The sequence below is a fragment of the Dipodomys merriami genome, unplaced genomic scaffold, assembly GCF_024711535.1.
Source record: "Dipodomys merriami isolate MVZ:Mamm:240054 unplaced genomic scaffold, mDipMer1.0.p SCAF_15, whole genome shotgun sequence".
Classification (NCBI taxonomy): Eukaryota; Metazoa; Chordata; class Mammalia; order Rodentia; family Heteromyidae; genus Dipodomys; species Dipodomys merriami.
The window spans coordinates 30,013,367-30,301,724 of record NW_027202826.1 but is presented as its reverse complement, the minus strand read 5'-3'; the positions used below and the strand labels follow the sequence as shown (position 1 = coordinate 30,301,724).

The following is a 288,358-nucleotide window of genomic DNA, read 5'->3' as shown; positions in this document are numbered from 1 at the left end:
AGCTGCAGCTACCAGTTTTCTAAAAGGAACTGACACAAATCTGTTTGCATTTTATCAAGGGAGCTCCTCTGAGGCTCATTTCTTAAGTCTTTATGAGTATTCTAAGAATTGATGTATTGAGAAATTTAAACATTTCTCATGAAAATGTAAATATTTTCAGTAGTTAAGACAATAGGAATACATTGAATAGGAGTTCAGAGAACTCCATAGTGCAAATTTTGTACATAAAACATCAATGCAGACATCACTAATAGAACAGAGGCTAGCGATGGAGTCAGGGAAGGCAAGAGATCTTTGATTTAGGGGCCATGAATGTTTTAAAGTAGGGACTCATTTCAAAATGAAGAGAAACACTTTTCCTTACATGACAGTTTATTTCTATTTTTTAGGAATGTTATAACTCACTAAAATAAACCATACTATCAATACTTCTAAAGCAACCAGATTTTTTTAAATTCTTCTGGAAAAAATAAAACAATTCTTTTGGAATTTCCTGTTTAAACAACAATTACTCCTAGAGATACAACAATATATAACCCTTGCCAAATCTATTTTCTGAAAAAATGCTTATACTTTTTCCTCTATATTCCTGGATCATGTGATTTCCACATGATTTCTTTCTTAGGTAACTCTATTTTACACCAGTTATAATAAACTCCTTTCTTTGGGCATTTGGATACAGTTTACTGGAACAGGAAAAAAGTAGGCACAGGACTTGTCTTCAAAAACCCAAAACAAGAAAATATTACAAGATGTGTTTGTATAGAAGGAGCTTCCCGTTGAAAGGAATTCAATTTTCTGTGTCTGCTTCTGGGGGGGGGGGAAGCAAAAGAAATTAATTTTAATTAATTTAGGCTTCAGAAAGAAAATACATTTGGGAGGAGCCCTCATATCTTGTATATCAGAGGTAAAACAAACCATCCAGTGCTAAGGGAAGAAGGAAGACTATGGGGAGAAAGAGTAAAAGGATTAGGAAGAGAAGGTGGGAGAAAGGAGGAAAAGAAGAAGAAGGAGGAGAAGGAGAAGAAGAGGTAGGAAGAGAAGAGGAGGGAGGAGGAGGAGGAGGAGGAGGAGGAGGAGGAGGAGGAGGAGGAGGAGGAGGAGGAGGAGGAGGAGGAGGAGGAGGAGGAGGAGGAGGAGAGAAAGAAGGAAGCCACCTTCAACAAAGATACTCACAGTTATGACTGATTTCACTGCTTTCTTTTCACCTGTTTTCACTCAAGGTTCAAAGTTCTGATATAACAAAACATTTTGACACTACCAAGATCATTTCTCACCCTGTTACCAGAAGGTAGGCATATTTTTGCCCGATACCCAAAATAATACCTATCATTTTGAAGAAAGGAAAAGGAAGGCAACATATCTGTAAGACAAACTTCTTGAAGCATATCTGCAAAGTTAAGAAAGAGTATGGATTTACTTCAAATCATCTCCCCAGTCGACAGAAATGTCGGATTAAAAAATAATAATAATAACTGATGACATTTTGAGTGTGGTTATGAACCTCTTTCAACATGTGAAATTCACGTGGAGACATTTGTCATTATGAACTTCAAGATAAAAGTGATCTCTGTGTGCTTTGAATCCAAAAGGCTCCAATCAAATCTGTAGCATTACTTTTAAACACTGAAGGATCAAAGAGATGAAGAAAATGTCCAATCAAGAGTTTCCCATGCGTTTCAAGAACAAATCTGGAGTTCTATGTCTCTTGGGGAAACTGCTTTAATGGTGATGAAGTGGTGACTCCAAAAAGCAAATTTAATTTTGGAAATTCAAACTGAGTACTTCGAGACTATGCCAGCTGCCACATTAGAGACATACAAATAAGTAAACTTTGCCGTTGACTTCTAGAACTTTAAAACATGTGGGAAGGGTCAGCAAAAAACCCATCTAATTACAGCATCAAATAATACAGACAAGTACCAAAGTTACAAACAAGATGGCATAGACCACACAAAGGAAGGATAAGCTACAAGAACTAAAAGTTTCTTGAAAAGGTTTTAGAAATGAGTAGAAAATTTTCTGAATAGAGACCCGGAAACACAACAAATCAAAGAAAGGTTGGACAAATGGGATTGCATAAAGTTGCAGAGCTTCTGCAGGGCAAAGGACATAGCTAGCAAGATCAATAGAAAGCCCACGGATTGGGAGAAGATCTTTACTAGCCATACAACGGACAAGGGTCTCATATCTAAAATATACTTGGAACTCAAAAAATTAAACCCCCCAACAACAAATCCTCAAAGAAACAACTGCCCAATAAATAAGTGGGCGAAAGACTTAAAGAGAAACTTCTCTGAAGAAGAAACAAGGATGGCCAATAGACACATGAAGAAATGTTCAACATCCCTAGCCATAAAAGAAATGCAAATCAAAACAACATTGAGATATCACCTCACTCCAGTTAGAACGGCAAAAATCAAGAACTCTAACAACAACAGATGCTGGAGGGGATGTGGACAGAAAGGAACCTTACTTCATTGTTGGTGGGAATGTAAACTTGTTCAACCACTTTGGAAAGCAGTATGGAGGTTCCTCAAAAGACTTCACATAGAACTCCCCTATGACCCAGCAATCCCACTTTTGGGCATTTACCCAAATGTTTACAAACAAGACCACACTAAAGCTACCAGCACAACTATGTTTATTGCAGCATTATTTACCATAGCTAAGATATGGAACTAACCCAGATGCCCCTCAGTAGATGAATGGATCAAGAAAATGTGGTATATATACACAATGGAATTCTATGCCTCCATCAGAAAGAATCACATTGTCCCATTTGTTAGGAAATGGAAAAACTTGGAAAAAATTATATTAAGTGAAGTAAGCCAGGCCCAAAGAAACATAGGTCCCATGGTTTCCCTTATTTGTAATATCTAGTATATGTATGAGTCAAGCGGAAAAGGTCAGATAATGTGATGTCAGGAAAATGAACCCTTAGATGTGTATTTTAATGTATTTTTCTTTCATGCATGTGTTTCTAATGCATTTATAAGATTATCTCTTTGTTGCTTTGTATGTCCCTCCCCCACAGTATAACCCCTGCTTTCACTATATTTGATGTCAGTATAACTTGTGGAGGAGATGGGGAAAAACCAGTTGTTTAAGGATACAGGTGGACCTGTTGCAACAATGAGAAGTACAAGTTGTCATGTCCAAAACGAGCTTTACAACGTCGGTGCGGGGGGGGGGGGGTAGGGGGGGTAAGGAGAAGGATTGGGATTGGGGGGGAGGGGGGAGGTTGGGAAGGGATGTGAAGGGTAAACACAGGAGGAGGCTGCAATGCTTGGTAAGAAATGTACGCATTATCCTGCCCATGTAATTGTAACTCCTCTGTACAGTATGTTCACAAATAAAATTAAATTAAATTAAAAAAAAAAAAAGAAATGAGTAGAAGTTGATTTACAAAAGGAATTTCAAAAACCCATTTTCTATTCTAGGGGCTTTTCATTCATTTTATTTGATCCTCAATGCTTCTTTTTGGAATAAATATTATTGAACTGACTCCTTGAGACACTCAGTGATTAGCTTTCCCAGCATCCTCTCCAGTACCTGTGTTACAGGTGACTGTGTTACATGTTGCCTGACAACATGCCCCTACTGGGTCTTGAAAAAAATGATTTTGAAGCAAATAATGGCGGAGAGATTGGGCTTTCAAAAATGATCTCAATAAAGATGAACAGACTTCAAAAGTTTGGATTGATGACAAGAAAATATACAGAGAGAGGACATAGCACTCATAGCAATGTGCTAAAGGGCCATTTAGAAAAGACTTTGATTTCTCCTAGTTCTAGAGACTGGTAAGTATAAGACAAGACAGTGGAAAGAGAGAACCATTCTCTGTTCTTCTAAATTGGTACTTTGGATGCCCTGTTCTTCCAAATGGCAAGGGGGCTGTGTCCTCACACAGCAGCAGAGCAGGAGAGAAAGTCAAGGAAGCAATGCCTTTCTACAGCAGCAGGTCAACCCTCAGGACATGAACACCTCCCATCTGGCCCTATTTCCCAGTACTATGGCATTGGGGATTAAATTTCTAACACACAAATTTGGGGAGAGGTTCATACACTAATTCCTTTGAATCATACAAGTGGGACACAGGTTCAAACTAGGCCTATGAAATGTAAAAACAAAACAAAGCCAAAAAAACAGACATTGGAGCTTTCACTCAAGAAACAGCATGTGTATGTCGAGACTAGCCAAAAGAATAGGAAAATAACTCAAAATGATCAGTACTCACAGCCAAGCAGAATCTCTGTTAACTAAAGGCTTACAGAATCCAGAATAGAATCCAAAATTTCTAGACCTCACCAAAAAAAAAAAAAAGACATTTCAATGAAAGGGAAAAACAAAATCATCCCCAAAGTGAAACAGATTTGAAACTGGGAAGAAAGGAGTTTTTTAAAAAGCTAAAATAATTATTCTTAATCAAATGAGACAACGTATAATCATGATGAATGAAGAACTAGGAAGTCTCAGCAAAGACCAAGAAATTAAATTTAACAAAATGAAATTTTTATTTGAAGTACACCATATGTGAACTAGAAATTTTACATGATTAATAACCCAAGTCCACAAGAGAACAATGGAAATGGAAAGTATAAGTATAAATCGTGAGCAGTAATAATAATCCAACACGAAAAACAGAGAAAAAAAAAATAAAATAGAACAAAACTGTGGATCTATTAAACATCAAATTAATATACACAATTGTAATATATAGGTAATTTAACATATTTGGCTTTTAGAAGGGCAAATGGCAAAAAAAGAAAAGAGAAAAGAAAGAGAAGAAAGACAAAATGGAACTCAAAATATCTACAGGTATGGGATATAGCTCAGTGGCAAAGTGCTTGCTGAGAAAGTATAACATCCTAGGCTCAAACCCCAAAAAGAAAAGACAAAATGAATTATTCGTATAGGAAATAACTGAAAATGTTCCATAAAAGATGTTCAATGTATGTCAGAATAAACAGAAAGAAACCTATGCTTATCTTTTTTTATGTAAATGTTTTAAGATCCATTTATGATGAAAGGGGTGACATTAATCAAGATGCATTATTCTTATAATCTGACATGCTGAATAGTAACCTCTTTAGACAACTACTTAAAAATAATGAAAATTGCCTGGCACCAGTGGCTCCCGCCTATACTTCTAGGTACTCAGGAAGCTGAGATCTAAGGCTTGTGATTTGAAGCCAGCTCAGGCAGGAAATTTTATAAGACCCGCATCTCCAATTAGCCATCAAAAAAAAAAAAAAAAAAGAGTAGAGCTGAAGCTCAAGTGGTAGAGCACTAGCCTTCAGCAAAAAAGTTCAGGGACAACGCCCAAGCCCCAAGTTCAAGCTCCAGGACCAGCTTGCCTCTGTGTGTATGTATGTGTGTGTATAAATGTAAAATCTTCAAGAAGTTGAGCTGGGAAGGTGGCTCAGTGGTAGAGCGCTTGCCTCGCATGCATGAGGCCCTGGGTTCAATTCCTCAGCACCACATAACCAGAAAAAGCTGGAAGTGGCGCTGTGGCTCCAGTGGTAGAGCGCTAACCTTGAGCTGAAGATCTGAGGGACAGCGCCCAGGCCCAGAGTTCAGGCCCCATGACTGGCAAAAAAAAAAAAAAAAAAAATCTTTAAGAAGTAGGAATGTTACTATTATCTGACTTTATTAGTTCAGAACACTGATATAAACAATAGTTACATCATACATACAAGATTATTAAATTAATAAATGAGCAACTCAAGAGGCAACTTTCCTGTATCGCCCAGAATACACACAGATCACTATTCTGAATGCCTTAAAGAAAAAGCTGAAATTGTAGACCAGAAAAACTATTGAAGAAATGGAGTATCATATCCAAGGAAAAGCTAATAAATACATACCCACTAATGATGCCTAAATTTTGTGCATAAAAAATTAAGGCTATCAAAACAGAAAAGCAAGTTCAAAAATCATAAGCAAGTTAGAAAATATTACATTAGCCTCCAGTTATGGTAAAGCTCAGAATAGAATACATATGAACACATTTAAAACAAAACAAAACTATTGCAGGATACCAGCCACCTAAATATAATGCAAACTTAAATTCTCAGAGACATGACTGTTCACAAGCATTGAATTTTTTATATTTCCATTAAAATACAGAAATGAGATTATGGCAACAGTGTCAAATGTGAGCCTGTGAGTTCTGATGATGTTAAGACATTAATGCCAAAATAAATAATAGCAAATACGTAGAAGCAGATGTAAACAAGTGGAAGTTTGCATGGTATGTGTATCAGTTATCTCTCGCTGTGTAACAAATTACCAGCCTCACCAACCAGCCCTCTTCACTAAGGCAAAGAATTGTACCATGCACAGATGGTTGGAGGTAAAAATTACTGGAGATGTCTTGCTGGCTACCTACACTGTGAATTCATATCTCCACTATTAATGCTTCCAAAGTTGGATCATGGGTATGTTATTTAACAACTCCGATCTTTAAACATTTTTGTAATAGCAACACAATTTTTTTTTTTTGGTTAGTCATGAGGCTTGAACTCAGGACCTGATACTGTCCCCGGGCTCTTTTTCTTTGCTCAAGGTTAGTGCTCTACCGCCTTGAGTCACAGCGCCACTTCCGGTTTTTGAGTCATTAATTGAAGAGGAATCTCCTGGAGACTTGTCTGCCTGGGCTGGCATTGAACTGTGATCCTCAGATCTCAGTCTCCTGAGTAGCTATGATTACAGGTATGAGCCACCAGCAGCCAACTAGCAAGATACACAAAGCCAGGCGCCAGTGGCTCACGCCTGTAATCCTAACTACTCACGAGGCTGAGATATGAGGATCACAGTTCAAAGCCAGGCTGGGCAGGAAAGTCTGTGAGACTCTTATCTCCAATAAAGCACCAGAAAACCAGAAGTGGCTGAAAAGCTGAGGGACAGCGCCCAGGCCCAGAGTTCAAGCCCCACGACCAGCCAAAACAAACAAACAAAAAAGATACTCTTGAAGAGCTGCATTTTCAAGTGGCTTGAATTCATTTTGATAACTAAGTAAAACTTTGCTGTCAGTTGTCAATAATTTATACCAGAATTTTTCCATACCATGGTGATTCTCTTTGCTGAGTTTACAGTCTGTATTGAATAATGCCATATTTCATCAAAGGACTTCTTTATGTAAATGAATCTTATTTTAATTTAGAAATACAATCAAAAATCTAATCTCTTACTCTTGCCTTGATGTGGAACATTCTCAATGGAAATAGACTTTTTATTTTTAATTTATTTCTAATATTGTTATTATAAAGTTGATGTACAGAGAAGTTAGAGTTACATAAGTCAGATAAAGGGTACATTTCTTTTGGGGTAATTTCACCCCTTCCCTCACTTTCTCCCAGTTTTCCCTTCCCATCCCCACCTTCAAGTGTATAGCTCATTTTCAACATAGTGTCTAGTGAGTACCACTGCAGTATTTGTTCATCCTTTGTCCCTCCATTTTTGTGCCTCCTTTATCCTCCAAAGACAGATAAATGAGCAGAAATAGACTTTTATACATTTAAAGTCTATTTTATGAGCTTCCACATGAAGATAACAGGGTGGAGAAGAATGCACGAAGATAAGATAAAAACTCTAACATGTCTAGGGGAAGAAAAAAAACAGAAAAAAGCAGAGTTACCCTTTGGTATCAGGAGAAAAAATATCCCTTTCGTGTGATATGTGCTCCTCAGTGTCAATCTCAATCTATCAGCTCTTCTCATTTCTAACAAAAAACTCCATTCTGTGAGATCAGAAGCCTCCTGGTAGAAACTCATCTAGGTAATCTTAACACACACAGTGATTCATCCAACAAAAATACAAGGAACTAAAAGTATAATACTTGCTGGGTGCTGGTGGTTCATGTCTGCAATCCTGGCTACTCAGGTGGCTGAAATCTGAGGATCATAGTTCAAAGTGAGCCTGGGAGGGAAATCCATGAGACTTTTTTTAAATAATTTTTTTATTGTGAAAATACTGTGCAGAGGGGTTACAGTTACATCAGCAAGGTAATGATTACACTGCTTATCAAACATTGTTGCCTCCTCCTTTATTTTTCCCCTACCATCCCTTCCATCCCACTTCCAAACTACACTCTCTCCCGACTCCCCAACCCCTCCACATCACCACACACCCCCACCCGCCTAAATTGTAAAGTTCATTGGTCAACAGTGTCTTGTACATCTCATTGTTACAATGGGTCAACCTGTATCCCTATTTCAACATTTTGCTTTTTCCCTTCCCCTCCCCAAATTAGACCAACATCAAATACAGTGAAAACAGGGGTTATACCATGGGGGAGGAACATACAAAGCAACAAAAAAATCACATGGTACCTTATAAATATGTTAGAAACAATAGCAAGAAAGAAAAAAACCACTTCTGTCCCTATCTTGGGGTTCATTTCGCTTAACATCATCTTATTCCATGAGACTCTTATCCCCAATTAACCACCAAGACACATATACATATATAGGAATGCTTATGTATGTAATATGCACTTATGTACATACATATGTATATATAATACATGTGGATATATAGGCATATCTGTATACATACATGTATGTACATATATAAATGTATACATGTGTACATATATGTATGTACATTTATGTATATATATGCATATATGTATATATATATTTATGTATATATATGCATATATGCATATATGTACAAAACCCATCTCCCACCTAACATACTCTTTATATATTTATAATTTAGATTTTAACTTCCACATATGAGAGGAAACATGCATTCTTTGTCTCTCTAAGCCTGACTTACGTCACTTAACAATATTTTTTAAGTCCATCCATTTCTCGGCAAATGAAGACTTACCCTGATGAAAAAAAAATCCATGTTTTTTATGTTATTTTGATGATACTTAGATTTGAACTCAAGCTTTATGCTTGCTAGGCTGGTATGGTACTACTGAGCTATGCCTCTATCCTCTGTTTTCCACTGTGTTGATAGAATAGAATCTCACTTTCCACCCAAACACATGTCTGAGCTTTGTAACATCAAATTCATAGCTGTTGCAAAGAAAACACCAATGTAGAACTAATAGGTTCTCAATAAATCATAGTTGTATTGACCAGACTCTAAACTGGGGTGTACCTCTGGAACGTTTAATGGTGCACACTTTTTACTCTTGGAGGGGGAGGGAATTTTCATGCATGTCATGTAATTACTCTAGATCTTAGCTACTTAAGGAAAGAGCATTATGTCATAGTGTTTGTAGTTGTAATGCTCACTAAAAGAATTTGACTCTTAGATAATCTGCCTAAATATTAAACCCCAGCACAAAGCAAAAGCAAGGCATTTTCTGGGTTCTGATTCTATCAGTCTAATTATACTGGAAAAGAATTTCAATGAGAATAAAATTAAAATATGGTACATTCGTAATACTAATTAAACAGCTTCAAAATGCTGTTTTTTGTTGTTGTCATATTTGTATTTTTCTGTTTGCTTTTGTTTTCTGCTGGTCTCGGGGCTTGAACTCAGGGCTTGGGCACTGTTGCTCAGCTGCTTTTTGCTCAAGGATACCACTCTACCATTTGAGCCAGAGCTCCTTTTGGGGGTGGAGGTAGTTCATTGGAAGTAAGAGTCTCATAGATTTTCCTCCTTGGGCTGGCTTTGAACCACAATCCTCAGATCTCAGCTTCCTGAGTAACTGGGATTACAGCATGAGCCACTGAGGCCCAGCTAAAGATATTTTTTTAATATAAAAATTCTTGTTTGAGAGAGGACGTATTGAAGTGGAGGAGACAGACAAATGAATAGTAGAAGGATGGTCAAATGCATTCATACTACCCAGTGCACATATATGAAGATGGAGACTGAGGGGCTGGTGAATTTTGGACAGATGGGGAGAGAATGGTACCCAGGTGACTCATAAACAGATGTGTTGAAGTAAGCCCCTCTGTTCAACTACTTAAAGATAAAACTTCAAACGTGTTGAAAATGATCTTTACCCATACAGGAAAAAAAAATAAAACACAATATAAAATAAATTGTATATAGGAATATTATCAAGCTTTTTGTTTCTATGCGTGTGTGTGATTATGAGTACTTTATTTTTGTTAGTGTTCATGCAGTATCCTCAAAGAAATCTAGAGCCCAATCGTTTTCACATTTCCTAACTTGTATTCCTCCCTAAATGCTGAGATTCTAACTAGAGAGTTCTATTCTCTCTCCTCCTCTTGTCTGAAAAGATCAATGTTCCCTTGATCTCTGCTAACTGAGAGAAAGTGCATGACTTTTAACCAAAAAGACTCTGTTGAATCAGGAACAAACCTAAATTTCAGACAAACGTAAGTACCTCTGTGAACTATTCATCTTGTCCCTGAAGGACAGACATATCAGATCCTGCCTTTGAAATGAACCCAAAGAAGAGAATTCAGATAATTCTCTCATGAGACCAAGTGACATTCTCCAAAAGTTTACTTGTGTTGATTAATTTTCCCTTCTCTGTTGCCCTGGGAGGCTGCCATTTAATTTTTTATTTTTTTCAGTCATGAGGCTTGAACCCTGGGCCTGGGCGCTGTTCCTGCACTCTTCAGCTCTACCACTTGAGTCACAGCACCTTCGGTTTTCTAGTGGTTAACTGGAGATAAGAGTCTCACGGACTTTCCTGTCTGGGCTGGCTTTGAACTGTGATCCTCAGATCTCAGCCTCCTAAGTAGCTAGGATACAGGCGTGAGCCACCAGTTCCCAGCTGCCATTTAATTTTAAACAAGTACTTCAAAGAACTTTTCAAGTTGGGGCTGGGAAGGTGGCTCAGTGGTAGAATGCTTGCCCCACATGCATGAGGCCCTGGGTTCGATTCCTGAGCACCACATAAGCAGAAAAAGCCAGAAGTGGTGCTGTGGCTCAAGTGGTAGAGTGTTAGCCTTGAGCTGAAGAGCTGAGGGACAGTGCTCAGGCCCAGATTTCAAACCCCATGACCAGCAAAAAAAAAAAAAAAAAAGAACTTTTCAAGTTGTTAGCCAATGGTAAAGAATAAGGGCAGTTATAGGCTAGGATTTTATGTACTTACTGGAATGTTGTATAATTTTCTGTTTATTCAGTAATTCTAAAAATGTTTATTAACAACAACTATGTGCCAGTCACTAGTCTATGAGTGAGAGTCAATAATGGAAAGACATATAAAAGAAAGAGAGGGGTTATAGGCATGGCTCAGGTGGTAGAGCACCAGCCAAAGAGTGAAAGCATCAGATATTGAATTCAAGTCTTGGTCTCAGACAAAGGAAGGGAGGAAGGAAGGGAGGAGCCTGGCCTGGCCAAAATGCAACCATATTGGATATTAAGGTCATTTTGTAAAAAGGCTTCTTTCTACCAACATAGGAGCTCAGGTCCCTAGACAAACCCATGACTGAAACCACTTAGCCAAAGCCCAGTCATTTCAGATTCAGACTCCATCTTGAAGGACCTTCCCAAAAGCACCCATTGTAAAGCCTTTACCAAAAGCCATTGTAAGGCCTGGACTGGAAAATATAAGCTGTTCGGGTTTCTGTTCCAGCCTAACCAAAACCACGCTGACTGGTAACCCCCTAGCAAGCCAATCACTAACTAGCAGGAAAGTAAAGCTCCAGATGTTTTTTAAGATAGCATAGTTAACATAGTTTGCTGCTTAACCGCTTAGCCCGTGCGCGCTAGCCAGTACTCTGACCGGCTGTGTCCAGGCTTGAGCTTGTAAGAAGTGAGCTTGCATCAGAATCGGCTCCTTGGTGGTTTTGGGGGATCCTTATCTGGGCACAACAGAAGGAAGGAAGGAAGGAAGAGAGGGAGGGAGGGAGGAAGGGGGGAGGGGGGAGGGAGGGAGGGAGGGAAGGGAGGGAAGGGAGGGAGGGAGGGAGGAAGGGAGGGAGGGAGAGAGGGTGGGAAGGGAAGTGTTAGGTTTTTAAAAAGAGGTAAGTGAGTAAGAACCGCACCAGCACGCACGTGGTATTCAGATAAGGGGTAGGTTTATTCAGTAGACCTGCTGGGACCAGGCAAGGGTGGCACTCCACGTGGCTGGGAAAGGCCTGGGAATGAGAGAGAGCTGGGAAGAGAGGAAAGAGAGAGAAAAGAGCAGAGAGAGGGGTAAGAACAGTAGCACTCACGTGGTATTCAGGTAAGGGGTAGACCTGCTGGGACCAGGCACTCCACGTGGCTGGGAAAGAGAGAGAGCAAGAGAGCAAGAAAAGAGCAGCAAGAGCTAGAAACGAACAGAGAGAGAAAAAAGGGAGAGTCTGGGCCTGGGCTAGCCCTTATGTAGGGTATGGGTGGGGAAAGGTGTGGCCACATCAAATTCAGATGTGACCTCTTCCAGGTGTCCCAGTTGCCTAGGTAACGCAGGTACTGGGTGGAGACTTTGCTGCGAGGAGGGTGGAGTCTGCTCGCCATCCAGGAGCGACCTTACAGGAAGGAGGAAAGGGAGGGAAAGGAAGGAAGGAAGGAAGGAAGGAAGGAAGGAAGGAAGGAAGGAAGGAAGGAAGGAAGGAAAGAAGGAAGGAAGGAAGGAAGGAAAAGAAAGAAAGAAAGAAAGAAAGAAAGAAAGAAAGAAAGAAAGAAAGAAAGAAAGAAAGAAAGAAAGATGTATATTCCCATCTTCATGTAATTTATATCACTACCTTACAACAGGAGTGGTACTGAAGTGGAGATGCTGGGTCTCACCTGTGCTATCTTGGCCACATGGTGGATAGGGAATTGGGTTTAACTGGCTCCATCTTGCCTTCATTGTGGAGGAAGGGGAAGTCCCACCTCCCAGGTGATGGGTGTGCCTGAATTCCTAGAGGCAGGGTGGGGGCCTTGGACAATAGTTTACTGGACCTGTTAGTCCAGTGTGTTGAACTTGGGAGACACTTAAGTTTCTTGTGACCTTGCCCCCTGACCTAAACCTATTTTAAGGTCAGAGCAGCTCAGAAGCCATTACACCAGGCCTCCTGTGCTGTGTCCTGTCTTCTGTCAACATGGCATCTCACTTCAGCTCTCCATTGGGGTTGACCTAAGTTGTTGGTATTGTTTTTCTGTTCTTTCTTTCTTCTTCTACTCTCATGGTTCTGTTTTCTAAAAGTTAAGTGTACTCACAGGGCTTCAGATTTTGTGACTGGAGTCTGCCTGCAGATCCCAGCTTTCTAATAAAGACTCCCAATTCAACCTTTCAAAATGAGGCTTCTCTGTATCTCGCTGACTGGACTGCATTCCTCTCTAGCTAAACATTGTGGTGAGATGCATTTCCTAGCATATCCAAAGTCTGTCTCCCAACTAACACACCCACTATGCAAGGTGACTGAAGCTGGATACTAGTGGCCCACACCTGTAATCCTAGCTATTCAGGAAGCCGAGATCTGAGGATCATGGTCAAAGCCAACCTTAAGTCAGACAAATCCAAAAAATCAATCTCCAATTAAGTAGCCAAAAGCCAGAAGTACAACTGTGGTTCAAGTTGTAAGAGCCCCAGCCTTGAGCAAAAAAATAGCCAAGGGAGAGCATGAGATTCTGAGTTTAAGACCCAGTACTGACACAAAATAAGTTAACTTTGACATTGTCCCAGAACATGGGGTTTTGTATAGTGATGGGCTCATCCTGTTTCATGTGAAATGATTCTAGTTTTAGCACTGCAAGGCCTGTGCCCCCAGAAACCTTCCAGTTCCAGGTAGAACCCCTGGAGATTGGGGCACATGAGGTTTGTTTTTCCTTTCCTTTATTCTGGGTAAATATATGACTCCATCTACTTTTCCTCATGCTGGGTCATTAAATATCTACCTAACACTCTGGGAAACCTGAGAAAAATCCAAATCAGCCTAACAGGGGAGACCAAATAGGAAGATTACATGACCCACTAATTGTTCAGGAAAGGTCCAAGATAAAAGCCAAGATGTCTCCTCCAGATGATTCACGCTGTAAGCCATCAAGTCACCCCTAGCTTTCAAGAGTCAGCCACCCCTCAGGCTTAGCAAATGGTACAACAGACACAGGTGAGCACTGGGAAATCTCCCATAAGCACTTGGGAAGAGAGCATTGGTCGGGGTTTGCAGGCTCCGAGTGGAGGTGATTGGCCATGAAGGAAGCCATATCCAGCATTGACGTATGTTAGTGTTCTGTTGCTGCTGTCACTGTTGATGCTTTGGTAGAAACTATGTCTGAAGCTACAAAAATATTGGCAGCGAAGAGAAACATTTTCGGAAGGCCAGCAATGTTGTGGGCACGTTGCCGGGGTTTTCTACATAGGCATGATTTGGATTTTATAAGTTCAAAACCAAGAGTCCAAGTTCAAAGAACCTGCACACTTAAGCTCCACGATGACCACGTTTCTGTCTAATCTAGATCTGACGTGCAAATTCTTTCCAGACTTAGTTCTATCTCTGGGGTCTGGGTTACTTTATTTCTTTATTTATTATCTATTTATTTACACTATTAGCATTAAACCTTGGGCCTCCTTCATGCTAAGTAAATGCTCTACGGCTTGAATATTTTCTGCTCAAGATAGGGTCTCAGTCTCTGTACCTGGGCTGGCCTTGGACTGTTGATTCTGCCTTCCAAGTAGTAAGGATTATAAGCATGCAACACAGCAAGCACCCTTGTTGTGACTTCCACTTCACACTGTGAGTCCTAGGGAGTGTCTCTCCACCCCCTGCCCTATTTCAACATGCATTTCTTTCCTACAAAGCACTTACAACATTCCTCTACTTGGTACTTGATGGGTTGATTTTTTTTATCTTCTCTAAAATGTCAAGTCTCTAAGGATCATCACCATATACTGTCTTATTCATTTTGTCATTGCCAAAGCTTAGCACAGCCTGATATGTAATAGAGAATTCAATCGGTACTAGTGAATTTTAATTGCCTCCTGGCTTTTTTGACTTGCCAAACTTCATTTTCTCCCTATGGACCACTAATCTACTTAAAAGTTGTTGTTTTTAAGATGTCTAAGATAAAGCAATAAAGAGAAAATGATCCAATTGGATTCTTTATAGTGCCATAACTGGTTTCTTGTGTTACTTGAAAATCAAGATATTTCATTGTCCCCTCAAAATTCCACATGGAGCTAGGCTCATGCCTAGCTACTCCAGAGACTGATATCTGAGGATCACAATTCAAAGCCAGGAAATCCAGACAGGAAAGTCCATGACACTCTGATCTCCAATTTACCACCCAAAAGCCAAAAGCAGTTGTGGCTCAAGTGGTAGAGTGCCAACAGTAAGTAATAAAGCTAAGGGATTGCACCCAAGGCCCAGAGTTCAAGCCCAGTAGCAATTCTCTCTCTCTCTCTCTCTCTCTCTCTCTCTCTCTCTCTCTCTCTCTCTCTCTCTCTCTCTCACACACACACACACACACACACACAAACACACACACACTCAACTTGAAACAGGATAATTCTGAGAGAATGGTACATATACATACAAAAATGTGGAAGTAGGGGCTGGGAAGGTGGCTCAGTGGTAGAGCGCTTGCCTTGCATGCATGAGGCCCTGGGTTTGATTCCTCAGCACCACATAAGCAAAAAGAAAAAAGCCAGAAGTGGCGCTGTGGCTCAAGTGGTAGAGCGCTAGCCTTGAGCTGAAGAGCTGCGGGACAGCGCCCAGGCCCAGAGTTCAGGCCCCACAACTGGACCCAAAAAAATAATAATGTGGAAGTAGCCTTATGTTGGTCTCAGCTGCTAGGGTACATGAGACTTTGTTCTCTATCTGGAGACTTAAGGTTCCTGTGGAATATAAACACATTGGAACTCAGAGTGAATTGAATTTGTTCATGTTAATATCTGTTCTTCCACCCCCTAAATCAGATTAACAGTGAGAGTCACCCTCCCCCAGGGATCCAGCCCCTGAGGTAAAGACAGCAAAGGAAAAGATAGCAACTGAGTCACAAATCTTTTAGTATTCTTTTAGTAATCTTTCAGTATTCTTTGCTGCACTGCAGTGTGTGCTGTAGCTGACCTTAAAGAAAGGACTGGATTTGGGAGAATTTACCATTTGTTTCTCATTGTTTCCCGTAGCTATTTGCCTCGTCATAGCTTAACTTACTTAAAGCCCAAGGGAAGTTAAAACAGCATATTTCATTTCCCACTCCACCAGCAGTGGGGGAAACTATGGGAACGTAGCTGGAACAACATCTATGCCAGAAAGATAAAAGATGGTAAAACATGATCATACCCAGGTGGGCACTTCGTGCCCCTGGATGCTCAAATCCCGGGTCTATCATTGGGCTATTCAACTAGGTTTTCACAGCTTATGACAAATCCCATCAAGACAGTTTGCCTAGGGTTTTATGGCATTGAAGTCCAGATTGAGTAATAGAAGGAGAGGTCATATGTTTGCATATAGTATTGCGGGGAGAGAATAAATCACAGGACACAGAGGCTCAGAGGAGAAAGCGTAGCCAGCTGGGATTCTAGTTAAGGGAATTCTACAATACCGACAGAGATCATGTCACCTTCAAGATGGTTGTCTGCAAACAGAAAGATGAGTAATGGAAAAATGAACTGAACTGACCAGAGAGAGGCATGCTGATTAGTGTTAAGCTTAAAGAGGTATTTCCTAATACTTTCTTCATTCTTTCCTTTGTTTTTCTTTCTTTTGGTCCACTAGAGAAAAAAAAATATTGAAGCATTGTTGGGGGGGAGGGAAGGAGAAAGGGGGTGCCTGCCTGCCTGCCTGCCTGCCTGAACTAAGGCTCAAATTCTGAGTCTTACATTCTCCTTTAGCTTTTTCACTCAAGGCTGGCACCCTACCACTTAAGCCATAGCGCCACCTCCAACTTTGTGCTGGTTAACTGCAGAGAAGAGTCTCACAGACTTTCATGTCTAAACTGGCTTCAAACCACAATCAGATCCTCAGATCTCAGCCTCCTGAGTAGTTAGGATTATACATGTGAGTCACTGGTGCCTGGCCTAGTGGAACAAATTTTATTGTTTCTTTATTTAGTCTTTTTAGTTAATCTTCTCACCTCTACCCTCACCCCTGGTCCTGAGGCTTGAATTCTTCCTGGGCACTGTCCCTGAGCTCCTTTTGCTCAAGGCTAGGAATCTACCACCTGAACCACCACTCTACTTCTGGCCTTTTCTGTGATTAATTGGAAATAATAGCTTCAAACCGTGATCCTCAGATCTCTGACTTCTGAGTAGCTAGGATTATAGGTGTGGGCCACTGGCACCATCTAGTAGAATTATTTAAAAATGATTTCTCACTTTAAAAAGTGACAAACCTGAAGCAGATTGCTCTAGTCTAGAATTGACTTTAAAGAAAACGCCAGCTATAAAGCTAACTATTATCTTCACTATACTGAGAGTCTGCTCTGGATTATTGAACAGCTTTTAACTTCTATGGGCATTTGTGGTTTTCTTCAATATCTTACAATAACTGCAGTCATTTGGAAAGAGTTTAGAGATGATGCTTACAGCTGCATGAACCACCCATGTTCAACCATCACTGTGTGAAATTTAAAAAAAGAAATAAAAACAATGAGATGTACAAGACACTATGTTGAAAAATGAACTTTACAATTTAGGCAGTGTTAGGTGGGTGTGGGTGGAGGAGTGTAGTTGTGGAGGTGGGAGGGAAGGGATGGTAGGAATAAAACAAAGGAGGAGGCAACAATGCTTCATAAGAAATGTACCTATCACCTTGTTCATGTAACTGTAACCCCTCTGTACATTATTTTCACAAAAAAACTTATTTAAAAAAACAGGCAAGCACCAATGGCTCATGCCTGTAATCCTTGCTACTCAGGAGGCTGAGAACTAAGGATTGTATTGGAAGCTACTGGGCAGGAGAATCCATGAAACTCCTATCTCCAATTAAGCACACGCACAAAAGCCAGAAGTTAGTTGGAGTTGTGGCTCAAGTAATAATAAAGTGCTAGCCCTGAGTGGGAGGAGGGGGAGGAAACATTCTCAGGGACAGAGCCTAGGCCCTAAATTCAAGCCTCAGGACCAGCACAAATAAACAAACAAAGCATCATTCCTGAGATTATAAATCCAGATCAGAGAGTAACCACAGAATCTTGCTTGTTGGTTTGAAGTAAGGTCCACAGTGCAAGCACATCCCATTAGAGATAGTCATGCTGGCACTAACAGGATTTCCTTATAATGCGTGCTTATAGTTATCTGTCTTCACTCTCATTTTCTCCTCCACACTGCCACTTTCCTCTGTGGATATTATATTTATCTAGGAAAAATCCTGGATTTGATTTGATTTACATAATACAAGATTATTAACCTGGGATTATTTTTGGATGACTTCTTTTGGTATCAATAAAAATATCTACCTATCTATCTATATAGTAAAATACTTGCTGGCATCGTATCCTCATCTTAGCAACGCTTTACATTCATCCCTCTACCTTTACCTATCTGCTACTGTTTTCTTTGAAAATACCTTTACACTTAGAGTTTGATATCTGTTTTCCCTTAAATAATTTTCTTTTTTTTTTAATTTTATTTTATTTTATTTGACAACATACTGTACAGAGGGGCTACAATTACATGGGCAGGATAATGCATACATTTCTTACCAAGCATTGCAGCCTCCTCCTTTGTTTACCCTTCACCTCCCTTCCCAGCCTCCCCCCTCCCCCCACCCAATTATACCCCCCTCCCCCCCCCACACCGACATTGTAAAGTTGGTTTTGACATGACATTTTGTACTTCTCATTGTTGCAACGGGTCCACCTGAATCCTTAAACGACTTGTTTGTCCCCATCTCCACATGTTATACTGACATCAAATATAGTGAAAGCGGGGGTTACACTGTGGGGGAGGGACATACAAAGCAACAAAGAAATAATCTTATAAATGCATTAGAAACACATGCATGAAAGAAACGAAAACATTAAAATACATATTTAAGGGTTCATTTTCCTAACATCACATTATCTGACCTTTTCCGCTTGACTCATACCTATACTAGATATTGCAAATAAGGGAAACCATGGGACCTATGCTTCTTTGGGCCTGGCTTACTTCACTTAATATAATTTTTTCCAAACCTTTCCATTTCCTAACAAATGGGGAAATGTCATTCTTTCTGATGGAGGCATAGAATTCCATTGTGTATATATACCACATTTTCTTGATCCATTCATCTACTGAGGGGCATCTGGGTTGGTTCCATATCTTAGCTATGGTAAATAATGCTGCAATAAACATAGTTGTGCTGGTAGCTTTAGTGTGGTCTTGTTTGTAAACATTTGGGTAAATGCCCAAAAGTGGGATTGCTGGATCATAGGGGAGATCTATGTGAAGTCTTTTGAGGAACCTCCATACTGCTTTCCAAAGTGGTTGAACAAGTTTACATTCCCACCAACAATGAAGTAAGGTTCCTTTCTGTCCACATCCCCTCCAGCATCTGTTGTTGTTAGAGTTCTTGATTTTTGCTGTTCTAACTGGAGTGAGGTGATATCTCAATGTTGTTTTGATTTGCATTTCTTTTATGGCTAGGGATGTTGAACATTTCTTCATGTGTCTATTGGCCATCCTTCTTTCTTCTTCGGAGAAGCTTCTCTTTAAGTCTTTCACCCACTTATTTATTGGGCAGTTGTTTCTTTGAGGATTTGTTGTTGGGTGGTTTAATTTTTTGAATTCCAAGTATATTTTAGATATGAGACCCTTGTCCGTTGTATGGCTAGTAAAGATCTTCTCCCAATCGGTGGGCTTTCTATTGATCTTGCTAGCTATGTCATTTGCCCTGCAGAAGCTCTGCAACCTTATGCAATTCCATTTGTCCAACCTTTCTTTGATTTGTTGTGCTTCCGGGTCTCTATTCAGAAAATTTAGGCCTGAGCCAAGGAGACCGAGGGTTTCTCCTATTCCATCCTGTAATGTTTTCAGAGTGTCTGCTTTGAGTTCAAGGTCTTTGATCCATTTGGAGTTGATTCTGGTGCAGGGTGATATATAAGGATCTAGCTTAAGTTTTCTACATGTAGTTAACCAATTTTGCCAGCACCATTTACTGAAGAGGCTGTCTTTCTTCCATTCTATTCTTTTAGCTTCCTTATCAAAGATTAGATGGCTATAGGTCTGTAGGTTCATTTCTGGGTTTTCAATTCTATTCCATTGGTCCTGAGGTCTGTTCTTATGCCAATACCAAGCTGTTTTGATTACTATGGCTTTATAGTAGAGTTTGAAATTTGGTATTGATATTCCTCCAGCAGTGTTCTTTCCGTTGAGGAGCGTTTTTGCTATTCGGGGTCTTTTATTGTTCCATATGAATTTTTGGATTGCCTCTTCTATTTCCTTGAAGAATGAGGGTGGAATTTTGATAGGTATCGCGTTGAATTTGTAGATAGCCTTGGGAAGTATTGCCATTTTCACAATGTTAATCTTTCCAATCCAGGAGCATGGGAGGTTTTGCCATTTTTTAAGTTCTGTGTTGATTTCCTTTTTCAAGATTTTAAAGTTTTCATCATAGAGGTCCTTCACTTCTTTGGTTAAGTTAATTCCTAGGTATTTTATTTTTTGTGGGGCTATTACAAATGGAGTTGCTTTCCTAATTTCAGCCACACTTTTCTCATTGTTGGCATATAGAAAAGCCATTGATTTTGGGGGGTTAATTTTATAACCTGCTACTTTGCCAAAGTTTTGAATCACCTTAAATAATTTTCTTAAGTATTACCCTTTAAATAAATTTCTCTTTCCTACCCTCCACTCATCATCTTTGATTGTGCCAGACTCTCCTTTAGTGCCTGCTTTATCTCCATCCTTTCCACACCGATTTCTGCCCTGGGTGGAAGAAATCATAGTGAACAAAATTCTCCAGATACAGATCATGAGCAAAGAAACCAGCAAAATAGACAGATGATTGATTTATTGATAGATGATATAATGAATAGATAGGTGATAGATAAAAGATAAATGTGATAGGTAATAGATAATTTAAAATAGATATGGCCTTCTCTTTTTTGGGGGAGCGGTCCTAGGGCTTGAATTCTGAGCCTGGGTGCTGCCCCTCAGCTCTATAGTCAAGGCCAGCACTCTACCACTTGAGCCACAGCGCCACTTCCAGTTTTCTGGTGGTTAATTGGAGATAAGAGTCTCACAGACTTTCCTGCCTGGGCTGGCTTTGAACCATGATCCTCAGACCTCAGCCTCCTGAGTAGCTAGGATTACAGGCAGTAGCCATCAGCACCTAGCATAGCTATGTATCTTAACTAAAACTATGCATCTTAAACTAATTGAAGACTTTTTAAATCGACTATAAGTTTTTTAAGTTTTCTATTCTAAGTACCCCCCTGCTAGAATGATATTAATCTATATCTCAACCTCCCATTTGCTGGATACATTGGCTAGTTTCAAAAGTCTCAGCTTAAGAAAACCATTATTTGTTTTCTTCAGCAATTTGGAAATGATTCACCATGGACTTTTTTTTTAACCTAATGTTGCTATGACAAAGGGGCATATCCTTCAGACTTGTTCCTTTGCAAGCAAGCTCTTCCTTACAAGAGCTTTTATGACTTTTCTTCCTCAGATGTTCTAATAGTTTTCGGTCTCATAGCCAGGAGGGAGAAAAGGAGAGAGAGAGAGAGAGAGAGAGAGAGAGACAGACAGACAGACAGACAGACAGACAGACAGACAGACAGAGAGTACACGTGTGGGGGGGGGGCGTGTTGAAATAACGTTGACCACAATAGAACTGGGGAGGTTCTTTTTCTGAGGACACATAACAATTGAACTAGATCTAATTTATGCCATGAATATATAATTTGTCACTTGCACAGAAAACCCTGAAATTCTGGAGACCAGGAGGAGCCTTTACCTGAGCCACACCTTTCTACACTCAGCTGGAATTGATTTCACACAATTTGTTCTTTGGTGGATTCCATCATACCCAATCAAGGGAAGTCCCCAGAAATTCCCTTTGGACATTCACTATCTGATTTCCTCTGTGGAAGTTGTTAAGCAAAAAAAAAAAAATAATAATGCCATTTTAACTCAGTATTTTACTCTCAGATTTATGGCTCCAGTCTGGCCTTGTTTTGTGTCTTAACAAGTTTGCAAATCTTGTGACTAATTATGTTTCCCTCTTCATATTGGATGATCAAAAGTTCTGTGCCAAAAAGCCAGGCCACATCTAGCAAATAGAGAAACCTCACACAGCAAACATTTGTTCTAGCCTCTCCTTTCTTGCTCCATATCATGATCCCATAATATTTTCTCTTTACCTTAATCCCCTTGCTTCCTTGTTTTTATTTTCTCTATTTTTGTGAATTGCCTAAAGTCGTTCTTCAAACATATTAGGGTATAAATAACTGAAAACGTAAGTATGAAAACCAAACAGTTCCAGAACACAATGACATTTCCATTTGTGACCTAAATATTACTAGTGCTAGCCCAAAATCCATCTTGTTCCCATTCTCCAATATAGCCCTGGGGAAGCTTTTTGTTCTTAATATACTGTTGAGCTTATTAAGTATCAAAGGATTCATTGAAGGAATGAGGAAAAATAATCTGAATCATTTTCTATGGTTCCCCAAAGAAATTCTCTGGGGAATACTTGGCAAAGAAAAAGAAAGAGTTATCACATGTTAATAAAGAATGCAGAAGTTTAAGTTATCAATTTCCTTCTCCATTAGTTAGACCTCAAATTAAATTATTAAACTCAATTTCTTGACATTTGGTTTTTCTTTTCCCTTGTGCCAGTCTTGGGGCTTGAACTCTGGGCCTAGGAGCTGTCCTTGACCTTTTGTACTCAATGCTAGTGCTCTAGCTGTGGCACTTAGAGCCACAGCTCCATTTCTGGCTTTTTGGTAGCTAATTAGAGATAAGAGTCTCATGGATTTTCCTGCCTACACTGGCTTTGAACCACAATCCTCAGATCTCAGCTTCCTGAGTAAAGAGGATTACAGGCGTGAGCCACCAGCACCTGGCCTAGTTTTCTTTATGTTGTTCCTATTGACCCTACTGACATGCAGAAAAGAGTTTAAAGCTGTAGAAGAAAAGAATCCCTATGTTTTTGTTTTAGAGCAAGAACTTAGAGAAATCTAAAATATTCCTTTCAATCACTTGTTTGTTTAAAACAGTTGTGTTGGAAGGCCTCTTCTATTCCACTAGAGTAGCTGAAGCTACAAAGTAACAACAAAAAGGCAGGGGAAAGAAAACTTACACTGAATTTGCAATAGTTATCATCCCAAATTGCTGATTAGATCATGCCAAACCAAGAAGATCTGCCACAAACTGGGCTATACCTCTCTCAAGATCCTGTAAAAGAACAGAGTTGAACAAGTGACAAACACTGAAATGTTGGGACACTATTTGTTTACTTGCCTCAGGGAGTTTGGTAAGTGCCTGCCCCTACTGTGAACAATGACAGAGAAAAGACAGAAAGGAAAGCATCTATGACTTGTCAACCTGTTTCCTGGAGACATAACTTCTGAACCGGGCTGGTGGAATGTGGATGAGGGGGAAAGTACAGACACAGGCACATCTGACACCACTAGTGTCCATGAACAAGAAAGGATCTGCAACAACAGTGATTTATTTCAACTTTATTTCTTCTACCGTTAAAAAAAGTGGTGGGCATAAGAATCAGATAAAGAATATAGCAGACTAGTATTTTCAACTTAAAAAAAATCACTTTAAGCTAGAGGCCAGTGGCTCATATTTATAATCTTAGCTATTCTAGAGGCTGAGATCAGCCCAGGCAGGAAAGTGTGAGTCTCTCATTTCCAATTAACCAACAAAAAAGCCAGAAGTGAAGCTATGGCTCAAGTGGTAGAGTGCTACCCTAGAGCAACAAAGATCAGGGACAGTGTCCAGGCCCTGAGTTCAAGCCCTTGGACCAGCTCACATACACAAAAAAATCTATTCAAGTATGATTGATATATAAGAAGATAGGTAGGTAGGTAGGTAGGTAAGTAGGTAGGTAGGTAGATAGATAGATAGATAGATAGATAGATAGATAGATAGATAGATAGATAGATAGATAGATAGATAGATAGATAGATAGATAGATAGTTATTGATTTCTACTCAAATAGAGGAGGGAGAAATAAAGTATTACATTCACTCAACCACAATCATTGGAGAGAAGATCCACAGGGCAACTTCCAAGGTTTTGGAAGCATACCAGGCTGGTTTTAGGGAACAAATATTCTCCTTTTACAAAACAGATGTGTTCTTGCTGCCATTTTCCCTGGTAGAAATTGAGACTTTGCTCTGAAATACCAAAGAAACTGAGGGAGTGACTGGCCCTCATAAGCTGGGCATCATGTGATCCAATAAAACCATTGATGGGTGAAAGTGCTCCGCACAGATGGGACTTGGGCAGGACAGAAGGCACAAGTAGGCGATGTGAGTGTGTGGTCCCAGGCCTTGCTTTACTGCCATCTCTTCCAGTACCGGCACTGCATCTTCCCTGGAGACCTCCCTAGGAACAGTTGGATGTGGAAGGACAAGAACGTGAGGGGAGTTTGTAGAATAGTATGCATGATAGGCCATCAGTGTTTGTGCAGCCCTGTCTGCTGTCGCATTACTGTTTTACACTCGTACTCAACACAAAGGGCCTTGTTGAAAATTTTAAAAAGAAAAACTAATGGAAAAGCCAAGACTATTGCTTTATCAATCAATGGGTGTGCAGGACAGAACTCTACACACTACATTTCATACATCCTGCCATCAGCAAGTCAGAGAATGGTACTTAAACATTGACTAGTCTGATTTTTCTGAGGAATCATGAAGATGCCTTAAAGATGTGGACACCTTAAGCCAGGTGCTAGTGGCTCCCACCTGTAATCCTAGCATAGGAAGGCTGAGATCTGAGGACTACCGTTCAAAGCCCACCTGGGCAGAAAAGTTCATGAGACTTTTATCTCCAATTAACCACCAAAAAGCTGGAAGTGAGGCTGTGGCTTAAGTGGTAGAGCACTAGCCTTGAGAATAAGAATAAATAGCTCAAATACAACTCCCCAGTCCTGAGTTCAAGCTCCAGGAAGACAATTAAATATTTTTTTCAACAGATTGCTATGTGAGCCTCCTTAGGCAGCTGGAGTTAGAAGCTCTAGCCTCCAGGATGCAGGAGAATTGGGATGAGTAAAGACAATATCTCATGCTGATCTCAGAAGCAGAAAGACACATTATATCTGGAAGCAGCAGATCTCACAGAGGACAGGAGGCCAACCTGAAACTGAAGAGGACTAGCTGATGATTTATATATACAGAACATGATTCTTCTATGCTTAATCTCTTCTACACACACACACACACACACACACACACACACACACACACACACACACACACACTACAACAGCCAGGTTTCTGACCCTAGGCAAAAATAAATTTAAAAATTAGATGATTACTCTGAAAAAAATAGTAAAAGTAGAGCTCTGGACAAATACCTTCATATAATAGTGTTCAGAATGAGGTTGTGAGAAAAACACTAAAAAAAGGTATTTGAAATGTACAAATGACCTTGTTCATGTAACTGTAACCCCTCTGTACAGTATTTTCACAATAAAAAACTTATTTTAAAAAAGGTATTTGTTATTTGTCAGAAATTCAAATTCAGATTGAATCAAATATCCTCTGTGGTTGTTTACTAAATCTGGCAAATGTAGTTTAATGGCTCCTTAATTTAATGTTAGTTCTATCAAAGCCTTCTGGTTATATCAAAGCATAATTCCTCAACAGACAAACCTCTTATGTATGATTATATGTATGTATGATTATATTACTATAATATGTGAATGGGCAAATGGGGAGTACCAGATACTTTAAACAATGGCATGGATTATAGAAAGAAGATAAAAATGGAATTGCTACAAAAAGTAATATACAATATTTAATAGGACTTAAATAAACAAAACATCCTACTGGAAGCATAAATAAAGGGTTAGAAAAGATGGTACATCAATGAACAAAATATGACCAGGTGCTGGTGGCCCATACCTATAATCCTAGCAAGTCAGAAGGCTGAGATCTGAGGATTGCAATTCAAAACCAGCCTGGGTAGGAAAGACCATGATACTCTTATGTCCAGCTAATCACCAAAAAGCTAGGAGTGAAGCTATGACTTAAGTGTTAGAGCACTAGCTTTGAGCTGAGAAAAGCTTGAGGACAGCACTCAGGCCTTGAGTTCAAACCCAAGGAACAGTACCAAAAGAAAAGAAAGAGGGAGGAAGGGAGGGAGGGAGGAAGGAAGGAAGGAAGGAAGGAAGGAAGGAAGGAAGGAAGGAAGGAAGGAAGGAAGGAAGGAAGGAAGGAAGGGAGAAAGGGAGGAAGGGAGGAAGGGAGGAAGGGAGGAAGGGAGGAAGGGAGGAAGGGAGGAAGGAAGCAGGGAGGGTGGCCCATACCTGTAATACCAGCTATAAAACAGGAGAGATTGCCAGGCACAGGTGGCTCACACCTAGCTTCTCAAGAGGCTGAGATCAGATGCTCATGATTCAAAACCAGCCCAAGCAGGAAAGTCCCTGAGACTCTTATCTCCAATAAACCACTCAGAAAACCAGAAGTGACACTGTGGCTCAAGTGCTAGCCTTGAGCTGAAGAACTGAGGCAAGCACCCAGGCCCAGAGTTCAAGCCCCACGACTGACATAAAATAAAATAAAAAGAAAGAAAGAAAGGAGTGATAGAATACTCAATCCCAGGTCAGACCATGCAAAAACATAAAATCTTACCCTTCACAAAATCCTCAAAGCAACCAGTGAGAAGATGGATCACACCTGTAATCCTAGCAATTCAAAAGGCTGAGATCTGAGGATCTCAGTTTAGGGCCAGCCTGGGCAGGAAAGTCTGTGAGAGTCTTATCTCCAATTAATCACCAAAAAGCTACAAGTAGAGCTGTGGCTCAATTATTAGAGCACTCTCTTTGAACAAAAAGCTCAGGAACAGCACCAAAAATAAAGGACTAAGGGAATATCTTAAGTAGTAAAGCATTGACTTAGCAAGGATAAGACTAATTCAAACCTCAGAATCACCACATAGGTAGTTAGATAGGTAGGTAGATGACAGATCGATCAATAGATTAAATAGATGTATCAATAGATAGATGTACAGATATAGTTGTGTATCAAATTATTCAAGGTACTATTCCAATAATATTTCACCAACTTCTGTAGATGTAATGTGCACTTGGCGTTTGATCCAGCTGATAAAATAAAAAGACTATGTGTGCACAGTGACATAAACTTTCAGAACAAACATTCAGAGGACATCCTTTTATTTTTTTAATCTGTGGCATTCATGCTAGGAGATATTTTCAGATACAGACTCAGAATAGTTATTTTCCATAACCTTTTACTTGGAGTGCTGTGAAAATCAACGAAAGGAAAAAGAGAATGACAACCAGAAAATATGCTGAAACAAGCCAGGAGGAGCAAGGAGGCTACTCCAAAACCAAGATGGCAGCTGGAAAGCACAGTCTGAGAGCCATCAGACAGAAGAGGAAGAGGAACACAACAGCTCCTGGTAGGAGAGTTGAGAGATAAATGGAGATACCATGGTATGATGAGAAGTTTCAAAGAAAAATTAACACAGACTCACAATTCAAACTCCAATATAGGAATTCCTCAGAACCTGAATATTCAAAAGTTGAAAAGTACACAAAACCAAGTGGAATGATATAGTCTAAGGAAAAAAATAATCACAGCCAAAGTGTCCTTCAAAACCAAAAAAAGTTTTTAAAAGATATTTCTAGAGAAAAACCATAGGAGTTCACAACCATTACCTCACAAGAAATGTTGGAGTTCTTAAAATTGAAACAAAAGGACACTATACAACAACATGACAACAATGTGTAGAACTCACTAATGGTAAAGATATAGACACAAAAACAAAACACTGTCATTCCTTAATGATTATATAGAAATTATTTAATTCTAGTGCAGAAGTTAAACAGGAAAAAACAAAACATGGTCAGTCAGGTGCCAGTGGCTTACATCTGTAATCCTAGCTACTCGGGAGACTGAGATTTGAGGATTGCAGTTGGAAGCCAGCCCAGACTAGAAAGCTTGTGAGACTCTTATCTCCAATTAAGTACTAAAAATGCAGGAAGTGGAGGTGTGACTCAAGTGATAAAGCTTCAAGTGGTAAAGCACAGAAAACTCAGGGACAGTGTCCAGGCCCTGAGTTCAAGCCCCAGGACTGGCACACACACACACACACACACACACAAAATTGTCTACACCTATAAAAATATGTGTATATATAGCATTAACACACAAACTGACATTGATAAAATGAACTGTATATATAGAGAGAAATAAATATCTATTTTTTAATTCAATTGAATTTAAATCATTATCAGCTAAGATAAACTGCTACAGCTATAAGATGTTTTTATGTAAGGCAATAAGCACAAAGAAAATACCTTTAGAGTTTTTAGAAGAGTAATTCCACATCAACTGCCATCTTGTCTCTTTTTCTTTTCTTTTTTTTTTTTTAGAGTCAGAGCGATGTAATTTTGGAAAGTATAGACAGGCTAGCAGGCAGAGTCATTACTTACAGAATCATCGCTTATACATACATACCAATAGGTAACTATGGACAGGGTATTTGAGTACTTAGGCTTCCAGTGTTATCTACAAAGAATGGGTCGTTCAAACTATAAGAATGAATAGCATGTAGCTGGATATCAGTGGCTCATGCCTGTCATCCTAGCTACTCAGGAGGCTGAGATCTGGGGATTTCAGTTTGAAAAAAAGAAAAAAGAAAATGAATAGCATGTCGTAGTATACACCTATAATCTCTGCTACTCTGCAGTCTAAAGCAGGATGATCACTTGAGTCCAAGACTTTGAGTCTAGCTCAAATAATTTAGACTTCCTGTTTCAAACCAAACACAACAAAACCCTAAATATAAGCAAACAGCCATTTACTAAATTATGCGGAGAGCTGTAAGAGGAATCAGTGAAGGAAACACAGTGGTATAATTTAAACCAATTATAAAGTTAGTTTTACTGACTTTATATATTTCATACACACATACACATATATTACAAAAAATGAAAAGTATCTGGTAGGGGCATGTTGGATATGCCTGTAGTACCAGCAGGGGATGATAGGCTAGGAATATGAGACCAGTCTGGGCAATGTAGTGAAACCATGTCTCAAAAAAACAAATCAGCAGAGGGACCTTTCTGGGATCAGCCTGCAAACTTTTCCTTTGGTGCCAGTCCTGCTGGGGCTTGAGCTCAGGGCATGGTGGCTGTCCCTGAGTTTTTGTGCCCAAGGCTAGTGCTCTACCAGTTGAGCCACAGTTCCATTTCTGTCCTTTTTGCTGGTTAAATGGAGGTAAGAGTCTCAGGGACTTTCCTGTTCAGGCTGGCTTCAAACTGTGATCCCCAGATCTCAGCCTCCTGAATAGCTGGGATTACAGGCCGCCAGCATCCAGCTTGAAAATTTCTTCTATTTAGGCAGCTTTCCCTTGGTTATAGTTGGAGTGTCTTTTAGAAGCATCTGTCTTTGCAGTTCTAGAGTCTGAGTCTGCTTCCATCTCGTTTGTTTTGTTTTGTTTTCTTGCCAGTCTGGGGCTTGGACTCAGGGCCTCATGTTCTCATTTTGCTTTCTTTTTTTTTATATTTTATTTTATTTTATTTGTGAACATATTGTACCGAGGGGTTACAATTACATGGGCAGGATAATGCATACATTTCTTACCAAGCATTGCAGCCTCCTCCTTTGTTTACCCTTTCTCTCCCAAGGTTGGCATTCTACCAACTTGAACCACAGCTCCACTTCTGGCTTTTTGGTAGTGAATGAGAAATAAGCATCCCAAGGACTTTGAACTACAATCCTCAGATCTCAGCCTCCTGAGTAATCAGGAGTACAGATGTGAGTCACTAGCACCCAAATTATACTCAAGGTTTAACAGTAATCATGAGAGATGATTTGAAGATCTTAGAGGTTTTATGTGCGCCATGAATATTCACAATGAGTCTCCCTTATTGATGCAGGGGGAAAAAAAATCCTTCACAAATTTTGATTCGGTCCTATTGAGGTTTGTGTATGTGTGCGTGTGCATATGTGTGTATGTGTGTGCTGGTATTGGAACTCAAGGCCTGGGTACTGTCCCTTATCTTTTTCACCCAAGGTCAGCACTCTATGTCCAGCCTTTTGCTGGTTAGTTGGGGATAAAAGTCTCTTGGATATGTCTGCTTAGGCTGTCTTCCAACCAAGATCCTTCTATCTCAGCCTCCAGAGTAACTGGGATAGTAGCTGGGATTATAGGAGTGAGCCCTGGAGCCCAGCACCCACTGAGTGTTTTGTTGTTGTTGTGTTTGTTTGTTTAATCATCCAACTTAATGTGAACTTTGATCCAGTCCTGGGGTAGGGGGGGGAGCCCAGATTCATAGGACTTGGCGGTCTGAAACCAGATCTCTTCTACAGCTTGCTGGCCTATATCAAACATCAGTTGCAAGTGCTTCCACCCTGTTTTGGCTGTAATCATGAAGTATTCTTCATTCTCTGGGTGCAGCTGGCAGGAGTGGGCAGCCATAATGAGGGACTGGCTGAAGCAGCTGCAGACAAGGAGGTACAAAGCACCCTGCTCCATGGCCGTCAGGGGGATGACACTCTCAAATCCAGCGAACACATGGCCTCCCACGTGCAGGGGGTCCTGGCTCTCGATCATCATGTACACGATCATGATGGCTGTCTCGAACACATAGTACCCGAAGCTCATGTCACCAAAATCCAAGACGCCCGTTGTCTCTTTTTCTTTTGCTGTCAGTCTGTCTCCCCCGTTTGTCTTTCTCTACTCTCTCTGTCTGTCTCCTTTCATTTTGCCAATTTTCCCTTTATTTGTTTTCATTTCTACCTTCTCTAATGAACCTTCCAATCAGTGCAGCATGGCACGAGATTAGAAAAAAAAAGATCTATACATTTCTCTGAACATAGATGATGAACATTTAAAAAAATATTTGTCAGTTATGGGACTTAAACACAGGGTCTGGGCATTGTTCCTGAACTTTGTGTTCAGGCCTAGCAATCTATCACTTAGAACCACAGCTCCACTTCTGGTTTTGGGGTAGTTATTTGGAAAAAAAAAAAAAAAGTCTCATGGACTTTCCTGCTCAGGCTGGCTTTGAAACAGGATCCTCCGATCTCAGCCTCCTGAGTAGCTAGGATTACAGGGGTGAGCCACCTGGCTCTGAATAGCCTCTTGGTTCTTCCCTGATCCCCAGTGATCTGCTCCGCTCACAGCCCTTTGCTCCCAGGGCCTCTTTTCCTGAGAAGGTGGCAGTGATTCAGGTGAGTCATTTGCCTTCCTGCTCAAGCCTGCTTGTCCTGACATCCATTTGCCTGTAACAATGGAAACATTGCCCTCCTGCTTCCCCTGTCTTGATTTCCTGGGCAGCTCCAGTGGCCTCTACCCCTGCTCCTCTAGGACTTTGAATGGGAATGTCATACCCTGTGTGTGTGCCTCTATTCTCCCCGCAGGCCTTGGCCAGCATAGAGGGTGAACATCCAGCTCTCCCAAGAGCCTTTGCAGCACTCCATTCCCCTGTCCTCTAACCAATTCATGAGCTTCACGACTTCCCTCTTGTGCAGATTCCTAAATAGCTCCTAGAGACTTTCTCAGAGTTCCTTCCCTCCTTGCCTTGGGGAACATCAGCACCTGCACAGGGAAGAAGGTCAAACCTCTCTTTCATCCTCTACATTCCCTTCCATCACTGTTTCTCTGGAATTCCAAGTTTTCTGCTTGTGTGGGTTGGATGTTAAGGGAAGCTGACCACCTCTTACCGAGTCCATTGCATGTCTATCTTGACAAGGTGCAGGTGATTCAGGACCTCTTACTATCATCTTTCTAGCCTTAGTCACAATGCTACAAAAAAAAGAGGAAAAATTCCATGAATATGCAGTTAAGACAATTACAAGCTTATTGGGATAATAGGCTACTTCTTCATGAGTGCTATTGCTCTGCTTGCTCTAGACAGCAGCTAAGGGAATCTGCGTCTCCAGAAAAAGACAAAGTAGAGGATTTCACAGCACCAGATTTACATCCTGGATAGTTCCCTTGGAAATTGCAGCATTAACTCAAAGCAGAAGTACAGTCAAAGTGTGGTGAAATGTGAACACCTCAGGAAGGCTGTGGGTATTATACCAGATGAAGTTGCTTGCATGTATACAGAAAAGTTGTTCAAGGAAATATGTCTCTGGGGATGGGAAAGGGGAATGATGCCAGCATGGAGGAGCAGTGTCTTTTGCTGGGGAGGTAAAAATAATTATTATTAATTTTTGTGTGTGTGTCCATCGTGGGACTTGAACTCAGGGCCTGTGGGCTGTCTCTGAGCTCTTTCTGCTCAAGGCTGGTGCTCCACCACTTTGAACCATAGCACCACTTCTGGTTCATTGAAGATAAGAGTTTCACGAAGACTTTTCTACCCAGGCTGATTTCAAACTGCGATCCTCAGCTCTCAGCCTTCTGAGTAGCTAGGATGACAGGCGTGAGCCACAGGTGCCTGGCTATTGTTTTTTTGTTTTTTTTTTTTTTGTTTTTGTTTTTGGTTTTTTTTGCCAGTCATGGGGCCTGAACTCTGGGCTTGGGCACTGTCCCTCAGCTCTTCAGCTCAAGGCTAGTACTCTACCACTTGAGCCACAGGGCCACTTCCAGCTTTTTCTGCTTATGGGGTGCTAAGGAATCAAACCCAGGGCCTCATGCATGCAAAGCAAGCGCTCTACCACTGAGCCATCTTCCCAGCCCATATTCTTACCTTTTATAGAAAAGAAGACATCAGAGCAGTAACACTGGTTTCAGGAGCTAAGAAAAAACATTTCTGCATAGAAGATGCCCCCAAAAAGAAGACACAGAGACAAGAAAATGATGAACACCCTAATCATCCCCATAACTCTGCCTTGGGCCATACTTTCCTCACTTTCTCCCTCTCTGTTCTTCTCTTGACTCTGCTGTCTAACTCTGTAACACAGTCAAGCTTAATTCTAATGCCAGTCCTACATATATCTCTGACAGAACACACAGCCACGTCTTCCATAGCCGAGGGTTAAAGTGTTCAGAATAGTTGAGCACAATAACCAAATGTCAGCATTATTTTAGAAAGGCAACAAAATAGTCCAAAAATATTCTCTGTCCCAGTTTTAAATATTAATCACAAGAAAATGAGCACCTCTAATTAGCTTTAATTGGGGAAGGAATTCACAAATGGCAGCTTGTTATTTGCAGGTCAAAATCAAGACAGCGTGTACTATTTAACAATCTGGAGGTTGGAAAATTAAATTGTAAGAAAGGAGAGAATGTGGAGGCAAATCAAATTGGTTGGTGTTCTCTTATTAGGTATTCCCCAAAGAGCAATTAATAGCTTAACAGCAAAGCTCCTGATTAAAACAAGAAAAGCCATTTGCACCTATTTTTTTTGTGGAGTTGAGTAGCAATTCAGAGTCAAAAGCAGCATCAAAATTCTTGAATAACAAAGAAGAATTCAGCACAGGTTTAACAACAAATTGATACACATTCACCTTCAGGTAGCACCTCGCCTTCTGAAATACCCCATCATTTCCAAGCTGTATAATGTCCCAAAATATTGCTTAATTTCTCTGAATCTTACTTTTCTTTTATACAAAATTTAGTTATTGAATTTTATGATGTAAAGTTTTCTATCAAATCTAAAATTCCATTCTTCCTTTATTAAAAATGCAACATAAAGCTGGGTACCAGTGGCTCATGCCTATAATCCTAACTACTCCAGAAGCTGAGATCTGAAGATCAAGGTTTGAAGTCAGCCCAGGAAGAAAAGCTGGAGTTTTTATCACCAATTAACTGCCAAAAGACTGGAAATGGAGGTGTAACTCAAATGGCAGAGTTCTAACCTTGAATGAAATAGCCAAGTGACAGCTTCCAGGCCCTGAATTCAAGCCCCAGTATTGGCACCAAAAAAATAACAAAAACTTCCAGGCGACGATGGCTCATGACTGTAATCCTAGCTACTGAGGAGGCTGAGATCTGAGGATCGCGGTTCAAAGCCAGCCCAGGCATGGAAGTCCATGAGACTCTTATCTCCAAAAAACCACTAGAAAACTGGAAATGGCGCTGTGGCTCAAGTGGTAGAGCGCTTACCTTGAGCTGAAGAGCTGAGGGACAGCACCCAAGCCCAGAGTTCAAGTCCCACAACCAACAAATAAAAGTACAACATAAAGCCAAAAATGCACCACTGTCCATACTATTTGTGATTATGATGCTATATTTTTTAAAGAGTTCACCATGAAAATGTAAACAGAGTTGAATCAATAAGGAATTAAGACAAAATATACTGACATCTTCATCTGCAGCAGGGGATTTTTATGGTTGAACTGAAGGAAAGAAGTGAAGGAGGAGGAGGAGGAGGAAGAAGAAAAGCAGGAGGAAGAGAAGAAGAAGAGGGGAGGAAGATGAGAAAGAGAAGGAGAGGAGGAGGAGAAGGAAGGGGGAAGGAGTGGAAAAATCAAGAAACAACTTTAATTCCATGTCTCAGGTTAAAAACTTGGATATGTACAAAAGGACAAAGAGTCATACAATGGAGATAAAGCTTCCTGAAAATTAGGAACTCATCTTGAAGAACGAAAGATTGATGGAGTAAATGGTATTGCAGAGAAAGCTGTAAGTAACTATTCAGGAATAAACTAAACTCCTGAAAGCTAATTTACAGGCTTTTTAAACTTTCCAAAATGTACTCTTATTGCCATTTGCTACCCATGACCTCCCATTTTAGAAATGATCCTAAGTGATCCTACAGTCTGTAGATAAATGAATGGTTGTGCTAGGCAGCAGTTAGTATTAAATACTAAGATCATTTCTAATCTTATAATTCATAAGTATATGAGATGGTTCTGGGGCTTGAACTCAGGGCCTGGGCACTGTCCCTAGCTTTTTTGCTCAAAGTTAATGCTCTAGCACTTGACCCACAGCTCCACTTACAGCATTTTGGTGGTTAACTGAAGAGTCTCACAGAATTTCCTGCCTTGGCTGGCTTCAAACCTTGATCTTCAGATCTCAGCCTCCTGAATAGCTAGGATTACAGGTGTGAGCCACCAGCACCTGGAGTAGTCATTTTATCTTAGAATTTGTCAGCAGAGATGGGTTTTTTATTCCGTTTTAGAAGATTCAGCTCTTGATCCACTAAGTCATCATTTCCTGGTGCCACTGTTCTGGGCCTGCGGCCAGGTGACACAATACAGGGTGAGCAAAGCCACCCCTCTCATGACTGAGAAGGGGAAGAAAGAAGTCAGGGGTCCTGCTGCCCCAAGACCTTGAGATCTATACAGGCTTCACAGTTTCAAGTTGCTACCATCACCCACAGAGCCATGCTGTAGCCTTTGGAGGCCATTCAACAGCCAAGTGACAGCAGCAATGATGTCCATGCATTCCAAGCAGCTTGGAGGCAAACCTGCCATATCTGATTCCAAAAGTATAAGCTCTGTGCTCTTCCCCTCTGCGCATGATCCAAAAATGCCCTGAAAAGATCCATGCATGAGAGGCTCGGGGACCAGTTGGAATCCTTAAGAGATGGAGTCTAGTGGAAGGAAGTTAGAAAATGAGGCATGTGACTCTCAAGGGAATCCTTGAACCTGGGCCTTTCCCGCTCCCTTGCTCCCTTCTCCTCTCCCTCCCTTCCCCTCCCTTCCCCTCTCTTCTACTCATCCTCCTTCTTCCTCTCCTCCTCCCCCTCCTCTTCTTCCTCCTCCTTCCCCTCCTCTTCCTAACCCTCTTTCTCTTTCTCTTCCTCTTCCTTCTCCTCTTCCATCTTCCCCTCCTCCTCCTCCTCCTTCTGTCTTGTTGTTCTCCTCTTCCTCCCCTTCTTTTTCCTCCTTCTTTTTTCTCCCCCTCTTCTAATCGTTTGCCCTCTCTCCCTCCCTTCTCTCTCCCCCTCCTCTTCTTGTCCTCCCTCTTCCATCTTCTCCTCCCTCTCCTTCTCTTCTCTCCCTTCCCCCCTTATCTAACTCTCTTTCCCTTTCATTCCCTCCTCTCTCCTCCTCTTCCACCTCCTCTTCTTTCCCTCTCTCTTTTCCCCCATTTTCTAATCTTTTCCCTTCCATTCCCTTTCCTTCCCTCCCCTCTCTTCCTCCTCTTCTTTTTCTCATCTTTCCTCTCTCTCCCTCTCTCTCCCCTCCCTTTTTTCTCCCTTCTCTCTCTCCTCTCTCTCTTCCTTCACTGTCTCTTCCCCCTTACCTTCTCTCCCCCCTCACTCTGTCTCTCTCATAGTTTGGCTGTCCGAAGGTAAGAAGTTTTCCACCACCATGTCATTCACTGCTACCATAACACACCAATGCTTCCACAGTTCAAAGCAACGGGGCCAAGTGACCATGGACTGAAACCTCAAAATTGTGAGTCAAAATGAATCTACTCTCCATGGAGACTGGTTTGTCCCAGGTGCTTGCTGCTGGGAGGGGAAGCTGCCTGGCACTTATGGGCACACTTTCTCCCTCATTCTCACCTGACCTCCAGTGACCTCGCTGCACTGTGTTTCACACCAATGCAACACCAGGTATTTCAAGAGTAAAACGTTTGTATAAATTCACCTGAGAAAAAGATCTCAGGAAGCTGAGATCTGAGGATCGTGGTTCAAAGCTAACCTGGTCAAAAAAGTCCGTGAGACTCTTATCCCTAATGAATCACACACACACACACACACACACACACACACACACACACACACACACACACACACACACACACACACACACACACACACACACACACAAAGCCAAAAGTGGCACTGTGGCTCACGTGGTAGAGATCTAGAGCTAAAGGAGCCCAGGCCCAGAGGAGTTCGAAGCCCTGGCCCAGCAAAAAATAAAAAGGCTGGATGAGAATCTGCTCTGCAGTCATTGAAACAAACCTCCCAAGTCTATGTTGTAGCCACATATTAAAGACTCAAAGAAAGAAGACTTTTTTGTCTGCAAAGTGGTGGCTGGAGGGGAATTTCTCCCCTTTGAGGTCCTGGAAGACCAGCCCACAGAACCCTGGGACTACAATCCATCCCAGTTTGTAAATGCAAAAGCATAATTTGCCTTGTGGTTTGCCAACCACGGTCACTGGTAGATTTATATATTTTCACAAGGTATCACACACCTGCAATTTCTAAACCAGAAAGGTAAAACAAGCCTGTGTTTTGTTTATGCATGACTGAGTTTCACATCCCAAGTTTTAAAAAAAGATCAATGATTCTTTCAAATGTTCCAGCTCCTATTTACCTCTTAACTGCTGGTCTGGGGAGGTGAGAAAAGTAAATGGGCCTTAAGTGTGTGGATGAGGCTCAGCAGGTGTTTCTGCGTGCTACAGACCACAAACCTTCACCTACAGGCCACAGGCATTTAGGGTCATTTCCATGATGGGAGGCCATGAGTCTCAAATGGTAATAAGAATGCATTTTGGAAAGTTTACCAAGTCTGTAAATTAGGTTTTAGGAGTTTCGTTTATTCTTAGTTACTTTCAGCTCTCGAGGCAATACTATTTACTCCGTCAATCTTTCCTTCTTCAAGACGAGTTCCTAACTTTCAGGAAGCCTTTTCTCCCTTGCCTGACCTTTGATCCCTTGTACATATCCAAATTTTTAACCTGAGACATGGAATTAAACTTGTTTCTTGATTTCTCTGCTCCCTCTTCCTCCTCCTCCTCCTGCTCCCTTCTCCTCCTCTCCTCCTCTTCTTCATAATCCACTTCCTTCTCCTCCTCTTCCTCCTCCTTTCTTTCTTTCTCCTCTTCCTCCTCCTTCTTCGTCTTCGTCTTCTTCGGCTGCTCCTCCTCCTCCTCTTCGTGCTCCTCATACTACTCCTCCTACTGTTCCTCCTCCTCTTCCTTCTCCTCTCCCTCTTCTTTCTTTCTCCTTTCTTCTCCTTCTCTTTCTCCTTCTCCTCCTCCTCCTGCTCCTCCTCCTTCTCTTCCTCCTCCTCCTCTTTGTGCTCCTCCTACTGCTCCTCCTCCTCTTCCTTCTCCTCCTCTCCCCCTTTTTTCTTTCTCCTTTTATTCTCCTCCTCTTCACCACCTCCTCCTCCTCCTCCTCCTCCTCCTCCTCCTCCTCCTCCTCCTCCTCCTCCTCCTCCTCCTCCTCCTCCTTTTCTTCCTCCTCCTCTTCCTCCTCCTCCTTCTCCTCCTCCTCCTCTTCCTGCTCCTCCTACTGTTCCTCCTACTGCTCCTCCTTCTGCTCCTGCGCCTCCTCCTCCTTCTGCTCCTCCTCCTCCTCTTCCTTCTCCTTATCTTCCTCTTCCTCCTCCCCCCTCCTCCTCCTCCTCTTCCTGTTCTTCCTGCTTTTCCTTCTCTCTGTCTCTTCTCTTTCTCCTCTACTTTCTTTCTCTCCCATCTCTCTCTTCTACTCTCTCTCCACCACACCCTGTGTCAGGATGGTCTGAAACCAATAGCTACAATAAGTCCTTCTTTCCACCTTTAGCTGTCTTTTTTTTTAAGTATGTGTCAAAGCACTGAGAAACTACACAGCTGACACACATTCCAAAAGATAAAAAGAGATTCTATTATTCATTTCATAAAGCCGCTTCTATTCAATATTTACTCAATCAATTTTTATTGAGTGACTGGTATGTGCAGTGCTCTATTGTGAATGAGAAAGTATGAACTCAAGAGGTAGGCAGGCAAAACCTTTTAGTCTAACAGAAGCAGTAGATTGTTTTTTCAAGTGTACAAACATAGCTGGGTGCTGGTGGCTCACAACAACAATTCAAGCTACTGAGGAAGCTGAGATCCAGAAGATCTAGGTTCAAGGTCAACCAGCACAGAAAAATTCACTGGACTTTCCAAAATAACCAGCAAAAAACAAAGCCTGAGTCATGCTCAGTGGTAGAGTGGCTGTTGAGGAAGTAAGCCGAAGGAATACCAGGCTCTCGGTTCAAACTCCAGCATTGGAAACAAAAACAATAAAAAAAAAAAAAAAAAAAAAAAAAACCAAGCCAGGCACCAGTGTAATCCTAGCTACTCAGGAGGCTGAGATCTGAGGATTGTGTTTTGAAACCGGCCTTGGCAGAAAAGTCCCTTTGAGACTCTTAATCACTCAAAAATCAGAAGTGATACTGAGGCTCTAAGTAGTAAAGCACTAGCCTTAAGCAAAAGCACTCATAGACAATGCCCAGGCCCTAAGTTCAATCCCCACCACTGACCAAAAAAAAAAAGAAAAAAGAAAATTGGACATACATAAAACTAGTAGGAGGTGTTAATGAAAGAAAATTAAATGTGTCCAGCAACAGAAACTATGGAGGGGTTGTCTGGGCAGGATGAGTAGAAAAATTCTCTGGACCAAATCTCATTCAATCCAAAGAGTGTGGTCTCAGAGACTCCTGAGCAGAATCAAGCTCTGAGGAAGGAAAGTAGAGAGCGAGGCAGCCAGAATGGCTGTTCACCGTCACCCAGACACAGGCAGACTGCACGCTTCCCCTGAGTCTGCCCCTTTACAAGAGAACGAAAACAAAAACAAGTGTTCCTGGCCCCTCCTATGCTTCCTGCCATGCCCAGAACACAGAAGAGAAAGTCACTTTTTTATTTTTTGCCTCTGTTAACTTCTCAGGGAAGTTTCAAATGCTGGGCTGTGCAGGCACTGAGCAAACACTGCCCTCAGGACAGGTGAGGGAATGGCACACGATGGTTCAGCTGAAACTCATTTGCTACCCCTTGCAGAAAGAAAATGAGAAGAGAGGAAAAGGCCATGCTTTGCACAGGTGGTTAGTGTGGGTGTTATTTTGTTTGGTTTTGTTCATTTTGCCTGTTTGGTAAATAGACACTTCAGAAATGATGTGAAAGGTCCAGTGGCCGGTCCATGATGAGACGAAGCAACCGACAGTGAGAGAAGTCAGAGTGGCCATACGAAAGCTTTAAAGAGCCAGATGCTGGTGGCTCACACCTGTAATGATAACTATTCATGAGGTGGGGATCTGAAGATCCTGCTTCAAAGCCAGCCCATGCAGAAAAGTCAGTGAGACTCTTATTTCCAGATGACCACCAAAAATCTGGAAGTGGAGCTGTGACTAAAGTGGTAGAACATTAGCCTTGAGCACAAAAAAACAGTTCCAAAGACAGTGCCCAGGCCCTGAGAGTTCAGGCCCCAGGACAAGCGTACATGTACACACACGTGTGTGTGTGTGTGTGTGTGTGTGTGTGTGTGTGTGTGTGTGTGAACATGGTAGATGATGCTTATCCAAAAAAATTGTATTGCTTATGTGTATGTTAGTGACATTCTAAGGTTGTTCTAAAGTTCAAAGCTGCTTCCATTTCTCTTCCTACTGATGAATGGCTTACACAAAGAACATTGCTGGGGTATGTATCTTAGAAGCTGACTCTTCAGTATAAAAAAATGTATGAAACAGTTTTCTTCCAGGATCAGTTTAATATATTTTTATTGGTCTCTGAATTAAGACATTATCTGTAGTCTCACCAAAATGTCTTTGAAACTGAGTCAGACCCAAATGCCAGAGGCTCACACCCTGTAATTCCTAGCTATTCTGAGAAGTGTGGTTCAAAGCCAGCCTGGGCAGGGAAGTCTGTGAGGCTTTTACCTTCAATTAACCACACACAAAACAGTGGAACTGTGGCTCAAGTGGTAGATGACTAGCCTTGAGCAAAAGAAGCTCGGGCCCTGAGTTCAAGCCCCAGGATGAAAACCCAAAAAGAAAAGAAAAAGCTGAATTGGGAAAGTAGATTAAAATAACCTATGAAGTACAGTGGAAATATACCCCAAAATAAGTGTCCAAGACTAAAAGACTTGAGGTCCTGACTCTTGTAACTAAATTTGGGGAGATAAAATAACAATCAATGTGCAAATGTGAAAATGGAGCCCTGTAACAAGAGGCAATTTATTTTAAATGATAACCATAGCTCACAGTATAAAGGACAAAGATTAGAAGAATCATTTGTCAACAGAAATATTCATTTATGAGCAAGCTCTGTTTTTCAGTGTCAGCTCTTCACTGGGAGAGCTGGGGAGGACAATGGGATGGAAGGGATCACATTGATCAGCAAGCACTGTACTCATAAACTGTCCTGTGAAATCAAACCCCTTTGTACAACTACTTAAAAATAAGAAGAAAGACAGATTAACTATGAGAAACCTGGCTTCGAGGACCAAGTATTTAAGACATTATTCTTTAAAGATCTCTGATGGCTTTCTGAAGATAGCATTACTATAAAGGGGGAAAAAAGACAGCTTAAAAAATTTGGTAACAGGGGGAGGGGGGAGGCTGGAAAGGGATGTGAAGGGTAAACAAAGGAGGAGGCTGCAATGCTTGGTAAGAAATGTATGCATTATCCTGCCCATGTAATTGTAACCCCTCTGTACAGTATGTTCACAAATAAAATAAAATAAAAAATAAATTTAAAAAAATTTGGTAACATAAAAAGAGGACCTGAAAACAGAGTTGAGAGCAGAAATTAGGCCAGTGTTACTTCTATATTCATTAAAATTCTCAACATCAATCATCTTTTAAATGTGAAATTGCTGAGCATATGGTTTCCTGCAAAGTGAACCAAATTCCATGAATTTTCCATGCTTGTTCTACTCTGTGCAAGTGCGAAGAGCTGACACAAGAAAAATAGAGCCTGCTCATAAATGAATATTTCAGTTGACAAATGATTCTTCTAATCTTTGTCCTTTATACTGTGAGCTATGATTATCATTTAAAAGAAATCCATCTCTCTGAGGTTTTACTTCAAAAGGTTTTACATCACCTTGTGCCCTTTAATTATAAGAAGCCTATGACCTTATTCACAGGACAATAAAACCCAATCTATCTGTGAGAAAAACTGTGTTTTCTGTCAAAGTGTATTGCTTGAGGATTCCTGCTTTGGCCTGGTAGCTTGACTCTTGTTCAGGAAACAGGGACTGCTTTAGGATAAGAAAGGAGTTTTTTAAGTGTAAGGTTTTGTCTTAAACTGGTTTCTTTTCCAGATATAATTACCACACACCCCAGACTGCTCAAGAAGTAACAAAAGGTGGGGTATGCTTTGAAATTACTTGTGAACTGTTCATCTTATTTCAAAAACACCTTATGGAAATACATTTTACCCTATTCAAACTAGCCAATCATGAGCAGATTGTGAGCCTGAGCTCAGCCAATCAGAGTAGAGAGGCAGGGCCTGCTGCATCAGGTACAAATACCTGAGCACCCTTCCTAATCTGGCTTGCTGGCCAGTTTTGGCTGATGGTGTACAGAAGTAAATTTCACCATTTTTCATTTTTGTGTTTATCATTGTGATGCCAGTGGTTCTTGGAGAGATTTACTCAACTCCACTAAGTCTGTTGTTGCTGCTGCTGCTGGTGGTGGTGGTGGTGGTGGTAGTGTGTGTGTGTGTGTGTGTGTGTGTGTGTGTGTGTGTGTGTGTGTGTGTGTGTGTGTGTGCCAATGCTGGGGTTTGAACTCAGGGTCTGGACACTGCCCCTGAGCTCTTTTGTTCAAGGCAAGCACTCTACCACTTTCAGCCACAGCTGCACTTCCAGTTTCTGTTGGTTAATTGGAGATTAACTGTCTCCCAGACTTTCCTTCCTGGGGCTGGCTTCAAACCAAGATCTGCAGATCTCCTCCTCCTGATTTGCTAGGATTATAAGCATGAGCCACCAGCATCCGGCTCTACTGAGACATTTTCTATGTGACCTTGAACACCACAATTCTACCTGGGGATGAAAATAACACTTTGTTTTTTTCTCTCTCTCTCTTTTTTTCATTTGAATGAATCAGTGTATAGAAAGTCCCTCCTATGAAAGCTACTTTCCAAAAAAAAAAAAGCAGACGTGGCGCTGTGGCTCAAGTGGTAGGGTGCTTGCCTTGAGCTGAAGAGCTGAGGGACAGTGCCCAGGCCCAGAGTTCAAGCCCCACGACTAACAACAATAGCCACCACCACCACAGCAACAAAAGATAATGATCTCTATTTATTATGAGTTTAGGATACAGCTGAGTAGTTTCCATGGGTACATACTTCATTCAATGCTCATAAATACCTTAGGAAGAATAACACAGTGAAGTAAGTAAGTTAATTTCCCCAAAGCCATCACTATGATTCTAACACTTAACCACTGGAAAGATCCACACAGCTAATTTTCAATGCTGCTCCATACCAGTATCCCAGGAACAATTTCCATCACAGTTACTAGTTTTCACTAAAGCAATAAATGTCATTCATCTGCAGAATATTCTTTTTTTTTTCTGCCAGTCCTGGGGTTTGAACTCAGGGCCTGGACACTGTCCCTGAGTTTCTTTTGCTCAAGGCTAGCACTCTACCACTTGAGCCATGGTGCTGCTTCCAGCTTTTTTCTGTTTATGTGGTACTGAAGAATCGAACCCAGGGCTTCATGCATACTAGCAAAGCACTCTACCACTAAGCCACATTCCCAGCCCAGTATATTCTTTTTTTTTTAACAAATAAATTGCAGTCTAGTTCCAGTGGCTCACCAGTTTAATCCTAGCTACTCAGGAAGCTGAGATCTAAAGGACCACAGTTTGAAGGCAGCCAAGGGCAGAAATATCTGAGAGACTTCATCTTCAATAACTAGCAAAACAGCTAGGCTGGAGGTATGGCTCAAGTGGCTAAGCACCAGCTGTGAGCAAGCAAGCTGAGAGCTCTGGGTTCTGAGTTCCAGAGCCCCAGCACTTGCAACATAATTGGTAAATATAACAATTACAAGGCTATTTTCTTTCAAGTGGGAACAAATAAAACTTTTTTTTCCCCTGATAGCATTCTGTACTTAAAAGGTTATTCACCATCAACCAATACTGCCTCAACGTAATATCACAAATCTGTAAGGCAGAGAGACAGAGTTCGAGGAGGTGTTAAGTAAGTACAGGTTGTAACCCTCTATTGACATCTACCTCCAGGCAGTGATTCAGATGCTTTAATCAAGTCTAACCATCACCAAAGGAGGTAGCACCATCCTTGGTTTCAGAAATGCAGGAAGTCAAGAAATTTTAAAAAAAAAATTGTAGTGGGCTAGGAAGGTGGCTCAGTGGTAGAGCGCTTGCCTTGCATGCATGAGGCTCTGGGTTCAATTCCTAAGCACCACATAAGCAAAAAGCAAAAAAAAAAATGTAAAAACTAATAAAGAACTGGGAGTAAGCCAGGAGCCAGTGGCTCACGCCTGTAAGCCTAGCTACTCAGGAGGCTGAGATTTGAGGATCACAGTTCAAAGCCAGCCTGGGCAGAAAAGTCTGTGAGACTCTTATCTCCAATAAACCACTAGAAAACTGTAAGTGGCACTGTGGCTCAAGCGGTAGAGTGCTCGCCTTGAGCTGAAGAGCTCAGGGATAGCACCCAAGCCCAGAGTTCAAGCCCCATGACGGACAAAAAAAAAAAAAAAAAAAAAAAAGAACTGGGAATGGTAGCTCATACCTGCAATCCTATAGCTACTCAGAAGACTAAGATCTGGGCATCAGGATTCAAAGCCAGCCCAGGCAGGAAAGTTTGAGAGACTCTTAGCTTTTGTTACCACCAGGAAGTCAGAAGTAGAGCTGTGGTCCAAGTGGTAGAGTGCTAGCCTTGAGCATAAAAGCTCAGGGACAGCATGTAGACCCTGAGTTCAAGCACCAGGAACAACCCAAAAAAAACAACCACCACCACAAAAACAAAAAATTTAGTATAGGGCTCACTCTGGTAAGTAATAGAGCTGGGTTTTGAGTTCAGGCCTTCTTGCTCTCCCAGCTGTGCTGTGTCTAGTTCAGTGAGCACTGTTAGAAAGAGTCACCGCTTACTCCTTCTTCAATTGTACCTTTTCTTTCCCAGTTTCTACCACTGCCCAAATTCAAGTTTATAGTTTGCCTTGCTGCAGCATTAAAAATGCTTCCAGAGGCCGGGTGCTGGTGGCTCATGCCTGTAATCTTAGCTACTCAGGAGGCTGAGATCTGAGGATTATGGTTCAAAGCCAGCCTGGGCAAGAAAGTCCATGAAACTCTTGTCTCCAATAAACCACCAGAAAACTGGAAGTGGCACTGTAGCTCAAGTGGTAGAGCTCTAGCCTTGAGCTGAAGAGCTGAGAGACAGTGTTTAGGCCCAGAGTTCAAGCCCCACAACCAACAAGAACAAAAAAAAAAAAAAAGCTTCCAGATTTCTATTTATCTTGCTAGCTATGTCCTTTACCATGCAGAAGCTCTGCAGTGTCGTGCAATCCGATTTATCTAACCTTGCCTTCTTTGATTTGTTGTGTTTGTGGGTCTTTATTAAGAAAGTTTTGACCTGTGCCAAGGATCCCTAGTGTTTCTCCTATTCCTTCCTGTAATGTTTTCAGGGTATCTGCTTTTACCTCAAGGTCTTTGATCCATTTAGAATTGTTTCTGGTGTAGGGTGATATATAAGATTCTAGCATTCGTTTTCTATGGGTGCTTAACCAATTCTGCCAGCACCATTTGTTGAAGAGGCTGTCTTTCTTACATCCTATTTTTTACTCTCTTATCAAAGATTAGGTGGCCATAAGTCTATGGGTTCATTTCTAGGTCTTCAGTTCTATTCCATTGGTCCTCAGACCTGTTCTTGTATCAGTACCAAGCTGTTTTTATTACTATAGCTTTGTAATAGAGTTTGAAGTTTGGTATTGATAGTCCTCCAGCACTGTTCTTTCTGCTAAGGATTTTTTTTCTATCTGAGGGTCTTTTATTATTCCATATGAATTTGTGGATTGCTTCAAATATATCCTTTATGTGGCCACCAGTTATGTAATAGCAATGTATACTTGACCTTGGTACATGCCAATTCTAGGACTTCAGGATCAGGTCACACAGTCCCTGAATCTGACTGGAACCAAAAGACAAGAGTACTCATTCAGCCCAGGATTCAATCCATGCCAGAACTCATTGTCATTTTAGGAGCCAATGACAGAGAATTGTTTCCAGACCATTCACAAACTCTTGCTTATCAATATATGGTACATCTGTTCTTTTATTTCCCCTCCCCAAGTAAGAATTGGGGAGCATATTTCTGAAGTGTCTATAATAGAACATCAGAGTTTGCATCCAAATGAAACATGTTCCTCTGAGCAGTGACCTTTAGTAATTGCATAATTACTGCATTTCCTGGTACTGTTTACAGACATTCAGTTATTAAATACAGATTCTAAAGCACAGGAGGAAATCATATTTCCCCCCTTGGTAGGCTCTACTGAGAACTAATTAAAGACTTAAAAAGCAAAGCATGAAGATCTTCCACAAGCCAAAGAGTTAAACATTGAAGAGTATTAAGTTGGCCTTACAAAAATTTTAAAAATGAGGAACATTTTGTTTGTCAACTACCTCTAATAAACATAATAAATATTAAAAGAACTCACTTAAAATCAATACTTTGGGTTTGCTATTGTCTCCGTCTTGAATTTCAAATCAAGGAGAAATGCTCTGATTTATTTTACAATTCCTTCACCTCCCGATTCCTTTTTTTTTTTGTCAGTTTTGGGGCTTGAACTCTGTGCCTGGGCACTGTTCCCCAGCTCTTCAGTTCAAGGCGAGCACTCTACCACTTGAGCCACAATGCCACTTCCAGTTTTCTGGTAGTTTATTGGAGATAAGAATCTCAGGGACTTTCCTGCCCAGGCTGGCTTTGAACTATGATCCTCAGATCTCAGCCTCCTGAGTAGTTAGGATTACAAGTGTGAGCTACCAGTACCAGGTTAAATCCCCGCTTCTTAAATGTGAATATTTCCGGTAGGCCACCAGTAACTCATACCTGTAATCTTAACTACTCAGAAGACTGAGATCTGAGGATCACAGATAAAAGCCAGTCCAGGCAGAAAAGTCTGTGAGACTGTGATCTACAATTAACTTCCAAAAATTGCCAGGAAGTGGAGCTGTGGCTAAAGTAGTAGAACCTTGAGCAAAAAGACGCTCAGAGACAGAGCTCAGGTTCTGAGTTCAAACCCCAGAATACACACACACACACACACACACACACACACACACACACACACACACACACACACACACACAGAGGCATTGCCTGTCTGAGGGAAGATTAACTTTTGTCCCTAGTTTCATAGAGATAAATATTCTTTTTCCTGGTCTGCAGACAATGGTTCAGCACAGAGGACACAGGCAGACAGTGTGAGCTGGGTGCCCAGCATTTACCTGCTTTTAGCTGTGTCCCACCCCACCTCTTCAAAATAAGTAGATTTTAAGTTTGCTCTTATACTGTTCCCAGAAACATATTGCTGTCCTGACAATCGGATCACACCACTATCTTGAGTGAAGTATCTCAAAGCATCTTTACCAGCAGAAGTAAAATTCCCTGCTGTCTCCTCCCGGCTCCCCGCTTCTCCCCACCATCTTTAATTGCCTCTGTCATGTGGATGTGTATTCTCCAGATGCCCATGTGCCATGTGCATGTTGCCTAAATGAGTCAAGAACCAGGGTCTGTGGCTCTGAAGGAAACCCTCAGCCTGTCCAGAGAGCTAGGAAACTCGCGTGAAGTGGCAGCTGCCTACTCCTCTTGCTTTATTTCCCTTACATGGTAGGAAAATCATTCCAGGAAAATAAAGAAAGCACCGCTTCTTTTTTTCTACCCTGAAATACTGAGCTTGAACGACCTGCCAAGTCCTATGAAACTCACTGATGATCGGTTCCTTAAACCATAGTTGGAGCTTCAACCTATTTGTCTGTACTCTAGCAGTATTTAGCATTAATTTGGCAGCTTTCAGGGGCTTGTATAATTGTGTAACATTCGATGGAGACTCAAAATACAAAACTCCTAAATCTGTAATGAGGGGAGAATGCAATTGCTCATCCCTCAAAAATAATTCCCTGATTAGTACACATTGCCACCAGGTGGCAGGGATGCCTTGGTTTCATGAACTGAACCACGGGGCAAAGCCATTATATGACCATTTATTTTGTGTGTTTTTACATTCTAGACTCTGTTGAAGGGCAGGATAATGAGTATTGCTAGCATGATCTCCATTTTCTATAGTCCCATAGAATTTTAATTTATTTTATTTTACATATTATTATTTTATGTGTGTGTGTGTGTACCAGTCCTGGGGCTTGAACTCAGGGCCTGGGCACATCCCTGAGCTTTTGTGCTTAAGGCTAGCGTTCTACTACTTGATTCACAAACAGTGGAGTCTCTCATAGACTTTCTGGTCCTGGCTGCATGTGTTATTATCAAGTGAAAAGAAGCTAATATGGGATGTGTCTACTATGATTTTATTCCTATAAGTACATTACAAGAAAACATGCATAGGTAAATATATGTTCTATATGAGTCAGTAAACATGGAAATGTGTAGTATTACCTTTTGGTATAGATTTCCTTATGGGCATGAAGAAATATATAAAGTGAAGGGAGGAGAGAGGAGGGAGAAAGGAGCAAGGGAGGAAGGAAGGAGGTAGGAGGGAGAGAGGGAAGAGAAAAAAGATCAAAGGAAGGGAGGAGTGGTGGGAAAAAACACTGAGCAGAAACCTTGTGCCTTCGGCCTGCTCAACAGTGTGCACACTGGAATGAATGAATATATTTTTAAAGCTCTGCTTTAAAAACTAAGAAGAGTATTTAGCATTGAGGTATTTCCTCTGCCTGGTTATCATATGACGAACCAAGCATACAATGAAATGAAGTGATATGAACAACACACCACTTCATTTAGACTTTATTTTATTCTGCACAGTCATTGAATTCTTTTCCTGAAAACTCTATTATTACCGGTGCTAATTGTAGCCACCACTCAGCTCTGAGAGCCTCCATATGCAGGAATCTCTGAAAGCTGTAATTAATGGAAAAGACCAGAGTCTCCTCCTTACATAAATGCCTGAAGTACAAAAGGTATTCGTTGAAACCATATTACCAAATAGCCAAAACGGGATTTTTCCCAACCAAATAAATATAGTTCATACGACTTGAAACTGTGAATTATTCAGCCTGTGGGCTCGGGTATTTTCCACCTATGAGAACACCACTCCTGCTTGATCAGAGACTCTGGAATCCCTTTCATGGGTGTTAGGTATTGAAATGCTACCACCTTGCTAACCAAGTGTCCGTTCACCTATCTATGGTCCATCTCTAACCAGAATGTCTAAATCCCTGCCCCTCCCCCATTCGTGTAAGTGCTTATTTGTTAGAGTAATATTTTACACCATATGAGCTTTAAGGTATTAATTACCTTGAAAGTTTTATTATAAAAATGTTCAAGGGGCTGGGAAGGTAGCTCAGCGGTAGAGTGCATACCTTGCAAGCATGAGGCCCTGGGTTCGATTCCTCAGCACCACATAAACAGAAAAAGCCGGAAGTGGTGCTGTGGCTCCAGTGGTAGAGCGCTAGCCTTGAGCTGAAGAGCTGAGGGACAGTGCCCAGGCCCAGAGTTCAGGCCCCATGACTGGCAAAAAAAAAAAAAAAAAAATGTTCAAATATTTGTAAGTTAAAAAAATTTACATTGAAGACTTAATCATGCAGCACCTATACCATTAACATCTTATTACATTATTGCATTTCATATCTATTTGTCTCCTAATCCACCGTGTGTGTGTGTGTGTGTGTGTGTGTGTGTGTGTGTGTGTGTGTGTGTGTGTGTGTGTGTGTGTCCTACTGGGCCTTGAACTCAGCCCCTTCAGCTTTCTTATATACCACTGGTGCTCTATCAATTGAGTCATGCCTCCCACCTAGCTTTTTACTGGTTATTTTAGAACTAGACTCTCATAGATTTTTCTGCCTCATTTAGCTTCAAACCACCATCCTCCAGACATGGGCCTTCTATATAGTTAGGATGACAGTCATGAGTCTCCCGAAGACAGATAAAGAAACACTATGAGTTATTGGCAATTGATATTTTCCACATTGCTAAAGAAAACAACAACAACAATGAGACACAGGACACCTACACTCGGTATAGGCACAAGGTTGTTGCAAAAAACACTTTCTTTTTACGTCTCTCAAACACACGGATGAACAGCTAAGTAACATCTTGAACTTCTCCTGGAGATGAAAGCTACAGCCAGTATAAATATCCTGTGCTTCTGGATGAGGAGGGAGGCAGGAAGTGCATTTTTTTTTCTTTGAGTCCTTCTTCCTATAAACTATCTCAGACTCATGTAAACACAAGTCAAACCTTCTGATTTCTCAAGGAGGAAATGATGTTTTTAAAATCCTGTTACTTCTTCAAGCAAGAGTAGAAAGAAGAGACTTAAAGCATCTAAAACTTACTACTGGGGATATTTTGGTGACTATCTTTACTGTCACATTAATGGATAGATGGACGGATGGACGGATGGATAGATTAATTCATTCATGTGAAATGAACATCAATAAATAAACCCATGCATTGATTCACTCAGCAACTAAATTTTGTTTATGTGTTATGAGACAAGTTCCCACTGTACCAGCCTTTCAATCAATCTCATTTCCATAAGGAAAAATGAAGAAGTAAAGACAATGTGGTTTCAGATAGAGCATGGGGGTGGGGGTGTCTGGTGAGGTGACATTTGCGAACTCAGGGACAGGAGCGTGGGAATGCTGGGCCCGTCTGGGCCAAGAAGGCGGTAAGGGATGAAGCATGTAGTCAAGATGGTGTGATGTTTAAGAAATAGCAGGGGTGTATGTCCTAGGGGAGGGGGTCTGTGACATGAGGACAGAGAAATCACAAGGACAGAGATCTGAGTCTGGAAAGCCGTTTGAGAGTGCAGATCGGGGGGATACTGGTGATCTGTGTGGTCCTTGCACAGATTCCCACCTCCGGCTTCCCCATGGAGCGTGGAGTGCAGAAAGGCAAGCGCGGCAGAGGGAAGTCAGAAGGAAGATTCCTGCGGGAATGCAGGTGAGGGCTGACTCAGGTGCTCAGACTAGGGTGGGATGTGGAGGCGGAAGGTCCACAGCCCTGGTTATTCAGATACAAATCTTGTATCTTATGGAAGTGGCTTCGAACCTATGCTATTGTGAGGCCCGAACTTCCCTGCTCCTCCTTTCCCTTTGCCCATACTCCCATCATCTCCTCTTCTCTTTCCTTCCAAGAAGTGGAAAAAGCCAGTCACAGGTGCTGCCTTCCACATTTCTCCCCGTTTTCATAAACAATACATGGACACCTGATATTTTTTTCATGCTTTCCACCACTAAAATGGGTGCACATTCTCCTGCTCTACTATGTACATTGTTGATATTTTTGCTGCATATTGAAAAGACAAAAGTTCTTGTTTGGTAGGCACATGATAAGGTGATATTCTTAAATGTCGTATGCTATGAATTATTCTTCTCACTTTATTAGGTATGCTATATTTTATTTATGGTTTTGCAATGTATGCTCTACTCTTAAGGAATTGTGCACAATCCATCACACCTATTTGTATCATCGCTTCTGGAATTCCTGTTTTTTCTTTAAATCATCTCCTCAAAGCCATAAATACAATCCAAAAGCTCAATTGTTTGTTTTGGCCAGTTATGATGCGAATTATAGATCTAGTCAATATCTGATCTAGTCATTTATTATGAGCTTCATTCTATGTGGATAAAACTTTGGTTTTAATGGTCTTCTTGGTTTTTTTCTTTTCTTAATTTGAATTTTTAATTTTTTATTATAAAAGTGATATATAGAGACAAAAGTTACACAAGTACATTTCCTTTTGGACAATTTTACCCCTTCCCTCACTCTCCCAGTTTTTCCTTCTCATCCCCACCTACAAGTTGTATAGCTCATTTTCTACATAGTGTTTCATGAGTACTACTGCTGCATCTGTCCACCCTTTGTCTCTCCATTGCTGTGCTCCCCCCCAGCCCTCCAGAAGACAGATAAAGAAACAAGACAAAAAGAAAAGGAAATGCAAACAACAACAAAGAAAAAAACAAACCTCTTGTTTCCCTTTCCTGGAGTTCATTTGTATAATTATTATTGTATGTGGTCAGCGGCAGCACATAGGCATTGAGCCTTTGTGTCTTGTTGGCTTTTTTTTCCTTCAAATATCATAGCATGCAGATGGCCAATACCAGCAACTATTCTTCTAGAAAGCATTTGCTTCGCAGTGTACTGGTGACCGTGGGTGTGTCAGTCATGGTCTTTCTCCTGGCAGGTGCTTGCAGCCCATCTCTGGGTCTTCGTGTTGTTTCTGACTTGTTTGTCTTCATTAGACTTCTCGCTTTCTGCTCTGAGTGGAGAAGAAACAGAAACAGTTCCCTAGTTCTGATCCTTCCCCAAATTCCTTCAGCCTGGTCAGAGGTAATGACAGCCAAGGCACTCCTCTTCTTTCCTCTGAGCTAAGCAGTATCTCTAAAGATGGTGGAGTCTCCCCATTCCATACTGTTTGCTCCGGTTCCAGGATCTGTCCATAAACACCTCCATGATGATTGCCTTCCTCTGTGCCCTCAGTGGTAGCTGGTGGCCTGAGTTTGCCAATCTGTGCCCAATTTCACCAGCTTCTCATTACACAAAAATACCTACTCCTTCCTTTAAAAAAATCACCATGTTTTTTTTTGTTTTCTGTTTTGTTGTTGTTGTTGGTGGTGGTGGTGGTGGTGGTTGAGTCCTGACACATTCTTCCACTACATTTAGCCCTGTGCCTTATTAAAGGAAAAATTCTTTTTAGAAAATGAGACCAGGTGCCAGTAGCTCATGTCTGTAATCCTAGCTACTCAGGTAGCTAAAATATGAGGGCTGAGGTTCAAAGCCAGACCAAGGAAGAAAAGTCTGTGAGTCTCTTCTTGCCAGTTAACAACCCAAATGACAGAAGTGGAGCTGTGGATCAATTGGGAGGGCACAAAACCTCAGGGACAGTGCCTAGAACCTGGGTTCAAGCCCCAGGACCAATACAGGGGGGAAAAAAGGAGAAAAGAAAAGAAACAAAAAAAGAAAGCACAAGCAATAATTACCATTGTGTTCCGCACATTTGCACAATTCCTAAGAACTGTTCATCTTTCACCTACTCAAACACCATCCACAAGCCTTCTCACAGAGCGCCACATAATCACCGTTTTTTGGTCCTCAAAACCATAACTGTGGTGCCATCCCCAGCAACAGATTCTGTAGGTCTGCCTTTAGTTGTTCAGGGCTTGTCTCGTCTTTATGCCATTCTAGAGCTTTTAACTGATTTTCCCACTAAGTGGAAACATTGAAATCTTTCCTCTTAGGCTTCTGTGCTTCCTTGTGTCCAAATTCATTGAAGAGAGGAAGGCAGGAACAAAGGATTCATAATATTCATTAAATATTATGAGAAAATGGAGGAAATTTGAGGGATAGGTAGCTTTGGAAGAGATGGAGGAGAAGATGGAATGATCAAGATGCATTGTACCCACACACTGACTTGTTGAATTGAAACTACTTTGTTCAATTATGTAAAGATAATTTTTAAAAGAAGTCCACTTCATCTACCACTATGTAGTATCTCAAAAGTATTTACTAAGCTGAGTACTGGTGGCTCATCCTAGCTACTCAAGAGGCTAACATCTGAGGATCAAGATTCAAAGTGAGCCCAGGAAGAAAAGTTTGTGACTCTCATCTGCAATTAATCACCAAAGAGCAGGAAGTGGAGCTGTGGCTCAAATGGTAGAGTGCTAGCCCTGAGCAAAATATTTAAGAAACAGGCCCTGATTTCAAGCCTCAGTATCAGTGCACACATGTGTACACACACACATGCACACACACACACACACACACACACACACACAAATATTTCCACAATTATGTACAGAAAAATTTCCTCCTGGCAAGAACCAAATCTGAGATTAGATCCCAGTTAATACCAAGTAAACAGGGATCTCAGTCTACAATGGCAAGGGAGTGAGTTCAACTAAGAAAATGGAGGATCCAGCTTGCCACCTGTGGCTCACACCTGTCATCCTAGCTATTCAGGAGGCTAAGATCTGAGTATCACAGTTCAAAGCCAGCCTGGGCAGGAAAGTCCATAAGACTCTTATTTCCAATTAACCACCAGAAAACTGGAAGTGGTGCTGTGGCTCAAGTGGTAGAGCACTCACCTTGACTAAAAAAGCTCAGGGACAGTGCCTAGGTGCTGAGTTCAAGCACCATGACGAAAGAAAGAAAGAAAGAAAGAAAGAAAGAAAGAAAGAAAGAAAGAAAGAAAGAAAGAAAGAAAGAAAGAAAGAAAGAAAGAAAGAAAGAAAGAAAGAAAGGAAGGAAGGAAGGAAGGAAGGAGAAAAGAAGGAAAGGAGAGAGAGAGAAAGAGAAGGAGAGAAAGAAAGAGAAGAAAGAAAGAAAGGGAAGGAAGGAAGGAAGGAAGGAAGGAAGGAAGGAAGGAAGGAAATGTAAGCTTAAAGAAGATTATTAGACTTTGCCAGAGAACCATGCAGGTACAGAGAACAAAGAAAGGTTTATTGCCAGGAAAGGGGGCCGGCAAGACTCCTTCTCACAAGGGAGCAGTGAGAAGAAGCACTGGCTATTGTCTGGAGTGATCTATATAACCTAGGAGGTTTAGGAGGGGCTAGAAGGGGCCAGGAGGCAGAGACCCTGGTGTGGAGGTGTGGGCCAGGGGCTTCATCATGGCGGACTAGGATTTATGGCTGCTATTCAAATAGTAGATAAGGGTCCTGCAACTGCCCAGACCTGGAGGTCACTCTAAGGGGCTCTTGTTTCCTTATGTGGTGGTAGCTGCCCCAGAGAAGTTCCATCCCAAGGTAAAGGGGGTTGTAAGTTGATTATTTACTACCTTTACCTTTACTACATGGGCCTAGTGTTGCCTAGGAAGAGAGCATGCTAAGCTGTGGAGAAGGGAAGGAGTGGACTAAGCTATGGGAAGGGAGCTCATTTAGCTAACAGGAAGGAAGGAAGGAAAGATGGGAGGAAGGATGGAAGGAAGGAAGGAAGGAAGGAAGGAAGGAAGGAGAGAGGAGAGGAGAAGAGAGAAAGAGAGGAGAGAAAGAGGGAAAGAGAGAGAAAGAAAAGGAAGGAAGGAGGAATGAAGGAAGGGATGAAAGGAGGGAGGGATGGACGGAGGGAGGGATGGAGAGAGGGAGGAAGGAAAGAAAGAGGAGGATCCTGGAAATCAAACTTTCCCTAGTGGTACTTCCAGACGAGAACACAACTGGGCAGTATCTTCACTGTGGCCTTGAAAGGCCATGAGCAGAGAACAGAACAAAAGCATTGCAGACTCCTGACCAACAGAATCAGTGAGATAATAAGTTGTGTGCAGCAGCTGTGGCTGAGACACGACCATTGAAAATAAAACAGACTCTCAAGCGGAAAAGGTCAGATAATGTGATGTCAGGAAAATGAACCCTTAGATGTGTATTTTAATGTATTTTTCTTTCATGCATGTGTTTCTAACGCATTTATAAGATTATCTCTTTGTTGCTTTGTATATCCCTCCCCCACAGTATAACCCCTGCTTTCACTATATTTGATGTCAGTATAACTTGTGGAGGAGATGGGGAAAAACCAGTTGTTTAAGGATACAGGTGGACCTGTTGCAACAATGAGAAGTACAAGATGTCATGTCCAAAACTACCTTTACAACGTCGGTGCGGGGGGGGGGGGGGGGGGGGAGGGGGGAAGGAGAAGGATTGGGATTGGGGGGAGGGGGGAGGCTGGGAAGGGATGTGAAGGGTAAACAAAGGAGGAGGCTGCAATGCTTGGTAAGAAATGTACGCATTATCCTGCCCATGTAATTGTAACTCGTCTGTACAGTATGTACACAAATAAAATAAAATAAAATTTAAAAAAAAATAAAATAAAATAAAACAGACTCTGTGGGAGAAGCAGAGGAACTTCCGGGTGAGACAGAAAGAGACCTAACCCAGGACTGGTCAGATTTGCAGCAAGGCCTGAGAAGGAGGACCTGGGGCAGATTCATTGGGGAAGGGTGGGAAAAGAGAGGAAGGAGTTATCCCAGATGAATGTGTGTTTGTGTGTGTGTGTGTGTGTGTGTGTGTGAGAGAGAGAGAGACAGACAGACAGACAGACAGACAGACAGACAGAGACAGAAACCTGTACTTCTCTTTAAATCTCTAACAGCCTGCCTGTTGTGTGTGGTTGTGAGCCAAGCTTGAACCACATTCTTTAGAACTCCTTACCCTGTACTTCAAACTGCCCATCTCCTTTTGTAATTTCACCTGGGCAATAGCTTTCACTTGTATTAGGAAAGAAAAACATCCATGTTTCTCTAACAACTTACTATCCCAGAAATGTTGCCAGAAGCAGCTTCTCTGACTCCCACTAAGCCTTCCCCAGCTCTCTGATGCCACCGGACGCTGCCTGCCCGCCCGCACTGCTTCCTCTCCTCACCCCCATGGCTGGGCCTCGGTCATGCTGGGTAGTGGCCACACACACACCCCTACACACTGATTCCTTGGGTAGGCTCTCCTTCTTCCATCCCTGAGGGCCATGATCGTGTTCAGTGTAAGTTCTGCCTTACTTCTCACTGACTGCTTGATTTTCTTGCAAGTAAGGCTCAATAAGAATCCATGCTCTGTTGTGTATATATACCACATTTTCTTGATCCATTCATCTACTGAGGGGCATCTGGGTTGGTTCCATATCTTAGCTATAGTAAATAGTGCTGCAATAAACATAGTTGTGCTGATAGTTTAGTATGGTCTTGTTTGTGATCGTTTGGGTAAATGCCCAAAAGTGGGATTGCTGGGTCATAGGGGAGCTCTATGTGGAGTCTTTTGAGGAACCTCCATTCTGCTTTCCAAAGTGGTTGAACAAGTTTACACTCCCACTAACAATGCGGTAAGGTTCCCTTCTATCCACATCCCCTCCAGCATCTGTTGTTTAATTAGAGTTCTTGATTATAGCCATTCTAACTGGGGTGAGGTGGTATCTCAATGTTGTGTTGATTTGCATTTCTTTTATGGCTGGGGAGGTTGAGCATTTCTTCATGTGTCTATTGGCCATCCTTCTTTCTTCTTCAGAGAAGTTTCTTTTTAAGTCTTTAACCCACTTATTTATTGGGCAATTGTTTCTTTGAAGATTTGTTGTTGGGAGATTTAATTTTTTGAGTTCTAGGTATATTTTAGATATGAAACCCTTGTCCGTTGTATGGCTAGTGAAGATCTTCTCCCAATCCATGGGCTTTAAAGGTCAGATAAGTTGATGTTAGGGAATTGAACTCCAAGATAAGTATTCAAATGTTTTTTTTTCTTTCATGCTATTGTTTCTAACATATTTTTTGGGGGGGGGTTCCGGTCATGGGGCCTAAACTCTGGGCCTGGGCGCTGTCCCTCAACTCTTCAGCTCAAGGCTAGCCTTCTACCACTTGAGCCACAGCACCACTTCCGGTTTTTCTTTTTGCTTATGTGGTGCTGAGGAATCGAACCCAGGGCCTCAGGCATGCAAGGCAAGCGCTCTACCACTGAGTCACCTTCCCAGCCCTGTTTCTAACATATTTATAAGATGATTTCTTTGTTGCTTTGAATGTCCCTCCCCCTTGGTATAACCCCTGCTTTCATTGTATTTGATGTTGGTATAATTTGTGGAGGGGAAAGGAAAAAACAAATCGTTTAAATAGGGATACAAGTGGACCCATTGCAACAATAAGATGTACAAGTCGTTAAAAAACGAACTTTACAACTTTGGTGGGGGGGAGATCAGATAGGGGGGACAGGGGGTGGTGGGTTTGAGAAGGGATGGGAAGGGGAAACAAAGGAGGAGGCAACAATGCTTGATAGGTAATGTACTAGTTATCTTGCCCATGTAATTGTAACCCCTCTGTACTGTATTCTCACAATTAAAAAAAAAAAGAATCCATGCTCACACAAAGCAGAGGGCAAATCTGTCTCAGCCCTCACTGCGGGTCCCCCATCTAGAACTCCTTCTTCTTCTGAGATATTGTGGTGTATGCAGTTACAGACTCATAATTATATTTCTGTCTTTATTACTATTCACCTATATGTATAGCTAGGCTTTTTCAGTGCATAATATATATCTGGCATTGTGTAAAGATGTTTATAAGGAAGACTTCAGCTGTCCTCACAGCAAAACTATCCACAAGCCGGGTACCAGGGGCTCACACCTGTAATCCTAGCTACTCAGGAGGCTGAGATCTGAGGATTGCAGTTCAAAGCCAGCCTTGATAGGAAAAGTCCAAGAGACTCCTATCTCTAATAAACCACCAGAAAACTGGAAATGGCCCTGTGGCTCAAGTGGTAGAGCACTCGCCTTGAGCTGAAGAGCTCAGGCACAGCACCCAGGCCCTGAGTTCGAGCCCCGTGACAGACAAAAAACAAAAACAAAAACAAAAAACTACCCACAGATGTGGCCATCATTTCTCATCTCACACAAGGAAGTGAAAGTTGAGAGAATTCCAGTAAGTCATACAACAGGGACTCCGGCTCCATCCATTTGCATTTACAGCCCAGTGTCTGGGTAACTGGAGGCTCTTCCCGTTAGACCAGGAAATCTGGCCTGACCGAGGCTGCAGACAACACTGGTCCTGAAAAGCAGTCTCCTTAGCAGGTTCTATATCCGGATGCAGAGCTGGGGGTCTGGATTCAGACTGTTTGGGTTCCAGTCATTGTTCTTTTTTTTATTGCTATGACCTTAACCCCTAGCCTCAAAATAGGGATAATGATGATGATGTGAAAATTTAAGATGATGAATTAAAAAAATGTGTAGTCCAGGGTTGAGTACTGGTAAGCACTAAAGTACTATGACGTGACCCTTACGGGCTGAAGCAGATGCCCACACTTAGAGCAATGCACTGCAAATTTCTTCAAGTTCCTTTCCAGCCACACATCTCTTATGTCAAAAGTTGACATTCTCATGGGCTGGGAAGATGGCTCAGTGGTAGAGTGCTTGCCTTGCATGCCTGAGGCCCTGGGTTCGATTCCTCAACAACACATAAGCAAAATGAAAAAAGTCGGAAGTGGCGCTGTGGCTCAAGTGGTAGAGTGCTAGCCTTGAGCTGCAGAGCTGAGGGACAGCGCCCAGGCCCAGAGTTCAGGCCCCACAACTGGACCCAAAAAAAAAAAAAAAAAAGTTGACATTCTCCTTTGAAACATTTCCTTTCTTCTTCTCATTCATTCATTCATTTGCTCTTTGTTGTGCCGGTTCTGCGGCTTGAACTCAAGGCCTGGGCACTGTCCCAGCTGGTTTTGCTCAAAGCTAGTACTCTTATCACTTGAGCCACAGCTCTACTTCTGACTCTTTGGGTAATGAATTAAAGATAAGAGTCTAACTGATTTTTCTTCCCAAGATGGCTTCAAACCTCGATCCTCTGCTCTCAGACTCCTGAGTAGCTAGGATCATAGGCCTAAGCCACTGGCGCCCGGTCATCCATTTTATCACATCTGACGTGAAAACATGGCATCACTATCAATCTCTCACAGTCTTCAGACCAAAGCAGGGAGGAACTGGAGATGCTGACAACAATCTAGAAGCTAATGGAAAGTCATTGCAAAATGAATGGAATGACATTTCTTTTGACTGCTCACTCATGTGGATCTTACTTGCTGGCTTCCTCCCAAATCTCTTGATTCATGAATCAAGTTTTTCTTTTTGGGGGTGCTAGTGGTGGTGATGTTACTTTGGTATTGTTATTTGACTTGTTTTGATTGTTTGTTCCTTTGTAAGCACGTTTTGAAACTAATTCTTGGTCGTCCCTTTTGTAGGAAGGTTATCCATTTATCTTTTGTTTTTAAATTTACTTTTTATTGTAAAGGTAATGTACAGAGGGGTTGCAATTACATAAGTAAGATAGTGAGGACATTTCTTTCTGAACAGTGTGTTATATCCTGACTTTTTTTTTCCCACTTTTCCCCTCTCAAATCCTACCCTCTCCCCTCCCATGGAAGGTTATCTAACTCCTGCTCCCAATCGCAATTTAAGAAAACCTCAATCTTGTTAATCTCCTAGTGAATGCAGCCAGGAGAGCTCTCTCTCTGTCTCTCTATCTCTCTGTCTCTCTGTCTTTCTGTGTCTCTGTCTCTCTCTGTCTCTCTGTCTCTGTCTCTGTCTCTGTCTCTGTCTCTGTCTCTCTCTCTCTCTCTCTCTCAGACCTTCTGTTCTCCCTGCATCAATTCCTGGAAAGGAACTAAGTTGCCAGGTTTCCCCTTCACTGACTGACAGACAGAAAGCTTGAGGAAGATACCTCCACATGTGAAAGGAAAGCAAATAGGTGCCTTGGCACACTGCACACACACAGGTACACACGTGCTTGTCTGTGATCAAAAGCCACATTTGGAAAATCTGGGGAAATTTTACATGTGTCATGTACCTCCTGATCCACAACCACAATTATAATTCTGCACTGACCATCAGGAAATGGTAATTATGAGTCTTCCAGGTGGTCTGAACAAAATTGGTCTCTAAAGGGAGAAGCTGAGGTCTGAAATAACTGCTCTACTACTCTTGAGATTTTCCCTTTAGTGGCTCAGGGACATTTAATGGTCATTTAATCAACCTTAAAGTACTCAAGGAACAAGCTCTAACTAAACACTGCGATTTAAGTGCTGAGATTACTGAGCAATTGCTCTGGGGAAATTGATGTTTTGAGTGTTTCTAGGGCAACTGCTAATCTCTCCCCTCAGCAAGCAAGTCTGTTAGAAAATTAAGGGATGAGAACCCTGAAACCTTTTTAAATGAAAGGAAACAGCGTATTTGAAGATTAAGGTCGATGGAAAGATGCAATCGGACACCTATGAATGATACAAATAACACACTGTTTAAGTAAAGGCATAGTTTTCTCAGAAAAGTAGAAATCAAGAAATTTCACTTCATGCAATACGTGTGTGTTTGGGTAAGTTTAGTTTTGTCTTATTTTTGCATGTTACCTTCTGTGGCTTTTCAATACATTTTATCTGCTGATCTGCTTAGAGGTTTGGCTTTGAAATTAATTATGTAGTCCCAGGAGCAATGGAGATAAAGCTAAGGTGCAGAGCTATAAAATATTTAAGTAAATGCAGTAGGAAAACAGAGGAACTAGCTATTGGTCTTTTTTCCTCCTTGTGTTTTCTAAAATCTTACCATTCTCCTTAGAACTGCATTCCTTCTCTATTATTTAATCTCGATTATTAAGAAACCTGGGGAGAGAGATTTTTCTCCTTTCTGAGAAAAGAAATTTTTCTCTTTTAACAGAGTCCTTTAGAAATGGAGTTAGAAAGTGAAAGACACAGAAGGTCTTTTCTCAGATCTTTACATCGTTAGAGGTTCTTGCACAAAGTACAGCTATAAGGAGGGAAGGTCAAGTTGTTAAGAACTCAGATCAGACTTAGAACATTATGAAGTATAATCTAGTAGGAAAATTAGCCATAGACCTAGCAGGATCTGCCAATGCCAGATTAGTAAATATCTATGGACATGCTTTGTTTGTTTGTGGTTTGGTTTCATGTAGAGCATTCACTCAATTCGAGGAACAAATCTCATGGAACACTTAGAGGGCAGAGCCTCATGCTGGGAAGAGAGAGTTCTCAGGAAGTTTGTAATGTAGGTAATGTAGCTGGGAGATTGTAGGGTGAGGAAGGTCCTAACTAGCTCCCCAACACACTCCACATCTGCACAAGTGTGTGTTGTACCATAGTCTCCTATACACACAAAGAAAAATAAGCTTGGGATTTCTTCTTTCTTACCCAAGTAGTAGCAGATAGAAAAGTGACTTTTTCTATTTGACAGAGTGATGTGGAAAAACATCATCTGGAGCCTCCAATCTGAAACTAAACAGAAATAACCAGAACATTTCTGGTGGTGTGCTGTATAACTCTGGTTGACTTTTATAATGTGTACATTGTTTTTCTTTTTCCCAAATGTGCTGTTTAATGCCTATCACCAAGTGAGAGCTATTTGTGTTTCTAACTGACAAACACCCAAGGCAGAGGAGGAGCAATAGTTAGCTGATAGGTGGGAAGCAAGGAAACAATCAATCATGAGGTCTTTTAAGTGTAAGCCTTCAGCTGGGATCTAGGAAGATTGGAGGAGCGTTCCTCTTGCTGTAAAATAAGACTTAAAAGATCCCTGGTCTCCAGTGGCTAACATCTCAGGAGGCCAAGATACAGGGTTCCAAGGCCGCCTGAGCCTAGCAGTTTTGCAGCCCATATCCAAAATAACCAGCAAAAAGCTGGGCTGGAGGCATAACTCAAGTGGTAGAGTGCCAACTGAGCAAATACCAGGCCTCAAGTTCAAACCCTAGTGAAATCTTAAAAAAAAAAAAAAGTCAAGGCATTCAATTTCCATTCCCTGTCTGAGCATTTTTTGGAGCCCAAGAAATGAGGTGGGCTTTTGGTTTGTTGTTTTTTTCTTTTTTAAGTTTCCTCTATTCTAATACTTTTTTGTCAGTCGTGGGGCCTGAACTCTGGGACTGGAAACTGTCCCTCAGCTCTTCAGATCAAGGCTAGCGCTCTACCACTTTGAGCCACAGCACCATTTCTGGCTTTTTCTGTTTATGTGGTGCTGAGAAATCGAACCTAGGGCCTCATGCATGTGAGGCAAGCACTCTACCACTGAGCCATCATCCCAGCCCCTAATATTTTTTGTGACATCCATCCTCCTTTGTTATCATTCTAGAATATACTGTCCCTTTTATCCTATGTTAGAGCAAATAAAAATGGCAAGTTAGAGTTCATTTTAGAAGTTAAAAAATGTAAGTACTTTTTTAAAACTTTCTTGGTAAAGATGATCTAACTAGCCATATTTTTTAAAATTGTTAATGTAAAGATGATGTACAGAGGGATTACAGTTACATAAGTCAGGTAAAGAGTACATTTCTTTTTGGACGGTGTCACCCCTTTTCTCGGTCTCTCCCAGTTTTTCCCACCAGCCCTACCCACAAGTTGTATAGTTCATTTTGCACAGAGTGGCTAGCGAGTACCACTGCTGCATTTGTTCACCCTTTGTTCCTCCATTTATGTGTGCCTCCCTCATTATCCCAAAACAGATACACTTAGAAACAAAACAAAAGGTACAATCTATTCTTGTCTACATTTCAGTTTTTAAAAACATATTCACAACCAAATAGTATATCAGATTCCACTTATCATGATAGCACTTCTCAACAGCCAGTCAAGAAGAAAATCACAGGAAGAGGAGTACAGACATCATAGAGTTTCTGAGGTCAAACATGAGCTGCTAAAAGCAGTGACTAACGAAGCGATTATTTCTAACTTTTGATCCTGGCATATAAAACAAACAGCTAAGTCTCTTTTCCCTAATTTACTAATATTTTCAGGCAGAGGTTATGTTTCAAAAAATTCCCCAAACTCTGCAACAGGGTTGTTCTTTTCATGTAAGTTCTGGAAATGGAGGAGAAAAATCATTTTAGTCACATATTGTAAACAGTTTAACTGACAAAGAGCTTTCATAAGGAAATTTGTTTACCCAAACAAATAAATTAACAGTTATACTGAGGAACTGAAAAGAACTCAAAAGAGAAAACAATAGGATATAAAAGAGTGTGCATGCGTGTGGTGTGTGTGTGTGTGTGTGTGTGTGTGTGTGTGTGTGTGAGAGAGAGAGAGAGAGAGAGAGAGAGAGAGAGAGAGAGAGAGAGAGGAGAGAATTAGGGCTCAAATTCAAGGTCTCTCATTCTCCCTTGGCTATTTTGCTCAAGGCTACCATTCTACCACTTGAGCTACAGCTCCACTTCCAGCTTTTTAAATATATATTTTTTTATTGTGAAAATACTGTACAAAGGGGTTACAATTACATGGGCAAGATAATGAGTACATTTCTTATCAAGCATTGTAGCCTCCTCCTTTGTTTCCCCTTCCCATCCCTTCCCATCTTCCCCCCCTGCCCCCCTACCCAACCCTCCTCCCCCACCCTGCACTCAGCTTTTTTGCTGGTTAATTGGAGATAAGAGTCTCATATACTTTCCTATCCAGCCTAGCTCTGAACCACAGTCAGCAAATCTCAGCTCCTGAACAGGTAATATTACAGGTGTGAGTCACTGGAACCCAGTGGAGGAATATAAAGAGTAGTACAAGGAAGAGATTTAGCAACTGGCCAGGCAGAGTTTATCCACTGTCATTCATCACTGGTATACTTCTAGGGACAGCATGCTATCTATAACCCTAAAGTTTCTGTATTTAAATATTTAATATGTATTTTACTCCCCAGGAACTATTCACTGAACTTAAAGACACTTTTTAAATATCTTTGGGTCAGAGTCCACGGAAGCAAATATAGCAAACCTTTCTGGTTCTTCCCCCTCTTGGATTTCCCTTCATTGCTAGAAGGATTATATGGCACAGTGTTTGAAGTCTCACATCTACTCTCAGTAAAGAATTTGAAAAACTCAAGTTTTGAGAATTAATCTTATGATCTGTGCGCGTGTGCGTGCGCGCACACACACACACAAAGTCACGGGCAGTGTGCTGATGCTGGCTCATCCCACCAACTCATACACTTCCAGGAGGTTTTAGAGCCAGTAGACAGCCCTGTGGGTAATTTGAAATTGGCCAAGATGACAGGACTCGTACCATGTTAATTATCAAATGCCACTATGAATCTAGCTTTCCTACAACCCACATAGCTCACAGCTATTCTGTACCTTTTTCATACCAGGCCAAAAAAAAAAGCCATGATATAATTTAGCTTTCATCCAGAAAATATAAAATATGAATCTAAAATAAAAAATAATGTAATGAAGGTAATATCACTGAAAATATTGAAATAAATAATATAAATGGTAAATTGTAGAATAGAAAATACTATGTTTATTTTTAAATCATTAGCTTGAAGAACTTCAAGAAATAGTAGTTTCTTTCTTTCTTTTTAAAACATATGCATACCTTATCTATTTATCTATCTACATATCTTTAAGAATTGTACATAGCAGTTGCCATCCAACAAAGCTGTTTATGAATACAATGTATCTTGATCAATGTCTCCCCTTTCCTCCCCCTCCCCCCATCCCTCAAAACCTGATGTTTGTTTTGTCAGGCTGTGAATTAGACTTTCTAATTTTTCATTCTCTCATTAATCTAGCATATATTGGTTAATACATTTGTGTACACTTGCTTACCACCCAAGTGTTTCCTTATACCTGCATTCATGAATTCTTGCTTTCACATATGAGAGAAAACATGGATCCTTTGTCTGTTTGGCCTGACTTACTTAACAGAATTTTTCCCAGGTTTTCCCATTTCATTGCAAATGAGACAACATCAATTTTTCTAACAGACAAGGAAAATTCCATTGTGTGTATATATGTCATATAAAGAACATGTGCCAATCAAATCATATTTGATTTTGGCTGTGCTGCAAGTCATTCCATTCATTTTAACATTTGAGATTTTATCATTTTATCCTTCAAAAAATATATTCACTTTATTCTGACATAGTACTGAGTCTCTCCACACACTTTCCGTCTCCTTTTGCTATTCCCCGTCTTAATGACTTAGCACTATTGATTCAATATTGGACATAGTAGGAAAGTTTCTAACCTCTGGATAAATTTCTATGTGAAAAATATTTACATAGATAGTCATTTGGCATTCTACCACTGAGCTAAGACTAAGCTATCAGAAATGGGTGGAGTCTGACATGCCATCAGGCCCCAACTCTAGGCATTTATGAGACTGAATCTCCAGGCAATGTCAGCATCTGTCCAGAGCTCCAACAAGTATCACAAAATGTTATCCAGCTCTAAGATCTATGCATATATACAGATATACTCATATATATATGTATATGCATATATACATATGCATATATATGCATATATACATATGTCATAGTTATATATTTTAGTATATTATTGCACGTTCATGTTATTATATAATATTTAATATAACATGATTAATAATTCTTGATATTAATGTTTATTCTCAATAATTAATATTAATACTACAAATTAATTATTGATTGTATTAATATAAGAATATTACAGCATTGTATTTTATAATACTAATATAAGAACATTACAATAATATATTAATATTTAATAATATATGTATATAACATATTTATGTAGTCATATGTTAGTTATGTTTAATATATTTATATATTATGTATCTAAAAATATAAATATTGCATGTATATCTCTGAGACTATGAGTTTCTGATAGGAAACCAATGAATAAGTATTTAACTTAGACTTCCTGGTGACCAACTCTGCTTGTTTATCTATGGAAGATTAGATGCACTGATTTTGCATTTTAATTGCTCTTATTATCGTTGAATAGTTGTACCAATGAGTACCAATTCACCCTCTCAGGTCACAAGTACATTGCATCTGCATCTTCAACAGCGTTATCCCTCCCATCATTCTCCCCTCGCTACTTCTTTAGAGTTATTTAAGAAATGGATAGAAATTCATACAATTTCAAGAAAATGTGGTGTATATATATATACACAATGGAATTCTACACCTCCATCAGGAAGAATGACATTGCCCCATTTAGTAGGAAATGGAAAGACTTGGAAAAAATTATATTAAGTGAAGTAAGCCAGGCCCAAAGAAAAATAGGTCCCATGGTTTCCCTTATTTGCAATAACTAGTATATGTCTGAGACAAGCAGAAATGGTCAGATAAGTTGATGTTAGGCTAAATGAACCCCAAGATAAGGACTCAAATGGTTTTTCTTTCTCGCTATTGTTTCTAACATATTTATAAAATGATTTCTTTGTTGCTTTTATATCCCTCCCCCACGGTATAACTCCTGTTTTCACTATATTTGATGTTGGTATAATTTGTGGAGGGGAAGGGAAAAACCAAATAGTTTAACTAGGGATACAGGTGGACCCATTGCAACAATGAGATGTACAAGTCGTTATGTGGGGGGAGGGGGAGAGATGGGAAGGGATGGGAAGGGGAAAACAAAGGAGGCAACAATGCTTGATAAGAACTGTACTCATTATCTTGCCCATGTAATTGTAACCCCTCTGTATGGTATTTTAACAATAAAAAAAAGAAATTCATACAATTCCAGTGAATAACCCCAACATTGCCCACAAATATAAATGAACTAAATATAAAATATTCTCTTCCTAAGTGGGTAAACCAGGTTTGGTTTTGCTTTGTTTCTCCATTCATATTGGCTTTGCTTGGGCAAAGTACAAAGTTAATAAAGACAAAGCCCTGGGTCTCAGCATAATAAATACTTAGAGCCTTTGAAGCAGAGTTCAATGTAAACCAGATTATGAGAATGTCTTCTGTGTGTGTGTGTGTGTGTGTGTGTGTACACGTGTACATGGAAGTGCGTGCATGTGTGCATGTGTGCACAGGCCTGTCCTAGGGCTTGAACTCTGGGCCTGGGTGCTGTTCCTGAGCTTTTGTGCTCAAGGCTAGTGCTCTACCACTTGAGCCTCACCTCCACTTCTTGCTTTTTTGGTAATTCACTGGAGATAAGTGTCTCCCAGACGTTTCCTGCCACAATCTTCAGATCTCATGAGGAGCTAGGATGACAGGCCTGAGCTACCCATGCCTGGTGAGAATGTCTTCTATGTTTAAACATGGGAAAGGTTCAAAGGAGAGGAGAGGGTTCTAAACTTCTTTTCCTGTTTTTGGCTCTTGTGTCAAGTCCCTCAGGAAATGAGCTGTTTGAGGATGTGCTGCCACATCAAAATTCTGAAAGAAGATACTTTAAAACCACCAAAGTAAGCCTTGCCCCCTGGATCATTTAGCAAGCTGAGCATAGTACAGCCCATCACTGACCAGAGGAACAGAAATAACCAAAGCTGAGGGCCCCTACCACAACATTTCTCACCCAACAGCTCTCCAGCCCCCATGCTGTGGTTTCATATTTAAGCACTTCAGCATTTTGCTGGTTAAACAGCTCCAACAGGAAACCCGAAGCCCAGAAAGGATTGTTTCATCTCAAACAGCTGGAAAATTAATTCCTTTTTCCTCCTCTGCCACTTGTTACACATCCAAAAGGAACACACACGCACACACACACACACACACACACACACACACTCCTATTTATTTTGTTTGATAAATTTCTGATTTGGGTTGTTGTTGTTGTTTTAGAAACGGTGAACAGTGCTCTGATAAATGTGGTGTGTAAATGTGGTCTCTTTTGTGATAACAACTTCAAACAAATATTCTTAAGTTCAAAACCATGTCTGGTCATGCATTCAAGGTGCAGGCATCCTGAGCTCTGCCTTCTAGACTTCAGAACAAGGCAGAGCGGAGTTTTCTAGGTCAGGCAGGGACAGGCTTCCAGACGGGGGAAATCTTCCTTCATTTATATCATGACCATTATTTGAAATTTCTTCCTAAAGATTTTGTTCTTTTTAATACATTGGGCATCCTTGTATAATGACAGACATTTTAAGAGTACCCATTTTATTCAATTTGTTTTGGTTGTTTTTGTTGTTGTTGTTTTTAATCCTATTTCACTGACTTGAACTCTGAAAAGTCCCAAACAGCTTTTTCTTACAGCATCAAAGATACTGACAACATGGCTGATGTCTATACGCTAGTGATATTTGCCTATCTGATGAATGAGTAATTAATGAAGAATCAATTTGAAGGGCTACAAGCCAGTCGGAATGAGTTTTGCTGGGTCCAACCTTTTTTTTTAAAAAATCTCTACTGCTGTCCATGTCCATATGACATTGATTGGGACTTGGACTCAGGGCCTAAGCACTGTCCCTGAACTTCTTTTGCTCAAGGCTAGCACTCTACCACTTTAGTCACAATACCATTTCAGGTTTTTGCTGTTTATGTGGTACTGAGGAATGGAACCCAAGTCTACATGCCTGCTAGGCAAGCACTCTACCACTAAGCCACATTCCCAGCCCTTTAGTTATTTAATAAATTGATGTTAAAAATTGTAGGTGCATCTATTTCCAGCAGATAAACCCAAAGTTGTTCACAAACGTGAAGGAACCTACTAAAGCGTTCTCCTCCTAAAGAATAATAGGAAAACAAGATGGTTGGTTGTTTCTTGTTTTTTTTTTTTTCCCATTCATATTGGCTTCAGTTTTGCATTTGGGCAAAGCATAAGGTTAATAAAGGCAAGTCCTGAGTCGCAGCATAATAAATGCTTGGAGTTCAGCGTAAGCTAGCTTAGAAGAATGTCTGTTTTTGTGTGCTCGTGTTAGGGCTTGAACTCAGGGCCTGGATGCTCTGAGCTTCTAAGGAGGTTCATTGCACCTGTCCCACAGACCTGAGCTTCAGAACTGAGGCGTTCAGCCCACAGCCTTTCCTGAAGATGAGAGCTAGTATATAGAGAACAAGCTTGGGAGTTTATTTCCTCTTGTTGCATTTCACATTTTACCAGGAAACTGCATTACCATACCAATGTGTTGGTACTGTTTGGTCAGTGCCAGCGAATTTGCAGTCATCATTTTGCATCATGATTTAATCCTTTCATCTTTGGATGTGTCTTTGGGGTGCCTTTGGATCGTTCTTTAGGGTTTGCTTCATTCTCCTTCTCTGTCTCTTTATTCTGCTGCCTGCTATTTTGGAGAATACTCCAATGTATAAAGGCACAGTTCCTCAGAACTGATGAAATACAAGCACTGGAACATACTTGCAGGCTGTTTGGTTCCGTTCTGACAATGCTGGATTCTAATTTAAGGTTCCACATTCCATAGCACATTCCAAACGTTCTTTCATCTAGCGGAGGTGGTGGAGGGAAAGGACACTCTTCCTCTGGAGGTTCAATCACTTTAGTCTGAGATCTTGATGATAGAATAACAGGTTCATCCTGGGAGTTCCATACCTTCAGGAGGAGACTTCAGAGAGTCTCTGGGTACACACAGAGGTTGGGGTGTGGGTTCCAAGGGGAGGGACACTGTGCCCTTAATACAAAGTATCTAGTTGAAAGTCAGTCACAAAAGGATATAAAAATATTGAAACACAATTACTTACATTGCAACACATTTTTTAGGGTTTCTTTTTATGTATGTGTGTGTATGTATGTATGTATTTTTGTGCCAATCCTGAGTCTTGAACTCAGGGCCTGGGCACTGTCCCTGAGCTTTCTTGCCCAAGGCTAGGATTCTACCACTTGAGTCACCGGTCCACTTCTAGCATTTTGCTGGTTAATGGGAGATAAGAGTCTCACAGTCTTTCCTGCCGGGCCTGGCCTTCAACCTCAATCCTCATATTTCAGCTTCCTGATTAGTTAGGATTACAGGAGTGATCTACCAGTCCCCACCTTAAGCTTTGTATTTGGTGTTCAATGCCTAGGGACATTAAGTCAAGAAGATGAGCTAAATTTTCAGGTCACTGCAGTTTCTACAATATGCTACATAATAAGTTAAACAGATTTTTTTTAGGTCTTCATTTAGCGAAATAGAAAATTCTCCAATGTATGAGTATGCCAGATCTTTTTCTCATTTTTCCTACCTAAATATATGGTACAGTGCTTTTAAGTTACATGCTAAACGTTGGAAAAATAGATTTACCGACAAAGTTTATATTTGCTTATGCCTGACTAATGGCAGCCATATAATACAGCCCTGGCCAGGGCCGGAGGAAATCATGTCTAGTGCACACAGGGAGGACAAATGCCACTTACACAGGGCACATGCATGGTCAGTGCTGGCACCCAGTACCTGCATGAAGGAATCTCTCAAAATAAAAGAATATTTGAAGAAGAAGAGCATCTTGTCTGTTAATATCTTCCTCTGGTGGCTGATATTTCTTATGAAATTCCAAAACATATTCTGTTGGAGATTCATGATTGTTCAGGCAACTTCTTAGTTAAACTGCCCAGTTAGTTGACTCATACAAAGCCAGAAGCTACAAGAAACCCAGATTCCTGCCATCCCCCTGAAGTAACTGGAGGGTTTTGTTGAGTACTCTGCTACCAAACTAATGTACAATATTACCATACTAGCTCAGTAATAAATGTAAAACTGTTGTTAAGAAGGAATGGAGAAGCCTGGTGCTGGTGGCTCACACCTGTAATCCTAGCTACTCAGGAGGCTGAGATCTGAGGTTCAAAGCCAGCCTGGGCAAGAAAGTCCATGTAACTCTTATCTCCAATAAACCACCAGAAAAAAAAAGGAAGTGGTGCTATAGCTCCAGTGATAGAGCACTAGCCTTGAGCTGAAGAGCTGTGGGACAGCACCCAGGCCCAGAGTTCAAGCCCCATGACCAACAAAAATAAAAATAAAACATAAAAAGAAGGAATGGAGAATTGCTGGCCTATAATCCTAGCTACTCAGGAGGCTGAGATCCGAGGATTGTGGTTCAAAGCCAGGCTAGGTAGAAAAGTCCACAATAAAAAAAGAAGAGAGAGAGAGAGAGAAAAGAGAGAGAGAGAGAGAATTAAAACAAAAAAAAAGCATAACCAGCCTTTGATCAAATAAGCTCAAGTGTGGAACTGTAGCTGTAATTACATAACATTCAGATGAATTTTCTCCAAGGACTTGACAATTTAATACAGTGGAGACCACACATCAAACTGTGTCAAGAGAATATTCTATTGTCACTTTTGTGTAGTGCATTTTAAAATAAGCTAACAGTATGCAATTTTCAGACATAGTTTAGGCCTTCCTCATGTAAGTATCTTAACAGCTCTGGCATGGACTTACCGGCCTTTCTTTTTAAGGTTAGGGTTGTGGATTGAATTACTGTGCTAATCCTTTGAGCACTTGAGTCAAAGGAGAGGGGGAGCTGGTGAAATCCAGGGCCCTGGCTGACACATCTGAATGATTCAGACTGAAAAGAATCTCTTGACTCAGTTACCCCTCTTACCCCACCTTCATTAACTCAATTTCTGCTTTCATTATTCCCACACAGTCTCTTCTCTGGCCTGGGTTCTCTAAGGTCCCTTTTCCTCAGTCCATCCCTTATGCAGCAAGAGTCACTTAATCATTGCTCAGTCACTTCTAGTTCTCAGAATTCTAACTCCTGACACCATCAAATAATTTCTTCATGAGGCCTCTCTAACTCACTTCTTCAGCCTTGTCTCTACCCAGCCAATAGGAACTCTAAACATGTCATGTTTTAAAAATGTAATTTCATTGTTATTATTAAGGTGTTGTACAAAGAGGTTACCATTTCTTAAGTCAGGTAATGACTACACTTCTTTTTGGGCAATGTCACCCTTTCCTTCGCTTTCTCTTAGTTTCCTTCTGCCCTCCCTGCCCACAAGTTGCATAGTTTACTTTCCACATAGAGTCTACTGAATACCATGACTGCTTTTGTTCACCCTTCCTCCTTCCATTTCTGCATTCTCCTTTGTCCCTACCAAAAAGACAAAAAAAAACCCACAAACAAACACCAACAACAACAATAAAAAATCCATGTTTCCATTTCTTGGAATTCATTTTGATAAACAGTATTTTAAATGTCTAGAGGAATATGCCTCTGGGTTCCTCCCCTGAGTGTGTCCTCCTTTAGTCTCACTGTTTATGGGTAAATGCCCTGTAAAAGTGACTGTGTCCACTTGTATTTTAGATCTAGTTTCCATATATCAGAGAAAACATATGCCATTTTTCTCTCTGAGCTTGGCTTATCTCATTTAACATGGTTTGTCCTAGGCCCATCAATTTCCCTGTAAAGGACATATTATTATTCTTTCTGATGGATGAGTAAAATTCCATGGTATATATATTTTTTCTTTCTCTTTCTTTCTTTCTTTTGTTCTTTCTTTCTTTTTCTTTCTCTTCTTTCCTCCTTCCTTTTTTCTCACTTCCTTCCTTTTTTCTTCCTTCCTTCCTCTTTCTTTCTTTCTTTCTTTTTTCTTTCTTTTTCTTTATTTCCTTTCCTCTCTCTCTCTCTCTTTCTCTCTCTCTCTCCCTCTCTCTCTATTTCTTTTCTGATCCTGGGGCTTAAACTCAGGGCTTGGGCACTGTCCCTGAGCATTTTCGTACTCAAAACTAGTGCCCAGGCCCTGAGTTCAAATTTCCTCCCCCTGAAAAAAAAATTCAGTGAGCATGTCATGTGAAGGTAGTGACAGAGATTAGAGTCATGCAACTAGAAAACAAGGAATACCCTGGATTTTAACTATGGCCAAAAGTAAGGAAAGGCAAAGAATGAATCTTTCCCAGCCTTCCCAAGACAATCTGGCCCTGCCACCTGCTTGATTTTCTACTTCAGGACTGCAGATCATGATTGGTTTTCTTAAGTCACATAATATTCAGTACTTTGGTGCAAAAACCCTAAGAAACTAATATATTATTTACAGATTCAGGGGGAAAATTCCAATATGTTTGTATTGGCTTTAAGAATTTTTACTTTGTTGCTTTGGACTTACACAGACACATAGAGTGAATCATAATATACATAAATTAAGATCATCAAAAGTTCTGGCATCAAAAGAGCCAGGTACCAGTGTCTCATGCCTGTAATCCTAGCTGCTCAGGAGGCTGAGATCTGAAGATCAAGGTTCAAAGCCAGCTCATGCAGAAAGTTCATGAGACTCTTATCTCCAATTGAGCACCAGAAAACCAGAAGTCAAGCTGAGGCTCTAAGTGGTAGAGTGCTAGCCTTGAGCAAAAGAACTCAGGGACTACATGGGAATGTGGCTTAGTGGTAGAATGCTTGCTTAGCATGCATGAAGCCCTGAGTCCAATTCCTCAGCAACACATAAACAGAAAAAGCCAGAAGTGGCACCTTGGCTCAAGTGGTAGAGTGCTAGCCTTGAGCAAAAAGAAGCTCAGGGACAGTGCTCAGGCTGGAGTTCAAGCCCCAGGACTGGCAAAAAAAAAAAAAAAAGAGTTCAGGAACAGCAACCAGGCCCTGAGTTCAAGACCCACGGCCAACAAAAGAAAAAAAATATTGTCTCTAAAAGACTTTTACATGTGTGAGCTCAGCTGTGTCATATTTTAACTTTCTGCCCCATCTAAAAAAAATCAAGGGCTGGGAAGGTGGCTCAGTGGTAGAGTGCTTGCCTTGCATGCATGAGACCCTAGGTTCTATTCTTCAGCACCATATAAACAAAAAAAGCCGGAAGTGAAGCTATGGGTCAAGTGGTAGAGTTCTAGCCTTGAGCTGAAGAGCTAAGGGACAGCACCCAGGCCCACAGTTCAGGCCCCAAGACAGACAAAAAAAAAACACATCAAGATGATAGATTCTTAGGACTTAATCCTACACTATGAGGTTGGAGGCTTGGCTCAGTTGGTAGAGCACCAGCCAATGAGCCAAAGTGTCAGGTACTAAATTCTAGTCCCAGTCTTAGAAAAAGAAACAAAAAATCCTACCCTGATTGTTCATACAGTGGAAATTACTGTCAATTATTAAGGTTGTGACATGAAGTCTTTAACAAATGACACATAAAAAGTGACACAAACTATTCATTTCTATGTTATCTTTCATCTCAGGATATTTTGTCTGAGACCCTAAAAAAATTCTTCCAAAGCATTTTTATTTACAGTATGTGGTTCTTAGTGTTCTGTTAATCTATTATAATATACATATGCTGAGATATGCCTTACTTACAAAGATTCATTTACAGAAAAATGTCAGGTTTTTCCTAAAAAGGGTAAATTAACCTTACATTTTAGGCCAGAATCAGGGTCTATTCTCTGTTTTAGTTCTTGTAATAGGAAATAGAGAATGTAGGAGAATCAGAAAGGAGAAATGTAATTTTAGTCCCTGTGGTTAGAAAGGACAGTAATGGTATAATTAGAATTTTCAAAGTACACAGGGAAGACAGAATGCCTTTTATTTGGTGTCTAGAAGAATATACTACTATTTTGTTTTGTTTTGTCAGTTGTGGGGCTTGAGCTCGGGGCCTGCATGCTGGTCCCTGAGCCTCTTTGTGCTCAAGGCTAGAGCTCTACCACTTGAGCCACACCACCACTTCCAGTTTTTAAGTGGTTAGAGATAAGAGCCTCAGCCTCCTAAGTAGCCAGGATTACAGGGGTGAGCCCCTGGCGCCTGTCATACACTATTATTTTAAACAAAAGCAATCTCATTTGGAAGGCCATGGAAAGTCTGAGATTGGAAATGTGGGCTTGCTGAAATAGCCCCCAGGATAAACCACCAGGACATAAAATGAATGTGTGAAATCTGTGATAACAGAAAACTCTAGGCTCTCAAAGATGAATAGACAGTTTTCTGACACTTCCATTGACTGACCACGGACTCCAAACACACGTCTCTATGGTCTGTTGTCTAGATCTGCAAGCCGTAGGCCCCGTCCTGTAGGAGATGGCCCATCTATGCACTGTAAACATCCTGTGGTGTATAATAGTCATGGTAACCATAGGCCATGTTATATCCCAGGTCCACCATGGCCTTTCTGGGGCAGCGCTGGATGAATTATTCTCTGAGGCTCAGTTTCCTAATCTCCTCCATGAGGACAGTGGTAGTGTTATGTGCTGGGATTGTTCATTCTGGGTATTAAATAAGAGAAGATACATAATGTCTACCATATCATTATTACCAAATAAAAAATTTTGGGGTTTTTTTTGGGGGGCGGGGGTTGGGAATTCACCACACATGTTCGTGTGTGTGTGTGTGTGTGTGTGTGTGTGTGTGTGTGTGTGTGTGTGTGTGTGTGTGTGTGTGTGTGTGTGTGTACTGGTGTTTGAACTCAGAGCTTTGTTGGCTTTTTTGCTCCATACTGGTGTTCTACCACTTAAGCCACACCTCTACTTCTGGCTTTTTTGCTTCTTAATTGGAGATAAGAGTGCTTTGGATTTTTCCTGCTCCAGCTGGCTTTGGATCATGTTCCTCATATCTCAGCCTCCTGAGTAGCTAAGATTACAGGCTTCAGCCACTATGCCAAGTATCACATGGAAGTTGCTTGCTACCTTCATCATGACTAGTAAGAGCACTGGAGCAAGGTAAAGGTAGGGCAATGCTTTTTCTCTCATGGTTTCTTCCCCATGTTAACATGCCTGTCCTGCACTGTCAATAGAGCTCAGTTGGATATATGCAGGCCAATTGTTTCTGCAAATAAAACTTTTTTGGACTAGCTACTCCTGTCCCCCCACATGTTATCCGTGTCCCCTTAACCCTGAAAGACCTAAGTGATTGTATAAATACGTAAATAAGAAGATACTATATACATGGCAGGATGAATATGGTCAAAATACATTGGGTATATGACTGAAAATGTTATCATAAGAACTATTATTTTGTACTAATCTAAGCTAATTTTTAAAGATTTTTCTGCTCAAAGATCCTGAAGCTTACTGGTATTTGGTCCTCAGTCTTGCTTTGTGTAAATTAGGAGACTATTAGAAATGCAGATACATAGGCCCTGCCCTGTCCCCCTTGGCACAAGATTCTCAGGTGATTAATGTGTACTTAACTCATCAAAGCTAAGCCAAGGGTCAGCACACTTTTCCTACAAAAGGCTAAAGAGTAAATATTTTAAACTAGCGTTACTGTATTAACAATCCTCAAAAAATGAAAACTAGAAATACTAAACATCCAGCAATACCGTTCTTGGGGATGTTAAGTGAGAGTGTAATACAGGAGTCTGTACACTCGATTGCAGAACTAGAAACTAATTACCATGAAAACTCTTTTCACTAGTGCTGGGATGTAGGTCAGTGGCAAAGTGTTTGCCTAGCAAGTGCAACGTCCTGGGTTCAATTCTCAGTACCAAAAAAAGAAAAAAACACAACTCTTTTCAATCTAAATTCAAATGAACCATATTGAATATTTCTGAATGCAGTGGCAAAGATCATGTCTTGTTAAGGAACAAAATGAGTTTCATAATAGAAGTGTAGTTCATTCATGTTCAAAATTTATCAAGTTCAGCTCAAAGACCTGCATCTAAGGGTGAATAAAGGATAGGACTTTTGTTGAATTACCACCACATTAAGGATTTAGGGTTAGCAATGTGAGAAACATAAAGTATTCACAATCATCAGAAGCACCTTCTACAAGAGGTATTAACAGTTATAAAGGAAACATTTCTATTTGTGTTTTATAACAAACATTTTTAAAATGTTCCTTCCGAACCAGGCCCTGGTGGCTCATGCCTATAATCCTAGCTACTCAGAAGGCTGAGATCTGAGGATTGTGGTCTGAAACCAACCCAGGCAGGAAAGTATGTAAGACTCTGATCTCCAATAAAAAGTACTAAAAAATAACAGAAATGGTCTACCACTAAACTTGAGCAAAATAAGCTCAAGGACAGTGCCCAGGCCCTGAGTTCAAGTTCTAGTCCCAGCACAAAACAAAACAAAAACAAAATGTTTCTTCTGAATGTATTTATTAGAACAGGTTTTGACCCCTCTACTAGACACAATTACAGGCAGATAACAGAGATAGAGATATGATATATAAATATTTTTTACCTTATCAATTCTCTTTTACTTTTCTGTCTTTATCCAATGTTCTCTCTCTTGTCTAGGAAGATTTTATTTTGTGCGATGCAAAGTTTAAGATAAAGACCTTCCTTCTTAATCTAACAAATCCTTTAATTGCAAATCATTCGCAAATGGCATAACCATTAGGAAGATTTAACTACAAGCAACCGAGGTTTCTAGCCTAAGTAGCCAAAACATTTGGTGCTTATTATTTCATAGAAGAAATCTGGAGGTTTGGCACCTCCAGGGTTGTTTAATTTAGTGCCCTAGCAACATCATTGTCAAGAGCAAAGTATCTTCATGTTCGTCCATATTGCACTCTTCAGGATATAGGCTTGTTCGTAATCAGACAAAGTAATCCATAGTAAAAACAATGTTCATTTTTTTGTGCATCTTTCTAAGTATGACAAAACTTTTTCCATAAGCCTGTCCAGAGATTCCTTGGCTTCTTGATGAGAAGTATATAGCTTATCACTGAAGGCTCACACCTTTCATCCTAGCTACTTGCAAGGCTGAGATCCTAGGATTGAGGTTTGAAGTCAACTAAGGCAGAAAACTAGTAGAAGCTTATCTCCAATTAACCACTCAAAAGCCAGAAGTAGAGGTATGGCTCAAGTGTAGAGCTCCAACCTTGAATGGAAAAGCAAAGCAAAAGCTCAAGGCCCTGAGTTAAAGCCCAATATTGGCACAATATATACATACATATGTATCTGTGTGTATATGTGTGTGTATGTCATATGTGTTACTAAAATATTAACTGTCAGGAAGAATGGGACTACAGTGATGAGATGAAGAAAATAGCCAACCATCTGAAAAAAGGTTAAATCATCTGAATAAAAATCAATGTCCTGTTAGATAGGAAAAGAGAGATGTGTGCCAGTTAGTATTCACTAATAAAACAAACTTTAGACTAGCACTGGAGTTCATATTTATCAAATGGCCACCAATAAAAAGAACCTCATTCAAGTTCTAGAGTTAAACTGAACATGCTTAATTTTGAGAGCTTAGATACCACTGAGAAAGTTTAGCTGTGACTGTGCAACCTAAACACTGGCAAAGTATGGATAGGTGGTAGAAACATAATTATAAAATTCAAAGCACACATCACAATTTGAGAAGAGCTTAGAGAAGTTAGCAAAACTCAGTCCTAACATGTTTTGGGAAGGAAGAGTCATATTTGCCATGGGATTCAGGCTGATGGAATTTGCAACCTTCACCAAACACCTGCCAACTTTCTCTCCTGAATCAATTCCTAGTGATAGAATTTGGGGCCAATTCAAGTTTACATTCCTTCTTGGTCCTTTTGCTCCGCTGAGTCAGAATACTTGTCATTTTAATGATATTATGCCGGATTTTGCATTCCTTTCCTTTTTTTTCTTTTTGTGACAGTCTTGGGGTTTGAACTCAGGACCTGGGCACTAGTCCTCAGCTTTATTTCTCAAGACCAGTGATTTTAATGAGTATAAATACATATCCATGGCCAGGACAGACCCAAAATAATGCTACGGGGTTTTTGTGTTGTTGTTGTTCAGCATAGAATAGAAAGAAAAAATGTGAATATATGAATCCATATAAAGTAGAAAGAAAAATGTGAATAGATGAATTAGCGGTATCAGATTTCATGATTCTTTGAATTTTTTTAATTTGTTCTAATTTTTAAAATTTTAACTTTTTTAATTGTTTGTTTTGTAATGGGCACATTAAAAGTATCTTAAGATATAGAGTAATATTCAAATCAGAGTTAATGCATGTATCACTTTAATATTTATTGTTTTGGGGATTAAAACATTGAAATTTCTTTCTTCTTACTTTTTTGTAAATAAATAATACATTATTATTGTCTATAGTCATCCTTCTGTGCAACCATGTACCAATACTTCTCACTAATGTAAAAGATTTCATATATATATATATATGTGTGTGTATATATATATATATATATATATATATATATATATATATGCTCACCGTATGTAGCTTAATACCCATTGATCTTTCCCCATCCTAATTGCCTAGCTCTCTCAGCCTTAGATAAATCCATTCTTCTCTCAACTCCAAGGAGATCAACTCTGTTCAGAGTCCACATGTGAGACAGGTCTTGTGCCTGGATTGTTTCAAGTAACATAAGCTCTCCACTTCCATCCATATTGAAGCAAATGGCAGGATCTCCTTCATTAATGTGATTGTATAATGTAACCAGTTTTGTTGTTTTGTTTTGTGCTGGTACTAGAGTTTGAACTCAGGCCTTTCACTCACAGAAGGCTCTACCACTTGAGCCATGGCTTCAGTTTCAGCTGATTAATTGGGCGTAAGAATCTCCTGATTTTGTCTGCCTAGACCGGCTCCAAATAGATTCTCAGCCTTCTGCATAGCTAGCACAAAAGTCTATAAAGGCTTTAACTAGGCCTAGATCAATAGAAGAATAATGTGTTCCTATTTTCATAAATGGTGTAGATTTACATACTTTAGAAGCAGGAAGCAAATAATCAAACTTGCATTTGGAAAAATGTCGTAATAGTCACTGAAGCTGTGAGACAATAAAGGAATGGTACCGTGCCAGGCAGGACCTAGGACAGGGTGCAGTGGAGTAGCCCCCCAGGGCCCAGGCACTTCAGCTGGGAGTAGAGCCAGCAAGGACAGAAAGGTGACAGTCAGATGCGCTGAATGTGGATGCTGAAGAACTATGGCGTTCTCGAAGAGTATTGATTTCCAGCTTCTGATAGGTGGGCCTTATGGTACTGCCTGCTAACCCACGAGGCTGGAAAAGGAAAGGTTTGGCAATTACCTGTTTCCATATCCATTGAAGTATAATTTATATACAATAAAGCGCAACATTTTTAATAGGACTCTTGGTGGGCTTTTTTTAGTACATTCATAGACCCCTTAAAACTATCTCCATAATCCATAATCTTCCTTCTGCCACTCCCTGGAGTCCCTGACCACTTTTTTTTTTTTTTTTTTGCTGCTGTTGCTGCTGTGTTCTCCTCCTCCTCCTCCTCCTCCTCCTCCTCCTCCTCCTCCTCCTCCTCCTCCTCCTCCTCCTCCTCCTCCTCCTCCTCCTCCTCCTCCTCCTCCTCCTCCTCCTCCTCCTCTTCCTCCTCCTTCCTTTCTTCCATTCTTTCCTTCTTCCTCTTCTTGTCTTTTTCCTCTTCCTCTTCTGCCTTCCTTCCTCTTCTTCCTCCTCTTCCTCTTTTCTTCCATCTTCTCCTTCCTCCTTCCTTCCTTTCTCTTCCTCCTCTTCCTCCTCCTCCTAACTTCTTTGTCTGTGCTGGTGTTGGAGGTTTAATTCAGGGCCTCAAACTCTTCCTTGCTTTCACTCAAAGCTGATACTTTATTACTTGAGCCACAGTTTCCCTTCTGGCTTTTTGCTAGAAGTAAAAATCTCATGGAGCCAGGCACTGGTGGCTCATGCTTGTAATCCTAGCTACAGAGGAGGCTGACATCTGAGGATTGTGGTTCAAAGCCAGCCTGGGCAGGAAGGTCCCTGAGACTTTTATCTCCAATAAGCTACTCAGAAAAGGCTGGAAGTGGAGCTGTTGCTCAAGTGGTAGAGCACTAGCCTTCAGCACAAAGAGGCTCAGGAACAGCACCCAGGCCCTGAGTTCAAGCCCCACAGCAACAAGAGAGAGAGAGGGAGAGAGGGAGGGAGGGGGGAGAGAGAGAGAAAGAGAGAGAGAGACAGACAGATAGACAGTGACAGAGACAGAGACACAAGAGAGCGAGAGGGAGAGGGAGAGAGAGTCTCGTGGACTTTTGTGCCCATCCTGAATTCAAACCTCAATTATCAGATCTCAGTCACCTGAGTTACTAGGGTTGCAGGCATGATCTGCCAGGGACTCACATATATACTTTATATCAGCATAATGTTTCTGAAATGTACTCATGTTGTTGAGTATATGATTTGTTCTCTTCACAGCTCAGATTTATTTTTATTGTATAGATATATTACAATGTGTTAATACATTCACCAGTTGATGAGCAATTAAGCAAATCTCTTGAGTAATTACCTAAAAAGGAAATTGTGGGATGGTTGTATAAACTGCCAAACCATTTCCATAATCATTGTACCATTTTACATTCCCACCAGAAAGATTTCGCATATTTACAATTGCCAAGTTTTAAAGTCATTATAATACAAGTATACTATTATTTCTTGGGCTGCTCATTTTCATTTCCCAGATGAATAGGGATATTGGACATCTTTTTATGCACTTACAAAGATAAAATGAAGAAACTGTTCAAATACATTTGAAGATTCTTACTGAACCATTTACCTTATTGGCATGGAGCTATAGAAAAGTCTCCTAAATTCCAGATCCAAGTTCTTTTTTCAGATCAATGGTTTGCAATATTTTCATACAGCCTGTGATTGAACTTCCATTTTCTTTGTGGTACCTTTTGGATAGTTGAAATTTTTAATTTTAATAACAGATATTTCTTTCATATTGTGGTTCTGGCTTTTGGTATTCCTGAGAGATCTTTCTGATTTAAGATCACACATATTTTCTTTGATGTTTTCTACTAGAAGTTCTACTGTTAGCCTAAGGTTTAAGCCTGTTATTTGTGAGTGTAATATGAAAGGGATTGAAACAAATGTTCCTGTACAGATACTAATTGGTCCTCAACACTATTTGCTGGAAAGATTTCCTTTCCCTATTGAGTGAACTTGGTCACTTTTGTCAAAATCAATCCACTCTACTCCAATACCATACTTAGTAATAAATTTTAAATTCATTCTGAAATCTGATAGTTTAAGTTTTCCAATGTTATTCTTTTTCACCGGGGAAATCACAAATTGAATGACAAAGAGAAATAGAGTTAATCAGTTTGTTGGGTGCAGCTGAACTGATGCTCATAAAGCAAAGCATCATTCAATTTCTTACAATAGGAAAACTCTATGGCCCACTCTAGTCATCAGCAAATAGGAAAATGAAAATAGCAAACATAAAAATAGAATAAATTAGACAAAGAAATTCTTTGATGTTTGAAGGATTTATAGCAATCTACTTTTTAAAAAATTTCTGACATTGCTAATATGTTTTTTTTTCTTGTTCTATGTAGTTAATAGTTGATCAACCTTTTGGATTAAATAAAGAAGTTTTAGCTGGATACTAGTGGCTCATGCCTATAATCCTAGCTACTCAGGAGACTGAGATCTGAGGATCACAGTTGGAAGCCAGCCTGAGCAAGAAAGTCCTCAAACTCTTATCTCCAATTAACTACCCCAACAAAGCTGGACGTGAGGCTGTGGCTTACATAATAGATTGGCTCATGGAGGGTCTGGAAAGGTGGCTCAGTGGTAGATGCTTACCTTGCATGCATGAGGCACTGGGTTTGATTCCTCAGTACCACATAAGCAAAAAGAAAAAAAGCTGAAAGTGGTGCTGTGGCTCAAGCAGTAGAGCACTAGCCTTGAGCTGAAGACAGAGTTCAAGCCCCACAACCGGACCCCCCCACCAAAAAGAAGCTCATGGACAGTGCTCAGGCCCTGAGTTCAAGCCCCACCACCAACATACACACACACACACACACACACACACACACACACACACACACACACACAAGTTCTGTTTTTCAAATCATTCTTTTCACTCTTATTTTCAGTATTCTTTCTCCTATCTGCTGATGGAGTAATACAATATTCTAATATAGAACATTTTCTAATATAAAAAATTGAACTATAATTTACCCTATAAATACCAACTTAGCTTTACATAACAACCCATATACTGAGTTCCTATCATCACTTAATTTAAAACATTTTGTGATTTTTTTTCCTACAATTTCTACTTTGACCTGCTGATTAGGTAGACGAGTATTATGAATTTTCATATCTCAAGGATTTTCTGATACCCTTGTTATTCATTGCTACTTTAATTAATTTAGAGAATATATCCTCCTGTGATTTCAATCCTCTCCAGTTGGAAACTTGTTTTATGGCCCAGCATATGTCACTATATCTTGAGTGAATATTAAATGTATGCATGGGGTGAACGTGTGTTTTGCCATTGCTAGGCAAATTGTTGATGACTTCCAATGAGGTTAGATTATAGGATGGTGACCACAAGCTCTACTGGCTACTGGGAGAAGAATGTTGAATTCTCTGTCTGTGTTTATGGATTTATCTCTTTTTCTTTTATCCATATTTGCTTCTTGCTTCTTCAAGGCCTGTTGCTAGGTGAACATATGCATATGTGGGCCAGCACCCTCCTTTTTTACCTTTATGAAGTTCTCTTTTGATCTCTGGTCATACATATGTCTTTATCTTGATCTTGATTTCGTTTGTCATTTATCTGACCACTTCAACCTTTGCTTGGCTTTTGTTTGCAGAACAGTGAGTTCTACTAATCTTTGATGTTTAACACGCTCGTGTTTCCCCATTTAAATTACATTATTAGAGAGCATATAATTGGGTTTTGTGCTTATATCCAATCTGAAAATATTAACCTATGCCAATTAATTGGCGATTCTAGACCATCTGGAGCTAATGTAATCATTAACGAGGATGGGTTCAAGTTTAGCCACTTGCTGATTTCTATTGTCCCTGCCTGTTTTGGTTGCCATATTTGTTATTTCTTGTTTTATTTTTTCCTGCCTTTTATTCAGACTGATGATTTTTTCCCATAATTCTGTGTTTCCTATGTTATTATTAGATATATGATGCTTTTCATCTCAAGTGGTTGCCTTAGACTTTGAAAGATAGGTGTTAAAAATTTTCACAGTCTAATTCAACTAATACTACTTAACATATACTATATGCCTTCTAGAAAGCATACTTCCAATTCCTCCTCCCATTTTTTGTGTTATAAGTTTTTCAATTTAGATTATGTATGTCTTATAAAAACTCACAGAGACCATCATAATAGCACATACCTGTAATCCCAGTACTTAAGAGACAGGGGCAGGGGGATTGCTTCAGTTATAGAGAGTGCGAGGATAAGTTAAGTTACTTACTGAGTTCCTCTGTCTCTGTCTCTGTCTCTGTTTCTCTGTCTCTGTCTCTGTCTCTGTCTCTGTATCTGTCTCTGTCCCTCTGTCTCTGTCTCTGTCTCTGTCTCTGTCTGTCTCTGTTTCTGTCTATGTCTCTGTCTCTGTCTCTGTCTCTGTCTCTCTCTCTCTCTCTCTCTCTCTCTCTCACACACACACACACACACACACACACACACACACACACACACACACACACACACACACACAAGAAATCCTCACATAACAGCCCAATGGTCAATTATTTTGCCTAACCACTTTTTAAGTGTGTACTTAACTCTTTAAGAATCACCAAACCATTGTTCAGAGTAGATATGACATTTGACATTGCTACCAGCAATATATTAGAATTTTAGCTTTCTACATTTTTGCCAACACTTATTTTTGTCAATCTTCTAGATTTCAGCCATTTTAATGAGTGCTTTAATGATGAGTTTGATGGACATTTTCTAAGTACAAATTGAGTATTTTATAAGCTTCTTAGTCACGTATATATGTTCTTTTATGAAATATTCATATCCTTTGTTGTTAGAGCTTGTTTTATTCAGTTGTAAGCGTTCTTATTTTTTTATTGTGAAAATACTGTACAGAGGAGTTACAATTACATGGGCATGATAATGAGTACATTTCTTATCAAGCATTGTAGCCTCCTCCTTTGTTTCCCCTTCCTATCCCTTCCCATCCTCGCCCCGCCCCCCCATCCAATCCTTCCTTCCTCCCCCTTCCCCGGCCCCCCACCAAAGTTGTAAAGTTCATTTTCTACATAAGGACTTGTACATCTCATTGTTGCAATGGGTCCACCTGTATCCCTATTTAAACGATTTATGTAAACGTTCTTTATATTATTTCCACAAATGTGTACACACACTTACTTACACACATACCTCATATTAGATACAGTGTGCAAATATTTTTTCCCAGTTTACCTTCTCTTTTTCATCTTTTGAAAAGGAGAAATTTTAACATTGATGAAGGCTCATTCAGTAAGTTTATGATGTTCTTAGCCAAGAAATTTTTGCCTAGCCCAAAGCCATAAAGATGTTTTCCTTCTGGGGCTGGGAAGGTGGCTCAGTGGTAGAGCACTTGCCTTGCATGCTCAAGGCCCTCGGTTCGATTCCTCAGCACCACATAAGCAAAAAAGAAAAAAAGCCAGAAGTGGCGCTGTGGCTCAAGTGGTAGAGCGCTAGTCTTGAGCTGAAGAGCTGAGGGACAGCGCCCAGGCCCAGAGTTCAGGCCCCATGACCGGACCCAAAAAAGAAAAAAAAAAGATGTTTTCCTTCATTTTCTTCTACAAGTTTTATTATTTCACTTTCTAAGGACAGACTCATTATCTATCTTTATTTTGTTTGTTTGTTTGTTTGTTTTGAGCCACTTGAGCCTCCGCTCCACTTTCAGCTTCGTGGTGGTGAATTGTTATAAGAATCTCACAGATGTTTCTTCTTCAACTGGGTTTGAAACGCTATCCTTAGATCTCAGTCTCCTGAGGAGCTAGGATTAGAGGCAAGAGCCACCAGCGCCTGGCTCAATTTACTTCTTTTAATGGGAGGATTGGGATTCATTTTCCCAGCAGATAGATAATTGTCCCAGAATAAGTTGATGAAGAGACATTTCCCCCACTGAACTTTTCCTGCCCATGGTGAAGTACAGTTGAGTACATAGCACTGGTTCATTTCTGCATGATATTTCTGTTCCAGCAATCTACGTGTCCATCCTTTGTCAGGGCTGTACTTACTATCATGATTGCTGTAGCTTTAGAGACCTGGAGTCTGATTATATAAATCCTCCAACATTTTTACTTAAAAAATTACTTGGAGATTCAAGATCTTTTGAATTCCCATATAAATTATAAAAGAAGATTGGCAATTTTAAACCTTACTTTATTTTTGAGGCTATTTTGTTAGATATGAAACTTTGAGTTGGCACTTTTTTTTCCTAAAAAGAGAGCTAAATCTATGATCTTTGGATTTGCAGGTTGTCATAATTTCCTTCCTTCCTTCCTTCCTTCCTCCCTCCCTCCCTCCCTTTCTTCCCTTTCTTCCTTCCTTCCTTCCTTCCTTCCTTCCTTCCTTCCTTCCTTCCTTCCTTCCTTCCTTCCTTCCTTCTTTCCTTTTTTCTCTTTTTTCCTTCTCTTAGTGATGAGAGTCATTTCTTGCATATATTAGGCAAGTACTCTACCACTGACTTCCATCCACAGCTGACTATTCATAATTTCTGTCTTTTACCCTGTTCTTCTGAATATGATATGTGTTTGTTTTCAAGAGGCTCTCTTTAAACACATCGTTGGCTATTTGATTCTAATGAAATTTAGTAAGATGTTATTTATGTTTATTTTAGTTGGGCTTCATTTTGCCCTTTGTGTTTGTAAGTTTCTTTAAAAAACGTCAGCTTTACTATGTTGAAAATGAGCTATTTTTGTAGTTTTATACACATTTTCTTGTAGGTAGAGACAGGAGGGAAAAACTGGGGGGGGCGGGGAGAGGTGACACTGTCCAAAAAGGAATCCACTCTTTACTTGACTTATGTAACTGTAATCCCTCAGCATATCATCTTTATAATAACAATTCAAATTGTTCTAAAAAATCAGATTCAGAGTTAGAAAATTTTGACATTACTTCTTCAAATATTGGGTTCTTTCCCTTCATTGTCTAAAATTACAATTGCATATATGTCAAATCAATTTATTTATCCATACAGGTCTCTGAGGACAAATGCAATCAATATTTTTTATGTGCTCCATTTTGGGTGCTTTTTAGCATTATATTTTTTTAACCAACAATACTGTGTTCTGTGATATCTAATTGTGCTGATTATCTCATCCAAGCCGTTTTGTGTTGTAGGTAGGTAGTGTCATTCTCAAATTTTAAATTTAGAAACTGAGTCATAGGCAAATTAGATGATTTTTCCAGAAACTTAATTCGTCTCCCCAATTGCTTGGGAAGGAAGAATATAGTTTGTGCTCATTTTCTTTTCTTTTCTCTTCTTTTCTTTTTTGCCAGTTCTGGGGGTTGAACTTAGGGCCTGAGCACTGTCCCTGTGCTTCTTGTGCTCAAGGCTAAAACTCTACCACTTGAGCCACAGTGCTACTTCCAGCTTTTTCTTTTTATGTGAACTGAGGAATCGAACCCAGGTCTTCATGCATGCTAGGCATGCACTCTACCACTGAGCCACATTCCCAGCCCAGTTTATTCCCATTTTCTAAGGGATAGACACAACCCCAAAGTTTAAGAACCACTGAGATTATAGATGAAAAATACTAGGAATTCTCATGACAGAATGCATACAAGTTCTCCCCTCTCTTCTTTCCCCCATCTCATACTCAGGCAGTGTAACATTGATCATTCTGCAACATCAAGGAATAATAATATTCCCAGCTGGTCACTAGTGGCTCATACCTATAATCGTAGCTACTCAGGAGACTGAGATCTGAGGATTGCTGCTCAAAGCCATCCTGGGCAGGAAAGTCTTTAACAGAGTCTTAGCTCCAATTAAGCACCAAAAAGGCAGAAATGGAACTATGGCTTCAGTGGCAGAACACCAGGCTGAGTGGAGAAAGCTAAGGACAATGCTCAAAGGTCTGAGTTCAAGCCCCAGTTCAAGCCCCAATACTCCCCCCCACACACACATATACAGACAGACAGACAGACAGACAGACAGACACACACACACACACACACACACACACACACATACACACACACACAAAGATATTCTTCATACTTATACTTCAACTACTTTTTTGCCAGTTCTGGGGGTTGAACTCAGGGCCTGAGCACTGTCCCTGAGCTTCTTGTGCTCAAGGCTAAAACTCTACCACTTGAGCCACAGTGCTACCTCCAGCTTTTTCTTTTTATGTGAACTGTAGCATTCCCCACTCCGCTCACCACCAGCATTTCTCCATCCACAACCTCTAGTTTATTCTCTATACAAATAGTGTACAGATATGTGTATTTATATTTATATACACTTATATGCATATGTTTGTGTACTCCCTTCAGTCTTTGCTAAATTCAACTCTCTTATTAAGTCAAATGCCACATTTAATACCCCATCCTATCCACTACAATGTTCTATGCAGCATGACTTTGTAATCTACTGGGATGAAACAGACTCGAAGGCTGTATCTCAAGTGATATCTCAGACTGACATTTCAAGCTCAACTGTGTCATTATTTTATGTATAACCAGACTGAAAATTAACTTCAGTCTGTCTGTCCATTCAAGTGGTCAGACTCTGGAGAATCTTGTATTTCTTACAAGTATAAAAAAACATTTTAGGGCTGGGAAGATGGCTCAGTGGTAGAGCACTTGCCTTGCATGCCAGAGGCCCTAGGTTCGATTCCTCAGCACCACATAAGCAAAAAAGAAAAAAGCCGGAAGTGGCGCTGTGGCTCAAGTGGTAGAGCGCTAGCCTTGAGCTGAAGAGCTGAGGGACAGCGCCCAGGCCCATGACCGGACCAAAAAAAAAAAAAAAAAAAAGAACATTTTAAACATTACAAAAAGTATTTCTTCAGGTCAGTGGCTGCTTAATGACTCCTATCTCCTAAGTCTCTAAAATTAGAAAATATATCCTGATTTTCCTCTATTCCATGTATGTGTGATATTTAGATCTATAGAAGTAGGTGGTAGTTAAAAACCCTCTAAGTGGAAGTTTAAATCAGTTAAAGACTAATCACTTAAGAATCCAAGGATATTCTCCTTACTTTCCATATTTTCCAGGATCACTTTCTCATAAAACTCAAAAGTTACAAAAGCAAAGTTTTGTTTTCATGTTATGACTTCATCCAAATGAATCATGGAACATGTCTCTGATGGCTGTTCAGTCTCCACACAGTGACTTTAGCTCCTTTTCCTTTAGTGCTGGGTATGTTTGCATGTTGTTTGAGTCTTTATGGAATACTACACTATTCTATTCATTTCCTCCTACCAACAAGAACATGCAAACAAAGTTGAATTTTTGTATGCATGCAAATTGTTGCTGGGATTGATGTTTCCACATAGAAGGGTTTAAGAACAAAAAATAAATGAGGGGTAGAGAGAAGGATTTGTGTTACTCACAATACTGTAAATTAATAAAAATAGAAACATTTCTCCAGGGACCAGTTGCTTATGGCTATAATCCTAACCGTTCAGGAGGCTGAGATTTGAGGATCATGGTTCAAAGCCAGCCTGGGAATGAAAGTCTGTGAGATGCTTATCTCCAATCAACCACCAAAAGCTAGACGTGGAGCTGAGTTCAAGTAGGACAGCACCCAAGCCACAAGTTCAAGCTCCAGGACTGGCACAAACATACACACAAAATAGAAACATTTCAAAAGCTAACATTCATAATTAAGAAGGCATTAGTTGTGTGAGTAGAAATTTTTATGATGAGAGCCTGTAGAGGTAGCTAGAGGAGGAGGCAAGATATTGAAATCAGTTCCCCAACTCATATGTACATCATGTGTCAAACTATACATGAGAATGTGATTATATGAAATGTAAATAAAGTTTGAATTTTCCATTAATTAATTAGCACTGAGAAATAGAAGGCATTACTGTCTTCTTTTCTTTCTTAATTAAAATCAGGTGCAATTATCTTACTACATATTCTGTACAATATAAACACTAAGATTGCAGTCCCTAACAAATGACATCTCCCTTCATCTTGTAACCTCTAGCAAAAATAAGTTCATTTAAATGGAAATATTTACCTAATCATGTTTGGTTTTAGTTTTAATAATGAAATAGTTCCAAAAAATATGTTTGATAAAATCCTTAGCTCGTTTTTAAATGTCAAAATCCATTGTTATTGACTCTTTTTTTAGATAAAGAACTAAGATTAAAAGAGGATAAATCAGTTACCTAAATTTAAACAATAAAGATTCAAGTTTTGAAGAAATAAAGTTCCTGTTTACCCAATGAATAATATCAGACTAATTAAATGAGTTCAATGATAACAAGCATAAGAAAGAGTAACCTATATCTCTGCCTCAGGCTGAGGCAGAAAGATCAAGAAAACTAGTCACAGCCTGGAATATCTACTAAGACCTTGTTTCCAAAAATTAATAAATAAGTAAAATAAAAATAGTAAATAAATAAAAGTTGGGTTTTATTAATGGATTTTTCATCTAAATCTCACAAGATTAATAAAGAGATGAATTATAGCTGGTGGCTCATGCCTGTAATCCTAGCTACTCAAGGGGTTGAGATCTAAGGATCATGGTTCAAAGCAAGGAAAGTCCATGAGACTTTTATCTCCAATTAACTACCAAAGAGCTGGAAGTGGGGCTGTGACTCAAGTGGTAGTGGGCTAGCCTTGAGTCAAAACACTTAAGGATAGCATTCATGCCTCAGTACCAGCCTTCACATATACAAACAAAAATGGAGAGAGAGAGAGAGAGAGAGAGAGAGAGAGAGAGAGAGAGAGAGAGAGAGAGAGAGAGAGAGAGAGAGAGAGAGAGAGAGAGAGAGAGAGAGAGAGAGAGAGAGAGAGAGAGAGAGAGAGAGAGAGAGAGATTGGGACATTCTACCGCTTGGAAGAAACAACACTTCCTTTTCCCATGATGCTGTATGCTCCTGATGGCCAGGCTCTATCTGGTCACAATGCAGAGCAGTAATGCCGCGTTTCTGCTTTTCCCAGCCTCTGATTGGCTCAGTCCTCCTGGGGCGCGCTCAGCCCACCACCAGGTTACTCCATTTCCCAAGACTACAGGCTCTTTTTGAAACATTACCAAAAGCATCACCTCTGTCTTTAGACACATCCCTTCCACTGAGTGGCCATATAGAAACATGCTGAATTTGTTGCTTTCAGACTGGAGCGTCAGCCAGTCTCTCTTCTTTAATTCTTCAAGCAGAAATGGAGACACAGATTGAATTCCTAATGTGAGTTTGAACTCTTTTCTCCATTCCTGGAGCAACACATTTTTTTTTAATTCTACTTAAAAAACTAAGAAGCTACAGCTATTTATAGCTTTATTTCAAGAAGATACAGATTCCATTGGACTGAAAGTCATAATAATGAGACATAAAGGAAGCATTGAACTGGAATCAGGCCACTAACCCAGTTTATTTTTAATGCCGTAGCTTCTACAAAGGCTGGTCTTGTAGCTCATATTGGCATGAATGAACATGTGCTCCATGAAGGATCATTTGTGTGGCTCCCAACGCTGCAGGGAATTTTTGTAGCCTGTGGAGTCAGCCTATAGAAATAGAGCTGAGCATGCTTTGATGTCCAAATTCCATTGATAACTTTGAAGCAAGAAAAATAACAGTAGAACAAGCTGTGGAGAAAGTAGAAGAGAGGAGGAATGTTCACACAATTGTTTTAACGTGGATCTGATCAAACAAAATCAGACTGCAAGCCGTTTTCTCCCTTCTAAGCAAGAGAGGATGTTTATATTCTTAACTTTTCCTTTTTCATCTGTGTCCAAGTCTAAAAAATCGAAGAGCTTAAGGCTGGCTGCATCTGCCAGTAATTCTCCTTCAGGAAAGTCTTCAGAAAGGAATTAAAACCAGTGCTGGAGAGAAGAAGGCATTGTGAATGAGGAGGAGACAAGGTGGGAGAAAATAAAGGTGAGACCATAAGGTCAAAAAGGCAAGTTGTTTCCCAAACCTACATTTCATCTCTTTCAATAGCAATTCCCGCCTCTGACTTCAGCTGATAAATTTAAGACAGCGGCTCTTAACCAGGCAGAATCATCAGAATTACTCATAAGCCTTTTGCTCACCCTGCAGTCCAGTGACCCCCTGTGGCTTTCTAAATCAGAACTTCTACAAGTAGAGCACAGAAAGTGATCTTTATTTTTTAAAAAATGACCCATTCGTTTGAAGGATAGATTTTTCTTTTGCAAACTCTGTTTTCATCAAGGCTTCGCATCCGGAAAGACAAACAGAAGAAACAGAATCTTAATAACAGCATTCACACCCATCTTGCGGTGCTGCGTGTATAATTACAGAGTCTCATCCCCCTAATTTCTGTGATTCCCCAAGTGCATAGAATCAAGCTGGCAAGCACTCCTCCCAGATCTTTCTGCCTGGCAGCTCTTGTTGAGTCCCTGGCTAGCAATGGCTCCACATAGCCTCAAAACAGCTTCCTGCCCACAATGCAAAGTCCTATCCTGGCGTTCTCATTCCCAATGTGCAAGCAACAACCCTTTATCATGTCAGAGCCAGACGGTGTTATGGATAGATATGGTAAAAAGATGCTCTTCCATAACCTGCAGCCTGTTTCCTCATCCTTACATCCCTTGGCCTGGGCCCATGAATCTAATCCAATCCTTCTTGAAGCCCCTGTCTGCCAGGGTACAGACTAAGTGCATGAGACCTATTAATTTAAAGGAAAAGAAAAATAAAAAGAAAATCAGACTCTTAGTTGGGCACCAAGGGTTTATACATGACATCCTAGATATTCAGGAGTGAGATTTGAGGATTGTGATTCAAAGCCAGGTGGAGCAGGGAATGCCATGAGACTATTATGTCCAATTAGCTATCAAAAAAGCAGGAAATGTGATCTGTGGTTCAAGTGGTAAAGTGCTAGCTTTGAGCAACAAAGCACAAGGGTAGCACCCAGGTCCTGAGTTCAAACCCCAAGACAAACACACACACACACACACACACACACTCACTGTTACCTGTTTATATCTTTGTCTTCAAATACTACCTCTTTGAGGATACTTTTCTATTATATAAACTACTTCCCATATATAGCTTCTCTAAGCTTAAAACTGAACCATTGTATCAAACACAGCGAAATTCTAGTTTAGATTCAAGTGAGATGATCCCTTTGACAAGACATTTTCCTCATACAATACACTTTCCCTCAAGTTACCTGAAATTTAGTGAGACCAAGAAGATAGATCACAAGATCTGAGTTGGTGACTGTCAACCTCTAGGTATCCAGGAACTAAGTGAACAGCTACAGGCCCAGACACGTGGCCTACACCCCATGTGCATTGTCAATTGGATGGGGAAAGGGAAATCTGGTTAGATGTATGACTTTTCTCAAATCTCCAATCTCAAAACCTATTTGCAGAACTTCCATCCAGGATCCTGCAAGCAGCTCACCATCTTCTTGCTAACACCCTCCCCGGCTTTGGCTTCCTTGCCTACCTCCATAGCTACTTTTGTAAGTGACTTCATTATCCACTTCTTCAAGCCAAAAACTGGTTATCAAACTTGGCTCTCCCTTTTCCTCTCCTTCACCGCCCACAACAAACCTATAACCAAGTCACATCTGTTCTGTACTCTAAATTCCTATGGGATCTTTTTTAGATCTTCTCTCCATCACCAGACATCATATATATTCAGATTGACATCATGATTTCTTTTTATTTTGTATTTTTATGCTAGTTCTAGGGCTTGAACTCAGGGCCTAGGCACTGTCCCTGAGATTTTTTGATCAATGCTAGCTCTCTACCACAATTCCACTTCCAGCTTTTGGGTGATTAATTGGAAATAAGAGTCTCACAGATGGGGTGGGAATGTGGCTTAGTAGTAGAGTGCTTACCTAGCATGCATGAAGCCCTGAGTTCGATTCCTCAGTACCACGTAAGTGGAAAAAGCTGAAAGTAGTGCTGTGGCTCAAGTGGTAGAGTGCTAGCCTTGAGCAAAAGAAGCTCAGGCCTACACCCTGAATTCAAGCTCCAGGACTGACAAACAAACAAACAAACAAACAAACAGAGTCTCACAGACTTTCCTTCCTAGGCTGGCTTTGAACCATATCCTCAGATCTCAGCTTCCTGAGTAGTTAGGATTACAGGTGTGATACACTGACACCCAGTTGACAACATGACTTTTGAGACTCATGTTCTAAGTAATGATGGACTCTTACTTTTGTATCCTATAAAAATTTTGAATGATATAGAGTAGATTTTTTTTTAAGTTTTTACTTCCTCTTAAAAATTTGAAGATCTTCCTAAAGCTTCCGATTGTCAGAGCTCTCGATTGTGAATTAAGGACAATAATTCCAGCACCAATAATTACTGTAAGAACTTGAAAAAATAAAATAAAATACAGGCAGAGAGCTGCACACTGGTGGCTCATACCTGTAATCCTGGTTACTCAGGAGGCTAAGATCTGAGGATTACTGTTCAAAGTCAGCGCAGGCAGAAAAGTCCATGAGACTTTACTTTCCAAGGAACCAAACAAAAAAAGCTAAGAGTAGAGTGTGTGTCTCAAATGGTAGAGCACCATCCTTGAGCCAAACAGCTGACAAAAGCTTAAGGCCCTGGGAGAATGATGGAAAGGGTGACATTTGTCAAGTTGCATTGTACTCATAAACAGACACGTTAAATTAAATCCTCTCTGTACAACTACTTGAAAGATATATTTTTCCTTATCAAAAATAAAGAATGAGGCCCTGAGTTCAAACCTTAGTACTGGTAAGCACACACATACCCATGAAGACAGGCAGACAGAACACATAGCTTAGTTGCCATGTGTTAGATTTCCAATTTTTCCCTAAGGACATTGAGAGCCTTAGAGTAAGTGAAGAGACAAAACTTCACTCCAGCTCTAAATTCCTGTGATTAAATATTACCAAGAGAGGCTAGAATGACCCTTCCATGACATTTAATACCATATTCTTTTAAATTTCTATTGGTAATAAAATACTGAACCAGATGGACACAAGTATGACTCACAGGAGGAAACGTCAAAGGTGATAAAATCACTCTTATCTGTGTACTGCACTTGGCCAGCCCTACTCTGTCATCCTCTTTTTCTGCCTGATCATGGGTTGGTGACAGATTGCTCAGGCTGGGCAAGAAGAGTCCAAGCTTCAAGGAAGTCATCCTTCAAACAAACCGAAATAAGAGAGTTCATGTAAGTACCACTCACCTCCTCTTGGCCTTCTTATGTTGGGTTTTGTTTTGTTGTGTTTTTACTTAAAAAGACGATTTCTCAAGGTAGTAGCCATGGGTCATGATATTCAAATTGACTTTGAAGAAAAGAATGAGAACCATCAGAACAAATCATTGCAGATGGCTCTCCAGGCAAGAGGATGCTTCTTAATTGACTTGAACAGAATTGAAATTTAAATTCAATTTAGAAATTCAAATTCTCTTCCCAAGAAATCTGGGGGTCCACACACAGAGGAAGAATGCTTAAGATTTTTTCGTGTCCCTTGGACTGATGTATATGTGTGAGTTTATATAGATGTATGCAATACATAGACTAGATCTCAGTATCTCTCAATCAATCCCCAGTGAGCAGGTTGGTTCTTGAGTATGAAGCAATAACTGGAAAGGGGGAAAAGACAGAGAATGCAGACTTGGTATCCCCCAGTGCCTGAGCTTTATAAATGAGGCTGAGAAACATATATATGCATATATTATATACAATTATATAACATATATATGATGTAATTATATAATACCCACAGATATATAAACATGTGTGCATATATAAACTTATGGATGTATATGGGTATAAGCATATATGGGTATGTATTTGTGTCCTCCAAATATGGCTCTTGTCCACGCTCTGCTCTTTCCTTGATCCTCTAGCTCTAGACTGTAAACTCTTGTTCCGTCATCCCAGTCCTGCAAGGGAGCTCACAGGTCCATGGCAGACTCTTGCATCTGAAGTTCCCACAGATGTGGGAATCTCATCACCACCTCTTTGATCTGCAATAGATAAACATATCTCTCTTAATGAATGATGCATAAGTTTACTTGCTTCCTCAGGCTAAGTAAATAAACGTACCAAAGAGTGAGTGATATTTGAAAACTCCCCACAAACGTTGTACCTACAGTTTGAATCTGAAAGCCTTCATCCATAAATGGAGTACAGAATGGCTTCCTCGTTGGTTGCTAGAAGAAATTGAGAATTATAAGTGAAAAAATATCCAACTCTTCTACTAGGCTTGGTACATTGTTGGCGCTTATTCTTTCCTTTAATAATGTTCAGTGATAACCTAAATTTGGAAATCCAAATGGCAAGCCTACCCCCGCTACAAGTTTCCTAAGGATGGTTCAAATACTTCCTAGCTCATGATCCCAATATCCTTGTTTCAAAATGTCATATAATTGATGATTATTTTCATCTACCATTAGACTTCCAAGGATATATTTGACTTTATTATGAATTCCAATTCTTGAAAACCTTGGGGGATTGTCTGCTGTAATATAGTATGTCAAACACAAGCTCTGCTTCTGCTTATTTATACAAAATAGCCTCTGACCTCTAGTCCACTATGCCCTACAAGATTTATTTACAAAGTCTTCAGCCAGAGCTAGAGTTCCTTGTGCTCTGAGTATACATGAACTTCCCTCCAGCAAATAATTTCAGGTCAGATTTTCTGATGTAACTTTGATTTAAGCCTATTTGTCCACTTATGTTTAGAAAAAATACATAGCTATGAAAAACATTTTTCCAGTGACCACTATTTTCTCTTGAGAGCATACTATTGAAACCCCAAACAGAATTTCTTAACTACATTCCCACATGGGTTGTAAATTAAATTCTGCAGACAGTGACAGGACCCTTACATCTTAAACGAGTCAGAACATTCTAGAGTTTCCAGAAGGTTGAATGAGCTCCAATGATCCAGATTTTGAAGAATATTCAAATCCATTCCCACGAGGTAACACGAATCACATACAAGCCAATTTTTACCCCATCATCTAACTTTATTATATTTTGAAAGTGTGGACAATTTCAAGTTCACATAAAGATGCAATGTCTCTATGCCTTTGATCATATAAGAAAGTATTTATCAAAATGAATTTCAGGAAATGGAAATGAGGTTTTTTTTTTCTTTTTGTCTTATTTGATTGTTTATCTGTCTTTGGGAGAGTAAGAGGGCCACAGAAATGGTGGGACAAAGGGTGAACAAATGCAGCAGAGGTACTCACGCGACACTATGTGAGAAATGAACTATATAACTTGTGCATGGGGATGGGAGGGAAAAGTTAAGAGAGAGCAAGAGAAGGTGTAACATTGTCCAAGAAGGAATGTACTAATACTTGCCTTACAAAATGGTAAACCCTCTGTATATCACCTTTATAATAACAATAATAAATAAATAAAATAGGAAAAAAGTTCAAGTTCTCCTTGCTAAGAAAATGACACTATTCTCCAAGAGCATTTTATGGGACCATTTTAGATGGCTATCTGCACTTTATATTTTTACCAAAAGACGCTATTGGTTGAAAGGAAACTTTATAAATATAAAGTGTTGGAAAGGGAATTATAAAGGATTTAAATTACCTGTCAAAACTTCAGTATTTCAATGGTATTTTCATCCTATTAGCAGGACTGAAGATGTAACATTTGTTTCTGTGGTTTATCTTAATATAGTTCTTTGTAGAGTATCTAAAATTATTTCCTAATGAGACACTAATACATAAAACATCATGAAGTTTAAAAAAAGACTATTTCCTGAAGAAATCTGAGTTAACTCTGAATTTAGTGATAAGTTAAGACACTGGCTCATCTTGACATTATCAACTATGTAAAAATAATATAGCCAAACATATGTATAAAACATGCTTCAAAATGTCATTAAAATGTTATTGTTGAGTCACCAATAATTGTAAACTTCAACAGATACAAGGAAAAAAATCTTTGCTCATTTCTCAAATAACTTCTATTAGTATTTGGCTGATAAAGAAATAGGGCATTTTACCAGAAGAAACAAATGTAAAATATATATCAGAAAAGTGATTTTTTTTTACTGGAAGATAAAGGTGTGTGTACCGTGGCAACTAATAATCTTGCTTCTGTTTCACCATTTTATGTATCACTGCATCTATAACCCAAATGGGGTAAACTAAGGCACTGGCCAAACATCACAAAATTTGTGGATTAGAGCCTAATACCTTAAAATGAGCTTTGCAATTCAACATGAATGAATCAAAATCCAGATGGTAAATGGAGTCTTAAAAAAAGAGTAGAGATGAATGCCAGTGGCTGAACATCTATAATCCTTGCTACTCAGGAGACTGAGATTTGAGAACTGCAGTTCAAAGCCAGCCCAGGCAGAAAAGTGCGTGAGACTCTTCTTGCTAATTAATCATCAAAAAACCAGAAGTGCAGATATGGTTCAAGTGTACTACCTTTGAGTACAAAAGCTCAGGGACAGATCCCAGGCCCTGAGTTCAAGCCCCAGGACTGGCATGTGCACCAATGCATGTGTGCCCACACACACAAATTATGAAGTCACTTGGGAGACTTAAACTTGGAGGATCTTGGTTCAAAGTCTACCCTAGCCAAACGGTTCAAGAGACAAAATGCTGGACTGGAAGCATGAATCAACTAGTAGAGCACTAGTTTTGAGCAAGAAAGCCAAGCAAGAATGTGAAATAAAATTTAACACAATTTAGTGCAAATAAAATTTAGGAGTTGGAAAAAAATTTTAGGAGTTGGAGAATGTGATTACAACATGAACAGACTGATAATGGATGCCTACGACCAGCCACATTAAAAAGGAAAACTAGAAGTTTGGGCTTGGGAGAGAAAAAAAACCCTCTCAAAATCTCTATTATAGGGGCTGGAAATGTGGCTTAGTGGTAGAGTGCTTGCCTACCATACAAGAAGCCCTGGGATCAACTCATCAGTACCACATAAACAGAAAAAGCCAGAAGTAGCACTGTGGCTCAAGTGGTAGAGAGCTAGTCTTGAGCAAAAGAAGCTCAGGAGCAATGCCTATGGCCTGAGTTCAAGCCCCAGGACTTGCAAAAAAAAAAAAAAAAGGAAGTTTCATATCCTGCTGTGCCTCAAGCACAATACTTCCTGTACTTTTCTCTAACATTACATTTAGTGGGAATGTAATGTTAGTTTTGTGCTTTAGTGTGATTAGCTTTCTAATACCCTGAAAGACTGCTGAAAAATGCCCATACATATTCACACACTTAGTGATGAAGTCAAAGGATACAATGAATTGAAATAAAGGTTAGTTGACTCTTCAGACTAGAAATTGAATCACTATCAACAACACAACAACATCTTCAGAATCACGGGGCATGAAAACTGCTTCAGGCTACAAATGTCCAAGCTGGCTTTCATTGTAGCTGCCTTGGACATTATTAGGACCAGAACTGGGTGCTGGTGGCTCAGGTCTGTAATCCTAGCTACTCTGGAAGCTGAGATCTGAAGATGGTGGTTCAAAGCCAGTCTAGGCAGGAAAGTCCATGAGACTCTTACGTCTAATTAATCATTCAAAAGTCAAAAGTGGAGCTGTGGCTCAAGTGGTAAACTACTAGCCTTGAACAAAAATGCTCAGGAATGGTGCCCAGACCCTGAGTTCAAGCCCTATACTGAAACACATACACACACACCACACACACACACACACACACACACACACACACACACACACACACACAAACTGGCCCTAATAAAGGGCCGATATCATGGAGATTTTGTCTGCTAAGCTCTGAAAGTCAAAAAGGATACTGAGCTAATAGTTCGCTGCTGTCTTTATCTTTACCCCATACTCTTCTTCCAACACACACACACACACACACACACACACACACACACACACACACACACACACATGCACGCACACACTTGTGAACAGGAACTCTACCATCCTTAACTCCTGGAATGGAGTCAGTGGTCTTTCTTCTTCTCTTTCTTCAGTCAGGAGTTTGAATTCCTGTAGTCAGACACTCAGGCCATCTCCCCAATAGTCATTTGGCTAACAGTGCAGCAAATTCCAGAACTTGGAGGATTAACTAATCACTTTATTTCTTTTGGAAAGCTTGGCTATGACTGAAGCCCAACACTTTGTTTATCTTGTACTGTTTATCCTCCAAGAACACACTGAAATTCACTCATCATGACAAAGGACCTGCTATGGAAATATATTTTCATACTATGAAATTGGAAGGCTTTGGGGAAAAGCGGGGGAGGGTTATTATCTAATTCTCAATTGTTTTGATCTGTCAAATCCTTCATAGAAGTGAACAAAATTAAAGATTATTAAAGATGTTAAACAAACTTACTTTACTCAAGTAGTGTTTCTACCTATTCATTTTTCCTGGGCTTGAACTAAGGACCTGGCCATGGCCCTGAGCATCTTGGCTTCTTGGTTCAAAGCTAGCACTTTACCTCTTGAGCTACAGCTCCACTCCCAGCAATTTGGTAGTTATTAGGTATATGAATCTCGTGGACTTTCTTTCCCTGCTAGCTTTGAACCTCCATCCTCAGATCTCAGACTCCTGAGTAGCTAGGATTACAGTCATGAGCCACTGGCACCCAGTTTTCTACTCATTCTTTAGTATATAAAATTGAGTAAATAAATTTTTAATAAATGGATAATTGAAAACTATAAATATTAACCATTTCAATTATCTTGGGTACTTTGACCTCTGCTGCAATAAAATTTTTATTGGAGAATAGCTATATAGTAGTAGTAATAATAAAAATATTAATAATGAAAGTTTGTGCTTTCCCTACTCACAGATGCATGAGTTCTAATGAATATTGCAAAGATACCGTGGCCAGAAGTAAAAAGAGAATAAAGAAAAGCAAAGATGTAAGAAGAACTCCACAAAAGCTCTCTTTAATGTTCAAATAACTGAAAATTGATTATTAATTAGCTCTTTTTTGTTGTAAATATTGACTAGGGAAGTACAAAGCATTACGGGACATGATTGAAGGGAAACTCTTTCAAAACTTCTCACCTCACCCTTTTTGTTTTACCCTAAAGAGTTGTCAACACCAGAATATATAAAGTAATGTATCATTAAGGAGAAAAAAAACCCTAAGATTATAGTTTCTTTTCTAAATATATTTTTAAGAGAAAAACAGAAAATAAGAAGACTCGGTGACTATTGTTTGTCTCAGGCAGCTGGATTTGGGCATTTAAATACAAATAACTAATAAATGCTAAGTGTTATATTCAAAATATATGTTATGTTCAGGCAGTAAACTAGGTCAATGAAAATTAAAATGTACATTCTTAGACTTCTTTTGAACCATGAATTTTTCCATGAATATTCACTAGCTGACTAATATTTCATGATGAATATCTATATTCTACTGCTTTTGTTTGTGGAAAGACCTTATTCATAGCATTTGCAGATTGCTATTGTGGAAATGTGAGCACCATGGCTGATGTCAACAAGACAGTTGACATTACTTGTGGCAGGGACAGCAAGTTGTGTGCGTATCCTTTCTCCTAATCTAGTTTTCTCTGGCAGCTGCCAATTTATCACTGTTAGTACCTGTCAGACAATAGCTTTCCAGCCTGCCCTACCAACCTATTCATAATGATATAACCGGCAAGACCAGGAGGATATATGTCTTCGGAGAGTGATTCCATTCATCTATTAGAGATGCCCCTTTATCTCTTTCTGCTCTGGGTTTTACAGCTTCTACCCTCCTACCTATTTCTCTTTAACTCTGATGCATTGAGCAGCTGATCTCTGCTCTTACAAAGAAAAACACAAAAATAGCTTCTCTTTTGGGAGGCTGGCAGTCATTTCCAGTTTCTTCCACATGTTTTGCTGGAGTCAAACCAACCTAATCCAAATTCACACGTGTCTCCTGCTCTGATAAATGCAATTACCTCTCCCCCCACCCCCACCCCGCCCCATACCTTCCCAAGCATGCTGGACACCTTGTAATACATGCACCCACAAACAACCTAAATCAACTGTTTGGTGTATTTGGTTTTTTGGTCAATCCTGGGGCTTGAACTCAGGGCCTGGGCACTGTCTTCTGAGCTTCTTATGCTCAAAGCTAGTACTCTACCACTAGAGCCACAGCACCACTTCCAGCTGTGTGGTACTAAGGAATTGATCCCAGGGCTTCATGCATGCAAGGCAAGTACTCTACCACAAAGCCACATTCCCAACCCCATAAATCAACTTTTAATAAGACAGTTCTAATCACATCACCTGCTCAAAATGCTTTTATGACTTCCCATTTCTTTTTATTATTGTTGTTGTTGTTGTTGTAAACAGTGTTCTGCCACTTTGAGCCACAGCACCACTTCCAGTTTTCTGATGGTTAATTTGAGATAAGAGTCTCACTGACTTTCCTGCCAGGGCTGGCTTCGAACTGCCAGCCCCAGATCTCAGCCTTCTGAGTAGCTAGGCTTACAAGCATGAGCCACCAGCACTGGACCATGACTTCCCGTTTCTTAGGACCAAATTACAGAGCCTTCTGTGACCAGCGTCTCTACCCTTGCTACTTCAGCTCACCTTTCTGGTCTATTTCACCTGCACTAACTTCTTTGTGCTTCTTTAACAGAATAGCTTTAGGCTTGTCCCCAGGATGCAGGCCACATTGCTTCTGCCATATGCCACGTGCCTGATTAACTGGGCCATCAATTCAAATCCCACTCCGAAAGGTATGCCTTGCTCAGATCCTTAGTAGATTAGATTACTCCTGCCTAAGGCACTTACAAACACTCTAGCAATTTTCTAATTAGTGGAGTACTTATTTTTGAGGTCAGCTTCCTTTCTGAAACTATTAACTGTTCCCAAGGAAGAGACTCTTGTCTTAACGTTGCTCGTATCTCGAAGGCTTGGCACAGATTAAGAGCTTCTTAGATAGTCTGAGCTTGTGGCAAAACGTCATCTAAAATTACAAAGAAAAGACTCAGGAGATTAACTACTTGTCAGTGTGAGTGTCACCTCGAGTTGACCATGTGCTACACACCTAGTGGCCTTGATTGAAGCAGCAGGACCTATCTTACTGGAGATCCAAACTCTTTCACAAAAGTTAATATTAAAAACCTTGTGTGTGTATGTGCATATATGTGTGTGCACGTGCATGCACACACCTGCCCATGCTGGGGCTTGAACTCAGGGCCTGAGTGCCTAGCACTCTACCACTTTGAGGTACAGTGCTACATCCAGTTTTTTGGTGGTTAATTGGAGATAAGAGTCTCACCTACTTTCCTGTTCAGGTTGGCTTTGAACCGTGGTCTTCAAATCTCAGCCTCCTAAGTAGCTAGGATTAGCGACATGAGCCAATGGTGCCTGGCTTTAAAAATGTTTTTTTTTTAAAAAAAAAAAAAAAGGTTATGAGACCCAGCTAGAAGTGAAGGCATGGCTCAAGTGGCTCAGCTTTGAATGGAAAATCTGAACAAGAACACAGAAACCTGAGTTCAATCACCGGTATCCAGTGTATGAACACAGACACACATACACACACACACACACACACACACACAAACACACACACACACATACACACAGAAAGACTTTCCAAAATTTATAAACTTTCTAAATATGCTTCTACTCAAGATGAAATTGATGTGCCTGATCTAGGAAGAAATAATATATGAGAAAAAAATCACAGCATGTTATAAAACACAGGGGTGATGTTTTGCTTAAATGTCTTCTAGATCTTCTATACTTGAACTACACTTAGAAACACGGATGAAACACTTCCTGCAGTATTTCTCCCAGAGCTAGAGTTTATTTTTTTAAGACAAAGGTTAAACACAGCAGTGAATTATTTCTTCACTCGTGTACAACCACCTTTTTCTTCTTGCTTCTTGTCAGATTTTGAAATCTAATATTTGTGACAAGAGAAACATTAGACCAGGGCTTGAAAATGAGCTGAGTGCCATCAAATTTCAGTGGCTGTCAGAATGGGGGGGGGGATTTTCTGGGAAAATAACTGATTCTGTGTCATTACCTTGGAAATCTACTTGAATGTCGTCAGTCGTCTTTAGGTTTGAGAAAAGAATCCCAGATGGAAAGTTCAAAGTAGACAGGAAAGAATTAGTAGAAACAACTGTGGGAAAAAAATCCTTTATTGCAATTAAATGAGATTGTTGTTTAATGGCTTGAAATCTATCCTTATTCTTTTCATCTGATGTTTCTCATTTGCTTTGCAATGTTAGATTTTGATTTCAGGCTAATCATCTAATTGACAAATCACAACAGACCATTATACCCCTCTGAAGGACTTTTTAAATTTTTTTTCTTATCTTAAGTAGTTTCACAAAGAGTTGCCATTTAACAAGACAGTTAAATACAATATATCCTGATCAATGTCACCCCTTCCACCTTCTCACCCAACCCTCCTCTATCTACCCCTTCCCTCACTCTTCTTAATTTTGTGGGATGTACATTGGATTCTTGACTGCGTTCTCCCCCTCTTCTCTTCATAATTATTCACCCCTTTCCCTCTGCCCCAACCCATTTCTGAAAGACATTTTTACTCCTCAAAAACCGAAAAATGAAATCAGCCAGACACTAATAGCTCACACCTGTAATCCAAACTAGACTAAGGAGACTGAGATCTGAAGATCACCATTCAAAGCCAGCCTAGCCAGATATATGAGACTTTGATCTCCAATTAACCAGCAAAAAGGAAGAAATTGAGGTGTGGCTCAAGTGGTAGAGAATCAGCCTTAAGCAGAAAAGGGCAAGCAAGAATATAAGAGAGGGCCTGTATTCAAGCTTCAATACTGGCACAAACAAACAAAAAAAGATTACTCACCTGTGATGCATTATGGAAACTTTCTGAACCACACTGAAGCTGAGTGCCCAATTTGAGCCTGACAGGGCTTTTTGCTTCTCTTCTCCCTGCTTTTCCCCAGGGCAGCAGTCAGGCTATTCATTAGGAATCCCCTAGAGAGATATGTGGACATAATTGATTTCTGTCCTCAGTTCTCTTTTCTGATGGGGATTCTGTACCCAGCTGCTACTCAACAATGTGGTGAGCCAATCAGTTCTCCAATTCTGATCAATGCAAGTAGCTAGATATTCAGTTCCCTTTGTGTGTGTGTGTGTGTGTGTGTGTGTGAGAGAGAGAGAGAGAGAGAGAGAGAGAGAGAGACAGAGACAGAGAGAGAGAGAGAGAGAGAGACAGAGACAGAGACAGAGACAGAGACAGAGACAGAGACAGAGACAGAGACAGGGACAGAGAGACAGAGAGACAGAGAGACAGAGGTAGGAGAGAGAGTGTGTGTATCCTGGGACTTTTAGACTAACATTCTACCACTTGAGCTCTGTTTTTAGTTTTTTGGTGATTAATTGGAGGTAAGAGACCTATCTTTGCTGCCCCTAGCTAACTTTGAATTAAGCTCCTTAGATCTAGAATTTAAGAAGATCTTTAGATCTCAGCCCCTGAGTAGCTAGGATTCACAGGTATGAGCCACTACCACCAGGCTAACTTTCTTTCCTTTTAATCAACTTCCATCTAAGTTCATATAGAAATGCATATCTAACAGCTATCCTACTGAGCAATGAAGCAGTGGAATATGACTTTGTTGTCGCTACACTCAGCTACGTGATACAATTCCATTCACTGAAAGTCTGCTCATTTAGAAATATAATCATCTGACATAGATTGAATCAGTCTATCCTGGGCTTTCCCCTTCCATTCGGTAGAATTAGGAAGGAAATTCCTAATAATCATATACTTAATAATATAAAAATAATATACTTCAGGAACTTTAGGTTCATAGGATCATAAACCATTTTCAAGAACTGGTTTAGAACTATTAGGGTTGTTTATAAATGAATATAGATAATTGACAATATACTTGTTAGATGATGGAATAATTTTATTATTCGTTAATAAGAAGCTAGCCTAAAGGAAAGTTTACTTGAAAATATTTACTTATTTGTTTGTTTATTCAAATTGTAAGCCAGGTGCTAGACTAGTTCTAGTTATCTCTCTTTCTCTATCAGAGAGATAGATAGATATCTCTATCTATCAGACAGAGAGAAAAAGATACCTTTCCATCTATCATATACCATATATAATAGATATCACATTTCTTTAGCTATATATAGATATAATATCTCCCTATATAAATAGATAAAGATATATGATCTATAATTTTTGGAAATATTCACCCTTTAGAGAAAACCCTTTTTCTGGTTGTTTGGTATTTCTGGGGTTTTGAACTCAGGACTTTTTTGAATTCTGTAGGCTCTCAAACTCTTTTTTAAATTTTATTTTCATGTAAAGATGCTGTACAGAGAAGTTACAGTTACATCAGAAAGGAGGTTCTCTAACTCTTAACCCACTTCCCCTACCACTTTAGTTATTTTGGTGACAGATCTCTCGAGTTTCACCCAAGCTGGCCTGGAATAATCCCTTCAGTCACAGGTTCTGCACCACTGAGATGGCAGGCACATACCTTCCCACTCAGCTCTTGGTTGGGATGGAGTCTTGCAAACATTTTGCCCAGGCTGGCCTCAAACCAAGATACTCCTGATCTCTACCTCCTAAGTACCTAGGATTACGAGCATGAACCACCATGCCCCATCTTATTTTCATACGTAAAGCTGTAATGGACACTTTATCTAATGTATTTACTATTTTATAATCTTCACAGAAATAGTACTAAACTTTTCCCAAATTAATACGACATAATTATGGCTTTAATATTTAATTTAGTTGCACTTTACAATGATTCATAGTTACAATATTATGTTCTAGTGTGTTATACAAGCCTTTAGTATTATCCAGATTCTATATATGAGTACATATATATTCTATACATAATGTATATAATAAATTGCTTTTCCTCAATATATATAGGTAATAAGTCTCAAAATATCCCAATATTTAAACCACTGATTTAGTTTTTTTTATTTTTTTATTTTTATTTTTTGTGAACATACTGTACAGAGGGGTTACAATTACATGGGCAAGATAATGAGTACATTTCTTATCAAGCATTGCAGCCTCCAACTTTGTTTACCCTTCACATCCCTTCCCAGCCTCTCCCCGCCCCCCCCACCCAATTCCTGATTTAGTTTTGTATACAGAAAGTACACTAATATTCTAAGTATACATTCTAATAAAAGGACTATTTTACCTATAATAACTCCTATTAAATACATCTACAAAACCATTAATAAATGCTCAATTTAAACAAACACAAGGATAAATACTAAGAGTTTCTTTTTTTAATTTCCTGGATTCATATTACTTGAACACACAATAGTAAATATGATGAATTCATTTAATTAATGAAGCAATTGATATGAAAGGGACTTAACATTCTGGCTTTCTTTGGGCCTGTCCAGTATGAGACACAGTGCCCGGCTGATAGCTCCATCCAGCTCCAGTGTGTGTCACCCACCTGACTCGTGCTTCTGTTGCCTGTCTAATAAAGTAGAAAATAGCAGCTGACTCCTTAGACATGTACTGTTGCAGAGAAAGCATTTATCAAAACCACACAGTCGCTGATATATGGTTAGTGCTCAAGAAAACTTTAGCATTATTATTATTGAACGTATTGCAAGGTAAAGGGAATAATTTTGTGACCTTTTGTGTTTCCTTATAAGAGGGGAGCCTTCTGGGAAAAAAAAGTCTTGCCAAAATTTACCATGAGTACAGCAGCTAACAGCTGTCTGTGCAAAAATTTAGACTTTAAAGATTTTACTTACTGCTATCGAAGGATGTAGATGAAACTATGAAGTGGTTTTACTTTTTAGATATAAATTTATTTTATTTTTGTCAGTCAGTCATGGGGCCTGAATTCAGAGCCTGGGAGCTGTCCCCAAGCTCTTTTGTTCAAGGCTAGTGCTCTACCACTTCCAATTTTTTTTGGAAGTTGGAGATAAGATTCTTATTAGGACTTTTCTCCCTGGCCTGGCTTTAAACCCTGATCCTTAGATCTCAGCCTCCTGAGTAGCTACAATGAGCCATGAATACCTGGCTTAATTTACTTTAATTTTACTTTTTCCTCTAAGTACAAGATTAGAAAATCCAGGTTAAGCTTGGTAGCTTACATCTATATTCCCAGCTCCTTAAAAGACAGCAGTTGGAAGGATCACAATTCTAAGCAGATATATACCTAGTTTAAGTATAGGCTCTACTCAGTATGCCTATAAAAGGAAAGAATGAATAATTTAAAATTAAAGGCAAAAAACTATTAAGGAAACTTCTCTATGCACAATAAAAATTATGCCAGAACATTCACACAGTGAGACCAAAGGAGGATATTTTTAGGAGAGGATCACAAAGGCTCAATAGCTATGTGCATATGCTCATATAAAATACTATTTATCAAAATGAATCCCAAGAAATAGAAATGAGATTTTTTTGTTATTTTGGGTTTTGTTCTTGCTTTTTTTCTCCTTTGTCACTGTTTTTGTTTTCTGTACCTTTTGTCTTAAGTATATCTGTTTGAGGAAGGGAAAGGGGACATAGAAAAGTGGGGACAAAGGGTGAACAAATGCAGCAGTGGTACTCACTAGAAAATTAACTGTACAACTTGTGGGTGGGGATGGGAGGGAAAAACTGGGAGAGAGAGAAAGAAGGGGTGACATTGCACAAAAAGAAATGTACTCTTTACATGACTTATATAACTATAACTCCTCTATACATCCCATTTACAATAATAATTTTAAAAATTATGGTAGAAAGGTTGTGATATTTGAGCAAAGCTCTGATCCAAAAGCATGAACTGAGATTTTCAAGTAGAGTATTAAATTTGATTTCTAAATGTCACCATGCATTCTGTAAGCAGACTTGGATGGCAACAGACCAAGCTGGGAAAACTGAACAGCTTAGAAACATGGCAGGTTTAGTGCAGGCTCATGCCCCTAATCCTAGCTACTCAGGAGTCTGAGAACTGGGAGTCACAGTTTGAAGCCAGCCTGAACAGGAAAGTCCATGAAACTCTCAAGTCCAATTAACCTACCAGAAATAGCCAAAAGCAGAGCTATGGCTCAAGTGGTAGAGTGCTAGTCTTGGGCAAAAAGCTGAGCTTAGACCAACAAACACACATGCACGTGAGCGTGCACGCGCGCGCACACACACACACACACACAGAGAAAAAAGAAAAAATGAAAAGTTGTAAATTTGTTCATCCTCAAAAACATACATCTGTGAAATAATGTTCAAGTCACTCTTATAGCATGTAGTTTCTTAATTCAAAACATATTTGATAGTGCATTTATAGTTCCACACCTCAGCTATACTTACAAGAGCTTGGGAGAAGCAGCCATCTTGGTTGCTCAGCTAAACATAATGGGAGCCATGAGCAGGTCTGTTTTTGAATTCCTATGACTCCCTTTGTATTCATTTTAAGAACATTACCTGCTATAAGACAAATGTATGCTAGCTTAAATACAGGTAGAAACTTTGTCCTCAGCTCCGGAACATCCCCAAGAGGAGTTTCATGGTCTTCTTGAGGCAGAAACTCAGAGACTCAGGAATTTCCAGTATGGGCTCCGTTAACTTCAACAAGTACTCTCCAGTGTGGCCAGGCTAGTCCTCAACAAATCAAAAGGGAGAGAACAAACAACACCTAGTGGGAAAATCTTCTGAACTGTACATGAGAGAAGAGAGAGACAGACAGAGACACAGAGAGACAGACAGAGACAAAGCAAGAGAGAGACAGAGAGAGAGAGAGGCTGTCTCCATTGGCTAGGTCTCATTGGCTATGCCTTGCTGCAAAGGAGGCTTGGAAATGTGGCTTAAGATTTGCCTAACTTCGGAGTGACAGATAGTGCTGGCACATCCTTCTGGATATTCTACCGCCTAGTACTGATTTCTCTTAGAATCTCCCAGCTGCCTCCATTTCCACTGCTGCCTACAGAACGTAGTTCATATATACAGATAGATAGATAGATAGATAGATAGATAGATAGATAGATAGATAGATAGATAGATAGATAGATAGATAGATAGATAGATAGATAGATAGATTAGATAGATAGATAGATGATAGATAGATAGATAGATGATAGATTCCATCTATGTATAGAATATAATTTCAGAATTTTAGCAGCAAATTAATGACGAAGCTGAGAATTAAATCCACTTTCATGCTACCATGGAAGTCTCTCTTGGCTCATGTTATCCTTTATATTCTCCACAATCCCTGAACTACACTCATGAACTAAACAGTGAATAAATGAATACAAATATTTTTGGTAATAACAGTCATCCTAAAAGTCAGTTATTGCTATATAAAGAAGGCTAATTTTATATTTAAGTACAATCAGCCACTCACCTTGAAGTGAAAGTTAAAAATTAAGAGCACTGAACAAAAATGACAGATGGAATTTCTCTGCTCTAATAGCATTCACCCTTGTGAATGGACTTATAAGAATATAATTGCTAAAAATAAAAAACTATTAGACAGCAATATAAACTACACCCAAATGTAAAACTTGAACTAAAATTTAACTATCCAAAAGATGAAATAGCTCCTCTAATGTTCATGTTAAAATTTACTTTCCTAGCCAGGCACTGGTAGCACACACTTGAAATCTTAGATACTCAGGAGGCTGAGGTCTGAGGATCACAGTTCAAAGCCAACCCAGGCAGAAAAGTCCATGAGACACTCACCTCCAATTAACCACTCAGAAAAAGCTGGAAATGGCACTGTGGCTTAAATGGTAGAGTGTTAGCCTTAAGTACAAAGAGGCTCAGAGACAACGGCCAGGCTGAGGCAAAGCCCCAGGATCAGCCCCCCAAATTTCTTTCCATTCTAACAATATTAAGAGGGATGATCCATCAGAACTGACTAGACCTTACATACTTCACTCTTGTGAATAGACTGATGCCATTACCACAGAATGGATCTCTGATTCTTTTAAGAGAGAGAGAGGGAGAGCATTTTGCCTGATTTTCTTCTCTTGGTTTAGTCCATATAGTCCCCTGTTCCTTTTTGTTTTATATTTTGTGCCAGACCTGGGGCTTGAACTCAAGACCTGGGTGCTATCCCTGAGCTTTTGTGCTCAAAACTAGTATTCTACCACTTGAGAGCCACAGCTCTGTTTCCCCCTTTGTGGTGGTTAGAGATAACAGTCTCTCAGACTTTCCTGCTTAGGCTGGCTTTGAACTTTGATCCTCAGATCTCAGCCTCCTGAGTAGCTAGGATTACAGGTGTGAGCCACCAGCACCCAGGTAATCACTTGTTCTTCTCCAATATCACATTGCAGTACCAAAGTCCTCCCTGGATGAAGTACCATGCTTGTAAATTCCTCAGCCTCCCATACTGTAAGCCAAATCAACCACTGTCTTATAAATTACCTAATCCATGCTATTCAGCTATAGCAAGTAAAATGGAACGCAACACCCTATGTTTCATTCTTCCTGTCAACCCATCACTTTCAGTGGGATGAAGACAAATGTCAGCTATAGGAGAGGAAAAATGTTACAACTGTACAGGCTCGTGCACAAGAATTTTCCCAGAAAGCCTTATAGCATATCATAATGTTGCAGGAATTTGACAATTTTTAGTCTTGGAATAGATTCACCAAACAAGATGCTCTGAAGGAATTTCACATTGTCAGTGACTTATGATGCAACGTTACCAACCTGCCGCATGAGAGGCAGAAAATGAGATGTTTCCATAAGCAATCCACAAGCGCACAGGCCTGGAGCACTAACTGGCCTTCTAATGAATGTGGATTTGACACTTCATTTTGTCTTTCCCTCCTCTTAGTGGATTAACCCATAAGCACCCCCATATTCTCTGGCTGCTCAAGGAATATGAGCCAGCCTATCTGCCTGTCAGGATGGAGGCCTTGCAGATCCAGCTGTGGCCTTATAACCCTGACAGTTGTTTGACAAGACAGGGGAAGGATGTCCAGAGAAGATTGGGGGGCGACATTAGGCCAAGCTTCTCCACTTCTCGTGAGTCTCCTTTTATAGACTAGAGAGCTAACCACATACAGTTGTATGCTCTGATAAAAAAAATGAAGCCCAGAAATGGAAATAAATGCAACCTCTGGGACTCGTTTCAGGCTCATTATTTGAACATTGACTGTAAATGATTGTCTTTCATGGGTGGTAATGGCTAGCAGGTATTGTCGAGGAATTTATGTTTTAGCTAATCACATGACATACACTGTGTCATTTTAAGGTGAAGCAAATCACATCAGAACATTGGCATCTCATTACCACGGATCCATACAATGAACTAGAAAAATGTGCAGCATTTTTGAAAACTTAATGTTTCTGCTTACACAAATGGCCATCATAAAAGTCATCTTTACTTCTTATGCTGATGAGAAAGTCATTAGACATATAATGTCAACCATCACTTTTGTATAAAATTGGAGCTGAATGATGAGGGCTCAAGTTAAAAGAGTAAAATTACTAAAGTTATCTGCAAATAATTTAGGGATCCATCCTTAAAGGCTGATCTGTCTTGCCACTCTTATTTCTCCTTTAATCAAATATTGTTATTATTAATTTAATATAGATGCATATATGAGAGAGAGAAGGAAAGAAAGAACAATGGAGAGACAGACTGAGACAGAAAGAAAGACAGAAACAGAGAGACAAAGAGAGCAGGTCTATTTATTCCAAATCCTTTTGGAATGAAACAAGGATATTCATAATAGAATTTCAGGGAATTTATAATAGACTTTCTTTTCTTTTTTATGCCAGTCCTGAGGCTTGAAATCAGGGCACTGTCCCTGATCTTTTATATTCAATACTAGCAATCTACCACTGAGCCACATCTCCACTTGCAGTCTGGTTTGCGCAGTTTATTGAAGATGAGTCTCACAGACTTTTTTACCTAGCTTAGCTGTGAACCAGAATCCTCAGAGCTAAGCCTCCAAGTAACAAGGATCATAGTTGTAAGCCATCAGCAACCAGCAAAATAGGAGACTTTTCTTGATCACATACTAAGTGATGAAAAAGGATGGGATGAAATAAGGGAACAGCAGAAAATCCTCACCCATGGTTTGGAACTATCAGCTTGCTCATTTCAAATACAAAAACAAATAATACGTCTGTCCTCAAATTGATTTTTTTCAGTGCTGAAAGTGAATATTAAATATTTGTGGGTACCTTTGCATAGTGCATACCATGCGTCACACGTTGTTCTAACCACCTTACATGCACCACTTTAACTGTTTTTTTAGCAATTCGCTAATGCAGGTCCTATTATTACCACAATCCCTTTTTATATATGAGATAAATGAGCACCAGAGTAGGTATGTACCTTGCCTAAAGTCACTCTGGTGGGAAGCAGCAGCCAAGATCTGAATCCAAGCTGCTGGTAGCGATGAGTTCTCTACCATCATGCAGTAGCATCTCTGCAGACCACTGAAGAGCTCATGGAAATGGCTGTCTGGTTGTCAATCCTGCAGGCTTAGTATCATCATCTTGGAAAGGGAAAGAAGAAAGCTAAAATTATATTCCTAGTAGCTGGGCACCAGTAGTTCATGCCTGTAATCTTACTTATTCAGGAGGCTGAGATCTGAGGATTGTGGTTTGAAGCCAGCCCAGACAGCAAAGTCGATGACACTCTTATCTCTAATTAAGTACAAAAAAAAGCTGCAAGTAGAGCTATGGCTCAAGCAGTGACTTCATTAAAAAAAAAAAAAAACTTCAGGGACAGTGCCCAAGCCCTGCATTCAAGCCCCAGAACTAGAATACACACAAAAAAACTGGAGCCAAGGATCCATTTGGTTGTCATCATGCATATATTCCAAAAGCCACACCAGTGATTCTTCTCTTTCACTGTTAGGAACCACTGGAATAGGTCAAACTGCTGCGTTCCATCCATAAACTAAGGAGGAACAAAGGCCTGGGACAGATGGTCTGTCCTCAGAGCAGTCTCTTTAAAAATTTTTTTTAAAAAAACCCTTGGAATCTAAAAATGATTACAATGAAGGCAGTGTTATAGTGATAAAGTCACACATCCCAATCCAAAGAAAACAAAGCCATGTAGAAGCTCAGAGATGCCATTTCTGGCCAGTGAGTACCATTACACTTGCAACAGGTGGAAGATGTCACCCACACTCTAGAGAATCTGGGCATTGTCCAGAGGGGAACAAAGATCGACCCTGTGATACTTGTCATCCAGCAACTGTACTTTGTACTCTCCTAAAGTAGAAATGGAAAAATACAATCAAATAATAACAGCGTAAGACAGCCACCTAGTCAGCAAAGAGGCAGCTGTTAGCCTCCAGGTTTTTAAAAAAATATTTTGTACTACATCACAAAAGATTTTTTTGGGGGGGGATCCAGTCGTGGGGCCTGAACTCTGGGCCTGGGTGCTGTCCCTCAGCTCTTCAGCTCAAGGCTAGCGCTCTACCACTTGAGCCACAGCACCACTTTCGGCTTTTTTCTTTTTTGCTTATGTGGTGCTGAGGAATCAAACCCAGGGCCTCAGGCATGCAAGGCAAGCGCTCTACCACTGAGCCACCTCCCCAGCCCAAAAGATGTTTTTTGAAGCTGACTTTTTTCCAATCAAAAACCATGCAAGATGCCCCTAATGTCTTTCAATTAGTAACAGAAGGTCCCGTTGAATGAAGAGTTTAAGTTAATTTACTGTATACTCAAAAAATAACGCTAGATAGGGAAATGAAAGCAAGAGAATAAAAGAATAAATTTAAAAAATCAAGTGAAAGGGAACTGGGCAAAGTATTACCAAGTAATAAACTAAAACTATGCCTGAATTTCTCCGAGAAGTCATTCATTCCTCAGGGCATTCATTCATTCAGTGTGTGTGTGTGTGTGTGTGTGTGTGTGTGTGTGTGTACTTATCTTGAGGCTTGAACTCAAGGCCTAGGCACTGTCCCTGAATTTTTTTTTTTTTTTTTTGCTTAAAATTATTACTCTACGACTTGAGCCCACAGCTCCACTTCCAGGTTTTTTTTGGTTAATTGAAGAGTGTCACGGACTTTCTTTCCCAGGCTGGCTTCACACCACAATCCTCAGATTTTAGCCTCCTAGGTAGCTAGAATTACAGGCGTGAGCCAACACTGCCAGGCTGTTCATTCATTCCTGTCTTTTCATGTCAACCTTTCTCTCCTTTTTAATCAGTTCAATTCCTTGAGTCCCCTGAATATATGGGGGGGGAAGGTTAACAATTTCAAGGAACACATGTGAATTTTTCTCTGGAGCCCTTATTATACTTTCTATCCTTCTCTGTACTGCTAGATGCAAAAGCATCATGTGCCAAATTCTTAGAAAATAATTATTCTTAAGTGCCAAATTCTTAGGAAATAATTATTCTTATGTGACAACTTCTTAGAAAAATAACTATTCTTATTTTTCCCCCTAAGATGTTTTGAATCCTTTGTGGCCTACGGAGAATATAAAGAATGAAATTAAAGTTATGATTCCTCCAATTTACTTGTTTTTATTCCTGCACTAACACCACACTGATCTGCTTAGTGAGGTGACTTAAAGAAGGGGTAGTTTTCATATTTCACTGCTAGCTTCTGAACTTCAAGGCGTAGTTCACTTATTTGTGCCTATAAACTCACTTTTTCACCATTTCTTTTTTCTAGTCCTGGGGTTTGAACTCTGAGCGTGGACACTGTTGCTGAAACCTTAGTGCTCAAGTCTGGTGCTCAACGGCTTGAGTCAGAACACTACTTCCAGCTTTTTGTGGTTAATTAGAGATAAGAGTCTCACAGATTTTCCTGCCCAGGCTGGCTTCGAACTGTGATCCTTAGATCTCAGCCTCCTGAGTAGTTAAGGTTACAGGTGTGAGCCACTGGTGCTGGACTCGCCAATTTTATTATCCTTGGTCCTCATGTAGATCATATTTTTCTTGTTCTTTGGGTTTTACAAGATAATGAAATAGCTTTACAGTATACAACTATCACACCTCAAATCTCTGGACAACTAATGCCATTCAGAATTCAATAATCAAAGTGACCACATTTTGGGGGGGGGGGCAGGGGTTCGGTCATGGGGCCTGAACTCTGGGTCTGGGCGCTGTCCCTCAGCTCTTCAGCTCAAGGCTAGCGCTCTACCGCTTGAGCCACAACTCCACTTGTGGCTTTTTTCTTTTTGCTTATGTGGTGCTGAGGAATTGAACCCAGGGCCTCAGGCATGCAAGGCAAGCACTCTACCACTGAACCACCTTCCCAGTCCCAAAGTGACCACATTTTGTGGAACCTTCTAAGGCCTTTCAAAAGCATGTACAAAATTGTTTGAAGCTAGGGAGAAATCTACCAAACAATTAGAAATAAGGACCATAAAAAATTAAAAATTAAGATCATTTAAGCAGAAATTAAATTAGTTCTTTCCCCAAGAAGACATACACAGTTGACAGACCCAGAGTAAGCAAATACTCTAAGTGAGATTATAGAGTAAACAGCATTCAAAATGAATGTTTTTCTGTCATTCAAAAGCATTCACTAGGAATGGTTGGCCTCAAAGGGAGCTTGGTTTGGAAGAAGTACAGCATCTTTCTAGAACTGTGTTCTGTTGAGTCTGAGTTTCCCCAGGCTGGCCTGGGCTCCTGGATGGGGCTGACCAGTTATGTACCCCTTGAGTCAGCTTGCAGGCCAGATCTCATTACACAGCACCCCAATATCTAGAAAGCTTTGGGGGCTCCATGACAGAAAGCAGATATACACCTTAGGCTCCAGTGTCCTTTCTAGACCTGCTTTGTTAAATGTTGCTATACTTGCTCTCTGCTCTTTCTCTTTTAGCATTTGTGTCTACATTATACCATGTGGCACTCAGAGGAAGGAGGATGATTCCTTCATTTAGGCCGTTGCTTCCTTTGACTAACTTTCTTAGATATAAAGTAGGTTAATCACTACTGAGCCCTTTCCAGAGATTTCATGTACAAGGCAACATATGTTTTCCTTTGTTTGGTTGGGGTTTTTTTTGCCTTTCAAATAGTCAATATCTTAATTTTTAGTATCTTCAAGCAGTTGAACAAAACGATTTCAATTCAATATGTCAGGATTTTTTGTTCTGTCTTGTGCTTGTTTTTTCTGCTCGTCTTTGACCCAGGGCCTCCGTGCTGTCCCTAAGCTTTTCTTTTTGCTCAAGGCTACAGCTCTACTACTTGAACCACAGCTCTATTTCTGGCTTTTGGTGATTAATTCAATTCCTGCCCTGGGCTTGCTTCAAACTGTGATTCTCCTATCGCAGTCTCTTGAGAAGCTAGGATTACAGGCTTGAGCCATCAAAGCCTGGCCAATATATCAGTTTTTCAGTATAGTCTTGACCAATGTCACCCACAATCACTCTCCTTCATCTCTTCCAACCCTGCCCATCCCTTTAAGTTCTCTGGTTCCATTTTTGCATATGTACATTGAATATTATCACTGCATTCACCTTCCCTTCCTTTCTCCCTCTATAACTCTATTCCTCCCTCAGACAAAACATGTTTCAGATTCCTGGTATTCATTTTGTTCAACTCTAAATTAGTTGTTCTAAGGAGTTACAGCATTGGAATCCATCCCTGTAAAGGAGAGCTATTTCTTAAAACCAGACTCAACTGTTTATAATCAAAAGTAGTCAATTGTTTTTCTTTAAAAAACGAAGCTATTTCCCAATTTTCAATAGAGGTTCATCGAAATAAGTGGCATTTTAAAAGCAGGAATTAATACCAAATAAATTCTCAGTCACATTATTTCTCGGTTTTTCTTTGAAAGAGCAGAGTGTATATCTCCATTCCAATCAAATGAATTTTACAAATACATTTTTCTTGTGTTGGTGGGGTTGGAGATTCAACTCAGAGCCTCATGTTTGGAGAAAAGGCACTCTTGGCATTCAACTGACATGGAGTCTCACCAACTTGCTTGAACCTTAATTCCCCAATCTCCACTTTTTCAATAGGTGAGATTATAGGCAGAAGCTACAATACCTGGCACAAAAGTCTTTATCACATTCTTAGCCCATCTCGAATACGAGGTCCATTAGGAAATTTCCAAAAGAAAAAAAATCTTATTATGAAAATATAAGTAAATTTAATATGTACTCATGAAGTACCTAATTCATATGCAATCACCCCCAAAGCTAGATGGCAGCATCAAAGTTCTGCTAAGGTAATGGTATAGTTTTACCTGGAAGGAAATATCTGCAAAAGAGAAAAGAGCTCACCTTTTGAACGTCTCGATGTGTTAACTATTCTGGTACAGACATTTATATATCTATATAATTTAAATTATGACAATGGTTTTATGGTACAGTTTTGGGGTTTAGTTTAGTTTTTTGTTTTGTTTTACTGGTCCTGGGGTTTGAACTCAGGGCCTGGGCACTGTCTTGTGCTCTTTTGCTCAAAGCTAGTATTCTATCACTTGAGCCAAGGTCCACGTCCAGATTTTTGGTGGTTTATAGGAGATAAGAGTCTCATGGGCTTTCCTGCCTGGGCTGACTTTGAACCACAATCCTCAGATCTCAGCTTCCTAAGTAGCTAGGATTACAGGCAATAGCTACGAGTGCATGGCTGGTGTAGTTATTTTTTATTCCTATAATTGTAGGAAAGTTAATTGAAGTTCCATGTCAAGAAAATCCTATTAGTAATACAGGATGCTGACTCCCTACATGACCCCAGAGCCAGGCCACACTGCTGTGAGCAACTCTGAGTAGCAGAGTATGTGGTGAGGTCAGGACAACTTGTGACCTCAGATAGGATACGGCCTGTCCAATCATCAGGGCTCACTGTACGTCCATTCAGACCTGATCCTCTCAGCCACGGAAAGCACGTGCCCCATCTCTTCTCCAGACCTCTGTCTTCTTAAATGTTAGATGGAATGAGGCCTCGATTCAGACCCAGGAGCAACCAGTCTTTGTTTAATGTTGGATAATGCATTTCTCTTAAGGTCAAATGAGTTATTACCAGAACCATATTGAAATTTAAAAAGGCAAATGGTAAAGTGATTTTTACCAAAAAAAAAAAAAAAAAAAAAAAAAAGCAGTCTTGGGTCAGAACTCTAAAAAAATGAACACAGAATGAATTTTATACACAAAAGACAAAGCTCAGGAAAACAACAATAGTAGAAATTCATTTTATAAGTGTCCCAGCTAGGTGCCTGTGGCTCATGCCTGTAATCCTAGCTCCTCAGGAGGCTGAGATCTGAGGATCATGGTTTGACGCCAGCCTGGGCAAGAACATTTTTTGACACTCTTATACCCAATAAATTACCAAAAAAGCCAGAAGTAGAGCTATGGCTCAAGTGGTAGAGCTCTAGCTTTGAGCAAAAACAACTCAGAGACAGCACCCAGGCCCTGAGTTCAAGCCTCAGAACTGGCACACAAACAACAACAACAAAAATAGATTTCGAAAACAGATTTCAGACTCTTATTTAAGGTTAACTAGCAAAAGTCTGGACTGGAGACATGGTTCAAGTGGTAGAGTACCTTCTGTGAGCCAAAAAGCTGAGTGGGAGTGGAATGCCCTGATTTCAAGCTTCAATACCGGACACAAAGGTCATATATATACATTGTGCCTACATATATGTAAGTATACAGGGCAGTGAATTTTCATGATTGTGCAACCACCATCCAGATTAAGTTATATAGTAACTTCCAGGATCTCAGGAGAGTTCCACAAGCCACTCACTTTTCCTCCTAGCTAACTTCCAAGTTCCGTCACTTAGATCAGCTCTCCTGCTTTTGACCTTTATATAAAACAAAACCATGCAATGTGTACATTTTATGTGTGATTTCTTTTTCTATGTAGAAGATTGACCCAGGTTGCATTTAACACTTGTTTCTGATCCTGGCTGAACAGTATGCCATTGAATAAATGAAAAAACAACTTATTTATCGAATCTTGGTTTGTAGATTGTTGTCTTATTGCCCGTTTTGACCATATTTCCCCAGTGGTCAAGATATACATATTCAAACCAACCAGTAGCTCAGACCTGTAATCTCAGCTATAGAAGAATCTAAGATTGGGAGAATCAAGGTTCCAGACCAGTCCAGGCAGTAAAGTCCACAAGATTCCAATAAAAGAAGTGGGGTGTGGTGGGACATATTTGTCTCCCCATCTATGGTAGGAAGCTAAAATAGGAGGATCACAAACCAGAACAGGAAGATCGTAGTACAGATGCAGGCTCAAGCAAAAAGCATAACCCCATTTCAAAACAGCCAGCATACTGAAAAGGACTAGAGATAACTGTGTTATCCACCTGTCCAGAGCACCCACCTAGCTCAGGTGAAACCTTAACTTCAAATCTCAAGACCATTATAAAAAAGCACCTGCATATTTATGTTTAAGACCGTATTTTTTACATGTGTGTTACACACACACTTAGAAATGGAATTGCAGAGTTACTGGCTGTGCATCTGTGTGACTTTAATATTTATTGCCACAAACTTTCTGTACCCATTTGCATTCCTGCTAGCCAGCCATGTATGAGCATTCTAGATGCTACACACCACATCCTGCGTTTGCTATTGTCAGCTGGTTTAATTTTAGCCATGTTGGAAAGGGCAGGGTGGTGTATGTTCCTGTGGTTTTCATTCGTATTTCCTTGACGGCAAATATGGAAGAGAATTGCTCCCTGGCAAGGCCAGCATGTGTTCTGGGTGAAGTACCCATCCCTGCAACATTTTCTTTCCTTTTATTTCCCCTCTTTGGTCTGTTGGAATTTCCTCCTTTTCTTTTTCCGGTGTGCAATGAGTCCTTTGGTGGTTCATGGTTTTCAGATATCTTCTCCTGGTCATTGGTTTTTTTGTTTTGTTTGTTTCAGCTTTCTTACTTGTATGAGCAAAAGGCTTACTAAGACTAATTAATCCACATTTCATTTTATGACTATTGTTTTCTGGGTCCTGCTTCAGAAGGCTTTCCCTTCTCTGAGTTTATAAAGATGTTGGCTTGAGACCTCTCTGTAAACTTTATTGTTTTATCTGTCGTATTTAGATCCCAACTCCACTTCAAGCTGATTTCTGCATGGCAGGATTTTCTTCCATCTTGAAAAATACCAATTCTGAACAGCTATCCAGAACAAAAGCTCCAAAGAAAGGGCACAACACTAGAAGGAGAAAAACAATATAATGTAATGCAATCTGAAAGTATTATTTATGTTGAGATTCTTTGGGCTTGAAGACAGGATCCTTTTAAAAATATGTATATATAATATATAATATAATATGTAATACATATTACATATAACATAATAATGTATAACATATTATATAACATGCAATATATATTATATATACATACTTATATATAATATATATAGTAATCTGTTCCTACAGAGTGAACAACTTTATTGTACAAGAATAGAAAAGAGACATGGAAAGATACTTTTTGAACAATAACGCAAGACCTGTAGTTACTCCTTGTGGAAATGAGGTAGGTTGGTTTCCTATTTAAGATGAATTCAGAAGCACTGGCAAGGACTTGGAGACAAACGACTTAGGTATTGTTTCTAAGCTCTGCTCCTGACCACTAGCTGTTTGTGCTATATTTGTTTAACTTACTATGCCTTGCTGCTTGCCACCAGTAAAGGAAAATGAAATGATCCACCTTCCTGCGTAAACATAAGCCAGTCATCAGACATGGCTTGTTTGGGGTTTGTCATTCTGCCTCCTGCACTAACAACAGTACATGTCACATAGTTACCTTCTCTCTTACACTGTAATTCTTAGCCATTTATTCTCTATTTAGAACAAATTAGAGTCTTCATTGAAGGGAAAAGGCAAAAGATTATGAAGAAACTTGTAAACTAGGAAAAGGAAAGATTGTGTACTCTCCCAATTTTGTCAAAAGAAAATCAAATGACACAGCTTAACATTAATAACTAAGGAGAAAGTAGAATATCATCATTTTGAGATGTCTTTGAATGGCCAAAAAAAAAGAGTCATAACAACACCTTTACAAGTCCAAAGAGTGCTAGAAAGGCTAATTTAATTCCATTTCCTAATATATAGCAGTGTTGACCATGGAAAACTATGTAGTTAATCTCTATGTATCAAAACGTCCTTTGCTGGCCACTGGTGACTCACACCTGTAATCCTGGCCACTCAGGAGGCTGAGATCAGAGGATCTGAGCCAGCCCAGACAGGAAAGTCCCTAAGAGTCTTATTTCTAATCACCAAAAAGCAGGCTATGGCTCAAGTGACAGAATATTAGCCTGGGGCATAAAAACTCAAGAACAGTGCCCAGGCACTGAGTTCAAGCACCAGGACCAGAACAACAACAACAAGTTCTTTGTCTTCATCCCACTTTATTTTTATTAGAGTTTTAGATTTCCAGGCGCCACAAAGTATCAGCCTAGGCCTAGCACCAGTAGCAGAAACATCGCTGCATTTCTCACAAGTCAGTGTTATACACGCAGTCCTATGGGCCTTCCTCCAACCTTCAAGTCAGAACCTGGGTGTTAGTAAATACACATAAATTTTGAAAAAGCACTAAACCAGACCTTACTTGTAAAATAGTGATTATTATAACTATCACTAATATGTGATTTGGGGGGAAAAATGGCAGGAACTGTGGTAACTCTACATCCCCACATTTACCTTTCTTCAAAATATAATTAGGCAATCCTTACAACAGAATTTATTCACTGTGCTCCAGTGAGTAAGATGAAAGTAAAAGCCACTATAACATGGGAGTTGCTGATAATAGTCACAGAGTGAACATCCACTCAAGTGAATATGACAGTGCAAGGGTCAACGATCATACGCACTTGGTTCATTTATTTGTTTGCCTGTTGTTTTTGAGACAGAGTGCTGCAATTCTCACTCAGGGTGGCCTCAAACTCATGACCCTTCTGCCTTAGCTTCTTTTGTGTTTGGATTATGTGCCACTGCATACATCCTGCCAAAGTTGTCATCCCTCAGTTTCTTGTCCACTGTATCTGGCATCCAATAACACAGTGAAATAAAAAATATAGCTCATGCATAAACTCTTGGTAAAGATCTGTAATCTATATGGATTTCATCAGGTTGATTAAAAAATATATTGAAGCACTGTTCAAATCACAAGCACAGGCATTCACAAACAGATCTGGCAGAGATCAGAGGAACAAACAAGTGAAGAAGAGAAAAATCAACAAGATATGTTCTTCAAAGAGAATGATTTAAATATCAAAAGATTATTATCCTGCTTTGAAAGCCAAGTCATCACGGAGGTTTGTCTATCATGCCATCTTGTAATTTCATTTCAAGAAAATTATGCCAGAGTCAATACCTACTTCATGTTTTATTTATGCTCAGAAACAACATATTTGGGGGGGTTAGCTACAAATTAGGATTCATTTTCACATGATTTATATTGAGTATTTAAAAATGAATATCCAAATTTCTTAGCTTGCAAATGTGCTATACAATCTTGAAACTACTGTATACATGTATGTATACATATATATATACATACACACACATACACACACACACACACACACACACACACACACACACACACACACACACACACACACACACTGAGGTTTTATAAGTCTCCACAATTTGGCTAGGGTCACAGCCAGAAATTCATTATAAATCATCTAGTCTAGGCTTAGTTTCTAGACAGTATTACCTCTAAAGCTAAGATTCCAAAATCATTCTAACAATCAAAATTGTTACTAAAATATTAACCAAAGGACAATGAAGTCAACAACATGAGAGAGGGGAGCTTAAAATCCCTGAAAGGTACTGGTGGATGACCCCCTTGACTCACTGGATTTCTTTATCCATGGCCTGATCCACAGAGAAAAGCTGAGTGTAGCTGGCACTAAAAGAAAATCTTCTGCTGGGTGCAGATGTCTCAGTCTTATCAGCTCAGGAGGCTGAGATCTAAAGGATCACATTTCCAGGGTACCCTAGGCAGAAAAGTTTGCTAGACTCCATCTTGACAAAAACAGCAAAAAAAGGACTAGAGGCATGGTTCAAGTGGTAAAGCCTCAGCCAAGCAAGCAGAGGAAATGTGAGACCCTGAATTCAAACACCAGTGCCACCAAAAAAGAAATCAAGAAGGAAAAAAGGAAGGAAGGAAAGAAGGGAGGAAGTAAGGAAGGAAGGAAGGAAGGAAGGAAGGAAGGAAGGAAGGAAGGAAGGAAGGAAGGAAGGAAGGACCAGCAGAAATTTTTCTAAGAGTAGGATGCTCAGTAGATCATTTGCTCAACGCAAATTGAAAGATTAGACAACATCTGGAAACTCTGCTCAAGGCTACAGCCCACAGGCTGTGGCTGATTCCATATGCAAATTGAGACAAATGATGCAACTCCGGTAGAACCTCTAGTCTCAGCCTTCCATTTAGAGACAGGCCAGTGAGGCCCTGACTCACAGGCGTACATACTAACTGCAGCAGTGAAACCTTGTGATAATGCATGTGCTGGAATGCCCTTCTTTCATTCCAGTTTGTGAAACACATAACTTGGTCCATTCCTCCTCCTCGAAGATTTAGTGAAGTAATATTTCTCAAGTTGTTATTTAGGAAAGGTAACATCCCTAGAGAGGGAAAGGGAAGGGAAGACTGTGTCTTACATGATCCATTACCACAGCTCCAGTGCCACAAATTCAGTGTGCTTTTGTTAGAAGTGCAAACAAGGAAAACAGGAAGTGTTACTGGTGAGAGAGAGAGACTTGACAAATCAGTTTCTGGTTAATGTCAATTAATAGGATCAACTGAGAATGTCTCCCTCCTTCTTAGGAAAAGTCTGTATAACAAAAACTACACAAAACAACAGTAAATGAGAACCAAAACTGATTAGTCACGATCAATGGGTAAGAAGAAAGACTGAAAATCCACCATGCAGGAGATATATTTAAGCTCTTTGCCATAGATAAGTTATTATACTTCCTCTTTTCATATGTCCTTAAAGGCAGAGAAATGAATGCTTCTTACTTTTGAATCTGGGATACAATTAATTATGTATAACTAAAAATACTAATTTTGTAATGATTACTATCCAATTGTACATATTTATGAGAATGATGGTACACTATTTAAGCTAAATATTGATCTAGGTACACTCCTTAATTGATTGATTGATGCTAGAACTGGGGCTTAAACTCAGTGCTTCAAGCTCTTACTTGATATTTTTACCTCAAGGGAAGTGTTCTACAAGTTGAGCCACACCTCCACTTCTGGATTTGGCTGGTCAGTTGATAATTTAAAAAAAAAAACTCATGGTCTTTCTTCCCAGGCTGGCTTCAGTTCTTAGTCCTCAGATCTCAGCCTCCTGAGTAGCTAGGATTATAGGCATGAGCCGTTGGCACCTAACCACCCATGAACACTTCTGAGTTTGAGATTACAATATTTAAACCAGCCTGCCCAAGAGATGAATTTAGTTATGTGAAATTATATAAGCATGACAGTTGAAAGAAATAGACATCATTGGGGAGAGAACATTTTAACCACAATAATAATAATCATCATCACATTACTGTGGCTCAAGGATGCTTAAATAGGGAATGAATGAATGAAAGAATGAATGAATGAAGCGTTCAGTCAATGATTAAACTCAATGCCTCCAAATACAACTGAGATGATGCTTAACTATGAACACAAAATCTTTGGATGAATATTTCCTCCATGTTGGAGAAAGCAAGCAACTCATTTCTCCATTGGAATCCATGTGGACATGTCCATGGAAGTCTCAAAAACCCTAACTGTGCAGAAAATGGTTTGTGGCATCTGGCCATGTCTTTTCAGCCTGGGGAAAGCATCTGGGAAAATCATTCTTGTCATGTTTTGGAACAATCACCTCATCTGGAGACCGAAAAGCCGGTCACAATCATAGTCACCTCATTTATAAGACTCAGCCAAGGGAATGTATACACAAATCTACAAATAGCTGCTATAACAAATGTCACCCCCCACACACACATACACATACACACATGGTTAAATAAACTCATCTAGTTATTAAAGCTTGCTGCAAATACTACATAACATGTTGAGTAGCAGAAAGAAATGTATAATGTGTATATTGATCTTTCAAATAATACTAAGCTAGGTGGCATAAGGATAGACAAATCAAGCTCAGAGCTACTTACCAAAAATGACCATAATGCAGAATGATCTATACTTGAAAATTAACTGCTTCCCAAGGGACAACAAAAATAATCTGTTGTCCCTTTCCTTTGCCCAAAAAGGTCATATAATTTCTGCAAAGAGAACAGAAATTTTTTTTTCCCTGAGGGTTGGAGATATGGCTCAGTTGGTAGAGTAATAACCAATAAGCAAAAACATGAGGTACTGTGCTCGAGTCCTGGTCTCAGCCCTTAAAAACAAAAAAGAAAAGAAAACATTTTTCCTCAAACATTATATGCACCAAATCTTTATTCAGAAGTTTTTATTTTGGAGGGCTGGGAAGGTGGCTCCATAGTAGAGGGCTTGCCTTGCATGCATGAGGCCCTGGTCAGATTTCTCAACACTACACAAGCAAAAAAACCACCAGAAGTGGCACTGTGGCTCAAGTGGTAGAGTGCTAGCCTTGAGCTGAAGAGCTGTGTGACAGCGCCCAGGCCCAGAGTTCAGGCCCCACGACCAGACCCCCCCCCTCCCAAAAAAGAAGAAGTTTTTATTTTGGGAGCTTTATATTGCAAAAGGATAAAAAATACTGAGATATATTAATCTTAGGAAGAAAATGAAATATTTCTTAAAATATGAGTGAAGCACCAATGGCTCATATCTGAGGAACATGATTCAAAAAGCCAGTGAGACTCTTAGCTTCAATTAACCAGAAAGAAAGCCAGAAGTAAAGCTGTGGCTCAAGTGGTAGAACACTAACCTTGAGCAAAAAGAAGCTCAAGGTGAGCCCAGGTACTGAATTCAAGACCCAGGACTGGCACGCATACACACAAAATATTGAAAGCCCTATAAAGGATTACATTTAGATAACTAAAAGCATGTTTGTTCTTCTGAAATGCTTAATTTCATTTTTAACTCAAAATAGAATGATACATTTGTTTACTGTTTTTGCAGAAATCAGTCTTTGTAACCCTTTGATGGGAGGAGAATATCAAATCCCTCATAAAGATGATAAGACACTACCTCACACTTACTTTGTTGGTTATAATGAAAAGGATGACACTAGTTTTGGCAATGCAGTACATGCCTATAATCCCAGCACTTGGCAAGCAAAAGGCAGGAAGGAAGCTCACTAGTCTAATCTACAAGTTCCAAGATAGCTTGGGGGATAAGAAATGAGATCTTATCTCCTAAATTGGGCAATGGTGGATGTTGACGAGAATGTAGAGAAAATGGAACTCGCACACATTGTCCATGGAGATGCAAAGGGTCACAGTTGCTTTGGAAAGCAATTTAGCAGTTTCCCCAAAATGTTCAACAGAGACATAGTCTATCACCCAGGTAAGCAATCCATCTGCTGAGCATGGCATATCCTTCATAAAAAGTATCAATAGCTGCTACACCATGAATGAGCCTAGAAAATATTAAGTTATGTAAAGTGTCTGGAATAGGCTAGCCTGGAAAGATGGCCTAGTTTCATTTGAATGCAATGGAAAGATTCAGGTATTCACAGTGATGATCTCTCAGCTTTGTGAACATACTAAAGCAACTAGTAAATTGTCTAAGTTAAAAGGAGAAATTTTATGCTAGTGAATGAAACCTTAGTTTCAAAAATACCCCAATCTTGAATAAATTAGATATACATAACTGTCATTGGGAAGAGAGGTGTGATACTTTAGAAGAAGTTTTGTCTTGTCATCTAAACTTTTGTAGTGTATGAAATATACATCAAAAGGATAGTGCCCATCAGATGTTCCCTGTGCTTGGAAAAGATGAAATAAAAGTAAAAGCATTAGAATTACAAGATAAATAATACATGAATTTCCCTGCCCAGTGAAGCAGGCAGAGACATACAGATATATACTGATTCTACACGAGAAGGAATAAAGAAATCTCAGCACAGAGAAGACTCATATCTGCAGGGATCCAATCACAAGGAGCATCTGAGAGAACATAATTTCATCTGAGTCTTGGAAGCTTGCAAAGTTATCAGGCCTGCAGGGGAAACACCCAAAGTTTCTCTTGATGGAAACCCAGGCAAAGTCAGAGATCTGAGAGTTCTGTCAGCCTCACAGACATGCAAGTCATTCCGCTGAGCCAAAGTTAGGCTTTGCAGAAGAGCTGATGACACTTGAAAGGTTTTGTCCCTAACATGTAAGAAGAAAGGAATTCCATTTCCTGGTAGGTAGAGACTCATCAAAGACATGATGCAAGGAAGTAATCAGGTTTGGATTTATGTAGATTATGCCGACTTCACAGTGGGACAAGAATGAGAGGAATCCAAAAGTGAAGTGAAAGGTATTTTTAGAGAATTAATGGCTAAGGGAAGTTAAGGATGACAAAGTGCCATTAGTAGTAACACAGGTACGGTGAGCAATCATATTTAAATCTAAATCATATTTAGACAGGCATGATGGCTCCTCTCTGGTAGGCATGAAGAATTTCAAGATATGTGCATATTATTTGAATGTCTTTGCAGGTATTCTTCATTTGTACGTGTGTGGGGAGGGGTGTGGGTGCGTGTGCTAGCACGCGCGTGCTTATCAGTTCTGGGGCTTGAACTTAAGGCCTGGGAGCTGTCCCTAAGCTTTTGTGCTCCAAGACTAGCATTCTACCACTTAAGCCACAACTCCACTTCCAGCATTTTTGGTAATCAATTGGAAATAAGATTCTCATGGGCTTTTGTGCCCTGACTGGCTTCAAACTGCAATCCTCAGATCTCAACCTCCTGAGTAGTTAGGATTACAGGTATAAGCCATGGGTACCAGATTGAAAGTACAATTTTAATTCTGAAGCATCGGTGAGAAAGTCCAGCTGGATATGTGCATGTGATGAATCACTGGAACATCCCTGACATAATTAAGAGCTTGCCCAGAAGCCAGAAGAAGCTCAGATTCTGGAATGGCAGTACAGAACCCATACAAGTTGCCCAATAAATATTTAGCAACTGAATGACCAAATCAACATCCTATTGGTCCCAAGGAACATGAAATATGGAATCAAGAGCAATACTCTAGATTTGTCTTCTAACTGCTTATGTATCACAATGAGAACTAAAAAAGCAATCTTGTTGTTTTGTTTTTATGCCCACACTAAGACTTGAACTCAGCTCCCTGAGCTCTGACTTGACTTTTTCACTCAAGGCTGACTCTTTACCGCTTCAGCCATATCTCCACTTCTGGCTTTTTGCTGATTAATTGGAGATAAGAGTCTCTGGGATTTGTCTGCCTGAGCTGGCTTTGAGCCTCGATCCCCAGATCTTAGCTTTCTGAGTAGCTAGGATTACAGTTGTGAGCCACTGGCGCCTGGCTTAAAAGCAGTCCAGCTCAGGATTGTTTGGATATGTAATTTGGTAAGTTTTCAGCTCAGAGACATGATGGTAAAGAGAGTGAATAAGAATAAAGAAAGGAGCTAAAGATTGAATGTCATTGGAGAAGAGGAAGTATATTCAGTAATAAAGAGAGGCAGAGAGGCAGGCGACCAGTGAGATGAGGCCAAGAGCAGGGCAGTGTCAGCATTTCAGAAAAACCACGTGAAGAAAATGGCAGGGGGAGGCTTGGCTGTGCCAAATGCCACTGCTGCTTCCAGTTAGAGGAGGAATGACAAATTTATAGAGATGACAAAGCAAAGGTCACTTGTGACTTTTGACTATTTTACTGTGGAGTACAAGGAGGAGGAAAAAAAAAAGCATATCTGCAGTGAGTTCCACAAGCAACAGAGCTAGGCAGAGGAAGAAATGAAGAACATGAAACAAATATGAAGCTTTTGCTAGGGAGGCCAGCAGAGACATGGGGAGAGCGAGGGTGTAAGCTAGCATCAAGGGAGGGCACACATATGTCTATTCACATGCCAACAGGTTTAGTGCTAATGCTCAGGGGAAAACCTGGTGCCTGAATTGAGGAAAAGGATACAACAGAGAAATGATGGTGAACACCTCTGAGCAGTTAAGAGGAGCCAGGCCAGGGACGGGGGAAGGGTAAGAACTCTGCTTATCCCTGGAATAGAAGGAACCTGGAATAGAAGGAAAGGCAGGGCCTGTTGTTGCATGTGGAGGAAGGGTGGTGGGTTTGGCAGAACTTAATTTTTGCAGATAAGAGAAGAAAGAACAAGAGCAATAACTTCCCAATGAGGGAAACTTACAGTCTAAAAGTGAACATCACCTATGTAAATATAGCTAACCTCAATAGAATACAAGAGCATTACTTAAAAACAATGCCATTGAGCTGGGAAGGTGGCTCAGTGGTAGAGTGCTTGCCTTGCATGCATGAGGCCCTGGGTTCGATTCCTCAGCACCACATAAGCAAAAAGATAAAAGCCGGAAGTGGCGCTGTGGCTCAAGTGGTAGAGCGTTAGCCTTGAGCTGAAGAGCTGAGGGACAGCGCCCAGGCCCAGAGTTCAGGCCCCACGACCAGGCCCCCCAAAAAAATAATTGTAAAAAAAAAACAAACAATGCCATTACTTGTATGAAGTCATTCCAATCTCCTAGCAGGCATGAGGACAAGATGCCAAAAACATTTAAATAGAGGAGGTAGTGGGTTTTTATAGATGAAGTAAAAGGGAAGCATTTACATTGGACTCTGTGTGAAGGAACTTTTAACATAGTGGTAAGATTTTTATGGTCAAAAACTGAGAGAGACAGAGGGAAGGTGTGACATTGTCCAAAAAGAAATGTTCTCTTTACCTGACTTATGTACCTATAACACCTCCATACAGTACCTTAATTACAACAATAAAAAGTCAAAAATATTCCTATGGTAAGTTTATTAGCTTGACAGTAAAGGGAAGCCATCATTGCAATAGTTATTTTAGAAACATGTATTTGAATGTGACAAGTGAAGGAGAATATTATTTCCTTGTAAGATGAATAGAAAATAAAGGGCCCAATAGCTTCCTACACAGGAATAGTGTGTTTTCACAAGTAAAGTTTCAAAACTTGTCATTCATTTTACATTATTTTACAATTCTTTACCCATGGATAGACAAGTCGGTGACTAAAACTTGAAGAAACACAGAAGATCTTTCTGTGTACAAACAGTTAAATCATTTTTCCCAAATACAACTCTCTTTTCCTTCTAAAACACTGTCTATTTGACTCCTAAGGCTGCAAAAGCAATTTTATAACCTCTACATATTTAACTTTTGTATGAAAAGGTATCACAATAAAGTCACATCTTCATTACAGACTAATAAAAGGGTTGAGCCTCAAGATAGCTTGAATAATCAAATGTTTGTTGGCTCAACTAACTAAAGAAAAAAAATAGACTAAGAGTATTTTGATTCTATAGTTCTAGTTCATCCAGAGTATTAGAAAAACTGCTGCAGAATAATTCTGGTACAGGAAGTAGAGCTATAGCTCAATGTGGTAGAACACTAGCCTTGAGTAGAAAAGCTTAGGGACAGCACCCAAGCCCTGAGTTCAAGCTCCATGACTGACAAAAATAAAATAAAATGAGAATTCTAGTACAGATGAAGACAAAGGCCTGCAAGGAGAATCTCTTCCATTATTCTAGCCAGTCTTCCTTAATCCCTCTGTGACCTGACTCCCATACCATCTTCTGCGCCAATCACTGACTTTTGGGCCATCCATTGGATGTCAGCATCTCTTGAAGCATGGAAGAGAACCCGTTTAAGATCTAGGTTTGGTGAAGGAAAAGGAGAGCAATAGAAAATAGACATGTATATTGCAAGTGGCAATTGGTAATTATGTATAAAATACAATCCCTAAAAATGGAAATCAAATGGATATATTCTTTATTTCTTATTATTTTTATGCTAAAATCAGAGAGATTACAGTTACATAAGTCAGGCAAAAAGCATATTTTCTCCTTCCTTCCTTCCTTCCTTCCTTCCTTCCTTCCTTCCTTTCTTTCTTTTTCTTTTTTTTTTTTTTGCCAGTCCTGGGACTTGAACTCAGAACCTGGGCACTATCCCTGAGCCTCTTTTGCTCCGGCATTTTCTGTTTATGTGGTACTGAGGAATCGAACTAGGGTTTCATGCATGCTAGGTAAGCACTCTAAGCCACATTCTCAACCCCAAGAGTACATTTTCTTTGGGGCAATGTCCCCCCCTTCCCTCACTCGCTCCAATTTTTCCCTCCCTTGCTCCAATTTTTCCCTCCCACCCCACCCACAAGTTGCATAGTTCATTTCTAACATAGTGTCTAGTGAGTTTCACTGCTATATTTGTTCACCCTTTGTCCCTCCATTTCTGTTCCCCCCCTTACCCTCCCAAAGACATATAGAGAAACAAACAAGACAAAAAGATATACAATGAATTGTTGTTTTGTGTTTTAGGATTATTCAGAGGTGAGAGACTTTCTTTAATTCAGTCTTTCAAATTCCTTGTGTGCTTTAATCTTTTTTTGTGAATAAAGTTTTTATATATAAGGGGAAATCATTCTGCAGTAGCTATTTTTAAGTCAGGTTATGTATTTGCTAATATTTTATTCAATCAAATTTAAACAAACACTTCCAATATTTAAAATTTGGTGCTGGGTGCTTTTACACATCTCATACTTTCTTGGCACATATATATTTTCAAATAACTAAAAAAGTTTAAAAGGGACACACTGGGCTACTTGCCAATAGGAGTGAGTGATTGACATACAGGAAAAGATAGGCAAACTGTTATACTACATATTTTTTATATCTTGACTGTATCTTGACTAGCTACATTCACGCGTCCTGCTTACATCATTTGCAGCTAAGTGTGATCTAATAGTTGCTTATATAACTAATAATCTGATTCCATATCTGTCTTATAACCCCCTCAAAATCATGAAGGTTGAGAGCATTTGAATCAGATAAAGTATGATAAACTTAGATAAAGTTAAAGCAATATCTGACTTAAAGGTGAAGTAACCTCCTTGTGGATCAGGTCTTCAAATTCACAAGTAGACATACAAGTCAGGTAAGTACAGATCAGATAAATGCAGATCTTTTTTTATTTCTTGGTGTGTGTGTGTGTGTGTGTGTGTGTGTGTGTGTGTGTGTGTGTGTGTGTGTATTAAGGGTAAGAATAAGAAATATAGAAACTTAATAGTCTATTTTTAAATTCACAGAACTACAGACAGTAAGCCTAGCATCTGTTTAAACTTTTCTGATCACAAACATAAAAATATAACATATAAGCCAGGCACTAGTAGCTCTTGCCTTGTAACCCTAGCTACTCAGGAGGCTGAGATTTAAGGATCACAGTTTGATACCATCCTAAGAAGTAAAATCCATAAGACTGTGATCTCCAGTTAATTGCCAAAAAAAAAGCTAGCAGCAGAATTGTGGCATAAATGGTAGAGCACCAGCCTTGAACAAAAAAGCTCAGGGAATGAGGGGAAGGAAGGAAGGAAGGAAGAAAGGAAGGAAGGAAGGAAGGAAGGAAGGAAGGAAGGAAGGAAGGAAGGAAGGAAGGAAGGAAGGAAGGAGGAAGGAAGGAAGGAAGAAGGAAGGAAGCAAGGAAGGAGTAGAAGAAAGGAAGAAAGAAACAAACAAACAAACAAACAAAGAAGAGAAAGAAAGGAAGGTAGATCTATTCTCAAATTTCTGAGTCTACAGAGTAAGCTAAGCATCTTTTCAAATTTTCCTAAAACAAACATAAAACATAAACATATAGTTAGTATGATCCACTACACAAGTCCAGAGACCATTGGCAAATCTACAATCTGTTATTTTGTGGTTCTCACTGAGTCTAAACAAATCATACCACTAGGAAATCCAACGTATCTCCTTCAACTCCACCCAATCTCCATCTCTTCATCTTTTTGTTTCCTGAGACTGTTAAGGATTACTCAACCCAGACTGGGTCATGCTTGCTGGAGAGTCTATCAGCCTCACTACTTCAGCTTGGCACAGTGTCACTACTGAAACTTGGTACACAAAACAGCTCAGATCTTTGCTAATAACTTGCCCTGGCTTCCTGGAGTCTTTCTCTGAGAATCCTGGCATTGAATTCTCTTTGATCACCATGTCTTGTTATGTTATTATTCTATAAATCATGCTAGTTCCTCTTGGCAACTGGGTCCTGGAGGGCTGTTAGCCTAAATTACAAACCTAGCCAGACCACTTCTCGCCAACAACGCCAGAATTGTATATTGAGCCTAGCAAGCCAAGACCATCTAATTTTCCACAGAAACTTTACTCTTAGGTTTTCCCTTGGCCCTCTCTGTCCCATGTCTTGTGCAGAATTATCCTATCTCCCCTGACAGATACCTTTAGCTCTTGATTTCTGGGTATGTGTGTCTTGGTTCCAACCTCCATGAAGCTCATGTTTGTTTGCACCAGTACTGGGGTTTGAATTCAAGACTGGTGCTCTACCATTTCAGCCATGCCTCTACTTTCAGCTTTTTGCTGGTTAATCGGAGCTAGGAGTCTCACAAACTTTCCTACCCAATCTTGCTTTGCAGTCTTCAGATCTCATGCCACTGAGTAGCTGGGATTACCGGCATGAGCCACCAGTGCCTGGCTCACAGGAGAATTTTTAAAGAGTAGCAATCTGGAGTGCCAGTAGGAAGCTACTCTTAGTCGTTTGATATGGCCACTTTAAGAATCACTCCAATGTATTGGTGTAAAAAAGCACATAGTTGTGCAGATCAGAGGGCTCAAAAAGCCCTATGGGGTTTAAATCATTGTGTCCTCAGGGACCACCCAGATGATCCAGAACAATATTTCCATCTCCAAAATGCTTAACTTGGTCCTATCTGTAAAGATCCTTTCCCCATGACATGCCCATATTCACAAGGCCTGGATATTGGAATGCAGACATCTTTGAGGGCCCATTGTTAAGGAATCACTTGTTATTTAAGTAAATTGCTTCAGTAATGCTTTAAATAGCACAGATCTAAGTCCATCTCCATAATATGTATAATTGAAAGGGACAGGGTTTGTACATATAGAGAATTCCCTTTAACATCAACAATAGCCAACATCCTGGTTTGAAACTTCTTAGTAGCATACTAGAGTAAGAAAACTCATGGAAACCTCAATGTTTCTTTATTGGTTACTAAGTGATACAGGTTCAGTTGCCTTCATTATCCAATAGGCTACTAAGTGATACATGTTGAGTAGCCTACATCCAATGGGCTACTGAACAGTAAGAGAAATAGAGTCAAAGACATTATATGAATAAACAATTCAAACATGTCCTTTCAAGAGTTTATATCTGCTGAACTCACCTAATACTTCTAGACCTCCATGATACAAAAATCAGACTGTCTTTCACAATTCTCTGATTTTGCTTTCAAGCCTTTTTGCCTTTGAATGACAAATGTTCAGATAGGGCCAAGTGATGGAGGTTCACGCCTGTACTCCTAACTACCCAGAAGGCTGAGGATTATGGTTCAAAACTAGCCCCAGCAGGAAAGCTGTGATAGTCTTATTTCCAGTTAACTACCAAGAAGCCAGAAGTAGAGCTGTGGCTCAAGTGGTAAAGTGCTAACCTTGAGCAACAAAAGTTAAGAGAAAACACTGAAGCCCTGGGTTCAAGCCCCATTATTTGCACACACATGCACACACACGCACACACTGTCGGGTGGGTTAAACTATTTTAATTGGGTATTATGGATAGACTGCCATGAGTTGTAAATGCAACATGTCTACTGAATTTGTTTTCTATTAATGCATTTATTATTTCTAATGACCAATAAAAACATATATAGTTATTGTAAATAGCATGATGTTTTTAAAAATACATGCACACACACACATACACACACACATATAGAGAGAGAGAGAGAAAAAGAGAGAGAGAGAGAGAGAGAGAGAGAGAGAGAGAGAGATTGTGGGATGGCTAAAACAATTTCATTAATAGATGACTTTGTATTACCTTGGTTCATCCCTAAACAACAATAAAAGCATTTAGTATACTCCAACTCGAATATCTATTCCACTTAAGAAGTATTTTAAGCAATCCTACCTTTGGAAATGCCCAATAAAAGAAGGGAGAATGACACTTGTAGTTATCCAGTAGGAACAATTTATTCATTAATAATTTTATTGGAAAGTACTCAGAATACCAGGTTGAACTAAACAAAACTGTTTGGACTAATATTTACCTATGAAAATGGTAATGTCATATGACTTCATGTAATATAGAGTTGAATATTTGTGGCATTACAAATTCCAGCAACAGTTACCCAAAAAGACAATTGGTAACTTTGTGGTGTGTGTGTGTGTATGTGTGTGTGTGTGTGTGTGTGTGTGTGCTAGTACTGGGACTTGAACTCAGATCCTCTCAGTCTTGCTTGATTTTTCACTCAAGACTGAGACTCAACCATTGAGCCACACTTCCACTGCTGATTTTCTGCTGGCTGGTTAGAGATCAAAGTCTCATGGATTTTCCTGCCTGGGCTGGCTTTGAACCTCAATCCTCAGGACTCAGCCTCTTGAATAGCTAGGATTATAAGTGTTTGCGACCAACACCCAACTTATTTTCTATATTTCAATATTTCTATATTTCTATATTTCAATAATAATATATACCATCCAGAAAAAAGTATTTTATTTTATGAAGAGCATTTCTCCAAATACTTCCCAGAACTTTCTAGAAGGGGGGAGGGGGCAGAAGGAGTTGTCCTGGCTGCAGACTCAGCTAGACCTATGGGCGAATCAAAAGGCTTCATACAACTCCAGCCCCAGAGCTTCAAGTTCATTATCAAAACCTCAGAGGCAGTGTGTTATAGACACCACTCTACCCTTGCTGAATTCCTAAACCACATCATCCACTGCATATAAAAACACATGGTTGCTGCATTAAGCCACTAAATTTGGGGTCATTTGTTACACAGCATCTTTGTTAGTGTCTCTCATCTGAAGATGTGTCTTTTCTTCTCCTCACAATCTCCACTGCCTATGGGAAAGGAGACATTAGCCATTATCAGTCCTAATCTCACATTGAGCAAGGGAACTCAGTTGTCATGTTTGCTAAATCTTTCCTGGCCAGATCCAGCAGCATAAAAGATGAAGAGAAAGAGTGCAGACCCTGGCCAAGCCCCCGTGGCTTAAGCTGGCTGAGATCTGAGGGCTATGGTTTGATGCCAGCCCAGGCAGGAAAGTCTGTGAAATCTTATTTCCAATTAACTACCAAAAAAGTCTCAGTGGAGCTGTGGTTCAAGTGGTAGAGCACTAGCCTTGAGCAAAGAAGTACAGGGATAGTGCCCAAGCCCTGAGTTCAAGTCCTAGGACAGGTATGTGTGTGTGTGCATGTACACACACACACACACACACACACACACAGAAGACAAAGACAGAGACAGAGAGACAGAGAAAGACAGAGAGACAGAGACAAGTGCAAACTCTGGAAATTAACTGTGGGGCTGTGAATTGTATCTCTGCCACTAGCAGAGTGGACAATGACAAGTGGAAATTATTATATAACTTCTACACACCCATTATCCTATCTATAAAATGGCAATGTTAATAGCACTTGGTTGAGTTATCAAGAGAATTAAGTGCGCCATTATTCATAAAGTTCTTAGTGTGCCAGAATACAAAAAAGTGACACTATTGTTAAATAAAATACTATGGAGAGCATGTAGTATATTAAAAGCAAATTACTCTTTTCCTTACAAACAAAGCGAAAGCTTTAGTTAGAGTCATAGAATCTAGAAAGCCTTAAACATCTGGTCTATTCTAAAGTACTTAATTTAGGACAGCACACTTCGTGGTAGATATAAGCACTTTCTGGAAGTACATAGAACTGGGGTTGCTCTCAGATGGCTTTTCCAGTGGCTCTGATCCACCTTCTATAGACTACTGTTTTCTTCCCAACTTCTTGATACAGCCTGAAAAATGTGCATGCGAATGACCTCATCAGCAGAAATCCAGCAGGAAATATGACACTTTCAACCCAGGTAATTCAGGAAAGTTTATATGTGCACTATAGACATTCATTTTGTTTATATTTTGTTTGTTGATTATAAGGCTGAAGTGCTTTATAAGGAAAAGAAGTCTGCCAGACACTGGTGGCTCATGCATGCTACTTAGGAGGCTGAGATCTGAGGATCACAGGTCTAGTTTAAAGGTTGAGCAGCCTCATCTTCTGCCTCTGGTGAGGCCCTTTTGCATGCCTCATATGATGTTAGACAGAAATAAAGCAAGCAGCGGGATACATATTCTCTTTGAAACACTTGGGCTTGAACTCCGGGCTCTGAGCTTGCGAGTCTGGTATTCTACTACTTGAATCATGCCCAAGCACTGTTTTGGTGAAGGCTACTTGTCAGATTCATCTTACTTTCTGCTGGGATGGCCTCCAAATAGCTGTGTTTGTTCATATATCTACTTGGGAGGCTGTCACAGCTTAGTAATAGTTAGGATATGCTGAAATGTTCTCTGTCTCTGTCTCTGTCTGTCTCTGTCTCTGTCTCTCTCCCTCCCCCACCTTCCCTCTCTCTCTCTCTCTCTCTCTCTCTCCTCTTTGCCATACCTAGCTTCTTTTTTTGAAAAAATGTGATTATCTTAAGTAGTTGCACAAAGGGGACCTTACTTTTATTTATTTTTGGTGCCTGTCCTGGGCCTTGACCTCAAAGCCTAGGCACTGTCCCTGTGCTTTTTTGCCAAGGTTCGTGATCTACCACTTGAACTACAGCACCACTTCTGGCTTTTTTTTCCTTACAGTTAATTGGAGATAAGTCTCTCAGACTTTCCTGCCTGACCTGGCCTTGAACAGTGGTTCTCAAATCTCAACCTGGTGAGTGGCTAGGATTACAGGTGGAGCCACTGGGGTGCAGCTTACAAAGGGTTTCAATTTCACAAGGCAGTTTGTGCAATGCAACTTGATCAGTGTCACTCTTCCCATCCTGCTCCTCTATCTCCCCCAACTTCACCCTATTCTTAGCTTTTTAGGACTTACGTAGGGCAGCCTCAGTGTAGTCAGACACCTTACAATGGCAACTCAGAAACCAAGCAACAACCAAGAAACATTTAACCATGAGCAAAGTCCTGGAACAGAAAGAGTATGCTACATTTCAAAAACTGTGACAAAGGATATAGTAAACGAGTTGCCTCTGAACTGAAGCACCCAGTAGGCTCTGCTGCGAAGCTGCTTTACCCAGAGGTCTTTGGGAGTCGCAGAAATGTTTCAGGAGCTACGTGTCTCTAATACGCTTGTACTTCAGCTCACTCTTGCAGCATAACGAATATAGGGGCCTGGGGCCCATGGCACATACTGGAATCCTAGCTACTCAGGAAGCTGAGATCTGAGGATCGCAGTTGGAAGACAGCCTGGGAAGGAAAATCTTTAACTCTTATCTCCAATTAATTACCAAAAAAAGCCACAAGTGGAGCTGGCTCAAGTGTTAGCCTTGAGCACAAAAGCTGAAGGACAGTGACCAGGCCCTGAGTTTAAGCCCCAGGACCAGCACAAAAAAAGAAAAGAAAATTCTTACTTATAATAATTTCTAATCTTACCACAAAATCCTATTATACATACATATATATATATATATATATATTCTCACTAAATAATTCTAAGAAGAATGACTTTAGCATTTTAAATAAAACAAATAAGTGCATCCTTGGCATAAAACAAATCAAACTATTGTCACTGCTGAAATGATATTAGGAGATACACACAGATTTGGTTGTTGTTTTTTTTTGGGGGGGGGCGCTCCAGTCATGGGGTCTGAACTCTGGGCCTGGGCGCTGTCCCTCAGCTCTTCAGCTCAAGGCTAGCGCTCTACCACTTGAGCCACAGCGCCACTTCCGGCTCTTTTCTTTTTGCTTATGTGGTGCTGAGGAATCGAACCCAGGGCCTCGTGCATGCAAGGCAAGTGCTCTACCACTGAGCCACCTTCCCAGCCCTGATACACACAGATTTTGGAAGCATTCCAAAGAGGAATGCCCAACATGATTTTAGGTATGGCAAGATGCTTTGTAAAATAAATTTGGCCTTCTGGTATAAGTATTTTTCAAAAAAGTCCAGCATCAGGCTGGGAAGTTGGCTCAGTGGTAGAGCGCTTGCCTTGCATGCCTGAGGCCCTGGGTTCGATTCCTCAGCACCACATAAGAAAAAAGCCGGAAGTGGCACTGTAGCTCAAGTGGTAGAGCCCTAGCCTTGAGCTGAAGAGCTGAGGGACAGTGCCCAGGCCCAGAGCTCAGGCCCCACGACCGGACCCAAAAAAAAAAAAAAAGTCCAGCATCAAGCTTTTTTTTTTTTTTGTCGGTTGTGGGGCTTGAACTCTGGGCCTGGACGCTGTCCCTCAGCTCTTCAGCTCAAGGCTAGTGCTCTACCACTTCCACAGCGCCACTTCCGGCTTTTTTCTTTTTGCTTATGTGGTGCTGAGGAATTGAACCCAGGGCCTCAGGCATGCGAGGCAAGCACTCTACCACTGAGCCAATTTCCCAGCCCAAGCTTTTTTTTTTTTGGTCAAATTCACAGAAAATTTTCTGTGACAAACGTAGTGATTGTGTAGGCCCCACTGTCATATTGGAAGAGCTTATGGGAAGAATGAATTCAAGCACCTCCATGATTTTAGCGAAAAGAGTAAAAACAGATGAACTTGAAGAATGAGGCTTGCTATGAGGGTGTTGTTCCTTCTTTCTATCAGCTTATTGGTTACACTTTTTGGAAGCATTAATCATGTAAAGACAGCATTTTCCGTACGCATAGCTCAAATGATTATCCCGGAACTTCCAGACTGGAAAATCTGCAAGTCATTTTCTCTACATGTATTATTATATTCTCTGTGAGGAAATGATGTGAAATTGAATGGTGTTGACTATATTCACAAAGAGCAAACTTAGTCCAGATTTCCATGTAGCTTCGGGTGTGTTGTTAAAAATGTAGTATTTTCCAACCTGTTTATCAATATTAAGTGAAAGATTCTGTACCATTTATAGAGAACCTGATCCCTAAAGTCATTGCTCAACTTTTCATTGGTTTGATTAAATTTTAAGAGGTCAATTTAAAAAAAAATTGTTTCCGACAAATTTATGCAAAGACTGTTTTGTTATCCTTGGGATTGAAGTGAAGGCTGTGCATGCTGGGAACACATTCGAGCGGTGAACTGCAGCCTCAGACCCCCAAGGGCTATTGCTAAGAGATAAAAAATACCCCATCGTCATGACATCTTTTCTTCTGATATAATAATTAAATCAAACTTTTTCTTTCACATTTGGATAGTCGAAGCATCATCCATGAGTTGTGTTCACTTGAAATGTTTAAAATGAGACTCACTAAGAATCAAATAAAAAATGTTACTCACATTTATACAAGAAGGAAAAGTGATTATCAGTAAGCATGTATTTCTTCAGATTTTCTTCAAAAAACACACATCCTTGTTTCTTCCTCTGTGTGTGTGTGTGTGTGTGTGTGTGTGTGTGTGTGTCTCTTAGTACTGGGGTGGTTGAACTGAAGGGAAAGGTGCTGTTCCTTAGCTTTTTCACTCAAGACCAGCACTCAACTTGAGCCACAACTCCACTTCTGGCTTTTGGATGGTTAGTTGGAGATAAGGGTCTCAGGGACTTTCCTACTCAGGCTCTTGAGCAGCTAAGATGATGGATTTGAGGCCCTGGCCCCCAGCTTGTTCCTTCAATTTTGAAAGGGTATATTTTAAATGACCTACTTTCAACCTAGCATTAAATATGTCACACCTTGGTGCAGTTGGCTTCAAAGTGTTTCACCTTTTGCTATTTCTCAAAGTTTAATCATGCCGACCAGTGTAGGATATTTTCCTTAGAGAGTAGAATTTAAAAAAAAAAAAAAAAAAGATAAGGATACACTTGTTCTGATTGTGAAGATTCCACATAATTTTATGTTTTTCTGTGTGGCCAATATGCTTCATTAATACAAATAACAATTAATACAATAATTCCTATGTTAAACATACTGTGATTTGCAGGCGAAAGGCTGGCCAGCCACTTTGTCTCTAGAGTTCCTTCAGTTGCTCTACTTCTGAGACAGACATCAAGAATCGGCAGATGGTTCTCTACAGAGTTTAAAGTCCCTAGGGGAAAATTCCACAGTTGCTTTTTCTCATAAGTCCCTCTGTGTTACATCCGTTTGTCAGGAACGTGTGTCTAGTATCTGTCCAAAATCCCTCATAAGTGAATGTAAGTTATTCCTCCACAGGGTGACCTATATTGACATGAAAAGCAGCTGCCTGCCATGTTTGGTGTAAGATCTTTTCACACAGATCAACCCTTGAAAACCAAACTGAATTCTTGGCAGCTACCAGAGACTTGGAGATGCAAATCCCATGTTTGATTTGGGAAAGGGAATTCTATACATTCACTGAAATTGTTGCGCTAAAACACAGTGTGACTGTTCATCAGTTAGCTTTCTTGATTAAATGAAGAAACAAGAATGGATTTATATATTCTTGCTTCTCAAATATTAAGCAGCTTTGATGGGAGTCAACGGCTCATGCCTGTAATTCTAGCTATTCAAGAGGCTGAGATTTGAAGATCATAGTTCAAAGCCAGCTAAGGCATGAGTCTGTGAGACATCTCCAATTTTTATGTTCCTCTTTTTCTTTTCCTAGTTCTTTATTTTTTTGGGGGGTCCAGTCATGGGGCCTGAACTCTGGGCCTGGGCACTGTCCCTCAGCTTTTCAGTTCAAGGCTAGCGCTCTACCACTTGAGCCACAGTGCCACTTCCGGCTTTTTTTCTTTTTGCTTATGTGGTGCTGAGGAATCGAACCCAGGGCCTCATGCATGCAAGGCAAGTGATCTACCACTGAGCCACCTTTCCAGTCCTTCCTAGTTCTTTAATTTAAAAGAATGGTTTATTTTATTTTTCATCTCATCTATTTGAAGAGAAAGTACCTCGTTTGCTTTACAAAACACTACAGTTGCACAAGAACACATCTGTATGCACTACTTAAATATCCTTTCTCTTTGATGATGTCTCAGAGAGGAAAGCTAGGACCAGAGCCAGGCATTATTTTAGGTAAACAGGGGCCTGTGTGACTCTCATGGAAGTTTTATTGGGAAGGCTATCCCATTGCAGTAAGCTCTGTCCTAGAACACAACGCCTGGGAATGTTTCTTTTAGCTGTGATTTATGTGATCACATCACCTGGGAAGCATTCCACCTTGTCATTATCTTGTACATGTTTTGCTGAATAGCCAAGAGTGTGACTATAAAAACTGTCCATCTGTTCACTTAAGATTTGTGTACTTGGTCGTATCCAGATTTTACAATATCAAAAATGACATTGATGTTGCAAGTAGACCAAACAAAAAATTCACTTTATTAATTATTACTATTCCTGAGAAGCCATCTCTTTAGAATAAAATCTGAAATTTCCAGTGTAGCAGCACAAGCATGCTACAGATTTTAATAATTCCTCTTTTATTGAGTACAGCTGCAGGTCCTTGACCTGCTTCAAAAAGTAGAATATAGGCTGGACATTGGTGATTCACAGCTGTAAACCTAGATATTCAGGAGGCTGAGATCTGAGGATCATGTCCAAAGCCAGCCTGGGCAGGGAAGTCCATGAGACTCTTATCTCCAATTAACTACCAAAAAGCTGAAATGGTGCCGTGGCTCCAAGTGGTAGAGCACTAGCCTTAAACACAAAGCTCAGGAATAGTAACCAGGCCTAAGTTCAAGCCCCAGGACTGGAACCAAAAAACAAAAATGTGGAATAAAGCAAACTGGGTGCCAGTGGCTCATGTGTATAATCCTACCTACTCAGGAGGCTGAGATCTAAGGACTAGGGTTGGAAGGCAAATTTGTGAGACTCTTAACTCCAGTTAACCATCAAAAAAAGCTGCAGTGGAGTTGTGGCTCAAGCAATAGAGTGCTAGCCTTGAGCAAAAAGAAGCTTGGGGACAGTGCCCAGGGTCCTGGGTTCACGCCCCAGGAATGCCCCCTCCACACACACAATTAGAATACAGCAAAAACAATGAGATGTAATTATATGCACACGACTGTATGATGAGATTACAGAGTGAATCTCACTGGAGTCTCTTTGGCTTGCTGACTCTGAGGCCATGTTGGGGAAGTCCATGTAATAAGGAACTAAAGATGCTCTGGAAAAATGAGAACCGTCCACCCTCCCCCATCAGCAGCTGACACAGGTTTCCATCCAGCATCTGTTGATAGGGAATACCTCAGTTCTGCATCCACCAGCAATGGAATTCAGCCGACAGCTTGAGAGAGCTTGGAAGTAGATCTCCTCTAGCAAGTCTCAGTGGAAATAACAGTTCTGTCCAACACCTCAATTGTTCCTTCCAAGGAGCGCTGAGCAGAGGCTCCAACTAAACCAGCTTGGACTCCTCATTCACAGAAACTGGAACTGGGAGGAAATGAACATATGTTGCTTGAAGTCACTTAGTGGAAAGATTATTATATAACAAAAAATAATTCACACAGAGCTTCTTAGCCTTTCTTTATCTTCCTTATCCTTCAAAATGTTAAAGAACAGACCTCTATTATTTTGTAGAAGTCTCTTCCTATGAACATGTTTGATACTTCATCATAGTTAGATTTGTATTTTACTTTGGGGGGAGGGATGGAAAAGGGGGGTCTGGGACCTGAAGTCAGGGACTGAACACTGTTCCTGAGCTTTTTTTGCTCAAGGCTTAAAGCCCTACAGCTTGAGTGCACAACTCTACTTTTGGCTTTTTTTGGTGGTTAATTGCAGATAAGAGCCTCATGGACTTTGCTACTCAGGCTGACTTCAAACCATGATCCTTAGATCTCAGCCTCTTGAGTAGCTAGGATTACAGGTATGAGCTACCAAAACCCTGCTAGCTTTTGTATTCTGTGACAGAAATAACACAGAAGTGGCAATTGTGTGCTTCTCCATATAGTCTATTAAAAGGTGATTAATACTTGGCAGACAGAGGCAGGATAATCATGAGTTGTAGATCATTCTAGAATACTTAGCAAGAGTCTGACAACAAATTAACAATTATCCCAATACAAATGATGTTAGATCAATCAATTGGTTACTATGGTATCCCTGAGGTCACTCATTATAAAGGCATTATTTTTATCATTAAATAATAAATAGCTTGTGATTAAGTGCTTTAAATACATAAACTAAATAAATATTTCATTCATTATCCAATGTTCACTTACTAGTTTTATTTATTGTTTATTTTTGTTTATTCATTTATTGTGTGCTGGTACTAGGTCTGAATTCAGGGCCTGTATTCTTATTAGCTTTTTTTGCTCGAGGTTAGTACTCTACCACTGGAACCACAGCTCCATTTCCAGCTTTTTGCTGGTTAATTGGAGATCAGAGTCTCTCAGATTTGTCTGTATGGGCTAGCTCCAAACTGAGATTCTCGGATCTCAGTCTCCCAAGGACCTAAGATTACAGGTGTGAGCACTGGTGCCTGGCTACCTATGAGATTTAGCAGCCATTAATTATTATCTTTTATAGTTTTTGTTTGCAATCTAAGAGGCATTATATGTATACATATCATCATTGATTGATTCATATCACTGTAGAATCCATTTCTTATTTCAGTCAACAATTTATAATGTTACTACTACTGTTTCATGTTTGTCCATTAGATAGATCCTTTATCTAATATGTTCCCATCATTTCTTAATGCTTTCGATCTTTTTGGCAAAACAGTATTTTCCAGGCACGTCTTTCCCCATCTGAAGCCTAAAAAAATACTCTCCATAAAAATTCCTGGTTTCATTTAGTGAAGAATAATATTTGGAAACCGAATCTGGAAGCCAGACCTGGTAATGCATGCCTGTAATTCCAGCTACTTGGGTGATGGAGGTAGGAGGATCAAGAGTTCCAAACCAGTTGAGCAAAGTTAATGAATTGTACTTCAAAATCAAGACACAAATCAACAAAGGCTGTTGATGTGGTTTAAGTGCTAGAGTGGTGCTTAGCATGCATGAAGCCCTGAATTTAATCCTGAGTACCACGAAATCAAGCAAGCAAGTAAGATAGAAAAGAAAGAAAGAAAGAAAGAAAGAAAGAAAGAAAGAAAGAAAGAAAGAAAGAAAGAAAGAAAGAAAGAAAGAAAGAAAGAAAGAAAAAGAAAGAAAGAAAGAAAGAAAGAAGAAGGAAAGAAGGAAGGAAGGAAGGAAGGAAGGAAGGAAGGAAGGAAGGAAGGAAGGAAGGAAGGAAGGAAGGAAGGAAGGAAGGAAGCAGGCAGGCAGGCAAAGAGAGAGGAAAGGAGGGAGGAAAGAAGGAAGGAAGAAAGAGGGTAGGAAGGGAGGGATGGAGAGAGGGAGAGGAGGGGAGAAGAGAGGAGAGCAGAGGAGAGGAAAGGAGAGGAGAGGAGAGGCTAGGGAGAAGAGAGGAGAGGAGAATGAATATGTTTAATTGGAGATTAGAGTCTCCTGCCTAAGCTGGCTTCAAATTGTGGTCCTCACATCTCAGCCTCCTGAGTAGCTAGGATTAGAGAATGAGCTACCAGTACTCTCTTGCAAGTTGCAAGTTTGAATTCTTCACTGCTGGCCCTATTTGTTAGGACCATCACAACAAACTTTTCCAGGTACTCAAAGTATCAGAAATTTATCTTTCTCTCAGTTACAACCCCCACATGCAAGCAGGCTTATGTGCTTCTTCTCCTCTTGCAAAATGGCTCTCCCCTTACTTCTTCCTCACATATCTGTCCTTCTGTTTGTCCCTCTAGTATCTCTACTGGCAAACTTCCTCTTCTTGTGCAGCTCTGGTCAGGTTGGATCAGGGCCTACACACATGACCTTATTTAGCCTTAATTATCGCTTTAAAGGCCCTATTTCCTATTATGCAGCCATTAGAAAGGACAAAATAATGGCATTTGCAGGGAAATGGATGGAGCTAGAAGAAATCATGTCATTCAAGGTAAGCCAAGAGCAAAGAGACAAACAGCACATGGTCTCCCTGATAAGTGGATGTTAAATCCAAAAAGGTAAGATGATACGACAAAATTAACAAGGCTTAAGAAACAAAGGACTTCCACTCATCTGATCAAATCACTACTAAATAACTCCATGCTGCTGATTACATATATGGTACACACTGGAGGGAAACCAGGAGGAGGACACAGAACTAGAGGGAATCAGGGAAAAACATACAACTGCGGGACCCATCAGCTGCACTGGACATTGATCAAAACCAACTAAGCAACTCAATGGCAGCGATGGGAGGGAGAGAATGAGTGGGAAAGAGGGAACAGCTGATGCTATGCAAAAGAAAAGAAATGTACATATCACCCAATGTGGAAGAAATAACTGTATTGTCAGAGCTCATTGAACTCATAAATGTTATAGACCATGATAGACAATTTGCCCCATGAAAGTTAGAATGTGTTTGTGACTCTAACTAAGCATCACTATCCCACAATACTGTGAAATTTGGGAAATTATGTGATCACTTAATAAAGAATTTGAAAAAAAATAAATAAAAAATAAAGGCCCTATTTCCCAAAACAGACATGCTCAGAAAAACTGGGATTAGAATTTCAATAGAGAGGTTTATTGGCACACAGTTCAGCTCAAAATACTAAGGGACAGAAATGCAGCTGATTTGTTGTTGTTGTTACTGTTTTTTTGTAGGTTGCACATTGATGTTGCTACCTTGTTAGATAAACTATACTTTTATTTATTTATTTATTTATTTATTTATTTATAGTTATTTTTCACTGACCAACCCACATAATCACAAGCATAGAAACTTTCATTTTTTTCTTTTCCAGTTGTAGTGCTTTGTAGTTCTGTTGTGTATGTGTGTGTGTGTGTGTGTGTGTGTGTGTGTGTGTATGTGTGTATGTGTATGTGTTTATTGCCTTGTCTAAAACTCTAGCACAATATTGAATAGAAATGGTAAGGGTATACTTCCTGCTTTCAATCTTAGGAGTTCTTTTTTTTAAATAGATGCTATTTATCAAATTGAAAAGTATGTGTCTGTTCTGTGTTTGCTGCAGTTTTTTTTTTAATCATGAGTGGATATTGGATTTTGTCAGACAGCTTGTTTTCCACATCAGTTGAGATGATCATTTGTTTATCTTTGCTAATCTGCTAAATTGCATGAATTGACCTTTGAACGTTAAGCTAACAATATATACCTGGAATCAACCATGTTTAGTCATCGGCTATTACCCTTTTGAAATTTTTATATATTGCTGAATTCATGTTACCAATAATATAATAAGGATTTCATATATCTACTAGGAAACAATGTTTTCTTTTAATATCTGTGTCATGTTTTACTGTCAAGTTTTCTCTGGTTTACTGATAGAGTGGATATAATAAATGTTTGAACAAATTCACCACTGGCCAGAAGATTTCCCTGTAGTTTTCTTTGCTAAAAATAATGAAATCAATGTTATTGAATGCTATTTCATTGAAATTCCAAATTTTATCCCACATTCCATTTTGGTTACCTGCCCCCCCCCACACATCCAGGGAATTTATCCATTTCATCTAAATTATTGAATTTATTAGCATAGTACACTTTACTTTTATTTTATCATATATTTTATAATTTTTCAGCATAGGTGCAAAAGATAGTGTGTAGCTATTGAAAAGGAAAATCAACAATAAAGCCAAAGCAAGGAAGATGAAATGACTCTTATAATTTGTTTTCTCATCCTAGTATTGATCAGCCCCAACCTACTTCAGTTTCCAACATCAGCCTTCTTCAGAGCACTCCTGTCTTTTTATTGGTTATGCAATAATTTTGGGGGTAACAGGCCTTCAAGCTAGACTCATCCTACCCCTTACACCTCTCAACATTAGGATTCATGGATGGGAGAATCTACTGATTGTTTTTCTTGCAGCAAGTTTTCAGGAGACCAAATGCACATTTGAATATTGCCCATTGTGCTACAGTGGCAAAATACCAAGAGAAAGTCATTCATAGTCATTTATCAGCAATAGAAATTTATTTCTTGAAGTGAGTTGTAGAGGCTTCTAGGTCCAAGATTAATAGTTTCATGTGTTCCTTCTTCTAGCTTCATTCTCTATAGCGCTGTCCCTTTATAGGGTGAAGATAGAAGGGCAGGCTTGCCCCAGAGCCTACTTTTAAGGCACTAACGAGTCCATTCTTGAAGGTAGAGCCTTCATAGAAGAATGATCTCTGGAAAGTCCCACCATAATACTGTTGTATTGAGAATTAAGTTTTAACATGAACTGGAGGTGGGTGCAAATATTCAATCTATAGCATGTGTGTGTGTGTGTGTGTGTGTGTGTGTGTGTGTGTGTGTGTGTGTGTGTGTAGCTTAAACTCAGGGACTTGCACTCTTACTTGCTTTTTTTTCACTCCAGGCTGGTGCTCTACCACTTGAGCCACACTTGCAGTTCTGGCTTTTTGCCAATTAATTGGAAATAAAAGTCTCAGAGATATTTCTGCCCAGGCTAACTTTGAACTTTGATCCACAGATCTCAGCCTCCTGAGTAGCTAGGATTACAGTCAGTATCAGGAGCCATCATACCTGTTTAGTTTACCAAGACAGGCAACCAAAGCAAACCATCCAAGCCCACAGTTCACTCCATCTTTAGTCTAGTTTTAACTGACCTAGTATTAAGAATACATGCACGTCAGTCAGGCACTGGTGGCTCAGGACTTTAATCCTAGTTACTCAGGAGGCTCAGATCTGAGGATCATGGTTCAAAGCCATGAGGTGAGACTCTTACCTCCAATAAACTATTCAGAAAAAGCTAGACGTAATGCTGTGGGTCAAGTGTTAGAGTGCTAGCCTTGAGCACAAAGAAGCTCAGGGACAGCACCCAAGCCCTGAGTTCAAGCCCCAGGACCAAAAAAGAATGCATGCATTTCAGAAGGGGGATCTGAGTAGACAACACCCTGAGAATACCACCACTATTGTAATTTATGGAGCGAGAACTCTCATTTACAATCTAATTTATCATGCATTACTTCACTCTACTGCTTTGCTTGCTCTGTATTGGTTGTAGTTACTTCTGTACACAGCAAACTTTTAGAGAAACTGAAGTTACAAACGGGTAATTATTCAATGCAAGCAAATAAGCCATTGCATTTGGAAAGACTGGGAAAACATTTCCAAAAGTTCCCATAGTATCAATTGAATTTTGTGTTTCTTTGTAGTGAGTAATACCTTCTGTTCTTGCCAAGTGTATTTTGAGGGGAGTTAGTTGAAAGTATGTCAGTTCAATCGCTTCTGTTACATCACCACTAATGGTGTCATTCACAAGTTGTGCAACATACAACTCCGGATTTAATTCAGCCAAAAAAAAAAAGGTCATTGTAAAATGTCATATAAAAAGTACCGACTAGTGACAGGGATAATGAGTTGATGACAAAGCTAAGAAAGAATTCAAGTCTTCCTCAAAAAATAAGAAGTATAAAGAAGTGGGCACAAAGTGTAGGAAGACTGATCACTTTATGGTGCATACTTCCTGTGTACAGTAGGTTCATCCTGGTGGAATGAAAAACAAGACGGCCAGGCTTTGGTGGCTGATGGCTGCAATCCTAGCTACTCAGGAGGCTGAGATGTGAGGACCACAGTTTGAGGCCAACTCAGGAAGGAAAGTCAGTGAGACTCTTACCTCTAATTAACCACCATAAAAACAACGAAAGTGGAGCTGTGGCTCAAGTGTGTGGCTCACATATACACAAAGATGAATTAATTTAAAGTTGGGTTGGGTTAACTGGTTGCTTTCCCTACTAATGAGTGCTATAACCAAAAATGCATGCGCGCAAGCACGCATGAGGCTTTAACTCAAGGCTGGTGCTGTTCCATTTGGGCCCCACTTTTGGCTTTTTGGTGGTTAATTGGAAGTAAGAATTTCATAGACTTTCCTGACTAGGCTGGCTTTGAACTCTGATCCTCAGATCTCAGCCTCCTTAGGACCACAGGCATGAGCTCAGGGAAAGTGCCCTTGATTTCTAATCTCACTGGCAAAGCACTGTGATGATTTGCCCTTGGGTTTTCTGCAGAAAACCGTTTATCTTTTTTGCAGTTATAAAAAGCCGGGTGTTTGGCGCAACGATTAAAGAAGTTCGGCACCTATTGCTTTTGTTGTTGGTAATGTTAAGGCCGGTATTGTTTTGCTGGCAATTACGCATCTACCCCGCAGATCGGTCCTCACACCTGGAGTCCCCAGCCCAGTGTGGGTTGTGGTCCGGATTTGGCTTCGAATCCCTGCGGCGCTGGTTGGTCCTAAGAGCCACGGGGATCCCAGCAGCTTAGAATCACCACTCACTCCAAGGTGCAACTTCTTCACCTTCCGCCTTCTGGGCTTGGGATCCCCTTCAAGTGACCTTTCCCCTCCCCAAAGTGAGACCCGCGAACACAGCCACGCTCCTTTCCCTTCCCAGAGCGAGACCCTATGAACACTGCACGGCCACCGCCGCGCGCTTCGCGTCGCCAGCCCGGCACACAGCGCGCCCCAGCGGCCGCCGGCTTCCTCCGGGCCACCTCGGCCACTCGGCTTCCGGGGAGTTCGCCCGCCGCGGGTCGCTCTGACTGCTCCTCCACCTGGAACCCCAGAGTCTCCCCAGAGCCCATCCCCGCCGGACCCCGGGCTGGGCGCGGGGCGGCACGCCCGGCTCCGCCCGCCACACCTGGAGCCCGGAGGGCGGGGAAGGAGGGCGGGGCGGGGCGGGAGGTGGGCGCAGCTCGGGGCCGCTGGGCCGCGGGAGCCTAGCAAACGGCGGCCGAGCGAAGGGGAGGGTCCCGAGGCGCAGCCCCCTCCTCGGAGGAGGAGGAGGGAGGGACCCCGGGCCGGGTGGAGGAGCAGGCGCCGCGGGGCGCGCGGAGAGGCGCGGCCATGGAGCCGACTGGCCCCAGCTCCGGGCCGCCGCGGCGGGACCGGGACCGGGACGCGATCGAAGCGTGGCTGGACGATCACCGGGACTTTACCTTCTCTTACTTTGTTAGAAAAGCCACCAGGTAAGGAGAGGACGCGTGCCAGACCGCACCCGCCCGGCTGGGCCGAGTCCGCGCGACTCGGGGGCCGGTTCCCCGCCTCTGGTTTAGTCCCCCCCCACCCCTTCGGCGATCGCCGCCCCCCCCCCCCCGGTTCCCCAGCCCCCGGCGTTTCCAGTCGATCCTCGGCCGTGTTACGGGGTGGACTCGGCGACCTGAAGCGAGAGAGCACGGCGAAAACAACTCAACTTGCTCACAAAGTTCAACTACAGAACTGTGCGTGCGACCCCCGTCCCCCACCCCCGCCCCGCGCCCCAGCCGCGGTTCCCCGGGAAGCGGGGTGCGTTCTGCACACCCCGGGTTTGGGGGCCTCCCCGCCCCGCACCCCTGCTCTCCAGAAGCCTTCAGATCAAAAACCCCCAAACAGCCCGCGAGCCCCTTCCCTGGCCGCTCCGGAAGCGCCGTGGCCAGCCGGTCCCCAGGCTCCGCTCCTCCCCGTCCCCCCTCCTCCAGGCCCGCTCGGGGCGGGGAAGCCGGGGGTGAGGGCGGAGTGGGGGGGGGATAACCGAACCGCGGACGCCCGAGGGCTGAAACATGCCGGAATCTGCCCCAAGTGAGTGCGGTCGCCCCGACCCCCCCCTGCAGTCCCCTCGATGGTCCCGCCAAGCGCTCTTTGGCCCCCCTGCTGCCTCCTGCCGCGCGGGGGCCCGCGAGGAGCTGCCCCGGTGGGGGAGGCGCGCAGGGAGGGCGCGCGGGGGGGGCGGACCGCGTGGGGTGGGGACGGACTGCGGGGGCTGGCAGGTCCCCGCGGCCCGTGGAGACCCCGGGGGGCCGGTGCCCCCTGGCCCGGAGCCCAGCGCCGGGCGGCCACTGCGGGGGGCGGGGAGGCGGCGCGGAGGGCGGCCGGGACTTTACCCCGTGGGAAACGCTCGCCCGGAGCTGGGCAGGGATTAAGAGTGGAGCGCGGGGACCGGACGCGGAGAGAGCGCGGCGGGCGGATCCCCCCGACGCGGGAGGCGCTGGTGCGGAGCGGGGCGCGGCCGGGCTCCGGCCCGCAGCGGCTCGGGAGGCCTGCGGCGCGCGCGCCCTCGGAGCGCGGCCGGGACCCCCGCGGGCGGCGGCCGTCGAGCGGCCGGGGGCTGCGCTGCGCCCTCGGGGTGGTGATGGTGGAGACCCGGGCTCCCCCACGCCCGCGCGCGGTCTTGCTGGGCGCTTCCCGCCAGGGAGCGACGCGGCTCGGGGACCGGCACCGGGGACCCCCCGGCAGCGGCGCGGTGACAGGCGGGGGATCCTGGGGCCGCCCGGCGAGGCTCTGACCCCACCGGGGCACGGCGTCGCCCCCTACCTCCGAAATCTCCAGGGTGCCAGATCAGCGGGGCTCAGGAGTGAACTTCCCACGTGGCTATGTTGCCCTTTGGAGACAAAACGAGGTACCGCTCGCAGCATCCTTCCCGGAGTCCCGGGCGCGAGGCGCGCGGGCCGGGCGGGCGGAGGGGACCGCTCCGGGGTGGAGGTATTGGGGACGGGGTAGGTCCAGAGATTGCGCCTTTTGGAAACCTGAGTTTCTTAAGGATCATGCAGAGTTGCTGTGCACTTGGGAGGACAGGCCAGGCTCTTCTATGTAAGCACCCGTCCTCCTTTTAAATCCCTTTTCTCCCTTTCACCTTTTTCCTGAACATTTTTCTACCTCTCAGCGGGTGGGAGGTAACTCAATGCAAAGTGGTTTCTCTCCCAAGGACATTTTACTTCGAGTTGGGGGCGAGGCTCCTAACTCAGGCCATCCAGGTCTGGCGTTCTGTGGACGGCTGTGAAAGTTTTCTGGGGCCATCTGTGCGCCCCCCGCCCCGTGCCCTGCACAGTGCTGCATTGAAGCCCAGAGGATGGAGCTTTACAGTGAGTAACGCATAGATTCCTGGCAAAAGAATTGTCAGCTTATCTCTAATACACTTTCCCCAATGTCCATTTACAACGTGCCTCTTGTCTTTAAAGCTCAAAACGTGGGGCTTTGGATGGCAGTCTTTGACTGTCAGAACCTGTTGGAAATATAACAACATCTTATTGGAAAATAAATTAAGTTACTTTTTTTTTGTTTGCCTTTGTGGGTTTATTTTTCCCTTCCAAGTTGCACAGGATTTAAAAAAATCCCAGTTCTCAAAATTATCGTGCTTACTATAAAATTTAGATCATCTGAAAACTCAAAAATATTTTTATGAGGGTTTTAGAGGTATGGTAGAGCAACAGGTGTGTGTGTGTGTAAGACTGTGGAATACAACCTGAAAAATGAAAGTGTAAAATAGTTCAGAGCAGTGCAGGCCCTCGTTTTCAGGATTTGTGAAGTGTTGAGCGTCAGGATAAGGAATATAATCTAAGGTTTGTATGTGTGTGTGAGTGTGCGTGCGTGTGTGCTTGCTTGCACGCAGCAAGGAGACCTTCATAAAATAGTTCAATTCGACTTAAACATGGTAACATTAAACAAAGTCTTCTTAAAATGAGAATTTGGATACCAGTAATGAAAATGCCCAAGTGCTAATCCCAATGTGGCTTTTAGTATGGTTAAAAAAAAAAAACGCACACATTTTAAGTTTAAAATTAGTTATATGTGTGTGTGTGTGTGTGTGTATACACGTGTTTGTGTATATTTAAAGAGGTTCACCTCAGTTGGTTATTCTCTATGTCTGCAGTGTGTGACTATGTGATTCAGAAAATACACCAAACAGAAGAGCTGTGCAGAGACTTGTGAAAGTTTTCAGAATTGAAAATCAGTGTCAGATTCAGAGAGCCTGTCTATTCGCACTAGTAAGTAATTATTTAGGCTAGTGATGCAGCTATTTGTACACTCTTTAATGTCACTTGACATTTAGGTGTGCTTCTTGGCCCTACCCGAGACCATCCTGCTCACATACGGAATGGAGTTTAACTTCCCTTAGTAGTTCTTGAACATGAAAATCCTGGCGTTCCTAAATTCTTAAACTCCAAGTGAATTATGGTTGTCCTTGAAACCAGTGATGCTTGTCGTTTTCTAGTTGATCTCACTGAAAAAGCTAGGGCCTACACACTGCTTCTGTAAAGTTGCAGATGTCAGTTGAACAATTCGTAATACAAAACTAATTTAATTCTAATGAACTAAGTGTGGAAAGTTCTCACCTTTCACGTTCTAGACGGGCTTGAGACACTGTGTTAATTGGAGTTTTAATATGCATGTACTTACATGAATGCAGCCGCTCTGGTGCTAATGCCTTTTGCAGTTGTTATTCTTGACAGCTCTCGGGGCGCCTAACAACCTTCCATTAATCAGCTCTCTGATTGGGGGTAATACTTAGGTTATTTGGAAGTGTAGGAGTGAGATGGTTGAAATTTTACTGCTTTGTTTTATGCCTAGCAAAAGCTTGAGAATATTTGGCATATAATGCAAATAGAAAAAAATTAAGTGGAGACAAGTTTTTATGACAGTTTGGATCAAAGTCCAGATACAAGTTTTACAGTCCCATGAAGCTTTCTCCAGCAGACCTTTTTATATTGACCATGTGGAAAGCTATGTGGAGTTAGTGGAGTTTCCAGGGCCTCTGTTTAGAATTCTCTCTCTCTCTCTCTCTCTCTCTCTCTCTCTCTCTCTCTCTCTCTCTCTCTCTCTCTCTCTCTCTCTCTCTCCCCCCCCTCCCCTCTTTCCTTCCTTTCTCCTCCCTCCCTCCCTCCCTCCCTCTCTCTCTTTTTCTTTCTTTCTTTATCCTCATTCTATTCTTCTAAAAGATGTAGCATTTGCAAGACATTTTATGAAAATCAGATGATGGATATAAAATAAAACCTTACCATCCATTCTTAGAAGTTTTTATAATGACAAAGGAATATAAGCTTTCCCCCAGTGCTCAGAGAAGTGATATGTTAAATATTTGTTGTTAGGCAATGTTGTTAGGCTAGTGTTGAAGATATTGAGACCTTTAGAGCCTTCGCCTAGCATGACTTTAATGTTCTTTATAGTATTTTATGATGGTAATGCTGGCAAAATGACCTTTGTTTTCCCTTGCATTGTTTATAATAGGATCCATAGAGCCAGCTCTGAGCAGCCTTATATTGTTGCTGGACGCACATGTCTGGATTGAATTTTTCCTGCCTTGGGAATTTATAGGAGCCCTTGAAACAATAGCTATTTCCTTCTATCTCTAGTGCTTGCAGAGTTTGAAGTTCAGGCAGATTCTGGAGCCTAGCCTGAATGATGACAAAATTCCTAAAAATGTAGTAGATTTAATGCAATAGCAATTAGTCATAGATGGACAAATCTCCAGAGAAATCAACTTGCTTGGATGTCACACTAATTTAAATAAGCTTGTAAAATTGAATAGCTTAGTTTATTTTTTTTTTCAGATTGTGGTCCAGAGATCAGAAGAAATTGCCTATTTTTTTGGGGGGGGGGGGGTTCCGGTCATGGGGCCTGAACTCTGGGCCTGGGCACTGTCCCTTAGCTCTTCAGCTCAAGGCTAGCATTCTACCACTTGAGCCACAGCACCTCTTCTGGCTTTTTTTCTGCTTATGTGGTGCTGAGAAATCGAACCCAGGGCCTCGAGCATGCAAGGCAAGCGCTCTACCACTGAGCCACCTTCCCAGCCCAAAATTGCCTATATTTTTGTGAGATCATGTCCACAGCAGTTCAACATTTAGAAATCTATTAGCAACAAATCAGTCTCCCTCCCTCCCTCCCTCCCTCCCTTCCCTTCCTTCCTTCCTTTCTAAATCTTGAAATAAACTGATTTACTTAGTGTCATGTAACCCTCTCTCTTTCTCTTTCTCTTTCTCTTTCTCTTTCTCTTTCTCTTTCTCTTTCTCTTTCTCTTTCTGTCTCTCTCCCTCTCCCTCTCCCTCTCCCTCTCCCTCTGGGGGTGGGATCCAGGGCCCTCCTGAACTCCTAGTCAAGTGTTCTACCACTGATCTACAACCAGCCACTAAATTTCCTTTTTAAGTAATTCCACCTATATACATAATTTGATTCTGTTCTCTTATATCATTTCTTTTAAAATACTTAAAACTGTAAAAAAAAAAAAAGTATAGAAGTTTGTATCTGTGCTCTTTATCTTTTCAGAGAATGTGTCTTACATTCATTCCTTTACGTTTGAAAGCCCAAATTAACTTAGAACTATGCTTTGAACACGGCTCAGAACTGTGTTTTAATAATGCTCGGAAATGATTTTCTTTGTAATTGGAAAGGCTAAACAGGGCCACATGGTTTTTATCCCAAACAATTTTCAGTCACTTATTGAATTTATAATTATAGTGTGCAAGTTATACGTGTTTTTGTTTTTGTCTTTGTTCTCAGACCTGATTGTAGGAATTAAAACCTCATGATAGGATGAAAGGCCTCTAGTAAAGATAGGACAATTAAGTTAATCAATGAATGGAGTAATATTGAGAGGTTGGAAATTATTAATTTCTGAGTTTATGATGCAGACTTGTTATCTGCCTTTGATGGACTTCCAGTGAAATTGATGTAGCTGCACAGATGGACTGTAGTCAGCATTACAGCTGGTAGGAAATAAGCGAGTGTGTTCTAGAAATTTCTTTTCTACTAGATTCTCAGGAAAAAGTGCCTATGAGCTACATACCTAGGAATGAAAATTGGAGATCTTTCCACATGAGTCATTCATTATTTAGCTTTGTAGTCATGTTTATTGACTTGGTATTTTCAATCTATTTTGAATTATTAACATCCTCATTATTATCATTATTACTACTATTATTATTTATTGTATAAGTGCTTGATTCATTTTCTTTGAAGGGGAGTGAGAGAAGTGATTCTCATTTGATATCCTATATCTATCTAGTAACAAGAATAAAAACAAGCATCATCATGTCATGTTGATTCTCTACTGAGTAGCTGTGTTAATGAATCTCATCTTGGCTTCTGAAGTAATCACAGCACACACTGACACACATAAGCACACACATTGGGCCTTTGAGGGGTTAGAGGGGTAACCATAATCTAGTTTGTTAAATTACACAATGTATGAGGTCTTGGGTACAATCCTCAGCACCACAAAAAAAATAGAGTACTCCTCTGTTACAGAAAGGCATTCTTAGCTCTGAGTAGTTAGAAAGCACAAATGACAGAAAGGCCACTAGAGCCCCTGACTTTTGTGATTGAAGTACCTGGGAATTAGTTTAGCTTTGGATTTGGTTCAACAGATAATCTTGTCAAGGTTCTGTCTGTCTATGGATCTATTGATCTTTAGTCTATCTGAAATTTATATCTCTCTATGAGTCATCTATCTACTGTCGGTCTGTCTACCTTTCCTTCCATCCATCTATGTTTTTAGCCCTGCTGTGTGTTAGCTTTGTTCTGCGTGTTTTCTTCATATACTGGCTGAGTTTAACGTGCCAGTTTTAAGCCTTTTACTGAAGAGAAATCCACTTACTCATATCCATCTTCCTCCCCTTTTCTCTGTCCTTTCTTGGACTATTTACCTTCTTGAAGCAGTCACTTTTTCTAGGAGCATGGGATGATCTGACTCCTTTGTTGGGGCAGAAAGCTTGAGCTGTCCTTTGGTGTCAGAGACAGAGAAGAGGAAGAATTCCCAAAAGAAAGCCATAAGGGCAGAGACCCAAAAAGTTTCAGATATCTACCATGACTGGTTATTTATTCCCTTGTATTTTAATGTTCAGTGAATGTGGCATTCTTAAAAGCAGAATAGATAAGAGGAGAGATAATCTAATCATAGTATAGCATTCATGAAACTGTAAGACCAAAATAAATTTTAAGTTAATTATGAGCAAAATGATAAAAACCCCTGCCAAATGCAAATTGCCCACATTCATTAGATTGCCCTTGCAATGTCAGTGTGGCCCTCACTCCCTGATGAGCGGCCTGATTTGGGCATCTGGCCTTTGCTACATTTACCCTGTGACTCATTCCACCCACTGCTCTCTGACCAGTCCTGGAACCTTTATTCTATTTATTTATTTTTGGTGCCATTACTGGGGCTTGAACTCCGGGCCTTTCCCTGAGCTTATTTGCTCAAGGCTAGCGCTATACCACTTGAGCTACAGCTCTCATCTGGCTTTTTGGTGGTTAATTGAAAATAAGCGTCTCCCAGACCTGCCTGCCCAGGCTGGCTTTGAACCTCACCTCTCAGATCTCAGGCTTCTGAGAAGTTAGGATAACAGGCATGAGCAACTGGCACCCAGCTGGAAGGTTTGTTCTTTGGTACAGCAAGCCAGGTTTCATAACTTACATGGCGAGGAAGCATATTTACATATTAAGCTTCTCTTTTATTTCCTCATGAACTAAAATTTCAGGGCAGTACTTGGTTTTAAAATGGTCATCCCAGTAGTCTAAAGCATGATTCACTCACATCTTAAAAATTATGACCATCTTGAAAACACAAAATTAAAATATTTCAAGCTGGGTGCAAGTGGCTCATACCTGTAATCTTAGCTACTCAGGAGGCCGAGATTTGAGGATCAGAGTTGAAAGCCATACCAAGCAGGAATGTCTGTGAGACTCTAATATCCAATTAACTACTGAAAGAAGCCAGAAGTGGAGCTGTGGCTCAAGTGGTACAGAGCCATTAACATAACAAGTTCAGGGACAGCGCCCAGGCCATGAGTTCAAGCCCCAGGAACGACACACAAAAAAAGTTAAAGTATTTTCATGGAAAAAAAAATATATGCAGATTTTCAAAATGTTTTTGGTTTTTAAATCCCATCTGGGGCTTTTTTTTTTGAGGGGGGGGGGTCTGGTCATGGGCCTGAACTCTGGGCCTGGGCGCCGTCCCTCAGCTCTTCAGCTCAAGGCTAGCACTATACCACTTGAGCCACAGCACAACTTCCGGCTTTTTTTCCTTTTTGCTTATGTGGTGCTTATGTGGGGAATCGAATCCAGGGCCTCATGCATGCAAGGTAAGAGCTCTACCACTGAGCCACCTTCCTAGCCCCCATTCTGGGGCTTAAACTCAGGGCTTGAGCACTGTCTCTGAGGTTTTTTGTTGTTGTTGTTTTTGCTAAAGGCTAGCTCTGTACCACTTGAGCCACAGCTCCATTTTTGGCTTCTTTTAGTAATTAATTGGAGATTTGTGTCTCACAGATTTTCCTGCTTGGGCTGGTTTTGAACTGTGATCTTCAGCTCTCAGCCTCCAGAGTAGCTAGAATTATAGACATGAACCACTAGCACCCAGCTAAAACCTACATGTTTTAAGCTCCTAGCATGAATTGGGAAATTTCAGTCTAGTCCAGTTTCTTTTGTACCCAAATTGTAAAGCAAATCAATTTTCTTATTATCTAGATTTCAGTTTTTTTTCAGTAGTAGTACATTTTCCTAGAAAACAGCATCTTTCATACCACTTGATTGTGAACGCTAGGAAAATTGCAAAACATTATGTCCTCTTTCTAGCTCTCCTTCCAATTATGAACAGAAAACCGTATGAAGAAATTCTACATTTTGTTTATATTTGGTCCCACTGAGTCTCTCAAATGTTTATTTTACAGTGGGAGAAAAACTTTGGACAAACTAAATAACTTTAGGCGGAACACTCAGTATTTTATAACTCCAGATGCAACTAAACTGTGCACAGTGACATTAGAGCAGAGACCACTGGAAGGTGTACACCACGGGGAGCCCCAGTGTCTCACGAAAGAGAATGTTGGCTTTTGACAGTGACACTTTTAACCTCCTCGAGCCCTAGACACTAAGTACCAGGAACATCCTCAGGATTATGAAAGCAAATATACACCCACAATTCCCAACTATCTCTGAAAGGCTGGCACAGCTCTTTGATTGGCTCTGCCAGTCTGAAACCTTTCAACTGTGTTTCTGTTTATAGTGATTGAGAGTCCCGGATAGGACAAACAGAGACTTCCACTCCAGAGTCACCTTTCTTTACATTTTCAGTACATGACCGTAGGAACTTAACTCATTCCGTAAGACGCAGCTGATGAAATTTATCTCATGGAGTTTTTTGTTTTGTGCCAGTACTGGGGCTTGAACTCAGGGCCTTGAGCTATTATCACTTAATTTTTTCACTCAAGGCTGGCACTTTAGCCACCTCACCACCACTTCAAACCTCCACTTTTGGCTTTTTGCTGGTTAATTGGAGATATGAGTTTCTTGTTTGTCTGCCTGTGCGTACATTGAACCAGGATCCTCAGATCTCGGTCTCCTGAGTAACTAGGATTATAGGTATAAGCCACCAGCACCCAGCTCCTAGGGTTCTTAAGATTATTAATGGAGAAGGGTATATACTCTTTGGGTTTTTAAATAGTAATTTGAATATGTAGTTTAGCCTTTTTGCCTGCAGAGCCATTAATACCTGAAAATTAGTCACAATAATTTTTTTATTTTAATTTTTATTATTATAAAAGTGATATACAGAGGAGTTAGTCACATAAATCAGGTAAAGAGTGCCTTTCTTTGTGGACAATGCCACTCCTTCCTTCCCTTGTTCTCTCCCAGTTTTTCTCTCCCATCCCCACTCACAAGTTACAGAGTTTATTTTCAACATAGTGTCTAGTGAGTACCACTGCTGCATTTGATCACCCTTTGTCCCTTAATTCTTGTGCTCCCCTCACCCTCCCAAAGACAGATAAGTGAACAAACAAGACCAAAAAAATCACCAAATAACAACAAAGAAAAAAAAATCTCGTTTCCGTTTCCTGGAGTTCATTTGTGTAAATGTTTTATGTGATCAGAGATACATAGTCACTGTGAATATTCTCTTTGGGTCTCACTGTGTGTGAAAGCATAGCATTACAATTATTTATTTTCATAGTCTACCCTGTTTTCTGGAATATGGGAATTAGATCAACAGCATGGTAATTTTATAGACTGGATGTATCTCATTTTCAGATGGATTTGTGGTAAATGATTTGAGCAGAATCTTTTTATGGAATTGGAGAAGGTTCTGGGAAGGGAAGTAGAATGGGAATTCAGACTCCCAGTTTTTGTGGGGTTTTTTGTTTTTGTTTTTTCCTAGCTTTTCCTCTAATGGTCTTCATGATTATACCAGGTCAGTAAGCCTCAGGTATATGATAGGGGTAAGGGGGCTGAGGTATCAAGACACAGAGGTTCATAAATGAGCTTTAAAACCTCCTTGAACTCTTGACAGCTTCACTTTTCATTGGAAGAGTACAAGATCTACTTCTCAAATTGACTAGTTTGATTCTTGTTAAGTATTTTTCCAAATTCGAGTAATGGATCCAGGTCAATTTATACAAACAGCGTAACTAAAACGGAATAAAATCAGAATCCAAAAAGTAGAAAAACATATCCAACATTATTTTTCTATGTGAGTTATTTAAGTGTTTTGTTTCCTGCAGATAATTCGAGTTAACTTCCATTTACATCTTTTCATTCTATACATTACATTCATTTCAATCAGAAAATAATTTAGTATAGTCTTTGCTGTTCAGATACTCAGGATGAATTCATAGGACTGGTGAAAGAAAACATTGAATAGAAAAGAACTGACATTTTAAGAGTAGACTTACAAACATGGAAACTTGCTGTGTTTTATGGACTTCTCAGGGTCTGTGACTTTTTCCTGTTTGTCTTGAGCAAAGCCCTAGGCGTCTCTCCTAAAAGTCATGGCTCAAGGGACTTGCTCTGCCACCCAGAGTGACTTTTAGAATTTCTCTAAGTCCCCAAGGATAAGACCTAAACACGGACTTTAGTCTTGGAGTGTTAAAGCATTGTCTTACCAAAAAATAATAGCCAGCCGGGCACCCATGACTCACACTTGTAATCCTGGCTGCTCAGGAGGCTGAAATCTGAAGATCCAGATTCAAAGCCAGCCCAGGCAAGAAAGTCCACTAAACTCTTCTCTCCAATTAGTTACCAAAAAAAAAAAAAAAAAGCCGGAATTGGAGCTGTAGACTCCTCCCCTGGGTATATTTCAGCAGGTTTTTATTTGTTCTATATTCAAGTACAGATAAACTACTTCAACATTCATCTTTACTCACCTTCTTGTTTGAGCTCTCACTCCTCCAACTGATGCTCACTTCTGCATTCTGGCCAGTTTTACTTCTGTCATTCCCTTTTTTTTCTCAGTGTGTATCAATTGTGCCAACGGGTTTTACTATGATAATACATACACATACTATATATGTATAATATATTAAATGCATATTTACATATTATATGATATATGTGATATATTCATATATGTTTATGCTCAAAGAATTCTTATTGACTTGTACATTACTTTAGGCAGATATACAAGCTGCATTACAACTAGTTTTCATCTAACTACATTTTTTTTAACTTATGAGGGTTTTGGGGTTTTGTCACAATTTTACTGTGCCTTATATATTACATCTATAATATATATGTAACACATAACACATATTAGGTATATATTGTGTAACATTGTATATGCTATGTATATGTTATAAATGTTGCAATTATATAATATATATTGTTGTGTTATGCATCTTTATTAGTATTGTCTCACATTGTTTATACAGAGGAGGATTTTACTGAGAGGAGGATTTCTTATATTGGTTTTGCTCAGAATATCCCTATCTATGGCTATCTGTTTCCCTGCCTTCTCTTATTCCCTGTTGATAAATAGCTACATTGAGGCTCCTAGATAGTGGTATAGTTTGAAATTATTCACTCTTCATCTTTCTTTATCCTCCTCTCCACTTCTCCAGTGTCCATTAATGGAAGGACGAAACACAAAGGCTCCTAGATTTGCTGTCATGAGGAATTTAACTCAGGAAGAGGCTAAAGTTTCTGCTAGAGCCTCTTAATGTGCAAATATATTACTTAATGATGTGTCTAGAGACATTGCCCAAGTGAGGTTAGTTTCCATATTTAGAGTATACAAAAAATGGAAAAAAAATCTCAAATGGCATTTCAAAATAGAGTAACTGAAAATTCAAGTACTAAGACATTATAATTATATTGTTAGTAGTAGAACAATACCCTAAGTACAGTATATTTTCTTATCCATTGGTACTTTTTTTAGGCAGATGTACAAAATGCCTTAAAGTAGTTGCATTGCAAATAGGTTTCATCTAATTATATTTTTAACTCATGGGGATTTGTTAGTTTTGTGTCACAATTTTACCGTGCCTTGTAAATTCTACTTTTCCTTACTTTCCTAGAAGCCAAGATATATTCTATAAAACTCAGACAAAATATTTTAATTATTTTTCCTGTCGAGACTTCTGGAATAGTGAATATGTATTTTACTGGATTTTCTGTTTCCCTCAAAGCAAGACATTTTGCAAGAGGAATGAACAGTTCAGATTTGGTAGAAATTAAAGTTATTGCTACAGAGACACAGGTGTGTGTGTGTGTGTGTGTGTGTGTGTGTGTGTGTGTGTGTGTGTGTGTGTGTGTGTGTGTGTGTGTGTGTGTGTGTGTGTGTGTGTGTGTGTGTGTATTTCTGTGTTCCTTTGGCTAGCTAATCATATTTGAAATGACATTCAAAAATTTCCTTCCCTGTGACCTGTCAGTGAATTTTTCATTTCATACTTAGATTAATCTTTGTAGATAGTAGGCATTTTGGAAGGAGCTGTGGCTTGTCTATATTAGAAAATTTGTGAAGATTATAAATTGTAGTTCTCTTTCCTTCAGTGAGGTTTTAGTAACTGTGATTGAAGGTGAGAAGTGAGGATGGGGAACAGTTGTATTCTTCACATAGGATGTGCCACAGCGCGACTGTCCATATTTTTTTCAAAGACTATTACTCATTATTTATAAAATGTTTAGGTGAATCATATTCAATTTGGAATAGTGAAACCTAGGAAAACATCTTTAAAAGGTCATTGAGTTTATTATTTTGAAGAATGCTAACACTTTCCACGTACTTATAAAGTGAGAGCATATAGGATGTGTAGAAGGGAAAGTAGTTGTGTATGTGTCTGTGTGTGTCTGTGCGTGTCTGTGCGCGTGCGCGTGAGTGCGCGCTCCACACATGCTCCACTACTAGAGCTTGAACTCAGAGCCTTTCAACCTTGCTTAGCTTTTTTTCCCCCATCAAGGTTGGAACTGCTTGAGCCAAATGCTTACTTCTGGCTCTTTTGCTGGCTAATCAGAGAGTATAGTCTCTTGAAATTGACCTCTCAGGCTGGCTTTGAACCTCAGTCTTCAGATCTCTACTTCCTGAGTAGCTAGGAATATGGGTGTGAGCTGCCCCCAGGTGACTGGCTTGATATGTACCATTTTATTTATGCTACGTGTGTGTATTTATATTGATAAGTACATTGTGTTGAAATCACTGTGGGAAATAGTGACCGCTCACCACCAAAGCTTCCTGTCTCCCACCCCCCAGCCCTTGTCTCTGTCACTGATAGGTTGATCAACCCTCTGTATATGAAAGACTAAAGATGTCTCCTAGCACGTTGGGGAGGCAGGCTGAAGTTGATTTATGGTTTTTCCGCCTCTTTACCCACATGGTCCCAGTAGTCTCGGGCCAGACCCCTGCGCGCTATCAAGAAACCTCACAAAATCAAAACACATTCAGTGTTTTCTCAGTGACACTCATTTTTGTATTCAGTCATTACTATGTGTAATTTGAGCTACAGGAGTCTCCCCTGGAGTAGAATATTAGAATATACATGTCTGGATTGGAGTCATCTTTAGAAAGATTCACTTCCATATTTTTTTTATTTCTTCCCATCTAATTAATGTGGATCTTCTTTGGTTCTTTGCATGCTTAGGTTAAAGAACATTTGTTTGTTTCTTTTCTCTCTCTCTCTCTCTCTCTCTCTCTCTCTCTCTCTCTCTCTCTCTCTCTCTCTCTCTCTCTCCTTTTCCCCCTCCCTCCATCCCCTTCCTCTCTCTCTCTCCCTCCCTCTCTCCTTCCTTCCTTCCTTCCTTCCTTCCTTCCTTCCTTGCTTCCTCCCTCCCTCTCTCTCTCTCTCTCTCTCTCTCTCTCTCTCTCTCTCTCTCTCTCTCTCTCTCTCTCTCTCTCTCTCTCTCTGTTTTTCCCTTTCTGTTTCCTTTCCCCTTCCCCTTGCCCTTCCCCTTTCCTGTAGTGAGACTTGACCTCAAGACCTGGGCATTGTCCCTGAGTTTTCATTCAAGGCTAGCTCTCTGGCACTTGAGCCACAACTCTACTTCTGGCTTTTTGTGGGGAGGGGAGGGGGTAATTAATTGGAGATAAGAATCTCATGTACTTTCCTGCCCAGGCTGGCCTTGAACCATGATCCTCAGATCTCAGCCTCCTGAGTACTTTGAGGATCACTGGGTGTCATGTGTGAGATATACCCCGTTGGAGGCCACAAGTTTTCACATTAGTGCTACCTGAGACAAATCCCTTCTAACACTGATGGTGACACTCTCCAGGGTTTCCCCGGTGATTTTAAGACATACAGTAAAAAGATGAGAAACAAAACTAAATTTACCCATTGAAAACGGATGAAGCATACAATTCATTTATGAAGTAAGAATTCTTTCCTGTAATAAAACAAAGTAGGAAGTCCAACCAGAGGAGAGTAGAATGGATTTTGGTTAGGAGAGAGAAAGATTTGGGAGAGATGTTAAACGTCAGGTCTTGTCATTGATTAGAAGCTCTTGGCATCAATGTTCATTGCTTTTCTCTTCTCCTGGGCTGGCTTTCAAGTGCACACAGCCTGTTGGCATTCATTAGCAGCCTGTAAAAGTTAAAAGGACTAATAGACTTCAAGCACTGTGGTTTCTGATTACTCTTCCAAGTTCCGGGCAGTTGGGGGCAGGTAGGGGAGACATGCTTACATCCAAAAGTTAGCTTGGCCTTGTGCCAGTGGCTCAGGCCTGTAATCCTAGCTACTGAGATGTGAGGATTGTGGTCCAAAGCTAGCCTAGGCAGGAATATTCATGGGACTTACTCCAATTAACTGCCCCAAACAAGCCGGAACTGGAGCTGTGGCTCAAGTAGTAGAGCACTAGCCTTGAGCAAAAAAGCTCAGGGACAGCTTGCAGTCAATGAGTTCAAGCTGCAGGATTGGCATTGGAAAATAATGGACCCTGTTTGTCCTCTTGCCTATGGGGGTACTCATGCAAGGGCATTATCAGCGATCCCCATCTCCATTCCTGCTGCTTATGTTTTGTCTTTGAAATAGGGTCTTGCTAATTTTGCCTTAGCTGGCCTTTGTCTCTGGAGTAGCTGGGATTACAGGCATGCACCACCATGCCCATCCCTGTCATCCACTGGGATTCTCTTAGCTGAACTTTATGCAGAGATAAACAGCTCCTTACCCCAAGCCTTCATCTCCTTTAGAACAGGCATGAAGGGTGTAGGAAGATAGTAAAACCTGGTAGCCAGTGATCTCATTCTTTGTGCCTTCTCTACTTGATTCTGATGATTAGGGAAGAAGTTTTGAAGTGTTTTCTCAAGCCTTTTGTGATTTGTATTGTGACTGGAGTAAAAAAGTCTGAAATAGGAAACTGAGTTTGGTTTAGATATTAAAGTTTCATGGTTGAGGAAGTCAGTTTGTTAATGTCTGCTTCATCAAGTTTAAATAGCACCATGCCTTTCTTCCCCCACTGAGTATTTTTCAAAGTCCCAAGCTTCAAGGAAGGGAAGGAAAATTTGAGGTTCTATTTGAGGCCACATAAGTGTGTTTGCCTGCTCCGAACTGCCACTTGAGCCAGTCCAGTATGGTTCAAGCCTGTAATCTTAGGGTCAGATTACAGGAGGGTTTGAGTTCAAGGCCTGGGAGATACAATGAGATCTTGTCTTTAAAAAATGTATTGCCAACAACGAACTACCACAAAAGTTCCTTAACTCTCCCCTCCCACCCTTCCCTCTCCTCTCCTCCGTCCCTCTGGGGTTGCCCCTGAGCTGCGTATTCTCAAGGGTAGTGCTCTACCACTTGAGCTACAGCTCTACTTTCAGCCTTTTAGTAGTTTTTTAGACATAAGGGTCTCACAGACTTCCCTGCCTGGGCTGGTTTTGAACAGTGATCCTCAGATGTCAACCTCCTGAGTAGCTAGAATGACAGGCGTGAGCCACTGCCATCAACTACTTTTTACCTTTACAATGGACTTCATCATACAAACCCAAGGCCTTGTACATACTACCACTAAGCTATATTTCTAGCCCTTCTGGACACTGGCTTTAATGTACACATCACCTTTGTTAATATCACCTAACATTTGTGACTAAGTGAGCCATGTTGTATTTAGTCAGCCTTGTACTGCTGCTTTTCATGGGGTAGCAAACAGAATTGCAGTAACTCTCCTGTCTTTCCTTTTCACCACGGAAATGGAAGTTTATTCCCTAGAAGAAATATAAATAACATTTAAAAAAAATTAAAAACCGGCGCTTGTGGCTCATGTCTGTAATCCTACCTACTCAGGAGGCTGAGATCTAAGGATCATGGTTTGAAGCCAGCCTGGGCAGAAAAGTCCATGAGAGTCTGGGAACGTGGCTTAGTGGTAGAGTGCTTGCCCAGCATGCATGAAGCCTTGTGTTCGATTCCATAGTACCACATAAACAGAAAAAGCCGGAAGTGACACTGAGGCTCAAGTGGTAGAGTACTAGCCTTGAGCACAAAGAAGCTTAAGGACAGTGCCCTAGCCCTGAGACTGAGCCCTAGGACTGACAAAAAAAAAAAAAGTCCATGAGACTCTGAGCTCTAATGAACCAGCAAAAAGTTGGAAGTAGAATTACGACTTGAGTGGTAGAACACCATCCTTGTTCTGTGGGGGAAATGAGGGCAAGCAAGCATGAGGCCCTGAATTCCAGTCCCAAGTACCAGCATGAAGAAAAAAAAATTGTTAAGATACACAAATTGTGGGTTCACTGACATCGTAGCCTAATTTTTTTTTCTATAGCCCATAAAAGATGGCTGAATAACTGCAAGGTTACTTAGCAAGGTGCTTAGCAAGGTTTTGGCAGTTTTTTTTGGGGGGGGGGGAGGCTAGACTTGCCTAATAGAGCCACCTATTGTGTTCTGCAGAGAAATGGTCAACGCATGGTTTGCTGAGAGAGTTCACCCCATTCCTGTGTGCAAGGAAGGCATTCGAGGTCACCCAGAATCCTGTTCGTGTCCTGTGCAACAGAGTCCTCGTGCGGACAACAGTGCTCCCGGAACTCCAACCAGGAAAATCTCAGCCTCTGAGTTTGACCGGCCACTTAGACCCATCGTGGTGAAGGATTCTGAGGGAACTGTGAGTTTCCTGTCAGACTCAGAAAAGAAGGAACACATGCCTCTCACCCCCCCACGTTTTGACCATGATGAAGCCGACCAGTGCTCGAGACTCTTGGAACTAGTGAAGGATATTTCCAGCCATTTAGATGTCACCGCGCTCTGTCACAAGATCTTCTTGCACATCCACGGGCTCATCTCCGCGGACCGCTATTCTCTGTTCCTGGTGTGTGAGGACAGCTCCAATGACAAGTTTCTTATCAGCCGCCTTTTCGACGTTGCTGAAGGATCCACACTGGAAGAGGCGTCCAATAACTGCATCCGCTTAGAGTGGAACAAAGGCATTGTGGGACATGTGGCAGCCCTGGGGGAGCCCTTGAACATCAAGGATGCCTACGAGGTTAGTAGGGGATTGTGGGAGGGGAACCGGGACACGGTTCAAGGATGTTGGAACTCAGTTATGATTACCTTATGCTCATTTAGGACATATAGGGAGAAGTTCTCATCTCTGCCAGGGACTAGAGCTGGAGGATCAGGGTTTAAAGCTAACATAGGCAGAAAAGTGGGCCAGATCTCATCTCCAATTAAGCAGCAAAGTGCTGGTGAGAGGCATGGCTCCAGTGGTAGAGCATCAGCCATAAGAAAGTTAAATAAGGTCCTGAGTTTAAGCATTGATACTGTTGAACAAAAGAAAGAAGATAAAGAGAGACCAGAGGGAAAGAAGGAAAGAGGGAAGGAAAGGAAGGAAGGAAGGAAGGAAGGAAGGAAGGAAGGAAGGAAGGAAGGAAGGAAGGAGAGAAACCAGAATTTCCTGTCTTTAAAGTGTGTTTGCTTCTTTCCCTGTGGCTCAGTGAAGGCTATGGGCCTGTGGGAAATCTTACCTGGCTCATTCCCTTTCTTGATGTTAGTAACACCAGACAACTCAGCTCACAGCTATATATTCGGTCATCTTTCTATGAGGTCACACTTGTGTTACCTGAACACAAGCTTCTGCATGTTCTCCTGAGGTTCTAAAAGAGTAGGTTCAAATCCACCCCCCAGAAAAGGGAAAAAAGAAAAGAAAAGAAGGATGGTCTTTTTTTCTTCTTCATTTACTTAATCCTTTTCTTCTACTGGAAATCCTGATATTCTTTCCTTCTATTCTCTCCTTTGTCTTTTTTTTTAAATAAATAAACTTATAAATATCTTTTTAAAAATGGAAAGTTTGGCTCTGAGGTATTTGAATGGAAAGATTTGTTCTAGTTCTATTTTTACTAAAGTGCACACAGGTTTGAGTTTGGGACTTAACGGTTAGGCCTTTAGAGTCTTTGAATTTTCCATTTAAAATGATCTCATTTATTAATAGATTTTTGGTGGAGGGGGTATTGGGGATTGAGCCCCAAGCCTTGTTTATGCTAGGCAAGCACTGTACCACTTGAGCTATGCCCTCAGCCCTTTTTTCGGCTACCCTTCTTTTCCCACTGTTTTGTTTATGAGACAAGGTCTTGCTACCTTTGCTTGGACTCAAATCAAAATCCTCCTGCCTCCATTTCCTGAAGAGAGAAGTGTAATTGTTCTGAGGCAATTTGTAGTACTTTGACAGGGCAGTTTTTCTAGCTACCTACTAGGCAGTATGCTATGAAGATTCAGGGAGGATTTTGGTAATTTAGTGTCATTTTAAGGGTCATCCTTGTTTTATTCTCCACTGTATTACCCATGTGAGTTACAGTATCTGCCTGGAAGATGAATGTTTGTTGTTGCTCTGTGTTTTGTTTTGGAGTTTGAACTCAAGGCCTTATTGCACTTGCAGGCATGTATTTTCTCACTCGAACCCACCCCTGAGCCTTTTTTCCTTTCATTTTTCTTTTTTTTTTTTTTTTCCACATGGGGTCTTAGGGTTGTTGCTTAAACAAAGCTGAAGTCTTCTGATATATAGCCAAGAATGACTGACCTGTAACACTATGTCTGGATTATTTGTTGAGATGAGGGTCATCTTTTCCTGAAATGTCTTTGAACTCCAATCTTCCTAATCTCTACCTTCCAAGCAAATGAATTGCCAACATAAACCATTGAACCTGGCTTGATAGTTCTTCATAAGTATTAGTTGAACTAAAATAACAGTACATGCAATAGCAAGAAAGGATTTCTAAGCTAAATGACAACTTCTTAGCAGATCGTAATTGCTGTCAAGGAAAGTGTAATTGGGAGATACAGAATATGGCATCAAGTAATAGCCATGGAGGAAGAGAGGATGTGTTGTTAGTATCTACTCTACAACATAAATTAGATTTGCCTGTGCACTGGTGACTCATATCTGTAATCCTAGTTACTCAGGAAGCTCGGATCTGAGAATCCTAGTTTGAAGCCAGCCCAGAAAAATTCTTTGTCCAATTAACCAGCAAAAAAGATGGAAATGGAGCTGTGGCTCGAACAGTAGAGCACTAGTCTTGAGCAGAAAAGGCTAAGGGGCAGCATCTAGGCCTGAAGTTGAGCACTGGCACACATACCCACCCACACACATACTAGATTTGTATTGAAAAGATGTGTGCCTGGTGAACTCCAGATGTAAAGAACAGCTTGAAGAAGATCCAGGAAAGTCAGACTTGGAAAATGTGTGACTGAAAGTCAGAATCCACGCTGAGGGAAGCATGGGTGTATGGCCAGGAAATGAATAGTGTGATAGAAGCTGGGGTTATCTTCCTAGTCCAGTATAAGAAGTGAGGGCTGCGCGAGGCTCCCGCCCCGAAGATCAAATTTAGAGTGGATTTCCACTGAACAAGTAGAATCCACCATCTTGGCAAGCCACCTCAAGGAGGTCAAAGGGAGGGAAAAGGCGTGGAGATGACTCCACGTTAGAAATGAGTGAGCAAATAATGATCCTTGTGAGGAAGACTGAGGCCAGGGATTTAAGACAGAAAGACTTCAAATAGCTTAACTGAGATACATTGTTTTTCTTTTGTCAGTTGTGGGGCTTGAACTCAAGGCCTAAGTACTGTCCTTGAGCTTTTCTGCTCAAGGCTAGCGCTCTACCACTTTGAGACATAGCACCAGTGGTTTGAGTGGTTCATTGAAGAGTCTCATGGGGACTTTTCTGCCCAGGCTAGCTTTGAACTGTGATTCTCAGATCTCAGCCTCCTGAGTAGCTAGGAGTATAGGCGTGAGCTCCTGGCACCTGGCCTGAGATACATTTTTCAGTCTCCATTCTGTAGATTCAAATTTTCCAATTCTGATTTTCTTTGGGGAGAGAGAGAGAGAGAGAGAGAGAGAGAGAGAGAGAGAGAGAGAGAGAGAGAGAGAGAGAGAGAGAGAGAGAAAGAGAGAGAGAGAAAGAGAGAGAGAGAGAGAGGTGTCTTTCTTCATGAAACTATCTCTTGACCTTCCTGAACTCCAGAGTAACCTTCCAGTGTAGCAGACTCTTAAGAGGGGTATTAAGGATACAGCTGAAGGACGGCTGCCAGATTTGCAGAATTCCCTTGCTGTCTGAGATGACAGCTGGGTTTCCAGCTATCAATGGCACGATAGTCAGGAGTACAGTAGGACTGTAAATATTTCCAGCTTGGCCAAGAAAGCCTTCGTTTGTCTGCGTGGCCCTGTGTTGTCGCTAGCTCTGCTTCTTTGGCACGTACATGCATTTCACTGAATCTCTACTCACGCTCTTTAAAGTTTCTGACAATGCATTGGGTTGTTTCGCAGTGAATAAAGGCTTCATTCTTGAGACTCTATCTAGAGCAGCCCGTGTCCTGGATTTGCATGGCCCCCAGAGTGAAGCAAGCCTCTTTGGCCATTTGATCTGTGTTTATGATGGACTCAGTGATTTGCATCCAGGAGTTTCTTCTTGAATACTCAGGATAGACAGCAGTCCTCATTTACATGGTGGTCTAATTTACATTGATGCGAGCAGTGAAAGTCAGTTAGCATACTTCATCACACAACCTCACACATTTTTTTGAATAATCAAAAACAGCGTCTCAGCCCTTTGTCAAAGTAGTCAGAATGGGAAAGTGCATTCTAAGGCTTTCAGAGTCATCCACCCTAATAATGGCCCTCTGGAGTAGTAACATTGTTCTTTCTTCCTTCCCTTCCCTCCACCCCACTCACCCCTCTGTCCTTGACGCTGTCCCTAAGCTCCTTTTGCTCAAGGCTAGTACTCTACCACTTGAGCTACAGCCCCACTTCCAGCTTTCTCTGTGATCAATTGGACATAAGAGTCTCACAGGACTTTTCTCCCCAAGCTGGCTTTAAACAGAAATCCTAGATCTCAGCCTCTAGAGTTGCTAGGATTACAGGCTTGAGCCACTGGTTCCTGACAAGCCATTTGGGGCCATAGAACATTTGAGAAGATTGTTATGGTAGTTGGTGGCAATGAAGAGGTGGCCATGACATGTAAGAACGCTCCAATGAAAGCTGAACATTAAAAAGGAGAAGGAAGTAGCCTCACAGATAAGTGGCTTTGAAAAAGGATCAGTATTTGAGTCACTTTTTACAATTTTGTAACAAAAAAAAGAAAATGACATATTTGAATTTGCAGTTAACTTTGTTACTGATCAAATAATAGTCACCCATATTAAAGTGCAAGGCAAGAGTCACAGCTTGGACCCAATTCTCTTAGTCACAAATGCTCCTGAAAGGGTTAATGGGTAATGCTCTCTATACACCCATGGATGTTTACTGTAACTCCTGTGTCCAAATTCATTCGTGAAACTCCTTACTTCCTCCCACATCCCTTCCCCTTCTTTCTCCTCCTCTCTCTTCCCCCTTCCTTTCTTCCCTTTTCTTGATGGTACTTCAGTTTGAGGTCAGGGCCTCCTGATTGCTAGGCAGATGTTCTACTGCTTGAACCACACCTCCCAGCCCTTTTGTTTTAGGTTATTTTTGGGGATTGGGTCTTATGTTTTTGCCTGGACCCAGTCTCAGACTTTGATCCTCCCACATAGCTGGGATTACAGGTGTGAATCATCATGTAGGGCTCATTTGTTGAGATGGTATCTTTCTAACTTTATGCCCAGGCTGATCTGATGCCCCTGCTCTCTACCTCCTGTATAGCTGGTAGTACAAGCCTGTCCCACCATGTCTGGCCCTTGTGCAACTTTTTGAATGTGACAGGACACTTACTAATAATGAGACATTAAAACATGTATTAATAACAAAAGAATTTATAAGAAGGCACTAACCTCATACCACCAGTACCAGGACTTGAACTCAGGACCTGGGTACCGGCCCTTAGCATTTTTGCTCAAGGCTGAGACTCTACCACTCTAGCCACAGCTTTACTTCCTGCTCTTTGTTAAGTGAATTGGAGAGAAGAGTCTTAAAACTTTCTTGCCTGGGCTGGCTTGGAACCTCGATCTTTAGATCTCAGCTTCCTAAGTAGCTAGAATTACAGGCATGAGCCATTGGCACCTGGCAAGGTGTATTATCTTAATACTATGTGTCGTGTTCTTTGATGTTTCTGTTTTGTATAACAATGAGGATTCACTCAGTACCTTGACTGCCTTGAACTTGTTTTATCATAAGGAAGCCTTATGCGTCCTGATTGCTGTGCCTTAAGGAGCTAGCTGCATGTTTCTCTCAAATTGCTTTCAGTATGGAACTTGAGTGTCCTGTCCCTGCAGGACAGCGACTCCCTGTGTGTGCCATATTTCTGGAGACAGCATCAGCTGTGTGAGGGAATAGTCACGTCCTGTTCACATAGTCATGGCCCCGTAGCTCCCTTTCCTCCCTCCTCCACTTTCTATCCATCCTTCCATTCTCTCTTTAGAGAAATAAATCCTGCCTGTCACAGTCTAGGTCTCACATCCTACATCAAGTATTGACATCTTCCTAAAGAATATGAATTCTCAGCTGGGCGCCAGTGGCTCACGCCTGGCATCCTAACTACTCAGGAGGCTGAGATCTGAGAATGACAATTCAAAGCCAGCCTGAGCTGGCTTCAAATGAAGACTCTTTATTTCCAATTAACTACCAAAAAGCAGGAGTAGAGATGTGGCTCAAGTGGTAAAGCATTATTCTTGAAGGAAAAAAAAAAACAACAACTCAGGGACAGCACTCAGGCCCTGAGTACAAGCCCCAGAACTGAGACCAAAAAGAAAGAAAGGGAGGGAAGGTGGGAGGGAAGAAGGCAGGCAGGCAGGAAGGAAGGAAAGAAGGATGGAGATGACCTTTTTGAGTGAATTTCTGATAAGTAAAATATTTTGAAAAATAAATTTTAGGGTAAAAAATGAACAGCAACTGTCTTAATTTAGATAAAAATTAACTGATCTCTCCTGGTATAATTGTGCCCTGGGGAACACAGTTTGGGAACCTCTGTATCTGGGCTAGCTCAATGCTGAAGTTACTGTAGGAATTATCTTAAAACCTCCAATCCGGGGGAGCGACTTGGCAAGTCCTCTGGATTCGTTCCTTTTATGCTTTCCATTATTTTTGTCTTGATACAATTTCAAATTCACAGAAAACTTGCGGGATCCATGATAAGAAACTTCCATCAATCTTTCCCCTGTTCTCTGCTTGTTTCCTTTGTTCTGTTTGTGGTGATTTTTTTCTCCCCACTTCCACGTCTCTCATGCATGGTGAACATGTCTACTGTCTTTGGAACTATTTGTAAGTCATCTTTTTACTGGGTATTACACTGTACATTTCCTGCAACAGTATGCTCTTGCAAAAGTAGGAAATTCAATGTGGATCCAATGCTATTTTTAATTTAATGCAGTGTTTTAACAGCCCATCACTAAAATTTTGTCAGTTTTCCCATTAATAAATAATCTTTTATAGTTATTTTTCCTTCTGCTTCTGAATCTGATCCAGAGTCTCGTGTTGGGCAAGGTATCTCTTTCATCTCCTCTACTCTGAACATCTCTTAGCACTCCATTTATTTTTCTTCATTTGGATGCTTTTTGAAGCAAATGGGCCGGTTTTTGTAGAATTTCCTTCTTCTTCTTTGGCTGTACTGGTGTTTGAGCATGGAGCCTTGTGCTTGTGAGGCACGTGTTCTTCTGCCTAAGATATACCTCCCACCCTTTTTGTCGCGCTTTTTGGCCTAGGCCAGCCGGAACCTTGATCCTCCTATTTATACTTTCCACCATAGTTGAGATAATGGACCTGTACTACCACACCCAGCTTTTACTGTTCAGATAGACTTTTTTTGTTCTTGTAAACTTTTTTTTTATTTTCAATTCACTCTTTCCTGGAACCACCATCTCCCTTATTTCTGCTTCCCACGGAGCTGAGATGATAGGCTCATGGCACTAACTTACAGCTGTTGATTGAGAATTAGGGTCTCACAAACTTTCTGACTCAGGCTAGCCTCAAAGCACAATTGCCGCCCACCAGAGAGCTATGATTGTATGTGTGAGTCAAATGCCTGGCTTAGACTTTCCTTCTTAAGTAGAAGATTCAGGCTAGGGCCTTTTGGCTATAACATCACAGATGTCTCCATTGAGATTTGCTGGGTTTTCCAAAGAACAACTAGTGCTTCGTTCTCCAATACCATGAAGACTGAACTTTTGCAGTCCAGTTCCATTCTGTGGCTATAACTGCCTAGCTTCAACACAACCCCTTCCTGCAAAGGGCTCACACTCCTGTCCCACATAGAATCCTCAGGCTAACCATATTTCCTCTATGCTACTTCAGTTCAAGGACCCACCTTGATTTCAGTAAGGTGACAAAACCACAGAACTCAGGAAAGAAAGCATGATCTGTGAAGTGGCTACTGGGAAAGACATCTTAATGGAAGAGAAAGAGGTCAGAGAATGTCCTTGCTTACTGGGCACAGCAACAGCCCAATACACGGGGGTGCCCACCAACCCAAAGTTCCACTAACCTGATCCTCTGAGATTTGAGATTGAAGTTTTGTCCTGAAGACATAATTGAGCTAATCATTGGCCATTAGTAACTGAACCCAGTCACTAATCCTATCTCCTTTCTAGAAGCAATCTTTGTCTCCCTCACACTTTGTAAGACATCTCATCTGCATAAACTTAGGAAAGGTGTTGTAAATATCAGGAAATTGTGTCAGTGTTAGATTTGTGGCAAAGAGTGGAGACCATGACCAAATGCATTTTATTTTATTATATCACAGCCTTTGTGCATATTATCAGTAGGTACCCAGTACAAGTTTCCTCCCAGGACTGAAGATGTTGGGTATTTGATTTGAATGTTTATGAGTAGTCTTAAGTTGTGAACACACTGATTTCCCAACTCCATTGTATCTTCTGTCCCTGTTAGAAGCATCTAGTATAAGGAAGAACTTTGTTTTCTCCTTTAATTAGTTATGTATTTAAATCAGTGTGGGCTCATTGATTCTTATTTAGTAGATTATGATCTGTTTTTTTTTTTTTGGTTGGTATTGATGTTAAACTCAGGGCACTCTACCACTTGAGCCATGCCTCCAGCCCAGCTTTTGTTCTGGTTAGTTTGGAAATGGGGTACTCTCTCACTACAAGTTGCATTTTCCCCTTTATGCACATGTGTAGTCATTTGTTTTGATCATATATTAACTATTGTCTGAATTTCACTGTGAACATTTAAGATAGAAATGGATTCATTCTGTAGGCAGGAGAATTACCATTACATCCTTCTGATGTTATCAGGCTTGGTCTGATGATGTGCTAAACTGGGTCTATTCTAGAAAGTATCCAAACTATATGGTGTAGGCCTTACTCCTAGGAATAATCTGTTCTTGAATGAATTGAGTGACTAAAGTGCTTCTCTGCTCTGGCTGGACTGGAATTAATTAACGCCTCCGTGCGTGTGTCTCAGGTTTATAGCAACATTTAGTGTTCAGTCAGGTGCAGGTAATTTTTGCTGGTCCTGTTGGAATTTTACCCTGTACAGTTCCAAAGTGAATTAGTCACTCAGTCTTCCTTCTTACACATTCTTCCTAAATACACACACACTTAATACACACGTGCACACACACAGAGGGAGCCTGTTTTACTCTACAAATCCCAGCCACTTTAGAACTCTATTCAGTTCTTTTGGGAACTGTGGTTCCACTTGAGTCCACTTGGCCTTTAAAAAAAAAAAAGTGCTCCAGCCCAGGCAGAAAGCCAGTGTTGAATGGTCAGCCTGAGTCCTTTCCTTTTTACTGTCTGTGGCTTTGGAGAATTCTAGCTGTCTTCAGCCAGAGGGCAAGTCCATACCCATCCCTTTGTTATGCAAGCGGATATCCCAAGCTTGTGTTTCTTCATGTGGTTATTTTCTCATAAACAGTCAAAAAAACAACCTCAGTAACCGTAGAATCTCAGATTCTAATTTGGTGTTTCTTGGACGTGATGAGACATCCTCTACGCATATTGCTTTTGCACCCTAAAATGTTTGCAACTGTGGAAGTGAAAATGGAGCCAGACATTGATGGCTGATACCTATAACCCTAGCAATTTAGGAGGCTAAGATTTGGGGAATAGCAGTTCAAAGCTGGGAGACTCTTACCTCCAATTACCCACCAAAAAGCCAGAAGTAAAGTTGTGGCTCAAGTGGTTGAGTGCATAGGTTCTGAGTTCAAGCCCCAGTATCTACCCCAAGATAGTATTACTGATAAATCCTGCTTTTCTAAGGTCCCAAAGTGGCTGCCAGGTAAATGCTCAGAGCAAAGACATGCAAAGATAGAGGCAGAGATGCCCAGCTTTTTAATTTGTCCAAGTAAGGTGTCGGAGCTTTTTAGCAAGAGCAATTGAAGTACCATTTACAAAAGGAAAACTGTTTGGAGTTTTGCCAAGAATTTGGTGCTTCATTAAAATTGAAATTGAAGGGCATTTCACATCTCCCCATCAATGAAGAGTGAGCTCAGGACTGCTGTTGATTTTAGTGTAACTACACACACACACACACACACACACACACACACACACAGCTGTGAAAGTCCTACTAATCTCCATCTGTCAAACTTTATTTACTATTTGATTAGATAGTTTGGGTTGAATCTTCTTTCTAAATTGATTTTGTCATTATAATATTCCTTAACAAAACAATTCCAGAAATCCATTTTTATTCATACTTTGATTTCATACTTTGATTCACTTTGTGAATCATTTTTTAACCTTAATTTATATAGTATGTTCTAGATACCTTAAGATAAAATATCTAAAGTATTTAAAGAGAAAATAAGAATGATTTTGGTCAACTGTGCAGAAATGTTTAACTAAGACCCTGTATGTTTCAGTGTAACCTTGAGCAGGATTTTGCAAGGGGAAAAAAAGCAAAAATGTGGCAGTGTTTGTATTATAAAATATTTATACTGATTTTATAACTTCTCTTTTGAAATTATCTGTAAAGCCAACTTTGGCCCACTCAGAGGAAAATTGGCCTCATTTCTGACCCCATTTGTTAGCACCTAGTCTAATCACCTACTTCATTCACAGCTTAGGTCTTGTGTGACTTTAGACTAATTTAAGGAAAAAAATAGAAATGACCTTCAAAAGATGAGGTTTTCCTTCTTTCCAGTGTGGATAGTCCATGCTGTCTGAAGGGAATTCCAAATGCAGAGCTTCTGGGTCAGTGATCTATTATTAGTGTGAGCCTGTAACTTCGCAAGGCTATGGCTGTGGAAGGAAAGCACTCATTCAGATGTTTAGATTCTGCAATGCTTGTTTCCATCCAAACCTGTATTCCTGTTTGGCTTTCTTTAGTATGTTTCCCCCCTAGGAACAAGACTTGCTTTACACTATCATGAGCTATAAGAGATCACAGAAAAATGGTGTCATTTGTTTGTGAATTCCCTCATTTAACAAAGACTTAAATATTGGGAATACAGCAATGAATAAAAGGTAAACCTCTCATCAGATTTTCAACCTAATTGTAGTTCTTCCTAATGGAAAATTTACTGGAAGATTGATAAAAATCCCTTCCCTCCTTCCCTTCCTCCTTCCCTTCTTCCCTTCCATCTTGCCCTCCATCTTTTCCTTCCTTCTTGCCCTTCATTCCTTCCTTTCCTTTCTCCCACCTTCCCTCCCTCCCTTTCCTTCCTTCCTTCCTTCCTTCCTTCCTTCCTTCCTTCCATCCTTCCTTCCTTCCTTCCTTCCTTCCTTCTCTTCTTCTCTCCCTCTCCTCCTTCTCCCTCTCCTCCTTCTCTTCCCTCTCCCTCTCTCCTCCCTCTCCTTCCTTGCTTCCCTTGTTCCTTCCCTCCCTTTCTCTCTCCCTTTCTTTTTCCTTCTTTCCTTCCTTCTATCTTTCTCTTGGCAATACTGGGATTTGAACTCAGGGCCTTGTGGTAAGTACTCTTTAACAACTAAAGCCACCTCTCTCTAGCCCTTTTTCATTTAGTTTGCTTTTTGGCAGATAGGGTCTAGCAATTTTGCCCTGCTGGCCTAGGACTAATCCTCCTATTTCCATCTCCAGAGTATCTGGGATTACACATATCCATCCCTTTGCCTAGCCTAGTACCCTTCTTTCTTTAGCAACATTTATAACTGTTAGATTTTTCAGAAGCCTTTTGTAATTCTTGGCTGTGCATAGCGTGCTTTGTAAAAAGGGGAAAGAAATTCAACAGATTAAGAACCTATTCACAATTTGAGTCCATGCCTCACTTTTATAGATACAAAAAATCATTGTGAATATTAGACATTAAAGGACAGACTTTTGAGTGGGTATAGAACAACTATTATTATAGTCATTTGTTGGACAGATGGTAAGTTTCTAGGAAAGTTCTGTGGAAACACAGTAAAATCAGGCCCTAGGACAAACAGACAGGCAAAGTGTCACAGAAATGAGAGATATTACTTCTTTCCTGAATCATAAAACCAGTCTAAGTGGTTAAAATTTTGAATACCTTTTATCTTTATTTTTATTTTTTACTGTTGTTTAGTGTGTGCATGTGTGCATGTGTGTGTGAGCGTGCGTGTGTGTGTGTGTGTGTGTGTGTGTGTGTGCGTTGGTGTTGTTTCGCCTAAACTAGCTTCTAAAACCCTTAAGTTTATCTTTATCAAGGATGATATGTCCTTCCAATTCTTGGATGCTTTCTACCATGATAAAATTTGTGCTCAGAGTAACAAGGTAAGTCCAAGGTTAGATTTCTGTAATCTAATAAGCTAGAACAATCAGAGCAATCTTTGTACAGGTCAGTCATTAAATTGAATTTCTTTTTCCTTACTTAGGATCCTCGGTTCAATGCTGAAGTTGACCAAATTACAGGCTACAAAACTCAGAGTATTCTTTGCATGCCAATTAAGAATCACAGGGAAGAGGTAAGCCAATTTCTTTTTTCATTTCAGAAAAGGTCATTTAGAAATACTTTTTGTTTTGACATAATTTTTCACATTTATGAAATAATGACAAGTTAGCATTTAAGTTAGCATATAAGGTACTTAAATGGTCCATTTGGCATTTCTTTTACTAAGTTATGAACTTTGGCTTTGCAAAAAATTTAATATATGCTATTACGTCCCTTTCTTCTTCCCTTATTGTCTTATTATTAGATATATCATGGCTGTGATTAGAATGAACTTACTTTGCATTATGTTTTGTATGTCTGAATAATTCTCATTAATGGTCACTCAGTTGTGGTAGATTTCTTTGAATTTACATTAAGATTCTGAAGGGAAAAAAAAGGAAATTAGTGGCTAATTCTAATCATATACATGTAGATGTGATATTATAACAAGCAAATGAAAACATGTTGGTTTACATTTTACCTAATGAGCAGATTTAGATTCTATTTGCACTGTATTCTGTTTATTTTATACTTATATTTGAAAATTTTATAGTTGATAAATGATCCATGAAATAGAATGCTTGATTTGCACATTCTGTAACCTAACTGCACATTACAAGCAACTAGGAAGTTCTAAAAGATCACAAATTATAGTGTTATACGGCAATTAGATTGTGAGATACAGAGAAGTCACATTTTGAGAGGTCAGATTGGGAGTCTTTATTAGAAAGTCAGTGACTTCAAGCAGACACATTTCCCAAAAAAACTTGCAGCCTTGAATACACTTAATACTGTTAGAAACTGAGCCTTGAGGGTAGGAGAGTAAAGAAAGAGCAGAAAAACAATCTCAACAAACCTGATCAACTTTTAATAGAGAGGAACACCATGGTGACCTGAGAAAAATCAGGCGACAGGAGCTGAGTTGGTCAGGGCCTAAATAGGGTCATGATCAGGTGACAGGGTCACAGGAAACTCGAGAGTTCAAAGAGTCTCACAAGTTCCTGGTACAGTTCTGGCAGGTCCAGCGACCTATTGTCCAAATCCTCCCCCTCCCCGCCCCTTGTCCTTCCATCACCTGGGACTGGTACTTTACCTTCATCCACCAAGAAGCCAAGAATGGCTCCAGTTAGACCCGATGCCCTATCATCCACCACATTGCCAAGATGGCTCTAGTTAGCCCCAGGATCCTTACTTCAATAGGAGTCAGGGTTCTACCAATCAACAGGGTTGATAAGATATGTATAAATACATCACAGAGGATTTATTAATGGAATTGAGTCATGTAATCAGGTGCCAAAAGATGTCCTGACCTGAATTTAAGCTGGAGAACCAGGAGGCAGGTGGTGTAGTTCAACTCTAAGGCCTGAGGCCTGAGGACCTGGAGAGTTGCTGCAAGCCTAAGAATCTAGAGATCTGACATTTGAGGGTAGGGGGAGAAGTCCAGAAGACATGGCAAGTTTGCTCTCCCTCTTCCTTTGTGTCCTAAGGGGCCCTCATGGATGGGCCAGTGGCACACTGCTCTGCAGATTCTGACATGCTCCCTCAGACACACCCAGAAGTAATGCTCTCCTCGCTGAATGGGCATCCCTGAAACCAGGCAAGTTAACACATAAAATTAACTATTAACAAAAATTAAATCAGATTCTAGTTGCTCATATATTTGTATAGCTCCCTAAAGAATTCTAAAGTACAGCCAGGGCTGAGAGTGCTTGGTAAAAGCAAATAGACAGAAACAGCCTATGTCAGTTGTTCTTAACCATAAGTGCAAACCACAGTCACCTGGGGAGTAATTTATTTAGTTATTTATTTTGTCGGTTGTGGCCTGGGCGCTGTCCCTCAGCTCTTCAGCTCAAGGCTGACACTCTACCACTTGAGCCACAGTGCCACTTCCAGTTTTCTGGTAGTTTATTGGAGATAAGAGTCTCATGGACTTTGCTGCCCATGCTAGATTTGAACCATGATCCTCAGATATCAGCCTCCTGAGTAGCTAGGATCACAGGCATGAGCCACCAGTGCCTAGCTTACTATATGTAGTCTTTTGAGGAACCGCCACACTGATTTCTAGAGTGGATGGACAAGTTTACACTTCCACCAACAGTGCAGTAAGGTTCTTTTTTGGCCATATCCCCTCCAGCATCTGTCATTATTAGATTTTTTGATTATAGCCATTCTAACTGGGGTAAGGTGGAATCTCAATGTCGTTCTGATTTGCTTTTCTTTTATAACCAGAGAAGTTAAACATGTCTTCATGTGTCTATTGGCCATTCTTATTTCCTCTTCAGAGAAGTCTCTAAGTCTTCAATCCATTTATTAATGGGGCAGTTGTTTCTTTGAGGATTTGTTGTTGGAGGATTTAATTTTTTGAAGTATATTTTAAATATGAGGCCCTTGTCTGTTGTATGGCCAGTGAAGATCTTTTCCCAATCCGTGGGCTTTCTACTGATCTTGCTAGCTGTGTCTTTTGCCATGCAGAAGCTCTTCAGTTTCATGCAATCCCATTTGTCCAACCTTTCTCTGATTTGTTGTATTTCTGGATCTTTATTAAAATTAACTGCAAACCACAGTCACTTGGGGAGTATTTTTTTAAAATTCCAATCTGGATGCTGGTGGCTCACACCTGTGATCTAGCTACACAGGAAGCAGAGATCTAAGGATTATAATTCAAAGCCATCTTATTTAGGAAAGACCATGAGACTCTTAGCTCCAATTAATCATCAAAAAACTTCAAGTGGAACTGTGCCTCAAGCAGTAGAGTGCTAGTCTTTTTTTTTTTTTTTTTTGGGTCCGGTCGTGGGGCCTGAACTCTGGGCCTGGGCGCTGTCCCTCAGCTCTTCAGCTCAAGGCTAGTGCTCTACCACTTGAGCCACAGCGCCACTTCCGGCTTTTTTCTTTTTGCTTATGTGGTGCTGGGAATCGAACCCAGGGCCTCAGGCATGCAAGGCAAGCGCTCTACCACTGAGCCAACTTCCCAGCCCAGAGTGCTAGTCTTGAGGACAAAGCTCAGTGATATTACCCAGGCCCTGAGTTCAGTCCCCAGGACTGACACACACACACACACACACACACACACACACACACACACACACTCACACTCACACTCACACTCCACACTGCCCAGGCTTTCCCTTACAGTGAATCTCTGGAATGGGGACCCAGGTTATTGGTATTTCTTAGAACTTTAAGTGATTGCATTGTATGCCCAAGGTTGAGAATCAATTCTAATTATATTGATTTTAAATCAAAAGCAGAAGTGGCCTCCAATTTTTAATGATTTGGGCTAACATTTTCATGACATTATGTAGGTGTGAAAGCAATGCATATTCAATAGGAAATGTACCTTGAATGTTGAATTTTGATCTTTCTGGGGTAGTGATACTGTAGAATACTGGATATGTTGGACAAAGGCAGGAGCTGATAATTCTAGTCAGCCCACAAACCAGCCAAATCTCCCTCTTTCTCTCTTTTTCTCTCTCTCTAGATATAGATATAGATCTATCTACATATAGATTTACAAATATGTAGCTAGATAATGATAGATCTGTATCTATATCTGTATACATATATATGATTTATAGATATATGATTCATGTGTATATTTATGATTTATATATGATGTATGTGATTTATATTCATATCATTCGTGTATGTGATATTTTTGATTTATATATGATATATGTGATTTATATTCAGATTTTGTCATCTATATTTTGCTAGTACTGGGGCTTGAATTCAGGGTGTCATGATCTTACTTGGCTTTTTTCCATGAAGGCTGTTGCTCTACCACTTGGTCACACCTCTGCTTCTGGCTTTTTGGTGGTTAGTTGGAGATAAGAGTCACATGGGCTTTTCTGCCTAGGCTGACTTTGAACCTTTGATCCTCAGATGTTTGACTCCTGAGTATCTAGGATTACAGGAGCAAGTCACAAGTGCCTGGCTTCAAATTCTGACATCTTTTTGCTTCTCTTCCATTCAGTCAGTGACCACATTCTGTTGTTGTAACTTCAGTTCTTTTTGATTGTATTGTTTATTATTCTAGTTCCTTTCTTTTCATTGCTGTTTCTTACCCCATGACTTGGATTTTGAAGCAATAGCCAAGCTGTTTAAATGTTCTCAAAGGGAGTTTCTTTGCAAGGGTTTAATTTCCTTTCATTCTAACTTGTACTCCCTTGCCTTGGGTGTTTTCCTAAAAGACAGCTAGCTTTCTTGCTTGGTTGCTCTTTCTTCTCTTCTCTTTTGTTTTCTTTTCTTTTCTTTTTGCAGGTCCTGGGGTTTCAACTCAGGGCCTAGGTACTGAGCTACTTTTGCTCAAGGCTCACACTCTGCAGGCCACAGCTCCACTTCTGGCTTCTGCTTTTTTTGATAGTTAATTGGAGGTAAGAGTCTCACAAACTTTCCTTCCTGGGCTGGTTTCAACCAGTGATCCTCAGATCTCAGCCTCCTGTGTAGCCAGGATTACAGGTGTAAATCTACAGGTGCTTGGCCTATAGCTAGCTTTCTAAGTCAGTGCTTAGGTCTTGCATGTGGCATAGATATCTGTTAGGGTATCTTGCTCATTGTGAGGGTTCAAATTCTGAATGTCTAGGCTGAATCTGAGATTGTTTTCTTACAAGCACCATACTGACCATGCTCAGGTTTTGAGAATTACAGTCTACTCAGAGTTGCTAGGACAGTTACAATTTAATAATCAAAAGTGAGTTCTATGACCAGGTACCAGTAGCTCACACCTGTAATCCTAACTACTCAGGAGGCTGAGATGTAAAGATTATGGTTTGAAGCCATCCAGGGCAGGAAAGTCTGTGACTCTTACCTCCAAAAAAAAAAAAAAGACAAAAGTAGAACTGTGGCTCCAGTGGTTATAGTGTTAGCCTTGAGCAAAAGGCTCAAGGACATGGCCCTGAGTTCAGGCCCCAGGAAAGGCACAGGAGGCTAGTTCCACTGGTAGTTACTAAAACCATCTGTAGCTATGACACAAAAGTGACTTTGATTAACCAAGTGAGTGAATGAATGAATAAATAAAATTCAAGCTTTGCATAGACTGATGATGAGAGTGCTATTCACAGGTGCCAGATTCATCAAATTAAAAATAAGTGGCCCATTCAATGTTTGTGATCTCATTATACAAAAAAAATACTCTTTGTGATTTATCTAAACTCAAGTTTATTCAAGTTTCATGTGACAACTGTAGATACTAAGTCAAGGATTATGTTTTTGGACACTTTAGAAGATGATTAGCTTTTAGTTAGTAAATATTCTTTAAAACCTTGCTCCCTGCAAAAACAATTTCATGTGAATGGATCTTTATACAAACCCTTGAGCTTCTCTTTCTAGATAGCTTGGATATGGGGTTGGGGGCATGGCTCTGGTGGTGGAGCACCAGCATATGAGTGAAAGCAAGCATCAGATACTGAGTTTAAGTCCCAGTCTCAGATAGCCCGTCCCCCGGTCAGGACTGGAAATAGCCTTGAGAATTACAACAAAAGTCATGAGTGAAGGGACTGGAGCTTCTCTACAGAAATAGCCTCAGGCCAGGCCTGACGATGATGCCTGTAATCCTAGTCATGTGGAATACGGATGTGGAATGAGATCTCATTCTACTTATACAGAATATAGATGTAGAACAAGATCTCATTCTACTTATACAGAATACAGATGTAGGACATGATCTCGTTCTTCAGTTCACATGGAGCAAAATAGAGAGATTGTATCTGAAACAAAGGAAGTGGAATAGCACTTGCCTAGTCAAGTGCAAAGTTCAAACCCTAGCATGGCCCCCAAACCAAGCCCTACATCCTGAAGCTACACATCTTCCTCTTACTACTTACCAACTATCAAATGAACATGACAAAAGTGAAAAATAGTATGACTCATCTTTCAGCTGAGTCAGATCAAGTGTGGTTCACATATTTTAAAAAGTTCTCCCTCCTTACCTGTACACTGGGGTGTCTTTGGGTGTGTCTTTAGGAAGGAAAGCCCATATCATTAGGGTGTAGAATAATTGGGTCACCTGCACTGTCCCGTAGCAGTCCTTTGAAGTTAGTCTGCTCTTCTTCTCCCTCCATTCTCAACCCCTGACAATCTCTCTTGTATCTGGCTTCCTTCACTGAGCATAATGCTAGAGAAGCTGGCCCCTGGTCTTACCTGTAGCAGTTCACCTCCTTTTATTGCTAGGTGATGTAGATATATTGTCGAATAGTGTTTATTCATGAATAGCTAGACATTTGACTTTTTCCAGTTTTTACCTGCAGTGAAAAAAACTGTTATCAATGATGTCATGTGAGTCTTTGTATGGACTTAGGTTTTCATTTCTCTTGGATAAACACAGCAGAGAAACTGCTAGGTAATATAGCAGATATATGTATAATCCAAACTCTCCTCCAAAATGACTTGGCCATATTGCATTCTTACTGACAATTAATAGGACTTGCATGTACTTCACATCCTTGACAACAAGTAGTTTGTTAGCATTTAGTTTTACTGTTTAATAGGAGCTGACTCAGTTTCCTTCCTTCCTTCCATCCCTCCCTCCTTCCTCCCTCCCTCCTTTCTTCCTTCCTTCCTTCCTTCCTTCCTTCCTTCCTTCCTTCCTTCCTTCCTTCCTTCTTTCCTTCCTTGCTTCCTCCCTCCCTCCCTCCCTTCCTCCCTCCCTCCCTCCCACACTCCCTCCCTCCCTCCCTTCCTTCCTTCCTTTCTTCCTTCCTCAATGTTTTTCTTTTTTGGTGGTGGTACTGAGGATTGAATTCAGGACATCAGATTTACTAGGTAGACACTTTACCACTTGAAATACACCTCCAGCCCTCCCGCCCCCCTTTTTCCCCTGATTACTGCCAGGAAGGGTCTTGCTTTATGCTCAGGCTGGCCTGGATTGTGATTCTCCTATTTTTGTTTTCCTCAAGCCTCTGGGAATCACAGACACATGTCACCATGCCCAGCTACTGCTTGAGATGGAGTCTTCTGAACTCTTTATGCCAGGCTACCCTTTCACTGCAAGGGGCTGACTTAACTTTGGTTGTTTGAATTCATTAACTCCACTGGCAATGACGAGCCTGCTGTTCACTTACAGATGCAATAGAAGCCCCTGCAGCCACAGGTCCAAAGCTCAGCCTAAGATTTCTGCTGGGCTTCTGAACTTCCTTACATTTGTGTTCCTGCATTCTCTCCTGCTGTCTGTTGTATCCAGGAATAACTTGATATGAAGTTTAGAATGGCTGAATGCCAGGTGTCAGTGGCTTACACCTACACAGGAAGCTGAGCTCTGAAGATCATAGTTCAAAGCCAGCCAGGGCAGGAAAGTCCATGAGACTTACAGTGATGACAAAAAATTAAAACTAAAAACCAAAAGCCAGAAGTGGAGCTGTGGCTTAAGTGGTAGAGCAGTAGAACACTAGCCCTGAACACAAAAGCTCAGGGACAGCACCCAGGCCCTGAGTTCAAGCCCCAGGACCAGTGTGTGTGCATGCACCCTCTCTCCCGCCACACACACACATAAATCTTCAGTGACTTCACGGGAGACAACTAATAAAGAGAGGGTCTCACTGTCAGCTTTCCAACAGCATGCAAACCCTTCTCATTCTACTCTCCCTCCCTACTCCCTCTTTTCCCACATTTGCATGACCCAGTTTGCAATTATTTCCTGTGAGAATTACTTCATCAGAGGAAAAGGTTTGAAGAGAAAAGAATAGACATACTCTCTACATGGCTGTTATAGTATAAAATACCAATTTGGCTGACCAAGAGTTAGAGCCACTGGCAAAATGCAATACATGGTTTCCAGAATTACCTTCAAATTTATATCTGCATTAAAAAAAAAAACTCCTGGACCGTGTTTGCTTTTATGTACACAGCCGGTGTTTCTGGCTCTCTTGAAATTTTTGAAGTCAAAATGTATATAGAGTTCCAGTGAGTCTTTGGGAATAATCATAAAGGTTGTTTCACTGTGGATTTGAATCCTGTCTTACCAGTTCCTGAATGACTAAGGAGAATGGGCCTAGTTACTCTTTCAGCTTCACTTTCCTCTTCTGGGAATAAAAAGGCACACCTCAAGGGGTTTGCTTGAAGATTGAATACATTCATGTATGCAGAAGGGTTTAGTGTCATTCCTGGATCACTAAGAGCAGTCAATAAAATGTCAACTAGTCTCTTAAAATAAGAGATCCTAAACTAAGCACACTTTAAGATGTACTGTACTGGTAAACTGGCATGTTGAATTCAGATCCTCTGTTCTACTGCTTAATGATAACAAGTCATAAAATAAAAGAACTAATAGAGCTTCTAAGAGACATAAGAAATGGAAGCCTGAATGAATATCACCTCATGGACAATGGGATCATACATTATCAGTCCACTTCATGACTTACCTCAGTTTTCTGTATATTACCCTCTCACAAACTTTAAAACTTAAAAGAAAAATGCTTTTCACTATATTTCTTTATAATTGAGGCAAATGGCATTTGTTTTCTGTTTGCATAAACCCACCTGGATTGAATAAGCTAACACTCATTCCTTCAATTTATAGGAAAGCTTAAAATGTACTGTGGTGCCTGAATTATAAATCAATAGGTTGCTAAACACATGGTACATTTTAGTGAATCTTATTTTTTCAAAGCATAGAGACTAATTGTGGAATTCTGTGTGTCTGAAGTAGTTATATACTGAACATTAACACCTGCGCTAGAGAATTTGGGAAGACTGTGTGTGTGTGTGTGTGTGTGTGTGTGTGTGTGTGTGTGTGTGTGTGTGTGTGTGTGTGTGTGTGTGTGTGTGTGTGTGTGTGTGTGTGTGTGTTGTTTGGGGGATTGAACTCAGGGCCTGGGTACTGTCCCTGAATTTTTTTTGCTGAAGTGTAATGCTCTACCATTTCAGCTTTTGTGGTGCATAATTGGAGATGAGAGTCTCACAGACTTTCTGTCCCCGCTGGCTTTGAACCACAATCCTCAGATCTCAGCCTCTTGAGTATCTAGGATTACAGATAATGAGCTACCAACATTCGGCTTGGGAAGATTTTTAAGATCCACTAAAATCACTAATACTAAGCTCTTCATCTAGTCCTTCCTGTAAATTAATAACATTATCATCTTAAGTAAAATAGATATAGCAATGCTGTTTGAAAAATAGAGATCCTAACTAACTCTAGACTTTTGTGGTGTAGTAAATTTTAGAAAAAAAAATTGTACAGGATCAACTTTTGCAATCACCCCCTGTCCTTAATCCTTTATAAGAGACTGGGGTTAAATGAACAAAGTGAATAAGAAGAAAAGGAAAAACCTACAGCAGTTGAGGAGGTTAAAAAGAACCAATTTTAGAAAGGTCCAAGATCTACTGGCTAGAGAAAATAAGTGAACACAAAAAGGAAAGTCAATCAGAAAGAGAGCTGACTAGTCTGTGTATCAGAAGATGGTCTGAGGAATTAGGAGTATGTTTTTGGAGATAACTGCCGTATGGATAACAAGCAATGCATGTGACATTTTTGAGGCGATCCTGTGAAAGCTGTTCTAAGGACCTGCCAGATATTAACTCATCAGTCTTTAAAACAACCATTCTCTGATTCCCACTAAACACATGGGAGAAATTGAGACACGGAACATTTCTGGGTATTGCTCAAAGTCACAGGTCTACAAAACTGGCAAAGCTTGTTTTAGACCCAGCCATTGGACTATAGGGTCATAATATAGAAATTCCTGCTATATATGATGATTACATTCTGCTTCTTTTGAGTGCACCAATTTGTTAAGGTGGCCACCACCAAGCTTTCTCAAAATGGAGGAGGGAAGAAGGGAAGGGAGGGGAGGGAAGGAAAAAGAGGCAAGAGAGATCACAGTTACATTCACTAATACTCTAATAATCCATAAGGCAATTTTTACCAGAGACAAAAGAGCCACAAGAGCAGGTTGCACATTAATCTGGGCCATTGTGCTGTAGAGGAGGACTGTGATATGCCGCATAATTAAAAGTCATTTAGCTGCCTGCTTGTGGCTCACATCTGCAATCCTATGTTCTCAGGAGGTTGAGGTCTGAGGATCGTGGTTTGAGGCCAGCCCAGGCAGAAAAATCCATGAGACTTTATCTCCAATTAAGCACCATAAAAAGCTGGAAATGGAGCTGTGGGCTCAAGTAGTGGAGTATTAGCCTTGAATGAAAAAGCACCCAGCTTCTGAGTTCAACCCTAGGACTGGTACCTCTCTCCTCCCCTGCAATTATTTACAGTAAGTCTGGATTTTTTAGGACTGCTGTTAAGGTCTTTTCAGATTTAACTCTGGATTTTTTTTTCTTTAGACCTAGACCTTGAGCAGCTATCCCTTTAGCCTCTTGCATTAATTCTTCCTGTAACCAGACAGAATTCTTTCAAGTTAGTGAAAACATGCAGAGAAACTCAACCCCTATCTCCAGCTCAGATGACCTACTTCTGAAGGTCTGCCCTCCCCTGAAGTATGGCTTGTTTTGACATCATGGAGATGACTGTTCTTTTTTATTTATAGGGACTGACTACATAGAAACTCTCACTCACAGCTCTGTTTGCCTCAGGGCCTACTGAGTTTTTTTTCTCTGTAGACAGTTTGGGGAAGATCAGGTAGGGGGCAAAAGGCAGAACATTATCAAATAATGCAAGTCCGAACGTTTCTTAAAGATCTGAGCTAGAAATTGAATCCAATCATGGCTTTCAGGGCAGCCTGAAAATACCACAGTTGAATATGAACTCCAGTTCATATTAAATAGAAATCTAATTTGGAATAGAACTATATTCTCATTTTCATCTCAGTTTTACTTTATTATGCTTTGATGACATACTTGGCAATCCTTTGACGCAAATAAGACACTTACAATGGAAGATTTATGATAAATTCCTTACAGTGTTGATAGTGGACCATTTTAGCTAAATATCTAGAGTTTCATATTTTCCCTTTAAAAATAAGTCTAAATAGATTCAAACAAGATCAGCTATATTTTTTATGAGATTTCTGGAAGATAAATACTTTGGTGAACCAAAGTCATTTAATGCTTGCTAAAAAGCCATAAAATAAGGCACAAATATAATGAGATGTATAATTTCAACTTCAGGATATGACTGTAAATAATTTACAGGATTTAAGCTTTACAGCACTATCTGCTTGTTTAAAATGTATCATTTATATTCCTTGAAGTTTCTCTTGTTGACAAGTAATTATTGAATCACTGAAATACGCAGAGTAGCTGGGCACTGGTGGCTCAGGCCTGTAATTCTAACTACTTAGGAGGCTATGATCTGACTCACAGTTTGAAGCCAGCCAAGGCAGGAAAGTTCGTCAAACTCTTAATCTCCAATTATCTACCAGAAAACCAGAAGTGGAACTGTGGCTCAAAGTGGTAGAATGGGTAACCTTGAGCAAAACTGCTCAGAGACAGTTCATAGGCCCTGAGTTCAAGCCCCACAACCAACCAAAAAGGAAAAGAAAAATATGAACAGTCCATACAGATTTTTTAAAAGAGAGAAACAGGAAAGATACTTCATCTTGAATATTTTCTCATTTAAAGAGGTAGATCTTGTATACTAGAAATTAAATACCTATACAAGGGATTAAAATCATTGTTAAAGCCCTGTGCTGTGGCTTACATCTGTAATTCTCAGGAGGCTCTGAGAATCATGATTCGAAACTAGCTCTGGCAGGAAAGTCTGTGAGACTCTTATCTCCAATATACTACCAAGAAGCTAGAAGTGGAACTCTGGCTCAAGTAGAGTGCTAGTCTTAAGCGATAAAATGAAGGACAGTGCCCAGGCCTTAAGTTCAAGCTGGACCTGCACAAATAATAATAATAATAATAACCATTAAGTGAATCCAGTCCTCCAGTCTGGTGTTTGGAGAGCTGGATGGGGAGTTATACAAGAGCATGGTAGTGTTTACACATGTTACCCACAGTTGTAAGGGAGATGTCATGCAGACTCCCTTGATCTGCCTGTAGAGTGGACTGGAAGAGACCCTGGCCTGTGAATGATGCCCACAGTACCAACTGGGGCCTCCTTTGGACAAGTAAATTTAATGCCAATAAATGTTATAGCTTTATGCATAACCCTTCCTTCTAATTCAAAATAGCTGGAAATGTAACTCCCCAAATAAGCAGATGTAATCTGTCCGTTGATCTCAGTCTATTTTAGTCTCCAAGAACTGGCTAGTTGTGTGTTTTTACAATCTTATAAATTGTTCATTGTGTTTATTCCCCCCAGCAACCCTCATTCGTGGAGCTTTGCTTTAGTAACAAAACAGAAGCTCTGCAGTTTCTGTTTGTGCCTGATTGGTTGTCGTGATGGTGATGATTCTTCCCTTGTGCATTTTCCATATTGCCCTTAAATAATAACCAAGTGCATTTTATAAAGAAGACATTAGCTACTTTCCCAAGGGGGGAAAATTCCTTAAAACAGCCATGAAAAGTTCTAATCGGTGAAAACCCAAGTCTGCACTACACACTCAGAAGAAGAAAAGATGAATATAACATGGAAGTTGAAGGTTTAATTATTTGTAGGCACTGTATACTCAAATAGAATCTTATTTTTAGCACTATGTTTTATTCAACAGGAGATTTATCTTCACTGGATAGCCATTCTAATACTTGCTGGGATGTATTACATTTTTAATTTAATAGATCATTTAGAAATTTAATTTTAGGAGTTTTACATAGCCCTACAATAATGATTATTAGAGATCAGGAACTCGCTGGAGATAAGCATGGGTAATAAATGTCTGATCCAGCACTACCTAATTACATCCTTGAAAGGATTTTGACTATTAAATAATTTCCATGTTTTCATGCATTCTTTATTCTTGATAGTACTTGGGGTGAACTTTGGGACCTTATGCTTGCTAGGCAGTTGCTGTACTACTTGAGCTCTACCCCCTTCAGAGTTTTTGTTTAGGTTATCTTGCAGGTGTAGTCTCATGTTTCTGACCTGTGTGGCCGCCGCCGTCAGGCAGAGATCCTCCTACCTATGACCTCCCAAGCTGGAGTTACAGGTATGAGCGACCTCAATTGTTGATCATGCATTCTCTTATTTTGTTGTTTTTTGGTTTTAGTGCCCATCCTGAGGCTTGAATTTGGGGCCTGGGCACTGTCCCTAAACTTCTTTTTGCTTAAGGCTAGTGTTGAACCAACCACAGCTCTACTTCCATATGTGTGTGTGTGTGTGTGTGTGTGTGTGTGTGTGTGTGTGTTGTATATATTGTATATTATATGTGTTTGTTTGTTTGTTTTGGAGATACCAGTCTCACAGGCTTTCTTACCTGAGCTGGCTTCAAACCTCTATCCTCAGATCTCAACCTCCTAAGTTGCTAAGATTATAGGCATGAGCCACCAGTGCCTGGCAGTCAAGCCAGTTATAAACACCAATGTCACCAACTTCTTTGTATAACAAGTCTGTGTTTCCACTGGCTGTTCATATTATCATATAGTACACGGTTTTTAGTGGTAATCTAGAGATGAATGTCTCACAGACTTTCCTCCCTGGGCTGTCTTCAAACCCTGATCTTCACATCTCAGCCTCCTGAGTAGCTAGGATTACAGGTATGAGCCTGAGCCACCCGTGTCAAATTACACGTAGGGACTTTAATTTTTTTTATTTTTTTATTTTATTTTATTTTTTTAAATTGAATTTTATTTTATTTGTGAACATACTGTACAGAGGGGTTACAATTACATGGGCAGGATAATGCGTACATTTCTTTTTTTTTTTTTTTTGTCGGTCGTGGGGCTTGAACTCTGGGCCTGGGCGCTGTCCCTCAGCTCTTCAGCTCAAGGCGAGCGCTCTACCACTTGAGCTACAGCGCCACTTCCGATTTTCTGGTGGTTTATTGGAGATAGGAGTCTCACGGTCTCTCCTGCCCGGGCTGGCTTTGAACCGCGATCCTCAGATCTCAGCCTCCTGAGTAGCTAGTATTACAGGCGTGAGCCACCAGCGCCCGGCTAATGCGTACATTTCTTACCAAGCATTGCAGCCTCCTCCTTTGGTTTACCCTTCACATCCCTTCCCAGCCTCCCCCCCCCCAATCCCAATCCTTCTCCTTCCCCCCACGTAGGGACTTTCAAATGAGAATTCAGTATAAAGCTTTACATAATGTACGTATTTAAAAATTAGATTGAAAACGGGAGTAATACAAATTAATGATTTATAAATCACTTTACTTATATAATTGCTCTTCAATGAATATAAATATTCACATATACATCTACGAAGAATAGTGATTTCATTCTCTTCAAGAATGCATGAACTGGGGCTGGGAAGGTGGCTCACTGGTAGAGTGTTTGCCTGGTATGCATGAAGCCCTGGGTTCGATTCCTAAGCACCACATAAACAGAAAAAGCCAGAAGTGGTGCTGTGGCTCAAGTAGTAGAGCACTAGCCTTGAGCTGAAGGGACAGTGCCCAGGCCCAGAGTTCAAGCCCTACGACCGACCAAAAAAAAAAAAAGGATGCATGACCAGCCAGGTGCTGGTGGCTCATGCCTGTAATCCTAGCTATTCAGGAGGCTGAGACCTGAGGATTGTTGTTCAAAGCCAGCCCAGGTGAAAAAGTCAGTGAAACTCTTATCTCCAATAAATTACTCAGAAAAAGCTGGCACTGTGGCTCAAGTGGTAGAGTATTAGCCTTGAACACAAAGAGGCTCAGGAACAGCACCCAGGCCAAATTCAACTGGTACGTGCACGTAGGCGTGCACACGCAAATGCACCCCCCCCCCAAAAAAAATAGCTTGAGCCAAAGGGAAAAGAAGAACCTGAGAGTTCAATGAGGAAAACTAAGGAGAAAAAGAAGATACAAATGGCAATGTGGTTATCTAGTTTGGCTAAATATTTGTAGTCTGACCCCTTTTCAAGAAGTCTCAGAAATTCAGCTAAGAAATAGCAGTAGAGCAGGGATTTTCATACTGATATTTAAAAAATCAAGAACCATTCTTTTTAAGCTAGTGATAATAGACATGGTCAAGTTAAGGAAATTTCCTAATACTATGCATTTATATAAGGAAATTTCCCAGTATTATTCATTATTACTTGATAGTCATTTTTTTTGTTTTTATGCCAGTACTTGAATTCAGGGTATGGGCACTGTCCCAGAGTTGTTGATTTATTTTTCGCCTAAAGCTGGCATTCTACCATTTCACCTACAGCTTCTCTTCCAGCTTCTTACTGGGTAATTGGAGATAAGAGTCTTACAGACTTTCCTGCCTGGGCTGGCTTTGAACCATAATTCTCAGATCTCATTCTTCTGAGTAGTCAGGATTACAGTTGTGAGACATAGGTACCTGGTTCAATATTCGTTCTTTCTTTCTTTTCTTTTTTGGTCAGTCGCGGGGCTTGAATTCTGGGCCTGAGCGCTGTGCCTTAGCTCTTCAGCTCAAGGCTAACACTCTACTACTTGAGCTACAGCGCCACTTCCGGTTTTCTGGTGGTTTTTATTGGAGATAAGAGTTTCACGGCCTTTCCTGCCTGGGCTGGCTTTGAACCACAATCCTCAGATCTCAGTCTCCTGAGTGGCTAGGATTACAGGCATGAGCCACCAGCTCCCAGATCCACAATTCAGACCCACATTGTCTTACTACTCTGCAGCTGCATTTTTCTAACCCAGACTCTGCTGTGCAGCCCACTGCCTGGTGATCTGCAGGATGTCTGTGTTGAAATAGATCATAGATACAGAGCTGAAGACACTGGGAGCATTGGCAAGTGTAGAGATGGATACAAACACTGGGGAGTTAGTTCATATGAAGACTAGTTTAAGCTATATGTTGATAGGCTAATTTACTCTTAATTTTGGACTAACTCCCAATTAAGCAGGGAGGCAAACTATAAAAGAAGGAGCTCGTGTGTGTGTGTGTGTGTGTGTGTGTGTGTGTGTGTGTGTGTGTGTGTGTGTGTGTGTGTGTGTGTGTTCCAGGCCTAGGGCTTGGACTCAGGGACAAGGCACTGGTCTCTGAGCTTCTTTTGCTCAAGGCTAGCACTCAACCACTTAAGCTACAACTCCACTTCTGGCTTTTTGGTGGTTTTTATTGGAGATCATGGAGATAAGAGTCTCCTGGACTTTTCTTCTCTGGGCTGGCATCAAATAACAATCCTCATATCTCAGCCTCCTGGGTAGCTAGGATTATAGGCATGAGCCACCCTCATCTGGCAACATCTCTGATTTGTCACAACAAAATAATATGCTGGCCTAAGTGTAATGACTCCTAGAGCAACTGTGCTTCAGATGACTGGGCAATAAAATTTCAACATGAAGCAAAAACATCCTGGGTAGTTTTGTTGAAGTCCTCATGACACAAGGAATGTGACAGTACCCACCCAGAGGGCTCTTCACCTAAAAGGGTTCAGGAAATATCTGCTTCCTTCTCAGAAGGATATCCCAAGTAGAAAAATGGAAAATTAAACAACAGTAAATGCAGAATATGACACGCCTTAGCATGGCAAAAGACAGCAAGCTCTAGTCTGCTGGGTCCCCTTTCTGTCTCTGGAAGATTTTAAGAGCATGTAAGGAGAATTTGCTCACAGTGGATACAGTGGTGCTTCCTCTCAACCAGAGCTCTGGATCCCAAGTAACAGAAAGGTCTGGCAAAATGGTCCCTATGGTTCTAGGTTTAAGTACTTTAACTCATTGCTTAAAAGTTAATGTAGTATGGAAGTTTAGTACATGGCCAGGGTCAGAAGAGATAAGAATAAACACTTAAATTAAAAATTAAGAAGCCTGGTGGAATCTATAATCCTAGCTACTCAGGAGGCTGAGATCCAAGGATCGTGGTTCAAAGCCAGCCTGGGCAGGAAAGTCCATGAAATTCTTACATCCAGATAAGCACCAAAAAAGCCAGAAGAGCTGTAGCTCAAGTGGTAAGAGTGTTAGCCTTGAGTACATAGGTCAGGGACAATGCCCAGCCCCAGGACTGACACATACACTAAAAAGAATTATACCAGAAATTATACCAAGCAATCCCAGGATGGAAAGACCCAGACTCAGATGAACCATTTCCTGCCATACGATTTTGAGCCCCCAAGACTCACCATATGAGGTTGAGACTTCATTTTTCAGATCCGCATTCTTCAGTGATTGATTGCATATCTACTTGTTCTTTAAATTCTTTGAAATGACAGCAAAGCACCCAGATCCTAATATATAATGTGCTGATTTGAGACAAGTATTAATACTTCTGTATCTCTTATCTCCAGGATGGTTAGCCCCTCCACTCCCAGGTAATAGTGTCCTGATATTGATCACAATCTATTAGCTTTGCTTTTTCTTGAAGAGTATACTCATTTTTTGAGATTGCATCAATAACCATGGTTTTCCCTGATACATAGGATATTTCTAGACCAAAGAAGTGGTCCTTATCTATAAAAACTTACTACACAATTCAAGTTAAAGATGAAGAACTACTTTGAAATACAGACACTATTAGCCCAATGCCAATGGCTCATGCCTGTGATCCTAGCTACTCAGGAGACTGAGATCTGAGGGCTGTGGTTTGAAGCCAACAAGGGCAGAAGAGTCTGTGAGACTCATCTCCAACCAACCACCAAAAAGCTGGAAGTAGAGTTGTGACTCAAGTAGTAGAGTGAAAAAGCTATAAAGCCATAGCATCCAGACCCTGAATTCAAACCGAAGGACTCGTACACACACACACACACACACACACACACACACACACACACACACACACACACACACACACACACACACACGAAAACATTCTATTCCCAGTTGTAAGACCCTACACACACACACACACACACACACACACACACACACACACACACACACACACACACACGAAAACATTCTATTCCCAGTTGTAAGACCCTACATTAATAAGATAAACATACAGTATCTTCTGGAAAACCTTGAGCCATCATAATTCCTTTGGCTTACAAGAAGAGCCTTGAAGAACCTATCCATTTTCTTTCCTAGTGCTGCGCTCACTTTTCCCTGGGGGAGGCGGAGCAAGAGAGACAGTATACACAGTATGGAGCCCTGCACATTCTTGGTCCAGTTACGTGGCTTTTTTGGTCATTAGCTTTCCCTGTGATAAAGTATGAAGAATAAATGAGTTAACCAACAGAAATGACCTGTCATATGACAGAGCTTACCATCCTCTTCTTTAAAGCAAAAACAAAACAAAACTCTATGGTTTTATTGTTAAGTAGCTATACAAAGGCGTTGCCATTCAACAAAGTAGTATGTGAACACAGTGAATCTTGATCAGTGTCGCTCACAGCCTCTTCTTGTTAATGGCAAACATTTTAGCCCATGAGCATTTCTGGCTTTGGCTGGGGAAAGATGTGGCAATTGTGTTGGGATGTGTGGCATCCGTCAAGTACTGCCATGTTAGTTTTCTTCAGGGTATCTCTTTTCATTCTCTCAACTTCCTAGAAGTTCCCTAGCCCTAGGATCTAAGCCATGCAATAAAAATACAAGGATTGTTCTTTTTATTCCTACTTGTTCCCCAACCCTTGAGGGTGCATAGCCTTTCTCTTGAGGTAGAAAGAGTTGGTGTGAAAGGACTAGTGCATGCAGATGGAAAAGGTGACAGAAATAATGTGTGTGTGTGTTTGTGTCTGTGTCTGTCTGTGTCTGTGTATGTGTGTATTTGCCAGTCCTAGGGCTTGACCTCAGGACCTAGGTGCTATTCCTGAGCTTTTAGTACTAAGGCTCTATATCACTTGAGCCACAGCTGCACTAATAGATTTTTTTTGTGCTTAATTGGTAATAAGCGTCTTACGGAGTTTTCTGTCCTTCTGGCTTTAAAACTATGACTGTAGCCTCTTGAGTAGCTAGAATTACAGAGATGAGCCACTGGTACTTGGTTCAGACAATCAGTCTTACTGGTCATTTGAAGAACTGTAAAATCCTTGATTCTGCAACTTAGTCAGAAAAGTTCCAACACTCAAAGCAGCAACTAAAAATGGTTAAAATTTACACAAGTAGCTTTAGGCATCCTAAATCAGAAGTCAGCATAACTAGTAAAAATTCAAGCGATACTCGTTTTCTCTAGGAACCAAGATAATGCAAATGCAAATAAGGTAGAGTCTTACAAGCATTGTATTGGCAAATGTTAAAAAGAAAAAGCCTAAAATCCTAGGTGCTGGTTGAGGATATGAGGTTAACAGAAACTGCCTATAAAAGTACAAATTTCCCCATGGTGCTGGTGGTTTACACTTATACCCTACCTATTGAGGGGGCTGAGATCTGAGGATCAAGGTTTGAAGCCAGCCCAGGCAGGAAGGTCTGTGAGATTCTTATTTCTAATTAATGACCAGAAAGCTGGAAGTAGAGGTGTGGCTCAAGTGGCAGAGCACCAGCCTTGAGTGAAAGAGCCACATGAGAGTTTGAGGCCCAGAGTTCAAGCATATCCCCGACAAAAGTATACATTTCTGTAATCTCTTTTGAGACTACTTTAGAGAAGCACCAAAAATGGCTGAATAAGACCTTTGAAATCATTTGGCATTAAGTATATCTGCATAAAGAGGTTCATATAAAGATGTTAATTTGGAGTTAATAACAGAAATTTGAAAGTGAAAACAGTCATTCTTTGAGGAGAGGATGAAGCAAATTTGATATAATAGTATATATAAATATATATAATAGTATATAGAATATATATAATAGAATATAATAGTATATATAAATATATATTTATATAAATATATATAAGCATATTATATATATAAAACTATATATATAAACATATTATATATTTATATATACTATAAATAGTATATATAAAATGTGTAAGCCCAAATTTGGTTATGGAATGCCAAATGAATAAATAAATAAAATGGCTAAACCAGATGTATATTAGCTGGTCCAACAAAAACATTAAATACAATCAGCAGTTGCAAAATGATGTACATTTTATGATTTTTGAAAGGTAAAAGCACTTCATCTTCTTTATATTTATCCAAAATTTAAAACCAAATCAATGGACTGGGAAGAGAAAATCCAGTTTAATTTTATCTTAATAATAGTAAGCAAACATTACTAAACCTTAGCATTAACATGTAGTCATTGTATAGCAGTGGTTCTCAGAGTTCCTTTTGTCCTTGGACCAGAATCACCGGCATCCCTTGAGAACTATTAGAATTACAAATCCTCAGGCCTACCAGTAGAACTGCAGCATCTGAAATTGTCAGGGGTGGGGTCTAGGATGCTGTTCTAACAAGCCCCACCCACACTGCTCCAAATGACAAGAGGCAGGGATGCTTCTTGCATTATTCTCTGTGATTGTATGTATTTCATTGTAGAGAACATTAAAGCTTGTTTTCCTGTTGCCATTATTAGCCTTCGTGGCTGTAAAGTTTCAATTCCATGACTAAATTCTTCTTAAGGACATGAACTTCCCACTGTCACATCGAGTTGCATGGGCAGATCTCCTCAGACTAAGTGAAGAGGGGAAAACAAGGAGAAGGGGAATTTAGCCATTATTTTGTTGTAGGGTGAGAAATCAGAGAAGCCACATTTTGAGAGGTAGAATCTTGGAGTCTTGATTAAAAAGCTGGTGACGCATGGTGGACTCCTGTCTCAAAGACCAGCAGCCAGCAAATACACGTAACACTGTTAGGACATTCAGCCATGAATGCCAGAGAGGAAAGAAAGAACATAAACAATACCAACAAACCATTTCAACTGCAGTGGAGAGCTGAAGTGGGAGGCCTTGATGACTGGAGAAGAGACAGAAAACAGGAAACAAGACAGGAACATGGAGATACCTGAGGTAGTCTGGGCCTAAATAGAGTCAGGTCAGGGAGCAGGGTCACTGGAAACTCCCAGTCCCAGGCACTAGACTGAGAGATTTAGTAATCTATCAGCCAAGTGTCACTCCTGTCTCCAGGGATTCAGGCACGCCCATCATCTGTGAGGCGTGGTCTTCACCTTCCCCCCCCACCATGAAGACAAGATGCCAGACCCTACCATTCACCATGTAGCCAAGATGGTACTGGCCAGACCTGAACTCTCTATTTCAATTTGAATGTGAATTGCCTAGTAAGTGTATCATCCTAAATTTTTATTTTGATCTACTGACAACTTTCCCATGATTGACAAATAGCTCATGTATCAGGGGTATTCACAACGATGGAAAATATTTATGAGCCAGTAGAACATCAGATACAGGGTGACATTGATCAAAATGCATCGTGTTCATCTGCTTGTGTTGAATGGCAGCTCCTTTGTACAACTACTTAAAGGTAATATAGATAAATATAAACTAAAAATAATATATATTATGTTCTACAATATAATACTGTGTTATATGATATTATCTATAACATATAGAGTTATGTTACATATAACATTATGGCCTGAGGGGTTGAGAGGTGAGTAGAGACAAAGAGATTAGGAACGAGGACATCTTGTTATATGGATTGTCATTGCAGCTGCCATTGAGAATTCCACAGGGTGTGTTCGAAGGCCAGGTTTTAGTGGAGGAGGTGAAAGACAATGTATAGAACAAAGGACATTCTAACACCAAGGCCCACATAGTTATTGATGCCTTTTAGGACTATGAGTTTGTTTTACTGCAGACTCAAAGCATTAAAAGGCAAGATAGTGCTTAAAGCAGACAGAGAACATATTTGAAAGCAAAAGGCTACAGACTCTCTGTAGAGAGAGGCCCCATGGGAAGTGCCATGGGAGTCCCTTGGTGTTACTCTAGCAGGAGAGGCCGACTATACTTCCCTGGGCTTGGCACTGGCTGTATGATGGCTTATGTGTGTGTGTACCATCCTGGCTTTCTTACATGTCTGAGCCAGAACACAGAAAGTGATGGGAAGAAACATTTGAGTAGGAGCCCAAGGCATTATGGGAAGAAGAAGCTCCTTGGTGGGCCACAGGTTTTTTTGCCATGTTCACTTTTTTTTTAAGCCTTATCTACCTAATTAAGGTGGCTAACTCTCCCTCAGTCATCTTAGTTCAGTTTAGGGGTGTGAAATGTTAAGTGGGAGTCTTCCATTTTTGTGCTGTCGCTGGGTGAACCCATTACAACTTTTTGAGAGGGCTGGGAATGTAGCTTAGTAGTAGAGTGCTTGCCTAGTATTCATGAAGTCCTGGGTTTGATTCCTCAGTACCACATAAACAGATAAAATCTGGAAGTGGTGCTGTGGATCAAGTGGTAGAGCACTAGCTTTGAGAAAAAGAAGCTCAGGGACAGTGCCCAGGCCCTGAGTTCAAGCTCCAGGATAGGCAAAAAAAATAATAAAACAAAAGAAAACCTTTTTGAGAAATGAGATTGATGTGTGTGATGCAGAACAATGTCTCAAGAAGATCAGCTTGGCTTAAGGATCAATGATAGGGACTGAAAGTGAGAAGACAATCATGAAGGAGATTTCAGGACTTTGTGAGAAAGTGAACAGTAAGATGGTGAAAGAAAAATCCAAATGCAGTACCAGTGAGGGAAGCTGAGGGAAAGAAAGTGAGAAATGACTGTGTGTATTTATTTCTCATCGCAGAATAAAAAAGCTACTAGGAATTTGTGAGTTCAGACCAGCAGATGCATTACCTTTCAGCTTTGGAGGGAAGTTAGAATCCAAAACAGGGCTGTGTTTCTGTCCAACTTCCACAGTCTGCCTGTGGTACACAGCTCAGGGCCTCTTCCCCCATCTCCAAAATGTGCAAGTCCCTTTGCCTCTGACTATCCTTACAAGGACCATGTGACAATGCCTAGGCCCATACAGATGATCCACCATAACCTTGCATCCTCATAAGCCTGAACTTAATCACGTCTGCAAAAGTCTCTTGCCATTTATGGGAACTTACTCAGAAGTTCCAGGGATTAACATCTTCAGAGGTCATTGTTTATGGTTACTACATGGAATATTATCATATTAGACTATCACCTAGGATTTAATAGGCACTCAGTAATTTTTTTGAGTCAATACTAGACCTTAAACTCAGGGCCTGGGTGCTCTTCTCCAAGGCTGGTACTCTTCCACTCAGGCCGGGACTCTTCCAGCTTTTGGCTGGTTAATTGGAGATAAGAGGCTCTCAGATTTGTCTTACCTGGCTCACTTCAAACAGTGATCCTCAGAGCTCAGCCTCTTGAGTAGCTGGGATTACAGGTGTGAGCCACCAGTGCCCAACTTGGTACTCAGTAATTATTAGTTGGACAATGTATTTATGGCAGAGTGAATGAATGAGGTAAGGAGAATTTTTTGTAAAGGGCAACTGAGAGAATTCTTCACATGCTTTTAACATCAGACATTATTATCATTGTTGTTACAACTCTCTGTTGCCATGTTGTAGTTTTCTTGGCAATGTATGGGGGGGAGGTGACAGTGGTTATCTCAAATCCTGTTGTTACTCTATAACTAGGAGAGAAGGATCGCTGAGATGAATCTCTTTCTCTCCTCCCTGGCTTGCCTCTTCATATCCTCAGCACTGGGAACAGCTTTGAGGCAATCGAGCCTCAGTGAATGTCTAGGGGCAGCTGCTTAGTGAAGAAAAAAATTGCTCAGTGTGGCCACAATCAGTGTGGCCTTGCAAGAACCAGCTGTCACATTCCACGCTGCTCTCCCAGCTAGCATCAACGCTTGCCCTTTGCATTCCTCAGAGAGCGCTGGAAGCGTATCCTATCTGTATGCTGGGAGAAGTGCCAATAAAATAAAGCTTAACCGGTTGAGAAGAAGGTAGCTTAGTGGTAGAGTGCTTGCCCAGCAGGCAGGAAGCCCTGGGTTCAATTCCTCAGTACCACAAACACAGAAAAAGCAAGAGGTAGCACTGTGGCTTGAGTGGTAAAGCACTAGCCTTGAGCAAAAGAAGCTCAGGGACAGTGCCCAGCCCCTGAGTGCAAGCTGCAGGACTGGCTAAAAAAACTCAGAGAACCTTCTTGCTTACATACAAGAAGGCTGGGGTTCCTGCCTCCCAGGGCTCAGGTGGCCAGCAGGTGTAGGCAGCAATGAATGGACTTTCACTAGACTCCTTCACATCATTTTTTTTTTTCTGTCTTGAGCCTTTGTGCTCAAGGCTAGTGTTCTCCCACTTGGAGCCACAGCTCCCCTTCTGGTTTTCTGGTGGTTCATTGGAGATAGGAGTCTCACAGACTTCCTTGCTCAGGCTGGCTTTGAAGTACCCTCCTCCGATCTCAGCCTCCTGAGTAGTTAGGATGTCAGGCGTGAGCCCCCAGTGCCCAGCATGTCCTTCACATTTTCATAGGCTTTGCCCCTCACACACACAATCAAAGTTGTCTCTGCAAACTAGCAGTAAGCCTAGCAATTTAGGTCATGCCTGTCCTCCCTGCCCTTGGGGGGAGGTAGAGGTAGAAAGAAGGACCACCAGTTCCAGTGCAACTTGAGCTGCATGGTGAGTTCCATTTCAACCTGGGCTCTGCAGCAACACCCCAGCTCAGCAGCCGAACAGCACAGGACAGACAGTCCCTGGCAGGCAGTTCCCTGACAGGAAGCAGATGAACTTCATTTGTGGAAAGGAGCAATCCGTGACAGAGGAAGGACTTGATAGCCACAGCAGCATGAGGTGCAGGGCGAGTTCTGCTCAGAACACAATGAAATATGGAGTATTTAAGCTGTTTGCTTAAATACCAATGGGCTTGGTGACCTTGAACAGACACTATACTCCTCCCTCCTTTCCTTCTTTCTTCTCTGAAGGGTTGGAGAGGGATATATGTGTACAAGTATGTGTACATATATGTATATTTATACCTATATGGATGGATATAAAAATAGATTATACCATGTACGAAAATATATGCGTGTTTGTATATAATAGTTAATTAATATATCATATTAATTACATAAGTTAATATATACAAATTAAATATCATATATAACACATATATTAATATTTGAATTAATATATATTAATTAGGTCATAGGAACATTGTTCTTTGAACCGGACAGAACATTTTTCATCCCACATTTAGAAATTATGCTTCTCTTAGAACTATTCTTGAACTTACAATTTGCAATTAAAACTCAAGCTGAAATTGGGACACAGGTTTTAATAAACAGAGAGCCAGGGGACCATCACATGTCTTTTGAAGGAGCCTTGTTCCGAGTGCCTATGTACTAAGACATCTCCTGTTGGGGACCCCAGGGAACAGGTGTTATTTTGGTCCCACATTTTCTGTAGAAATTGATGCTCTCCCCCCCCACCCCCCCACAGGACATGATGCAAGCTCTTCTCTTGAAGCTCATGCTGACAGGTACCAGAGGACAGGTCACTACCTAAGGTGCGGTTGCCTGTAGCCAGTAGCTGCTGTGGGGTACAGGGAGCTAGTGGGCTTTTGACTCAAACCACAGTTCTAAAGGACTGCAGTGACCTAATTTAACCAACAATATCACTTTTTACCAGTCTTGACTTCAGAAAATACCCTGGACAGCCCATTTTTCTTTTCTTTTAAGACTTCCAAATAAACTCATTGTCAGTCTATGCTAGCATCATAACTTTAACGAGCATCTGTATTTATGTGCCTGTGGGTTTTTTTATTAGTTGATATTAATCATGGGGGGGGGTTGGTGTTACATCTGCACACGTTTGCATTGTATTCTAATCAGTCTCACTCTCCTCTATTCCTCTATTCCTTGAACCCTACAAAGTAGCTTCTAAACTGTGCCCATATGTTTGGGGGGAATCATGTTTTTATAACTGAGAAATGTTCTCCTTGACCTCCTCTGGGAACCTCTTCAAAGTTTCTCACATGCTGTGTACCTTCAAATTCATCATTAGTGTGTGGTGTCTGGGATAGCTTTCATCCGCTCTCGACTCTGAGCTCCTTTGGCATAGCCTTTACTCCTGCGGCCATCAGCCAGATACCTAGTGAGCACTTCCACATTTGTTGAATAAATGCATGAAGAAGCATTTTGAATAAGCCAGCGAGACTTGTTCTGCTGTGTTGGACCCCTCTGGGCCTCAAGTGGGCCCCATTGGTTATGTTTCAGGAGAACTGCCTAGCAACAAAGCAGACATGTAGGGGGCTGGGAAGGTGGCTGAGTGGTAGAGCACTTGCCTTGCATGCCTGAGGCCCTGGGTTCGATTCCTCAGCACCACATAAGCAAAAAGAAAGTGGCGCTGTGGCTCAAGTGGTAGAGTGCTAGCCTTGAGCTGAAGAACTGAGGGACAGTGCCCAGGCCCAGAGTTCAAGCCCCACGACCGGACCCAAAAAAAAAAAAAAAAAAAAAAAAAAAGCAGACATGTACAACCTTGGACAAGAGCTCCCTCCTAGGTTTTTACCATTGAGGCTGGAGCATCTAGAAATCTGCCAGTTATTTTCAAGAGTGAAAAAGTATATGTCAGTAAGGGAGAGTTGAACTGAGGACAATTTAAAAATAAAAGGTTAGGATAAATGAATTGTTCTGCTTTTGAAAAAATACTCCTGAATATAGTATCTGGCCAGGGGTTGATGACTCACATCTATAATTCCAGCTACTCAGGAGGCTGAGATCTGAGGATCCCGGTTTGAAGCTAACCTAGGCAGCAAAGTCTGTGAGACTCTTATTTCTAGTAAACAACCAAAAGAAGAAAAAAAAAAAAAGGCTGTAAATGGAGCAGTGGTTCAAGTGGTAGAACGCTGGCCTTGTGTACAAAAACTTAGGAACAGCGCCCAAACCTAGAGTTCAAGCCCAGGATCAGCAAAAAACAAAAATAAAAGAATATGTATATAATATATGCATGTGCAAAATACCATAGTGAATCCCTTGGTATACTAATATAATATGCACTAAGATAATGTACACTAAGATAATTTGGGGGGGCTAAGTATCTGATAGGGGAAGGGTAAATGAGAGTGAACATGCTCATAGTACTCATTACGCAGGTGTGAAAAGAGACCAATGAGAGCAGTGGAAAAGTGGTTTAAGAAGGGGGTGGGAAATGAAGGAGAGTGACCGAGGGTGTGAGGGTGATTGTGTACATTGTGCATATGTGGAAATGTCACAATACCCCAGCACGCACACACACACAAACATATCTCTTTTTTTTAAAAAAAAAAAAAAAAGTCTCTTGACCCTAAGGAAGAGAGAAAAAACAGATGTTGAAAAAAACCCAGAAAACTGCATCAGACAAGAATGTATCTTCCTTCCTGAGCGCTTCTGTTTGAGGGGAACTTTTTATAATTTAGTTATAACAAAGGGATAGAATGAGCTGGAAAAACAAAAGATGAGCCTTCCACACTGAACTAAGACCTCAAAACTCAATTTTAATTTTATTGGTGTGTGTGTGTGTGTGTGCACGCGTGCGTGCATGCACGTGTGCCTGTACTGGTGTTTGAACTCATGTTTTTAAACTCTTGCTTAGCTTTTCCTGCTCAATGCTGGCACTCTCCCTCTTGAGCCACAGCACCACTTCCAGCTTTTTGATGGTTAACTGGAGATGAGAGTATCACAGACTTTTGCACCTGGGCTGGCTTTGAACCCCAATCCTCAGATTTCAATCTTCTGGATTACAAGCCTGAGCCACCAGCACTTAGTTGTGTCTGCACATTCTTAACGTTTTACTATTTACGGGATAACAGTTTAGTCCATATAAAATTTCCACAGGAAGGAAAGAGTAAACTTTGTATTAATAAAGAAGAGACAAGGGTTGGGGATTTAGCTCAATGGAAGAGCACTTGCATGGCCAAGTTTAAGGCCTGGAGTTCAATCCTCAGCTCTGGGGGGGAAAAACAGCACAAAAAGAGGCAGAAGTAAAAAAAAGTTCTTTATAAGACTAAATCTCAAACTGAAGTTGGAATTAAATGGGTAAGTAAAATACAGTTCCAAACCGAAAAAGGAAATGATTCCTAATGGTTTACTGAATGCTTTGTGGGACTTTAATCATAATCAAAAATCAGATTGAACTAAGACATATATATATATATGTACATTATGTACATATATATATTATAGTTTGTGGTTCAAATGCCTTCTGGTTTATTTGAAATAAGGCTTCACTTGTTAATACATGTTTTGAGTTTTCAGTAACTTCTTTGCCCAAAAATAAGTCTGGTGAAGGAGGTCAAGTTTCAAAAGATGTTGAGATTCATTCTTTTTGTGATTGGCCACTGGAACCTGTTTCATTGTTATTGCAAGAGCACCTGGCTTTTGTGAAATAGATAAAACCAAGCCAGGTACCAGTGGCTCATGCCTATAATCCTAGCCACTCAGGAGATCTGAGGATCACAGTTTGAAGGTAGCTAGTCCATGAGATTAATATTTCCAATTAACCACCCAAAAGCCAGAAGTGGAGCTGTGGTCCAAGTCGTAGAGCACTATCCTTGAATGAAAATGCCACGTGAACACTCAAGGCCCAGGATTCAAGTTCCAGTAGTAGCTATTGTGATAGATAGATAGATAGATAGATAGATAGATAGATAGATAGATAGATAGATAGATAGATAGATAATAAATAGATGACATATTTTACTGATAATGCAAAATGTTCACTTAACTACTATATTAGAAACATAAATTGACTGATAAATTATTGAAATTCTAATATTGTAGACAATATTGTCTTGCAGTGTGATTACCAATTAGCTCATTTAAAACTCAGGATAAAGTCACAGAATCCAGTACAGTTTGGGCCTCCAGAAGTTTAAAAGCATTAATAATAATTTTATTTGTTATTTTATTTTTTACCAGTTTTAGGGCTTGAACTCAGGGCCTAGGCTCTGTCCCTGAGCTTTTTTGCTCAAAGTCAAATGCTCTACCAGTTTGAGCGACAGTGCCAGTTCTGGTTTGCTGGTGATTAATTGGAGATAGGAGTCTTACAGATTTTCCTGCCTGGGCTGGCTTCAAACTGTGACCCTCAGATCTCAGTCTCCTAAGTAGGTAGGATTACAGGCGTGAGCCACCAGAGCCCAATTAAGTCTTATTAGGAAAAAGAAGATTGTAGTCATCATATATAATATTCAATGTACATATGTGAAAAATAGAACCAGGTAACTTGAGGAGATGGATGAGGTTGGGAGAGATGGAGAAGAGCGATGGAAGAGACGATATTGATGTGAAAATACTGTACAGAGGGGTTACAATTACCTGGGCAAGGTAATGAGTACATTTCTTTTCAAGCATTATTGCCTCCTCCTTTATTTCCCCTTATCATCCCTTCCCATCTCCCCACACACACACCTCCTCACCCCCCCCCAAAGTTGTAAAGTTTGTTTTTCGACATTACATCTTGTACATCTCATTGTTGCAATGGGTCCACCTGTATCCCTATTTAAACTATTTGTTTTTTCCCTTCCCCTCCACAAATTATACCAACATCAAATATAGTGAAAATGGGTTATACCGTGGGGGAGGGACATACAAAGCAACAAAAAAATCATCTTGTAAACAATATGTTAGAAATAATAGCGAGAAAGAAAAACCATTTGAGTCCTTATCTTGGGGTTCATTTCACCTAACATCAACTTATCTGACCATTTCTGCTTGTCTCAGACATATACTAGTAATTGCAAATAGGGAAACCATGGGACCTATGTTTCTTTGGGCCTGGCTTACTTCACTTAATATAATTTTTTCCAAGACTTTCCATTTCCTAACAAATGGAGCAATGTCATTCTTTCTGATGGAGGCATAGAATTCCATTGTGATTATAAACCACATTTTCTTGATCTATTCATTTACTGAGGGGCATCTGGGTTGGTTCCATACCTGAGCTATGGTAAATAATGCTGCAATAAACATAGTTGTGCTGGTAGCTTTAGTATGGTCTTGTTTGTGATCATTGGGGCAAATGCCCAAAAGTGGGATTGCTGGGTCATAGGGGAGCTCTATGTGGAGTCTTCTAAAAATAAATTTAAAAAATAATAATATTCAAAGGGGTGACATTGACCAAGACATATTATATTAATAAACTACTTTGTTTAATGGAACTCCTTTGAACAACTAAAGATAATGTTTTTTAGGCAAAAAGAAGACTGTCGTCAGTGATGCAGACTGTGTTTGGCTGTTGATGGGTTTGTCCTCGTTTTTTATCTTTGTGTAAATATCCTCTAAGCTAAACACTTGCACTTTGTAGAATCCGTATTAGTAATTCTCAGCAATGGGAAAATGTTTCACTTTTCTCTCTTTATTCCAGGTTGTTGGTGTTGCCCAGGCCATCAACAAGAAATCAGGAAATGGAGGGACATTCACTGAAAAGGATGAAAAGGTACCAAACCTGAGTCTGGCTTTATACCAGTTTAGCAAGATTGCTTTCTTTGTATTATACATGGCCATCTACAGTTTGCTCTTGCTGTAACCATTGATCAGGAAACATGACAGATTTTTTTAATGTGTTCAAAATTGTATGTTTGCTTGGGCACCAGTGGCTCATACCTCTAATCCTAGCAACTCAGTAGGCTGAGAGCTGAAGATCATGGTTCAAAGCCAGCCCAGGCAGGCTGGTTTTTCAGTTCACAACCAAAAAGCTGCAAGTAGAAATAGGGCTCAAGTGGTAGAGCGCTAGCCTTGAGTAAAAAGGCTCAGGGACAGCTCCCAGGCCTTGAGTTCAAGCCTCAGGACCAGCGAAAAAAAGAAAAAAAGTGTCTATCTTTGTCTCAGTATGGTATTTGTTTTAGCTGAAAGTATTTGAGTTATTTGGTCAGCATCGCCCTTCCTTACCTCTGTGCCTGTGCCCCCCCCCCCGCCAGCTGTGTACAAATTAGGGCCACATCCTTGGTCTCTGCTGAGGTTTTCACTCTCAATTACCTTTCATCACTGCTAAAAAAGAGGTTCAACCTTGAGTAAAAAACCCTGAGGTGCCTCTCTGAGCTCAGCACTGCAGGTTGGCTAAAAATTGGAATTTCCTCTCCATGAACTAAGTTTCCCAGTGTTTTATAAGCTTTACATGCAGACGGTGGGGCGCCAAGGCGTGAATTCAGAGGGGATGGTGTGAATTTAGCTTCTGAAGCAGCGTTATTTTATTAGGCTTCTCATCCACCTCGGAAAAGGGGGCTGGTTCCTCAGAAGCACATCCTCAAACCCACCGATTACTGCATGAAGTACATGAGTTTTATTATTTCTCTTATTGAATATGTCATTATATGTGAATCACAGCCCACTGTCCTTCTGTTCCAAGGCCATTGCTGTTTCAGTTGCTCCTACAAAAATTAGTAAGACCTTTGAATTTGGAAGACGTTCATATGTGATAGTTATTTATAATTTGTTTGCTCATTTGTTTTGCATTTTTTTTTGCCAGTCCTGAGGCTTGAACTCAGGGCCTGGGCACTGTCCCTGAGCTTTATTGCTCAAGTCTAGTGCTCTACTTTCGTGCTCTACAGCTTTACTTTTAGCTTTTTAGTGATTAATTAGAGATTCTCAGCCTGGCTTTGAACCGTGATCCTCAGTTCTCAGCCTCCTGAGTAGCTAGGATTACAGGTATGAGCAACTGAGACCTGTGGATAAAGTTATTCTTGTCTCCATTTTGGCCACCTGTGTTAGTTCTTAGGTATTAATTGATTCAGGGAACAGGCAGTGGAGATAGTGTCTTGCTGTGTAGCTTAGGTTGGCTTCCAACTCTCTATCTTTCTGACTCAGTCTCCCAAGTGCTGGAATAACAGGTATATGCCACCCCACCTGCCCACAAGGACCTTTTAAAATCAGAGTAACGCATAGCCAATCTTCTGTTTAAATATCTGAGGATTTTAGAAGAAAAACATAGTTTTTAATTGGATTTTTAAATCTGTTATGATATTTATGTTTGCTATGATAAAGCACCATTGAATCAATTTGCTATTTATAGGCTATGTAAAGTACAGCTATAGTTGTGGATCGAGGATTCCACTTAGGAAGTTAGAGGTATGGCTCAAGTGGTAGAGTGCCAGCCTTGAGCAAATAAAGCCAAACAAGAGCATGAGACTCTTGAGTTGAAGTACTGATACAAAAACAAACAAGAACCACACTTAAAGATTTATTTTGATCAGTCATCAGAATGATTGAGGACATGTCACCCTAGGAGGGTGATAGATTTCTGTTTAAAAAATTTTTAATTGATACTTTCAACTTTATATGACATTTAACTTTTTGCTGTTATTGCCAATATTCTCTCAACCAATGTGTGCATTTTTGTTTGCTGCAGTACTTTTATATAATCCCAGCATACACCTGAGTTGTAATATCATTTAGAGGTGAAACCAAATTTTGCATAAAGCAAGTTGTAATTTTATAGCATATAAAGAAAGCTTCGTCTTAGTTGCTCTTTCTTTTTTTGTTTTTTTGTTTTTGCTAATAAATTGATTTCTGTCAGTGCTCATGGCTCACATTTATAATCCTAGCTATTCAAAAGGCTGAGATCTGTGAATCATGGTTTGAAGCTAGCCCAGGCAGACAAATCCATAGGACTTTTATCTCCAAATAACCAACAAAAAACCAGAAGTGTAAAATGCCACTAATGCTAAGTGAGAGCACAAGGCCCTAAGTTCAAGTCCCAGTACAGGCGAAAAAAAAGAAAACATTCCTGATATTACATAAAGCGATTATGTTAGCAAACACTTGCTGTCTGCTAGTTGTCCCATGTAGCTAATAACAGGCTTTTACTTTTTCCTGTTTTATATATGTAAGCATTATGCCCACCTGTGGTCCTCAGCTCCACCCAGACCGGAGCTCCTCCCAGCCCTGGAGTTCCCTCCAGACAGCCGGCCCCTCCCTCTCTCCACCCAGACCCTCCTGAGCTCCCATCTACCTCACTTCCTACCCCAGACCCTGCTGCTACCTAGATAGTGGAGGCTGCCATGTGCTCACTCTCTGGGGGAAATCTGGCTCCTCTAATAAACCTTGTAATAATCTTTCTCTTGTTCCTGCCTGCCTCCCCATGGTCCCCTGGGATGGATGTGACGGATCCTTTCAATATACATATATATATACATATGTGTACATGTATGTGCATATATATGTATATGTATGTATGTATGATGGTGTCTCACAGTTTAGCCTAGGCTGGCTTAGATCTTACATGGTCCCATCTTACCCAAACAGTCTTTGCCTCTCAATTGCTGGAATTACAGGCATGCACAACCTCATATCCCAGTTGTATTTAGAAGAAACATCTATCCATCTGGCTCTTAATATTCACTTCAATTGTAAATATTTTTGAGTGCATTTTATGTTTCAGAAAATACTACTAGAAGTCAGGTGCTGGTAGCTCACATCTGTAATCTTAGCTACTCAAGAGGCTAAGATCTGAGGATCTCAGTTCAAAGCCAGCCCAGGCAGGAAAGTCTGTGAGACTGTCATCTCCAATGAATCACCAGAAAACCGGAAGTGGCGCTGTGGCTCAAGTGGTAGAGTGCTCGCCTTGAGCTGAAGAGCTGAGGGACAGCGCCCAGGCCCAGGGTTCAGGCTTCACAACCAATCAAAAAAAAAGGGAAAATACTACTAGAATGTTTTCTGTAGTCTATTTATTTATGCATTTATTTATTTACTTGTTGAGCCCAGAATTTTGCACAGGGTGGGCAAGAGATTGATCACAACTACAATACAACCCCAGTTCTTTTGTCTTTTGTTTTCTGACACAGAGTCTCACAGTACAGCTTAGGCTGGTCTTGAACTCATTGTAGCCCAGGTGAGCTCTGAACTCTGATCCTCCTGCCTCCATCTCCAGGATGCTGGGATCACAGGCTCTCATCCATGATTCTAATTTCGGTCTTGTCTTCTCTGTTTTCCAGGACTTTGCTGCCTATTTGGCATTTTGTGGTATTGTCCTTCATAACGCTCAGCTCTACGAGACATCCCTGCTGGAGAACAAGAGAAATCAGGTAAGGCTGAATACCAAAGAGAGAGGATATATACGCTTTAAAATATACTGTTAAGTGCTTATCCAAGTCATGAATTCAGGTGATTAAAAATTCAGTCTCTAGATACTGTAGCTCTGTCTTCTGCTTTCAGCACAAGACACTATTTGCCTCATCAGTGTTTGGCATGATTCTTTGACTTGAGAGGGGAGAATCTGATTTATAGTTCTGAACTTGCCTATGCCATTAACCCTACTTGTTCCATTATATCATTGTTTTAATTTACTAGATGGGGTTCATTTGAGACAGTAAGTGCTGTGTTTAGTTCCTGCTCTGTCAATTGTAGACATCACTCTCAGCTCTATACTTTATCCGATGAACAGTGTAGCTTTCCTGTGTTTCCTGTCCTCTCTCTTTCCCCGCTACCACTCCTCAGCCCAGCTTTTCCCTTCTGGACTTTTTGTTATTGTTGTTGTTGTTGTTGATTGTTCACATTATTACATACATAATCTTCTAAAACCATGATAAACTTTATCAAGATTTGTCCTGGATAATTCTAAAATTAATACAGCCAGACACTGGTAGCTCACACCTGTAATCCTAGCTCCTCAGAAGAATGAGATCTGAAGATTATGGTTCAAAGCTAGCTTGGGCAAAAAAGTCTGGGAGATTCTTATCTCCAATTAACGAGCAAAATGCAGTGGATTAAGTGGTAGAACACCAACCTTAAGTGAAAAAGTTAAGCAAGAGCTCAAGGTCCTGAGTTCAAGCCTCACTATTGGCACAAAATAAGATTAAAAAAATAAATAAAACATACATTGAAAAAATAAAAACATATGACTCTGGCCTAAGAATCTGTGTGTGTGTGTGTGTGTGTGTGTGTGTGTGTGTGTGTGTGTGTGTGTGTGTGTCGATAGATAGATAGATAGATAGATAGATAGATAGATAGATAGATAGATAGATAGATAGATAGATAGATAGATAGATAGATATACTTGGTGGTAGCTGGCTAGCTTACATAAACTCTCTAGAACGTGTGCAGATCAGTGCATTGCTTAGTTGATCAGTAATTACTTAATAATAAACTATCACTCTTTCTTGTGTAGGTGCTGCTTGACCTTGCTAGCTTAATCTTTGAAGAACAACAGTCATTAGAAGTCATCTTGAAGAAGATAGCAGCCACCATTATCTCTTTCATGCAAGTGCAGAAGTGCACCATTTTCATAGTGGATGAAGATTGCTGTGTGAGTACCCAGTATGACTGTTTCAGTTTCAGAAAGGCAGAAACTCCTGTGGCTCAAAGCACAACTTTGAAACCTTAGGTTAGCCTCAGAATTTCTCTCTCAACCCCATCTGCATATACAGATTTATGAAAAGCAGATTGGAGTATGCACTCAATATAGTACATAGGATGTCTGTGTGCTTCTTCTGTCCATAGATAGACTGTGTTGATGGAGACATACATTGGTATTGAACAATGATACCCAGGACCTAGGTTGGCAGATAGAGGTAGAGGCCCATCTGTATGCATTAAGTATAAAAAAAAAAGTCTTTGCAAGCCTAGATGGCTCATGCCTGTAATCATAACTACTCAAGAGGCTGAAAACAGGATCAAGGTTTGAAGCAAGCCAGAGCAGGAAAGTCCATGAGATTCTTATCTCCAATAAACTGTCAATAAAAAAAAAGTTGTTAAGTGGGGCTGTGGCTCAAGTGGTAGAGCACTAGCCTTGAGCAAAAAGAAGCTCAAGGACAGCACATAGACCCTGAGTTTAAGCTCTAGAACTGGCTCATGATTTGTAGCATGAGGAAATGTGTCTGGTGCATGAGGAAAGGTTGAGTGTTCTTATCCAGGGTTGATCACTTACAAACCAGCCAACTGCCTGGAGTTGTTTGCCATTAGAGTCAGACCCCTTGGATAAGCAAGTTTCCTTTACGCAGTCTTGCAACATTTGAGAACATATGGGCCATTACTTCTGGAACATTTCTCTCAAATGTATTTATTTTCTTTTTACTGTAGACTAGGCTGATTATTGGGGGTTAACCAGCATAGTGGTACTATCCATTTTATAGATCAATTATAATCTTTAAGATATTAAAATTGATATTCTGGGGAAAAGCAGAATATTAAGGGTATTTAGCAGTTTAAATGATGTTGTGTGTGTGTGTGTGTGTGTGTGTGTGTGTGTGTGTGTGTGTGTGTAAACTTAAATGCTAGTTAGTTGATAAAAGTCTTGAAGAGTTTTCTGCCGTGATTGACTTCTAATCACAGTCCTCTGGATCTCAGCCTCCAAGGGAGCTAGGATTCCATGTGTGAGCTCTTGGCACCTGACTAATAGGAAGAGGTTTTTTTTTGTTATTGTTGTTGTTTTTTTGTGTGTGTGTGTCCAGTCGTGGGGCCTGAACTCTGAGCCTGGGCACTGTACCTCAGCTCTTCAGCTCAAGGCTAGCGCTCTACCACTTGAGCCACAGCACCACTTCCAGCTTTTTTCTTTTTGCTTATGTGGTGCTGAGGAATCGAACCCAGGGCCTCAAGCATGCAAGGCAAGTGCTCTACCAGAGCCACCTTCCTAGCCCTAGGAAGAATTTTTAATTGAGGGGTTTATACCTCTGAATGGTGTGTCAGGAGGGTTGTGTTCATCAATATAAAATGCTCATTAGTAAGATAAAAAATAAGAATTCTCTGTGCTAAAAAAGGTAATCAGTATTTTCATAGGTATTGTTTCTTTTTTTTTCTATCGGTTATAAAATGCTTAGTAGGAGATGATTACAAGATAGCTGGTAGCCTTTTAAAGTTCAGGTCAGAATTCATTAATGCCAACTTATCATTTTTGCTCTGTGACCTACTCCTTAGCATTTAATTTTTGAAAGTTATACATATAACACTCCTTTAGAAAACAACTTAAATATCACTTCAATTAACTTTCAGTGCCAGCTGCTACAGGCTAATACCATGGGGGCAAACTAATTTAGAACAGTGGCCCTTTGAACCACAACGCAGCAGTATGACTGGGTATATTTTGCTCACTTTTTCACAACTCAGGTTGGAGAGTTTCCAAAGGGAATTAGTTGATTTGATGTTCATTTATATTACAATTATTTGGTGATCAAATATCTGAACGTCCAGGCACCCGTGGCTCATGCCTGTAATCCTAGCTACTTAGGGGGCTCAGGGTTGGAGGATTGCAATTCAAGCCCAGACAGAAAAATGTGAGACACCATGTCCAGCAAAAAGGATTGGAGGCATGGCTCAAGTGGTAGAGCACCAGCCTATTAAGCTCAGTACCCTGATTTCAGTACAGTAAAAAGAAACAAAAATCAAATAAAAACAGGAACAAAATCTTTCCAAAATTTACTCAATTCTTTCACTTTAAATTTATACAAGCATTGTCTTCTTTCTGTGTTTCTTTTTAATTCTTTTTTTTTTTTTTGGTTGTCAATAGACTATGTGTGCAAATGTATGTTTTGCTTTTTAGTGCAGTTTCAGAAGTGTTTCTCTGTGTCAATTAAGTCCTTACATTTCTCTTAATAATCTCATGAAATATTACTGAATAATGCATCTCTTTGAGAAGGTATCAGGGATTTAATAGCAACAGTTAATATATGTTAAAAAGGCTAAACACAGTTGGGAGCTGGTGGCTTATTCCTGTAATCCTAGCTATTCAGGAGGCTGAGATCTGAGGATCCTGGTTTGAAGAGAGCCCAGACAGATAAATCTAATAAGAGACTCTTATTTCCCATTAGACAACAAAAGGCCAAAATTGGAAGCATGGCTCAAGTGGTAGAGCACCAGCCTTGAGCACCAAAGCTCAAGGACAGTACCCAAGCCCTTAGTTCAGGCCCCAACAGGAGCAAATAAATAATTGATCAAATGTGTTTTTAAAAAATACACAGAAGTTTTCAAGGCAATAGATTAATACTTGGTAATAAAAAAAAAATAAGCCAAGTAGTACTAAAACTATATATTTCCAAGTAGAATGAAAAGTAATATGAACAAATCTCTAATACCGGGAATGAGCTGGGAGGATCTTATGAAATGAATATTGGGTCAGGTTGATTTGAGAGGAAGTAAAAATAGATTGCAGGGGTTGCTGCCGTTAGTCAATTATGTGACCTGTATGTGTGTGCACAGAGTTTTATTACCTTATCAAACCTATTTCTCATTCTTGTCTCTCTTCTAGGATTCTTTTTCTAGTGTGTTTCACATGGAATGTGAGGAATTAGAAAAATCATCAGATAATTTAACAAGGTAAAGCAATTTCTCTGGCTTCATCTTGTCTTTATCAGTGCATTACACTGGCTAAATCATTATCAGATCATTATTAGATTTATATGATAGAAATAAAATCACAGCCTATTTTTCTCCCCCACAAGTGGTTTTTGTTTGTCAAAATAACATTAGATGTAAAAGTTGCAGGATTTTTTTCCACTTGACCTACCAGAGAATTCTTTTCCATAGCAAATCATGTTACATTAATTACAACAGAGCAGGTTTTGGTGTGGTATTTGTGTGAATCAATGAGCTCATTTAAGACCCACAAGTACTATATGTTTTCATTATAGTTTTCATTTGCATATTTGACCGCTACTGGAAATCTCATAGATTGCTGAGCAAAACTTTTCTGCTATTCTCTTCTGATAGACCTAGAATCATCCATGAGGATTTAATTACGGTTTTGATCATACCCATGTACAAAGTATATTCCCAGATGGAGAGAATCAAGCCAGATCACAATCTAGTTCTCTTAATTATTTTCATTGTTTTACATTGTTCATTTCCCTGTTGGCAGCTATATATATGTATATATAAATATATATATCTGTATCTACATATCTATATGTAAAGCATACTTACATGATACAGAAGCTGCAGTCTCAATTTTATGTAGTTGGCTTTCTTTTTTGAAGAATTTTAAAAGAGATTAAAGGTAAACAACCTTACTCATATTTCTTCATTTACCTGTAGCAAAAAATTAATATGGTGCTGGGCAACTCAAGCCTGTAATCTCAGGTACTAAAGAGGCTGAGATTGTGAATTGAGGTTCAAAACCATCCTGGGAAGGAAAATCTGTGAGACTCTTTATCTTTAATTAACTAGCACAAAGCTGAAAGTGAAAAAGCCAAGGGAGAGTTCAAGGCCCTGAGTTCAATGACGTGTACACACACACACACACACACACACACACACACACACACACACACACACACACACACACACACACACACACACACACACACACACACACACACACACACACACACACACACACACACACACACACTAGTATTGCTGATTAAAAGGATAGGATCTCCTAAGGAGATAAGGTGTCAGAAATTGTTGGGTGTAATGCTGTGCATCATATTACTCAGTCCATTGTTAAAAACCATCTTACCCCTCAATTTATCTGACATATCCCCAAGCTTCCTGAGGAAATAGAATATTATTTTAAGTTTACTTTTGATATTAAAGTTCAAGACTTTTTTTTAGCATAGTGGACTTAGGGAATGAATGGTAAATAATTTCTATGCACATCTCAACTATAAGACATTCTGCCAGATAAATGGAGCATTATTAATATATTATATTAATATATATTAATATATAATATACTAATATATTATAATTAGCTGACATTTGTTGTGCAGAGGATTTCCTTGTTACATTTCCATCCGTGTTGACAATATGTTCAGTCAGTCTCATGCCCTCCATTGCTCCTCTTCTCTCCCTTCCCCATCTTGTTGCTGTGTGTGCGTGCATGTGTGTGCTCACCCACACATACATGTGCATGCACACGCACAAGTACTGGGGTTTGAACTCAGGACCTCATGTTCTCACTAGGATTTTCACTCAGGCTGGTACTCTGCCACTTAAGCCACCTTTTTGCTAGTTGGTTGTAGATAAGAGTTTCCCATATTTATCTGCTAAGATTGGCTTCTAACCTTGATCCTCAGATCTCAGCCTATGGAGAAGCTTGGATACAGACATAAGCTACCTGACCTGGCCCCTTTTTTTCCTTTTTTTGGGGGTGGTTGCTACGTATAAACATTCATTTATATATATATATATATATATATATATAAAAATTATAAATATATGTATAAACATGCACATATATAAATATTTACTTTTACACCATAGGAGAGTAGGAAAATTTGTGTAATATTCACTAAAAGTATAAAATTATAAGTTATATACATTTATCTTTGCTATTTATGGAAGTACATATGTGTATAGTTGTGTTTTATGCATTGGATTTTTATTTTTATTACAAGTTAAACCAGTTCTTCTGATTTCTGGTGGTAGTTGAAAACCCAGTGACTTGGTGTGTTATAGTGACCTCTACTGGTGAACACACTTTTTTCTTTTTTTTTTTTAAACAACAAAAAACAAAGACTTGGCTAGTTTCTGCTGAAAATCACATTCTTCTGTGTAGGCTAAGTAGAAGTTATCTTCTCCATTTTTTTCATCATTCCAAGTCAGTTCAAGTATAAAAATATTTTTATAAAAGCCAAATATATTGGTGTAACTGTCTCAAAAGAGACTAATTTTTAACTGATTGATTAGTTGATTTTATACTAATAAATATCATTTTGTATCAGTGCCTTGTGTTGGCTAGGTATTTTAAAGTGAGCCTTTGTTTCTAATGATGCAATAAAAGACTTTAGTCATACAATAAAATTTCATTAAAGATTAATTTCTAATAAAGATTACATAATGGTTCTAATTTTATAAACACAGACCTAAAAACATTGTTCAGTAACTTAAATCTTTTGAGAAAGGGTGACCTGATATGGATAGTTACTATTCTTTAGGTTTCTGAAACTGATTAGTGATAGAGCACAGTGCCCTTCAATTTTCATTATTGAACATTTTGTCAGTCTAAGCCACTTCCATGAGATGAAGCATGGTTGGGTAATAAGATGGTGTGGGCAGTAAATCGTGTGTGTGTATGTGTGTGTGTGTGTGTGTGTGTGTGTGTGTATGTGTGTGTGTGTGCGCGCAAGCGTGCGCATGTGCATGCACACATGCGCGTAAGCCAGTACTGGGGCTTGAACTCAGGGCCTGGGCCTAGGCATTGTTCCTGAGCTTTTTCGCTCAGGCTGGCACTCTACCACTTGACCCACAGGTCTGTTCTCATCTGTTGGCTGGTTAATTGGAGATAAGAATATCACAGATGTTCTTACGAGCTGACTTTGAACCACAATCTTCAGCTCTCAGCCTCCAGAATTGCTAGGATTACAAACATGAGACTCTAGTATACAGCCGTCTTTTTTTTTTTTTTTTCCAATTCGTAGGGCCTGAGCTCTGGGCCTGGGCGCTGTCCCTCAGCTCTTCAGCTCAAGGCTAGCACTCTACCACTTGAGCCATAGCACCACTCCTGTCTTTTTCTGCTTATGTGGTGCTGAGGAATCGAACCCAGGGCCTCATGTATGCAAAGCAAGCACTCTACCACTGAGCCACCTTCCTAGCCCTGTAAGTCATTTTTTATAGGTAGTTTTTAATCAGTTGAAAGTGATTGTTCCTTGAGGATTTTTCTAACCTATCCACGGGATAATTACCTTTTTACAACTTGACATGATACACTGACCACAGCTTGGAAATGTTAAGTTAAAACTTCAGTAATATATCAGGTAAACATTAGACTCGTACTCTAAGTGGAATAAAGTGTAGTACACTGTTGAGGTTGGTTTACTGCCAAGCGAATCCTAACACAACTGATTTCCTGGTGGCAGGCTTTTAACTTTCTGGGCTACCATTCAGAGAACCACCCAATGAGAGAAGAAATGAATGTGATGGAAGAAATGAATGAGAAGAGAGGCATGAATGTGATTTGTACAGTTCTTGTAGCTTTATTTTTGGGAAAATAGATATTTTAAAGCCCTCAATTCATACTTGTTACTTTTTTATTTGAATTATAAAACGATAAGTACATAGGATTAATCTTTCAAAATCACAAGCTTGAGCCACAGCTCCACTTTTGGCTTTTTTGGTGGTAAAGTGGAGATAAGAGTCTCATGGACTTTCCTGACCAGGCTGGCTTTGAACCATGATACGTGTTTTCTCAAAGCACAGAAGGGACTCATATCTGGTTATTCCTCCCACAGAGAGCGAGACGCAAACAAAATCAATTATATGTATGCGCAATATGTCAAAAACACCATGGAACCACTTAACATCCCTGATGTCAGCAAGGACACTCGCTTTCCCTGGACAGTAAGTAACCTGATTTGAGACCAGGAGGCCATTTTCCCTACAGGCCTCTTATTACAGCTGTTCTCCAGCATGAAGCCTGGCCCGGCAACATGAAGCACCCTTCTGGCTTGAGTTTATGTCATTGCCAGTCTACCCTAGCTAGCTCTGGGGGGACATGCACATCCATTTTGTCTGACTGTAAACAATGAAGGCCTGCATCTCAGACCTTGGAAACAGAATTCCAGATTCTTTTCTCATTTCGCTTCAGAAACAAAAGAGCATTGAGGCAGCTGCCCTGATTCTTTGACTTACACATCTGGGATATCTTATTTAAGGTTTTGTGGTATGGGCATTGGGCACAGTGGTATATATAATAGATTGACCAGGAAAAAAAGAAAAAGTCAGGCACTGATAGCTCCTGCCTGTAATCCTACCTGCTTAGGAAGCTGACACCTGAGGACTGTAATTCAAAGCCAACTTGGGCATGAAAGTCCGTGAGACTCTTATGTCCAATTATCAAAAAGCTCCAAGTGGTAGAGTACTAGCCTTAAACATAAAAGCTCAGGGACAGCACCCAGGCTCAAAGTTCAAACTCCAGTGCATGCGCGTGCGCGCGCACACACACACACACACACACACACACACACACACACACACAAACGATAATGGATTGGTATGTAGTTTCACATATGGTACAGGGCTTTCAGAATCTGCATATTTTCCATATGGAGATGCCTACTTTGCTAGTATGGCAGATATCAAAGAAATATTTGGCTTACTATTGTTGTGAACTCTTTGGAAAGTTTAAAGTAAAAGAAAAAAACCTGGAATTTTTTAAGCTTTTTTAGTGGTCTACAGAACTTATTGATATATTATTCTTAGATAAAATTGACTGCTTTTTATTACTTCTGAAAACTTCATTCTAATTTTTAACATGTTTCAATTTTGTCTCCAGCTCCTAAAAGATGAATATAGCCGAGTTTCAGTGGCTTACACCTGTAATCTGAGCTAGCCAGGATGCTGAGATCTGAGGATCTGGGTTTGAAGCCAGCCAGGGTAGAAAAGTTTGAAAGACTCTTGTCTCCAACTCATCAGAAAATTGTCAGCTAGCGTGTGGCTGTAAGTGGTTGAGCACCAACTGTGGCTGAAAAAGCTGAGCAAAAGCACAAAAGCCACTTCATTCAAGCCACTGAACCAGGACATAATCAATATATTCATGATTTCAAATATTCTATATCAGTAATATGACATCTAATGGGAAAAAATCAGTCTTTATCATTTGTGCTTTTTTATTTTGTTTTGTTTTTGTTTAGAATGAAACCACGGGAAGTGTAAACCAGCAGTGCATTAGAAGTTTGCTTTGTACACCTATAAAAAATGGAAAGAAGAATAAAGTCATAGGTAAAGCTTTTCCGTGGGCTTGGTTTTGAAAATCATATTTCCAGCTGCTTCTTTCTTTCCAGGATACATTTAAAGGTTCAGATGTCCGGGGTTGGGGGGGAATAGAAAAATAGCAGCAATAAAAGAATTTGGAAATTATTTTATGTTGATAAATGCTAATGGGCATTTGCATCTGATATCTTATTAACTGTCATGTGTTTTTTCAATCATTATAACCCAGTATCACACCTTTCCTCCTAGTGGCGTGGTTGAAAGTTTTTAGACCAAGTGAGTGATACCTAGATGTTAATGTGTTAATGTGTTAATTTTCTTAGAGCCTTACTTCCTACTCTTCATTGGTTTCAATAGAAGTTCAGATTGTAGGTTATATTACATATTTATTCAATAAGTAATTACTGAGTACTGTTTTAAGCTCTTGTGATAAATCAGCAAAGAAGAAATTGCTGCCCTGCAACTCTTATATACCTCTGTGAAAGTTACAGAAAACCTCTACTTCAGCCATAGCAGAAGAGTGCATTCTTCAAAAAATAGAGCGATATTTCCTATCGCCAATGTTTGTATTTCTTGCAACTATAGGCTATATTAGAAGCAAAGAAAAAGAACATGTGACTTGATACGCTATTTCTTCATGATTGATATTGAGAAAGTAGGTTGAATTTTAATATTCTCCCAAAACCCTGAGAGAAAGAAGGTATGAATTCCTTCTGAAGATAAGCTTTTGAAACTGGGTACTGGTGGCTCACACCTGTAATCCTAACTATTCAAGAAGCTGAGATCTGAGGATTAAAGTATAATCACCCGAAAACCCAAAGTAGAGCTGTGGCTCAAAGTGGTAGAGCTCTAGACTTTGGTGAAAAAGTTCAGGAACAATGCGCAGGCCTGCAGGCTTCCATAACCAACCAAAAAAAAAAAAGCTTTAAAATTAAGGCCCTAAAACCCTAATGGAACTATGCTTAGATATATAAATTTTCCTTACAAAACTTCAGGTTAGCCAGGCGCCTATGGCTTATAACTATAATCCTCACGAATCAGGAGACTAAGATCTGAGGATTGTGGTTCAAATCCAGCACAAAGCAAGAAAGTCTGTGAGGTTCTTATCTCCAATTAACCACCAGAAAACCAGAAATGGAGGTATGGCTCAAATGGTAGAGTACTAACCTTGAGCAAAAAAGCATAGGGACAGCACCCAGGTCCAGCGTTCAAGACCCAGGATCAACACACACAACACACACACACACACACACACACACGTTCTTCAGGTAGCAACATATGACTCTATCTCTTTTTAAAGGAGAGTATCAAGCAGAGGAAGGGAATAGCAGTATTGTTCATGAAAACAACAAAAGATCCATAAATATTGAAAGTACATCTTGAAGTTCTGTCCTGGAATGAGACTTCTTTTGCATTCAATGTGCAGATGAATGGGGAGAGATTTGTTTCCATGCATGGCGTATTCTGACCATGTGATGCACCAATCTTGGGTGGGGATGGACTTAGTATGTTGTAGCCAATACTATATCAACAGTTTGTCCCTAGGATTCATCCTTCCATCTTTGCAATGGCAGCCTAATGCCATTGAACTTTCCATCAATCTGCCTTCCCTTCTGATTCCAGGCCAACCAGTCTGACTTTCTTTGTCCTGATTATTTTTTCTTTAAAACATAGAATTGCTCGTAGGAAGAGAACACACTATTCATGTTCTCTCAGACATCTTGGTTGCTTTGACAGTTGCTTCCTCTTATAAATCAGTAGACTGAAGTTGAGGCAGCAGGCTGGAGCTGGAGGAACACATACTGTTGTTCCTGGGTCAGACCTGTTTCTTGTTGTACATGAAGACCATTCTGGTTCTCTTAAGTTGCTCTGTCATTTTCCAGATTGGTCCTCAGCAAATTTAGCCACTTTGACCTTGAACCTCTTAAGGTCAGATTCTGTCCATGATGATATGCATATTAAAAGTACCTGAGAAACATGCATGTCATCTTCCTGCCAGCCTGTTTGGTCAGCATATACTCCAGCATATAAAATAATCGAGGCTAATGAATATGTAAGCTCTCCTTGGAAGGTGACCACTAATCAGATGACCATAAGCACTAAGAAAAACCTGCAGAGAATGGTGACCAATGTGTTATCAAACCAATAACTATTGGTTTTTGTAACTTAAGGGACCAAAGAGAAAGCTAAATTATATCATACTTCTTTTTAATACATGTTTTCATATGAATGTGTAAGGATTGACTACAGGCTGCCTTGAACATCTGAAAAATGTGAACTTGAATCCCAGATGTGCTATTTGCTAGTAAGCTGTAGGAAGTAAGACAGAATGGCAACTTGATAGAACAAGCATGTCACTTTTTCTCAGCAGGGTCTCTTTGCAGTCTAACTGGGAATGGGGAGTGACTAGGGGAAGTGATGCATTGAGCATTCATCCATCGCTTTATAAGTGAGAAGTGGTAGGGAGAAATGCAGAGAGCCCCCTCCCCGTCCCCCCCCCAGGAGTTTCCCAGCATGCTGCGGGCTTCACTCCCTTTGATTGATAGAAATCATTGTGAGTACATTACACACCTTGTGGACCTCTCAGGGTTTGAAACAAGTCAACAACAGCAAGAAGTAAAATAATGTTTGGGGCTGGGGGTGTAGCCCAGTAGTAGAGCACTTGTCTGGCATGCACAAGGTCCTGGGATTCATTCCTGTCATTGTAAAGAACAATATAGAAGAACATTTGAAATAATCTTATTTCCCTTGGCATACATTTTGTGTCACCCTGCTTGATAACAGAGCCAAAAGTAAGTGGTTTGAAACTAGTTGGAGTAGGAAAGTCTGTGAATTGTATCTCCAATTAACCACCAAAAAGCCAGAAGTGAAGCTGTGACTTAAGTGGTAGAGAATCAGCCTTGAGTGAAAAAGCTCATGAACAGAACAAAGGTCCTAAATTCAAGCCTTAATATTCATCCACACTCTCTCTCTCTCTTTCTCTCTCTCTGTCTCATACACACACACACACACACACACACACACACACACACACACACACACACATACACACTGTAAATAACAAAACCAAATTATTTCCATGGCAATATTGAGGGGGTGGGGGAGGTGCTTAAGTTGAATTCAAATATGAGCAGGAAAATCTCCAGTGCTCCCCTGCTATTTTGTAAGTGTGACAAAACTAGGAATTTGAACTCTGGGCTATACTCGCATACCCACAGACACAGCATGGAAAATATCATGTTTGTGGATAATTTATCTGGCATGTCACAGGGAAGATTCTGCTATTGTGTGATTCTAATAGAGAATCCCCATGTGCAGAAAGATGGCTGAACCCATGTGTTTTCTGTAATCTCCTTCCTTCCCCCCTCATTTTTTCTCATTACTGACATTTCGATGAAATTATAGCCATTACACCAGTACAGGGCCTGTTGGATCATCTAATTTATTCCCTGGACTATTGTTTCATTTCAACACATGTTATCTTAGGCCTCTGCCTGCTGCATTGTTTCCATGACTTGGCTTCCAATGCTATCAAGGAAAAACGGTTCTCAGTCAGCATTCATTTATTTTCATCAGCTCTCTCTGTCTCTCCATTTATCAGGCTAAATAGGCCTTTTTCCCATTTTGTATTCACCAGCAATTTTGATGTCTGTTTTCCATATTCCAGGGCACATTTTGAAGGAATCAGTCGCAGGAACTAGGCAAAGAAAACTTAGACAGCCTATCTGGAACATTTCCAATTAAATAGTTCAGTAGAAAAAAAAAAAAGGTGTGGTAGAAGCCAACAACACCTTATTTGACAGAAAAATGTTACAGAGAAATATGTACTTGTTTCTGATCATCTGTTCTAAATTGCTTCTCTTGTTCACATTGTATTTTCTTTCTTTTTTTTTAATTATCCTTAAGCTATTGTATAAAGGGGTTTGGATTCACCATGTCGGTTTGTGAGGAGTGCGGTGCATCTTGATCTGTCACTCCTTCCGTCATTCTCCCCCACCTCTCCCAACCCTCCTCTCAGGTTACCTGGCTCCATTTTACATGACACTTTCACATTGCATATCAGCTAGGTGTGATGGCACACACCTGTACATCTCAGCAACTGGGAAAGCTGAGGCAGAATGATTCCAAGTTCAAGGCCAGTGTGGAAAGCTTAGCAATAGCCTATGTAATGTCCTGAATATGTAAACCATGCCTAGCATGTTAGAGAACCAGAGTTTAATCTCTAGTTCTACAAAAAGAATAAAGAAAGTGGCAACCAATACTAATTAGAAAGTTGACTTTTTTTTCTTAGAAGTCATTGAAAAAGTTATATGTAAAGTGGTTTAAGAAAACTTTCACTCAAAGGAAATTCTAACCAAACTAGAGAAGAGATGATGAAACAGACACACAGAAAAGGAGAAAATAAAATAATTAACAACTGATCTGATTGCTTAGTGGAAAATCCCAAGAGACTCGGCTCAAATGTTTGGTCATCAAGTTTTTAAGGAAAAATAGCTTAATGTATACCAACATAAATGTGTTTTAAAATAATGAAAAAAAAATCCCATCATAGTAACAAGACATAAGTCCCTGGCAATTTTTGCTATCGCTGAGAGAAAACTAAATTGTACTCAGCAACTTAAAATCTTGGACAAGTGATTTTTTTTTTTGCCAGTCCTAGGGCTTGAACTCAGGTCCTGGGTGCTGTGCTCAAGGTTAGCACTCTACCACCTGAACCACAGTGCCATTTCCAGCTTTTTCTGGAGGTAAGAGTTTCATGGACTTTCTTGCGCAGGCTGGCTTCAAACCACCATCTGCAGATCTCAGCCTTCTGAGTAGTTAAGATTATAGGCATGAGCCACCAGTGTCTGGCTGATATTTTCTAAATGAGTAGGAGTCTGTTTTCTGAGATATCAACTCTTTTTGGAAAAGGTTTCTAGCAGGTTTAATACATATCTTCATCAGATGGGAAAAGTGATATACATTATTAACTTTTACATTTATATCTAAACAGTACTTTAAAAATCAGTGCATATTTTTACATAATATAGAATTAGTTAGCCAATACTGAATTATCTTTTCTGAATGTAAAGTGAGGTCAAAATAACATCATTAAAAGTAGGATATATGTATAACAGCACTAGATTGACTTAAAAAAAAAGAAAAAAGTAAATACTCAAATCTAGACTGTACAATTGTGTTATTATAAATATATATATATATATTAAGGTATATTTCATTGCTTTATAAGTAAATGCTGTTTGTTGAAAGATACCATTTTATGTATTCCAAGAAAGGAAGAAAAAATATTTTTATTATTAGTTATGACTGTTGTGGTTGTATTCATTTCTCTTTTTTTCTTTTTCGTGTGTGTGTGTGCACATGCGTGCATGTGTGTGTGTGTGTGCGCGCACACACGTTTTTTGGGGGGGGGAGGGTATCCGGTTGTGGGGCTTGAACTCTGGGGCCTGGGCTCTGTCCCTCAGCTCTTCAGCTCAAGGATAGGGCTCTACCACTTGAGCCACAGCACCACTTCCAGCTTTTTTCTTTTTGCTTATGTGGTGCTGAGGAATCGAACCCAGGGCCTCAGGCATGCAAGGCAAGCGCTCTACCACTGAGCCACCTTCCCAGCCCAAGCACGCACTTTTTTGTAAGCTGTTTTGCTCAAAGCTGGCAATTGAGCTACAGCTCTACTTCTATGTTGGGTTTTTTTTTTTTTAGTGGTTAATTGGAGATTAGTTTCATGGACTTTCCTGCCTAGGCTGGCTTCAGAGTGTGATCCTTACATCTCAGCCTCCTGAGTAGCTAGGATTGCAGGTGTGAGTCGCCAGTGACCAGCCTAGTAGCTCTTCATGTATTTATTCATTGGACTTTGAGGCAGATTGTAAACATACTTACCTAGAAGACTGCCTGAAATTCAGCCCAGGGCCTGTTATTCTTTTCTTGCTAGACATGTAAGAACTCTAATGAAGCAATTTTAAGAACTTTGTTTATGAAAAGTGGCTACATGTAGAAGATAGACAACTTTCATGAAAAGAAAGGCAAATCCACCGTGGTATGAGAAGAACAGCATGAGTATCACACGCCTCGAGAACATGGGATTTGGGAGACAGCCAGATGCCTATATAAACAGTTCTGTAGTTATAACTGGAGATTCACAAAGGTTAAAGGACATAACCCTTGTCTTCTGCTGTCCTGGGATAGTGTTTTTGAGATAATGAATGCTCACTGCCCATGAGTGCATGACTGTTTCTTACAATGTCCAGATTTATTTTGTTGGCTTTGAAATTTTCCTAGATGATGGACTGGCAAAAGAAAAATAGTCCCGGTGGCACTCATGCAGAGAGAAAAATGAATGTGGATGTCTTTACTCTCTAGACAAATTTTTAAAAATGTAGAGAGAAAAGACTAGTCCAGCTCATTTTGTAGTTTTTTTTTAAATAAAGGAGTGATGGCAGTGGTGATAACAGATTAATATGTAGTTATATGTCATCACAGACTGTATAAAAGCCTTGTGTGCTCCAGGAAAAATAGGGAGAAGAGACTGTAATCTTCATGGGAAAGTAGTTTGAGTTAGAGCTGCAGTCCTAAATTTTTTTTCATTAGTTCTTTTTTTTTTTTTTTTTGAGTTCTTGTTGTCTGCCAGGAAGTTTATTAACTGAGGAAATAGAACTGGAAGGGGGGGAAACATTTAAATTGCTAATTCCAAAATACTTAACAGTCTGGAAAGAAAACCAGAAGTAAGGTTCCATTGTGACCCACCAAAAGGGCAAAGAGGTCCAGGTGTGGTGGTTCATACCTGTAGTCCTAACTACTCAGGAGGCTGATATATGAGGATCAAAGCAACCAGGGCAGGAAAGTCCATGAAACTCTTACTTCTGTGTGTTATATGAGCTCCCAGACGTCTCAGCTGATTTTCTTGCTTTCTGTATTCTGTGTTTGGAATTGCCTTTATTGTTTTTGTTGTTTGTTTTCCACTGCAGATTTCTCAGCAAGGAAAGGCAAGTTTGTGTGACCCAAAATTCTGATGTGCATCAAAATTGTATTCTTGGCACGTGAACAAAAATCCAATTAGTTTCCAAAGGACAAATTGTCTTCAGGGACTCAGTTAATCAAAAATTCACAACCCAGTCTGGAGGAAAATAGCACTCTAGGATTTTTTTTTTTTAACACCAGCAATGCGCATTGAGGACTCTGTGAAACTATTTCTAGTGTTCATTAATTCTTTACCTAGCTTCTGTTTGTGGATGGTCATTTAATTGTTTGGAGATGCCAGGCATTTCTAAGAGAACCTTGTTAGGCCATGCTTTGAAGGTGAGTGTTCAAGCCAATTAGAGCTGTCAGGATCATTCATCGCCGCTGAATTTCTTGTATTGTCACAGGAGTTTGCCAGCTTGTTAATAAGGTAGAGGAGAATACTGGCAAGGTTAAGCCTTTCAACCGAAATGATGAACAGTTTCTAGAAGCTTTTGTCATCTTTTGCGGCTTGGGGATCCAGAACACACAGATGTATGAAGCCGTGGAGCGAGCCATGGCCAAGCAAATGGTCACATTGGAGGTAAGATGAAATTTTGAGGACTCCTCAGTCTGGTTTTTCTTTCCTTATGTTGTATGTTGTTCTAACCTTGTGTCCTTAGAAAAATCATGTGATTTGCATAATGAGAACTGAGAAAAACAACACTGAGCATCTTCTAGAAACTTGTCAAGGCTCATAGAACCCAAACAAGACTCAAGTTACTGCTTGCCCTGCCAGTTCCCTGCTTTTGTCTTCAGAAAGTAATAGTCAACTGATAACATGGCTTACTGCTACTGCAGTCTGTCCCTTCCCCATTTCTGAGATCTTTCTAGGCAGACACTTGTAAAAACAAAAAATAAATAAATAAAACAAGAACAAGAATAACTCCTACATTAAAAAAAAATGAAAAGTAAGGAAAAGAAATCAATAGAAAGCAGGAATGTTTTTTTTTTTAACTACAGATTTCTGGATTCTCATTTCTGAAAATTCTGATTCAATAATCATTTTGTGGAGAAGCTGGGAACATTGTCTTTGTTGAAATAGAACTCCTAAAACATTTTATTTTATTTACTTTTTAATTTTTTTTATTGTTATTATAAAAGTGATGTACAAAAGGGTTGTTACATAAGTCAGATAACAAGTACATTTCTTTTGGACAATGTCACGCCTTCCTAACTTTTTATTTTAAAAGTATGATAAACATTTTAAATATAACCCCTACCTTAGTTAACATAATCAGTATATTGTTTAAAAGAAGAACTCAAAATAAACTTTCTGCCAAATTCAATCCAATAGTTATTTCTGGGGTGAGTTATAAATCATGTGTTAGTTGTCTCAACAATGTCAGAATGAAAGTTACAAGGGTTTTCTCTGAAAGTAGGGATGGAATTTGTTTATCAGAAGCACACAGTGAAACTTGCCCAAGGGTTTTCACTGTGTTGATGGAAGCAAAAAGAGGGAGATGACACTCATTGAAGGCTAGTCACCTCTCCAAGAAGTATGAGCGGAATTGCAGACTAGGTATCTTTCTCTCCATCCACATTCAAGTCTCTTCTTGTCACAGGTTCTGTCCTATCATGCTTCAGCTGCAGAGGAAGAAACAAGAGAGCTCCAGGCTTTGGCAGTAAGTAATTCTTTTCTTTCTTCTTAATACTCAATAACCATCGGGCGCTGGTAGCTCACACTTGTAATCCTAGCTACTAAGATCTGAGGATTGTGATTCAAAACCAACCCCGTGCAGTAAATTTCTGTGAGTCACATATCCAGTTAACCACAAAAAGCCAAGAAATGGTGCTGTGGCTCAAGAGTAGAGCTTTAGCCTTGAACAGAAAAGCTCAGGGATAAAGCCCAGGCCATGAGTTCAAGCCCCGTAACTGACAAAAAATAAAAATAAAAAAACCCAACTAACTACAACAATACATGCAATGCACAATTTTCTGTGGCCCTAGATACTTTATTAAATGTGGTAAACATTTAGATGGACACTAGTCAAAATACTTAATCAACACTTACTTTCCTTTGAGGGTTCAAAATTACTGATCATACAGGCAACAAGTAACATATATGGACTTTACAAAACATATTATTCTGTATTTTTTCACTCTCTTTTAATCTGTAGGTTAGCTTTGAGTTCCTCAGGAAATAGAGACAGATTACTGTCAACCACCAGTGACAATCAATTGTTTTGGTTTTTTTAAAACCAGTACTTGATTCAGAATTGAGAGGAATTTTAATTTCAGATCCTATGGTTTTATGGTATACAGTTTAAAATTGAGTTCATGTGAGCTAAGTTACTGAATTCTCATTGCATGGTTCATTAGCATCACACTAGAGAAAAGCTGGTGGGTTTGTAGGCCAAGGAGCCATGCATTCTCACTCTGCATTGGAATTGGCTGATTGAGACATGTGAAAAGGTTCTTTTTGTATCTCTTTGACTTCACATTTATTTGAGATGACCAGAGAGGTGACATCCATGTGAAGATGTGACAAGAGTCATGAATGAATGGAAATTTTGATCAGATTATTGAAATCCTTTTTGTTAATGGACATCATCATTGTAGCCTGTCATATACTAAACTTTTTATACCTTGACGTATATTTCTCATGTTAATTGCTCAACTATGTCATGTAGGCCTCACTGATGACTAGAATGCCAAAGGACATGTTCAAGGTCACGCTGCCATGATGGGGTGGGGCTTGAGAGAGAAGCTCACACTCCATTCATTGTAAAGTATTGAGAGTTACAAAGCAGGAAGTAGAAAGAGGACAAGGAAGCATTCTCAGCTGAATCAGGGAAAAGGAAAATGAGTCATTGCTCAGGAGTAGTGCCAGAATCTTTAGGTGATTCTACCTGAATGGTTAGATATCTTTCCTAACCAGCTTCCATTAGAATTGGTTACATTTATTGAGTGTGTTCAGGAATAGTCTTTGAAATTACAAAGCCACTTTTCAGTTGTTTACAAAGGCATGTAGGTTTAAAATGGGATTCACTTAGCTCTGCACTGGAGGCTCATGCCTATAATTCTAACTACTCAGGAGGCTGAGAGCTGAAAAGCATGGTTCAAAGCCAGCCCCTGGCTAGAAGTCGAGCTGTGGCTCAAGTGGTAGAATGCTAGCCTTGAGCAAAAAAGTGCAAAGACAGCACCCCAGGCCCTGAATTCAAGCCCCAGGACTGACAAACACACAATAAGATTCACCGCAAGCATAATGGATCTATTTATTTAATCTTCCTACAAGGATAGAATTCCCAACTGCACATCACCTATGAACTGCAAACTTTTCAAGAAGGATGTTTTACAGCATGATGAAGTTGTGCTCAAGTTGAAGGCAGGTTTATAAACTTTTTCATGTTCTTATTTTTTGATAAATACAAACTAGCAAATAGAGTAATTTTAACAAATTCTCTAAAAGAATCACAAGAATATTAATTCAGGCTTTTTAATTTGAAAATAGTATATACTCTTTTCTCCTTCCTCCCCCTCCCCCACCCAAAACAATCTGAAAACAATTTTCTCAATTGTGCTTATAATTTTAGCAAGAGAAAAACATTCAGGGCTGAGAATTGCTGTAATTTGCATTGTTCAAAGCCATCTGTTGTTCCGTTCAGAAAATAGATTTCTGGCAACTGCGTTGAAAAATGTGGGGTCCATCGCTTGTAGGTCAAGTGATTCATTTAAATTGGTTGGAATTTAGCAACTGATTTCAATTTTCATTTCCTATCCACTGAATTAAAATTCCTTGAGTGTCCAACCAAACAGGTGTTTGTATCATCCAGCAATCATTGCCTTTATCCTGTGTCTGATTATCTCCATTTAAAGCCTACACTGAAAAGCTGTCAAATGGTTTCTAAACTTTTATTTTTAAAAATTTATTCTTAGGAGAATTACATAATGTATTGATGTATACTAAATCTTTACGCCTGTGTCCAGAAAGTTTGTTGTTCCAAGTTATATCAGAATAATTAATTGATAGGAAATTCAGAATCCTGTTCCTTCTCTGTGTTTTGAGGTTTTTTAAAAATATTATTTTTAGTCTCACTTTCTTTTGGATTAAAATTGGATGTAACAGAAGTAGGGCCTTAAAATTAAGCAATTTACTATAAATCTTTTATTTACTTTCCAAATTGTTTTATTTTCTCTAAGTAGCTATACAAAGGGGTATTCAATATAGACCTTTTAACAGTCCTTCATCATAGCTGTGGATAACAAGGCATTCCAGCTGACTTGGGTCTGGTTATTCAGTTGTGGCATTAGTGGCTCACTCTTGTAATTCTAGTCAGGAGTCTGAGATCTGAAGATTGGTTCAAAGACAGCCAGAGCAAACAAATCTGAGACTAGTAGAGCACCACTTAGATGAAAAAGCTGAGTAACAGCATTCAAGTCCTGAGCTCAAGTCCCAGTACTACCAGTACATACACACACACACACACACACACACATGCACACATGCGCACGCACACATGCGCATGCGTGCACACATACACACATATCTTGAGAGTATATTAAAGCAGGGAAGAGAAATAAAGGCATAGTGGCGCACATCTGTAGTGCAGCTACTCAGGAGGTAGGGGGTAGAAGATTGTAATTAAAAACCAGTTCAGAGAAAAAGTTAGGCAGACCAGAGCTCAGCAAACATACCAGCTGTGACATGTGATCCTAGCTAAAGGGATCCTGTAGATGGGGAGATCAAGGTCCACAGATAGCCCTGAGCAAAACATCAAGACCCCAGGTAAAGAGTAACTAAAACTGAAAGTACTGGAAGAATAGCTCAAGTGGTAGAGCATCTGCTTAGCAGACACAGGGCCCTGAATTTAAAACCCAGTATGAGCAGAAGGGAAGAGACAACCGTATTCTATAGACTGTGATGTAGCAGCTGTGACTTTATTCAAAATCTGGAGCCAGGCTGGTACAGACCAGTCTGTCCTCTGTGGGAGAGGCCCTGAGAAAGAGAGGGCCTGTGGGGCCAGAGATCATAGAGACGCCTGCCATGATTTTGTCCTTGCAGTCTTCAGTATCATAGATGAAGCACCTTCTATTAATACTGTTCCTGAAAATACATTTACTTTAAAAAAGGACTATTAAGATTGACGTTTCTTTTCCTTTTGCCATTTATATTGAACAAATATCAAGAAGTAGTGAAACCAAATGCCTTTACAAAACCCCAGAGAGTTTGACATTTCATGGGAGAGCAAGTTCAGTAACATCCCTCTTTTCAGAAGACTTCTTTTAATAAATAATGTTACGAACAAGTAGCCCTTTCTTAATTGTTAGCTATGAGGGGAAGTTACTTCCAGTTTCCATTCATTCTTATTTTGGTGCGATTTCAGACCTGGGGTGGGCAGAGACCATCTGATAGCAATGTGGGTTTTGTTGTTTGTATAAAGAACACATAATTTAAGAAGAGGGAAATGGATGGACCTAGAACAAATCTTATTAAATGAGGTAAGCCAAGCTCAGAAACACAAACAGCACTTGTTTTCTCTCATATGCAGAAGCTACATCTAAAATACACTAGGACATGATAAATTATAGACTCTAGATATTCACACACAGAGGCCTATGTGCCTCTGATCATATAAAATATTGTTTATCAAAATGAATTCCAGGAAATGAAAACAGGAGGATTTTTTTCCTTTGGTGTTTTTGTTTCCTTTCTATCTTGTTTGTTCATTTACCTGTCTTTGGGAGGGTAAGAGGAGGCCTAGAAGTAGAGGGGCAAAAGGGTGGACAAATCAGCTGTGCTACTCACTAGACACTATACAACTTGTGGCTGGGGACAGGAGGGAAAAACTGGGGAAAAGCAAGGAAAGGAGTGACATTGTCCAAAAAGAAATGTACTCATGACCTGACTTATGTAACTGTAACCCCTCTGTACATCACCTTTATAACAACAACAACAACAACAAAGACACACAATTGACCACATTTTGTAGTCATGAAGCTAGGAGTGTTTATTTTCTGCTGAGGTTACCGGCGACTTTACCACAGGCTAAAAATAAATCTTCTTTATGAGGCCTCCACCAAAAATAAGAAACTCAATCGTTTTTAAAGATTGTTGTATTTGCTTTATCCAAATGTGTTTATTTCTGTGAACACATCCTTTATAGATTGCAAGGAGACCATACACTTTGTAACTACACTATTTTTTTTTACTATTTCATTTCTTGGTTGAATTATCGAAAAGATGCCCTCCTTATTTGTGTGCTTAGGGGACACACAGTATGTCCCTTCTGTTACAGAAGTGATCTTCATAGGGGAAGTTGTGGAGAGGGCTCTCATGTCCTAAGATGTTACACAGCCCAGCTGGAAAAGTAGATGTGGGCTTAGATTTCCTGTCACTGAATGTTAAGGTTCTTTTGTTTTTTGTTTTGTCAGTTGTGGGTCCTGAACTCTGGGCCTGGCCACTGTCCCTGAGCTCTTCAGCTCAAGGCAAGTACTCTACCACTTGAGCTACAGCACCACTTCTGGTTTTCTGGTAGTTAATTAGAGATAAGAGTCCACAGACTTTTCTGTCTGGGCTGGCTTTGAACCATGATGCTCAGATCTCAGCCTCCTGAGTAGCTAGAATTATAGGTGGGAGCCACCAGCACCTGGCCAACTACCAACATATTTCTGTTCGACTAAACAACTGTATCTCATTTATGTATGTGTCTGTCTTCCCCATTGGACTCTTCATTATGGAGTGTAATAATGATGTTGACTATTTAGTGATGACATAAAAGCCTGGTTTGTGTGTTTTGTTGGATGATTGTTTAAATGAATTGATGCATTCTATAAAACCCACACTTCTTTAGAGCTTATAGCAAAAAGAAACAAATTACCAGCTCAAGTTTCTTAACTTCAATTCAGTAAGATTTTTTTACTTATTTTTTTCTGCAAATGATTATGAAGGTAGAAATTATTTAATAATTAGTCCCAAATTTAAAGTAGCCTGCTAATAATGTGCTAGAGGTGGCCATGTCAGAAGCTCTGTGGTCTCCAGGCTTGAGTAGAAACACGTAATGAAAGAACTCACAGAGAGCCCATGACACATTGGTTTTTGTTAGAGGTGGCACTGGGGTGGGAGACTTCACAAAATCTGGTAGTGACAACACTGAGGTCATAAAATGTTCCTGTCACATTTGAGACCTTTTGTGCACCAGCCATTCTTATTATGTGCATTCAAGAAATGGTATACTCATTTTCAACTAACAGAGAAGTGAAACAAGCCAGAAGAAAAAGCGTCACAGGTTGCGAGAATAAATATAAGCTTTTTGTGTATTCAACCTAACCAGTTCTCTGTTTGCTGGACATAATCTAGAATTGGCTGTTTTAAGTAATTCCTTCCAGAGCTGATAATAAATAGAAAACCTGTGAGCCACTGCTTGTGTGTTCGGGAGCAAGAGAATCAAAATATAATAACACTAATACAAACTGAAGCTGATTTTTTTTCACATTACCATAATAAAGAGCTGAGGACATGGCTCAAATGGTAGAACACTTGCCTTAAAAGTACAAAGCCCAGAGTTCTAATGTCAATACCACTAAAAACAAAAATAGAACAGAAAAGAAAATTTACATTCATGAAGTATTTATAATGCAAATGAGAAAAGAAATCCAACTATAATCATAAGTGTCAAAAGTAAACAAAATGAGTAATAGAACTACAAGAGAATGTTATAGGCTACATGAATTGGCATTCTGGTGATATGTTTGATGGCTGAAAAATAAAACCAAAATACACAAAACCTTATTCAGTCTTTACTTCCCACTCTAGATGGTCATTATAGAAGGCACTACAATACACAATGAATATGTAGTTTGATATACTACATAATTATACAATTATATGGAACAATGAAAGAACAGAACTATGGTAATGGTAAGATTTAGGGCACTATGAAATTGGACAGTCTAGAGTGAATTCATGGGAGACGCTGTAGTTATACAGTGTCTAAGCAGTTCTTGGTATCTCATGCCTCTTTAATCAGTGTTCTGACTTCCACCCTCCCTGTAATTCAGCAGCCTGTAGGTTGAGACCACACCTGGATTTTGGCCATGTTAGTGCTACAAGAACAAATGTTAGAGGCTGGGTGCTGGTGGCTCATGCCTTTCATCTTAACTACTCAGGAGGCTGAGTTCTGAAGATTGCAGTTCAAAGTTAGCTTTGTCAGGGCAGTCCATGAGACTCCACTTAGCCAGCAAAAAGCCGAAGTGGAGCTGTGGCTCAAATGGCAAAACATCAGCCTTGAGCAAAAAGAATAAAGGAGTATGCCATAGCCTAGAGTTCAAGTCTCAGCACTGCCCCTCCCCCAGAAAAGAATGTTTTAAGGAAGCCATAAAATATGTGGTTTTCTGGCCATGACTTAAGCTAAAACTCTGAAGCCCAGAGCCCTTTCTTTTCTTTCCTTCTTTTTCAAATCCCTGTACCACATCAAATAGCAGCTAACTTTCCCTGCAGCTTCTGCCCATTACAAATGACAAGCAGTCACCACAAGGCTTTTTATTTTATTCTAGGCCACAAGCCATCATTTAAATGCCCAAGTCCTGCTGATTATTAATAGCTTCTCCCTGTGATGCAGCAGTGCCCAGATTTCAGCATTCTTAGAATCACCTGATAGGCCTGTTCTGACAAGCAGATGGCCAAACCCATCCAGGTTTCTGATTCAGGAGCTCCAGAATTCTCATTTGTAACCAGTTTTCCCAGATGCTCACCATCCAGGGACCACATTCGAAGAGCCCTGCGGTGACTGGGTCCTGATTCTCTTCTACTTTCAAATTCATCTCGATCAACAATCCCATCACAGATGCCTAGTCTGAGATCACTTTTGTTGCCCAAAAGAGTAACATCAGAGTTCAGTTGTGAATAATAGAAACTACTGTCTTTTTTAGACAAAATAGCTAATTTTTTTTGGTCTTTTTTTTTTTAATGAGTGGGAATGGTACTGGAATTTGAACTCATTTGAGCCACAACAACACTTACAGCTTTTTCAAAAAAATATTTTTATTATTTTTAAGTAGTTGTACAAAGGAGTTGTCATTCATCAAAGCAATTTATGAATACAGTGCATTTGATCAGTATTCTCGCCCACCCCTCCCAATCCCCCCCTTCGCTTACCTATCTTAATACTAGGTTATATATTGAAATTTTTGCCATTTAACAAAGCAATTTATGTGTACAGTGAATCTTGATCTGTCATCACTTCAACATCTTCACTTGGACCCACCCCCTTCCCTGATATTTCTCAGTTTTGTGTTCTATACAATGAATTCTTGTCCGCGTTTCTCCCCCTTTCCCTCATCATTCTTCTATTCCTCTCCCCTTGGCCCCACCCTCCCCTCTTAAAAGTAGCTACTTTGAGGTAATTAATTGGAGATGGGCTTTTCTGCCCAGGCAGATTTTGAACCATGGGCCTCAGATCTCAGCCTTCTGAGTAGCTAGGATTACAGACAGGAGCCACGAGTGCCCAGCTTTAATGATCAGTTTTATATTTGGTTCTTCGTTAGTCAGATGATATTTAGAACAAAAGGTTTAGATAAGATCACCAAGAAATTAAAATATTTTTGGGGGGGTGGGGTGCTGGTCGTGGGGTTTGAACTCTGGGCTTGGGCGCTGTCCCTGTGCTCTTCAGCTCAAGGCAAGTGCTCTACCGCTTGAGCCACAGTGTCACTTCCAGTTTTCTAGTGGTTTGTTGGAGATAAGAGTCTCACAGACTTTCCTGCCCGGGCTGGCTTTGAACCTCGATCCTCAAATCTCAGCCTCCTGAGTAAGTAGGATTAGAGGCGTGAGCCACCGGCACCTGGCTTAAGAAATTAAAATATTTTATTAACTATAGTTACTTCCCTTAAACCAAGATAGTTGAATGTATAACTCAGACCAACCCAAAGAATACACACATACCACACACATACACACACACACACACACACACACACACACACACACACACACACACACACACACACACACACACAGTAAGCTGACTGGTAGATTGAATGATGAACTTTGTCTATTTTTTTGTGTGTAGATCTTTTACATGTGTTTAATTTGACACAGATGAAAACTAGAGTCTTCTGGGAATTCAAAGGCATTGTGCTTTTCTATGGAAAATTAGGCAGTTGTTTTATGGGATTAAATACCATTATAGTTTCAGGAGTTTGAATTGGATTTTCCAACCAAAAATATATGTATTTTTTATGTATAGTGTCTTATTCATATACAAATTCTTTAAAAAGTGGTATTTCTATTGGGTGCCTTAAACCAAGCTAATGAAAAGGCTGAGGATCTTAGAATCTGGAGGATTGCAGTTTGAATCCACCCAGGGCAGAAAAGCCTGTGAAACTCTTATCTGCAAAATAACCAGCCAGAAGCAGGGCTGGATCCATGGATCAAGTAGTATAGCTGACCAAATAAAGCCAAGCAAGCATAAGGCTCTGAGTTCAAAACCCCAGTACCACTAAAAACGTTTGATTTTGTTTTCAAAACCATAATACAATAAATCATTTTGCCACCTGATGGAAAATCAAGCTCAGAAATGTCACTTTGTAAATTTTAACAAATAGAACCATCACTCAAAAAAAAGAAACTGAAAAATCTAGAATTGAATGTACCTGTTCTTTCCCAGAGATACCACCCACTTCATTCCTTGCTACCAGTAAAATGTAGGAGTTTTGTTTGGTAGAAAGAATTATGGGTAATTCATTTCACTTCAAATTGCCTTTCAAAAGTTGATTTTTCTGTGAGAGTGAAGAAGCGGGTTAGCAGGACTTTAAAGGATTCTTGACTTTCTCATGTCTTCTTAGAGACTGATCCCAGAATCCTGAACCCCAGTATCCCTGAGCACAAAGCTCTTAAGGGAAACGTCTGCACATCCCTACAGGGCCTGCTCAGGAAGCTGAGTTGTGGTGTCATATATCTCAAGGAGCAAAGATTTATATTTCTCCCAGCCGAGAGGCAGGGAAGCAGCAGAATGCACAGAGATCCAGGCTGTTTTATTGCTGCCTCCACCCTTGCAGCATGCAGAAAAAGCTTTGTGAAAAGAAAAGAAAATACACTTGTTAAGCCTGACGATGTCCTAAGAAAGAAAATCTGGCCTCTTGTCTTTTAATTATGTTTTGAGTTAAAAGGTGGGCTTATTCCCACCTCCATTCTTCCCCACTGCGGTTGGTACCTCATCTCTAAAGTTAGAGGCAGGAACAAACAAGTTCAGCCTTTATCTAAACATTTGCAATCCTCCTGTCTTCTATTTCAGCCCACGCATTCCTCAGTCGTGGAGCTCACTTTACAGAACACATACTTCCTCATGAATTTGGGTCCTGAAGAAACAATCCTTGATTATGAACTTTGCAGGTTTAAAAAAGTCTGGGAAGCAAAAATGGAAGACCAGGAGAAACAGAAGACTGTTCCAGAGACCTTAGATTCATAGTGACATTGTCAGCTCTTAGATAGCTCTCAAGATTATTACTGTTTTTATCTTTTTACTTCGTGGAAGATAAAGATAAAGGAAACCCATGGTAACTCAGCTCCTCATTGAAAATCAAAGAGAGTGGAATCTGGTTCCATCTCTGTTTTTTCCTTTCTTTTCATCTCATTAGTATTAGTCTAACGAACCCAAAACTTTTCAAAGAAGCTCTGACAGGACTAGGAATATAGTTTATGTGGTAGAGTGCCAGTCTAGCACACTTAAGCTCCTGAATTCAAATCCCAGTACTATCCCTCACCCTCACCCCACAAAAAAACACCAGACCCTAGAATGGCAAATGACCCAGGAAGGGTTCCTACAGACTCCAGTGACCCAGGACAGGACAGGAAATTTAAGAGAGAAAAGGCTGTAGGGCTCTGCCTGGTCTGAGGGAAGTTCCTTGGCCTCAGCCAGATTCTCTTTGCTGGAAATTGGGGTTCAGTATGACCTGGTATTTCAGAAGCTTTTTATTTTGAGACAGAATCTTGGCATGTAGCCCCTACCAATATATGGGTTTGAACTATGTTCATTAACCTCATGTGGCTCTGTTTGTTACAAGAGAATTGTTCCTGTAATAAAACATTCCTGATATATTACCTTTATGGTAGGCAGCTTTCTTTTACAGAGCAGATCAGCTTTAAAAAAGGAAAGATTATTGTCAAGCAAGATGGTGCCGGCCTATAATTCCAGCACTCAGGAGGATGATTCAAGAGGGTTTGGAGTTCAAGACTAGCCTGGACCAACTTGAATTTTATATATGGTCAGTCCCTTTATCAAGAGGGAGGGAAACTGGAAAGGTTTATTTTACCTCCTGTTTCAGATGACATTTGGTCATCTCTGTGGCTTTTGGATCTGGGGCGAAGCAGTATATGTGGCATGAAGCCACTGATTGAACAAGATACTTAGCTCATGGTGGCCAGGAAGTGAAAGAGGAAAAGGTGGGACTAAGGTCCCTATATCCTCTCCACAGACATGACACCCCCCCCCATAATGTCACTTCCTCCCACTGGGCTCTGTCACCTCCCAACAGTGACACCCTGGAGCCCAAGCCTTGAACACATTGGCAAGTATGGGTCATTTCACATCTACTATAGCAACATTTAAAAGACAAAATAGTAAATACATAATGTTCTTTTTTTCCTATAGCCAAGTGAGAAAATGTTGTGATTCCCTTTATTTCACCTTTTTCATCTCTCTTTTCCTAAGGCTGCTGTGGTGCCATCTGCCCAGACCCTTAAAATTACTGACTTCGGCTTCAGTGACTTCGAACTGTCTGATCTGGAAACAGCGCTGTGCACAATCCGGATGTTCACTGACCTCAACCTTGTACAGAACTTTCAAATGAAACACGAGGTAGGAAGGCAGAAAGCCCTTTGGGAGGTAGAGAGGGAGGGAATTGGTTTAGAACACTAATAATTTATATGCTGTTGCCTAATGGATAGCTGTAGATTCTTAAAGAAAAGCTGCCAGTTAAAAAGACATGTACTAGCTGGGCACCCATGGCTTACACCTGTAATCCTAGCTGAGTCAGGAGACTGAGATCTGAGGCTCTTGGTTTGAAGCCAGCCTGAGCAGGAAAGTTTGTGAGACACTTATCTACAGTTAAGCACCAAAAAGTAGAGCCATGGCTCAAGTGGTAGAGTGTTAGCCTTGAGCAAAAAAAAAAAAAGGCCCAGGGATAGCACCCAGGCCCTGAGTTCAAGCACCAGGATGGACATTTACACACACACACACACACACACACACACACACACACACACACACACACACACACACACACACACACACACACACACACACACACACACACACACACACACACACACACACACACACACACACACACACACACACACACACACACACACACACACACACACACACACACACACACACACCCTCAGAAAAGACAGGTACTGAATTTCTACCACATAGCAAGCACCAGGTTAAAGAATGTGGGAAAGTGTTCCTAACTGGAGGACAGGATTGGCCAAGCCAGAATAGCAGGAGATATTGTAGCTAGCCCTGGTTGAGGGGTAAGCATGACCAGAAAAGCAACTAGAAAGGAAGGTCACAAACAAATTCTGTAGAACTTTGTGAGCTATATTCAAAGGAATTTAGATTTCATGATAAAAACAACCTTAAGTCACTGAGGGATTTTCAGCAGAGAGAGGAGCAAGATATGACTGCAGCAGTGGACAGGCTGGGCTCGGAGGGAGTACAAGACACTCAACCTGAGGGGTCATCTGTGCGGCCTGTGGGTGAGGACTGATTTAATTCTCGGTAACCTCACTTGCTCTCTGATAGACAATCTCAGGACTGGAATTATTTCACTGAAATGTCAGTGTAGAGACATCCAGAGATTGGGTTTTGTCTCTAATGGCTATGGACGTAGCATCCAAGAATAAAAAGGAAGCAGCCTAGCTTATAATGACGTATGCCACACTCTTATCTTTCTGGGCATCTTTTCTGATGCAGTAAGTAGCTCGTCTCCATACACAGATACTCAACTAAGAAACTTCCACAGCTTGAAAACTAAACTACTGTTTAGGCCTTCATTAATTGATCGAGTGAAAGTTTATCTACATGCTTTGGGTACTCAAAGCTGTCAGGTGTAAATGTCTATGATGAATTCCTTCTACTCACAAGGGTCTCACAGAAATAATAGTGAACAGAGCTAAGCTTAACACAGTGTCTTATAGCATTAGTAGAGACCCAAAGCTAGTTCTTTCTCAGTTTAACCAACGGTTTTATTAATATTTCTTGGATGAACAACTACCCACAGACAAACCATGCTTCACTGTTGCTAGACTGTGATGGTTAAGGAATAGCATATGCCCTTTAATGATGGCCACAAGCTCTCAAGAGAGACTCTTGAGCTGTGACTGTTACCTCCTTTTCTCCAAGTGAAGAAATTGGGATGGGATGGTAGAATGGAAAAATCATAGCACTCATTCTCTCTTTCTGTGTATCTCTCTGTCTCTGTCTCTGTCTCTCCCTCGCCCTGTCCCCCCCCTCTCTCTCCTTCCCTCCTTCTTCCCCTTCTTTCTCTTACTCTCATTTGGCTTTTCCACTCAAGATTGGCACTCTGCCTCTTGAGCCACACCTCCACTTCTGGCTTTCTGCTGGATTATTGGAGATAAGAGTCTGACAGACTTTTCTTCCCAGCCTGGCTTCAAGCTTTAATCCTCAGACCTCAGCCTCTTTAGTAGCTAGGATTACAGGCAGGAGACACCAGTGTCTGGCTAAAGTCATAGGTCCTGTAGTTATTATTTGGGGTTGTTAACCTCTCATGCCCCTAGTTTGTTTATCTGTACATTATGGCTAATGGTCTTCCTGCTTTCACCCCCCATCATTGAGAAGTCTGTGCTTATGTATATGATGTTGATGTGTGCATGTGTGTTCTCTTCCGTCTCACATTCTGCTTAATCCACAACTATGAAACCCTTGGTCCTTTATCCTATTCCTAGGCCAAATATGATAGTTCTTGAAGGAGAGAGAGCTTATTTTTGTTTAGAGGGTGTGGGGCAGGAAAACCCGGTCAGTCATGGGGCTTGAACTCAGGGCCTGGATGCTGTCCCTGAGCTCTGTTTTGCGCAAAGCTAGTGCTCTACCACTTTGAGCCACAACTTCACCACAAATTTTTGAGTGGTTAATTGGAGAGAAAGAGTGTCACAAAAACCTGGCTTTGAAAGGTGATCCTCAGATCTCAGCTTCCTGAGTAGCTAGCATTACAAGCATGAGCCACTGGTGCCAGGCTATGTCTTCTCTATTAATGGGATGTAAATGGCATCTAGAGGTAGAAGTTCTACGTGTGGCTCTCAGTTCTGCTTCTTGTACATTTTAGGAACATGGAAACCTTGACAGTATTTCAAATCCTGAAGTTCCTACACATGTAATGATTCAATGGAGAAATTTGTCCAGAATATAGGAATGTGATTCATGGGCCTTTTATGAAATTCTAAGTCTATTTATTTCTTACTTTAGCTTTTTAGGTGCCATTTGAAGGTTGGAAATGAAGAAGGGCTTTCTCTCTGTATTTGTTTTTATTCTGATGATCCTTTGGATTTTTATCCATCAGAAAAATACCTATTTCCTAGTACTTACTTTGTTAGGCTTTGACTTTTAGTAGTCTTTCTAAAGAGCTATACAATTTGTGTTCTCCATAGATTCTATTATACTGCAGTTAATTCACTTATAGTCACTTGGGTGACACCCAGCATGCTTACTTCTAGATTTATAGGCACATTCTTGTTCTCACTAATGAGGGAAACTTGTGCCTCTCTGGGTCTGGCTTCGATTAACACAATCCTCTCCAGGTCTTTGCATTTCCTTATGAATGCTAAATATGTCATTCTTTCTGATGGATGAATACTAGGAAATGGGTACTTGCAGGGGGGGCGGAGGGGGCTGGGGGGGGCCCAGTTGTCAAGAAGAGAGGAATCAAAAAATGAATGGGGCCAGGCGCTGGTGGCTCACGCCTGTAATCCTAGCTACTCAGGAGGCTGAGATCTGAGGATCGCGGTTCAAAGCCAGCCCAGGCAGGAGAGACTGTGAGACTCCTATCTCCAATAAACCACCAGAAAACTGGAAGTGGCGCTGTGGCTCAAGTGGTAAAGCGCTCGCCTTGAGCTGAAGAGCTGAGGGACAGCGCCCAGGCCCAGAGTTCAAGCCCCACGACCGACAAAAAAAAAAAAAAAAAAAAGAATGGGGAAATGAGTAGAATGCAGGCAAGAAATTATATATACAACAGAACTGAGAAAAATAAGAGAAGGTATGGGGGGGGGGTGAAGGTGTTGAACAGATGACGCAGAGAAAGACCCATGTATACATACATTGCTTTGTTAAATGGCCAGAAAAAAAATTCAGTAACCTAAAAATAAAAGTGACATATGCCAGTGGCTCACACCTTTAATCATAACTACTCCGGAGGCTGAGATCTGAGGATCATGGTTCAAAGCCAGCCAGGACAGGAAAGTCCATGAGATTCTTTTTATTATTATTATTGTTAAAATACCATACAGAGGGGTTACAATTTCATGGGCAAGATAATGAGTACATTTCTTATCAAGCATTGTTGCCTCCTCCTCAAGCATTGTTGCCTCCTCCTTTGTTTCCCCTTCCCATCTTCACCCCCCCTCCACCTTGTTGTAAAGTTCGATTTTCGACATAACGTCTAGTATCCATGAGATTCTTATCTCCAATGAAATACTCAGAAAAAATTGGAAGTGATACTGGGGCTTAAGTGTTAGAGTGCTTTGAGCACAAATAAGCTCAGGGACAGAGCCTAGGACCTGAGTTCAAACCCCAAGACTGGCAAAAAGAGAAGAAAAGAAAAAAATGAGGGGAGGGGTGAGTCAGAATATTGAAAGTGGTGACATTGATGAAGAAGCACTGTATTCATAAACTGCTGTGTTGAATGGCAACTCCTTTGTATAGCTACCTAAAGAAAATAAACCTATTTAAGAAAAACAAACATTATGTAACATACACATGTATCAAGGAAGGATGGGAGGGAGGGAGAGAGAAAAGAAAGGGAAGGGAAAAGGAAAGAAAGAAAAGAATTTTGTCCTCCTGCCTTTATTCCTACTTTCCATTTCTGTTTGGAGAACTTCTGTTTTAAATCTGAGCAGTCTGATCACTGTGAAGATTCTCATTGGACTTGCTTTCAAGACTTTTCTGTGTGTTCATTTTCCGATCTTATTGTCAGTATTGTTTTAAGATGACAAAATTTAATTGCTTTTGCTTAGAGTATATATGAGTATCACCAACTTGCCTGGGCAAAGAGAATTTCATCCTGAAAGAGTTCCCACTCTCTATTTGGCTTCCAAACCTTGAGTTCATTTACAGTGATTTCAGCCATTGCTGAATTTCTCCCCTGAATTATATCTTCTGCAGTTTATAGCACCACAAACTTTTCTTTCCCTCAGAGCAGAACTCTCCCCCACTCCCTCCCTCCCGCACCACCACCACCAAAAAAATCAAAAATAAAAATCTCTGCTTCCGGGAGAACTCTAGGCTGGAATCATGCTCTTGCTTTTGTGTTTATTTGGGTACATATTTTATAAGTGCACGTTTGCTGTTTTCACTGGCGAGTTTCTTGAACGCAGAAGCTGAGCTGATTTCTCTTTCTTCTTTCTCCCATGGAACCTTGAGTATACCACTCAGACCTCTGCAAGTCTCTGTAATTGCTGGTGACCCTATTGAGTCAATTCAACAGGCTCTTGAGAGAATCTGAGCTGCAAATGAGTACTCGACAGTCCTGTACAAAATATAGGACTGAGGCATGACTCAACTACCATACAGAGAGCCAAAGGGTAGGAGACAGCATTGTGCTTGTTGCCTGAATTGCCTGCAAACAGAATCGGGACAGGAACAAAAAGATCTGAAAAGCACAGAGAAAGCACAGAGCCCACCAAAATCATTAGCTGTGTCCTTCCACATGAAGACTCGTTTTGGGCCTGTTTTAAGCAGCCAATCATAATATGTCAAATACTTTCTCTAACTCTTTTTTCATTCCCCAAAGCTACATAGTTTTGTATTTGCAGCATATGCCATGCTCTCTGCAAGAAGAAGCTCATATTTATTTTCATAAAATCCCCTCAAGTGTAGTAAATCATTCAGATTTGAAGAGGCAAGCTCTGACGTTAAACACAAACACAACCATGCCAAAAGCCCATGCACCCCTGGGGATATACTCTAATATACCACTTACTAGTTGAATGAAGCCCAGCTGGTAATACTTGCTGAACTTACCCAGCCTTCTTTCCTTCTCATCTTTTTCTTTTTCTTCTTCTTCATTTTCTTTCTTTTATCTTATTGATTTTTTGTGGGGTATGCCGGTTCTGGGATCAAACTCAGGGCCTCCATCTCTTGTTTGGCTTTTTTTTTTTAAGGTTTGCTGTTCTACCACTTGAGCCACACATCCACTTCTGGTTTTTTGCTGGCTAATTGGCAATAAGATTCTCAAGAACTTTTCTTCCCGGAGTGACTTTGAACATTGATGCTTAGATCTCAGCCTCTTAAGTAGTGAAGATTATAGACATGAGCAATCAGTGCCTGGCACTCTTCCATCTTTCAAAGTACATTCTTCCAAGAGCTTTATTGTGTGTGTGTGTGTGTGTGTGTGTGTGTGTGTGTGTGTGTGTGTGTGTGTGTGTGTGTGTGTGTGTATGTATACATATATATATATATATATATGCATATATATATATATATATTTATAGTCTTCAGTTTGGGTAGCCATACAGTAACTCTGCCTGAATCTTAAGCAAAGTTTAAAGGGACAGAGATCTATATAACTAGACTATTAGTAATGACTTGGAGCTTGGAGTTGGACTTATTCTAGGTACCTTGCCTCCAACCCTCCCCTAGATAGAACCTTGAACTAAATACTTTTTTAGACACATAGCATAGGAGCATGAGAGATGAATTCATGCACTTGTGACCCCTGGACTCTCCTAACTGATAACACAGGGAAACAGTATCTTGAAAAGCTAGTCATCCAGGCACCAGTGTCTCATGCCTGTAATCCTAGCTACTCAGGAGGCTGAGATCAGAGGATCATGGTTCGAAGCCAGCCAAGGCAGGAAAGTCTGTGACTCTTATCTGCAATTAACCACTAAAAAGACAGTAGTAGAACCATGGCTCAAATGCTAGCTTTGATCCAAAAAAAAGAGCTCAGGGACAGCACCCAAGCCCTGAGTTCAAGCCCTAGGACCAGCATACACACACACAACTTTAAAAAAATTAGAGTCCTATTGATGCCCAAAATACCTTTCTTGGAGATGTCAAGAATTTTACATCTACAGTAGCTAGTTAGGTGGTTGTCCTGGTGACTTCTGGATTCAGTCTGCGAAAGTTTGAATTCTGGCCTTCCCCCTTGCTAGGAATCATCAAGACCTACTGCCAAGTTACCTGTCTCACAATTGTAAGGATGGGATGGGAATGAATACCTTGTATTATGCCTGGAGCATAGGAGACCGCAGGCAGTAAGTGTTGGCAACTTCGATCATGCCTTATGCTCTATTTCCTAAAGGTTCTTTGCAGGTGGATTTTGAGTGTTAAGAAGAATTATCGGAAGAATGTAGCCTATCACAACTGGAGGCATGCCTTCAACACCGCCCAGTGCATGTTTGCTGCACTCAAGGCAGGCAAGATTCAGGTAAGCTGTAGAACAGTTCACAGATTGAAGATGCTGTATTGCTTCATAGGAAAAAACACAGAATCTGGTTCTAATGTGCATTTGTGAGGATCGAAAAATAGCACGTTGTCTGTACATGCATAGCGTGGCAATATTCTTGGTCATTAATTTGCTTTCATATGTAACCTGTATGGCCTAATTTTTTAAAAATATTTTTGTTGTAAAGTTACTGTACAAAGGGGTTACAGTTACATGAGTAAGGTAATGAGTACATTTCCTATTGAGCATTGTTACCCCCTTCTTTGTTTTTCCCCTACCATCCCTTTCCTCCCCACCTCCCCAACTCCTCCCTCCCCCCGAAGCTGTAAAGTTCATTTTCAACATAGTGTCTTGTACATCTCATTGCTACAATGGGTCAACCTGTATTCTTGTTTCAGCATTTTGTTATTTCCCCTCCCTTCCCCAAATCAGAAAAATGTATATACAAGATGCAGGACACCAGAATCAAATACAGTGAAAACAGGAGTTATACCATGGAGGAAGAACATACAAAAGAAACAAAAAAAATTACACAGTACATTATAAGTACATTAAAAACAACAGCAACAAAGATAAAACCTCCTGTGTCCCTATTTTGGGGTTCATTTCACTTAGCATCATCTTATATGGTCATATGTACATAGATTTTGACCTTTTCTGCTTGTCCTACACAGGTACTAGTTATTGCAAATAAGGGAAACCATGGGACCTATGTTTCTTTGGGCCTGGCTTACTTCACTCAATATGATTTTTTCCAAGTATTTCCATTTCTTAACAAATGTCATTCTTTCTGATGGAGGCATAGAATTCATATATATATATATATATATATATATATATATATATATATTCATATATATATATAAATATACATACACACATACACACAGAGCACATTTTCTTGATCCATTCATCTACTGAGGAGCATCTGGGTTGGTTCCATATCTTAGCTATGGTGAATAATGCTGTGATAAACATAGTTGTGCTGGTAGCTTTAGTATGGCCTTGTTTGTGATCGTATGGGTAAATGCCTAAAGGTGGGATTGCTGGGTCACAGGGGAGCTCTATGTGGAGTCTTTTGAGGAAACTCCATACTGCTTTCCAAAGTGGTTGAACAAGTTCATACTCCTACCAACAGTGTAGTAGGGTTCCTTTTTGGCCTAAAATTCTTTTAAAAATAATTTCACCCACTGGATTCTGATGGCTTATGCCTGTAATCCTAGCTACTCACCAGGCTAAGAGCTGAGGATCACAACTTAAAGCCAGCCTAGGAAGGAAAGCCTGTGAAATACTTCTTTTCAATTAACCACCCAAAAGTCAGAAATGGAGCTGTAGCTCAAGTGGTAGAGTGCCAGCCTTGAGTGGAAAAGCTAAGTGACAGTACCGAAGGCCTATGTTCAAGCCCATGAGCAGTAAAAATTAACATAGCTTCATGCTATGCTTCAGTAATGTTTGGACAAATAAACATTTGACACCATACAGTATTAAGAGGAAGTATCATTTTTGTCATGTTATTATGAACCATAGTTGAATTCTCAAAATCTAGCCTTGTAGTGAACTGGTTTCCTAGAGAAGTTCAAGGTTCTGTACTATATTCTCTCTAGACTCTTGGTTAATTAGTACTATTTCATCAAAGTGATTTGGGTTTTGTATACATTAATCCAGAGACTCTTTAAAAGAAAGAACAGTATGGAAAACATTTATGTCATTCCTTCCTTTCCAGGCCAGTTGTTCTCTATATTTCTGCCTGTCCTTAGATTCTAACTAAAGTGAAAACGAACTAGTTATTCTAAGCTGATAACTCCATGTAACCTTCACATGATTATTTTATCTCAGAACTTCACTGTTCTTTTGTTTTTAAACAGACCCTAAAAATATCATCCTGTGTCTCTACTTTTATAGGGAACTCTTTTAACATACTAGATCTAAAAGAAATGACTGAGCTGAAGGTGTGGCCCAGTGGTAATACATTTGCCTAGGTTTGATCCCCAGCACTGAGATAGGGAGATAGATAGATAGATAGATAGATAGATAGATAGATAGATAGATAGATAGATAGATAGATAGATAGATAGATAGATAGATAGATAGATAGATAGATAGATATGCAACAAATAAAAGAAGTTATTTTTCTAAGAAATTGTATAAAACACCACAGTGATGTTTTTCTTCCTTAGTCAACATTTATCAGAAATAGAATAGTGTTATTTTGGAGTGTTGAGTCATAAGGATTATCACGACTGAAAGTATTGCTTTTTGTGACAAATAATAAAATGATCATCTAATTTCCTTTTTTTCCTGGGCCTGAGGCTTGAATTCAGGGCATGGGAACTGTCCCTGAGCTTTTATACTTAAGCTAGCACTCTGCCACTTAAGCCACAGCTCCACTTCTGTCTCTTTTGCCTGTTAATTGGAGCTAAGCATCTCATGGACTTTGCTGCCAGGGCTGGCTTTGTGATCCTGTAATCTCAGCCTCCTGAGTAGGTAGGATTAGGTGTGAGCCATTGGTGCCAGACTTTTTCATGTATATTTTAAACCCTACTTACAGTATTAAAAATTCTTACAGAACAGTGCAAACATGATCATTTAACTTGGGGTTTGGGTTTTTGTTTTTTGGGCTTTTTTGTTTTACTAATGAGGGGCAGCAGGAGTACATATAGAACATCAGGCATTCAAAATTAACCTATACTTGAGTTGGAGTTATATTGTGCCACTTTCAAAACCCAAATTTTCTATTCATCTTTTTTCAATTGCTCTGCTTAATATTTATATCCTTATTTACAATACTTATAATCCTTAAGGTACGGCAACTGATAACAGGATCTTCAGGATACTAAGAAGAAACAATTAAAGTATATATATATATATATATATATATGTGTATGTATATATATACATATATATATATATATATATGATGTGGCTTAAATGGCAGAGCACTAGACAAGAAAAAGAAAGCTGAGCCAGAACACAAGACCTTGAGTTCAAGCCTCAGCTACCATCACAAAAATAAATGAATATGATAATTACTCTAGATGGACAGATTATTAATTTTTAAGGCACTAAAGCCTTTTGTTGTTGTTGTTGACAAATACATTTATGATTATCCCCCTGTGAATGAATGACCAGGTCCAGTGATTTCTTACAGGATAAGAGACTGGATAAGTTCTTTGTATCTAGACACAGTACATATGTAAACATGAGTCAGCTGGCTGAAAAGCAGTAGCAGAATACCCTTTGACAAATCATCCCTTTCTTTTCCTTCCCTCCAATGTGTTTGGGGACCCAGAGCAAGCTGTCAGAGCTAGAGATACTGGCCCTGCTGATCGCCGCACTGAGCCATGACTTAGATCATCGAGGTGTGAACAACTCATACATACAGCGGTAAGATGGTTTTCCCCAGAAAAACTGGAAAACATTTCATTTAAATTATAGAACAGGGGATTTGGAGGCATGGATCAACTGGTAGAGCACCAGCCAGGGAGTGAAAGTGCCATATGCCAAATACTCATATCCCAGGCCCAGACAAGAAAAAGAACTGGGGTTTTTAAAGTTAAAACCATAGAAAAATTTGAAACTGTGCTGTCAACTTTGGAAATAGTAGCCCGGATTAACATACTAAATTGGCACTAAATAGAAATTAATAACCACGGGCTGGGAAGGTGGCTCAGTGGTAGAGTGCTTGCCTTGCATGCATGATTCCTCAGCACCACATAAGCAGAAAAAGCTGGAAGTGGCACTGTGGCTCAAGTGGTAGAGTGCTTGCCTTGAGCTGAAGAGCTGAGGGACAGCACCCAGGCCCAGAGTTCAGGCCCTATGACCAACCAAAAAAAAAAAAGAAAGAAAGAAAGAAAGAAAGAAATTAATATTTGTCTAGAAACATTGCACTTGGTCAAGCTCCCATAACATCTTCACGCTATATTTAAGGGAAAATGGAAAATAATAATAATAATGTAAATTTAATGTTGTGTTGGTCACATTTTAAGTCTGAAGTACAAAAAAAAATTATGCTGAGTCTTATTTCTTAGATAATTACTATGAGTTTTGCTTTTGTTTAAGATAACATTGAGAAGTGCTTAGCTTGGCTGGACTCTCACTTAGTGAGCTCACTTCAGTCTGTTGGAGGAGGATTTGAGTCCAAGTAGAAGCTACATTGCACTATGCAGGAGAGCTTGAGCTTCATAGTCAGGCTTAGATTCAAATCTTCACTCTTCCAGATGGCCTTGGTCAAGAGAATTAATTTCTTTATACGTTAATTTTCTTGTATTTGAATGCGTGTGTGTGTGTGTGTGTGTGTGTGTGTGTGTGTGTGTGTGTGTGTGTTCTCGCACATGCATACCAGTACTGGGGCTTGAACTCAGTGCCTTGGACTTGCACTTGGCGAATTTTGCTCAAGGGTGGAGCTCTAACAATTGAGCCATACCTCCACTTTGTCTTTTTGCAGCTTAATTGGAGATAAGAGTCTCACGGCCTGTCTTCCCTGGACTGGCTTTGAACTATGGTCCTCAGATCTCAGCCTCCTGGATAACTAGGATTACAGGCATGAGCCACCAGCACCTGGCTACTTTCATTTTCAGATGTGTGAAATGGAGATGATAATAACCAGCCCATATAGCAGAGTTGGTCTAAGTTTTCAGACACACACATCACTACCAGCCTGAAGGCCCATGTTTGTCATGTTAAATCCTAGCAGCAGATGCTACAGGTAGTTGTTTGTGCAAGAGGTAAGGTTAGGCTGTACAGCACCAGCCAAGCACTGCAATTCCCTAAATTTAATCCTCAAATGCCATCAAAAAGTAAAAAATAAGAAAAAGTCCATGAGACTCTCATCTCCAATTAATGTCCAAAAAAGCCACCAGTGTTAAAAAGCACAGGGATATCACCCAGACCCTGAATTCAAGTTCCAGGACCAGCATACACACACACACACACACACACACACACACACACACACACACACACACACACACACACACACACACACACACACACACACACACACACACACACGATACTTTGGCACTAAACTTTTGTACTTCACAAAGGCTATACTCATCTGTGTTGACAAAGGAGATGGTAAAAATGGTGTCACATTTCATCAGTTTGTGTATGGGGTTTTTTGGGTTTTTTTGAGCCACTTTTTTTTTCTCAGAGCAGTTGGCTGAAAAGAGCCTACATTGACATAAGAACGATCATCTCTCACAACTAAGATGAAGTGTGGAAATGATTTGATGGATGCAGAGATGTCTTAAGGCAGTTCCAGATGTGTGAGATCTTGAGGGTATCTGAGAACAGCTCTCTAATCACAGTCTCTTGATCTAAATAAACAGAGAACTTCATGTCCGAGGAATTACAGTGAGGGAGCCACTGCCATGTGCTGACTGAATGAGAAAAGATAGGAAGCTCTTGACTGCCACAGTCAGGCCTTTGTTTGCTCTTGAAAATCTGTTTGTTTGTTTTTTTAATTTTATTTTATTTTATTTGAGAACATACTGTACAGAGGGGTTACAATTACATGGGCAGGATAATGCATACATTTCTTACCAAGCATTGCAGCCTCCTCCTTTGTTTACCCTTCACCTCCCTTCCCAGCCTCCCCCTTCCCCCCCACCCAATCATTCCCCCCTCCCCCCCCCCCACACCGACATTGTAAAGCTGGTTTTGACATGACATTTTGTACTTCTCATTGTTGCAACAGGTCCACCTGAATCCTTAAACGACTTGTTTGTCCCCATCTCCTCCACATGTTATACTGACATCAAATATAGTGAAAGCGGGGGTTACACTGTGGGGGAGGGACATACAAAGCAACAAAGAAATAATCTTATAAATGCGTTAGAAACACATGCATGAAAGAAACGAGAACATTAAAATACATATTTAAGGGTTCATTTTCCTAACATCACATTATCTGACCTTTTCCGCTTGACTCATACCTATACTAGATATTGCAAATAAGGGAAACCATGGGCAATACTTCCCAAGGCTATCTACAAATTCAACGCGATACCTATCAAAATTCCACCCTCATTCTTCAAGGAAATAGAAGAGGCAATCCAAAAATTCATATGGAACAATAAAAGACCCCGAATAGCAAAAACGCTTCTCAACGGAAAGAACACTGCTGGAGGAATATCAATACCAAATTTCAAACTCTACTATACAGCCATAGTAATCAAAACAGCTTGGTATTGGCATAAGAACAGACCTCAGGACCAATGGAATAGAATTGAAAATCTGTTTTATAGAACTGACTGGGTGAGATGCCTTTGCCAATATTGGAGAGGCCATGAATTCAAGCCCAGCACACACACCAAAAAAAAAAGAAAAAAGAAAAGTGGGGATAGGGGAATAAGAAAGCAGTAGATAAATCATTGTCATTATACATATACATGGAATAGCACAGTGAGATCCTTTGTACAATGAATATGCATTAATAAAACATGATTCATAGCATAGTCAGACCATATAAGTCAGGCAATACTGGCTCAGCCCTGTCATCCTAGCTACACTTGAGGCTGAGATCTGAGGATCACAGTTCAAAGCCAGCCCAGGGATGACATATCTGAGAGTCTCATATCTCCAATGAACCAGCAAAAAGTAGGAAGTAGAAGTGTGGCTCAAGTGGTAGAGTGCCAGCCCTGAGCAAAAAAACCTAAAGGACAGTGCCGAGGCCCTGAGTTCCAGCTCCATACCCAACACACACACACACACACACACACACACACACACACACACACACACACACATACACACATACACACACACTTATGTAATATAGCATTTCATAGTCTGACCTAAAATTACTAGCATGCAAACTGTTAGGGTATAGATTTCACTGAGATGCTATGTTGCTGTGCTTAAGAAAGATAGGAGGAAAAGCTAAAATATTTTTCTATTTTTCCTTTGTTTATTTTTAAATAAGTACCCGGAAGAAAACATCTGGAGAAACGTCATCTCTCTTGGAGAAAAAAAAAACTCCTGGGAAAAATTATAGATTGCAGAATCTTGCTTTCACACACCACAAAGCAGATTCCAACCAAGTCATCACAACTTCTTTTTTAAGTTAAAACAGTTTTAGAGACTTGTCATTTCTTCCTACATCCCTGGGGTTTGAGGAAAACAAGATTTTTCCAGGGATTTTTTTTTCTTACTTGGTAAGGGAGTGATTCCTGAAGGGAGATACTTAAGATAGTAAAAGTATCATAAGCATTCCCACCGAAAATACTGTCTTCTCAAAAGGTATGTTCTGTTCAGACCTTGTCTGATATTCAGATTGACATGTAGATCAGATCAAAAGAAGAAGATACATGTTTATAGGGTAGCATGGTTAGAGACTGAAATTGGTCTCATTTGTTCATTTCAAAAAGTCTGAACTTTAGAAGGTTGTCCAAGGGGTTTACGATTTAACGTGTCCATCTAAGTGTCCAGTACTTCTTGATCAGAGTCACCCCTCACATATTGACCCCTTCCCATCTGTATCCTCTCACCCAAATGCATTTCACATTACTCACTTCCTTTATCAAATATATTCAGTATGGTGGCTCATACCTGTAATCCTAACTATTCAGGAGACTGAGATCTGAGGATCTTAGCTCAAAGCCAGCTTGGGCAGAAAAATCCTGATCCAATAAATTACCAACAAAAGCTGGAAGTGGAGCTATGGCTGAAGTGGTTAGAGCACTAGCCTTGAGCAAAAGCAGCTCACAGACAACACCTAGGCCCAGAGTTCAAAATCTAGGACTCGCAAAAAATAAAAAAAATTTTTTTTTTTTGGTCTTGGGGCTTGATCTCTGGGCTTGGGCGCGATCCCTCAGCTCTCCAGCTCAAGGCAAGCGCTCTACCACTTGAGCCACAGCGCCACTTCCGGTTTTCTAGTGGTTTATTGGAGATAAGAGTCTCATGGACTTTCCTTCCTGGGCTGGCTTTGAACCGAGATCCTCAGATCTTAGCCTCCTGAGTAGCTAGGATTACAGGCAGGAGCCACCGGCGCCCTGCAAAATAAAATTCTTACATTTGTTCTTACACTTTTTCATTCATCCACCCTCTCCCACTACATCCCCTTACCATCTCATTTCAGCTTCTTTTTTCTTCTTGTTGGTCGTGAGGCTTGAACTCTGGGTTTGGATGCTGTCCCTCAGCTCAAAGCTAGTGCTCTACCACTTGTGCCACTTCTGGTTTTCTGGTGATTTATTGGAGATAAGAGTCACAAGGACTTTCCCGCTTGGGCTGGTTTTGAACCATGATCCTCATATCTCAGCCTACTTAGTAGCTAGGATTACAGGCATGAGACACTGGCACCCTGCTTCATTTCAGCTTGATACTCATTTTGTTAAGCTGCCTGTTAACTTTCACTCCTGTTTAGACGATAATAAACGAAATGTTGTATATAAGCCTATGCCTCAGTGTCATTCACTCTTTAACAACTTTTCAGAAATTAATTTGAAGCATCCCTTGAATAGCAAGCTGTCCCTTTAGCTGTTGTTCGATTCTCTGATTCCTTTCTCCTGACTGTCATTGTGTGGAATCCTATGCATGTGCTGGGAAACCTTTGGAAGGTCCAGGCTCCATGTATATTCTCCTGTGTGGATGGGGAAGAAAAGAGTAGGAAGACAGTGGCTAGCTAAAGTCTGACTCTCCACTAGAGAAAATGGCCAACACTTAGGTGGCAAATGAAACATCATCTTGGATGTATATCTATTTGGTCAGATTTAGGTTTGATGATCCTAGACTCCTTACAGCGAAACTATCCTTCATGATAGGCCAATGTAAGGAGCCAGAATTCTGGCGCTTCTCTGGGCAGAAGGAGAACTATAGAATATCAGTTGTGCTCTGTCTTCCATCAGTTCCTCCATCCTCCATATTACATCCTTCCTCCCTCCTCCATCCTTCTTTAAATCCCTACCTTTCTTCCTCCTGCATTCTCCATTGATCCTTCATTTTTTCCTCCTCCATCCTCCGTCCTCCCTCCACCCCTCCTTCACTCCATCCTCCCTAACTTCCATCTTCCCTTCTCCCCTTTTTCCTTTTTCTCACTCTCTACGTTGCTTATTCATCCAACTTGTATCCAATCTCTATCCTTTATCTTTCTCTCCTCCCTTCTTCCTTCCCTTTTCCTCCCTCCATCTTCCCTTTCTTTCTACTTCCACCTTGATCTTTCACCCTTCATCCTCAGTCCTCTCCCTTTTCCCTCCCTTTAACCTCTCACTTATCCCTTCCCTCCCTTCTTCCATTCTCCAGCCTCAATCCTCCATCTTTCCTCTTCCATCCTTCACTCCAGACTCCATCCCCCCCTCCCTTCTCTGCCTCCTTCTCCTCCTTCATGGATCATTGCTTGCCTGGATTCTCCTCACTCACACCCAGTTCATTTCATTCCATCACAGTCAATCCTTTCCTTATATGCGGATATAGCCCTGTATAAGCTGACCTTCAGTTGAGCATTATCTCAGAGGAAAAGGTAACATAAATTTGTTTCAGATTTTAAGTCAGTTGTGTTTTGAAATTGAAAAATACTGTTGGCACGAGCATACTTACAATCCAGTCCTTATTCTTGCATCTTTTGTTTATTCAATATCAAAGCCACTGACTTGTAACCAGCACCAGGTTCGTTGGAATTCGAAATTTGACTCTTCTATTCATTTCCCCCGAGATGACCTCATACTTTTCTCAACAGATGAGAAAATTGGTGGTCTGGTTTATTTTGTTCAGTAGTTCTGCTAGTTAAACAAGAAGCTAATCTCTCCCATAAACTCTGAAAAAAGCCAGAAGTGAAGCAGTGGCTCAAGTGGTAGAGCATTAGCCTTGAGCAAAAAAAAAAAAAAAAAAAAAAAAAAAAAAAGCTCAGGGACAGCACTCAGGTCCTGAGTTCAAGCCCCAGGAGCTGTGAAGAATGAGTTGACAGAGGAAAAGAAAATGACTTTCTGTATTCATCAAAATGTTTTTCAGAAGTGAACACCCCCTAGCTCAGCTCTACTGCCACTCCATCATGGAACACCACCACTTTGACCAGTGCTTGATGATTCTCAACAGCCCCGTAAGTACTTCCTTTCTTGTTGTGGAATGTTAAAAGGAAGCTTTATAAATTGTTTTATTTTTAGGTTTTGGACTTCTTCCCAGCCTCATAAATTCTTGAACACACTCTATTCCTTTTTGGGTAAGAAAGGCAAAGCCAAAACCTTGAGTGATCTCCATGGCCTCTCTACTCAACTCAACCTAACTGCCTAATGTTGCCTGATAAGGGATATTTGGCCACTTGGCTCGATTAGATTATTCCAGATTAGAAAGAAAATTAGTTTTTTTTTTTGGCTCTTGATTAATTCTGCTTTTAAAAAAAAATCACATGAAGTGGATTATACAGTTTTGGGTTCATTTTCACAAAACAGTACTGAATTTTTGCTAATTTTTTTTATGCTGTTGGGATTGAACCCAAAGTCTGTGCTAGGCAAATGATCAACCACTGAGCCACACCCCCAGCTCTCCTTTTCTTTCTTTTCTTTTTTATTTATTATTATAAAGGTGATTACAGAGGGGTTACAGTGAGTACATTTCTCTTTGGACAATGTCAGTCCTTCCTTCTCTCCCAGATTTTCCCTCCCATCCCCACCCACAAGTTGTACAGTTCATTATCAACGTAGTGTCTATGAGTTCCATTGCTGCACTTGTTCATCTTGTCCGTCCATTTCTGTGCCTCTTCTTACCTTCCCAAAGACAGACAGACAAACAGACAAGACAGAAAGAAAAGAAAAGAAAAATAGCCTAAAAGAACAAACCTCTTGTTTCTACCTCCTGGACAGCTCTCCCTTTTTATTGAAACTTCTAACGATTAACAAACAGTTTTGTTAACAACTTGATGAAATTAGTATTTGTCAATGTAAGAAAACATATTAACAGAAGGATGTAAAGGAGAGGGATAGAGGAATGAGGTTGATTGGAACATATTGTAAATATGTAGAAATGTTATAATGAAATTTCCCCTGTGTAACAAATCTAAACTAATTTATTAAAGAAAAAAGTATATAATAAGATGTGCTAAATTAACCTAGTTAAGGAAAATAACCTAATTAAGGAAATTAACCCATCCTAAAGTTAGCAGTGGTTGTGCTTGTCTACTGAAATTATTAATACTTTTTATATTCCCTTTTGGCTTTTTTAATACTACATTTTTGTGTGTAAGCAGGTCTCAGAGCTTGAATTCAGGACGTGGTGCTGTCCCTGGGTTTTTTCACTCAAGTCTCGTGCTCTACCACCGGAGTCACATCTCCACTTCTAGCTTTTTTGGTAGTCAGTTAGAGAGAAGAGTCTCACAGACTGTTCTGCCAGGTCTAGCTCCAAGCTTTGATCCTCAGATCTCAGCCTTCTGAATAGCTAGGATTACAGGAATAAGCCACCAGCACCCAGCTGGTGCTGGGTGCTACTTTTATGATAAGGTAGAAATGGAAGTTCTAACCACAACCTAAAACAAGCATAACAAATAGTGTATAATCTTGAAGGGATTTTAACACCATGTCTTTAATTATTACTGATGTGGCTGGTTCTTCCCCAAGCCCAAAAAGAAAACTATTCTGCTCATTATTGTATAAATAACAGCCTCTCACTGGGTCAGCAGCTCATGCCTGTAATCCAAGTTACCTGGGAAGCTGAGATCTGAGGATCCAAGTTCAAGGCTAGTCTAGGCAGAATAGTCCATAAGACTCTTACCTCCAGTTACCCAAAAAGTGAGAAGTAGAACCAAATGGCTCAAGTGGTAGAACACTAGCCATGAGCAAAGAAGCCCCGGACAGCACCCAGTCCCTGGGTTCAAGCCCCAGGACTGGTACCAAAATAAATAAATGGCCCTCTGCTCAATGGATGGCTAAGTCCCACTACATAATAGACAGTTGTCAGTTTATAAACCCCTCAAAGTGTCCATTCCTGATGTGGATCTGATTTAAAGTTTCAGGCTCTCCCCCGCTTCCCCTCTCCTTGCTGGTGGACTTCTCCTGTTTGTTCCTTCCTGAATCTTCCCTGTCTTTCCTCACCTTCAAGCCTCCATGGCATTTCCTACTCCTCTAGCCAGAGAAGGGAAGGAAGGACAGAAAGACATAGAAGGGAGTTCCAGGCCTCCCTCTTGCTTGAGGTGGAGGAAAATGAATTCTCTTCAGAGTGGGTGAAAGGTAAAAAGTTCTGCAATCTGAGTAGGACATGGGCTTTCTGTGCATAAGGCTCTGTGTTCTATCCCTAGCACAACAAGAGGGGACGAAAGAGTTATACAACCTGTTTAGGTAACCTCCTCAGTAAGGCTGTGTATGGTCTAATGTAGATTGGTTTGCTGAGATAGCCAATTGCTTATATATTGCTTCATGTCTGCTTGATGCCAGTATACTGTACACAAGTCTAGGGTAGAGCTACCAGAACTGTGGGAGTTGATTGTGTGTGTGTGTGTGTGTGCGTGTGTGTGTGTGTGTGTGTGTGCGCGTGTGCACGCGCGTGCAGTTCCTAGGGCTTGAATTCAGGACTTGGCTGCTCTTCCTTAGCTTTTTCCCTCAAGACTGGCACTCTTTCACCTGAGTCGCAGATTCACTTCCAGCTTTTTGCTGGTTAATAAGAGATAAAGAGTTCTAGAGATAGCTGGGCACCGATGGCACATGCCTACAATTCTAGCTACTCGAGAGGCTGAGATCTGAGGATAGCAGTTGGAAACCAGTCCAAGCAAGAAAGTCTGTGAGCTGGGCACTGGTGGCTACTGCCTGTAATCCTAGCTACTCAGGAGGCTGAGATATGAGGATCTCGGTCAAGGCCAGCCTGGGCAGGAAAGTCCATGAGACTCTTATCTCCAATAAATGACTAGAAAACCGGAAGTGGTGCTGCGGCTCAAGTGGTAGAGCACTTGCCTTGAGCTGAAGAGCTGAGGGACAGCACCCAGGCCCAGAATTCAAGCGCCACGACTGACCAAAAAAAAAAAAAAAAAAGTCTGTGGAATTCTTTATTAATTAAATCATGGAAAAAGCTGGAAGTGGTGCTGTGGCTAAAGTGGTAGAACACTAGCTTTGAGCAGAAGAAGTTCAGGGACAGTGCCCAAACCAAGAGTTTAAGCCTCGGGGCTGGGAAGGTGGCTCAGTGGTAGAGTGCTTGCCTTGCATGCCTGAGGCCCTGGGTTTGATTCCTCAGCACCACATAAGCAAAAAGAAAAAAGCCGGAAGTGGCGCTGTGGCTCAAGTGGTAGAGCGCTAGCCTTGAGCTGAAGAGCTGAGAGACAGCGCCCGGCCCAGAGTTCAGGTCCCACGACCGGACCCAAAAAAAAAAAAGAGTTTAAGCCTCAAGACAAGCCAAAAATAAAAAATAAAAGAAAGTTTCAGAGATGTTCCTGCATGGAACTGCCTTAGAGCCAAGATCCTCAAATCTCAGCCTCCTTAGTAGCTAGGATTGTAGCTTTGAGCCACCAGAGCCCCAGTGGGATTTTTGGCCTTTAGTAAGAAAGCTATCTTGATTCTTAACATACGGGACTCTTCCAGTCTCTTTTCACATCATTAAACACATGCCCAAAGCTCTCTCCTTTGTTCTGGACTGCCTTGAGCTTCTGGCACTTTCTTATACATCTCAATCTGGCATTTGCGTCTGGCTGTTTTGGAGATGGCCTCAGACCTGCCCATGGGTGTTGCAGAGTTACTCAGAGGGAGCGGCTCTCTCTGGGGTTGTCACTCGGGGTTCACGTGGCCTGCTTTTAACAATTTTTCCACAAAGCATCTTATCTCTCATGTGCGCATTTCTTCCAAGACTCAAACTTTCGCAGAAATGTATGGCATATTATCCTGGAAGTATCTAGTCTTCCCTCAGAATTGGCTGTGTACTTCAACTAAAACTTGCTTTTTAAATATATCTTATTACAAGTGCATTTCCAAAGCAAAAAAAAAAAAAGGGGGAAATAAAACAAAGAGCATGCTAACATATATTGAAAGCATTACCATCCAAGGACTCTGGTTGTGTGTATATGTCTGGCTCAGATCATAAGATCTGTCTATAGATCATTATCTTTGTAACCATATTTATATGCAAAAGAAATTATAGACCCTGCTTTGAGAAGAAGAAACATATAAAAACCTAGCAGAAAATAATTTTCTGCTTGAAATAATTTTTTATCCTAAGATAAATAAAAAGTATCAGAAATTTTCAGATCTCTTTTCCAAAAATCTAAAAATTCTAAAAATGATTTAATATCTAAAAATAATGTTTATGGACCCAGCGCTGATGGTTTATACCTGTAATCCTAGCTACCCAGCAGGCTGACATCTGAGGATCGAGGTTCAAAGCCAGCCTAGGCAGGAAAATCCATGAAACTCTTACCTCCAATTAATCACAACAAATATATATATAAATAAATAAAATCCGGAAGTGGAGCTGGGGCTCAAGTGACAGAGCGCAAGCCTTAAGAGAAAAAGCTCAGGGTCCAGGCCCTGCTTTCAAGCCCCAGGACCAGCACCAAATATAATCATCATCATAATGTTTTCAGTTGTGTCTGTAGGCTTTTCTCATCTTACATCCATACTACAGTGTCAACATTAGTTATGGCATAGCTAGTATGGTGGTCATTGGCCTTGCCCATGCAGAAGTCCCCCTGACCTCCTAACATGTCTAAGCTTCAGGACTTTATTTTTCTTGGCCCTGATATTTAAGAAGCATATCTGACTGGACTTAGAGATGTGTTGAGTATATTCTGAGTGTCCACGCTGTGTGTTTTACTTAGTTCACAATGAGAGAGTGACTGTGCTTTAAATTACAGGCCAGAATTAAGAATGGTAACATAGCAAAGCCCTTCAATGATCACACAAAGCCTAGCCCCCTTTAAGTAGACGCCTCAGCCCTTATGAGTACCACCACGATCGCCAGCTAGGAAGGACATCTTGGTCTCAGGACCTCTGCCCAGCTGCCCTGTCATGTTCCCAGAGAACAATGCACGATTTTTGGTATTGATTAAGATGTATACATTGGCACCAGTACGTTGGGCTTCAGTGCTTCACATTTGGAATCCTGGTTACTTAGGAGGCTGAGATCCGAGGATCACACTTCAAAGCCAGCCCAGGCAGGAATATCTAATTGGAGATTCTCATCCCCAATTAACCACCAAAAAGCAGGAAGTGGAGCTGTGACTCAAGTGGTAGGGCACCATTTTTGAGTAAAGGAAAAGCTAAGAGACCGCACCCAGGTTCTGAGCTCAAGCCTTATTACTGAAACCCAATATATATATTGGCTTATTACAAAAGCGGTAGAGAAATAACTTTAATAATCAAATGTTTTAGAATTTCACAATTTTCACTTTTTGATTCCTAAAAAAAAAAATAGGACTTGAACAAGACCTTACATTCTTGCTCAACTTTTTGCTCAAGGCTAGTGCTCTGCTCTCCGACTTGAGCCACACTTCCAGTTCTGCCAGTTTGCTGGTTAATTGCAGATAAGAATCGCTAGGATTTGTCTTCCCTAGGGTAATTTGTCTTCCCTAGGATGGCTTTGAATCAAGTTCCTGAAATTACAACCTACTGAGTAGGCCTGAGCCACTCGTGCTGGTCTTCGTTCTTTTTTAATAGTGTATGTTAAATTGTATGTGGTAAATAATTGCTTCTAGATGTTTCCATGCATGCATATGATGAATTTTGACCATAATCAACTGCTCTATTACTCTCCTAACATTCCTTCTCATTCTTTCTTCTCCCCTTCCACCTCCCTGATTGTTTTTTTACTTTCAGGACTTGGTTTTATTTTACTTCCACAAATGGAGGGAACATGTAATACTTGATTTGGGGGGGCTAGATTATTTCACTGAACAAGATGATTTCCAGTTCCATTCATTTTCTGACAAATTATCTAATTTAATTCTTCCTTATAACTGAGTAAAATTCCATTCTTTACATCCAGTAGTATGGCTCTTGATATTTCAGTTTCCCTTGTTATTACAGTGTAGAAATTAAATTGCCCAAAGGAAATTGATAATCAGCTATTAGATTTTAGGTGTGGTCTACGGCCCAAGGAGTAGCAGAGTTGGAGATATATGCATACATAGGCAGGTGTAACATTCTATGGTTTCATGGTATTGAAGGAAACATGTGTCCTGTAAATCACAAGTTCAGAATAGTGGGCATGTGTGCGAGAAATTATATCTTCATGCATTTTCATGTGAGCACCGTCTGCAGGATCACCACTAATGATACTTTTTTTTTAAGGGCAACCAGATTCTCAGTGGCCTCTCCATTGAAGAATACAAGACCACATTGAAAATAATCAAGCAAGCTATTTTAGCTACAGACCTAGCACTCTATATAAAGTAAGTCTTCAGAAAATTATCTTCTAAAACAGGTCTTAAAAGTGTTTGCAGCTGGGTACTGTTGTCTTAGGCCTAGCTACTCTGGAGCCTGAGATCTAAGGATCCTAGTTTGAAGCCAGATCAGTCAGGAAAGTTTGTGAGATGCTTATCTCCAATGAACTTCCAAAGAGTCAGAAGTGAAGCTGTGGCTCAAGTGGCAGAACACTAGCCTTGAGTAAAAAAAGGCTCAGGGATAGCATTTAGGCCCTGAGTTCAAGCCCCAGGACCAGAACACACACACACTCACACATGCGCGCGCACACACAGTGTATATATACAAGATGCAGGGCACCAATATCAAATGTAGTAAAAATAGGAGTTATACCATGGGGGAGGAACATACAAAGCAACAAAATCACATGGTACATTATAAATACATTAGAAACAATAGCAAGAAAGAAAAAAAGATATTTGTGTCCCTATCTTGGGACTCATTTTGCTTAACATCATCTCATCTGGTCATATGTATGTAGCTTTTGGCCTTTTCTGCTTGTCCTACACAGGTACTAGTTATTGCAAATAAGAGAAACCATGGGACCTATCAAACAAGTAATTCTTGTTTCTGTTTTATTTGATGTTGGCAGAGGAAGAATGTTAATGTACAACTTGGAAGTTAATGATTCTAAAATTCAGCTATATATTACAGTGCTAGGTTGTGGTGATGCATTTTCACAATTGCTCTGCATTTCTGAATGCTAGCAAACACTTTTTCCTGGGTTTGAACAACGATGTATTGCCACCTTCCAGAGAGTAAAGTGTTTTCAAGTGTGGGAAGACAGGGAGCCTGGAGCCATACCTATGGGATTTCCTTTAGCACAGAGCACAGGTCTCTCCCTCTGTAGGAGGATTAGAGGCAAGGAGTTTGCCACTCTTAGAAGAAAACCAAGCAAAACGGACAGCCGCAAATGTCTATCAGTTATCTACTGCTCTGTATCTAACTTCAGTATCTACGTCATTGAATTTTGGAACACTTGAAGGGTAATTAGAATTGAATGTTGGGGAGGGCACACAGGGGATGGGTGGGGGATGATGGCAGGCGTGCCTTTGATCAAGAAGCAGTGGACACTTAGACACTAAATTGTAGCCCCCTCATGCAACCCTTTGAAGTTGAAAAATAAATTGGGGGAGGGGGGCTGTCCGTACTGGGGTTTGAACTCAGGGCCCAGGCACTGTCCCTGGGTTTTTTGGCTCAAGGCTAACACTCTACCACTTTAGCCGCAGTTCTACTTTGGTCTTTTGGGTAATTACTGAAGATAAGTCTCACAGACTTTCCTGCCTGGGCTAGGCTTAAACTGTAATCCTCAGGTCCCAGCCTCCTGAGTAGCTAGAATTACAGGTGTGAGCCACTGGCATCCAGCTAAATTAATTTTTTAAAAAATTAGACACCCCAGTGGTGATTCATGCTTGTAATCTTAACTACTCAGGAGACTTAGATCTGAGCGTCATGGTTCAAAGACAGCTGGGACAGGAAAATCCATGAGATTCTTAACTCCAGTTAACTACCCAAAAAGCTGGAAGTAGAGCTATGGCCCAAATGGTAGAGCCTTGTGCAAAAAAGCTCAAAGACATTACCCAGGCCCTGAGGACTGGCACACGCAAATAATAATAGTAATAACAGTAATAGTAATAATTATTATTACTATTATTATTAGAGCAAAAGAACATACAATAAATTTCAATTTACTCCATTTGTAACAGATTTGTTATACCAAGTATTTGAAAAGTACCTTGAACCGCACAGCCTTCTGGGACTTGTCATTTCCAGTGAGCATCTCCTCTGATACCCTATGAAACTATTATTAATTTGTGAAGATCCTATATAGTAAATTTCAGAGCATAACACTTTTCTCTTCTTGAGTCTTGTGTGTCTAGCTAGATTTTAAAACACTAGGGAAAGAACAACTCTTGTGATTGCTCAAGATTTATAGCAATGATGGGTATTATTACACATCAGATTATATTTACTGAATCAAAGTGGGAGGAGCTAAGTTCAAACCCTAGAACCGCTCAAAACAAAAAAGTAAATGACGAGTGAAAGTAAGTATTAAATGACTTTTAAATGTTGATTTTTAGATGAGGGGGTTCTACAATAAGGATTTTTTTTCTCCAAATATTTATTTTCTGAGTATCAGAGACTAAAAGTTGATAAGAGATGGGGTACTCAAAATAATATTTTTCTTCATTTTCAAGGAGACGAGGAGAATTTTTTGAACTTATAAGAAAAAATCAATTTAATTTGGAAGATCCTCATCAAAAGGAACTATTCTTGTAAGTCAAGTTTCTTTACCTGGCTAATTTGCTCAGTTAGTTTTTATTATTTGTTACAACACGATGATCTTTGAGGCTGTCAGACTTCACTGGAGTGCTATTTGAAGTGAAAATAAATACACATGTAAATTCAAGTGAATAAGTTGTTCCTTCCTTTTAGACTGACTTAGAATGGACTAGAGTAGTAAAGTATCCATTGGCTTCCACTCAATCTTTGGATGAAAGAGCTGAAAATAAATCGTTTTCTGTTTTGTGAGAGGAAGTTGATGGCTGCACTGAGTACTGGTGGCTCATGCCCGTTATCCTAGCTAATCAGGAGACTGAGATCTGAGGATGGAGGCTGGAAGCCAGCTGGGGCAGGAAAGTTTGTGAAACTCTCAACTCCATTTAACCAGCAAAACTCCAGAAGTGGAGATGTAGCTCAAGTAACAAGCAAAAAAGCCCAGTTCAAGTCCAAGTATACACACACACACACACACACACACACACACACACACACACACACACACACACACACACACACACACACACACACACACACACACACACACACACACACACACACACACACACACACACACACAGATGATACACATGGATGACACTCAGCCTAGCAGTGCTGTTAGAATTGGGGCCCTTCAGGATCTCTTCTATCACCAGTACACCTTTCCCTTCCTTCTAGCACCTTTGTTCTTGTTGTTAGGTTTTGTTTTGTTTTGTTTTACAATAGCTACCTATGTTGTGGCGAGAACAAGATCAAAACAAAGGAGCCAAGAGGCAGTCATCGAGAAAAAGGAGACATCGAATTCTAAGGATAGTGTGCACACAATTTTGAAGTCAACAGTGCTTTAATAAATGGGGAGATTACTTTGCATGCCATGAAAGACACAAATGATAAGGAAAGAACAGAGGGATTCCCAGCTGTCTACTTCGTGTAGCCATATGTCATTGCATGGTCTCATGGGCTTTTTAGAATAGCTCAGTACAAAAGAAAGTGCCTTCTGCTGTGGTTAGTGAATACTTGTTCTCAATATAACAAGAGATATACAAGAGGAGATTCCCTCTGAGCTGTTCTGTCCTGGCCTGACCTCTTGTGGAGAAGTCTACAGTAGGCCTGACACCCACCTGGCCCCTGTGTTGGTGGGATTGTAGTTAAGGGCACAGGGTATCATCTTAGAGACAGATGTACTGTCAACTTATTGAAATCCTTTGTGACCATGACAAATAGCTCCAAGCCAGATGCTGGTGGTGGCTCACACCTGTTATCCTAGCTACTTAGGAAGCTGAAATCTGAGAATTGTGGTTCAAAACCCAGGCAGGAAAGTCCACACGGCTCTTATCTCCAATTAACCACCAAAAACACAAGTGGAGTTGTGGCTCAAAGTGATAGAGCGCTAGTTTTGAGCAAAAATACTTAGGACAGTGCCCAGGCCATGAGTTCAAGCCTCACAATCCATCTATATATCTCCAGGGCACTGATTTTAAGTCAGAGAATCAGTGCAAGAGAGAGTACCGTTTTCTTTTGATACTTTGCCTTGAGTGTTAATATCTTAAGGGATGGCCTATTGCCTATTTCTTTAAACTAATTAAAGGGGTAAATACATCAGACATTCAGGTCTGAGATGGGAGCATCAGGCTAAAGGCAGAGCCATGTTCAAGCACAAGGTCTTGTGTTCAGCTAGAGACTCACAGACTCCTAAGACCTAAGTGTTTTCACTTCCCTAACCAGGGCTGAATCTTCTCCATTCTCACTTCAATTTCATCATTCTAAGCCTTTCCACATTAAGGGCACCAGCAGATGGTAAATGAATTAGGATTGCTCACTATAATTTGTGTGTGTGTGCACACACACGTCCATGTGCGTGTACACACACCAAAACTGGGGCTTGAACTCAAGGCCTAGGTGCCTTAGTTTAGTTTTTCTGTTTGTTTGTTTGTTTATTCAAGGCTGACTAACCAGCACTCTACCACTTGAGCCACTCAGCTCCACTTCCAGCTTTTGGGTGGTTAATTGGAGATAAGATTCTCACATACTTTCCTGCCGAGGACTGGCTTCAAGCCACAATCCGTAGATCTCAGCCTCCTGAGTAGCTAGAATTACAGGTATGATCCAATAGCACTCCAAGTGCCCACCATAATTTCTGCCACAGCACTTTCATCAGTATGATATCTGATGTTTTCCTTTAATTATACATCAGTCACCAATGTGTTCTCATCATTCTACCTTGCAAAAAATAATAATAGCAGGTATGTTTCACCCCAAAGCAAATCATGTGCTTGTGCCAGTCTGGAGCTAGATGCAAAAATCTGAGGGAGTGCTGTGAAGGAGGACAGTTGTCATAGAAGAATCTGTGGAAACTGGTCTGTTTCTCTGGTCTCCCCTGACTGCCATTCCTCTTGTTGAGAGGGTTTTTGTCACTCGGCTTTATTAGGGATGGCTTACAGAGGTGTGTCTGCACAGAAAAGTTAATGAGGATTTGTGTTTCTCTCTCCCCCACCAGAGCCATGCTGATGACGGCCTGTGACCTCTCAGCGATCACGAAGCCCTGGCCCATCCAACAGCGGGTATGTTGCATAGTGATGGAAAAAGCAGTAGCTACAAAGTCAAAATAAGAAAAGATCTCATGCTTAAAGTCACTTCCAAAGTCAACATTTAGGGAATGCTTTTCATAAGTTTTTTGTTTGTTTGTTTGTTTTGGAGCTGGTACTAAGGTTTGAACTCATGGCTTAGGTGCTGTCCCTGAGGTTTGATACTCAAAGCTAGTGCTCAACCACTAGAGCCACAGCTCCACCTCTGCGTTTATTTTTGGTAGTTAATTAGAGATAAGGCTCTCACAGACTTTCTTGCCTTGGCTGGCATCAAACTGTTATCTTTACATCTCAGCTCCTGAGTAGCTAGGTTTACAGACATGAGCCACTGGTGCCCAACTCATTATTATTATTATTGTTGTTATTATTTGCTTTTTCTAATTCTTAAGCAGAGTTAAAAGCAACAAGAAAAAGAAAAACTTTCCCTTTATGGCGTAAGTAGTTGATTTGCATGTATGAAAGCACAACAATGAAACCTGCTGAAGTTGATTTAAGGAGGCAGAATTAGGGGAGTGAAAGCGGGTGGGGTGGCAGAGATATACTGAATGAATCATGGAAAAGTCAGAACTAACATATATTCATCAAAAACCATTTGAAAAGTAATCAGATCACCAGTTTGCATCACCGTGACTTTTCTCACCATTAAGAACAAAATGAATCCCAATGAGTATAATAATACTCATATATATATAATATCCCCTTGTATAAACTTGGTATTCAAAAAAAAGGTTTTCTTTATTCCGTGAGACTGGCTTACACTTTATATTTGTATGATAAAAGAACACTGAGACCTAACTGTTGACGTTTGCATTTCAATGCTACTTCTGGCTACCTTGGGTTTATGTTTTTTGGAATTTTATTTTTTTTAGTACATGCCTTTGATTTTTCCTTATGGCTCGTTGGTTAAGCTAGGCTTTTCCTTAGTACTAAGGCAGCATTACCAAGTTCTTGAAGGAAATGTTGGTGTCAGATGTAAGAGGATCTGATCGGGAATATAAGTAATAAAGACCTTTTCTCTGAATTAGGAGAGCTTCCAGAACACTTTTGCCGTAACAGAGGCAGAAAAAGATGGGCTGTGTGGTGATATGCATATTGCATTTTGTTTGGGGAGATGGAATTTTGATTCTTAATGTATTATCAGAGACTTTTGCTGGCAACAAGTGACACCGCACAGAAACAAAAGAGGTTCAGGTCATGAATGAGAAAACAAGATTAAAATCCACAGACGTGCCATGCCCTCCAGAAAGGTCATCTGACATCGCTTCTGGCTCTGTATTAAATAGGATCAGGAGCCATTTTCAAATAAGAAATGACACAGAAGACAGGAAGATATGTCATTCCATTTATCCTTTCTTCAGAATTAAACCTTTGACCTATTGCTTTATTGGAGGGGGGGAAAAGGAAGAATCAAACACATTAAAAATAAAATTTAGAGGGGCTGGGAAAGTGGCTCAGTGGTAGAGTGCTTGCCTTGCATGCCTGAGTCCCTGGGTTCAATTCCTCAGCACCACATAAGCAAAAAGAAAAAAAAAAGCTGGAAGTGGCACTGTGTTTCAAGTGGTAGAGCACTGGCCTTCAGCTGAAGAGCTGAGGGACAGCGCCCAGGCCCAGAGTTCAGGCCCCATGACCAGACCAAAAAAAAAAAAAACTAAAAATAAAATTTACACAGGCACTTGTGTCTCACACCTGTAATCATAGCTATGCAGGAGGCTTGAGATCTGAGAATTATGGTGTAAAAACATCCTGGGCAGAAAAGTTCATGAGACTTTTATCTCCAATTGACCAGCAAAAAGCTAGACTGAAGGTGTGGCTCAGTTTATAGAGTACCAGCCTTGAGCCAAAAAGCCAAATGAGAATGAAAGGCCCTGAGTTTAAGCCCCAATACCAACACCAAATAAATAACAAATACAAACATACATACATACATACATACATACATACAAACAACAGCAAAACAATCCTGCTCAGGAGATCTGAAGATTGAAGCAAAGTCAGCTCAGGCAGGAAAGTCTGTGAGCCTCATATCACCAAGTAAACACCCAAAATCCAGAAATAGAGATAAAAGTCAAGTGATAGAGTGCTAGCCTTGAGTCAAAGAGCTCAGGGACAGTACTCAGGCCCTGAGTTCAAGCCCTAGGACCAGCACAAAAAGGAAAAATGTTGCAAACTACCAAGGAGAGATTTGCAGACATGGGGAAGAGTAAATGAATGAATGAATGAATATAGTAATGAGGAGAGAGGAGCCAGACATGGACTCATGTCCAAATGTCCTGCTGTTGCTTATTGGCTAGCATCCTTGTACAAATTGCTTCATCTCTCTCTGCACTTCAGTTTCTTCAGCTGTGCACTAGACTTTTGGATCGTCATTCAAAGCCTCTTAGAGTGACATGCTTTTTCCTTCCCCAAAACAAAGTCTGGTATTTATTTCAGATAGCAGAACTTGTAGCAACTGAATTTTTTGACCAAGGAGACAGAGAGAGGAAAGAACTCAACATAGAACCCACGGTAAGTAGGACATCTTCCGGATAGCAATTACTCAAATGTATATTTTTTTAACTATATGCTTTTTATTTTCAAGACAGTAGCCCAGACTAGCCTCAAATTTAAGATATCTTCCTGACTCAGCTTCCTAAGTGCTAGAATTACAGGTGTGCACCATCACACCCCTCTAAATTGTATACTTCTTTTTTTTCTTTTTTAATGTTTCTCTGGGTTCTTTCCTTGGGAATGCAATTTCTCAGTTTACTTGTTTTTTCTAACCAGTTTTTCTTGTTAGAAGAATTATACATGCCCTTGACCAAAAGCAAATGCAAGTAACAGGACCAAAAAACAAGACTTGTACTCACTATATTGTGCCACTTTTTTTTTTGGCAATTTGCACTTTTTTTTTTCCATTTAAATATGATGAACTACTTTTTTTTTTTTTTTTTTTTTGGTCTGTCATGAGGCTTGAACTCTGGGCCTGGGAGTTGTCTCTTAGCTCTTCAGCTCAAGGCTAGTGCTCTACCACTTGAGCTACAGCGCCACTTTTGGCCTTCTCTGTTTATGTGGAACTGAGGAATCGAACCCAGGGCTTCGTGCATGCTAGGTGAGCACTCTACCACGAAGCCACGTTTCCAGCCCCATGATGAACTACTTTTTATCCCAAAAGATGTTCTCTCATGTGACATTGGTCAAAATGACATGAAATAAATGTCATCATCATGGAGCCACTTCCTTTGGTATAATGAGGTCTGCGGTGTTCGTAGTACAAAGAGCACAGTGATAAAAAAAAAAAATGGATGTTGCTGAACTTCTGTCAGCTGTTCCTTTATTATTCTGTTAGGATAAATTCCCGTGAGGCAACATAGAATTTAAAGGTATTATTTAATCCATGCTGCCTTTTTTAAGAGGTTGTTTTATTATTATTATCTTTAAGTAGTGGTACAAGGGAGGTGTTACTTAACATGGGGGTGTATGAATACAATACATCTTGATCCTTGTCACCTCTTCCACAGTCCCATCTCCTTCTGTCCCACCCCTTCCCTTACATTTCTTTTTATTCTTTTGTGTTTTGGTTAGTCCTGGAGTTTAAAGTCAGAGCCTGGGCACTGTCCCTGAACTTCTTTTGCTCACTCTACCACTTGAGCCATAGCAACACTTCCAGCTTTTTCTGTTCATGTGGTACTGAGGAATCAAACCCAGGGCTTCATGCATGCAAGGCAAGCGCTCCACCACTAAGCCACATGCCCAGCCCCTGTTACAGTTCTTGATTTTGTGGCATATACCATGAGTTCTTGACTGTATTCGCCCCTCCGTCCCCCTTTCATTTACTGCCTTTTTAAATAGAGTGATGGATCAACTAGAAGCAAAAGATTCTTCTGAAAGCACTTGTGTCTTTTAGAAATGAACCAAGGATCTTTTTTCTTTCTGCTTTGGGGTCCATAGACTTGCTGTCTGATCTTGCCAGCTAGCTGGCCGCTCCATCCTTGGCTAGCCAGCCTTCACTGCCTGCTTGGAAATAAACCTGGCTCTGTCTGTGTGTGTATTTATTTTCAGGATCTAATGAACAGGGAGAAGAAAAACAAAATCCCAAGCATGCAAGTTGGGTTCATCGATGCCATCTGTTTGCAACTCTATGAGGTATTTATGGGAAACTACACTTATGTTCTGAACCCAAACCCAAAGTAAATAGAAGATATTAGCATTGAACATACATTTCTTTTTCCTTCAAATCAAGAAGCGAACAAGCAGAAGAAAAAAAAAGAAGAAATAAAATTAGTAGTAGCATTGTTTCTTTTACTGATGTTTGTATTGAACAGGAACATATCTTATACTTCCTATTTTATGAAGACTTTTTCGTTTGATGTACAGATAGGAAAAATTAGAAAAAAATTTCTGAGGATTGAAAGGAGGGAGTTAGAAGAAAGGGGTTAGAAGATGATTACCAGTTCATTTCTATACTTCTGCAAGAGTGGATTCTTGTTTTGTTTTGGGTTTGGGGAGAGGTTATATTCCAGGTCAAAAGATTTTCCCTGAAACAACAGGGTGCTGCTGGCTCACATCTGTAATCCTAGCTACTCAGGAGGCTGAGATCTGAAGATCACAGTTTGAAGTGAGCCTGGGAAATGAAAGTCTATGAGACTCTTATCCCTAATTAAACATCAGAAAAGCAGGAAGTAGAATTGTGGCTCAAGTTGTAGAGTACTAGCCTTGAGCAAACCAGTTCAGGAACAACATGCAGACCCTGAGTTCAAGTCCCAGGACTAGCACAAAAAAAATTGTTTATGAATTTAGAGGTTTATGATCTCAGTACAGAAAGGAGAAATGCCATCTTGTGTGTGTGTGTGTGTGTGTGTGTGTATGAGAGAGAAAGAGAGAGAGAGAGAGAGAGTGTCCTGGGGCTTGAACTCAAGGCCTGAGCTTTTTTATCTCAAGGCTAGCGCTCTAGCATTTGAGCCACCACTTGCCTTCCAGCTTTTTGATGCTTAAATTGAAATAAAAAGTCTCATGGACATTGCTGTTTGGGCTGGCTTCAAAACTTGATCTTCAGATCTCAGCCTCCTGAATGACTAGGCTTATAGGTGTGAACCAATGGCTCCTGGCAACCATTTTTATTTTTTAACATTTAAGGTGGAAAGCTGAGGCATGTTTTAAGTGGTAGGTACGGTATAAAGCCCTGAGTTTAAAAAAAAAAAAAGTTCAAACAGGAACTTGTTTTCAGTATTTATTTGGGGAAAGAACATTACCTAGAGTGAAGTTCTAGCCATCAAACAAGTTAACAAAGAAGTACTAGTCAGTGGGAAACAAGAGGAAAGGACAGAGAGACACCAAAGAAACAAGGTAAAGGAGTCCAGGTGCTGCCCCCCTGCCTTCTTCAGGATTCACTAACATGCTTTCCCTATCTGATGGTTAAGAGTACCTCAGTTGCACCAATAGCTCCTTTGATATTTTTTTTCCTATCTCGATAAATGCTGTCAAAATAACCAGATGCTGAGTTAGGTGACTCATGCCTGTAATCCTAGCTACTCAGAAAGCTAGAAGCCAGCCCAAGCAGACAAACCCAGAAGACTTGTATCCAATAACCAGCAAAAAGCTCACGTGGAAGAGTACCAACCTTAATTAAAAAAAGAAGAATGTGAGACCCAGAGTTCAGGCCCCAGTACCAGCAAACACACACACACACACACACACACACACACACACACACACACACACACACACACACACACACACACACACACACACACACACACACACACACACACACACACACACACACACACACACACACACACCACACACACACTACCGATACCCACTACAGATTTTGTCTACCAGCATTCCGTATGTGAGCAAGAAGTCAACTGTGCTTGAATCTGCTGTGATCTATGATCTTCATCTGTATTGTTAATGTTATTATAGGAATAATAACACATTATCATGGTAGATAAAACAAAGTACCAAGAAGGAAAATGGAAGGTGAAATCACTTACCATCTTACTACTAAAGCATATCTACTAATAACATGAATGTACACACTTTATAGTTTCATACGTAGACTCTTAATTTCATAGATCATAATACACATTTCTGTGTCACCTGTGTTTCTGTAATCATGTGTAATGAGTACAAAATAGTTATGAAATATACTTAGCCCTGTTGTTAGGTATTTGTTGCTGTCAGTGTTTATCATAAAGACATATACAGGGGTTAGAAGCATGGCCCAGGTGGTAGAGCACCAGCCAGTGAGCAGAGTCATCAGAAATGGAGTTCAAGTCCCAGACTCAGCCAAAAAAAAGGAGAAATCTACAGGGAACATTCTTATAGCTAAACCTGTATGACCTCATCCTTAGCAAATAATGCCACCCTGAGTTAGGAATTAACCTTTATTCTGAGCTTGGATTAAACAGTATAAGAAATCACTCTATACTCAAATATGGAAAAAAAAAAAACCACAACAACAACAAAAAAACACAAAAATCCTGTCTTCTTCTTGTAGTCATTCTCACACTCAGAGCCAAGAAATAAATGTTTTGTTTTCACATCTGTCTCCACAACTCAGGTCCCGTGGAGGGTTGTACTTGTTCTGTATCTCATCCATGCTCCTGGGGTCATTTAAAGAAGATCATGTATTCATTATCTTTGTAAGGATGGCGTATTCACACCATTGTGGAAATCCCACCAGTGAAATGAACGTAGACCATGGCCACCCTTGGTGGCAGGTTTGCGGGAGAGGGCCTGAGGCCTTCCTTCCTTTATCATAGCCTTCCTTTTTTCTCTCTGTAGGCCCTGACCCATGTCTCAAAGGACTGTCTGCCTCTGCTAGATGGCTGTAAAAAGAACAGGCAGAAATGGCAGGCCCTCGCAGAACAACAGGAGAAGACACTGATTAATGGCGAGAGTGGCCAGGCCAAGCGGAACTGAACAGCCTGCCTGACACACAGAGCCCAAATTTCCACTCATGGTGGATTCTGCCATGTGCACACTCTCACTATCACTGGTGTACACTATGCCACTGCTGTATCTTTTATTTTTTGCACAACTTTGGAGGATATAGCATGAAATTTTGTAAGGGGAAGTATGACATATTTTCTGTATATTTGTTTTATGCCACTGACCTGAAAATAGTGAATGACACCCACTCTTAACATTCTGGTCCAAGTACTGCTGGTGGTATTTTGCGTGTGGTCATATGTGAGTGGAATCTGTGCACTGAGGTGGCTTTCTTCTTGGGGATTGCCAGGAATTGATCTTGTGTTTCCTGAGTCACTGAACTTTCAAGAATGCTTGGAATCTTTCCTTTGATCAAAAGTAGGTTAGGAGAGAATTGAATGTATTCTGGCCCATCCATTGGCCATTCATAAAATAGCATAGATTGGCCAAATAGATTTTTAAAAGAAATGAGTATATGGGTCAAAAATGTCTTGACAAAGTTAAGACATTGAGAAACAAGACTGTAAAGAAAACGTGGGTTGTTTTTTAGTGACTTAGTGTGTGTCTGTGTGTGTCTGTGTCTGTGTCTGTGTGTGCTGGTACTAGGATTTGTGCTGAAGTCCTGGTCTCCTTACAGTTTATAATATGTCAACAATGAAGTTTCCATGCCTCTTTTTCCAAAAATAAAAGACATTATCATTGGAATATTGATCTGAGTGAGACATGACCATAAATAGAACAATACAAAATAAACCTGGTTGTTCCTCCATTGAGTTAAGTAGAGAGAAAAAAATTAATTTCATGAGCAGCAGAGGGCTATTTCCTATACTGTGGTCAAAAAAATGAGTTCAAAGCAACAGTAGTTACTTGGTTGCCATTTATGTCCTTTCCCTTTGTCTTTTCCTAAAATTCAGTGTGCTGCAGATTCTGTGTTTATGTTTATATATTGAAGCAAATGGCTTAATTTGTACCATTCAGACAAGGGAATAAAAGCAAAAGAAGTTGTATTGCTATTACTTTTATATGGGTAAGGCTTAATCTGGGAAGTTGTCCACTAAATGCTGTATGCGTGATCATTGTAATACTTGTATTTTCAGAATGTTATTTTTGTGATATGTCATCAGGTATAATCTGTAAGTTAGTCTTTCCATGGCACTGGTGTAAAAGTAACACTGCCTGTCACTCCACTAATAATTGTGCCCACCTACTGCTGTACACCTATGCATGCACACCCAGCTCTTGAGTAGGGACAAATTGTCTCCAGGATAGCATTCCTTAATAAACCTTTTAGTTAATCACACACATTGTGAGTTAACAGTCATGCTAAAACAGAGTCAAGACACTTGAGTCATTTTCTTTAGGCCCTTCTGATGTAAGCCACTGAGAATGTAAGACATGGCAGATGGTATGTGGAAGACTTGCAGATGCATATTGTGATGAGTAAGAAACCATATTGAGATCAGAAATTGTTTGGGTCACCTTTAGGTAATAGTTCGTTTCATTAGTTTAGCCATTAAAAGAAGTTTGGCACTACCATGTGTATATTATTTTACTGTTGGATATTTTAGATCAGACAGAAGAGAATATTTCTTTAGGACTGAGTAATCCAGTCCCATAATTTTTGATTTGTTAGAAAACCATTCCAGACCTAGATTACTGTCTGTGGTTCATGGGTACCAATCAAAGTGTATGCTTTTATGTGACTATTTCTTTTCCAGGAGATATATATATATCTATATATAGATACATATCTATATATAGATAGATAGATAGCTACATATCTATATATATGGATATCTACATATCTATATATATGGATATCTACATATCTATATACATAGATATGTATCTGTATATATCCCTGCTTTCCCCTATGTTTATATCTCCCATAATTAGCAAGAGTTTGTTTATCTGTCCACTTGGTTATATCAGAGTAACATGATTAATTTTTTTGTTGTTTTGTTGGTACTTGGGTTTGAACTCAGGGCCTCACATTTGCATGGCTGAAACTCTACCACTTTGAGCCATGCCTTCAGCCCTGGTTTTTTATTTTTTCCAGTAATTTTTGAGATAGGGACTCATACTATTCTGCCCAGGCTGGCCTCAAACTGTGATCCTTTCTCTCTTAGTCTCCTGATTAGCTAGGATTACAGATATAAACCACCACACCCAGTTTGATACCATTTAATCTCCATGTTCACGCAGAAAAGCCTCTCCTACTTTCTACTAACTCGGTAAGAGCCGTCTAAACTGCCTGGCTTTGTCCTTTGTTTAGAGGATTGGCCCTTGCCACCCACAATCCTGTGAGTTTGTGTAAGTCACTTTACCTCTGTGTGCCTGAGGAAGTTGTAATTCGGAAGCAGGTTTAGATAAAGTCTCTATCTTCAAGGGAAGTTGACAGAAGCCAGAAGAAGTTCTAGAGCTCACTTTGCCCTTCCATACACTTCATCAAAAGCCTGTGTCAATCTGTCTTGAATGTTGTTGAAAGTCATGTAAATAGTTGCAAATACAAATTTCTATCACCGTTTAAGAAAAGGAAACCTTAAGACTCATCACTAGCCACTGTTAATATCTATTTGTATTCTTATACTTTTTTCAATATATTTGAACAAATATATAGTTTCTGGCACTATTTTTATAATTCTAGAATAAAGGAGTTACTATGTATATGATGTTTAGCTTTGGTGTCATTTTACATAATTGTATTGTGGGTTTCTTTACTTTCTCTACCCTGAGAAGCCTGTCAGATGACTTATCCATGACAAAATCACTTTACGGGAACACGTGTCCACTGCTGGTCCCCGTGACATCAGGAGATGGTCAGTGTGGTTTTTTCTGTGTGCATTCCTCACCTGTCAATTGCTTTCTCATTTGGCCATGCTCTGTAAAAATAAACTGAAAAATAAGCAAGTTCTGAGTATCATGTGATTATTAGTGGACTTTGGGTTTTAAGGGTGGAGAATGACAGCGACATTGGGCTTTGAAGTAGGGAGGATGGGCCATATAATTTGAGAGCCTTCGATGAAGCCAATCTGTGGTTCCATTCGTAATGATTTGATGGATGGAAGATTCCTGGACTCCTCAATAATTGTCTCCGTTTAATTAATGCCCTTTGCTACTATTTGCCTTCATGCTTCCAGTATATAACAGCTCTGTGTTCATATGCTGTATGTGGAGCTATAAAAGGATGAAGCGTTAAATACTTGCCAGATTGAAAGTGCTGGAGTCAAGTCCCTGTCTAGTTTCAAACCCGGTTCTTATTCCACTGAATTTTTCAAATTGTTTTATTTTAAATGTCCCACATCCTTATTGGATAGAATGGCTACAGAAGAGCCCTCAAGATGATATTTACCCCAGCCAGTCATGAAGGTATGATTCAATGTAGAATTTCTGATTTCAAACCCTCTTCATGAGGAGCCAAAGCCGAAAATAGGACAATTATCATTGTGGAGAAAACTTCTTAAATATATGGCCACTAGAGGGTGCCAGGAGTTCGGGCATATTTGAGGAAGTATGCTCCTGGCTATAAAAACTAAACAAGCAGAAAAGGTCAGATAAGTTGATGTTAGGCAAAATGATAAGGATTCAACTTTTTTTCTCTCTTGCAATTGTGTCTAACATTTATAAGATGATTTCTTTGTTGCTTTGTATGTCCCTCCCCCACGGTGTAACCCCTGTTTTCACTATATTTGATGTTGGTATACTTTGTGGAGGGGAAGAGAAAAAACAAATTGTTTAAGTAGGGATACAGGTGGACCCATTGCAACAATGAGATATACAAGACATTATGTCAAGAAACGAAGTTTACAACTTTGGCAGGCGGTGAGGGGGTGGGCAAGGAGGGAGGGATGGGAAGGGATGGGAAGGGGAAACAAAGAAGGCAACAATGCTTGTAAGAAATGTACTCATGGGGGGGGGAGAAGGATTGGGACTGAGGGGGGGAGAGGGGAGGCTGGGAAGGGATGTGAAGGATAAACAAAGGAGGAGGCAACAATGCTTGTAAGAAATGTACTCATTACCTTGCCCATGTAATTGTAACCCCTCTGTACGGTATTTTCACAATAAAAAAAATAGGAAAAAAAACTAAAATGGGAAGGGGAGGGGGGAGGAGTGGAGATTAACAGAAAACTTAAAAGTAGAAGGAAATGAACTTATTTACAAAACTTTAAAGACTTCCCCTGTCCCGTGATCATGACGCCAGGATTTTCTTCAAGCAAATAATAAAATGATTTGAAATCTTATACCAAATACTCTGTGAAAATTACCAACCCATAGAAACACCAGGCATTTAAGAAACCCCTGACCCTACATTCATGCTGTGGCAGGTCGTTCTACCTCACCAGAAAAAGAAACCTCAATTCCTGATTTTGTACACAGGAATTTCTGGCCATGATTTTTGTTTATTATTTTTGTGCCAGTCCTGGGGCTTGAACTTAGGACTTGAGTGCTGTCCCTGTGCTCAAAGCTAGCATTCTACCACTTGAACCACAGCTCTACTCTGGCTTTTTGGTGCTGAATTGAAGAGTCTCGGGATTTTTCATGCCTAGATTGGTTTCGAACTCTGATCTTCAGGTCTCAGCCACCAGAGTAGCTAAAGAGCCAATGGTACCCAGCTTGATTTTGTTTCTTAAATTGACAGAAACACCTTGAACTTGACTTTAAGATATATTCAACTGAGAATCCCATTATATTTCCAGCTCCCAACTCACTTGTTCAAAATAAAAAAATCTACAAAAATAATGGAATTAAAATAATAGTTGAACAAAAATAGTATCTCACTTAAATACTCAACATGAAGAAGAGTGCAAAATGTCTGGCTTTTCTTACTTTCCTTTATTGTTATTTTATTTTATTTTTGCCAATCCTAGGTCTTGAGCTCAGGGACTGGGCACTGTCCCTGAGCTTCTGCTCAAGGCTAGCCCTCTACCACTTGAACTACAGTGCCACTTCCAGCTTTTTCTGGGTAGTTTATTAGAGGTAAGAGTCTCACAGACGTTCCTGCACTGGCTGGCTCCAAACAGCAATCCTCGGATCTCAGCCTCCTGAATAGGATTACATGCACAAGCCACTAGCACCTGACCTCCGTTTGTTTAAGGGTGTGTGTGTGTGTGTGTGTGTGTGTGTGTGTGTGTGTGTGTGTGTGTGTGTGTATGTATGTTTGGGTAAGACAGAAGGATTTAGAGGCACACCACAGGAACTAAATTGGTTCTTTCCATTATCTGGGAGTAATTACAATGGCAGATTTAGGATTGATCCCTTTAACCTGGAGTGTGAGGGACCAGTTTGCATGGCTAAAGGGAAAACAGTAGTTCTCAACTTTAGCATGTCCTGCATTAATGACCTTAAGGACCATATCTCTCATTTTCACTGACTGTCATGTGGGCCTCACCATCAGGAGTGTTACTGGTCACAGGGGACCTCAGCCTGTTCCTATAGGAAACAAGTTTCCTCCTTTAGCCACCAGCTCACTGAGACTCAGGAATTGTCCAGTTTTACTGGACCGTAGTGGCTCAAACCTGTAATCCTAAACTATTCAAGAGACTCAGCTGAGATCTGAGGATCACAGTTTGATGCCAGCCCTGGCAGGAAAGTATATGAGACTATCTCCAAGTAATTACTAAAAACAAACGTGGAGCTATAGCTCAAGTAATAGCGTGCTAGCCTTGAGTGAAAAAGCTCAGGGACCATGACCAGTTCAAGCCCCAGGACCAGCATGCACACTCATGCACACACATACACACACAAACACCACACACACAAAAAGAAAAGGAAGGGAGTGAAGGAGAAAGGGGGAGGGGGGGGGATGAAAGGCCGGAAGGAGATTAAGAAGATTATGTCTGAGCCTAAACAAGAAGGTAACTGGACAATACTCAGAAAGCAAATCAATGTTTATTTGCACTAAATAGACAGTGAAATATGTAAATATCTCTTCAACCATTTTTCTAAATTTCCATCAAAACATTATAATTATTTCCTGTTGCTTGTGTGAAAGATTACCACAAATTTATCAATTTCAAACCAAACAACATTATTATGTTACAGTTTGGAAGGTCAGAACTCTAAAATAATTAATCTTCAGAGTCTGTAGTCTCTCTCTCCCTCTCTCTCTCTCTCTCTCTCTCTCTCTCTCTCTCTCTCTCTCTCTCTCTCTCTCTCTCTCTCTCTCTCTCTCTCTCCTTTCCTCTCCTCTCCTCTCCATTCTCCATCTATCCCTCTTACCCCTCCCTCCTCCTTTCCTCTTTTTTCTTCTGATTTCTCCCTCTCTCTATCTCTGCCTCCTTTTCTTGTTTTTTGTTTCTTTTTTCATTTTGATAAATAGTCTTTTATATGATCAAAATTTTGTAATGATGCCAGTCCCAGGGCTTGAACTTAGGGCCTGGACACCGTCCTGAGCTTTTGTGCTCAAGGCTAGCACTCTACCACTTGAGCCACAGCTCTACCTCTGGCTTTTTGATGGTTCATTGGAGATAAGAGTCTCACAGACTTTTCTGCTTAGGCTGGCTTTCAACTGTGATCCTCAGATGTCAGCCTCCTGACTAGGATTACAGGCATGAGCTACTGGTGCTCTGCTCTGCCTCGTTCTTCACAAAACCCTGGTGGCCACATTCTGCTCATCCAGGTTGATAGATCACCTTGTTAGGGCAGCACAGACCAGCAAAGATCAAGAGCACTATTTTTTAAGCCTATGAAAGGCAAGCCTTTCATATTGCCACTTTTTAGAGAGGATAAATGAGTTTATTGCTGGCGAACCAAACTAGGCTAGCACCAGAAAGAAGTTCGGATCCCAAGGAAGGGGAGACCCTGGGTTTTATACTAGCTGGTTACACACAAAATAGGCATTGATCAGATATCCAAAAGGTCAGACAGGCTGACACCAGCTTCTGAGGAGGTGGGCAATACCTTTCTAGTTATGCAGAAATTGGGACAGGACTCTTACTACCCCTTCTGTATTATTATTGCAAATAATGCCTTGTGGGCTTCCTGCCACCCGTTCAGATCACTCTACCTACTCTGCCCTCAGCACCCATTCTAACAACAGCACCAATGGGCCACTTCCTAGCCACTGGGTTGGGGCCATATTCTGACAACTAGAGGCTAGACAGTCCCTTCTCGGGGAGGGAGAACTTCATCCTCTTCAGCCTCAGCTTATAATCCTCACCCAAGTCAGCCCTATGAAATGTATTGCCATGAAAGGAATGGGTTCTCAGGATCCAGAAATGACAATGTGAAATTATGAGGACATTATGGAGCCTGCCGTAGTCACCATCCCCTCACAAATTTGGTAATACACATTTTTCTTTCATATGTAATTTTTTGAAAAAAGCCTTTATCATAGGAACATTGAGTGGAAAGTTCAGGAGTATCCACACTCGCTGCATCCCCCTATCAACAGGGTGCACCTCAGGGGTGCCTTAGTTACACCCTTTGAACCTATCCTGGTCCATCGGAATCACCCAACATGCCTTACTTGCATTAGAATTCACTTGTAGTATTAAAACTTCTACGTATTTGTTTTCTTGTTTGGGCCCTTGATTGTGGTGGTGGTGGTAGTGCTGTCATTTGAACTTAAGACCTCACCCTTGCTAGGCAGGCGCTCTATCTCTAGAGCCACACCACCTGCTGTTCTGAGTTTTGATGACTGCATGACATGTACCCACCAAGATGTATCATGCCCAGCCCTAAAATTCCTCTGAGCCCTGCCTAGCCAGTCTTCTCTTTCCTCTAACCTCTGGAAACTACTGCTTCTTTTCACAGCTTTGCCTGTTGCAGAATATCAGAGAGTTAGAGGCACACAGTTTTGAGGACTGTCAAGTGGGCTTCTTGCACTCAGCAAAATCTGTGAAAACCTTGGATCTACTTCTTCTATGTCTTTTCTTTTCTTTTCTTTTTTGCTGTTTCTTCTGTGTTGGTACTAGAACTTGAACTCAGGGTCTAGGCTCTGTCCCTGAGCTTTTTTGCCTAAGGCTAGCACTCTAGCACTTGAGCCACAGCCCCACTTCCAGCCTTTTAGTAGGAGATAAGAGTCTCACCGTCGTTCCTACCTACACTGGCTTTGGACCATGATCCTCAGATCTTGGCCTCCTGATTAGGTAGGTTTAGAGCCGTGAGCCACCAGCACCTGGCTAAAACAACATTTTTATAAGAAAGAGGCCCAGAAGTTTAAGCTACACTCATTGATGATGCTGTCTAAGTGATTTGTTTTCACTGCCCATCAAAGAATTTAAAAGGCAGGAAAGTATTTAAAGCAGACAAAGCAGGTTTATTTGAAAGAGAAAGTAATGCGTCATCAAAAGGAAAGTGCTGGAAGACTCTCCTAAGAGAAGGGACCCAAAAGCTGCATTCTAAGCACTCTTCTCCTGAGAGGGTGGTTATTATAATATGGAGCTCCTCCCACATCTCCTGTGGGCTTTGCACTGATTGCTTGATGGCTTATGTATGTACGCATGTACAAAAGATTCCTGGTTCTTTTTATTGACCCAGTGGGTGTCTAGGGCATTTGGGGGAAGAAGAAGCATTTGCGTGGGAGTGCACAGCATTATGGGAACAAGAAATGCCACCTTGTGCCACCGGTCATCTACCACATTATGCCCACCATTTTTTAAAATCACTATCTACCTAACAGTCCCCCTTTCTTTCCCCCTTGCAAAACTTCGTGCCCCTCTCCAATGATTGGGATTTTCTTTTTCATTGCAACCAAAAAACCAAGATGTCCACTTGTCGAAGAAAGAGAGACATAAACACCCAGGGGCTCCTGGGTGTTCAGCAGAGCCAGAGCCTGAATGATCACAATCACTTGAGAGATGATTCTTCTGCATGATCTGCAACTGCATAGGCAGAAGCCTGACAGATTAGCTCTGCTATCATTCCTCCTCCCCATCACAGGTCTTCTTATTGGAGAACACTTAATTGCAATGGCCAGAATGATGAGGCTAAGCCTCTCCAGGGTGAAAAAAATGACCACTTAGATACGGCATGCCATGGGATGAGAAGGGCAAAGGGAGAGCTGACATTTTATCTCGCGCTGATAGTGCTTACTAGTAGGTATTTCCCTCAATTGTTCTGAGAGGCTAAAGGTCCTGGGCAAAGGTGCTCTTGGTGATGCACCATCTCAATAGGTCCTGATGTGCTGGATCGACCTGCAGAAGTAATTTGGGGTGGGGGGGGGGAGGTGAGGATGCCTCACAGCCATTATCCCAAGATCTCAGTCCTTGCCAGAACCAAAGGATTTCCTCAGCTCTAAACGGAGCCCTGGGGAAGATAATGAGGGGGAAAACTCCCTGACAAAAATCAGTCTGTCCCAAGCCCGTCAGAAGAAGCCATTCTAAGAGCCTTAGGAGAGAAGGGGAGGTGAAAACAAAGGAAACCACTAGAAGCTCACAGGGCCCCAAGCCTTTCATTTTTTCCCCCTGCTGATCTAGTTTTTGATCATCTTCAAACCCTGAACTAAATTCGGATGAGAATGACTCTAGTGGCCACTTTGCTTGATGTCCAGCAAAGCATTTTCGACGTGAGCCTGCTATACTTGAACCTCCAACCACCTCATCAAGCCTGTGTGCTCAGCACAATGGCAGACCCCATCATGCCCAAAGAGGCCTTTTCCATAATGATACCAGAGCTCTGCCTTACTGGGTGCTGTCCCGGACCTTCTTTTTGCTCAAGGCTAGCACTCTACCACTTAAGCCATAGCTCCACTTGCAGGGTTTGGGGGGTGGGGGTGGGAGGTGTTGGTTGTTGTTTAAGCAGTTAATTGGAAATGAGAGTCTCATGAACTTTGCTGCCTGAGCTGACTTTGAACCATGATCCTGAGATCTCACTTTCCTGAGTAGCTAGAGTTACAAGCATGAATCACCAGACCCAGCTTGGTTTTCTTATACAGCTGTCTTTCTCCATTTCCTCTCCATTTCCCAGCCACACAAAAATCTACCATCCATGGCTTTATTTTCTTACATGAGAAGCAAAAACTAAAGGGAAAAATGGCTGAGGTAAGGGTTTTATTGGTACAATCATCAAAGAGAAGTTATGCAATCTGCTTACATCAGCGTAGGTCCCTAAGAGTCCTTTTATTGGCCCCATACAAGCTTGATATGTAATGTATCCATAAGCATCAGTGATAGCTCAGGTGGTTAATCAGTCATCTGTGAAGGCCTA

General features: G+C 40.5%; 1 protein-coding gene across 6 annotated transcripts; it reads left to right on the top strand.

Moving 5' to 3' along the window:
- Window positions 1-50,525: 50,525 nt before the first annotated feature.
- On the top strand, window positions 50,526-281,119 carry Pde5a (phosphodiesterase 5A). 6 transcript variants are annotated; one of them, XM_070022519.1, is made up of 22 exons: window positions 152,627-152,714; window positions 152,830-152,986; window positions 167,966-168,554; window positions 180,220-180,309; window positions 210,278-210,349; window positions 213,843-213,932; window positions 215,015-215,152; window positions 218,087-218,154; window positions 222,012-222,120; window positions 223,413-223,500; window positions 230,853-231,028; window positions 232,050-232,109; window positions 243,132-243,278; window positions 249,964-250,089; window positions 253,397-253,491; window positions 260,053-260,140; window positions 266,298-266,398; window positions 268,628-268,705; window positions 271,207-271,270; window positions 273,725-273,799; window positions 275,333-275,416; window positions 278,063-281,119. In XM_070022519.1, exons 3-22 carry the CDS (start codon window positions 167,970-167,972, stop codon window positions 278,198-278,200), a joined length of 2,472 nt encoding a protein of 823 aa, XP_069878620.1. In that variant the 5' UTR covers window positions 152,627-152,714; window positions 152,830-152,986; window positions 167,966-167,969; the 3' UTR covers window positions 278,201-281,119. The 6 variants fall into 6 exon arrangements, with proteins under 6 accessions (XP_069878616.1, XP_069878615.1, XP_069878618.1 ...); XM_070022515.1 differs by lacking the exons at window positions 152,627-152,714; window positions 152,830-152,986 and adding an exon at window positions 50,526-50,608; XM_070022514.1 differs by lacking the exons at window positions 152,627-152,714; window positions 152,830-152,986 and adding an exon at window positions 150,870-151,117.
- Window positions 281,120-288,358: the final 7,239 nt, after the last annotated feature.

Bases quoted from the DNA above. Each gene is read 5' to 3' on its own strand.
- Pde5a (XM_070022514.1), top strand. From the start codon at position 150,996: ATGGAGCCGACTGGCCCCAGCTCCGGGCCGCCGCGGCGGGACCGGGAC. The intron at 168,555-180,219 runs GTTAGTAGGGGA...TTCCTTACTTAG, and splicing joins ACATCAAGGATGCCTACGAG to GATCCTCGGTTCAATGCTGA. The intron at 250,090-253,396 runs GTAAGCTGTAGA...TTGGGGACCCAG, and splicing joins TCAAGGCAGGCAAGATTCAG to AGCAAGCTGTCAGAGCTAGA.